At 48.0% G+C, this 270,550-nt stretch overlaps 65 protein-coding genes and 2 non-coding genes across 67 annotated transcripts in view; 31 read left to right on the top strand and 36 right to left on the bottom strand.

Moving 5' to 3' along the window:
• Positions 1-842, bottom strand: part of F5J12DRAFT_434555 (uncharacterized protein) — a 4,404-nt gene extending 3,562 nt beyond the window's left edge. The window contains exons 1-2 of the mRNA XM_051739406.1: positions 755-842; positions 1-688 (exon numbers count right to left, since the gene is read on the bottom strand). The exon at positions 1-688 is cut by the window's left edge and continues 199 nt beyond it. Of these exons, the coding sequence (XP_051595819.1) occupies positions 1-688; positions 755-758 (692 nt within the window). The 5' untranslated portion in view covers positions 759-842. The remainder of the gene's footprint in view (positions 689-754) is intronic.
• Positions 843-995: 153 nt separating this feature from the next.
• Positions 996-3,040, top strand: F5J12DRAFT_434551 (uncharacterized protein). The gene is made up of 13 exons (XM_051739405.1): positions 996-1,169; positions 1,236-1,475; positions 1,527-1,540; positions 1,607-1,757; positions 1,812-2,074; positions 2,126-2,166; positions 2,221-2,239; positions 2,291-2,318; positions 2,382-2,403; positions 2,463-2,498; positions 2,560-2,584; positions 2,650-2,749; positions 2,800-3,040. The coding sequence occupies exons 2-13, from the start codon at positions 1,326-1,328 to the stop codon at positions 2,866-2,868; spliced, it is 918 nt and encodes a 305-aa protein (XP_051595818.1). The 5' UTR covers positions 996-1,169; positions 1,236-1,325; the 3' UTR covers positions 2,869-3,040.
• A 124-nt stretch (positions 3,041-3,164) lies between these two features.
• On the bottom strand, positions 3,165-3,772 carry F5J12DRAFT_907370 (uncharacterized protein; the record flags this gene model as incomplete). The annotated part of the gene is made up of 4 exons (XM_051748925.1): positions 3,165-3,212; positions 3,240-3,404; positions 3,517-3,533; positions 3,556-3,772. 4 exons carry the CDS (start codon positions 3,770-3,772, stop codon positions 3,165-3,167), a joined length of 447 nt encoding a protein of 148 aa, XP_051595817.1.
• On the top strand, positions 3,677-5,736 carry F5J12DRAFT_859462 (uncharacterized protein). The gene is made up of 4 exons (XM_051746808.1): positions 3,677-4,103; positions 4,162-5,170; positions 5,220-5,545; positions 5,609-5,736. Exons 1-3 carry the CDS (start codon positions 4,049-4,051, stop codon positions 5,353-5,355), a joined length of 1,200 nt encoding a protein of 399 aa, XP_051595816.1. The 5' UTR covers positions 3,677-4,048; the 3' UTR covers positions 5,356-5,545; positions 5,609-5,736.
• Positions 5,737-7,877: 2,141 nt separating this feature from the next.
• Positions 7,878-8,805, bottom strand: F5J12DRAFT_434409 (uncharacterized protein). The gene has a single exon (XM_051739403.1). The coding sequence runs from the start codon at positions 8,670-8,672 to the stop codon at positions 7,926-7,928; it is 747 nt and encodes a 248-aa protein (XP_051595815.1). The 5' UTR covers positions 8,673-8,805; the 3' UTR covers positions 7,878-7,925.
• F5J12DRAFT_434446 (uncharacterized protein) lies at positions 8,806-9,725 on the bottom strand. Its single transcript, XM_051739404.1, has one exon. The coding sequence runs from the start codon at positions 9,470-9,472 to the stop codon at positions 8,939-8,941; it is 534 nt and encodes a 177-aa protein (XP_051595814.1). The 5' UTR covers positions 9,473-9,725; the 3' UTR covers positions 8,806-8,938.
• Positions 9,726-10,052: 327 nt separating this feature from the next.
• Positions 10,053-10,459, bottom strand: F5J12DRAFT_697291 (uncharacterized protein; the record flags this gene model as incomplete). Its single annotated transcript, XM_051740450.1, has 2 exons — positions 10,053-10,317; positions 10,383-10,459. Coding segments are annotated over 2 exons (342 nt in total), but the record flags the coding sequence as incomplete, so codon positions are not given.
• Positions 10,460-11,192: 733 nt separating this feature from the next.
• On the bottom strand, positions 11,193-11,913 carry F5J12DRAFT_434403 (uncharacterized protein). Its single transcript, XM_051739402.1, has 3 exons — positions 11,906-11,913; positions 11,498-11,851; positions 11,193-11,450 (listed from the first exon to the last, which is right to left on the bottom strand). Exons 2-3 carry the CDS (start codon positions 11,745-11,747, stop codon positions 11,248-11,250), a joined length of 453 nt encoding a protein of 150 aa, XP_051595812.1. The 5' UTR covers positions 11,748-11,851; positions 11,906-11,913; the 3' UTR covers positions 11,193-11,247.
• Positions 11,914-13,863: 1,950 nt separating this feature from the next.
• On the bottom strand, positions 13,864-15,860 carry F5J12DRAFT_929616 (uncharacterized protein; the record flags this gene model as incomplete). The annotated part of the gene is made up of 9 exons (XM_051749502.1): positions 15,740-15,860; positions 15,639-15,671; positions 15,012-15,530; positions 14,798-14,964; positions 14,617-14,706; positions 14,390-14,421; positions 14,344-14,358; positions 14,115-14,301; positions 13,864-14,004 (listed from the first exon to the last, which is right to left on the bottom strand). Exons 1-9 carry the CDS (start codon positions 15,813-15,815, stop codon positions 13,864-13,866), a joined length of 1,260 nt encoding a protein of 419 aa, XP_051595811.1. The 5' UTR covers positions 15,816-15,860.
• A 2,575-nt stretch (positions 15,861-18,435) lies between these two features.
• Positions 18,436-19,597, bottom strand: F5J12DRAFT_897161 (uncharacterized protein; the record flags this gene model as incomplete). The annotated part of the gene is made up of 6 exons (XM_051748003.1): positions 18,436-18,558; positions 18,605-18,922; positions 18,976-19,215; positions 19,267-19,379; positions 19,437-19,511; positions 19,567-19,597. The coding sequence occupies 6 exons, from the start codon at positions 19,595-19,597 to the stop codon at positions 18,436-18,438; spliced, it is 900 nt and encodes a 299-aa protein (XP_051595810.1).
• A 7,866-nt stretch (positions 19,598-27,463) lies between these two features.
• F5J12DRAFT_929615 (uncharacterized protein) lies at positions 27,464-28,754 on the bottom strand. The gene is made up of 2 exons (XM_051749501.1): positions 28,219-28,754; positions 27,464-28,169 (listed from the first exon to the last, which is right to left on the bottom strand). Exons 1-2 carry the CDS (start codon positions 28,426-28,428, stop codon positions 27,867-27,869), a joined length of 513 nt encoding a protein of 170 aa, XP_051595809.1. The 5' UTR covers positions 28,429-28,754; the 3' UTR covers positions 27,464-27,866.
• A 9,373-nt stretch (positions 28,755-38,127) lies between these two features.
• On the top strand, positions 38,128-38,889 carry F5J12DRAFT_726832 (uncharacterized protein; the record flags this gene model as incomplete). The annotated part of the gene is given in 2 exon segments (XM_051741751.1): positions 38,128-38,519; positions 38,538-38,889. Coding segments are annotated over 2 exon segments (744 nt in total), but the record flags the coding sequence as incomplete, so codon positions are not given.
• Positions 38,890-55,116: 16,227 nt separating this feature from the next.
• Positions 55,117-56,149, bottom strand: F5J12DRAFT_786086 (uncharacterized protein; the record flags this gene model as incomplete). The annotated part of the gene is made up of 7 exons (XM_051743368.1): positions 55,117-55,192; positions 55,233-55,412; positions 55,449-55,564; positions 55,615-55,776; positions 55,825-55,847; positions 56,020-56,035; positions 56,126-56,149. The coding sequence occupies 7 exons, from the start codon at positions 56,147-56,149 to the stop codon at positions 55,117-55,119; spliced, it is 597 nt and encodes a 198-aa protein (XP_051595807.1).
• Positions 56,150-63,674: 7,525 nt separating this feature from the next.
• Positions 63,675-65,111, bottom strand: F5J12DRAFT_786084 (uncharacterized protein; the record flags this gene model as incomplete). Its single annotated transcript, XM_051743367.1, has 5 exons — positions 63,675-63,979; positions 64,031-64,118; positions 64,534-64,602; positions 64,688-64,888; positions 64,938-65,111. The coding sequence occupies 5 exons, from the start codon at positions 65,109-65,111 to the stop codon at positions 63,675-63,677; spliced, it is 837 nt and encodes a 278-aa protein (XP_051595806.1).
• A 1,355-nt stretch (positions 65,112-66,466) lies between these two features.
• F5J12DRAFT_786083 (uncharacterized protein) lies at positions 66,467-68,015 on the bottom strand (the record flags this gene model as incomplete). Its single annotated transcript, XM_051743366.1, has 10 exons — positions 66,467-66,544; positions 66,828-66,847; positions 66,939-66,960; positions 67,104-67,126; positions 67,177-67,217; positions 67,269-67,291; positions 67,355-67,531; positions 67,586-67,736; positions 67,803-67,819; positions 67,866-68,015. The coding sequence occupies 10 exons, from the start codon at positions 68,013-68,015 to the stop codon at positions 66,467-66,469; spliced, it is 702 nt and encodes a 233-aa protein (XP_051595805.1).
• A 6,777-nt stretch (positions 68,016-74,792) lies between these two features.
• On the top strand, positions 74,793-75,325 carry F5J12DRAFT_786082 (uncharacterized protein; the record flags this gene model as incomplete). Its single annotated transcript, XM_051743365.1, is given in 5 exon segments — positions 74,793-74,805; positions 74,846-74,920; positions 74,946-75,005; positions 75,025-75,120; positions 75,156-75,325. 5 exon segments carry the CDS (start codon positions 74,793-74,795, stop codon positions 75,323-75,325), a joined length of 414 nt encoding a protein of 137 aa, XP_051595804.1.
• A 583-nt stretch (positions 75,326-75,908) lies between these two features.
• On the bottom strand, positions 75,909-77,883 carry F5J12DRAFT_907369 (N2227-domain-containing protein; the record flags this gene model as incomplete). Its single annotated transcript, XM_051748924.1, has 12 exons — positions 75,909-75,924; positions 76,001-76,092; positions 76,194-76,300; positions 76,384-76,456; positions 76,515-76,612; positions 76,669-76,817; positions 76,886-76,952; positions 77,007-77,074; positions 77,129-77,202; positions 77,252-77,418; positions 77,493-77,730; positions 77,791-77,883. 12 exons carry the CDS (start codon positions 77,881-77,883, stop codon positions 75,909-75,911), a joined length of 1,242 nt encoding a protein of 413 aa, XP_051595803.1.
• A 57-nt stretch (positions 77,884-77,940) lies between these two features.
• F5J12DRAFT_859403 (uncharacterized protein) lies at positions 77,941-78,668 on the top strand (the record flags this gene model as incomplete). The annotated part of the gene is made up of 1 exon (XM_051746807.1): positions 77,941-78,668. A coding segment is annotated over exon 1 (263 nt), but the record flags the coding sequence as incomplete, so codon positions are not given.
• A 412-nt stretch (positions 78,669-79,080) lies between these two features.
• Positions 79,081-80,129, top strand: F5J12DRAFT_859401 (ubiquitin-conjugating enzyme/RWD-like protein). The gene is made up of 3 exons (XM_051746806.1): positions 79,081-79,146; positions 79,209-79,330; positions 79,385-80,129. Exons 1-3 carry the CDS (start codon positions 79,107-79,109, stop codon positions 79,934-79,936), a joined length of 714 nt encoding a protein of 237 aa, XP_051595801.1. The 5' UTR covers positions 79,081-79,106; the 3' UTR covers positions 79,937-80,129.
• Positions 80,130-80,466: 337 nt separating this feature from the next.
• On the bottom strand, positions 80,467-81,095 carry F5J12DRAFT_726825 (uncharacterized protein; the record flags this gene model as incomplete). The annotated part of the gene is made up of 2 exons (XM_051741750.1): positions 80,467-80,872; positions 80,920-81,095. Coding segments are annotated over 2 exons (582 nt in total), but the record flags the coding sequence as incomplete, so codon positions are not given.
• F5J12DRAFT_434187 (heterokaryon incompatibility protein-domain-containing protein) lies at positions 80,981-82,862 on the bottom strand. Its single transcript, XM_051739401.1, has 3 exons — positions 81,344-82,862; positions 81,235-81,293; positions 80,981-81,182 (listed from the first exon to the last, which is right to left on the bottom strand). The coding sequence occupies exons 1-3, from the start codon at positions 82,685-82,687 to the stop codon at positions 81,137-81,139; spliced, it is 1,449 nt and encodes a 482-aa protein (XP_051595799.1). The 5' UTR covers positions 82,688-82,862; the 3' UTR covers positions 80,981-81,136.
• Positions 82,863-83,590: 728 nt separating this feature from the next.
• Positions 83,591-84,805, bottom strand: F5J12DRAFT_897148 (Isy1-like splicing factor; the record flags this gene model as incomplete). Its single annotated transcript, XM_051748002.1, has 4 exons — positions 83,591-84,087; positions 84,155-84,351; positions 84,416-84,587; positions 84,640-84,805. The coding sequence occupies 4 exons, from the start codon at positions 84,803-84,805 to the stop codon at positions 83,591-83,593; spliced, it is 1,032 nt and encodes a 343-aa protein (XP_051595798.1).
• A 618-nt stretch (positions 84,806-85,423) lies between these two features.
• Positions 85,424-87,524, top strand: F5J12DRAFT_897147 (uncharacterized protein; the record flags this gene model as incomplete). Its single annotated transcript, XM_051748001.1, has 5 exons — positions 85,424-85,677; positions 85,744-86,704; positions 86,755-86,895; positions 86,948-87,123; positions 87,176-87,524. The coding sequence occupies 5 exons, from the start codon at positions 85,424-85,426 to the stop codon at positions 87,522-87,524; spliced, it is 1,881 nt and encodes a 626-aa protein (XP_051595797.1).
• A 27,276-nt stretch (positions 87,525-114,800) lies between these two features.
• F5J12DRAFT_915434 (heterokaryon incompatibility protein-domain-containing protein) lies at positions 114,801-117,395 on the top strand. Its single transcript, XM_051749152.1, has 6 exons — positions 114,801-115,017; positions 115,066-116,366; positions 116,435-116,493; positions 116,545-116,578; positions 116,633-116,811; positions 116,864-117,395. Exons 2-6 carry the CDS (start codon positions 115,077-115,079, stop codon positions 117,243-117,245), a joined length of 1,944 nt encoding a protein of 647 aa, XP_051595796.1. The 5' UTR covers positions 114,801-115,017; positions 115,066-115,076; the 3' UTR covers positions 117,246-117,395.
• Positions 117,396-130,295: 12,900 nt separating this feature from the next.
• F5J12DRAFT_433935 (heterokaryon incompatibility protein-domain-containing protein) lies at positions 130,296-132,310 on the top strand. The gene is made up of 5 exons (XM_051739400.1): positions 130,296-130,415; positions 130,470-131,758; positions 131,809-131,953; positions 132,002-132,177; positions 132,230-132,310. The coding sequence occupies exons 2-4, from the start codon at positions 130,481-130,483 to the stop codon at positions 132,010-132,012; spliced, it is 1,434 nt and encodes a 477-aa protein (XP_051595795.1). The 5' UTR covers positions 130,296-130,415; positions 130,470-130,480; the 3' UTR covers positions 132,013-132,177; positions 132,230-132,310.
• Positions 132,311-132,905: 595 nt separating this feature from the next.
• On the bottom strand, positions 132,906-134,859 carry F5J12DRAFT_907364 (26S proteasome subunit RPN7-domain-containing protein; the record flags this gene model as incomplete). The annotated part of the gene is made up of 8 exons (XM_051748923.1): positions 132,906-132,999; positions 133,067-133,176; positions 133,244-133,462; positions 133,517-133,717; positions 133,795-134,181; positions 134,248-134,382; positions 134,442-134,563; positions 134,589-134,859. 8 exons carry the CDS (start codon positions 134,857-134,859, stop codon positions 132,906-132,908), a joined length of 1,539 nt encoding a protein of 512 aa, XP_051595794.1.
• A 91-nt stretch (positions 134,860-134,950) lies between these two features.
• On the top strand, positions 134,951-135,034 carry F5J12DRAFT_t191. Its single transcript has one exon. It is a non-coding gene; the product is annotated as a tRNA-Ala (tRNA).
• A 783-nt stretch (positions 135,035-135,817) lies between these two features.
• On the bottom strand, positions 135,818-137,598 carry F5J12DRAFT_859330 (P60-like protein). Its single transcript, XM_051746805.1, is given in 9 exon segments — positions 135,818-135,966; positions 136,016-136,092; positions 136,159-136,185; positions 136,205-136,411; positions 136,472-136,536; positions 136,576-136,840; positions 136,905-137,239; positions 137,286-137,350; positions 137,406-137,598. 9 exon segments carry the CDS (start codon positions 137,570-137,572, stop codon positions 135,903-135,905), a joined length of 1,272 nt encoding a protein of 423 aa, XP_051595793.1. The 5' UTR covers positions 137,573-137,598; the 3' UTR covers positions 135,818-135,902.
• Positions 137,599-137,685: 87 nt separating this feature from the next.
• On the bottom strand, positions 137,686-141,338 carry F5J12DRAFT_859321 (uncharacterized protein). Its single transcript, XM_051746804.1, has 13 exons — positions 140,697-141,338; positions 140,469-140,642; positions 140,242-140,414; positions 139,901-140,189; positions 139,794-139,841; positions 139,557-139,768; positions 138,757-139,493; positions 138,587-138,695; positions 138,473-138,536; positions 138,233-138,419; positions 138,072-138,180; positions 137,940-138,015; positions 137,686-137,885 (listed from the first exon to the last, which is right to left on the bottom strand). Exons 1-13 carry the CDS (start codon positions 140,866-140,868, stop codon positions 137,860-137,862), a joined length of 2,376 nt encoding a protein of 791 aa, XP_051595792.1. The 5' UTR covers positions 140,869-141,338; the 3' UTR covers positions 137,686-137,859.
• A 1,202-nt stretch (positions 141,339-142,540) lies between these two features.
• F5J12DRAFT_726806 (uncharacterized protein) lies at positions 142,541-143,050 on the top strand (the record flags this gene model as incomplete). Its single annotated transcript, XM_051741749.1, has 1 exon — positions 142,541-143,050. A coding segment is annotated over one exon (510 nt), but the record flags the coding sequence as incomplete, so codon positions are not given.
• A 293-nt stretch (positions 143,051-143,343) lies between these two features.
• On the bottom strand, positions 143,344-145,086 carry F5J12DRAFT_786070 (uncharacterized protein; the record flags this gene model as incomplete). Its single annotated transcript, XM_051743364.1, has 10 exons — positions 143,344-143,364; positions 143,419-143,472; positions 143,537-143,543; positions 143,626-143,687; positions 143,732-143,841; positions 144,425-144,504; positions 144,562-144,650; positions 144,700-144,860; positions 144,932-144,977; positions 145,018-145,086. The coding sequence occupies 10 exons, from the start codon at positions 145,084-145,086 to the stop codon at positions 143,344-143,346; spliced, it is 699 nt and encodes a 232-aa protein (XP_051595790.1).
• Positions 145,087-146,093: 1,007 nt separating this feature from the next.
• Positions 146,094-149,618, top strand: F5J12DRAFT_859278 (uncharacterized protein). Its single transcript, XM_051746803.1, has 4 exons — positions 146,094-146,301; positions 146,359-147,393; positions 147,451-147,861; positions 147,917-149,618. Exons 1-4 carry the CDS (start codon positions 146,110-146,112, stop codon positions 149,174-149,176), a joined length of 2,898 nt encoding a protein of 965 aa, XP_051595789.1. The 5' UTR covers positions 146,094-146,109; the 3' UTR covers positions 149,177-149,618.
• A 2,796-nt stretch (positions 149,619-152,414) lies between these two features.
• F5J12DRAFT_929602 (uncharacterized protein) lies at positions 152,415-153,994 on the bottom strand (the record flags this gene model as incomplete). Its single annotated transcript, XM_051749500.1, has 9 exons — positions 152,415-152,605; positions 152,646-152,665; positions 152,724-152,813; positions 152,841-152,919; positions 153,089-153,146; positions 153,200-153,328; positions 153,375-153,455; positions 153,508-153,629; positions 153,727-153,994. The coding sequence occupies 9 exons, from the start codon at positions 153,992-153,994 to the stop codon at positions 152,415-152,417; spliced, it is 1,038 nt and encodes a 345-aa protein (XP_051595788.1).
• A 1,352-nt stretch (positions 153,995-155,346) lies between these two features.
• On the bottom strand, positions 155,347-157,168 carry F5J12DRAFT_907362 (uncharacterized protein; the record flags this gene model as incomplete). The annotated part of the gene is made up of 8 exons (XM_051748922.1): positions 155,347-155,547; positions 155,602-155,948; positions 156,117-156,252; positions 156,521-156,555; positions 156,577-156,680; positions 156,732-156,865; positions 156,887-156,939; positions 157,081-157,168. The coding sequence occupies 8 exons, from the start codon at positions 157,166-157,168 to the stop codon at positions 155,347-155,349; spliced, it is 1,098 nt and encodes a 365-aa protein (XP_051595787.1).
• Positions 157,169-157,352: 184 nt separating this feature from the next.
• Positions 157,353-157,688, bottom strand: F5J12DRAFT_897131 (uncharacterized protein; the record flags this gene model as incomplete). The annotated part of the gene is made up of 2 exons (XM_051748000.1): positions 157,353-157,370; positions 157,452-157,688. The coding sequence occupies 2 exons, from the start codon at positions 157,686-157,688 to the stop codon at positions 157,353-157,355; spliced, it is 255 nt and encodes an 84-aa protein (XP_051595786.1).
• A 12,433-nt stretch (positions 157,689-170,121) lies between these two features.
• On the bottom strand, positions 170,122-172,758 carry F5J12DRAFT_859265 (general substrate transporter). The gene is made up of 11 exons (XM_051746802.1): positions 172,633-172,758; positions 172,368-172,585; positions 172,226-172,308; positions 172,010-172,171; positions 171,685-171,946; positions 171,526-171,620; positions 171,353-171,464; positions 171,136-171,295; positions 170,971-171,062; positions 170,753-170,911; positions 170,122-170,662 (listed from the first exon to the last, which is right to left on the bottom strand). Exons 2-11 carry the CDS (start codon positions 172,576-172,578, stop codon positions 170,364-170,366), a joined length of 1,635 nt encoding a protein of 544 aa, XP_051595785.1. The 5' UTR covers positions 172,579-172,585; positions 172,633-172,758; the 3' UTR covers positions 170,122-170,363.
• F5J12DRAFT_963657 (uncharacterized protein) lies at positions 172,342-173,631 on the bottom strand (the record flags this gene model as incomplete). The annotated part of the gene is made up of 2 exons (XM_051749973.1): positions 172,342-173,415; positions 173,473-173,631. 2 exons carry the CDS (start codon positions 173,629-173,631, stop codon positions 172,837-172,839), a joined length of 738 nt encoding a protein of 245 aa, XP_051595784.1. The 3' UTR covers positions 172,342-172,836.
• A 2,032-nt stretch (positions 173,632-175,663) lies between these two features.
• Positions 175,664-176,254, top strand: F5J12DRAFT_726834 (ubiquitin conjugating enzyme 1; the record flags this gene model as incomplete). Its single annotated transcript, XM_051741752.1, has 3 exons — positions 175,664-175,703; positions 175,765-175,886; positions 175,949-176,254. The coding sequence occupies 3 exons, from the start codon at positions 175,664-175,666 to the stop codon at positions 176,252-176,254; spliced, it is 468 nt and encodes a 155-aa protein (XP_051595783.1).
• Positions 176,255-177,965: 1,711 nt separating this feature from the next.
• Positions 177,966-179,268, top strand: F5J12DRAFT_726854 (heterokaryon incompatibility protein-domain-containing protein; the record flags this gene model as incomplete). The annotated part of the gene is given in 2 exon segments (XM_051741754.1): positions 177,966-178,409; positions 178,429-179,268. The coding sequence occupies 2 exon segments, from the start codon at positions 177,966-177,968 to the stop codon at positions 179,266-179,268; spliced, it is 1,284 nt and encodes a 427-aa protein (XP_051595782.1).
• A 251-nt stretch (positions 179,269-179,519) lies between these two features.
• Positions 179,520-180,116, top strand: F5J12DRAFT_726849 (uncharacterized protein; the record flags this gene model as incomplete). The annotated part of the gene is made up of 2 exons (XM_051741753.1): positions 179,520-179,674; positions 179,708-180,116. The coding sequence occupies 2 exons, from the start codon at positions 179,520-179,522 to the stop codon at positions 180,114-180,116; spliced, it is 564 nt and encodes a 187-aa protein (XP_051595781.1).
• A 326-nt stretch (positions 180,117-180,442) lies between these two features.
• F5J12DRAFT_859235 (glycosyltransferase family 90 protein) lies at positions 180,443-183,215 on the bottom strand. The gene is made up of 9 exons (XM_051746801.1): positions 183,180-183,215; positions 182,699-183,089; positions 182,586-182,673; positions 182,386-182,529; positions 182,232-182,334; positions 181,654-182,170; positions 181,248-181,604; positions 180,979-181,193; positions 180,443-180,923 (listed from the first exon to the last, which is right to left on the bottom strand). Exons 2-9 carry the CDS (start codon positions 183,058-183,060, stop codon positions 180,847-180,849), a joined length of 1,863 nt encoding a protein of 620 aa, XP_051595780.1. The 5' UTR covers positions 183,061-183,089; positions 183,180-183,215; the 3' UTR covers positions 180,443-180,846.
• Positions 183,216-183,373: 158 nt separating this feature from the next.
• On the top strand, positions 183,374-186,286 carry F5J12DRAFT_929596 (uncharacterized protein; the record flags this gene model as incomplete). Its single annotated transcript, XM_051749499.1, has 6 exons — positions 183,374-183,682; positions 183,848-184,563; positions 184,611-185,370; positions 185,427-185,451; positions 185,515-185,611; positions 185,677-186,286. The coding sequence occupies 6 exons, from the start codon at positions 183,374-183,376 to the stop codon at positions 185,831-185,833; spliced, it is 2,064 nt and encodes a 687-aa protein (XP_051595779.1). The 3' UTR covers positions 185,834-186,286.
• A 4,974-nt stretch (positions 186,287-191,260) lies between these two features.
• On the top strand, positions 191,261-193,253 carry F5J12DRAFT_859209 (uncharacterized protein). The gene is made up of 3 exons (XM_051746800.1): positions 191,261-191,748; positions 191,805-192,515; positions 192,596-193,253. The coding sequence occupies exons 1-3, from the start codon at positions 191,428-191,430 to the stop codon at positions 193,046-193,048; spliced, it is 1,485 nt and encodes a 494-aa protein (XP_051595778.1). The 5' UTR covers positions 191,261-191,427; the 3' UTR covers positions 193,049-193,253.
• A 99-nt stretch (positions 193,254-193,352) lies between these two features.
• On the top strand, positions 193,353-196,609 carry F5J12DRAFT_859203 (Ndufs1, NADH-ubiquinone oxidoreductase 75kD subunit (775)). Its single transcript, XM_051746799.1, has 13 exons — positions 193,353-193,396; positions 193,420-193,421; positions 193,450-193,548; positions 193,687-193,773; positions 193,828-193,876; positions 193,935-193,952; positions 194,015-194,038; positions 194,091-194,138; positions 194,189-194,251; positions 194,301-195,528; positions 195,582-195,889; positions 195,957-196,196; positions 196,261-196,609. The coding sequence occupies exons 3-13, from the start codon at positions 193,467-193,469 to the stop codon at positions 196,361-196,363; spliced, it is 2,250 nt and encodes a 749-aa protein (XP_051595777.1). The 5' UTR covers positions 193,353-193,396; positions 193,420-193,421; positions 193,450-193,466; the 3' UTR covers positions 196,364-196,609.
• A 106-nt stretch (positions 196,610-196,715) lies between these two features.
• On the bottom strand, positions 196,716-197,597 carry F5J12DRAFT_897120 (glutathione S-transferase C-terminal-like protein; the record flags this gene model as incomplete). The annotated part of the gene is made up of 4 exons (XM_051747999.1): positions 196,716-197,006; positions 197,085-197,245; positions 197,309-197,480; positions 197,544-197,597. The coding sequence occupies 4 exons, from the start codon at positions 197,595-197,597 to the stop codon at positions 196,716-196,718; spliced, it is 678 nt and encodes a 225-aa protein (XP_051595776.1).
• A 4,304-nt stretch (positions 197,598-201,901) lies between these two features.
• On the bottom strand, positions 201,902-203,033 carry F5J12DRAFT_859162 (uncharacterized protein). The gene is made up of 2 exons (XM_051746798.1): positions 202,626-203,033; positions 201,902-202,563 (listed from the first exon to the last, which is right to left on the bottom strand). Exons 1-2 carry the CDS (start codon positions 202,694-202,696, stop codon positions 201,933-201,935), a joined length of 702 nt encoding a protein of 233 aa, XP_051595775.1. The 5' UTR covers positions 202,697-203,033; the 3' UTR covers positions 201,902-201,932.
• A 912-nt stretch (positions 203,034-203,945) lies between these two features.
• On the top strand, positions 203,946-204,841 carry F5J12DRAFT_859156 (uncharacterized protein). The gene is made up of 2 exons (XM_051746797.1): positions 203,946-204,117; positions 204,180-204,841. The coding sequence occupies exons 1-2, from the start codon at positions 204,047-204,049 to the stop codon at positions 204,808-204,810; spliced, it is 702 nt and encodes a 233-aa protein (XP_051595774.1). The 5' UTR covers positions 203,946-204,046; the 3' UTR covers positions 204,811-204,841.
• A 4,083-nt stretch (positions 204,842-208,924) lies between these two features.
• Positions 208,925-209,988, top strand: F5J12DRAFT_697588 (uncharacterized protein; the record flags this gene model as incomplete). Its single annotated transcript, XM_051740455.1, has 5 exons — positions 208,925-209,107; positions 209,162-209,203; positions 209,271-209,563; positions 209,617-209,702; positions 209,774-209,988. Coding segments are annotated over 5 exons (819 nt in total), but the record flags the coding sequence as incomplete, so codon positions are not given.
• A 785-nt stretch (positions 209,989-210,773) lies between these two features.
• F5J12DRAFT_907354 (uncharacterized protein) lies at positions 210,774-212,814 on the top strand (the record flags this gene model as incomplete). Its single annotated transcript, XM_051748921.1, has 6 exons — positions 210,774-211,246; positions 211,311-211,435; positions 211,505-211,669; positions 211,734-212,316; positions 212,390-212,600; positions 212,656-212,814. The coding sequence occupies 6 exons, from the start codon at positions 210,774-210,776 to the stop codon at positions 212,812-212,814; spliced, it is 1,716 nt and encodes a 571-aa protein (XP_051595772.1).
• Positions 212,815-212,927: 113 nt separating this feature from the next.
• Positions 212,928-215,523, bottom strand: F5J12DRAFT_907353 (cytochrome P450; the record flags this gene model as incomplete). The annotated part of the gene is made up of 13 exons (XM_051748920.1): positions 212,928-213,102; positions 213,178-213,225; positions 213,289-213,390; positions 213,470-213,636; positions 213,716-213,911; positions 213,989-214,040; positions 214,100-214,356; positions 214,442-214,514; positions 214,620-214,725; positions 214,839-214,936; positions 215,023-215,155; positions 215,224-215,321; positions 215,400-215,523. 13 exons carry the CDS (start codon positions 215,521-215,523, stop codon positions 212,928-212,930), a joined length of 1,629 nt encoding a protein of 542 aa, XP_051595771.1.
• A 659-nt stretch (positions 215,524-216,182) lies between these two features.
• F5J12DRAFT_859109 (P-loop containing nucleoside triphosphate hydrolase protein) lies at positions 216,183-221,113 on the top strand. The gene is made up of 4 exons (XM_051746796.1): positions 216,183-216,900; positions 216,963-218,242; positions 218,300-219,780; positions 219,839-221,113. Exons 1-4 carry the CDS (start codon positions 216,344-216,346, stop codon positions 220,976-220,978), a joined length of 4,458 nt encoding a protein of 1,485 aa, XP_051595770.1. The 5' UTR covers positions 216,183-216,343; the 3' UTR covers positions 220,979-221,113.
• Positions 221,114-221,431: 318 nt separating this feature from the next.
• On the bottom strand, positions 221,432-222,816 carry F5J12DRAFT_859105 (uncharacterized protein). Its single transcript, XM_051746795.1, has 3 exons — positions 222,215-222,816; positions 221,864-222,163; positions 221,432-221,814 (listed from the first exon to the last, which is right to left on the bottom strand). Exons 1-3 carry the CDS (start codon positions 222,469-222,471, stop codon positions 221,481-221,483), a joined length of 891 nt encoding a protein of 296 aa, XP_051595769.1. The 5' UTR covers positions 222,472-222,816; the 3' UTR covers positions 221,432-221,480.
• A 5-nt stretch (positions 222,817-222,821) lies between these two features.
• On the bottom strand, positions 222,822-222,902 carry F5J12DRAFT_t190. Its single transcript has one exon. It is a non-coding gene; the product is annotated as a tRNA-Pro (tRNA).
• Positions 222,903-223,824: 922 nt separating this feature from the next.
• F5J12DRAFT_859101 (glycosyltransferase family 2 protein) lies at positions 223,825-230,493 on the top strand. Its single transcript, XM_051746794.1, has 16 exons — positions 223,825-224,204; positions 224,257-224,890; positions 224,922-226,211; positions 226,265-226,807; positions 226,830-227,138; positions 227,189-227,233; positions 227,277-227,771; positions 227,806-227,832; positions 227,861-228,115; positions 228,141-228,224; positions 228,280-228,434; positions 228,489-228,573; positions 228,632-229,105; positions 229,156-229,425; positions 229,482-229,535; positions 229,586-230,493. Exons 1-16 carry the CDS (start codon positions 223,864-223,866, stop codon positions 230,105-230,107), a joined length of 5,583 nt encoding a protein of 1,860 aa, XP_051595768.1. The 5' UTR covers positions 223,825-223,863; the 3' UTR covers positions 230,108-230,493.
• On the top strand, positions 230,450-232,714 carry F5J12DRAFT_432283 (chaperonin Cpn60/TCP-1 family). Its single transcript, XM_051739396.1, has 8 exons — positions 230,450-230,578; positions 230,630-230,691; positions 230,758-230,837; positions 230,892-231,022; positions 231,070-231,657; positions 231,708-231,888; positions 231,949-232,405; positions 232,458-232,714. The coding sequence occupies exons 1-8, from the start codon at positions 230,542-230,544 to the stop codon at positions 232,557-232,559; spliced, it is 1,638 nt and encodes a 545-aa protein (XP_051595767.1). The 5' UTR covers positions 230,450-230,541; the 3' UTR covers positions 232,560-232,714.
• Positions 232,701-234,928, bottom strand: F5J12DRAFT_432588 (uncharacterized protein). Its single transcript, XM_051739399.1, has 10 exons — positions 234,833-234,928; positions 234,395-234,782; positions 234,232-234,341; positions 234,061-234,181; positions 233,634-234,011; positions 233,512-233,575; positions 233,436-233,462; positions 233,217-233,384; positions 233,113-233,169; positions 232,701-233,063 (listed from the first exon to the last, which is right to left on the bottom strand). Exons 2-10 carry the CDS (start codon positions 234,592-234,594, stop codon positions 232,842-232,844), a joined length of 1,347 nt encoding a protein of 448 aa, XP_051595766.1. The 5' UTR covers positions 234,595-234,782; positions 234,833-234,928; the 3' UTR covers positions 232,701-232,841.
• Positions 234,929-235,742: 814 nt separating this feature from the next.
• Positions 235,743-239,257, top strand: F5J12DRAFT_859071 (OPT oligopeptide transporter protein-domain-containing protein). Its single transcript, XM_051746793.1, has 18 exons — positions 235,743-235,846; positions 235,896-236,335; positions 236,383-236,405; positions 236,458-236,565; positions 236,616-236,805; positions 236,864-236,993; positions 237,047-237,209; positions 237,258-237,302; positions 237,356-237,387; positions 237,445-237,502; positions 237,554-237,901; positions 237,949-238,138; positions 238,188-238,268; positions 238,330-238,380; positions 238,434-238,508; positions 238,561-238,828; positions 238,889-239,025; positions 239,084-239,257. The coding sequence occupies exons 2-18, from the start codon at positions 236,062-236,064 to the stop codon at positions 239,221-239,223; spliced, it is 2,313 nt and encodes a 770-aa protein (XP_051595765.1). The 5' UTR covers positions 235,743-235,846; positions 235,896-236,061; the 3' UTR covers positions 239,224-239,257.
• A 3,989-nt stretch (positions 239,258-243,246) lies between these two features.
• On the top strand, positions 243,247-245,308 carry F5J12DRAFT_786048 (uncharacterized protein; the record flags this gene model as incomplete). Its single annotated transcript, XM_051743363.1, has 5 exons — positions 243,247-243,395; positions 243,549-243,795; positions 243,823-244,013; positions 244,066-244,534; positions 244,625-245,308. 5 exons carry the CDS (start codon positions 243,247-243,249, stop codon positions 245,306-245,308), a joined length of 1,740 nt encoding a protein of 579 aa, XP_051595764.1.
• Positions 245,309-247,135: 1,827 nt separating this feature from the next.
• On the top strand, positions 247,136-248,344 carry F5J12DRAFT_897104 (uncharacterized protein; the record flags this gene model as incomplete). The annotated part of the gene is made up of 5 exons (XM_051747998.1): positions 247,136-247,540; positions 247,612-247,665; positions 247,750-247,813; positions 247,867-248,058; positions 248,109-248,344. The coding sequence occupies 5 exons, from the start codon at positions 247,136-247,138 to the stop codon at positions 248,342-248,344; spliced, it is 951 nt and encodes a 316-aa protein (XP_051595763.1).
• A 114-nt stretch (positions 248,345-248,458) lies between these two features.
• Positions 248,459-248,835, top strand: F5J12DRAFT_698839 (uncharacterized protein; the record flags this gene model as incomplete). Its single annotated transcript, XM_051740472.1, has 2 exons — positions 248,459-248,633; positions 248,684-248,835. Coding segments are annotated over 2 exons (327 nt in total), but the record flags the coding sequence as incomplete, so codon positions are not given.
• A 1,252-nt stretch (positions 248,836-250,087) lies between these two features.
• On the bottom strand, positions 250,088-254,648 carry F5J12DRAFT_786046 (uncharacterized protein; the record flags this gene model as incomplete). The annotated part of the gene is made up of 12 exons (XM_051743362.1): positions 250,088-250,441; positions 250,655-251,191; positions 251,312-251,446; positions 251,502-251,533; positions 251,581-251,797; positions 251,897-251,974; positions 252,067-252,531; positions 252,598-252,620; positions 252,672-252,951; positions 253,141-253,265; positions 253,332-254,165; positions 254,219-254,648. 12 exons carry the CDS (start codon positions 254,646-254,648, stop codon positions 250,088-250,090), a joined length of 3,510 nt encoding a protein of 1,169 aa, XP_051595761.1.
• A 1,500-nt stretch (positions 254,649-256,148) lies between these two features.
• Positions 256,149-258,104, bottom strand: F5J12DRAFT_963579 (107-domain-containing protein; the record flags this gene model as incomplete). Its single annotated transcript, XM_051749972.1, has 9 exons — positions 256,149-256,299; positions 256,347-256,672; positions 256,723-256,832; positions 256,887-257,034; positions 257,089-257,325; positions 257,390-257,459; positions 257,509-257,568; positions 257,624-257,747; positions 257,819-258,104. The coding sequence occupies 9 exons, from the start codon at positions 258,102-258,104 to the stop codon at positions 256,149-256,151; spliced, it is 1,512 nt and encodes a 503-aa protein (XP_051595760.1).
• Positions 258,105-258,125: 21 nt separating this feature from the next.
• F5J12DRAFT_726778 (uncharacterized protein) lies at positions 258,126-258,284 on the bottom strand (the record flags this gene model as incomplete). The annotated part of the gene is made up of 1 exon (XM_051741748.1): positions 258,126-258,284. One exon carries the CDS (start codon positions 258,282-258,284, stop codon positions 258,126-258,128), a length of 159 nt encoding a protein of 52 aa, XP_051595759.1.
• A 2,563-nt stretch (positions 258,285-260,847) lies between these two features.
• On the top strand, positions 260,848-261,111 carry F5J12DRAFT_963578 (uncharacterized protein; the record flags this gene model as incomplete). Its single annotated transcript, XM_051749971.1, has 1 exon — positions 260,848-261,111. A coding segment is annotated over one exon (264 nt), but the record flags the coding sequence as incomplete, so codon positions are not given.
• Positions 261,112-262,192: 1,081 nt separating this feature from the next.
• Positions 262,193-263,712, top strand: F5J12DRAFT_897100 (uncharacterized protein; the record flags this gene model as incomplete). Its single annotated transcript, XM_051747997.1, has 8 exons — positions 262,193-262,406; positions 262,465-262,646; positions 262,698-262,730; positions 262,780-262,952; positions 263,015-263,097; positions 263,154-263,357; positions 263,408-263,546; positions 263,592-263,712. The coding sequence occupies 8 exons, from the start codon at positions 262,193-262,195 to the stop codon at positions 263,710-263,712; spliced, it is 1,149 nt and encodes a 382-aa protein (XP_051595757.1).
• A 4,063-nt stretch (positions 263,713-267,775) lies between these two features.
• Positions 267,776-268,633, top strand: F5J12DRAFT_786042 (uncharacterized protein; the record flags this gene model as incomplete). Its single annotated transcript, XM_051743361.1, has 6 exons — positions 267,776-267,850; positions 268,001-268,153; positions 268,205-268,337; positions 268,360-268,407; positions 268,444-268,487; positions 268,532-268,633. The coding sequence occupies 6 exons, from the start codon at positions 267,776-267,778 to the stop codon at positions 268,631-268,633; spliced, it is 555 nt and encodes a 184-aa protein (XP_051595756.1).
• A 345-nt stretch (positions 268,634-268,978) lies between these two features.
• On the bottom strand, positions 268,979-270,393 carry F5J12DRAFT_786041 (uncharacterized protein; the record flags this gene model as incomplete). The annotated part of the gene is made up of 10 exons (XM_051743360.1): positions 268,979-269,142; positions 269,218-269,274; positions 269,302-269,319; positions 269,372-269,590; positions 269,617-269,641; positions 269,688-269,753; positions 269,778-269,906; positions 270,003-270,088; positions 270,238-270,261; positions 270,308-270,393. Coding segments are annotated over 10 exons (874 nt in total), but the record flags the coding sequence as incomplete, so codon positions are not given.
• Positions 270,394-270,550: the final 157 nt, after the last annotated feature.

Raw genomic sequence — 270,550 nt, 5'->3', positions numbered from 1 at the left:
TCGTTAAATGCTATAGATATCCTGTGTTGGTTGTCATGGATCGACCACTCTGAAGCCAGCGACTTGGAAAGGTCCAAACAGGTGATTTTTCCTTTGTTCGCGACGAACAGCTGCTGGCCATCAGACGACCAAGCCAACGGAGCGACCGGACTTGAACTGACTGAACCGTTTTGACCTGATTCGAACAAGACATCACCATTGTGAGTGCTGTAGACACGGAAACCTTCATTATGCGAGACAGTAGCAAATCGATTACCGTCCGGGGAGAACCTGACACCATTAACCAGAATGTGCCGGAGGGGAGGAAGGAGTCGGATACCGGAAGAGAAACTGAATATCTGGGCGTTTTGGTGGTCCGCAGTGGCAATTTTGGTGCTGTCGCTAGAGATGTCGACCCCGAATACAGAGCTACTGTGTTCTGTGAGCTCGCGCACCTTTTCATGGGTGGCTGCGTTCCAGATGGTTGCGTTCCCCGCGCGGTCTCCAGTCACAATCCACCGGCCATCCTGAGCAACGACAACAGAATAGATACTCCCATTCCCGAACATGGGTGGACCCTCTTGTTGTCCGTCTTCAATCTTCCATCGACGAATACCACTTCCATAATACCCTCCTATGACATGGCTTTCACCCGCAAAAGTGACCGCGTATGTATCACTGTAAGATACCATTTCGATCCGTCTCGCATCTTAAGTAACCACCCCAGCAAACTGTCAGTAGGGCTGCCTCAGCCTCTCTAACTGCTGGTACGCACTCATCGCCGTCGCTGGCAAGCCTGCCAAAACAGCTTCACACTGGCGTTTAGAGGGGAAAAGAAGGAAGCATCGTAGACATCGCTCCACTTAGCACCCGCAATACGTGCACTGCGGATCAGTTCACACGACAAAAGATTTTGGCAGTGTAAGTCTTTGTAATGATACCTAGTGTCAGATTATGCCCTTCCACAACATCCAGTATTTTCGTCTGCCTTCAGTAAAGTCATCTATAGAGCAAGCGTTCCCAGAAGAAATATGTCGAAGGAAAGGCGTAACTAGTACCTTGAACCTGTGCGTGTTGCGACACGCAAATATTTGTGCCTTGATGGTCGTTTCCACAGCCTCATCGGCATCATTGCTGTTAAGTCGCTTGATCATCGAATCATCATCCGCGGGACTATGTAAACGATATAGGTACATATGGTGCCCTCCTAACATATCCCAAGGTAGAGCAGCACTGCTTACCTCTTTCTTGGCAAGGATGGCTTCCATGGGGAATGATATAATACCCTTGACTGATCGCAGGTGCCAAGTCTGCACCTCGATCACGGTTACCCTCGTCCTCCTTTCATGTCGAGCAGTAGCTTTAATGCAGAGTTGACTCTCGGCCCAGCTCTGGTTGGGACAACACTAGCGTCGTGCCTCTTCGGTTGCTCCGTCATACAGACATTCGGATACTATAGGCGATTCCCGTCGGACTCGACGATCATTAAGACTTTGGTAAGTGTTCGCTACTGTATGATGTTGGTTTCTTGAGACTACGTTTAGCAGGTAGGTACCATCATGTATGTCCACGTCTTTCTGCCCTCGCCTATGAGCAATAGTGGAATTGGTTTCAATTCCCCAACTAGGTTGCTGACTCTCGCGCACATCGTTTGTGTCATCTACTGGGCATGGATAGTGACCGTCACTGCATTTGGAAAACCTAACGAAGTCACGATATTCACCCCTTCGAGAGGAGCCAATCTGGTTATCACACCTTTCATATGCTATCTTGTGCAGGTACGAAACCCTGACGAACAATGTTCTTACACAGAACTCGGCTCATTCCACCAGCTCTTCTTCGCATTCCGTCTTTACAGATTCTCCGAGAGTTGGCTGCTTTCCATGATATGTTTCGTCCTAGGTGGGATCAGTTTCGTCGGCACGCTCGTCGACGCAGCAAGAGCCCTCGATAGACAATCATTGGGAGGGAACATGAATGCTCAGTACTGGCTAACAATTTTGACCTTGGTTAGTGGTGCAATGTGTGATCTGATCATCACAACGGGTCTTGTTTTCCATCTGAGGAAACAGCGCGCAAAGACAAAGATATCGAGGTAGGTACGGTAGTCAGAATGATCGCTGATTGTGATGACTGGTCGATTTAGGACTATCGATTTACTGGATAAGTTGACTGTATGGTCGATAGGTAAGTTTCCTTTTTCTTAGGATCGCTGTTGTATCGCTCCTTACAAGCAGCCAGAAACTGGGCTTGTGACAAGGTAACCAAGCAACATGAGTTCCTTGGAATTCAGACCGACCGTAGAGCACAGCATAAATGCTGTCCTTGTCACCATTTTCGTGAGTCAGGGCTTGTTGCTGTATTAATCACAGCAGCACTGAAGTACTGATGATCCACTACAGTTTTCTTTGCAACGGACCACCTGTATGTGTAGTATACAAAACTGTGGCAAGCCGCTTCTCACCTCACACTCTGTTTGCTAGTTATATGGTCAGCGCTCTACATCGTTCTCGCAGATGGTAGGGTGTCGACTTCAGTAACTCACCTGTTGACTACGTCTTACCCGACTTTTCCTGACAGTCTACACTAATACCTTCCTTGCCGCGTGAGCTTAGGAGAGTCCTTCACCTCCGTCCACTTGCTTATAGAAATCTCTGCGCCTATCATCAGACTGAACAGCCGTACTCCTCACGTTGAACACGACATCACGCAAGGTGCAGTGCTCTCTACCTTCATTGGACAAGCAGCCATGTCAAACGTTCCATGCGACGTGAGTCGCTATTATCTGACGTCATTCTCGTCGTTGACTTTGTTTCCCAGGCTGCATCCAGTATTCCTTCCACACCATCCCTGATTCAACACAAACCTTGTGACCTCTCACCCGCCTAGGGAGTGTAGACAAATACATTATTTATGCGGCAAGTTGGAACAAGCCTGAGCGGAAGTCCTCTACATAGTTGATATGGGTTCTTATTCATATAGATTGCTCTCGTCCTCTCATTTATTCGTTTCCATTTGTCTTTATTTCTTCGTTTTCGACTACAAAGATGTGCAGTAGCCTACCCTCACATGTATGTAGGGCACAGCACAATCGCGCCTTCATCCAGCTGAGTGCGAGTGAATCACCAAACGAGGGCTGAGAGTAACAACAATAGCAGGTTAGTAGTCACGCATACTATTCTGATCTAATCAATCACGCCCAGATGATCTTCCTTAATCGTGCCTATAGCGAACTACCGAGCAGGTGAGCCAAAGCGAACGAAAAAAAAAAAAGCCAGGTAACGTGCAATTTCCGCGGCGTCCACACGAGTACCGATGATCTTCAATCGCACGCGCGTATTTTTCTCGATGATATGGTCATCTGAAGCAAATGACAGAAGCTTAGAGATGAGGTTAAATTTCATGTTAGCAAATATGAGTATAAGCTGATGATTAGCGTGAGGGACAACTTTGCGTCGCGGGCTAGCGTACGCACCTGATGTGATACGAAAACTTGTAGGGGTCCTACGTCAGCGAAGAAGCCCATGCGTTATTCACAACGCCATCAACAACTTCTCCGTTGGACGGCTTGAAAACGCGTGACAAACTCAGCCTGTTCACTTCTGCCGATGTCTATTCCTCTGTCGGTGTCCAGGATCGAGACTGCAGCGATAATGTAGCCATATTGACCTGAGCATGTACCTTTGACGTCTGCGCACAGCTTGGACTCCAAGAATTGGAGTATGCAGGGTCCGAAGTACGAAGGGTGGAGCAGGATCGTGTGGGTGAGCTCTTTCTGTAAAATGAGGTACATAGTCGCACAATTAGAGAGACAGAAGTACTTGCAATGGAGAACATGGCGGGGACACAACACGTCCCCCGAGTGACATGGGCTCGTAAAATGAACGTGGAGATCTTACCCCTGGTGTAATTTGACTTAAGAAACTATGCTGTTTGGTTACGAGTTCGCGTAGCCACGCTGTTTCGACATCTGAGCACGAGGATACCTCACTGCCAATGCACGTTAGATGTGCGGGTAAGCAGCTCTCTCTCCTGCATAAGTAATTGTCAGATCACCGACAACGGTATCATGCCGTTCCAAATTCTTTCTTCTATCTGGAGGGGTATCGTAACAGCCGCCCTATGTGAGCATCCTCTCACAGTGGTGGTCCGATTGCCTATGCTGCTAAACTCGATTCTCAGGGTTTTTTCACCTCTTTCTTGGGGCATGGCTTTCCCAAGGCACTCTTCTACATGATAATCATACGAGGGTCGGCTGTAATGCACAGGACAATGGCACTAGTCGTTTCCGGAGGAGTACTTCTAGTACCGGTTGGTCTCTGACCATGCCCAACGTCTCCCCAGACATGCCCCCCCGTCCAGAATTCACCCCGTTCACAATTCCATACCTTTGCATGTCCAAGCCATATGATGGGAAAGGGTTCTGGACATATCCAGAGCGCCACGGTTGGATCATACACACGAAGGACGAGAAATGTCATGTCCTCTGTCCACCAGGCATTTGCCGTGACGGCATGAGCCTGGCAGACATTGGCCGCACGAGGCAGGCCCAACCGCCAATATTATCGCGTGTCGACGGAATGCCAGTCACTGCCAGTGACAAAGTCGCGTTCCTCCAAGCTTGGCTCTTCTTTGGCGTCCTCACGGAAGTCTCCGCTTTATGCGGACTCGAGCTCGATGTCGAGGTAGAGTTCATTGTCGGCAATGGATCTGTCTCCACTGCGAAGCTCAATGGCTTACCAGGGAGATGGTTCGCGGCTGCAGTGAAGAAAAATCGAGCAGGTGATCATGTGTTCATGGAACATATTCTATCGATCGCGCGACATGCAGTCTTAATACTCTCTGAAGAGCTCGCCGAGGATGGTACCCGGAGGTTCGAGTACACGTACGCCGAATGTCGTGTCCTGCACTCTCTCGACATCACCGCCCGTATTGTCGCTCTGCACCTGCTTTTGCACGTATACATGCCCGGATTTATGGTGACCAATGAGAATGGATGGGGCCACGAGAGGATCTTGAAAAGCGTGGACTGGATCGGCCGCGAATGCGAGGGATTGGACCAGTTGTCCGATATAGCGCAGACGGAACTCGCAGAGCGAGGTTGGTGCACGAGCGAGATTTACCTGCTAGCACCTGACGACCTGGCCTTCGCATCCCTCCTGACTCTCCCGGGAATCAGGGATCATTCTGGCTGTGGAGATGTTATTTGTAATGCATATCAGACAGATGAGGCGACTTACGTTACGAGGCATGTGCAGGACGGATGCAGCTGCAACTTCGTGGGTGTACCGACAGGTCTTTTGGTTAATGCATTGTCCCAGGACAAGGTTCCCAAACTGTGTATTACTGAGCAGTTGGAGTTACGAATGGTTGTAGAAGATAACTACCCATATATTGCGTTCTCCCATGTTTGTACGTCTCCATTGCTGTCCACTCCTTCTTCCACTGATCTTCTGTCTCCATTAAGGGGCCGATGGGCTTGGAAACCCGCTCACAAATGCACTTCCTAGATGCCAGCTTCGTCGATTGCGTGATTATGCAAACGAACTATACCGCGTACACAATCCTGCATTAGCCTCTGAATCAGCTGACTTGCCAGTCGCACTTTGGCTGGATACGCTCTGCATACCCGTCGAGCCAAGCGCAAGAGCGTACCGCAGGAAAGCTATCCAGCTCCTAGGGGAGACTTTCAATGAAGCAGATGCGGTCTTGGTTCTCGATCGGGAACTCGAAGTCGTCGAATCTGCTGCAGCGTCATTTTTGGAGCTGGGGTTGCGCATCCTGTGCAGTGGCTGGATGAAGCGCCTATGGACACTACAAGAGGCAACACTGGCGAGTGAGGCGCATAGCGTTACTCTCCTGTACTTCCAGATGCGCGATGGACCTTTCTTGTACCAGAAATACGATCACAATAGGAGTGCGTTACGATGTGTCGACGAACGCACAACCGAGATCCAGGCAGAGGAGCGGTCTCTTCTTCACGACAGAGGTACAATGCTGGAGCTCGGGGCGCAACTACCATCTGTGGGCATGATGCGCAATATGCGACAAGGCTGGTCGCCATTCAAGGTCATACACTCTGCCATAGAGCATCGATCAACTGGCAAAGCCGAAGACGTGTACCGGTATGCATTTCCTCCCTATTGGGCAAAGACCTATCTACTATTCTTTCCGGTGCGGACGTAGAGCAACGAATGGCCAACTTCTACGTTCTCATGCGGGAGGTCCCACTTGGTGTGATGTGGTGCGAGGAACCAGAGAAACTAAGCATTAAGCCGTTTCGTTGGGCGCCCCTATCGATCACTGCCTGCCTGCAAACCACTTTCACGGGTTGGGAATATTGCGTTTGCGACTCTGCTAGCCTGCATGTCAGGTACAGTGGCTTTGTCTTTGCTGAGAGCGAGGAAGAACGGCATGATTCAGAGGCAATGCTTCCCCACGTCATCGACATGGTATCTGCTGAGACAGGCAGTGTATTAGGGCAACTCTTTGCTCCTCCATGACGGGCACGTCAGGAAATTTCGCTGCAGCGGAGTTTAGCAGTGATAGTCAGGCATGATGATCATCCTGGTATGCATCCCACTGCCACGATCGTGATCGTTGAGGGCACTGTCGAAGTGGACAGTGAGATGCAATTGACCGAGGTTGTGTGCGGAATTGTTGGTTACGATCGGGCTCCAGGCACGGCAGTTCGTGTCCATGCCACAGCATTCGATCAGATGTGGTGTATAACCTAGCTTGTACTACGAGGGAACATCCACGTCCACACACTTGTCATATGCACATTTATGTAAGCAAACTAAGTTCAAGTTAGACTTCTGTCGATTTGCCATAATCCCAGTAACCTCTCGCGCACCTAGGAGGGAGTGCAGAGAAGTACGTTATCTGTAGTTCAGACAAGAGATCCCCCAATTGCATGTCGCAGTAACAACAATGCATGATAATACAAATCAACTGACATTCAATTAAGGTTGTCACGTCCTGGATCGTGTCGTCGCGCTTGTAGTCCCGGTCTTCGCTCCTCCAGTCTTGGCACCACCGCTCTCTTCCCACTCCTTCGACTCCGCGCCTGCCGTAGTACCCCGTCTCGTCCGAGTAGTCGTCGTCACGTTTCCAAACGTACTCTCGTCCTCTTTTGACGGCGTACTGTCTTTATCCACAACCTCGGAGCTCACTTCCGGACCAGCTTGTAGTCGCCGTTGAACCCGCTTTCTTTCTCGTCATAGACGTTCCAGCCTTAGTAGCACCCGTAGCGGGGGGTTTAACCGTCGACGGTGCCGGCGCTCGCCTAGTGCGACCCGCCGGACCAACATTGAACGTCACCCTCCGCCTCATTCCGTTTCGCCTTCATGGCCGTCGTTGTGGTTGGATGCGTCCTTCGTTTCGAGCAAGGCTCGTCTTCTTCAGCGGTATGACATATCGTGTCGAGCGGGTCGTCGTCATCCTCGTCAGCTGGTTGAGCAGTCTCACTTGGCGTTGACCTGCTTGATCTCGAACCTGAACCACCGGAACCAGAGCGACCACGTACGTCATCAGTCCCACCACTCGTTGTGGTGCTGCCAACTCTCTGAATGCTGCCCCTCGTGTCCCTCGCAGCAGCAGTAGTTGCAGGCACACCAGACGACGAACCCCGGCCTGCCTTCGTTGTTCCCCAAAGAGATTTAGGTCTAGCAGCGGCGACAACAGGTTTGTTACATGTCGTTTTCGGCTCGACGACTTCAGGAATTAGTGTTCCCTTGATACGACTCGGAGGTCGTTACGGTGTCGTTCGCACCGACGAAAGGGACAGTCAGTGTTCGGGCGTCGATGTGAAGCGATGCGATGCGATGCACAGCAGGACAGAAGAGTGATGATGCGTGAACTTATAACCTTTGAGTGACTTTCAGTCTTTGCTTTCATGCCTCTCACGGCTTTAGGTTCCAAGGATGCAGATAGCCGCCACGGCTTCAGCTAAGTGTGAAGAAGGGGAAGGGGAATAAAATAAACACGAGCCCCCGGAGCAGCACACAAGACGCAGCTCGTTGTTTACAGGTCTGCTCCCTTACTCTCAATGGCTTCGTCTTGCTCGGTGCGGCTTCTGGCACTTCAGTTGCAGGGGAGCTAAGCACATCATCAGTTGGTACCTCCTCGAGTTTCAAAACAGTCGTTCCCTCCGTTGTCACCGTTCCGGAATTCGCATTTAACCTGGACGTCCGATGCCGCGTCGTAATGGTCTGCGGCACAGCAGCATGTCCCTGTTCAGTCACCGTCTTGTCATTACCATCATCACGTTCATAGCTTTCCTTTCCACTAGACTCCTGCTGCTGCCATGCTACTGGTGTGCCCATCATCTGTTTTACGCCCTCCATTGCTGGTGTCCCATCACCTGCCCTGCCCCTCCCTTCCTCCTTCAAGAACGTCTTTACCCTATCCATACTCGGCATCTGGATGCCCTCGCAAGAGATGGGAACACCTTCGAATAGATGGTGCATGCTCTGCATGGCAGGTGTGGCAGCTCCAACGTCGTATTTAGGCTTGGAGAAGAGATGTTTGAACGAGCCCAATTGGGGGGTCTGGGAGGATGGTCGGGTGAGAGCTGGGAAGGGGTGTTCGGTTGGCGCCTGTTTGTCTTTTTCTTGGTATAACGCTGCTAAGTCGGCCTCAGCTCTGTTTTCTGCACCAATACCTGGGGTTGTGGAAACCTCAACGTCCATAGGGCCACCGTCATCTCTTTGTATACCACCATTCTCCTTATTACCCTCATCATTCCCAACGTCACTCTTCTCGCCTTCTTCCTCCGTACCACCCTTTCTCTCAGCATCATTCTCCTGGCCGTCTCCCAGATCTACTCTTGTCCCATCCGGAGACCCATCACTCTCCCCACTGTGTACCAACGCACTTTCGCTCTGTCTCCTCTTCAACCCCTTTTTCCTCCTCGCCGAACTTCCTCCGTTGAGGGCTCAGAATGCCTCACTCCAGCTTACTCCTCCAGCTTCACCTTCTGTGGTGTCACACGTGGTACTACTGTACCAAGATCCCCTTCCATCTCCCCTTCCTCTTTCTCATCTAGTGTGGGCACGACGATATCGGTGACTTTCCACTTGGGCTCGACACATACTCTTTGCGGTCCACCAAGTGCAATAGAGGAAGAAGACTGTCCCCCAAACGAGTTTCTCCCTGCACCTCGGCCCACGCCTGTGGTCAAACTGACGCGTGGGATTTGCAGTGTCATAAATGTTCCCAGGGATCGGTATGCGAGGAGAGTGTCGACTACAGTTCTGTTTGTAGGAGCTGCGTTTGTAGTTGAATTGGGTTGTTGAAGACCTTGGATGGACGGAGGGAGCGCCTCCAGATCAACGACCATCTCCGCCCACGAGCGTTCAGCATATATTCTCAAGAGATTTGCAACAATGGACAGACAACTGAACTCTTCATCCTCGGGCTTGTGTTTCTTGTCGTCCTCAGGTGCAGCGAAGGACGAGCGAACGTCCATCCAAAGCCATTTTCCAAGCATAAACTCTTACGCCATCCAGTCGGTTGATCCGTTTCCTCTGTCTCCTCGTCCCTGTCTTCCCCCTCCCTCTCGTCCTCGACCCTTGGTCATCTTCAAGGACACCCAAAATGATTTCTTCTACCTCTTTCTCCTCCGGCTCCTCTTCCTCCCACTTGATTCCTTTTTGCAATACTGCGCGTTGTGCAGAGCGCATCATTGTATGCTGAATGGATGGCCGAATATGCTGGGCAGAAAGGTGTGGTGGGAGGTGCGATAGGTTGCTAGCGACGTCGTTGGTATTGTGGGGGTGGAGGTTCTGGGACGTCGACTTCGACTGATTCGAGCATGACGAGGTCTGCGTCCTCTTCAAGAACATGGGGATGATCACCGTCCATGAGGACAATTTCTTCCTCTTCCTCTTCACCATCCTCGTCTCGATCATCATTCTCGTCGTCGTCATCATCAGAATCAGAAGAGGAGTTGGGACGCCCATGCTCGTTATTATGTGCTCTCTTGAGAGTCCGGTATTAGTGTTTTAGTGGGGACGACTGTTGTCTTTTCAAGAGCGTCTGCAAAATCCTCAATTTTTTGCGTTTTTCCCTCTTGGCGTTAATACCTCTACACTTCTAATCATCGATATTCTCAGCATTTTCTTCCCCGCCCTTGGAGTCATACCCGCACCCGTATTCACTGATGATCCGGTCGCATTTTTTGTCGGCGAAGGCGAGGAGTAGAGTGGTGTATGCATTTCCTTGGGAGGGTAAGTCAACACGAATCGTTTTCCGCGTACTTCGAGGGTGGAAATGTTTCGTACGGGTACAGTCATTGGGAGTGAGGGGTTTTGGAATGGGAGAAATACTAGACATCTGTCGACGAGAATACCTGATGCACTGACAACAAATGCCTTCCACCAGCCAAGGTGAGCGTGCACACGAATGGAATTACGACGCGCACCTGCTTTTTCTCTTGAAAGATCACCTTTGCGTGTACTGAGCTCGCTGAAGAGTAGGGAATGCTATGACTGGCGTTGCTGGGTCGACGCGCTTCATTGGTTGCAGCACTTGTGCCAATCCAGCCAACCCTGAGAATGCACCATCAGAACAATTGAGCTATAGTTATATAGCTATATAGGAAACTGGAACTGTGGCGATGATGCAACATGGACCGTGCACTCCGATATCATTAGTAAGCTTGTCAACACCAGCCCCTATCTAGTTTTATGCAACGTCTCGGTGCATAGGAAGTCCTACAGTGTCGAGGCATTCCATTCAGCTGAACAGGTAACCAAAGGCTTATCGCAAAGCAGGAGTAAGGGAGGTTCCAAGGATACATTAGTCGGCAAGAGTACACCACCGAATGATATTCCGCTCATACTATGTCACTCAACATGCTTTTACATTGCCACCTACTAATCGTACAAAAACACACTTTGAAAAAGAAAAAAAAAAAAAACACTCCAGCATATCCATGGATTTGTGGCTGCAACACTATGACATTTAACTACATGGCATGCATCAGCCAGAATGCTAACTTACACATTGCAAGTACAACTGCTGTTCAGAGTGTCCATTATGTTAGAACAGAGTGTTACTTCGGTGATTACTTATGCACTAACATGCTCGGTGAGTTAGCCCTGGATCTGCCACATCCCGACACCGCCGAAAACGTAATTTTCAGCTTTAGCTAAAGGAGTATTAGCTTTTGGTGCCACAATTGTGACACATGAGCTCACTCTTAAACTAGTGGGGTTTGAGTGGGGTGTTCGTTAATGTATGACTTTCAGATAGTTTTAAAACTCATACCACAGCAGTAATCCTCATTTTGGTCCAGAAGTCAATTATGACACGACCCGCAACAGACGCAGTCCCTGGCTCAGCGGAAGGGTAGGGTGGGAATTGTTGTGCATTAAACCCACTCGGTCCCGGTAGAGGGAGCGAGCCTCTGACATAGAGGGTGCCATGCACATTTTTGCAGTCCTTGAGAGCATATTTCTTGTCGGCTAGGTAATATGATGAACAAGTGATCTGCGCTTGCCTGCCTACTTACCACCGTATTTGAATGGCCCACTGTGTATAAAAGTTCCTATCGCCTCCACTGTGATGTCTTGTTCCAGGGGGTTTTGGTTCGTGGTTTTAACGGTCAGTTTTGCCGGAATATCCTTGATTATGTCGGTCGTCCCCGGCATTTGGTCTATAATACTTTCAAGCGGGAGGCGAAGCCCGACGTTCTGTGCCTCCTCAGGATCATGAAGGAGCAAGAAAGCAAGGGCGCTCTCCCCAGTGAGCACGCTAGTCATTGGATGTGAGTGATAAGCAAGGTACTTGTGGACTGAGGAGTCGATGTCTGTTTCATGTCTCTTATATACAGGTACTGGTAAATGCTCAAATCAAAATGGCAAGGCTCAATGCCTATGTCAGGCTGACCGAAATTTGCAATTGAGTAGCACCAACTAACCTTGGGGCATTCACGTTCCTCATCGAATTGGTTGGCATTCTTTTCCATGGAACGGTTCTAAGGTCAGAAGCACTGTCCACACATGACGGAAATGATGGCAGGCTGACTGATATTTGCAAATTAGCAATGCTGACTATGGCTCGTGTTCTTCTCCATGGAACCACTCCACTGGGAAGAGGATTTTGATTTTAGAATTGGGGTCAGAAGCATTGACCGCACTTGAATTGGAATTGGATTGCAACCACAACGCGCAGCCCTTACGTCATGGTATGGACCTTCAGGTGAACGCCACTGACCAATTTTTGGGAGAAAAGCATAAAGTGACATTGTGCAAACAGACCCGATTATCTCGAGTAGACCTCATGGCGGATGGGAGAGAAATGGATCAATAAGGTAGTGTTAGAAGAGAAGTACTTTTCGGAAGTCAAGTTTGATTCGCATGCGATCTCGTGGACATATGAATGAAAAGGGGAGGCGATGGCAGACGAGTCAAAACCAAGCAATATATCGAGAAACGTGTGGAACATGTCAGAAGGCGGTGCACTCCTCAGAGCCCTGTGTCGACTCCTTAGAGGACACATCACACACCTTCTGGAAATGACCTAACAAAGCTTATTGAGTCTCGCCGACCTTCTGCTTGATCTGCTCAGCAATGACAGAGGTGTCGCCAGTGAGACCTTCAGAGGCCAATTTACGGAGTTCTCCAACAAGTTTGGACACCTGGCTCTCGGTAGCATCGAGTTCAAACACGTGTCTGTAAATGACCTTGATAGCAAGTATAATCCCGCAAATGATCAATGGCCGGATGGGCCGCGGGATTTTATAAGGTGGGTGGGGGTGTTGAATTGATGTTTGTAGATCTCCGATCCAGCCCCTCTGCCCCGCCACCACTTCTTTGAGCTCCGTATCCCACCGATACCGTCAAACATTCATTTCCTCTCCCCTGGATCTGAACCCTACCCCACAAAACACGGCCTTATGCGACGACAAAGATAAAGACACATTCAGGTCGCACCCCGTACGGTGGAATTATTCTTGTCGACATTATCACACAGGTCAATGCCGCAGTTACCGACCTTCAGAGCTTGAGTATCATATATCTCCAAGCTCTTGAAATCTTTGATAGTGTGGTCACCACCGTGACACTCGTGCATATTTTGTTCGGGCGTCTATCCCACGACTCATGAAGTGATGTAGTTGAATGATCGCAGGTCACTCGCCCAGCGATACCATGGCAGGAAAGGACAGCAGCGATGTTAATCCTCCAAGTCAACTCCAAGTGTCTACCTCGGTGTATCTTGCTCTCAAGACACTGAATTCTACATAACCAACTATGTGCAGATCATTGGGTATCAATGTGAACTGTATCTTCGAAAGCACGCCTTTACAATGCAGCTCTGATCCCTGCAGATTCAGAGGTTGTAGTTGGCTCTCGAAGTGTGCTGCCGAATGTGTAGTTACAGCAAAGTTACAGGATAATACCTTCAGTAGCACCCTGAACTTCATGCATTCATAAATGGTGGTGAACGCGGTGGTACGTTACCAAATGGCTACAGCGGTTTCGTTCGCTGACATTTTGCTCAGAATAACCTAGTCATCTCCACACACTTCGACGTCTACATACTCTGTCACATATTTCCGGCAATGTTTGAATGCCTCTCATGGGGAGTTCCGCGGACCGCATTTTTTCAAATAATAATATCAACCTCGCACGTAGGTACCATAGCACGGGGATATGGTTGGTCCTCTGCTTATTTGCTATTTGACAATTCGACATCCTTAATATGTAGCGTGCACGGGAACTTACTCTGCGAGTTGCTAGTGGCTATGTGCATGATACAGGTGAGTGCTGAACACGTTCCAGGGTACAGATGGATTTTCGAATAGCTGGTCCTAAATTCAGCACACACCGATCACGCAATGCCTTTTTCTGTCACTCATTCGACGAGACGGTACGGTCACAGCTGAGTCAGTGTCCCATCATCGATTGGTTTTAGGCCTTCGTGCCCCCCGGCTTCTGCAATTTGCAATCCGTGGTTGGCGGATTGGCGCCCACATTTCAAATTGCCATTACCCAAGGATTTGAGTGCCTTAGGGGCCTTTTGCACATCCGGTCGTATTCAGCTCATGTGAGGAAATGGATAATTCTCTTATCATGCTTCTGATGGCTTGAGATAAACCATATGGAGGTCGCGGGCTCCGGTGTGACCCTAGACATTGCGGTAGTTTGGAGAGGGCGCCAATCGATTATCTCCAGCATGCAAAGATAGCCAGTCCTCTTGCTGTGTTCTGGGCGCCATCTGGGGGTGTTATTCGAGCACTGTTTGAAAGTGTGTATCGTTATGGAAAGCCCGGGACCCCGCTCCGGGTTCTGGGCATTCGGGAGGGCAGTACTACTAGAACGTTGAGGTAACATCGCAGTTTTCCTTGAAACATACCATCTGTACGTGCATCTGTGCATACAAACTGTGGTAAGCCACTTACCCAAATTCGGCCTCTCCATCGCTCTCTAATGACTAGTTATATGGTCAGCACCCTACATCCTTCTTGCAGATGATGGTGCCAATTACAGTTACTCGCATTCGTTGATTAGTTTTACCCCATAGTCTACACCGATGCCTCCCTTTCTGCGTAGGCTTAACAAGTCCCATACTCCTCTCCACTCCGCCGACAAAAGTCTCTGTACCGCTCTCCAGCCACACTCTTCACACCATACACCACATTTTTGTTTTCAAGGTTGCGTGAGGTATTCCTTCTGTGCCATCTTCGGGACTACACAAAACAAATAACCTCTTGCTTCCCTGGAGTGTAGACAAGTACATTACCTATGGTTCAAACAAAAGATCCCCCAATTGCGTGTTTTAGTAACAACACATGATAATACGAATGCACTGAAATCAGAAAAAAGATTATCATGCCCTGGATCGTGTCGTCGCTTTCGTGGTCCTGGTCTTCGCACCACCACACTCCTACTTTTCCCCCTCCTTCGACATCGCGCCTGCCGAAGTACCCTGTCTTGTGTGAGTAGTAGTAGTAGTCGTTGTTGTCGTTGTTGTCACCTTAACAAACGTCGCATATCCAGACGTATCCTGACCGCTGGACGTACTCTCGTCCTTTTTCGACGGCGTATTCTCTTTATCCACAACCTTGGAGCTCACTTCCGGAACAGCTTTTGTAGTTGCCGTCGAACCCGCTTTCTTCCTCGTCGTAGAAGTTCTAGCCTTAGTAGCACCTGTCGTGGGGGGTTTAACCATCGATGGTGTCGGCGCTCGCCTGGTGCGACCCGCCAGACCAGCAACGCCGCCTTCCACCTCATCCCGTTTCGCCTTCATGGTTGTCGTAGTTGTATGCGTCCTTCTTTTTGAGCAAGGTCCATCTTCTTCAGCAGCATGACCTATCATATCGAGTGGGTCGTAGTCATCTTCCTCAGCTGGTCGAACAGTCACACTGGGCGTTGACCTGCCCGACCTCGATCCTGATCCTGATCCACCTGAACCAGAACGACGTCCTGCGTTATCAGTCCCACCACTCGTTGTGGTGTGGCCAACTTTCCGAACGCCGCCCCTTGTCCCCCTCGCAGCAGCAACAGCAGTCGCAGGTACAGTAGACGACGGCAATCCCTGGTCTGCTTTGGTGTTCCCAAGCGAGATTTAGGTCTAGTACCGGCAACAACAGGCTTGTTATGGGTCACTTTTGGCTCTATGACAACTTCAGGGATTGGTGCTCCCTTGACATGACTTGGAGGTCACTTCGGCACCTCTGGCACCTACGAAAGGGATAGTCAGTGTTCATGATGCAACAAATAGTGCAATGGAAAAGTGGTGATGCATGTACTTATGACTTCAGAGTGACTTTCAGCCATTACTTTCCTGCCTCCAACAACTTGGGTTCCAAGGATGTGGATGGTCATGGCAGGTTGAGTTAAGCATGACGAAGGGAATAAAATAAACACAAGCCACTGCAACAGCAGTGGTACATGAGACCCCATGTAGTCCATTTAGTCACAACATATAGGTAGCCTGTGTGCCAAAATGCCAACACTTATATAGACCCCATGACAGGCCCATCTAAATAGATTAGCCATGACACATGGACAGGCCTGAGGGCCTATAGTGAGAGCAACATACATATGGGCCTGTAAATGCAATTCCACAACATATGGGAGGGCCTGTGGAGGGTAAGGATGCTGCAACATATAGATGGGCCCATGACCAAGTAAGTATGCTAAGCTACTGTAAGACATGGACAGGCCCACCTATTGTATCATGAAGAAGGTCACAACATATGGATGGGCCTGCCCATCATATGCTTTATAGGGTCACAACATAAAGAGGGGCCCATCTATGATAGATTACAGAGTTGGCAACATATGGAAGGGCCTGTCTTTGGGATAATATACCCCTGTCACAACATATAGATGGGCCTGTCCATAGCAAGATGTATGCCTGTCACAACATAAGGATGGGCCTGTCAGTAATATCATTGACAGTGTCACAACACATAGACAGGCCCATCTAGTAAGATGCATCCCTGCCATAACATAAAGATGGGCCCATCAGTAATGTCATTTATAGCATCACAACATATGGAAGGGCCCTGCAGCAGTATCATTTATGCAGTCACAACATAAGGATGGGCCCTTCAGCAGTATTATTTATATGGTCATAATGTATGGATGGGCCCTTCAGTAATATCTTTTATATCACCATAAAACAAGGATGGGTCTGTCTAGTAAGATCCACCCCTGTTGCAACATAAGATGGGCCCAACACCAATAGCATGTATAGCATCACAACATATTGATTGGATCACAGCAAAATATTGAGGCAAGCATCCTGACATGCTGTAATTTTCCAACAAGCTGCAAGTGGCTCACCCACTATACAACTCTGACCTCATCCACCCCAAGCATGAATACTATGCAAGACATGTCTAAAACCCCCCATGGATGGTGAATGGAACTAATAGACTGCATTGTGTCATACATGAAAGCCAGATTTCAAGAGGAGGTATTCAGTGGACCTCGTGCCCTTCCAGATATATTGATTCCATTTCTGGTGTTATGTGATGCAGATTGCATATTGTCAGTAATCTCACAGGCCTATCATCACCTGAGTAAGTCCATCATAATGGTGTGATGGAAGTTTTCATCTTTCCACAGTCAATGTCAGGAAAAATTGGGGTGGAAAAACCTGCAATGCAGAAGCTGCTGAGAGATACATGGAAGTGACTGAGCCATCCATTCTGGTGACTGACTCAAACACCATCTGCGTTTGGTATTTGCCAGATGCTCTCAGCCCAAAAAGAAGGGTAAGGGAATGCAGAATCTCATATTCTACTGACTTAATGCAATGGCAGGCCAACATATGGAACTGCCTTCATCTTCTGAGGGAACCACTGTGGGAGAGCATAAAGGCTTCCCCACAGGCATGGCAGATGGACAAGTCATATTTCTGTGATAATGCTGAGTTGAAAGGTGCCATCAACCTGTCACCTGCATGGTTTCAACAGGGTCATGGGGTGGGTGATCATTTCTTTCCTTGTGAATAAAGTGCTCATCTGTCTTGAAGCCCCAAAATGGCTTCCTGGAAGCCTCACAGCTGCTCAAATCCAGGATGGAAAACACTTCTACAAGGGAATGGGTTGACCAAATGTCCAACACCAATGCCCTGTTATCTGTGATCCTGCATGTCATCCATCCATGAATGTATGCAGATGGCAGGGAAGTGTTGATCTGCCTTGGCAAACAGGTGGAACAGCAGGCAGATTCAGATATGAGCTCCATACTGCCAATATGGAGCTCCATGTATAGCAGCATGTCCATGATGGTGAATCAGGCAACTTGTTACCACAGGGATATCAATGGACAGGATCCATGGTATGACATGCTGGTAACTGTGGGCAACTACCCACCCTTGGACTTTGTCATTCCAACATTGAATCTGTGGCTGTGCTACAACCCAGGGACAATCATTGCATTTTCAGGTTCAGCACTGGAGCATGGGGTGGGAGCTATAGACAGTGACAGAGCATGCCTGGCATACTACATGCATGCCAATGTACATCAGTCAGTGCACATTCCCATGTGTCAACCACCACAGATGGATGACCTACTACCTAGACCAGTTGCAACTGGACAGCTGTTGATTTGAAGCTGCAAAATTTAATGTAAGATTTAGTAGGTGATGCAGATCTCATATTTTATTAGGATATGCTGGCTCTTGAACTTTGGACAGGTGGTGTTGCCAAGATTTTGCAAATGGGCAGGTGCTTCAACATCATAGATTGGGCAGGTACTCAGAGCTAAAGGGTGTGCATCATAAACTGCAAAAAAAATAAACCTACTCAGGCCATCATGCAGATGGGTGGGGGTTCAGACATCATGTGAATGGGTGGCATCTCATAAATGATTGACATTTACAGCAATGTATATTCAACCAACTCCACAGGCAAAAACATGTAAACTATTGAAGCAGCATGCCCAACAACCTGTGCAATGCCCACCACCTAGTGTAGAAATGGTCAATTTGTCAACCCTGACTGTTGACAACATCGGCATATTTCTGAATATTTTTGATGCAGTAGTTTACCTGCTCCTTGATATGGCCATCAAGACAGTCTGCAATTGGCACCTCAGGCAATGGCCATAAGCCCTGGGCCATCATCAACTATTTGCAGCAACGAGAATAAGCAGCATACCTTAGAAAAATCCCAGGCCATGGAAAACAATCCCTTGCCTTGCAATCTTTGGGAATCTGCTGCATATTCCTTGGAATGATATAGCCACCAAGGGAATGCAAAGCTGGAATTGGGATCAACTGCATGTGGGGTCCAATGCAGGATGATGGCACTGATATTGTCAATTATGCAAAATGTGCTAAGGGGAAATAGCTGCATTTGATCACAGAAGCTAACCTCATCATCTTGGTGTCTGAGGTATGCATGGTAGCATGCTGGGAGGGGAGGAGTATAACTGGCATGCAACACTATCACCAGAATCAAGCTATTAAGCTGATTCTGAAGGAATTACATATCAGTCCCACATTGTGAAAAATTGATGTAAAACCTACCAAGTCCATTGCTAGGTTTGCAAACCAATGTGTGGGCCATCCCATGATATCAGCAGTCTGCTTCAGATGTACAGAGGCCACCTCAATCTGGCATGCCAAGTAGAGGATACCCATCTCTACCACAGACTGGCAAGATGGGTGTGATTGGCTGGTGATGAATGGCTTGGGACAATTTTCAAAGGTGGAACACAGATAATGAACAACTTCCATCAGATTGAGCATATTGACGAGTTGAAGGCCCTAAGAGGCTGCACCATACTGGTCCCTTGCAGCTGTGCCAAATTCTCTCACAATGGCATTCGCAGCCCACACAAGGTGCCTATCGAGGGTGGGATCAAGTGGTGTGTCACTGGGAGTGGTGTTTCCATGATAGCAAGATATGGCAGCATGTAAGGCATGCAGGACTAAAATTATCAATGTCAAAGGTGTATCAGATTAAGCTCATGCCCATACCTCCATACCTTGATCATATTGCAGAACAGGTGCCAATCCCCATTGTTCCATTTGAAGAGATTGCTGTGCAGATGGAATTTCACCTACATAATCAATGGATATCACTGATCACATGAATAGAACCAAATAAATGCTCACCATTGCATATTTCCTTGAAAAGATCCCTCATCTCTGATCATTCAGGCATGCCAAAAGTCAAACAGTTTGTGCCATTGTCCTCATCCACTGCCAAGTCAAAAGATTCAACAGGTACATTTGAAATGAGTGGGGGAGGCATTGGTTCCCTCATATCCTGCAATTGCACAAGCAGGTTAGTCAGAGAATCAGGTCAAGGAGATCAGTCCCTCAGATTTGATGATTCATGGGTGATGGGCAGAGGAGATGGTTCCTGCACATTCTGCAAGTCTGCCAGAAAATCGACCTGCATAGTAATGTCTTGTGCAGGTGTTAAAGACCCATCCATCCTGTTTAATTTCTTGGGTGTGACTGGTGGTGCTGATGGTTCCTGCACATTCAGCAATTGCTTGAGTAGATCCACATTCATACCATCTGCTGGGGGAGCAGTTGGTTCCCATTCATTCAGGAACCAATTCATCAAGTTGTCATGTGGGTCTGTTACTAGAAAATTAGTTTGTTTGTTAGCTGGAAGGGCAAACGTGCCAACTCACTGGCTGCAATTCTGCCCTCTGCCAGAGCAGTTGGCTCCCTTTCCTGCAGGAACTGATCCACCAAGCTTTCACATGAATCTATAGCAAAAGAATGTTTGTTGTTTAGCTTGGAGAGAAATCATGTTCACTCACTGGCCGTGATATCCATGTTCAACCCCACCATATCCACCCTTCCACTTGAGACAATTGGTGGAGGGGTTGGCTCTCACAACTCACACAGTTGTACTAGTGTCTCCTCCAGATTTTTGGACTGCTTCACACAGGAGCTAGATTGCCTTGGCTCAATTGGTCTTACATTAGCTGTGGATGGCTTAGGTCACTGGATCCAACAATGAAGACAACCTCACCTTGACAATGGAAACAAACTTGGCAGGACTGTTTGGTGGACATATTTGATGATGATGGGTTCACTGATAGGTTGATGATCAATCAAGATTTAAACTTGTAGGAAAAATGGTGAGAATATCATTCACACCATGGGAAGCAAGGTTGGACAATGGTGGACGGAGCCAAATTTTGGGTAACAGCAATACATGGGAGATGAGCAGAAATATCTCCCTACATAGATAGCTACCAGTCGCTTCCACATGGCCAATACATAGACCTGTCCCACTCAGCTCTCTGCTCAATTGTCCTGCTCAACTGTCCTGCTTAACTATCCCTCTCTCTGATATCAAAGACACCTCTCACAACCACCATGAGCTACTGTACATGCTATACACTTGTATTCTAATGTGTCACACTGGGCTAAGCCCTCTATAGACCATACACAAGTTCCAGAAAAGGTTTCTGCTCTGACTGTTTGAGGGATTCGACAACTACTTCTGCTTCTGATTGCTGCCTGTTTGCTTGTGCAATCTCTTTGCATCAGGAGATGGAACATCTGCATCTGGCCTTGCAGGGGCCTTTCTGACACGAGGTGACTTCCAGGTGCTCCAAGGGATGCCCTGTTTCACATTTGCAGATGCTGCATTGGTGGTCACAGATCCATTATGGTTGGACTTGGACAAGTATTTGGCCCCAGGTCAATGTCAATTCATGTCTGGCTCACTTGATTCTGACAGAGCCTGCTTAATATACAGCACAAACTTGTTAGCCATAACAGCTGATTCAACATGACCAAACTTGCCTGGTGTGTGAGCTTCAGGGTGGATTTCAGCTTTCCACCTTTTTTTCTGCTCATTGACCCCTCCTCAGTTGTGTGGTCAGTGAAAGGAATACTCTCCAATCCATCTTCATCTGTGTATTCTGAGTGGTCCTGTAGTTCAGTGGTGTACTTGTTCCCTGAGTGCAGATCAGGGTTTGCTGTGAATACAAGTTACAGTGGGAAGCTCACTATTCAGGGATGTTGCCATTTTCTTTGAATTGGATAGGGTGGGAAAATAAGTGTCTTCATCAGCTTCATCATCAGAATCATGGCCATTGCTTTCCTACCCATTATAGTCAGTTAGTGCTTTATTTTACAGATGATGCACTGGGGTCTTTGCATGGGCTGGAAGTGCAGAGAGCTGCTCACTATGGGAACCATCAGCTGGTGGGGGATTTGAGCAGGAACAAGAAGGGAATGGTGTCTTGGCATGGTTTTTCCTCCTGCCAGATACCTGAAGACCAGAATCACATTAGTGCTGATCTGTCATGCATGAAAATCACACATGGTGCACCTTTTTAGCAGAGGGACCATCTGTTTCAACATTGCTTGCCTCAGCCTTGCTGTGATCATCCAAACTGTCATCTGCACTGTCATCCATGCTATCATCTGCACTATCATGTGCCACTCCCTCTTCCTGTGCTTTACCCTTGCCCTTGACATTTTTCCTTCCAGGATTCTTTTTGCATTTGGGGGCAGGTGTCTGTTGGTATTTCCACTGCCTCACAACCTGGAGGGGTGCCAAAGTTCTATCCACTGGTGGCTGCAGCTTGCCAGATCAATCAATCCATTTCTGAAATCCAATCACATCATTTGGATGGGATTCCTGTTGCTTGTGCCAAAAGGACAGCAGCTGGGTAGCTGTTGTCATCCACATGTGGCTTGGGTTGTGGTCAAAGGTAAATCCTTCAGGAAGATGGTGGGCTGCTATCATTTCCACTTGATGATGACCAAAATTCTTGAATGGCACTGCTGACAAGGGATTTCCACATGCTAATCCTGATAGCACTCATCAGAGATTGAGGACACTAAATACTCTGGCCACTCACAGTAGTGAGCAGTCACAAATCCACAAACCATTTTTTGTAGTTGGTCCTGGCTAAGACCCATGATTTCTCCTATCCATATCTCTCCATCAGCATTTTTCACCAATTTCATGGAGTCAACCTTGCCAGTCCTTGTTGCTTTGGCTGCTGTCTTTTTCTGAGCACATTCAGGACTTGACCCACTATCATGCTCAAGTGGTGTTCCTGGTTCCTCAAATGTTTCCCCAAGGTACTCTTGCCAGCTTCCTTCCAGTGTGCAGACATCATTGAAGAGGATTCCATCTGCAATTTTGTTATTGAAGTCCATACTGTCATTGCATGAGTCTTACCTAGGCCTAGAGGAGCATATAGTGGACTCATGTGCATGCCTGTATAGTTCCCTCCTCATTTTTCCACCCAGCCATGCACACTATGTGCATTCCACAATACCTCCACATCTCCATTGCAAAGTTTCGGACATACTTGTACCCATACTTGGCTGCATTCCTGGGAACCAGGATAAATTGAAGACTGGGAAGTTGACCTCATACAATCACACCTTGCTTTTGTCTCTGGTGCAGGGCCTTCCCACCCATTCCACCTTTCTGCTATATCTTCAGCTGCAGCCAATTGTTCCTCCATCAGGTTGTCCTGAATAAAAGCCATCAATGCATTCTGATACTGTTGGATCTGCTTGCTTCCATGGGTATTGCCTTCTTCTACTTTCATTTTTGCAAGCTTTTGCTGTATTTGCTCTTGGTACAATTCATGGACCACTGCCTGCACAGAGTATTTGTAACTGGATCTAAGGGTAATGCAGGGCTTCTTTGACTGGAGGGGCTTTTTCAACCAATCTTGTACTAGCTACAAGGGTGCTTTGAATTGTGAGCATCCAAATCAGAACTTTTAGAGCATACCTTGCACTGGGTCTGGACTTTGCTCCCTCTCAACTCCTTGTTCCTGCCCAATTGCTGCATCTCCTCCCATATGGATAGCAGAACTGCAGGCTTCTTCTTCTTCCCTGCTTGCCTCCATTCCTGGTGTCAGTGCCCAAGGATCTCCAACTCTTCCACTTCAAACCATTCTTCCTCCCTTTCCCCCACATCTGATGGTTCTATGTCTCACTCACCATCAGCATCATCTCTTTCCATCTGATCCCAGGCATCTGATTCATACTGGGTCTCCATGGAGTATGGTGTGGTATGATGTATAATGGTGTATAATAGATGGTTGGCTACTAAGTTTTTTCATGCCCTTGTTTGGTCTCAATGCATTTCAGTACTAGTGTGGTCATGCCAAGGAATTTGTTTGGACCTCCATGAAGTGACTGAAATATCGAATCAGGCTGATCTCTTTGACAGGATCCTGCCTAAAGGCAGATTAGCTCCTGGTTTGCATCTGGGCTGTCAGTTGACTTGACCATCATAATCCAGGCAAAGCACCCAAGTAATGTTGCAGCAGGAAGGGAATGTGCAGGCAGGGATTGAGCAGTAATAAGAAAGCAGCACCATGCATTGTGCAAGGCCAGTGTAGTTGTATTTGTATTTATGCCCTGACATGTGTTAAGCTTCTGACATTGATAGAGCTAAATGATAAAGTGACTTGCACTAGCAGTAGCATTTCTAACAACTGACCTCATACTGTGAAATCAGCAACCTCCAGATGGCCAAGGGAAGCACTCAAAAGGGTATGAGAATGATTGGTCCTACCCCAGGCCATCGGGTGAAGCAGCTGGAAGTGAAGACTCAGAGAACTGGAGGTAGATATAGATCATGATTGGTAGAAGTCGCAATCAAACAGCCAGATCCAACAACCCCTGTCCACTCTCCCCAATCCTCACCATCCAAGCATTCAAGGTCTTGCTTCCCCAAGTACTTTGATGCATGGGTGGATTCAGCCTTTGACAGACATGAAAGCATGAGCCCACTGGTCCAGCAACTGATGTTACCACAGAAAAAGGTATGCAGCAGTTCACCAACCTGAAAGTGGACCTCACATGGTGTGTCAGATGCAGAATGATTACATCTGCAAATGGGTTCCACAGAAGGGGGAGTTCTTGAAGATACTCCTGGAGCTGGAAGCCTCCCCAGAGCCAAGGAACTGCACCTGGTGTGGCAATGACAGGGTATACAGATGTCTGGTGTAGGGAATGTAATTTCCCTACCAGGGGAATTGCCTTATTTTGCTTGTTTTACTTCATTTTCATTCTAGATACTTTTTTCTATGAGTTGCACTTAGGTGCCATTCAACCTGCAAATGCAAAGTCCAAGTTTTTGACTTCAGCTTCAGTTAAGAGGGTCACGTGATGTGAACTATCACATCCATCCACCTGAGGTCCTGCTCATTGCACTTGCATGGCCTTACAATCAATCCTCTAGACCCACAGAACCCCCTGCCTCCCCCCAGGACTTGCAAGAAAGCTGCAGTATGGACAACAGAGGAGGGAGGCACATTACTGGATTTCTTGGCCTCTCATCTTTCACAGGCTGGCAATGGGAACTTTAAGAAGGCTATGTGGAATGCTGCAGCAGCCCACATGGCTCATAATTATCCACCAGGTCCAGATAAGACAGCTGAATCATGTGAGCAGAAGTTCAAGGCAGTAAGTTGTTGTATCATTCTTTTTTTTTGCCTTGCTAACAATTATCCAGCTTAAAAAATCCTACTATGCTGTCACCAATCTTAAATTGGTGGCCTCTGGCTTTGCTTATGATGATGAGTATGGTGTGATGGTCTCACTGGCAACACCAATCTTTGGGATTGGTATGTAAAGGCAATGTAGTTTTTTTCTTGTCAGATCATCCACTAACATCTAGTCAGGCACACAAAGACATGAAGCCATTTCGCAATTCTGGGTTCCCCCACTTTGCCAGCATAGAGCTCCTTCTCCCCTCGCATGGCTGAGGTCAGTTTATCTACCAGCCACACACCACTACCATGCCTTCTACAACCATGACCTCTGCCTTCAATACTCCTGCCTCTACTGCACCCCCCACCACTTCAACTATTCCTACCCCCCCTCCCTCCCTCTCCCTCCTTGACATGACACACACACTCAATGCTCACCATCACAAGGACACACAGTCCATGGATCCAAACTTCATCCCCCCTTCTGCACCATCAAGTTTTTTGTCACATGTGTCAGCTGGGTCATCATTGTCATCAGCCATCACCAGCATCAGTTGCAGAAAAAGGAAAGCTGAGTCTGTTGTGATGTCTGAAGGTGGATTGAAGCACTCTTGGCCCCCATTGGCCAAAGTGTGTGCTGAAGAAGATTGCAGTTCATTCATTGCTGCCATCACCTCCAGGCTCAATAACTTCACACATGCAATCACTGCCCCATTGCCCCTGCCACCCATTACCAATCCCCTCATTGATGCTGCCATGGACTACATCAACAACATGCTGCAGCTCTCAACAGATGATCAGATTGACATTGGCAACTACTTCCTCAGTGCATCCCTGGATGAAGTGAATATTTTCCTCTAGCATCAGGAGCTGGCAAAGCAGATTTGGGTGCAGCATTGGCTGATGAAGTACTGGGATGGGCAGAGATAGGTGTTTGTTTGTTTGTTTTTTTACAATATACAAATGTACCCCCCCCTGCATATCTTTTCAAGTCCCCCCCCTTATACAAATACGTACATAATAAAATGTACATGACTATGACTAGCTTCCTTTTGACAATGCAAGTTATTTTTCCACATGAGTGTGAAACAATTGTAAGAACATATATTTGTACACCATGAAATCTGAATGTTCAGGCTCAGAGAAGGCCCCTAATTGTAAGCTGGTGCTGATAGTCAATCCACATCTCCTCTGCAATGTTGTCACACCTATTATCAGCCCTTTTCCTCTCTGCAGCATCTGCTGGTCCATCACCAAGGCTTCCAATACCATCACCCTCTCCTATGTCCATGGCAAGTTCAGGGTCAAAGAACTCTTCTGGATCATAGTGCTGTATGAAATTGTGGAGGGCACAGAGAGAAGCAGGCACTTGAGTTTGGGTGTGGATGCCATATTCAGGGGGAATTTGAAGAATCCTCCACCTGCATTTTATAACATCAAATATCCAATCCATGGCATTTCTAAGTCCAGCATGGCAAAGGTTGAATAACTCCTCTCAGTTTTGAGGTCTATAAAATAGAAGTTACAGGTACACTGAGCAGGATGGAATAGCAACTTACCTTAATCCAGCCTGGCACCATTCTTTCAGATGGTAACAAACACCTTGATAGGGAACCAGAAGTGCATCACAGGTCCCAAACCCTGCATCTGCAAGAAGGTACTTCCCAGGTGGCATGTGCAAGTCATTCCTGTGTGCATCATGCCACATGGTTGCATCTGCAGTTGACCCATCAAAGCCAGTGAGGGCATATGTGAAGAAGAAGTCAAAATCACAGATAATGAGACAGTTTTGAGATAGGTAGCCCTTCCAGTTCCTCATGTAAGGCTGGTCCTCAGCAGCAGTGAATGCTTGAATATGAGTGCCATCAACTGCACCAATACAATCCTGGAAAAATCAGAAGCATGGGTCACTAGTAATCATAGTTGATATGGGAGTGTTGTTGGTGGGGAATTGCACTTGGGATGCATAGAATTGTCCCCCAGAAAAGAAAGCCAACATTGCTTTGAAATATCTAAAAAATTGTGAGAAAAATATCAGACAGTCCAATGAACTCCCTACCTAGTGATGGTCCCTGGTGAGTGTTGGAACCTCTCAGCAACATGCTGGGATGACAACCCAGTAACACAGGTGTAGAGGAATATCCCAAGTTGTTCCTCCACAGAAATTCCATGTGCAAGTGCCACATGTGAGGTGTGATCATGTGGCTGCTTCCCGTGCCTGAACACCACTCATCTAGCAAATTTGGGTGGGTCTCTTTGCAGGATACCCATTTATTTTGTGAATAATTACATGGCTGACATAGAGTGGCTTCCAGTAGCATTGAATTGAGTACAGATGTACAGGCAAGGGTTGTGCACAGCCCGCAAGTCTCCCGACCCTCACTTTCTCGCATGCGCGCCTTCCGCTTAGTCAGCGAATTTGCAGTGGCTGCAAGCACAGCCACCTGCGAATTTTTCGGAATAAATGGACTTCGCATTCGCGCGGGCGTGCACAGCTTATATAATCATCACGTGACTACATTGCCGAAGTCGAAGTCGAAGTTTTTGACTTCGACTTTGGAGGGTGAACGGCACCTACATGTTTATTTTTCTTTTCTTTTTCTGTGTTTTACCCCCCCAGGCTCGAGTTCCCCACGGAACGCCGCTTAGCATCGCACCCAGCGCCTTCCCACACTCTACATGATGCCTCCCATCCGCAGATACAGTTCCGGCAAGGCACACTGTCGACGAGGCCACCATCAACACCGCTTGTCGCTCGTCAAGGTGGATACTACCTCCCTCATACCGAGCAAGTATCCAGCGTGTATCTCGCTCGTTTTTGCGCCGCGCCTCTCGCTTTTTGGCAGGCTCGTACTACTCGCCGTCAGCTCTCTGTCGGTACCAAACCCGTTTGCATGCGCCCAGCCGTTCGGGAGATATTCGCATTTTTGTGGATAGGTGCATTCTCAAGGTCTTGTTGTCATATCTCCCTCATTTCCGCGCCGCGCCTCTCGCTTTTTGGAAGGATTGTAGTCCACGACGAATTCTCCATGTTGATATCAGGATTGTTCGGATAGGTCCAGTAGCTCCGGAGATGTTTGCATTTTTGTGCGAAGGCCCATCCTCGAGGTCTTGCCATAGTTGCTCATGCAGTTCTGCGTCGCTCCTCTCGCTTTTCCGGTCGTTCATTCCTCTCCATGAGCCCTTTCTGGAGACACATGGTTTATAAAACTCCGCGCAACCGTTGTTGAGATATCGCCATTTTCGTGCTTGGAGGGTTTCGGGACGGTTTGGCTTGTAACTCAGAATCGGGTGATCCAATGGGCGCATTTATGCATTCTACCTGTTCGTCTACGAGTCCCCTACCGCCTCCCGGAACTTCGTGTTGACCGTCCCAGCCGTTGTTGTGCGAGTCAACCCTTTCTCCTGCCCTTGAGGTCCTTTCGTCGTATCTCGTGCACTCGAGCACTGTTCCTCTCGCTTTTCTGGCAGTCCGTTCCCCTCGCGCAGCCCTTTCCGGGGACGCCTCTTTTGTCAAAATCCACGCAGACATCGTCGAGATATGCTCGTTTTTGTGGTTGGAGGCACCTTCAGACAACTTTCCGAATATCTCAGGCCCGCGTAGACAGATGCCCTCCGTCTCTTTTTCAGCGCGTTCGTCATGTTCCCCTCCATCATTGCTGGCAGTTTCACTGCGTCCCGAGCGTCTGTCGTTGGTCTGTAGTGTTCCTTTTTCAGTCAACAATGCTGTATGCACGATAACTCGCCCATTTCATCGCCGGACCTCTCGCTTTTCGGGGACTTTGTACTACTCGTCGAGGCCTTTCTGACGGTCTATCATGCATCACTCTCGCTGCTGCCGTTGTAGAGATACGCGCCATTTTGTTGTTGCAGACACCTTAGGACAACTCTGCGAGTGTCTCACCCGTTTCTCGACGGGATCTCTCGCTTTTCGGGATCCTGATGCCACTGTTCCACAGCTTCAGAATGGTACCTTTTCCGTCGTCGTCGCTGCAGAACTCGTGGCTACATTTGGTTGTTGGTGAATGAGGATACCCTTGGGCAGATTTGTGGATATCTCAGGATCGGGCGCGCGGATTCCCTCCACTCGTTTTGCAAGGTACTCACTACATTCCCTTCTGTTGTCATGTCTCATATCGCGGCATTCCGAGCCCCCATTTTTCGTTGATGAGTCGATGTCTCACCCTCCCCCATGACCTTGGGTTCCTGTGTAGTCGAGCCACCTTTGGGTTGACTGGGGACAGTCAAGATCTCGAGTACCCCTGGGGTGTAGGGAATGTAATTTCCCTACCAGGGGAATTGCCTTGTTTGCATTCACATTCACAGTTCTGGATGACTTCCTGAGGGACAACCTGGAATGTGGAATGTCTGGTATGAACTATTACAGCAAGTTGCACCAGATCACATCCAGTGTGTTTCCACACCTTGTTCCAGTAAGATTTGGTATTTTTGTTCCAAGTGTTGGAATGTCTGAAGGGTCAATCAGGATAGATACTGTGAGCTTCTATGGGTTGCATGGAAATGGCAATACCTCAAGCTACTTAAATGGAATGTATTCCACAGGACAACCAGGTCAGCAGAGAAAGGTGGTGTCAAGTCTGGGCTTACTCTGACCAACTCCGATGCTTGTTGAGGTCCAGGGAGAGGTTCAGGAGCAAGTCTGATGGAAAGAGTAGAACTCCAACTGGCAGAGTGTTGGCAGGAACAAAATCTGCCAAGGTAAGGGTGGAGCAAAGTGAGGGTGTCAGGTTTAGCTCATGCACTACCCCCTTGCATGATCTCAGCCCTCATATTTCAGAGGGGGAGTACAGATGGACAGTCAGAGGTAACTCTGATAGGCAGAAGATGGAGGCAGAGGGAGTAGGAACTACATTGATATTCATACTGAGGAACAATGGAGTATGATACATGCTTTTATACTACCATGGAGGTACAGTAACTGGAATCACCACTGACATATGGAGACCCAGAAATTTTCAAGTAAAACTTCCTAGATGATGAATGAAGGGTAGACAGAGGGCATATGAACAGGTAACATAGAACATCCAGAAAAGGAAACAGTCCAGGCACTGGACCATGCAGTGTGTGTGCTGCAGAGTACCTGACTGCGACCTGTCAGGGAGGAGTCTGAAGGTAGTCACATGACCCCTCAGAGAACAGTCCATTCAGTCTGGTAGGGGAGCAGTGCAACTCCAACAGCAGCTGGAGCAGAGATGGCTTGTGACTGACGGAAGTTGGGTGGAGTTGGTGTGTTAGTGAGTGAATGACCAGTGGAAAGGGGTGTGGAGTGAGTGAGGACCTAGGATGAATGCATGACCATGACAGGTGGACTGGCATTATTTTGTGCAGCATGCCCCAGCCTGGAATAAATGTTAATACTTATGAGGATTTGGACCAGTAAGTGGTTCCAATAATGCAATCCTCATAGCTGACCTTCTCCAGCTGGTGGTTCACCCACACAGTAGTAATGGATGGAAACTTTAAAGCAGAACACATGCATGAGTGGAAATCTGAAGATCAGGTGTGGTTGATGGATGGACTAGGTTATATGGTGACCAATCCGCACTACATGGACTATTTGAAGGCCACTCCACATATCATAGAGGTATGAATTCATTCAACCCATGCAAAACATGATCTGAGCTCAGGCACAGAAATCCACCTGCAACAACCACAGAGCTATCAGTCAGGCAAATGCAGCCTGGGGAAAGCTTCATGCAACCAGAATTGGGGTGACTGCATGCACATGGCATGGATGCTTTTATCCACATTGTGTTGTTGACTTCCAAAAAGGAGAAAGGTATGAGGTTGAATCATTGATTTTGACACCCACTGATGGTGCTGCAGACAGTTGAACATGGACTACTCTTTGGCAAATGCATTGGGATACAATATGGAAGGGATCAAACAAGTGGTTTGCTTCTACAACATTAACTGCTCCTACATGACAAATCTGCAGAAGTGTGTGGGTTGAAGTGAGATGATTGATATCCTGTCATCACTTCAGATTATCCCTGGAATTGGCATATGGTATGTGCATGGGCACAAGAAGGAATGTTATGCATGGTATGCCCTGCTGTTCATCAAGGGGGCTGGATGGGTAGATGGAGAAATCATTGAAACATTTTGGTCTGTCCTTAATGTGGCATCTGCATCTGCATGTGGGATGACCTCACCACACTGCCAAGAACTGCTGGATTTCCAGATGAATGATTCCAACTTCATGAAGATGATTTGGATTGGTTAGTCTGAGGATCCACTTGCAGTGCACTCTCTGACATCCAAGATTAAGCAGATAGCCTATCATGGAAGCTCAAAGCAGCTCGAGCAGCAGTGCCATTGGTGAGGCAGGCATATATAAAGCTAGATGAAGCCTTGACTGCAGAGCAGTGAAACAGCTGTGAATGCAAGAGATTCATGCACTGCATGATCATGTTGACAACCCATCTGTCATGGACATCTTCAAAGTTCAATTAAGGGCAGGTATGGTGTCTGCCTTTTTGGATAAATGCAAAATACTGACATATCATGAGAAGTACCAACAGTGCATGCCATCAAACTAGCATTATTGGAGGAACCAAGACCCAGTGGAAGCCTACATGGAGCAGCTAGTTGGCTAGCACATGGTTTACACTTAGAAGAGGCCATAACCTCACTTCACATGGACAGAAAGGATGTTGGGGAATGGGCATCAGAATTGAAAAAATTGGCTATGGCATGCTGTGCTGATCACATTGCATCTGAACAATTGGGTTTTATTGTGGATGCCACAATTTACTTGAAGCTGCACCTTGAAGCAGGCTCCAACACTTCCACCAGTGAATCTGTACAGCAGACCACATTTCTTGACACAAATTCAGAGCAGGATTATGCTTTGGATGATGGTTGGCTGGACAATGTGGGGGATGAGTTGCCCACTGTGAGTCAAAGTGTGGTTCAGTGGTGAAAACCAACCAAAACCAACACAAAAGACAAAAAGAGTGAGTGGTGGTGTGCCTATGTGGTACCTAGATGGTAGAACCTGTTCTTTGGGAGGGTTTTTGCAAGCTACAACACTCAAAGATGAGTGCTGAGGGTTGGGGGTGCTCCTGATGAAGAAGGAGCAGGAATGCAAGAGAATGTGATAGGGTAGACTGCTGTCAGCCTACAGAAGGATGGATGATGACTTAATTCAATGTCCTAAGCTGCACTGAGCTCAGGGAGGGCTTGGAGTGAAGTATATTGATGATAGACAAGGATAAGTGAAGTAGATGATAGTTAGACCCTTAATAAAGTCTCAACTATCAAAGCTGCTGAATGAATTACTGAGTGATGATAAAATGTGAGCAAGAGGGGCTCTCTGATGTCTTCTTTTTTTGCTACCTAAGTACAGTGATTTATATACAGTACAGGGGTGTTTCCCTTGGAAAACAAGGTGCAAATCCTTTCCAATTTTGGAAGGTAAGATCATGTGGCTGAGCACTACAAGTGAGTGTGGGAATGGTCTTGGTATCTGCAGAAATGGTGGAGATATGTCAAAAACTGGAATGCTGTACATGGGCACTTAAGAATTTTAGCCAGCACTTAACTCACTCCCTTTCTTTTTCTCTGGCACTGATGACCTGTTCTTGTGTGAGGGATGACTGCCAACATTCCTGGCTGTCCTTCTTCACATGAGGGCTATGGTCTTCATCTCCATTCATCAGCTGTATCCATGTCCACCTCACCAAACACCTTTGGTGTGTGACACCACTTCAGATGGAACCCTGGCAGGACTGCAGGACAAATTGCCACTTCCATCTGCTCTTGGCATTGACACATGTCGAGCTCAAGTGCTTCAAAATCTTGCAGAAATGGAGCTGAAGCTTTGCACAGGTCAAGCTAATGATGTGCTATATGGCCTCTATCTTATGTTGGCAGACAAGGTGGCTGTCTTTCGGGGGGTGGTGCACACAGCTAAGAGCTATTCTGTGAAAACTTGGGCCTGGGATATGATCTGTGCTATCAATGTCTCAGTAAAACAACAGGCCATGATTTATAATTGATGCAGAGATGCCATGGTTGTACTTGGTGCAGGTGCAGATATCTTAGGATGTTATCAAGAGCTTCATAAAGAAGACCTGGCTGGGCAGACAGCAGCCTTCTCCCAAAATGCACAGGAGCACCATGGAACCCATCTTCCATGGTTTTGGTTGATCAATGTCCCACAGGACACAGAATCAAAGAGTTGGATGTCTGAATGTATGTTGACCTTACTGTTCAACAGTGCTTTAAGGTTGATGAACTTTCTTCAATTAGTTTATTGCATTCATTGGCTGTGAGCAAAATCCCTCAAAGATTGTTGGGAAGAAGAGGAAGAGCTCATAATATCAGAATTTCAATGGGCTATAAGTTTCTTCAGATTTCAAGCAAAAGAATGGCATAAGATACAGATGGGAAGCAGCACTATTGGAGCTCCTGGGGTGCAGTGTTATGCAGCAAGGCAGAGGATGATGTATTTGAGGTTGGCTGAGCATGCCATGAATGTGACTGATATTCAGTTTGTTCTGGAGAAAGATTTGTAGTTAAATGTTAGCTTAATGTGAACCTGCAGTTTCCATTCCCTGCCCTTGCATTCCACCCTGTAGCTGATGGGTGGGTCAGTGGGTACTTTGTGGGAAATGTCCAGTGGCAAGCTAGCCCATTCATTCACCTTTTACATGTTTTAATTCCATTGTGGATATGTCTGGTATGACATGAGTATGTATATTGTTTGTATTGAAAGGCTCATGCATCCATGGGCTGAGATGAATGGCAACAAACCATTGTTGGGAAACAGAATATTTATTGCTCACTACTGAGGGTGAATTGGTCACTAGTGACTGGCTGAATGCCCTTGGTTGTATTTCCATCTGTGGAGAAATATTTATCTGCTCATTTGTCAAGCTTCCACCTATTGAAATACATTGGCTCCTGCAATAGCAGAATGCAACATTTTCCCTGAATTGAACCTTGCAAATCTCACAATCCACTCATTTGCATGTGTCCCACCTGTGGGCATACCTTGGATCCTATGTTAGTGCAGTGAGAATATTGCTTTGCATTTGCATGCAATGACTGATTGCTCTCAGCCTTGCATCTTGCACAGTCTGCTCATTTTGAAGGGTTCCTTCTATCAGGATCCATTGAATGCCATGTTAGCAGGTCAACACAGTCCATATCAACCTTGCATATTGCACAGGCTGCTCATTTGGAAGGGTTCCATCTATTGAGATCCACAGAATGCTGTTTTTGCAGGCTGACATCTTTCTTTGCATTGTTATCCTATCATTAGCCATTATCATGTTTTGTAACTCTCAAGTGAATGCTGTAAATAGCATAGCCCACTCATTCACCAGGTGTCTGTCTATTGGGATTCATCAGCAGCTGTATTAGCAGACTCAGATGTGTTGGCCAAATCAGACTATTAATTGCATTTGTGTCAAATGGCAGGTTGCTATCACATATTGCACAGTCTGCTCATTTGCAAAGGTTCCATCTATCAGGTTCCATCAGCTCTGGTTTTAGCAGAATGAGACCATCCCACTATCTCATTTTTCAAGTTTCAAGTTAACTATTCTATGTCACAAAGCCATGCATTTGCTAAGCTTCCACTATCAGGATACATTAGCAGTTGTTTTAGTAGAATGAGATTATCCTTTGCAATTCTGTTGGCTGTCTAGCAATTATTGTCTTTTTCTCACTCTTAAATAAAGGTTGAATATACAATGCAGCATGAGTGGTCAATTAAAATGGAAATATAAAATGACATCATATGTACCATGGAGTAGTAAAATGATAGACAGCCTTGTTCACCCTGCTGTCCTATCTGCCCTTGTCTCATCTGCCAGAGGCCCTAAGAAATCGATGAGATCATCACCCAATGCTTGTCCATATACCTGAATACACAGAGCCTCCAGCTCATGAGCCATCCTGTCCAGTGTCTGCATGGTTTCATCCTGTTGTATTTGGACATCAGACATTCAATCCTCATAGTATTGGTGGTGGTCCTCAGCATCACAGAGTCAACATTCCAAATCTTCAATTTGCTCTTTGATTGTGTTAGACATTTGCAACACCTTGGTGATTGGGGCACAGAGGGGTGATGGTGCACTGGGAGTTGCAGCAGTTGTGAGTTGGATGGGTGTTGCTGTTGTTGATGGGCAGGTGTCTGCTTTGAATACAAGGGTTAACTGTGATATTTAGTGTAAATGTAGAGTGATTAAATGTACCTGCTGCTGTAGATCCCTCTACCTCCTGCACGATGGATGGGCCAGCCTTGACAATTGAATCCACTTGTACAGCAGCTTGGATTGGGTGGGAATCCCTGCATTTGAATGCAGGAATATGAATCTCTAAATAAAATTTGAGTCAGCATAAATACATGAAATTGTGAAGATACTGAGTGAAGATCCCTCAGGGATCATCTCTCCCTGGTTGGAGGGCCTAACCCCAGCATTGATGGCTTTGGAAGCCATTGAAATGTGTTGCTTTGGGGGACATTCCTTTGGGCTTTGGGATTCTTGGGCCTCCATCATCAGGGGCAGACTTTGAGCTCACTTTTTTCTCCTGGCTCACAATGGATTCTGTCAAGTTGGAGTGGCAATCCTGCCTTTGGCATGGCTACATTGAATTTTGCAACCATCACACAGGAAGCAGGACTTCCTGGGGTTCTTTTAGCATTGGACCTTGCATCTGTGCCATGACTTGCAGGAATGGGGGTCAGGGGAAGGCATCCTTCTGGCAGCTATGGCAGTGTGACTGTATAGTCTGTCCAACAGTGGACAAGGCTTGCATTTTGATTGGCCTTGAGCAGGATCATCTTCATCATTGTTGGTTTCTGCTGTTGCCTTCCTAGTGCAGGATCAACATCTGGATCAATGGGACATCATTTTTGCAGCAGCTTTGCACTTCCACCTGCCTTGCACTGGTTCTTCCTCATTGTCCTCCTTCTCTGGCACCTCATCTTCACCCTCATCATCCACCTCCATCCTGTGTGAGCTATTTGCTATCATTTGCTCCACCTCTGCCTCAGTCACTTTCCATTTTCCTTTGTTGCTCATAGGCATTTTGGTCTCTTGAGTGGGTGGTGTTGGTGTTGGCACCACACAGGGCATAGGGAGGTCCAACCAGTGGTAGTCATATCGATGCTTGACAATGTCAAGCCACTTGTGGTTGGTGACATCAGTTTTGGAAGGGGATAGGGAGGTCTTCCACTCAGGCCACAGGTGCTCAATCGAGCTGAGGTCTTCTTGCCACTTTAAGAACATGTCAATGCCAATGAGGGTCATCAGAATCTCATCCATCCTAGTGATGAGGTTATGTACAGTGTCCTGAATGCATCAGTTAGTGAAAAAAATGTGATGATGCTATGACACACTAGTTCATCATTTATTGCCTTGATGGCACCTCTCCACTTCACAATCTTGTCTGCCTTTCCCAGCTTGCTGCTTTCCACAATATCCTTGAAGTAAATTTGAAGGATGTGGTTGGCCACAGCATCAAGCTCAGGTGATTTCTTGAAGAGCTTGCAAGACAATGATGATGACATGTTTCTGATGATGAGATGATGGAGTAGTTTGATGGTGAGAGTGGTGATGGTGATTGGAGAGTGGAAGAGTCAGAGGTTAAAGATGGACAATGAGATATGTGGATGTCACATTTTTTATCCCACCTATGAGTGATTCCCATGACATGACAGCAATACCAGTACAAGTCAATAATCCTGAATGCATATATGAAGCACAGGCTCAGATAAAAATATGATGCATTGTTCTGGAATAGCATTGCTGTTTGTTTTGTGTGTTTCCCATCTGCTCCAATGGTGGAGCCTGGCTTGCAGCTACATAGACCAGTACCTGAGATTCCAACTAAATAGGCAAATCATCCAATGTGAAACACAATTTATAGTGGGAAATTCAGATACTCTATAGTGTGAGAGGTTCCACTTTCTTCATTTCTTGTCTTCCTGGGCCCATCTTATATTGTGACAGGGGGATAACCCAATTATGGATAGGCCTGTCTATTTGTGGTGAGCTATCTATGATATGATGGATTGGCCCATCTTATGCAGTGCCAAGGGTTTGTAATCCTGCAATGGATGGATCAGCCCATCTTATGTTGTAACACTGGTTTTTGTTTTCCCTTATCTGCTGCCTGAGAATACCATGGATGGGCCCGTCCTTATGTAGATCCCTTTGATCTCCCTTTCTGCTGCCTGAGAATGCCTTACATGGACCATCCTTATGTAGATAGCTTGGATCCCCCTTTCTGCTGCCTAAGAATACCATACATGGACTCATCCTTATGTTGCAACAGGGGTGGATCTTGCTAGATGGGCCTGTCCATTTGTTGTGATGATATACATGATACTACTGAAGGGCCCATCCATATGTTGTGATGCTATACATGAGATTACTGATGGGCCCATCTTTATGTCTTGTCAGAGGTACATCTTACTGTGGACAGGCCCATCCATATGTTGCATAATACTACTGACAGGCCTGACCTTATGCTGTGACTCTATTAAATGATTCTAGTGATGGGCCTGTCTTTATGTTTCAACAGCAGTACATCTTACTGTCAACAGGCCCATCTTTATGTTGTGACAGGGGTATGGCTTATTATGAACAGGCCTGTCCAGATGTTGTGACACCATAAATGATATTACTCCCAGGCCTGTCCATATGTTGCCAACTTTGTATTATAATCATAGATGGGCCTGTCCTTATGTTGTGACCCTCTCCATGTTATGATAGGCAGGCCCACCTTGATGTTGCAACAGGGGTGTAACCTATGAGGATGGGCCCATCCATGTCTTACAGCAACTCAGTATACTTAATTGGTCATGGGCCTGTCTAAATGTTTCAACATCCTTACCCACCACAGGCCCTCCCATATGTTGTGGTAATGCACTTACAGGCCCATACATATGTTGCTCTCACTTTAGTCCCTTGGGCCTGTCCATGTGTACTGGCTAATCTATTTAGGCAGGCCCATCTCAGGGTCCATATAAGTGTTGGTGTTTTGGCACACAGGCTGCCCATGTGTTGTGACAAAATGTGACTACACTATGTGCCTCGTTGTTATTAATGTTACTACTGGTTGCCTTTACAATAAGACTGAGTGGAAGCATAGCTTCAAGGTTGATCTGAGGTTCAAAAAACTTGTTTCATCCATGATGACAAAAGTGGACAAGGGGCAGATCTGACCAGAGGTTGAAAGTTTCTTTGGATATGTCATGTTCTCACATATATGGAATTACCCTGAGGGCCCAGGGAAGGAGCCATTATTCAAGGATGTCAATGCAGTCAAATCTGTGTGGAACCTTTCAGACAAGCCCCTGAATAACAAATTGCATAATTTCTGCGAGGAAACACACAGACTTGGTTACAGCTGGGCATGGTCGGATACCTGTTGTATCGACAAGACCAATACCTTCATCCTCAATCAATCTCTTAAATCAATGTACAGCTGGTATGCAAATTCAGCAGCCATGCTCGTATTCCTTGCCAACATTGTGCATCTGTCCAAGTGGGGGGACCTTATGCACAGTCAATGGGTGACACAAGCACGGACTTTGCAAGAGCTTCTCTCACCGAAGATCATCCTTTTTTATGATTCCAAGTGGAAATGATACCTCAGCAATAATGTCCTGAACCACAAGGACTCTCTGGAAATCAAGCAAGAACTAGCAGTTGCTATCAGGATTCTGCAGAAAACTATCATCATGTTCTCTCCAGAAAATCTCAGGGTGCATGAAAAACTCCATCTTGCTTTGACACACAATGTGATGGTCAAGGAAGATATTGCATATTCTCTTATTGGCATATTCCAGTCCAATATCATACCACAGTATGGTGAAGGAGCTGATGCTCTTGGCCATCTCTTGGAGGGGATTGTAGACCATACCTGCGAGGTAACTGTGCTCACATGGTCTGGGAAGTCATTGTCATACCACAGTTGTCTGCCAGCTTCCATTTCTGTTTATGAGTAGACCCTTTCCAACCTTCTGTCACTCGATGGGGAAGAACTGGAAACATGAATTGGGGAATTAGATGTCAAGTTGCCCTGGGAAAGAACTCTGGAAGTCTATAATTGCATCAAGGGCCAGCCCAAGTTTATGAACCAATGTCTAGAGCTTTCATGCATCATCGTCCCTGTGGAAAGTCTCAAGAAGCCATGCAAAGGGGAGGACTCATATTGTGCAAAGGTATCAGGGATGGGGAAAGTGGCATTCATGGCTGCAGATGATCTTTCAGTGGACAATCCACAGAAATACATCTTTGTGCATCTGTGGATTCATCAACTCTGAGGTCCAAGTAGTGGGGTTGCCTGGCAACATTCCTTGGACATAGATAACTATCGCCAGGCACTAAAGATGATTGCCCACCTTGGTCAGCAGTTCAACGGGTGGCTTCTCATATGAGTCAAAGAGTATGAAGAGTACAAGAGAGTCACTACAGACTGCAAGATTGTACTCCCAGGACTAGGAACTGACATTCCCAAGGACATGCAAGGGAAAGTCTTAATAATCTAGTGACATGCATGGGGGGTTTGGGCTCAGTTTGGTTGGCCTGCCTTTTGTATAGAAAGCTGGACAATTGCACTTCTGTATGGCCAAAAGTTGGAACTTTTTCCAGTGGTCACATGGATGTGCAGCACATATCTTTGAAGTTAGGAAGTATTGTTGGTTAGGAGGACACCAGACACTGCAGTCATGTAGTTCATTTGGCCATAGGTCACACAGTCACACATTCATGCAGTCCAAAGGTCATGCAGTCATACATTCATGCAGTTTGTTCAGTCATAGGTCACATGGTCATCACCTTGTTTACAAGGTCACTGCACCCTGAAAACTGAGATGCTTTTTTCAACATCCCAGGCTATAGTATCATTTTGATGCATCAAAGTGTGATAATTGTAGCATTACTGTGATGCAAGACTGCCTAACTCCCTTATACCATAGTGATGTGTCAGTATACTAGTAGTGCAGATCTGAGATCTGCCCACCCCCTCCCCTTGGGAGTTTCTCCCCACAAATCCCCACTCCTCCGCATTTTATGTAATTACATAAGCATGAAAAAGCGCAGCCACTAATACTCCCAAAACATGTCCTCATTTGGCATGTGCCTGACATCTGACACTCCCACACACTGCCCTCATTGCCCCCAGCCTCCCTTCCTTCCTGGGCTCCGTCCCTGCCCTGTGGGCATTGTATATGATAGTTAGATGTACTATAAGTGTATTAGACCATAAATGAACGCTTTTCTGCCCATCCTAATGGGCCTAAATGATTGCAAAGTGGGATAGGAAAAACAGAAAAAGCGAACACTTTGTTGATATATTGGACATATATATCTATTTATTGTGTCCCCTTGAAGGGGCCATGTGTCCCTACAACATATCAAAAGTTGATAGGTTGGGATGGGGTGCTTCAAGTGTAGTGGCACAATTGCCTCCTCCTGTGTTACACCCTGAAAAATATTTTTCTGGGCTTTTTGGCACTGGTAATGTAATCTGACATGGTGTAGTGGTCATAATAAGTGTATTCACATGTAATTTGATCATCCATGCAGTGTCTGAAAGGCTCTGAAAAACTGGAAAGTATCTTAGGGGCTAAGACAAAAAAAGTGCTTGCATTTTTGATATATTTGACATGGGCACTTAAAAAGGAAACAGCTTGGAGGATGGCTTTATACCTACAACATATCAACAGCTCATTATGTGGGGCAGAAACCTTGAGGTGTTGTGCCATGATCTCTTCCTGCTGGTATGTAGGGGTTTCATCAGGTTTTAGGCTGTTTACTGCTATTCTGACTATCTAGGCAGCACTAGAATACTTATTGGCAGTCACCACAATATTCCCAAGTGCATATATTCAGGGGAGAGCACCATGGAACTGAAACAATCCTCCAGAGAGCATGGGATAAGGTGCAAAAAATTGTGGAGACTTTCAAAACATATCAAAAAGATGAAATAGCACACCCCACACCATGTGTGGTATCCAATGGATGGTAGTGCTGTGTTTCCCCTGGAGGATTGTTTCAGTTCCATGGTGCTCTCCCCTGAATATATGCACTTGGGAATATTGTGGTGACTGCCAATAAGTATTCTAGTGCTGCCTAGATAGTCAGAATAGCAGTAAACAGCCTAAAACCTGATGAAACCCCTACATACCAGCAGGAAGAGATCATGGCACAACACCTCAAGGTTTCTGCCCCACATAATGAGCTGTTGATATGTTGTAGGTATAAAGCCATCCTCCAAGCTGATTCCTTTTTAAGTGCCCATGTCAAATATATCAAAAATGCAAGCACTTTTTTTGTCTTAGCCCCTAAGATACTTTCCAGTTTTTCAGAGCCTTTCAGACACTGCATGGATGATCAAATTACATGTGAATACACTTATTATGACCACTACACCATGTCAGATTACATTACCAGTGCCAAAAAGCCCAGAAAAATATTTTTCAGGGTGTAACACAGGAGGAGGCAATTGTGCCACTACACTTGAAGCACCCCATCCCAACCTATCAACTTTTGATATGTTGTAGGGACACATGGCCCCTTCAAGGGGACACAATAAATAGATATATATGTCCAATATATCAACAAAGTGTTCGCTTTTTCTGTTTTTCCTATCCCACTTTGCAATCATTTAGGCCCATTAGGATGGGCAGAAAAGCGTTCATTTATGGTCTAATACACTTATAGTACATCTAACTATCATATACAATGCCCACAGGGCAGGGACGGAGCCCAGGAAGGAAGGGAGGCTGGGGGCAATGAGGGCAGTGTGTGGGAGTGTCAGATGTCAGGCACATGCCAAATGAGGACATGTTTTGGGAGTATTAGTGGCTGCGCTTTTTCATGCTTATGTAATTACACTAGAATAAGGTCGTTTCGCATGGCAGGCACCTTGTTCACCATGTTTGCACTCGAGCTCAATATTCAACCCCACAACACCCTAAAACATGTGTCTTTGCAGGTAGATGATTAGAGGCCCATGACACTGCCCATGGTGCTACAACCCCATATAACATACATCTTTGTACACAGAAGATTAGAGATCCAGATGGCAGATTACACAAGCTGTGTGGCCACAGCACCTCCATGATACACATCTGTGCCAGTGTCAATAAGATCCCACCAAGCTTCAGTTGCACCATCCATCCTTTCCAGCTGCTGATCCTCATTGTGCAAGTGCTCACAGGGGTGTTGCATAAATAGTCATTCATCAAAGTCTCTTAGCAGTCAAATGTTCTCCCGACCACAGCTACAGGAGAGAGCAATGTAGGCATTGAATGGGGTGATTTTGCCTGTGGGGGGGGAACCAATGTCAACAATGCAGTACTCGATTGTCTGTGCTTGTGCATGGTAATCAGTGAAAGTGAATGCAGGTGTGATAGGGAGTTGGATCCGTGTCACTGTACACTTGCTGCCAGAAGTCATCATGATGGTGAAAGTTCTTGAAAGAGGCATGATAGGCAGTACTCCTGATGGCAGACCTGGGAGGGGCCCCACCTTGGTGCACTTCATTTCTAACAGGACAAAAGCAGGCAGATACTGCAACACAATCTGATGTGATGGAGAAGGTTGCACACATTCTCTGGGGTCAAGGACAATGTCCACAATATGGCCTCATGCACTGTTCGCCATGTCTAGGTCAGTCAAGATGTTAAAGGTGACCATCACCTCCATTCCAATGGCAAGCTTGATTTTGTCAGACAGCCCAGCACATTCCTGCCTGTTTCATGCATGGTCAGTCTTCAGTTTAGTAGCCACAGCAATTTTCTCAGGCAATGACAGTGGACGCCCAGCTATGGAATCCCATGCAGGGCAAATGACCAGATAGGACCTGAGGTCCCCTGACTGAGATTGAGTGCACATCAAATTCCAATGCATATGCACAGCACGTCAAGGTGTGACCAGCACAGTGTTTCTCCAAGGTGCTTGCAAGAAGTCAGTTGCCAGACAACAGGGGTCAGAGAGCACCAGCCCTCGCAGCATTGACAGGTGATGGTCCTTACAGTTACTGTGACACACATGATGCAAGAGATCCATCCATCTGGCATCAGTCACTTGCACTTGAGTCTTGAGTCATACAATGATGTCAAACTGTTCAAAGATCTGTTGACTGATTACCTGATCCTCTGTATCCTTTGCAAGATTGCAAGGCCAGTAAAGAGGTGCAGATGTTTTGGAGGCCACAGGAGGAAATTGATGGCACAGTCCCTGGCCAGCAAGTGATACATTTCTATGATATTAACTGCCAGTATAGCAAAGGTTTAGAATGACAGCTACATGCCAATGCCTATATATCCATGCTGGATGGCATGCATATCTGCCCTGGCATTGGGTTGTGGCATGTTCATGGCCACCACACAGAATGCTTTGCATGATATGCTCCCAATTTCATTGTAGGTGCTGGCCAGGTGGATGGGGAGATCATGGAAACCTTGTGGTCCTCCCTGAATATCATTTCCCCATCTGCTGGAGGCATGGCTACTCCCCATTTGCAGGAGGTACTTGATTTCCAAATGAATGATAGCAATTTCCTAAAAATGACTCCACGATGCTGAGGCCCACTGCCAATACTATGAGGATCAAATGTATGATGTCCAAATACAACAGGACAAAACCATGCAGACACTGGACAGGATGGCTCATGAGCTAGAGGCTCTGCATATTCAGGTATATGGATGAGCATTGGGTGACAATCTCATTGATCTCTTAGGGCCTCTGGCAGATGAGACAAGGGTGGATAGGACAGCAGGGTGAATGAGGCCATCTATCATTTTACTCCTCCACAGTACATACAATGTCATTTTGTATTTCCATTTTAATTGACACTTGTGCTGCATCACATATTCAACCTTTATTTAAGAGTGACAAAAAGACAATAATGGCTAGACAGCCAATGGAATTGCAAAGGATAATCTCATTCTACTGAAACAACTGCTAATGTATCCCAATAGGTGGAAGCTTAGCAAATGCATGGCTTTTTGACATAGAATAGTTAACTTGAAACTTAAAAAATGAGATAGCAGGATGGTCTTAGTCTGCTAATATGGCTGCTGATGAATCTGAATAGACAGACACCTGGTGAATGAGCAGGCTATGCTATTTACAGCATTCACTTGAGAGTTACAAAACAAGATAACAGCTAATAATAGGATAATGATGCAAAGAAAGATGTCAGCCTGTGAAAACAGCATTCCATGGATCCTGATAGATGGAACCCTTCCAAATGAGTGGCCTGTGCAATATGCAAGGTTGATATGGACTGTGTTGACCTGCTAACATGGCATTCAATGGATCCTGATAGAAGGAACCCTTCAAAATGAGCAGACTGTGCAAGATGCAAGGCTGAGAGCAATCAGTCATTGCATGCAAATGCAAAGCAATATTCTCACTGCACTAACATAGGATCCAAGGTATGCCCACAGGTGGGACACATGCAAATGAGTGGATTGTGAGATTTGCAAGGTTCAATTCAGGGAAAATGTTGCATTCTGCTATTGCAGGAGCCAATGTATTTCAATCGGTGGAAGCTTGACAAATGAGCAGATAAATATTTCTCCACAGATGGAAATACAACCAAGGGCATTCAGCCAGTCACTAGTGACCAATTCACCCTCAGTAGTGAGCAATAAATATTCTGTTTCCCAACAATGGTTTGTTGCCATTCATCTCAGCCCATGGATGCATGAGCCTTTCAATACAAACAATATACATACTCATGTCATACCAGACATATCCACAATGGAATTAAAACATGTAAAAGGTGAATGAATGGGCTAGCTTGCCACTGGACATTTCCCACAAAGTACCCACTGACCCACCCATCAGCTACAGGGTGGAATGCAAGGGCAGGGAATGGAAACTGCAGGTTCACATTAAGCTAACATTTAACTACAAATCTTTCTCCAGAACAAACTGAATATCAGTCACATTCATGGCATGCTCAGCCAACCTCAAATACATCATCCTCTGCCTTGCTGCATAACACTGCACCCCAGGAGCTCCAATAGTGCTGCTTCCCATCTGTATCTTATGCCATTCTTTTGCTTGAAATCTGAAGAAACTTATAGCCCATTGAAATTCTGATATTATGAGCTCTTCCTCTTCTTCCCAACAATCTTTGAGGGATTTTGCTCACAGCCAATGAATGCAATAAACTAATTGAAGAAAGTTCATCAACCTTAAAGCACTGTTGAACAGTAAGGTCAACATACATTCAGACATCCAACTCTTTGATTCTGTGTCCTGTGGGACATTGATCAACCAAAACCATGGAAGATGGGTTCCATGGTGCTCCTGTGCATTTTGGGAGAAGGCTGCTGTCTGCCCAGCCAGGTCTTCTTTATGAAGCTCTTGATAACATCCTAAGATATCTGCACCTGCACCAAGTACAACCATGGCATCTCTGCATCAATTATAAATCATGGCCTGTTGTTTTACTGAGACATTGATAGCACAGATCATATCCCAGGCCCAAGTTTTCACAGAATAGCTCTTAGCTGTGTGCACCACCCCCCGAAAGACAGCCACCTTGTCTGCCAACATAAGATAGAGGCCATATAGCACATCATTAGCTTGACCTGTGCAAAGCTTCAGCTCCATTTCTGCAAGATTTTGAAGCACTTGAGCTCGACATGTGTCAATGCCAAGAGCAGATGGAAGTGGCAATTTGTCCTGCAGTCCTGCCAGGGTTCCATCTGAAGTGGTGTCACACACCAAAGGTGTTTGGTGAGGTGGACATGGATACAGCTGATGAATGGAGATGAAGACCATAGCCCTCATGTGAAGAAGGACAGCCAGGAATGTTGGCAGTCATCCCTCACACAAGAACAGGTCATCAGTGCCAGAGAAAAAGAAAGGGAGTGAGTTAAGTGCTGGCTAAAATTCTTAAGTGCCCATGTACAGCATTCCAGTTTTTGACATATCTCCACCATTTCTGCAGATACCAAGACCATTCCCACACTCACTTGTAGTGCTCAGCCACATGATCTTACCTTCCAAAATTGGAAAGGATTTGCACCTTGTTTTCCAAGGGAAACACCCCTGTACTGTATATAAATCACTGTACTTAGGTAGCAAAAAAAGAAGACATCAGAGAGCCCCTCTTGCTCACATTTTATCATCACTCAGTAATTCATTCAGCAGCTTTGATAGTTGAGACTTTATTAAGGGTCTAACTATCATCTACTTCACTTATCCTTGTCTATCATCAATATACTTCACTCCAAGCCCTCCCTGAGCTCAGTGCAGCTTAGGACATTGAATTAAGTCATCATCCATCCTTCTGTAGGCTGACAGCAGTCTACCCTATCACATTCTCTTGCATTCCTGCTCCTTCTTCATCAGGAGCACCCCCAACCCTCAGCACTCATCTTTGAGTGTTGTAGCTTGCAAAAACCCTCCCAAAGAACAGGTTCTACCATCTAGGTACCACATAGGCACACCACCACTCACTCTTTTTGTCTTTTGTGTTGGTTTTGGTTGGTTTTCACCACTGAACCACACTTTGACTCACAGTGGGCAACTCATCCCCCACATTGTCCAGCCAACCATCATCCAAAGCATAATCCTGCTCTGAATTTGTGTCAAGAAATGTGGTCTGCTGTACAGATTCACTGGTGGAAGTGTTGGAGCCTGCTTCAAGGTGCAGCTTCAAGTAAATTGTGGCATCCACAATAAAACCCAATTGTTCAGATGCAATGTGATCAGCACAGCATGCCATAGCCAATTTTTTCAATTCTGATGCCCATTCCCCAACATCCTTTCTGTCCATGTGAAGTGAGGTTATGGCCTCTTCTAAGTGTAAACCATGTGCTAGCCAACTAGCTGCTCCATGTAGGCTTCCACTGGGTCTTGGTTCCTCCAATAATGCTAGTTTGATGGCATGCACTGTTGGTACTTCTCATGATATGTCAGTATTTTGCATTTATCCAAAAAGGCAGACACCATACCTGCCCTTAATTGAACTTTGAAGATGTCCATGACAGATGGGTTGTCAACATGATCATGCAGTGCATGAATCTCTTGCATTCACAGCTGTTTCACTGCTCTGCAGTCAAGGCTTCATCTAGCTTTATATATGCCTGCCTCACCAATGGCACTGCTGCTCGAGCTGCTTTGAGCTTCCATGATAGGCTATCTGCTTAATCTTGGATGTCAGAGAGTGCACTGCAAGTGGATCCTCAGACTAACCAATCCAAATCATCTTCATGAAGTTGGAATCATTCATCTGGAAATCCAGCAGTTCTTGGCAGTGTGGTGAGGTCATCCCACATGCAGATGCAGATGCCACATTAAGGACAGACCAAAATGTTTCAATGATTTCTCCATCTACCCATCCAGCCCCCTTGATGAACAGCAGGGCATACCATGCATAACATTCCTTCTTGTGCCCATGCACATACCATATGCCAATTCCAGGGATAATCTGAAGTGATGACAGGATATCAATCATCTCACTTCAACCCACACACTTCTGCAGATTTGTCATGTAGGAGCAGTTAATGTTGTAGAAGCAAACCACTTGTTTGATCCCTTCCATATTGTATCCCAATGCATTTGCCAAAGAGTAGTCCATGTTCAACTGTCTGCAGCACCATCAGTGGGTGTCAAAATCAATGATTCAACCTCATACCTTTCTCCTTTTTGGAAGTCAACAACACAATGTGGATAAAAGCATCCATGCCATGTGCATGCAGTCACCCCAATTCTGGTTGCATGAAGCTTTCCCCAGGCTGCATTTGCCTGACTGATAGCTCTGTGGTTGTTGCAGGTGGATTTCTGTGCCTGAGCTCAGATCATGTTTTGCATGGGTTGAATGAATTCATACCTCTATGATATGTGGAGTGGCCTTCAAATAGTCCATGTAGTGCGGATTGGTCACCATATAACCTAGTCCATCCATCAACCACACCTGATCTTCAGATTTCCACTCATGCATGTGTTCTGCTTTAAAGTTTCCATCCATTACTACTGTGTGGGTGAACCACCAGCTGGAGAAGGTCAGCTATGAGGATTGCATTATTGGAACCACTTACTGGTCCAAATCCTCATAAGTATTAACATTTATTCCAGGCTGGGGCATGCTGCACAAAATAATGCCAGTCCACCTGTCATGGTCATGCATTCATCCTAGGTCCTCACTCACTCCACACCCCTTTCCACTGGTCATTCACTCACTAACACACCAACTCCACCCAACTTCCGTCAGTCACAAGCCATCTCTGCTCCAGCTGCTGTTGGAGTTGCACTGCTCCCCTACCAGACTGAATGGACTGTTCTCTGAGGGGTCATGTGACTACCTTCAGACTCCTCCCTGACAGGTCGCAGTCAGGTACTCTGCAGCACACACACTGCATGGTCCAGTGCCTGGACTGTTTCCTTTTCTGGATGTTCTATGTTACCTGTTCATATGCCCTCTGTCTACCCTTCATTCATCATCTAGGAAGTTTTACTTGAAAATTTCTGGGTCTCCATATGTCAGTGGTGATTCCAGTTACTGTACCTCCATGGTAGTATAAAAGCATGTATCATACTCCATTGTTCCTCAGTATGAATATCAATGTAGTTCCTACTCCCTCTGCCTCCATCTTCTGCCTATCAGAGTTACCTCTGACTGTCCATCTGTACTCCCCCTCTGAAATATGAGGGCTGAGATCATGCAAGGGGGTAGTGCATGAGCTAAACCTGACACCCTCACTTTGCTCCACCCTTACCTTGGCAGATTTTGTTCCTGCCAACACTCTGCCAGTTGGAGTTCTACTCTTTCCATCAGACTTGCTCCTGAACCTCTCCCTGGACCTCAACAAGCATCGGAGTTGGTCAGAGTAAGCCCAGACTTGACACCACCTTTCTCTGCTGACCTGGTTGTCCTGTGGAATACATTCCATTTAAGTAGCTTGAGGTATTGCCATTTCCATGCAACCCATAGAAGCTCACAGTATCTATCCTGATTGACCCTTCAGACATTCCAACACTTGGAACAAAAATACCAAATCTTACTGGAACAAGGTGTGGAAACACACTGGATGTGATCTGGTGCAACTTGCTGTAATAGTTCATACCAGACATTCCACATTCCAGGTTGTCCCTCAGGAAGTCATCCAGAACTGTGAATGTGAATGCGGTGCTTGGCTTCTCAAATGTTGAGGGAAATAGTTTGGCTCTGAGTAACTGTATGCATTGGGTTTCTGCAGTCTTGCATTCACACCAATTCACTACAATGAAATGAACACCTGTGACATCCATGACAGTGAGATATCTTGACCCTGCTGGAGGACAGAGGTGCTTTGGGTTTTCTTTGATATCTTCCACATCTTCCCATTCTTGATCATCCATGGGCAGAGGTTCACCTGCTGCTTGCTGGGCTTGTGCAATTGCATGGGGACAGGGTGCTCTGCCATGTCCTAGGTGCAACTGAACACCAGTCTGTGGGTCTTGATGTGAATGTAATTCTGGGAAACCAACTGATCTCCCACCATGTGGAGGGCAGATTCCTTGTAGAAGTCCCCTGTCCACTGTTGGATCCTGTGGAAAGGCAGGCTCTCATGACTCTTCTGGCAACATTCTGTGCAGAATAGGGGCTGATGCCAGCAATCTGGACATCTGTATACCCCATCATTGCCACACCAGGTGCAGTTCCTTGGCTCTGGGGAGGCTTCCAGCTCCAGGAGTATCTTCAAGAACTCCCCCTTCTGTGGAACCCATTCACAGATGTAATCATTCTGCATCTGACACACCATGTGAAGTCCACTTTCAGGTTGGTGAACTGCTGCATTCCTTTTTCTGCAGTAACATCAGTTGCTGGACTGGTGGGCTCATGCTTTCATGTCTGTTGAAGGCTGAATCTGCCCATGCATCAAAGTACTTGTGGGAGTGAGACCTTGAATGCTTGGATGGTGAGGATCAGGGAGAATGGACAGGGGTTGTTGGATCTGGCTGTTTGATCGTGACTTCTATGATCTATATCTACCTCCAGTTCTCCAAGTCTTGACTTGCAGCTGCTTCACCTGATGGCCCAGGGTAGGACCAATCATTCTCATACCCTTTTGAGTGCTTCCCTTGGCCATCTGGAGGTTGCTGATTTCACAGTATGAGGTCAGTTGTTAGAAATGCTACCACTAGTGCAAGTCGCTTTATCATTTAGCTCTATCGATGTCAGTACCTTAACACATGTCAGGGCATAAATACAAATGCAACTACACTGGCCTTGCACAATGCATGGTGCTGCCTTCTTATTACTGCTCAATCCCTGCCTGCACATTCCCTTCCTGCTGCAACATTACCTGGGCACTTTGCCTGGATTATGATGGTGAATTTGGATGCTATATTAGCTGATGAAGGTGAAATGAGATGTTTGGTATCAATATAAGTATGGATGTGATTGGGCAAGCCAACTGACAGCCCAGATGCAAACTGGGAGTTAATCTGCCTTTAGGCAGGATCCTGTCAAAGAGATCAGCCTGATTGGATATTTCAGTTGCTTCACAGAGGTCTGAACAAATTCCTTGGCATGACCACACTAGTACTGAAATGCATTGAGACCAAACAAGGGCGTGAAAAACCTTAGTAACCAACCATCTATTATACACCATTATACATCATACCACATCATACTCCATGGAGTCCCTCCACCATGTTCTCCTCTAGGCCTAGGTAAGACTCATGCAATGACAGTATGGACTTCAATAATGAAATTGTGGATGGAATCCCCTTCAATGATGTCTGCACACTGGAAGGAAGCTGGTGAGAGTACCTTGGGGAAACATTTGAGGAACCAGGAACACTGCCTGAGCATGATGGCGAGTCAAGTCCTGAATGTGCTCAGAAAAAGACAGCAGCCAAAGCAATGAGGACCAGCAAGGTTGACTCCATGAAATTGGTGAAAAATGCCGATGGAGAGATTTGGATAGGAGAAATTGCAGGCCTTAGCCAGGACCAACTACAAAAAATGGTTCACAGATTTGTGACTGCTCACTACTGTGAGTGGCCAGAGTATTTAGTGTCCTCAATCTCTGATGAGTGCTATCAGGATTAGCATGTGGAAATCCCTCATCAGCAGTGCCATTCAAGAATTTTGGTCATCATCAAGCAGAAATGATAGCAGCCTGCCACCTTCCTGAAGGATTTACCTTTGACCACAACCCAAGTCACATGTGCACAACAACAGCTACCCAGCTGCTGTCCTTTTGGTGCAAGCAACAGGAATCCCATCCAAATGATGTGATTGGATTTCAGAAATGGATTGATTGATCTGGCAAGCTGTAGCCACCAGTGGATAGAACTTTGGCACCCCTCCAGGTTGTGAGGCAGTGGAAATACCGAAAGACACCTGCCCCCAAATGCAAAAAGAATGCTGGAAGGAAAAATGTCAAGGGCAAGGGTAAAGCACAGGAAGAGGGAGTGGCAGATGATAGCATGGATGATAGTGTGGATGACAGTGTGGATGACAGTTTGGATGATCACAGCAAGGCTGAGGTGAGCAATGTTGGAACAGATGGTCCCTCCACTAAAAAGGTGTGCCATGTGTGATTTTCATGCATGACAGATCAGCACTAATGCAATTCTGGTCTTCAGGTATCTGGCAGGAGGCAAAACTGTGCCAAGACACCATTCCCTTCTTGTTCCTGCTCAAATCCCCCACCAGCTGATGGTGCCCATAGTGAGCGGCTCTCTGCACTTCCAGCCCATGTAAAGACCCTGGTGCATTGCCTGCAAAATAAAGCACTAACTGACTATAATGGGCAGGAAAGCAATGGCCATGATTCTGATGATGAAGCTGATGAAGACACTTATTTGCCCACTCTATCCAATTCAAAGAAAATGGCAACATCCCTGAATAGTGAGCTTCCCACTGTAACTTGTATTCGCAGCAAGCCCTGACCTGCACTCAGGGAATGAGTACACAACTGAACTACAGGACCACTCAGAATATGCAGATGAAGATGGATTGGAGAGCATTCCTTTCACTGACCACACAACTGAGGAGGGGTCAATGAGCAGAAAAAAAGGTGGAAAGCTGAAATCCACCCTGAAGCTCACACACCAGGCAAGTTTGGTCATGTTGAATCAGCTGTTATGGCTAACAAGTTTGTGCTGTATATTAAGCAGGCTCTGTCAGAATCAAGTGAGCCAGACATGAATTGACATTGACCTGGGGCCAAATACTTGTCCAAGTCCAACCATAATGGATCTGTGACCACCAATGCAGCATCCATGAATGTGAAACAGGGCATCCCTGGGAGCACCTGGAAGTCACCTCATGTCAGAAAGGCCCCTGCAAGGCCAGATGCAGATATTCCATCTCCTGATGCAAAGAGATTGCACAAGCAAACAGGCAGCAATCAGAAGCAGAAGTAGTTGTCGAATCCCTCAAACAGTCAGAGCAGAAACCTTTTCTGGAACTTGTGTATGGTCTATAGAGGGCTTAGCCCAGTGTGACACATTAGAATACAAGTGTATAGCATGTACAGTAGCTCATGACACCATGGTGGTTGTGAGAGGCATCTTTGATATCAGGGATAGTTAAGCAGGACAGTTGAGCAGGACAATTGAGCAGAGAGCTGAGTGGGACAGGTCTATGTATTGGCCATGTGGAAGCAACTGGTAGCTATCTATGTAGGGAGATATTGCTGCTCATCTCCCATGTATTGCTGTTACCCAAAATTTGGCTCCATCTGCCATTGTCCAACCTTGCTTCCCATGGTGTGAATGATATTCTTGCCATTGTTCCTACAAGTTTAAATCTTGATTGATCATCAACCTATCAGTGAACCCATCATCATCAAATATGTCTGCTGAACAGTCCCACCAAGTTCATTTCTGTCATTAAGGTGAGGTTGTCTTCATTGTTGGATCCAGTGACCTAAGCCATCCACAGCTAATGTAAGACCAATTGAGCCAAGGCAATCTAGCTCCCATGTGAAGCAGTCCAAAAATCTGGAGGAGATGCTAGTACAACTGTGTGAGTTGCAAGAGCCAACCCCTCCACCAATTGTCTCAAGTGGAAGGGTGGATATGGTGGGGTTGAACATGGATATTGTGGCCAGTGAGTGAACATGATTTCTCTCCAAGCTAAACAACAAATGTTCTTTCACTATAGATTCATGCAAAAGCTTGCTGGATCAGTTCCTGCAGGAAAGGGAGCCAACTGCTTTGGCAGAGGGCAGAATCATGGCTGGTGAGTTGGCATGATTGCCCTTCAAGCTAATGAACAAACTAATTTTCTAGTAATAGATCCACACAACAACTTGATGAATCAGTTCCTGAATGAATGGGAACCAACTGCTCCCCCAGTGGATGGTATGAATGCAGATCTACTTGAGCAATTGCTGAATGCATGGGAACCATTGGCACTGCCAGTCACACATGAGAAATTAAACAGGATGGATGGGTCTTCAACACCTGCACAAGACATTACTATGCAAGTCAATTTTCTGGCAGACTTGCAGAATGTGTGGGAACCATCTCCTCTGCCCATCACCCATGAATCATCAAATCTGAGGGACTGATCTCCTTGACCTGATTCTCCAACTAACCTGCTTGCTTGATTGCAGGATATGAGGGAACCAATGCCTCCCCCACTTGTTTCAAAGTGCCCCCAGTGCAAGGACTTTCGAAGACCAGGTATGAGGCCGAAAAGCAAAGAGAGTGATGCCCATCACACAAGATGATGGATGTAAATTCAAATGTACCTGTTGAATCTTTTGACTTGGCAGCAGATGAGGACAATGGTGCAAACTGTTTGACTTTTGGCATGCCCAAATGATCAGAGATGAGGGATCTTTTCAAGGAAATATGCAATGGTGGGCATTTACTTGGTTCTATTCATGTGATCAGTGATATCCATCAATTATGTAGGTGAACTTCCATCCACACAGCAATCTCTTCAAATGGAACAATGGGAATTGGCACCTGTTCCATGTTGCAATCAAGGTATGGGCATGAGCTTAATCTGATAGACCTTTGACATTGATAATTTTAGTCCTGTGCACCTTACATGCTGTGGTATCTCGCTATCATGGACACACCACTCCCAGCAACACACCATTTGATCCCACCCTCAATAGGCACCTTGCACAGGCTGCAAATGCCATTGTGAGAGAATTTGGCACAGCTGCAAGGGACCAGTATGGTGCAGCCTCTCAGGGCCTTCAACTCGTCAATATGCTCAATTTGATGGAAGTTGTTCATTATCTGTGTTCCACCTTTGAAAATTGTCCCAAGCCATTCATCACCAGCCAATCACACCCATCTTGCCAGTCTGTGGTAGAGATGGGTATCCCCTACTTGGCATGCCAGATTGAGGTGGCCTCTGTACATCTGAAGCAGACTGCTGATATTGTGGGATGGCCTGTGCATTGGTTTGCAAACCTAGCAATGGACTTGGTAGGTTTCACATCAATTTTTCACAATGTGGGACTGATACATAATTCCTTCAGAATCAGCTTAATAGCTTGATTCTGGTGATGGTGTGCATGCCAGTTATACTCCTCCCCTCCCAGCATGCTACCATGTGTACCTCAGACACCAAGATGATGAGGTTAGCTTCTGTGATCAAATGCAGCTAATTCCCCTTAGCACATTTTGCATAATTGACAATATCAGTGCCATCATCCTGCATTGGACCCCACATGCAGCTGATCCCAATTCTGGCTTTGCATTCCCTTGGTGGCTATATTGTTCTGAGGAATACACAGCAGATTCCCAAAGATTGCAAGGCAAGGGATTGTTTTCTGCAGCCTGGGATTTTTTTAAGGTATGCCACTTATTCTTGTTGCTGCAAATAGTTGATGATGGCCCAGGGCTTATGGCCATTGCCTGAGGTGCCAATTGCAGACCATCTCGATGGCCATATCAAGGAGCAGGTAAACTACTGCATCAAAAATATTTGGAAATATGCCAATGTTTTCAATGGTCAGGGTTGACAAATTGACCATTTCTATGCTAGGTGGTGGGCATTGTGCAGGTTGTTGGGCATGCCACTTCAATAGTTTACATATTTTTGACTGTGGAGTTGGTTGAATATACATTACTGTGAATGTTGATCATTTATGAGATACTGCCCATTCACATGATGTCTGAACCCCCACCCATCCATGTGATGTCTGACAATCTGCCCATCTGCATGATGGCCTGAGTAGGTTTATGTTTTTTGCAGCTTATGATGCACACCCTTTAGCTCTGAGTACCTGCCCAACCTATGATGTCAAAGCACCCACCCATTTGCAAAATCTTGGCAACACCACCCATCCAAAGTTCAAGAGCCAGCATATCCTAATAAAATACAAGATCCACATTGCCTACTAAATCTCACATTAAAGGTTGCAGCTTTAAATCAACAGTTCTCCAGTTGCAACTATCCCTGTGGTAACAAGTTGCCTGATCCACCATCATGGACATGCTGCTATATGTGGAGCTCCATATTGACAGTATGGAGCTCATATCTGAATCCACCCACTGTTCTGACTGTTCACCAAGGCAGATCACTACTTCCCTGCCATTTGCATACATTCACAGATGGATGACATACAGGATTGCAGATAACAGGGCATTGGTGTCAGACATTTGGTTGACCCATTCCCTTGTAGAAGTGTTTTCCATCCTGGATTTGAGCAGCCATGAGGCTTCCAGGAAGCCATTTTGGGGCTTCAAGACAGATGAGCACTTTATTCATGAGGAAAGAAATGATCACCCACCCAATGACCCTGTTGAAACCATGTGGGTGACAGGTTGATGGTGCCTTTCAACTCAGCATTATTGCAGAAATACGACTTGTCCATCTGCCATGCCTGTGGGGAAGCCTTTATGCTCTCCCACAGTGGTTCCCTCAGAAGATGAAGGTGGTTCCATATGTCAGCCTGCCATTGCATTAAGTCAGTAGAATATGAGATTCTGCATTCCCTTACCCTTCTTTTTGGGCTGAGGGCATCTGGCAAATACCAAATGCAGATGGTATTTGAGTTGGTCACCAGAATGGACAGCTCAGTCACTTCTGTTTATCTCTCAGCAGCTTCTGCATTGCAGGTTTTTCCACCCCAATTTTTCCCAATGTTGACTGCAGAAAGATGAAAACTTCCATTGCACCATTATGATGGACTTACTTGGGCAATGATAGGCCTGTGAGATTACTGACAATATGTGATCCACTTCACATAACACTGGAAATGGAATCAATATATCTGGAAGGGTGTGAGGTCTGCTGAATACCTCCTCTTGAAATCTGGCTTTCATGTATGATGCAATGCAGTCTGTTAGTTCCATTCACCATCCATGGGGGGTTTTAGATGTGTGTTGCATAGTATTCATGCTTGGGGTGGATGAGGTCAGAGTTGTATAGTGGGCAAGCTGCTTGCAGCCTGTTGGAAAATTACAGCATGTTGGGATGCTTGCCTCAATATTTTGCTGTGATCTGATCAATATGTTGTGACACTATATGTGCTACTGGTGTTGGACCCATCTTATGTTGCAACAGGGGTGGATCTTACTAGATGGACCCATCCTTGTTTTATGGCAATATAAAAGATACTGAAGGGCCCATCCATATGTTATGAATATATAAATAATACTGCTGAAGGGCCCATCCTTATGTTGTGACTGCATAAATGATACTGCTGAAGGGCCCTTCCATATGTTGTGACACTGTAAATGATATTACTGATGGGCCTGTCTATGTGTTGTGACACTGTAAATGATATTACTGGCAGGCCCATCTTTATGTTGTGACAGGCATACATGTTGCTATTGATGGGCCCATCCATGTGTTGTGACCATGTAATTGATATTACTGATGGGCCCATCTTATGTTGTGACAGGGGCATATCTTACTAGATGGGCCTATCTATCTGTTGTGACAATGTAATTGATAATACTGACTGGCCCATCTTTATGTTGTGATATGGGTGCATCTTACTAGATGGGCCTGTCCATGTGTTGTGACCCTGTAAATGATATATATTGAAGGGCCTGTCTTTATGTTGCAACAGGTACATCTTACTATGGATGGGCCTGCCCATGTGTTGTGATGGTATAAATGATATTACAGAAGGGCCCATCCATATGTTGTGACACTATAAATGGTATTACTGATGGGCCCATCTTTATGTTGTGACAGGGGTGCATCTTACTGGATGGGCCTGTCTATGTGTTGTGATGCTGTAAATGATATTACTGATGGGCCTGTCTTTATGTTGTGACAGGCATACATGTTGCTATTGACAGGCCCATCCTTATGTTGGGACAGGGGTGTATCTTACTAGATGGGCCTGTCTATGTGTTGTCACACTGTCAATGATATTACTGATGGGCCTGTCCTTATGTTGCAACAGGTGCACATCTTGCTATGGATGGGCCTGTCTATATGTTGTGACAGGGGTATATTATCCCAAAGACAGGCCCTTCCATATGTTGCCAACTCTGTAATCTATCATAGAGGGGCCCCTCTTTATGTTGTGACCCTATAAAGCATATGACAGGCAGGCCCATCCATATATTGCAACCTTCTTCATGATACAATAGGTGGGCCCATCCTGATATTGTGACTGGGGTGCACACTACCATGGATGGGCCCATCCATGTCTTACAGTAGCTCAGCATACTTACTTGGTCATGGGCCTGTCTATATGTTGCAGCATCCTTACCCTCCACAGGCCCTCCCATATGTTGTGGAATTGCACTTATGGGCCTGTACATATGTTGCTCTCACTATAGGCCCTCAGGCCTGTCTATGTGTCATGGCTAATCTATTTAGATGGGCCCATCACAGGGTCTATATAAGTGTTGGCATTTTGGCACACAGGCTACCTATATGTTGTGACTAAATGGACTACATGGGGTCAATGACCAGGCCTACAAATCAATCCCATTCACCATTACTAGGCTTGACAAAGTGTGACCAAAGCTTCAATGAGCTTGGAGGTGCAAACTGAAGCACAACTTGGATGGTTGCCTTGTCTTTGAAGACTCCCCTTCCCTTGCAGTACCTGACTACCTGATTGAAGTAGTCTCGAAGGTTCTGTGGGTCTCCTGAGAACTCAGGCCTTCTTGCTGAAGGGAAAATACAGCTGCACATAAGTACCAAGGGATTGAAGTGAGCTCAAAGGTCTATGATGCAATCCCAAAGGTTTCAACGACTCAGACAGTGAGCACAAACAGTGAAAACATGAGCTCGAAGTGGAAATACTCAAGTCAATGGGCCAAAACATGAACTCAAGCACTCAAGGGGCACAGACCACCCAGATATGATCCCAAAGGCTAGAATTTGACCAGTAACACTAAGACATGAATACTAGTGATGTAGTTGAGGAGGCAACCTATGGCTGGAGGCAACCAAGAATGACTGAAAAAAAAAACTGCAAAATGAGTGGGAGGGCCTCAGCATGACTAAAGATGACTGCTGGAGGCAAAAATGAGAGCATGAATAGCAAAGATACAACCCTGAAAGACTGAGGGGTTCTCAAAGCCAGTTCAACAGGGACTTGAGCAGTTCAGAACAGTGCCAAAGGGTGGAGAATACAATAGTGGCACTCAAGGTGGCTTTGGAAGTGCTCTGGAAGTGCTCTGGAAGTGGCAAATTTGAGAGCAATGCCATGACAGAGTTTGAAAATTATGCCTCCCTATCAATGACACCCTTGATGGTCTGCTCACCTGCAGTCACTCTTATCAAAACCCATGGCTTCATCAAGTGGACAAGCTTGTCAAGGAAGGCCTTCTGTAACTGCAACTACTGGTGGTGGATCATCCTCACAAGTACCTGGGAGTGGGAGTAAAGGGAAGGGCCCAGCATCCAACAAGCAGCCAGAGGCTGACTCCTCGATGGAAAGTACCCAGCCAAAAAACATCAATTGGGATACTCCTCATACCAAAATACTTGTCCAGTGGCTTCTTAGCCATCCTGCTAACTGCAGGATTCTTTTCAGTGACAAAAACTCAGGTGACTTACCCCCATCATTATCATCTACTTTGACTGAGAGACTGGTGGGCCACAACAAGAAGGAGGTCCAAGTGATGATCACCCAAGCTGTTTTTGAGGATGACAGTGTCTACAAGGACATGTACACAGCAAGTGCTACCAAGTTTCAAGTCAGTGTGGGCAACTGTCTCAATATGTGAGTCTCCAATCATCTGATAAACCCAGGATTCACTAATGATCATCTAGGCTGAAAGCAAGCTATTGAAAGTGCTGTGCACAATTCAAACAGTCAGGGGAAGGCATCATACCTGGCCATCCAAAATTCACCAACCTTCATGGTATGTTACATGACTGATGTACAAGAATGCAGGGGCTTATGTGTACATACAGATGTTGTTCTCAACAGTTCTCCTTGGTATGACGACTTACATTCCATTTGGCAGGGGAACCCATTGTTCAATCCCAAGCCCTTCAACTCCAAGCCAAACAAAAACCATGCAGAGGGCTTCTTAGCAGTTATCCAAAACAAGACACTTGGTATGAAGAACATTTTGGGTTCCAGGGCTGAGATTGCAGGTGATTGCATGGGTGTGGGGGGGGACAGTGGGGGAACTTGAGGAAGCTGAGGAGGACATGCCATCTCAAGCTGGTGGTGAAGTCACTAATGAGGTTGAAGAAGATGGTGGAGCTGGGTTTGATGAGGCAATGCCAGGGTTTGGGGATGAGCAGACTGGTGGTGATGAGTACCCCAACATCAACATGGACTCTGCATCTGTGCAGGGTGACAAGGTATGTTCATGTTCATTCAGAGCAACATTAATGAAATTTTACTGATAAGTTATTGCTAGCTACCATGGCCTTCAATGCCAAGTGAAACTCATTTCCCCTCTAGGTTCTCCCTCCTGTGAAGGGGTCATACACCCTCATCAGATAGCTGAATTTCCTTCTCTCAGTCTTCACTATATCTTCACCCTCCTCCTTCATCTGCAAGTATTGCCTCTATGACAACATCTGACTCCTCCAGTAGCTCTTCCCAAAAACCTAGCCAGTCCCTCTGGGACTCATCATCAAAGACAAGTTCAACAAAGCCAAGTTTGACACTAACTAAATGTGGCAAGTCTCAGCTTCAAGACCAGGTCATCAACTTGAGTCATGAAGCTGAGTTGCTAGTGGCTTCTTCTTCTTCTGGGAAGGCTACATGCTATATGATCAAGATGGAATATCTTCATAGGAAGGAGGAATTGATGAAAGAGCAGGTGGAAATGGCAACTAAGATGGAATTGGAGTTGGAGGCAAAGAAACTCAACATCCAGCTGATGAAGGCCCAGGAGATCACCTTCAACAGTGATGCAAAGATGCTTTGCCTCAAAATTGAGCTTGTGAAACTCATGAAGGCCAATTCAGACACAACCCCTCCTGCTGCATAGGTTTATCTTGTCATGGCCAAGTTTTTACCCACACTTCCCCACTGTATCCATCTCCGGTGCGTTCCCACTATGTACTTGCATTGTATTCATGTTTTTGCTATTCTCTTGCAAGATGTACATATGGTGAATGTATTTTTTTCATCTTGCTAATACTACCATCTCCCACAACTGCCATTAATGGATTCATTCCTGTCTGAGATGTTGAAACAACTGATCCAATAGCTTTTCTTGAACTTGCTGACCCATAGTCTCCACAGCCTCCACCACAGCAATTCCATCCCCATCATCAAGGCTGCTTCCTTTGTTGACTGCCCAGTCAGATGAACACTCAATCGTATTGTCCATTTCCTCCTCAAACTGGATGATCATGTTGTGTAGGATGATGCAACAATGCACCCAGTAAATTGTGACTTTCATATCTTTCTCTGTCCAGATTTTCAGGTGCACTTCATGGAGGCTTTGAAAGTACCCTTTCAAGGTGGCAAATGCAGTTCAACTTGTATGTGGATCTTCCATAGCTGTCAGCTCATGTACTGCAGCAAAACTAGGTGCATACCTTTGAAAGGTACTTGTTATACACATTCTGATCTTGAGATAATCTCCCACCTTTAGGTTTCTTGAAGGGGACAACACACCATGTCTCCAATGGGTATGCACTGTCCACCCACATCCAATGATTGTGTGGAATCAACTGCATAGGGTTTGAAGCAATGTGAGTCCCCTGGAAGGCCCATGCATCATGGACATTTCCTGGATGTCCAAGTCTGTAGTCCATGACAAGAAGATTGTGTGGCAAAACAATAAGCTATCTTGGTAAGTTTCTTCTGCTGTTCACACTCAGTGTTTGAGTACACACCTGGCAGCTCAATGAGTACCTAGATTTTCTATCATAGAATGTTTCCCCGAAGATATGTGGTTTCTCAAAGAGGGGAATACTTGAACCATCAGTGGCAAACATGCCATTCCTCCAGGCTGAACAGGTGCATGACTCAGTGAAAACCCATGCTCTTTCCATCTCCTGTGAGTCTTCAGATGGAATATTGATGAATCTATTGTGCTCATCCAGTATAGCTACCATCACATGGTTTGTACAATTGACAACTGAGCCAACGCTAACACTGGCCCACTGCACTACATCCTCAGGCAACACCACATTTCCATAATGCCCTGTGCAGAAAAGGAAGATCACCAACTGGACTGCAACTGCCAGCTGATGGTTTTTGGAATTGCTTTGGAATATCATGTGTCCACTAATCTGATCCAGAATGTGATCAAAAATTGGTGGGTCTACATTAAGGCACTTTCAAAACAGGTGGGGCTGATGATCTGCAAAATGTTTGAGGAGGCACAGCTGAGATGCCCACATCATTGGCATCTCAGGTCTCTCAAGGATACATGCATGCTCTACTTCATCTCTGAGAGCCATGATTGCATTTAGCAGCCAAGCATAACACCCATCATGCTCAGCTGTGGAGTCTGTGTCATTGGAGGTGCTGGATTCAAAATCTGACAGGATTGGAGTGACTGGTGATGGCAGAGTGATGAAGAAGAGAGTTGTAGGGGAGCTGGAGCCTGAACTCAGTGACATTGACATAGATTCTGAGCTGCTACCATCAACTCCACATCATGCATTTTCAAGCCTTGCTATCACAACATGAAGGCTAGTCTTGTCCAGCTGTTTGAGCAGATCTTGGCAGACAGATTTCTGGGGCATCTGGTAGCTCTTGGATGATGGGTAGATGTTTATCAATCATGTACAATGCATTAATACAAGTTTGATATGTTATTTGATATGTATCTTCCAGGATAAGTAACTACCATGTATTGCTAGTCAAGCAGTGCTACAGGGCCTGGCACATCAGAGTCAAACTTTATAGCAGCAGCAGTGCAATTCCAGAGCACTTCCAAAGCCACCTTGAGTGCCACTAATGATGGGCAACTGGGGCAGCAACCTGCAGTGCTAAGATGCCAAAAGTGAGCCAGAAACACTGCCAAGAGTAAAACTCTGGCAGGAGGAGGGGGGGAGGGCGATTCTGGGGGTAATGTGCCAAAAAGTGACCTGGTGCGACTTCGAACGGGTGTGGACAACTCCTAGGGACTGTGAAACGAGTGCAGGCGATGATAAATGACTTAAGATGGCAGGAAAATGGCAGGAAAAGGCCTAGAGCAACCAAACTGATGACCCAAGTGACTTGAAGGGGTCCCAAATGCAAAAACACGACTGGAGAGGGCTCTGGGGGGCAAGGGCACACAAATGTGGCCAGAAGCACTGCAAACGGTTGGGCAGGAGGCGATGAAACGATGTGCTAGGAGTTTGAAGACATGCTGGAAAAACGACTTCAAGAGGGTAAAATGCGACCTGAGGGTCCTCGAAGGCCCAATGCCTGAAAACAACTTGACGGAGGGTTCGAGCAGCTCGAAACAACTGGCTATGAGTGAAAAACGAATGCAGGTGATGACCTACGACTCCAGAGGGCTAAAAATGCGAAGTAAAACCTGCCAAAAAGCAAAATCCAGGCAGGAGGAGGAAGGGATCCAAGCTAAGCAGAGCCCCTTACAGTGGGCTCCAGTTGTAAGTTAGGTATATAGTGAAGCTAGGGAGTGCAGGGGACTCCTGGGGCTTGATAGAATTGGGTCCAGTTCGACCCAGAGGGGTTCTGAGCTTGGAATTGAGAAAAGAGGGTGAAGGAGGGACTGGAGTTGGTCAGAATGAATGGAGTGGGGAAATGAGTGAATAATGTCATCTGGAGGTCATCTGGGGGTGCCTCAACGAGGGCTTGTCGCAGTCTTTCACTTGCAGTCTTTACTTGTTGCTGTCTCACAGTCTGGTTCTTCTTTTTTATTTGTGTACTCTAGACCTACACTAGTGGGCAAAAATGCTGACTAAGCTACCAAAAGTGCGCCACACAGGTAGGCTAAGTCTCACTAATGTAAATCAAAGCAAAAATTACAGTAGAAAAGATAAAATAACTAAACCCCTTTAGTAGGGAGTACCTATTCCCTACAGCAGCAGGAAAGTAGAAGGGGCTAAAAGCATATCACCTGGGAGGTTCTGGAGGATGCTAGTATCAATTGCAACCTCCTGGACCATCATAGTGGGCACAAGGTCAAGTATCCTTGCACCATCAATGGGAATGACTGCTTGATGACTTGTAATTGCAAAGCTGATGGGGGAGGGGCAGGAGGGTCCAGGTGTTGGAGTGAAATGACCCCTGTCCTTACTTGGACTAAGGCATGTGATCATGTCGCTTACATAAGCTGTTGGAGCGCACCCATACACTAGTAAAATTTACCTAGTCCCTCAGTAGCTTGACAGACTACTGAGGTTCCCTACAGATTCCTCTCTGGGTTTCCCCTCTGCAACCCCACAAACTTCTTCACCAGGTGCATCAGGTGAGGAGTGTGGCAATGGGTACAGGCACTAGTGTAAGGCCTCGACAAGATCACAAAGCATCTGCAACTTGGTCTGGGTATCTGCAAGGGCCTGCTGGGTATCAGCAACCTTGCAGCAGGTATCTAGGAGATCTTGTGCTGTCTCCATATGCTGCTGCCACAATGCTGTGATCTCCTCTTCCATATGCTCAATGGGGGTGGCATTAGGGGTCACTGGGTGGGATGGGGTAGTGAGATGGCTTTGGGATGTTGCTGCCCCCTGGGATGCTGGGCTTGACATCTGCTGACCTGACTGCTGCCAGGATGGAGTGACAATGACCACTCCATTGAAAACTATGATAGGCTTGAATAAGAATAGCAGAATGAAAAAAATGGAGGACGTACTTTGCCTGCAGGAGCTTGGAGCAGCTGAGGTGGTTGTCTTGCCAGTGGTGGGTGTCATACTTCTAGTGGCTGCCCACCACTTCCAGGTCTGCCATGCAGGAGTTGTGGGTTCTGAGGATATCATGGCTGATGGCCCTGGTGAAGGGCTTTGAGGATGGCATTGGCTGGGGGGACAGGTGGCTGTGATGGTTTTAGGACAGTCCACTGCTGCATCAGGTGCCTCAGTTACAGCATGACTGTGGGGTCACCTTGACTGTGACTACATGGCCTTCACTCCAGCAAAGATACTGCACCTGTACTTCCAGCAGCTACACTGCCAACATGCAGAACCTGGCTTGACCACACATGGCAGATTTTTCTCCATGCACCTATCACATCAGTCTTCTTCAGCAACAGACATATAGCCAGTGGCAGGGGTTGCAAGAGCTGCAACCAAGCAGCAATGACTGGCAGATGCTCCAGCAGTTGCCATTGAAATGTTGGCATCACTTGCTGCCACTGACCTTGTATGCTTCTGCAGCTGTTGACTTCTGGGCTGAGTGCCAGTAGGAGCAGTGCAACTGGTTGATTGGCTGTGGGGTTCTTCCAAAGTGTCAGCAGCAGTGGCAGCATTGTCACTTATCTGAAGTGGGTCTAATGGAACTGCATGCCCTTTACCCTTATTGATGGGCTTTCCAATCTGGTACCATGGATGGTCCACAACATTGGCATCCATTGCATTTCTAACTTGTCAAAGTTTGGCCACTCCTTCAATGCTGTAAGCACCACCAGATCTCTCATAATCATTTTGGAGGGGATGATGTGGGTGGGGATGGTCAATTTTGAGGGCAGTTCCTCAACCAAAGGGTGCACATGGGTCTAGAATGTTGTAAATATCAGAGGATAAATAGATTGGCATGCCATGAACCAACTGTTCCCAAATGACATGCATAGCTCTTTTCCAGTATTGCTTGTTCCTGTGGTCATGGAGCATCAAAAGCTCTGCCATGACTATGTCTGCAGCATTAGTGACTATTTCATGTGGGAGAGCAATGGAGGGAGTGGTGGCAGCAGTTTGGGATGCTTCAGTGTGTTGGAACATTTTTGTGGAAGTGGGGTACTGGTGCAAGAGTGGTGCAGTTGAGTGGTAGTTGATGATTGTGTCAGCAGTGCAGCTGCATTTTATATTTTCATGAACCATTGTGCCAGCATCAACAGTAATTAGCCACACATACCACAGTGCCTTGGGAGTTTGGCTCGAAGGAGAGTGTAACATTTTGGACACTGGTTGGGACATGAAGTCAAAGGACATGTGGTCTACATTTGATGACTGTCAGGGGACCAACAAGCTCGATTTCATCAGCTTGTGAGGTTGGAACCACCTGGTTAGCATCGACATGAAACTTTTGGAGGTGAGTGCATAGGCCAGAGGACTCAAGTACCACATACCTTGGGTTGGTTCATGATGTACATGGCAAACCACTGAATTTGGAGACCAAGGAAAATTTTTGCAAGGTCCATTATTTTTTCTGAGGGGCACAAGGGTGGCAAGAGCCACTCTTCTGATGGTATTATAGTTGGACTATGGCTGATGGAGTCAAGCATAGTCAGGGTGGGGAAATGCACATGCGAGAGGTCAGGCTATTGGTATATTGCCTATATTTGGATCTTGCCTACATTGGATTATTTGGATATGTTACTCAAAAATCATTGAGTTGGACTTTACTCAGACTAATGGCTATATCTTACAAAAAAAAATCAAGGTCAGATTATCTACATTTGGAGAATCTGATTATACCCCCTGCTAAAATCTTGTTTCTGCAGTGAGTGGACAGGCTGAGTTTGTCACACATTTTCAAGCCATTCAAAGGAGAAGTTGTTGATGGTGTGGTGAATAATGCATGGGCTTCTTCGCTGACATAGGACCCCTACAAGTTTTTGTATTACATTAGGTGTGCATGCTCGCCTGTGATGCAAAGTTGTCCCTCATGCTAATCATCAGCTCATATTTGCCAATGTGAAAATTAACCTCACCTCTAACTTTCTGTCATTTTTTTCAGATGACCAGATCATCAAGAAAATACATGCATTCAATTGAAGATCATTGGTACTCATGTGGACACTGCAGAAATTGCACATTACCAGGCTTTTTCCTTATCTTTTCATTCACTTTGGCTCACCTGCTCAGTAGTTCACTATGGGCATGATTGATTGGATCAGAATAGTATGTGTGACTACTAACTTGCTATTGTGTTACCCTCAGCCCTCATTTGGTGACTCACTCATGCTCAGCTGGATGAAGGTGCATTTGTGCTGTGCCCTACATACATGTGAGAATAGGCTATTGTACATCTTTGTAGTTGAGACAGAAATCTATTTGAATAAGAACCCATATCACCTATGTAGTGGACTTCTGCTCAGGTTTGTTCCAACTTGCCACACAAATAATGTATTTGTTTACACTCTGTAGGTGGGTGAGAGGTCACAGAGTTTGTGTTGAATCAGGGATGGCATGAAAGGAATACTCAATGCAGCCTGGGAAACAAAGTCAACAATGAGAATGATGTCAGATAATAGTGACTCATGTTGCATGGAATGTTTGACATAGCTGCTTGTGCAACAAAGGTAGAGAGCACTGCACCTTGCATGATGTGGTGTTCAACATGAGGAGTACAGCTATTCAGTCTGATGATGGGTGCAGAGATTTCTGTAAGCAAGTGGACAGAGGTGAAGGACTCTCCTAAGCTCATGCAGCAAGAAGGTATTGGTGTAGACTGTCAGGAAAAGTCAGGTAAGACATAGTCAACAGGTGAGTTACTGAAGTCGACACCCTACCATCTGCAAGAATGATGTAGAGTGCTGACCATATAACTAGCAAACAGAGCATGAGGGAGAAGCAGCTTGCCACAGTTTCATGTACTACACATACAGGTGGTCTGTTGCAAAGAAAACTGTGGTGGATCATCAGTACTTCAGTGCTGCTGTGATTAATACAACAACAAGCCCTGACTCATGAAAATGGTGACAAGGACAGCATTTATGCTGTGCTCTACAGGTCGGTCTGAATTCCAAGGAACTCATGTTGCTTGCTTACCTTGTCACAAGCCCAGTTTCTAGCTGCTTGTAAGGAGTGGTACAACAGCAATCCTAAGAAAAAGGAAGCCTACCTATTGACCATACTGTCAACCTATCCAGTAAATTGATAGTCCTAAATCAACAAGTCACCACAATCAGTGATCATTCTGACTACCATACATACCTTGATATCTTTGTCTTGGCACACTGTTTCATTGGATGGAAAACAAGACCTGCTGTGATGATCAGATCACATGTTGCACCACTGACCAAGGTCAAAATTGTTAGCCAGTACTGGGCATTCATGTTCCCTCCCAATGATTGTCTACTGAGGGCTCTTGCTGTGTTGATGAGTGTGCCAACAAAACTTATCCCACCTAGGATGGAACATATAGTGGGCAGCAGCCAACTCTCAGAGAATCTGTAAAGATGGAATGCAAAGAAGAGCTGGTGAAATGAGCCAAATTCTATGTAAGAACATTGTTCATCAGGGTTTCACACCTGCACAAGATAGCATATGAAAGTTGTGATAACCAGATTGGCTCCCCTTGAAGAGGTGAATATCATGACTTTGTTGGGTTTTCCAAATGCAGCAACAGTCACCATCCATGTCCAGTAGATGACACAAACAATGTGCACAAGAGTCAGTAACCTAGTTGGGGAGTTGAAACCAATTCCACTATCACTCATAGGTGAGGGCAGAAAGATGTGGACATACATGATGGTAGCTACCTGCTAAACATAGTCTCAAGAAACCAACATCATACAGTAGTGAACACACTAAAGGCTTAATGATCGTTGAGTCTGATGGGAATTGCCTATAGTATCCAAATGTCTGTATGATGGAGCAACTGAAGAGACATGATGCTAGTGTTGTCCCAACCAGAGCTGGGCTGAGAGTCAACACTGCATTAAAGCTACTGCTTGACATGAAAGGAGGATGAGGGTAACAGTGATTGAGGTGCAGACATGGCACCTGCAATCAGTCAAGGGTATTATATCACTCACCTCATGGAAGCCATCCCTGCCAAGAAAGAGGTAAGCAGTGCTGCTCACATAGTGTAGTCACTTTTAGTCACAACACATGGGCAGCCTGTGCACCAAAACACCAACACTTATATAGACCCTGAGATGGGCCCACCTAACAGGCCTAAGGGACTAAAGTGAGAGCAACATATGTATGGGCCTGTAAGTGCATTACCACAACACATGGGAGGGCCTGTGGTGAGTAAGGATTGAAACATTTAGGCAGGCCCATGACCAATTAAGTATACTGAGTTGCTGTAAGACATGGATGGGCCCATCCTGGTAGGTTACACCCCTGTCACAACATCAAGGCAGGCCCACTGTAAGTTAGGTATAAAGCGATGCTAGGGAGTGCAGGGGACTCCTAGGGCTTGATAGGAATGGGTCTAGTTTGACCCAGGGGGGTTCTGAGCTTGGAGTGGTGAAAAGAGGTGAAGGAGTGACTGGAGTTGGTCAAAATGAATGGAGTGGGGAAAATGAGTGAGTAAAGGTGTCTGGAGGGTCATCTATGGGTGCCTCAATGAGGGCTTGTCACAGTCTTTTGTTCACTGTCTTTGATTTTGCTGTCTCACAGTCTGGTTCTTCTTTTTTTTTGTGTACTCTAGATCTACACTAGTGCGCAAAAATGCTGACTAAGCTACCAAAAATGTGCCACACAGGTAGACTAAGTATCACTAATGTAAATCAAAGCAAAAATACAGTAGAAAAGATAAAATAACTAAATCCCCTTAGTAGGGAGTACCTATTCCCTACACCACCTATCATAACATGGAGAGGGTCACAACATAAGGACAGGCCCAGGAGTAATATCATTTATGGTGTCACAACATCTAGACAGGTCCATCACTAGTATCATATAATAGAGTCACAACATATGGGCAGGCCCAGCCCCAGTAAGATGTACCCTGTTGAAACATAAAGATGGGCTGATCACTAATATCATTTAATAGAGTCACAACATATGGACAGGCCCTTCAGTAGTATTATTTATATTGTCACAACATATGGGCTGGCCTGGCCCCAGTAAGATGTACCCTGTCAAAACATAAAGATGGGCCTGTCACTAATATCATTTAATAGAGCCACAGCATATGGATGGGCCCACCCACAGTAAGATGTACCTCTGATGAAACATAAAGATGGGCCTGTCAGTAATCTCATGTATAGCATCATAACATATGGACAGGCCCTTCAGTAGTATTATTTATATTGTCACAACATATGGGCAGGCCCAGCCCCAGTAAGATGTACCCTGTCAAAACATAAAGACAGGCCCATCAGTAATATTGTTTAATAGCATCACAACATAAGGATGGGCCCTTCAGTAGTATTGTTTATATTGTCACAACATATGGATAGGCCCATCAGTAATATCATCTAATAGTGTCACAACATAAGGACAGGCCCTTCAGTAGTATCATGTATATCATCACAACAAATGGACAGGCCCATCTGTCAAGTATGGGTTTACCCTCAGGTGACCAGGCTTCAAGACTGGGTGACAGGGGCTAAGTCTGGTTGACCAAAGTCAAGGCCAGAGGCCAGGGGCCAAGTCTGAAGGTCCAGAGTCAAGGCCAAAGGCTAGGGGCCAAGTCTGAAGGTCCAGAGTCAAGGCTGGGAGCATGGGAACAAGTCTGGTAGCATGGGAAACTGACTGGTCTTGGAGTGTGCACAGGGGGAAGCCGGTCTGGGGTTGGATCTACCTCCCTTGGTCTCAGCTTATGTGCTGTACCCTTATGCAAGCCAGGGAGAGGTCTGGGACAGGGGTCAGGGAAAGCTTAAGGCTCAGCCTTAGCTATAGAGTAGGCTCAGAGAGTAGTACAGGGTTGAGGGTAATACTTAGTTGATATTCTGACTGGAGTGCTATGAAGTATGTACAGGGGTTAAATACATGAGGCAGGTCTGGAGTAATGAACATGAAGCCAGACATGTTAGTAAGCTATTAGGAAGATGACTACCAAGGGGTGGATAGCCACAGTGGCTGTGCCAAGACTAATAGCCAAAGTCCAGGTGACTGGCATAACCAGAGTCAGACACAGGGTTTGTACAGTAAGCAGAGATCAGGCAAGAGGACTAAACTAAATATAGCACAAACATCAGGGAACAGACCAGAGTTATGTCCAAGTGACCTGGACATGGACCTGGGAGGACCAGGGTGGAGCAGCATGAGGCCGAGAGGCCAAAGGGGACCAGAGATAGGGGTAAAACACCAGACTTGGGTTATCTAGGCCAGAGTTAGGTTACTTAGGGCCAGAGTTGGGTTTCTTAGGTCAGACTAGGTTTGGACTTGACTAGACATAGGGGCTAGGGGTCCAGGCTGGACTGGGATTGAGTCCAAGAGTCATGGACATGACACCATCTAGCAAGATGCACCCCTGTCACAACATAAGGACAAGTCCATGTATGGTATTCTTAGGCAGCAGAAAGGGGGATCCAAGCTATCTACATAAGGATAGTCTGTGTAAGGCATTCTCAGGCAGCAGAAAGGGAGATCAAAGGGATCTACGAAGACAAGAAATGAAGAAAGTGGAACCTCTTGCACTATAGAGTATCTGAATATCCCGCTATAAATTGTGTTTCACATTGGACAATTTGCCTATTTAGTTGGAATCTCAGGCACTGGTCTATGTAGCTGCAAGCCAGGCTCTGCCATTGGAGCAGACAGGAAACATGCAAAACAAACAGCAATGCTATTCCAGAACAATGCATCATATTTTTATCTGAGCCTCTGCTTCATATATGCATTCAGTGTCATGATCATGTGTTCATCCTAAGTCCTCACTCACTCTGCACCCCTTTCTGTCGGTCATTCACTCACTCTGCACCAACTCCACCTGCCCCCTGACATTTACAAGTTGTCTCCACTCTGACTGCTGTCAGACTTGTACTGCTCTCCTACTGGACCAAACAGACTGTTCTCTGAGGGGTCATGTGACTACCTTCAGACTCCTCCCTGACAGCTCACAGTCAGGTACTCTGCAGTGCATGCACCACATGGTCCAGTGCCTGGACTGTTTCCTTTTCTGGATGTTCTATGTTACCCATTTGTATGTCCTCTGTCTACCCTTCCTTTGTCATCTAGGAAGTTTTACTTGAAAATTTCTGGGTCTCCATATGTCAGTTCCAATTCCAGTTACTGTACCTCTGTAGTAGTATAAAAGCATGTATCATACTCCACTGTTCCTCAGTATGAATATCAACTTAGTTCCTACTCCCTCTGTCTCTGTCTTCTGCCTGTCAGAGTTACCTCTGACTGTCCATCTGTACTCCCCCTCTGGAATATGAGGGCTGAGATCATGCAAGGGGGTAGTGCACAAGCTAAACCTGATGCCCTCACTTTGCTCCACCCTTACCTCAGTGGACTTCATTCTTGCCAACACTCTGCCAGTCAGAGTCCTGCTCTTTCTGTTGGACTTGCTTCTGAACCTCTCCCCAGACCTCATCCAGCATCAGAGTTGGTCGGAGTAGGCCTGGACCTGACAGTATATTTGTACTTGCACTTGTACAATCTCATTTTCTGTCTTCCAAAAAACTTACACCATTATGAGAACTTGAGCTCAATCCCAGAGAGAGGTCACTGAAAACCTCACTGTTGCACTAGCTAATCCATGTTGACTCCCTTCTGTCATTGAACAGTTCCAATCATTCTCCACTTGATGCCACTCTTGCACTGAAGGTGAAAGTGCTTCACAAGCTGGTCACTCCAACCTCCATCCAACCACTTTCTATACTCTGCCTCCTCCAACTGCAGAGAAGGCAGAGCCAAAAAATTAGTCCACTCCTCCAGGGAGCATTGATCCCAACTGTGCACAACCAGACATCCAACCCAATGCATCCACTCTCTCTAGTCCCAATTCTTTACTTCTGTCTGTAACTCTTCTTGATTACTCTGCTGATACTGTTTCTGCATTGATTGACTCTGGCTCTTCTCATTGTTTTGTAGACCCATCCATAATCAAAAAATATGCTATTCCTGTTTCCTCCATTTCTCTGCCAGTTCTGCTCGACTTGTTTGCTGGTAGTACAAATGCTGTCATTTCTGAAGAAGTAGATCTTTCCCTCCACTTTCCTTCTGGTGATGTCAACTCTGTTTCATTTTATGTTACTCTGTTGGATTCTTCATGTTCACTGGTATTAGGACACAACTGGCTCACCTGCTTCAATCCATCAATTGACTGGGTACTGGGCAGTATATCATTCAAACCATCATTACAGGGAATGCTGACACCCCAGGTGCCTTTGTCTCCTTCCACTGCAACCTCTGCTCTGGATCCAACACCCCCTGCTCAGTCCACAGTTCTGTCTGCACCTCCAAGAGAGGAGATAGATATGTTGCTCTTTCTTTGAGATGCAGAGATGGGTTTCATAGTGATAGTGGGGTTTATTTATAGTGTCTGACACTCAATTACATAAAGGTGACATAATAGAACCATTACCAAATGTATGTACTAATATTACAGTATGCCAGGGTCTAATATATGTAATTGAAACCTAAAGTCAAAAAACTGACCACATGAGTCATCATTCTGAAATGGCTGCCATTTGATCAAACCTTATCCAAAACCCTTGACCCCTGCACCAATAGAGAGCCAATGGTAAGGGCTCTGTTTCATACACTTATAGGTTAGGGCCTAGGTTAGGGGATATGGGGCAGTATTGACTTTAGTGAAAAATGTCCAAACATGTGGTCAGTTTTTTGAGCCACTGTATGATGTCTTCAGCCCTGGTCACGTGGAAGGACTTGTCTCCAGACTTTATAATCAAAGTAATTTCCAATGAATATGATAGGCACCAAACATGGACAAAGTTGGGCAACTCTGGAAACTCTGGAAATTCCAAAGATGCAGCTTACTCAGCAAAGGATGGAAAGAAGTTTAATTGCAAAAATTGCAGAAAGAAAGCTCACACAAAAGACCAATGCTGGGAAGAGGGTGGCAGAAAAGCTGGGCAAGTGCCCAAGTGGTTCCAGAACAAGGCCAAAGGGAAAAAGAAGGAGAAAGGCCACAGAAAAGCAGCCACCACACCCAGCACAACAGCCAGCTCAAGTACACAGACCAGCATTGACTCCAAACCTGATGGAGTTTGGCTAGCACACCCACAGGATGACAATTGGCTCACAGAAATTGTGGAGGAGGAAATTCCAAACCCCCAGGACATTGTTATCAACAAAGAAGATGCATACACAAACACCCTCAACCATGTTCTTCTTGCAGGTGGAAGCCTAAATTCTGCAGAGGAGACCATTCTGTTCAACTCAGGCACTTCACATCATATGTCCTCCTACTGCAGTAAATTTCTTGATTACAAGCCAATCATCCCCAAACCTATCACTGCTGCCAATAACCACACCTTCCATGCCATCAGGAAAGGCAATCTCACAATCTCACTCCCAAATGGCACTGCACAAACCCACATTTGACTCAAGGATGTGCTCTATGCTCCCAAAATGGGAATTATACTCATTTCCATTAGCAAACTTGAGGTTGCTGGGTATGCTGCATTATTCTGAGACAAGCATTGTCAAATTTTTGACACTTGGAAAAAGAAAGCAGCCAAAATTCCAATGCAAAAAGGGCTCTACTACCTCAAATGAGCTCATCATGCCTTTTCAGGCCTAGCTAATGCCACAGAATCCCTAACTATGGAGGGGATACACATCACACTGCAGGCATTTCACAATTTTTCATGATCAAGCATGTTGAAAAAAATTGAAGGAAGAGATACCATGTTATAATGGATGTTTTCACAGACAAAATCCAAAAATAATATTTCATTTTCTTTGCCTTCTCCACCAGCAAACATGGATTGACAATAATTGTCATTAGACTAAAAGCTAATGGTCATTACCATCAATTAATGTTTATAGGTGGGACATGCAAAGAAAATAAATTATTACTTTTGGATTTTTTGTTTGAAAACATCCAAAATAACATTGTATCTCTTCTTTCAATTTTTTTCAACATGTTCTGTTATGAAAAATTGTGAAATGCTTGCAGTGTCAGGCTTGGCCACATTGCTCCTGAAGCCATCTGGCACATGCTGAAGGATGGGACAATCACATAATGTACCTACATTGTACTGTATGACAGGACCAGTGGAGGCTGACAATTGGCCATGTCCCATGGGCCAGCAGAGGTCAAGCCCTGCATTGAGTCATCCCCCTGCTGTATGGACCAGCCCAGCTTCTATTATCAAATAACACATGAGTAGGCCACAATCAAATTGTCCCTGTAGTACCTGGAGTAGCCTAGTGTGAGATGTCACCTATCCAGTGGCATGCTGCAGCATGTGTAGATCAGCACTGGAAGTTGGCACAAGACCTCAGCATGCTTTGGGATAGCCCAGCAGTGTAGTGTTGTATGCTACAGCATATGTAGATCAGCACCATGTGACAATCTGGGGCACATATGCTGGAGCATGCCATGGCCCTCCAGAGCACACTGTGGCACATGTGCTGGAGCAAACCAATAGCATTCCAGAGCACTCTGGAGCATGCCATGGCATCAGTAAATCACTTTTACTGGCCAGAGCTGTCCAGAGCTGTCCAGCACTGGACAGATTCCCTAGGACTGCCAGCACACAAAGTGGTTTACTGATGTGGCCCTCTGGGGTGAGCTGTAGCATATATTCTGAAGTGGACTGTGGCATGCCAGACACTCCAAAGCAAATGCCAGAGCATGCCATGGCCCTCCAGGGTAAGTGGAACATGTGCTGGAACATGCCATGGCCCTCCAGAGCACACTGTGGCACATGTGCCAGAGCAAACCATAGCATTCCAGAGCACTCCAGAGCATGCCATGGCCCTCCAGGGTGAGCTGCAGCATATGTTTTAAAGTGAACTGTGGCAAGCCAGCCATCCCAGAGCAAATGCCAGAGCATGCCATTGTCCTCTGGGGTAAGTTGTGGCATGCCAGCCACTCCAGAGCAAATTCCAGAGCACACTGCAGCACATGAGCCAGAGCATACCATAGCATTCCAGAGCACTCCAGAGCAGGCCATGGCCCTCTGGGGTAAGCTTTGGCATATGTTCCAAAGCAAACTGCAGCATGCCAGCCACTCTGGAGCAAATTCCAGAGTAAACTGCAGCACATGTGCCAGAGCATGCCATGGCCTCCAGAGCACACTGCAGCACATGTGCTGGAGCATACCATAGCATTCCAGAGCACTCCAGAGCAGGCCATGGCCCTCCAGAATAAGCTGCAGCTTATGTTCTGAACCAAACTGTGGCATGACAGACACTCTGGAGCAAATTCTGGAGCAAACTGCAGCACATATGCCAGAGCATACCCATAGCATTTTGGAGCACTCTGGAGTAAACTGTGGCACCAACCTACATTGGCCACCCTTTGGCAGTGACCCCTATACATTAGCCAGCCTTGGCACAGCCCCTATCTCATTGGCCTCCATCAGCCATCCTTCAGCAGTGACCCCTATACATTGGCCAGGTCTTGACAGTGCCAAGCCATGTCACACCATGTCAAGCTCTACTGTCAGCTCTGAGTGCCATTCACAGTGCTGCATAACCATATAGTACTCTGAAATACTACAGGTTGTCTGCAGAATGGCAGAACAGGATGGACACTTGGTAATGAAACTACAGGCACTGAATGATATAGGAAACAATGCTAGTGGCATGGTGCACTACAATACTACTACATTTGATACCACCGTGCGTCCTCCATTTCCAACTTGTTTTCGTTTTCCCCCTGAAATGGCTGGCGGTCATGAAAAGAAATACTCACACGTGCATCCACTGGCCTCCCCAGCGGTGGGTGCACATGTTAGTTTCAAAGTAATATTACTTGACAATATCTCTGCATCAAAACCGGTTCCCCATACAGGGTATATGTGTATACAACCAGCCAAAATCCCACTACTCCGCCGGCGGACACTTTAACTGCCTTCCAAAATGCTGCGTGGTAAACGTATCCGAGCATCGATTGGTCATTACTTGAATAGGACGTGTCGATCGATCGTTCATCCTAATCCCCAAGGGTGGTGAGGTGAGCAAGCGTATGTGTGAGGCGCGAAAAAATAATAAAAACAGCATAGAGAGAAGGGAGGAAAAACGTGGGAGACATACGTGTAACTTGAACCCGATCGTACGAGCGAGTTCTTTGACCTCAGCTAGGTCCAATTCGATTGAGGGGTACTCGTTTTCGTTGTTTTCAAAGTGCCATAGGAGAGGACCTGTGCGTGTCGGCCAGCTCTCCCTCAGCCACATGGACAACGTAGAGATTGACGAAGTGTGATTCAGGACAAATAAGACATACCTAGGTTGATCCAGACTCCGCCGGGTGCGAGGATGCGGTGGAGGATGCGAAGATAGTTGACGATATTTTTAGCCTAGAGGTCTGGTCAGCACGGAGGTATGAAAGACGTAGATCCGACGAGAGAGACGAACGGTATCGATGAAAAAGCAGGTCAGAATAGCATCCCATTTCCCTGCTTGTGGCTCGTTCTCATCTGAGTTCTCTGAACCGTATATTTCCTCGAAATCGCCTACGAGTCGTGACTCAGATGGTTTAAAGATGCTCGGAGGGATGTGTTAGGCGTACCAGCAACTAGAGAAAAGTTGGAACCTGGAGGGAGGTCAGAGGGAAGGACATCTGGAATGGTGACGGCTTTGAGCAGAGTTTCACGGGACGATACGTTGGAGAAGGAGTGAATATAGGGATATATAGTGTGTTCGTCGATAGATTGGGTCCTTTCACGATGAACGGTGAGCGCACGTGTTAGATGCCAGTAAAAACAACTGGATAGATCCGACAGTACCTGTTAAGAATGAGGTAGGAAGCGAGTAGCATATAATGAGAAAACTCGTTTCCTTGACATGCAAAGCCTACGGAAGTCATGAGGGATAAGGTAGAGTTACGAGTAATGAGGACGGACGAACCAAGTTTGGCGACATCGTAGGCGAGTCGGCCTAGACCAGCACCCGGAACGAGAACGCGGAGGGTATTCCTTATTGATCGGCCAAAGTCAGACGACAGGTACAGTGGAAGATGGCAATCATACCTGTTCCTACCCTCGAAGTGTTCTTCCAAGGCTTTCTTCATAGGTTCATAACATAAGTCTCGTTCTGGTTTGCCCTAGAATGGTATGTAAAGGAGATAGGACATGACCGTACATCGCTCCTACATCTTTGCTCCAGTCGCGCACGAAAAGCTTGATCGTACTCCGAAGCTTGTCCATGTCAAACTCTGTCGGTCTGTAGCCTCCTCTTCGCGGATCCGATGGACGTGTAGGCCGATCATGGGGATGGGTGTGTGGGGGAGAGTGGGCGTGTTCGTATGTGTTTCCTCCTGCTGGGACAGGCATCATCATGTCTTAATGGCGATATGGAGGGGTCCGGTTTGACGAACGCACTTGCGCGACATACCTCGAGCACCTTGCGCGTTGTTGTCAGTTTCACCGATATCCCCGTCGACTACAAAGTCTTCGATTTCGTGTCCAAATATCTCCGGATTCTCCACGATCTTGTTCAAAAACAAGGCGTTGGCGAGTATCGCTTTGTCGACATCCTTCAACTTCTGTCCATACCCCAACTTGGTCAACAGTTCGCGATCAGCGAGTGGGATGGTGTGTATGTCTTTTCGTCGTCTGTTATTTGCATTTAACTGACACACCCATCAGCCACGCCGCCGAAGTTGAAAAAAAAAAATATGGATGTTATTCACGGAGTATCTGGCATACTGGCGGAACGTTGTTACGACATTTTGAAAGTGTACTTGCTCTTCTTCGATGTCGTCATCTGAGAATTGGGGGGCCATAATTGTTGGCAGAGATTAGATGGGCCAGGCGATGAGTTTGTTTGTTTCCGACACTGTTGCCAAACAAATCCCTCCGCTCGTCTTTGGCCCTCTCCTCTATAAACACAAGTTTTTTCGTGAAATCGACATCCGACAACAGACCAGGAAAGATATCCGCGCAATGTACCAGAGTATTCCATTGTATTCATCCTCTCCTGGTTTGCTGCTGCTGGTCACGCAAGCCCTGTGGGTGGGCCGTCGTATTCAATCGATCGTAACGAGAAACCGGGTGACCTGCTGCGTTTCAAACGCCGTGTCATCCAGTATGTATACCGAGTGGGCCCCGGCGAATACTCCCTTTGGAGCCATGTCAGTTGCCCTTGGGTTACGTGCGGAAGAGGATGAACAAGTTCTGGAACAGCGACGAGGTTTGCTAATTAGTAATTAGTCTGCTAGACACACGACTTTGGACGGCGTCCGCTTTGACTTTGCGTATAGCCCGCTCTCACTGGCTTACATGGAATGATTGCGCTCCATAATGCAAGCTCGTGTGTATTCATGCCATCAGTAATGCCAGTTACATCAGAAAAGGCAAGCACGGTTCAACTCGAAGTTGATTGGCGTTGTCACTTCTAGGTTCATGCCCATCAACCTCAAGCAACACGATCTCACTGTTAGTTACTGATTGGACGCTAAACTTTAGGTTGAAGATGGTCTCCGGGAAATGGTATTCATGGATATTATTATAGTTAGTTCAGGGATCTTTTGGCCCGAGAGCGAGCGCCGAGGGTGTGTCGTGATTCACGGACCTAGAACACAAGATGGGTTCGTACTCTCCCAGTACTTAGTACTGTGTCCTCCTCGGCATTGGGCCCCCAATATTGAGACGTTAACGTTGTAACACTCGCAGAACGACACCTCCCACCAGGAACCCAGTCAATCCCGCCATGCATACCACTCACTGATTTCAGACGCGCAATCCATTCCCCCACATGTAGTATCTGCAGGTTCAGTGTGGCACATTTCCCTTCAACTCCTGTTTTTCCCTATCCCCATCCCAGGTCGTCAAGGTTCTGCTCATTCTCATTCGTAGATCCGAGCATACGTGGCGGAATGGTTGTAGGTTTAGGGGTCTGATGAGATGCTACATTACGTGAATTAGGTGTACTGTGTAAGATTACAGTAAAGGGCAATGCCACTCTTGGAATGGCGGCGCTTCCTCTACTAGCCTCCCAACAAGTAGGATGGACCGCATCTTGCGTAGAGTCAACATGGAAATTATAGGTACTGGACACATATTGTCTGCAGTGGCAACCTGTTGGTGCAAACTGATCGTTCCCACCTAGACTGTAAAGAGGACGAAGCTTCCAATTTCAGGGTCGAGCTCGTCGATTCATCTCCCTTCCATCTCAAAGGATCCTTTCTTGGCCCCGAAGGCACACCCTACGAGAATGGCACCTTTGAGGCTGTGCGTGACCGAATTGTGCGTAAACCGGGGTGTCACCATTGATACTTGCCACAGGATGTTGTCTACCCAGAGTTCTACCCCTGGTATCCGATGCAGGTGAAGTTCATCACCAAGATGTATCATCCTAACATATCACCGGTGTCGGGTGTCATCTGCCTTAACATTCTGCAACATGATTGGTCTCCCGCACTTACCCTCAAAACGGTCTTGATATCGTTGCAGGCATTGCTGTCCTCCCCTGAATCAAGTGACTCCCTGGATACCGAAGCTATGTATCATTACAAGGCAGATAAACACAGCTTCGAGGAGACAGCACGGTATTGGACATGGTTATATGCAAGAGGGTCTAAGTGCATAGGAGCCAACAATCCGATAGGCTCTGGAGTAGATGATGCAGCCTTAGCAGGCCTCGAAAGCATCCACATAGATCGATTTGAGGCTTTTGGTTTTCAGCGTTCGAAAGTGGCATGTGATCTGCAGACCTGTCTACCTATGAAACTGAAGGAATTGAATGTACAGATTGATATTTTGCGCAAACTGAATTATAGGGGATCTAATGTGGCAAACATACCGGACGAGGTAGTCATCGAGGGATTGTTGGAGTGACGGCGCATTCCTGCACTTACAGTAAGTATGCGGCGTTATCGTTTCTCTACCCTTTTGCCACATCACCTCTTGCATCCGTTCAGTATGCCCTTCCTCGATTCTTTCGCTGAATCACTTCTCGTACCCATTCACATTATGTCATCTCGAATATATGTCTATTCTTGTGCCCCATTTCCTGTATTGCCATACCTCCGTTGGAGCAACATTTTGAGAGTGTACCCATTTCCCCGATAGAATCATCTTATGGTGGATTATTTGGTTCCAAGATTGTTGCATTGTCCAGGCTATTATCATCTGCTTGAAACGAGGGCTCCTGGCTGTTATGAAGAACGCATCATACGGCAGTCTAGCTGTTTGCACATGCGATGCAGACAGTAGCAGTGATGGACAAAATGAAAAGGGACCCATAGTGCGGCTGTTGTCGTCACTTTCTTCCGGAGTCGTTTTATGGGTTGGGGTTCTCTGATTCTTATCATTGTTCCCTTATTCTTCAATGCGAATAAAAAATCCCTGTCTCTCTGGTAGTAATCTTACTTCTTAGGTGGATGAGCCATCCAAGCTTTCAGCGCAGACGTTTTCCACAAGTCAATTCCTTTCCCAACCATCTCCTCTTGCAGCAAAAGCACCTTTTTCTTGTTCCCCAGGTCCTTCACAACTGCCCATGCCGAATCTGGAGTACCGTTCAACCGTTCGTAGCGGGCCCCCCCATCGAGAAGTGGTTTCATAGCCACTTTTTTCAGTTCGTTTTCTCTTGTGGTGCCAGCTTCGGCTGTGACCTCATCCCACATGGTGGTTACCAGCCGCACCCGGTCAATGGCATCTCTCCCACATATGTCAGCTAAAATCTGGAAGGCGTGGATATCCCACTTCGACATTTCGTTGTCACTTATGCACCAAGTGTAGATCACACCTGTAAGCTTGACAGACCTCCGATATCTCTATGGGCGTGAGCTAATTACACCCGAGTAGGCAAATTGACTCACATCAAGGCCAGCCACATTGATACGTCTCTAAGCGTGGATGGATTAAACTCGGGCGTGTCTACGAAGATAAATCGTTTTTTCCCGAGGACGTGAGCAAAGGCGCTGATGGTTTGCGTACAAGCCTTCAGAGTATTCGCATTCCGCTCTGGCGGCATTCCGGTAAGTTTGTTAATAATCTAGCATCGTTCATTAGTGACGATTCAATGCCGAAATTTCGTCATCGACCCACGGTGCTCTTTCCGGACCCCACAGGACCCAAAACACTATTGACAAGTCATGCCAAGGTTTTGGGATGGACATGGTGATTATACGTACACAATGACAATATCGCTGGGTGCAATATCTTCAACCGACACAATCCGTGACCGCCTGCCCTACACATAGTGTTAGCAAATACGGGTATCTGTGCCAAATCGGAGCATACCTGTCTAGATAACGGACCCCTGATGCTAAGGCTACTATTGTCTTGATAAGGAAGAAAGACTTCTTCAAACTCGATTGGCGCTTTTTCATCCCTGTTAGCTGCAGAGCGATGCCGAAAGTACCTGAAATATCTGGAGCCAGTTCGCTCGACTGTGATGGTTATAGGATCCGAGTCTTCCCCCTCCTTGCAGCATGCCAGCATCACAGAGGAGAACTCGAAAATTCCATCGTAAGGGCCATGGTGGAGGAGTTGCATGGGTAACCGTATTTGAATACCGTGATTGGTGACGGTGAATGTTTGGAACCGCCCTTCCGCAAGCGCCAACTTGTCTAGTTCTTGTCTTTTAAGGGATTTTCTGAGAGCGGCAATGAAGCTGCTGAAGGTCATCCGCTTTATGTTTGAACAATCCCGAAACAAGCTAGGGTCATCTGCCAGGAAGCTACTGGCCGATTCAAGCTCCCTCGTCAACCCCCAAGCAAATATGCTTTGGTCGTTGACCTTTCGTATAATTTCCAGTTGCAGACGGAGGAACGCGCTCTTCCCCTCTCCATACAACATTGGCATATGCACGCCAAACAGGCCCAATAACGAATACGCCCTATCTTCCTCTCGCGTCGACCTTCGGTCTGCAGCCCAAGACATTATCTGTGCCACACTGGGATTCGCCCAACTGAGACCATGTAAGAAGATATCCTCCGAAATCCGCGTGATGACGCTCAGAGCACGGGCAGAGTCTCGCTTTCCGGAAATGTACTCCCACCGCTGGTTAAAGAAATACAGGTTTTCTGGGGCTATGAGTTCCTGGAGTGTCCACCCACGGGAGAACCATTTGGGCCATCCATTGAACTCGGCAAACTTATCATCGTCGGGTTTGGTGGGGAGGGTTTTGGCGTCTGTGTCATGGAGGTATGCATAGCAGCAGTCAGAATTTGCATACCATGCATACATGGAATTGATGGCCTCCGACAGTTCAGCACTGCTCCGTTTGTCGATGCAGCATGTGTCCACCCATAGCCAATGCAGGCCGTCAGGAAGGGCCTGTCGGCAGCTGTTGTAAATTTTCCTGTACCCACTTCGCCCTTTTATTTCGGATCTGGCAGTGGCACCTATCGTTGTAAGCTTTTCCATCTCCGTATAATGCACCTCTTCTTTTGGTTTACCCCAACAATGAGATAATATAGCATATGCTGTCTCTGCAAGCTCCGGGCCGTTGAACTCCACCAGGAGCTGCGCATCTGGTCTTGCTTTCCCTGCGTGGAATTCGAGAAAGGCCTTTACGTCGATCAGGCGCATGGTATGTCGACCTATCGATATATCAGTACAGACATTGCACACACAGGCCATAGTAGTCTGCGTACGAAATAAGGAAACAAAACGAAAAACACAGCGGTTGGATGGTTTAGGAAGTGAAGCGCCAGGTAGGAGAGGACGATGTGAGGACGGTGCAGTAAATCACAATGGGCCCGGATACACAATATTTAACGTGTCAGAAAACAGGCCCCACGGACGGTAACAGAACAAAGCCGGCATTTACTTACATATTTAGCTCGAGCGCATCATGAACTCCAGAGGCGTCTACCACGGATAGACGCGTCGCTCTTGTCCCGGCCCTGCACTGATGCCGGTTTGGTGACGTGTGACAGGCCTAATTCCCTGCGTTTGGATGGCCATAAGTCTCAGGCGCTGAGGGGCTACACAGGCTTCGGTAGCAATGCATTGCCCTGCAGTACCCCTCCGACAGAGGACATCTTCCACAAGTCGATTCTCTTATCAACCATCTCTTGAAGCAAAAGCATGTCCTTCTTTTTTCCTGTTGAGCTTTTCACTTTTCGCAGCGAGCCCTGCGTCGAGAAGTCAGTTCGGAAATCCTTCTCTCACCTGTCCCTTCTTGCACTGCCTATTTGCATGTGATGTTACCATACATCATCGATCTGTCCACATATGTTGGCCAAGATCAGGGAGTGCCGTATTTCCCTTGCCATCCACAGGACCGCGTGAGACTTGGTCACTCGATGATCGATAATCCATGAGTGTTTTACTAAAGTCGCACTTGTAATCCTCAGGAACGATCTCCGGCATCTGTTCTCCCGAAAGTCCGCAACTGCCGAAGTGAGCAAGAACTGCAGATTACTTACCGCTGACGTACACGTACACGCAGCACACATATCATTCACAAAACGACGAACAGTACGCTCTCACGAAAGAAACCGGAGCATCAAAAACGGAGGGAAGGAAAGTACGTCACATTCACGCTACACCCTCCGGGTCTGCACCGAAAAATTCCTGTACCAGCGCTTCCTTTCGCAACTTCAGCAACACCTCTTCCATTTCTGCTCTTGTAGGCAACGTCGGCGGCATCAGCGCTTCAGGGGTGAGGAACGGGATGTACGAAGCAGCCAGCTGAGCGTGTAGCGCCATGCGGGCTCTGTTTGTGTCTTGCACTGGATCAGACGTAGATGTAGGATTGGAGGCAATGGAAACCGTTGAAGGGACAGTTTTGGATCTCTTGGCTTGCGTTCCCTCCGTACCTTTCGTACCTAGGTCACCAGCGTCTACCCCTGCATCTGTATCTGCACCGTCGGACGTTTTCCGTTTTGCTTGTGGGGACGAGGGGTTTGGCTGTGGTGAAAGTGTTAACGGCTGGTTTTGTGTCGACGCAGAGGCGCTACGTGGCATTTCTGGTATCGGTTCATTGGGCGGGAGACCCAAAGTATCTCGTACGCGTTTGTACGCTTCTTTCCATTCTGTGCAATAGGCGGTCGTCAATACATCTATACACGCCCAGAAGACAAGCGTGGAAAGGACACCCACCTGTCTCCTCAACCTTCTGCTCATATGCCAATACCCCATCTACACCTTGTGTCTCATCCAAGTCGCCATAGTACGCCGGTCCCTGGTTCATGAACTTCTTGTAATAAGTAAACGCAGCACTTTCTTCTTCCTCTTCCTTTTTCCTGCTTTGGAAGAGTTCACGGACGCCGGGAAGGTCTTTCGCACGGCCAAAGTATCTGTTGGTGTTCATAACGTCAGAATTCCAGCAGTAAATGGAGCGAGAGAAGGGTATGGACATACTTGTATCCTTTTGTCCCCGGTACTTCCTTCCCATCGTCATCTAGCATCGCAACATTTCTCCTGTAGTTCGCGCCTCCCAGCGCAATAATTTGATTTTCCCAATGCCTCTTTTCCCTCAATAACTTGTTGATTTCGTCGTTCAGATCTCGCACTTCGTAATCCGTCAACCCGGCTATACCGTCGGTCAGTCACCTGCACTCAAAAGACAGCGACACGCAACATACAATCTTGTATTTTGGATACCTTCCGGCTTATCTCCCTCAAAATTTCTCCCCGCCATCGTTCGCACTCTCGCAAGCTCTTGCACGCACTCGCCATTTTAGGCCGCCTGTCTGCCCGCGTACCGAGACCGAGTTCGGCGGCTTGCGCCTCGCGGAATCGGTAGAGCATCGACTGAGCTTTTTCTTCATTTCGCGCCTAAAGAGAATGTGACTCGTGTGGGTCCCGAAATAACAAAAAAGACGCACCATGACTTGGAATGATCGTAGTGGATGTCTGTATGTGTGTTGGCGGAGGACAAGATATGTCTTGCTTAGTAAGCGACTAGCCAATATTTCTGAGTCTGCACGTATTAGGCTCCTGCTCGGCGCACTACGTCGCAAATGCGGGATGAGTACAAGTGACGATGAGTCGCTGGATTTGACGAGCTACCGCCGTTGTGCTAAGTACACATGGTCTGAGTGTAAGCGCCGGTCTTGCTCCTTACTCGGCTGTTCTCACGTCTGATTCCTAGAGTGCCGGTCTCAAGTCTTCTGTCCCCCGCTCTTCACCGTGACGTCGTTTCGAGCACTTTCCTATAACGTATGTATGTACCACGTTTCCCGCGTTCCTGCGGGTCTCAGCGTGTTCTCGTGTCAGGCTCTTTTCTACTCCTTCCCTCGTTGATCATACGATCTACTTGCTAGACCGTTTAGCCTTCTCATTTGTTATTTCGTTCCTTGCCTCGTACGCCGACTATTAGTAGGTTGTGCGCGAGATCTGTACTGAATTCCGCCAGGTTGATGTGTCATGCGCCTGATCGACGTCAAGGCCTTTCTCCAGTTTGACGCGGATACAGCTGGGCCGGATACACAGCTTCTGGTGGAATTCAATGGTCCCGATCTCACAGAGGCAGCATATGCCGCCATACTGTCTCATTGTTGGGGTAGACCAAAAGACGAGGTGCAGTATACCGAGATGGAAAGCCTTACGAAGATGGATGTAGCCGCCAGACGTGAGATCCAAGAGCGTTATGGGTACCAAAAGATTCGCAACAGTTGCCTGTGAGCCTGTCATAACGGTCTGCATTGGCTTTGGGTGGATGCGTGCTGCATTGACAAACGGAGCAGTGCCGAGCTGTCCGAGGCCATCAATTCTATGTATGCGTGGTATGCGAATTCCGACCGCTGCTATGCATACCTCCATGACACCGATGCTAATGCTCTTCCCACCGACCCCGACAACGATAAGTTTGCCGAGTCTAATGGATGGCCGAAGTGGTTTTCGCGTGGGTGGACACTCCAGGAACTCATAGCCCCGGAGGACGTTCATTTTTTTAATCGGAACTGGGAGTTCGTTACCCGAAAGCGAAAGTGCGCTCGTACTCTGAAGGTCATCACGCGGATTTCGGTTGATGCATTGGAGAAGGGCCTCAGTTGGTCCTATCCCAGTGTAGCACAAATTATGTCCTGGGCCGCTGACCGGAGGACGACGAGAGAAGAGGACCGTGCATATTCGTTATTGGGACTGTTTGGCGTGTATATGCCATTGTTGTATGGGGAGGGGAAGAACGCGTTCCTCCGTCTACAGTTGGAAATTATACGAATGACCAATGACCAAAGCATATTTGCCTGGGGATGGTCAAGGAACGCGGGGACGGCCCACAGCTTCCTGGCAAATGACCCCAGCCACTTCCGCGATTGCTCGAGCGTAATCCGGATGTCCCCTAGCGACTTTATGGTTGCCCTCGAAAAGTCTTCTTCAAAGAAATTACGAGAATTGGCATCTGCGGAAGAGAGATTTCAAACATTCACTGTCACTAATCACGGCATTGAAATATGGCTCCCTCTGAAACGTGAATCCTACTCTGGAGATTCAGATTTCCTCTCTGCGATCCTGGCATGCTGCGATGCCCGGGCCCAGTCAGGCCCCGTAACCATCATTATCGAGCAATTCCGTTCCAACCGCTCTAGATATTTTGGTCGGCCTTTGGTGGCTGAGAATCAAACAATACCAATTGAGTTCAAGCCAATCCTTCTCCCTTACCGAGACAATATCAACCTTAACATCAGGGGTCCGTCATCCAAAGAGGTATGCTCTGAGTTGCCGGGATATTTCATTATGTACTAACATTGTCACAGAGCAGGTTCCGGGTTTTGGTCGAAGATATCATACCCAGCGATAGCGTCGTCCTGTATGTACAATCAGCGGATCCCTCTCGTGACATATTCGTCCCTCTCATTGACAGCGTCTTGGGTAACACGGGTTCCGGAAGGAGCAACGTAGGTTGATAGTGAACTGTTCACGTTGAATCGTCACTCACATGAGATGTAGTTCATCAATAAACTTACTGGGATACCACCAGAACCGGATGCAAACTCGCAAGCGACCTGCACGAAAATTGCCGGCGCCTTCGCAAGCGTCCATAACGGAAAACGCTTCGTTTTCATAGATACGCCTTCATTGGATGAGTTCGATTTTAAAGCGATAGAACAACTATTGATATTACTGTGAGCCAACTTGCCTACTCGATCTCGCTTAAAGTTAATCTGTACTGAGCAGATACAAGAGATCTATCAGGCTTACAGGTGTCACTACACCGTCTGCGCGGCTGACGAATTGGTGCGGGAAGGAAGCTATCGATCGATTGCGACTGGTATCAACCATGTGGGATCAGGTCGGCTCGAAACGTCGCACCATATTGCAGGACCGACTGGAAAATGAGTTGAAACTCCAAGGAAAGGTCCGCCGTGAGAAGTTTGACAACACTCCAGCATGGGCGATTGTGGAGCGTCTAGGGGACGAAAAGAAAGCGCTTTCACTTCAAAAGAAAATGGTTAATGATAAAACAACCAACTTGCGGGAAATCTCCGGGCGCAACCAACAAGCTGTGGATATGCTCTCAATGTAACGTTATATTTACCAGTATACAAGCTGTGTTCGCTGCGCACGTGGTAGAAACGTGATCGAGTAGCGTTGAAAGCCAAGTTCCCTCCCACCCTTGCTGGTCGTCCTACTTACTAGAGTGTGTCAGCTCTGCGCGAAATACTCATCCTAAAGTTCGATGTCCAGCGAGCAGTCAAAGAAAGACCAGGAGACTTTCGCCAAAATGAGGCGCTTTTTTCGTCAGTTGAACCGAGGTATTGGCCCCGTGGATACTGTTGACAGGAGTATCGCTGCTCAGCGGCAACAGGTGGGACCTCAGACAACCCCAACCCAGGACGTACGTGATTTGGGATGTTCTACTATTGGGATGACGTTGCTCACCTTCAATCAACAGAGTCGAGGGTCCATCAACAAAGCAGCATCATCCCCGATTCGAGCATCGATAGCTTGCAACCAAGTCAATGCTGCTCCGCATTCATTGGATGGCCTGACATTGATGGTATTGGCTGGCCAAACGGTCGCCGACTCCACACAGGGCAATTCTGCATTTATAGACATTCAAAGCTGCAGCGATACGTATCTCCAACCTCTCAAAGACTTCAACTGTGCTGCTGGTTCCCTTGGTATCGGCGCACAGATTCACCCCTTTGTCCAGTTGATACTGGGAACTTTAACGGATGCCTCTCAGGTGCGGCTTTCCGTTATACACGTGCTTCTTCTGACTTAGCCGTCTTGCCAGTTGATCCTTGAGCAAGCGACTTCGGATGATGCGCTGTCCACTCTGTTGGAGAAGATCACTTTCGTATACAAACTGCTACTGGCAGACGGTGTCAAGCAGAATATTAATGACATGAGAAATGTCCTCGCGAAGATTGCGCGGATTATAAGTGAATCCGCACGGTTTGTTAGAAACTACTCTGAAACAAAGAAATTCTGTAGGTTCTATCATGTCTTGTTGGCATGTAAATTTTGACACGACGCTACTCAGGGACTGAACAACAACAAGATGTTCTTTCCGAAACGCAGATCATTGTCGGGCGCTACATTGAGACCTTGGATGACTTAATGCAGCAATGCCCCGGTTTTGCAGTCCAGGACATTCAGTCCAACATGTATCGTGCATTGGAAGATCCGAACCTCGAAGGCATGGCTTATGCACATGGCGCAGGCCTGGATACGACTAAGAAATGCTTGGACAACACCAGGACGGCAGTTTTGCAGAGAACCGTGCGCTGGATCACCAATCATGACGTTGATGAACCCCGCATCTTCTGGCTTGGTGGCCAGGCTGGAAGTGGAAAATCGGCCATTGCTCATACAGTTTCATCGTGGGTTTTGGAGGCGGGGGGACTAGTGGCCTGCTTCTGCTTCGCACGTGATAAGCAGGGTGAACATCGCGAGCAAAAAATCTTGACGACGATTGCGCGTGATCTGGCAGAGCAGGATGTGGTATTTCGGCGAGCGCTGGGAGATGCCTTCAAGAAGGACCACTTTCTGATGACCACAGCTGATGTGATGCAGCAGTGGCAACATCTCATTTTGGGACCATTGTTCAAGATTAATGGTGCGATAGTTGGGAATGCTGTGCTGGTGATTGATGCTCTGGACGAAAGTGGGCAGGAGATGTCGAGGAGGCATATATTATCTCTGCTCACGCTGACGGAAGCTGCCTATCTACCCCCCAATGTCCGCATCCTTGTGACATCCAGGTCATTGCCAGACATCAGCTATGTGCTAGGCAGCTCTGCCCATGTGATGAAGTTGTCCTTGGACAACATTTCTCTGTCCACTGAGCATGACATCAGTCAATTCATTTTCTACAGACTTGGCTATGTCAATTTGAAGCATATTGGATCTATGGAAAGAGGCCGGATTGCTCACAAGTCAAGTGGTTTGTTCGAATGGGCACGTCTGCTTGCGAGTTCCTCAAGCTTGATGTACCTGGTCAAACTGCCAAGGAACGCTTTGATATGCTGATCGCCATTCAGTCTGGAGAAGGAAGTGCACTTCTGCACCTCACCTATACCGCAATCCTGGAGAGCATTGTACCAAAGTCAGCTCTCAAGCGATACCACTCAGTGATGCAACAAGTTCTGATGATGGTGGAGCCTCTGCCTATGAACACCTTGAATATAATGCGCAGTCTGTTCCGAAAGGAGGAGGACCACTATGATGTTGCTATTGTTCTGAGATTCATGGCCCCACTGCTAGGTGGAGATGATGGCAACTCGAAGACTCCTGTCCACCCCCACCATGAATCCTTTTATGACTTCCTCACTGATCAGTCACAAAGTGGAGTCTACTTTGTTGACATTTCCAACTCATATGACCTGACCTTTGCCTTATTGCGGGTTCTTTCTGAACATCTCCAATTCAACATCTGTGGACTGGAAAGTTCCTACCTCAGCAATTCAGAGATTCCTGATTTGGCAGAGAGGATCAACAAGAACATTCCACTCCATCTATCCTACTCATGCCGATTCTGGGCCCAACACCTACAGAAGACTGCTTTTGACCCAATACTTGCAGGACTGGTGGTGGCCATTGTGGGGAGCGAAAAAATCCTCTTCTGGCTTGAGATCATGAGTCTTCTTGGTGAAGTTGGGCAAGCTGCAGATGCACTTTTTTGCACAACTGAATGGCTACAGGTAGGTTCTCCATTGTTATGTTTGATCTCATCTAAAATTAAATTGAAGGGTCAAAATGATGTTGAGGACATATTAACATTGGTACAAGATGGGATTGCATTCATCCAAAATTTTGGCAGTGTGATTGCACACAGTTCATCACATCTTTACATTTCAGCACTGCCATTTGTTCCCTCAAACACAATGCTGTCAGCAAAACTCATGCCAAAATTTTCTGGGCTTGCTAAAGTTGACAAAGGGCAGCCCAAAGAGTGGGCAGCTGCCAAGCAAGCTTTACAGGGACACACTTCTTTGGTTAATTCAGTTGCATTCTCTCCTGATGGCAAGACAATTGTCTCAGGCTCAGATGACAAAATTGTGAGAATCTGGAATGCTGGGACAGGGGAGCAGATGGGTGGCCCTCTTCAGGGGCATATGTCTTGGGTCCAGTCAGTTGCATTCTCCCCTGATGGTGGGAGGGTTGCCTCTGGTTCTGATGACAAAACAGTGAGAGTGTGGGATGTTGAGAAAGGCATGCAGATTGGTGGTCCCCTCCAGGGTCACACTGACTGGGTCCAATCAGTTGCATTCTCCCCTGACAGCAAGAGAGTTGTCTCAGGCTCATATGACAATACAGTGAGGGTTTGGGATGTTGAAAGGGGTGTGCAGATTGGTAGCCCTCTTCTAGGGCATACAGCATCAGTCAATGCAGTTGCATTCTCCCATGATGGCAGGAAAATTGTTTCTGCCTCAGATGATCATACTGTGAGAGTCTGGGATGTTAAGAAGGGTGGGCTGCATGTTACCCTGATTTGTGGGCATACTTCTACAGTCAGCTCAGCTGCATTCTCCTATAATGGCAGGAGAATTGTCTCTGGTTCAGATGACATGACTATCAGGGTCTGGGATGCCAAAAGAGGGGTGCAGATTGGAAACTCATTTCAAGGGCACGCTGATTGGGTTCAATCAGTTACATTCTCCCCTGATAGAATGACAATTGTTTCTGGTTCATATGACAAAACTGTGAGGATTTGGGATGTTGGGAGAGGTGTGCAGATTGGTAGCCCTCTTCAGGGGCATGATCACTGGGCCCAGTCAGTTGCATTCTCCTTGGATGGTAGGAGAATTGTCTCTGGATCTTATGACAACACTTTGAGGGTCTGGGATGCTCAAGGCTACAAGAATATGATCAATTTGAAGTTGCCTACAGACAATGAAACTGGTGAGTATTATCCATCTGTCATGTATTCTGCTTTGTTCAAAGAACTTCCAGTCACAACAGCATATTCCATCTGTTTTTCTTCTTCTTCTTCTTCACATGCATTGCAGGGAAGTGGCCAACTTCTTGATGGTGTCCTACAGGAGGAGGAGGATGTAAGGAGTGAACCAGTCAAGCTTCACTCAGATGGCTGGATCAGAGGACCAAAGAGAAGACTACTTCTGTGGATACCCCCAATGTTCAGAGTACCATTTTATTCAATGTGGAACACAGCAGTTATCCCCAGAGGAAGTTGTATAGAGCTGGATTTGAGTCAGATGGTTCATGGGAATAAATGGCATGAATGCTATGTCAAGTCTTGAAGTGAAATATGAATATGTAGGTTTACATGTCTGCAGAGTACTACAATAGCAATAGTATTAGGTTTTTGTACATCATTTCCATTTGTTTACATGAAGAAACCTACCCAGACAATGAATATATTTGCTGTATACTGTCATGTGTATATTTGATATCATCTATGCATGCCAACCTTTCTTCATTAATATTCCTTTACCATGCTTGTCAATCTCCTTTCTCATGATTACCAATTACTTTTCTATGCTTATTGATCACTTTCTATGCTTATCAGTCACTTAAAAACCCTTAAATCCCACTTAAAGGTTGCTTACAAAATACTTAGCAAGCTTTGTACTATGTTTCCATAAACTGTACCCTTGTAGAGTATATAACCCCCCTGTACTTAGGCAGCCAAAAAAAAAGATTTCTGGGATCAGCAGTTCCTAGCAAATTTCCTTCACTGTCTAGTTTTAGTAGTGGCTGAGACTTTCCTATGGGCTTATCCACTATCTAACTTCACATTTTTCTTGAGCCTCTAATAAGAATCCACTGGTCCTCATTAATTAAGTCTTCATCTATTGTTCTGTACACTGACCATAGTCTACTCCCTTGGCTTCTAGGCTCAAGAGAAATGTATAATCTTTGCTTTATTTATTCTTCTCTGCTCCTCTCTACATTAGGAGCATCCTAGACACACAGTCTAGTCACATAGTGTAGTCACACTTAGTCACAACACATGGGCAGCCTGTGTGCCAAAACACCAACACTTATATAGACCCTGAGATGGGCCCACCTGAATAGATTAGCTGGTACACATGGACAAGCCTGAGGGACTAAAGTGAGAGCAACATATGGATGGGCCTGGGAGTCATATCATTTATGGTGTCACAACATATAGGCAGGCCCATTCATAATAAGCCATACCACTGTCACAACATAAAGATGGGCCCATCAGTAATGTCATTTCATAATGTCACAACATATGGATGGGCCTGTCAATGGTAAGATGTACTGCTGTTGAAACATAGAGATGGGCCCATCACTAGTATCATGTAATAGAGTCACAACATATGGTTGGGCCCTTCAGTAGTATTATTTATATTGTTGCAACATATGGACAGGCCCTTCAGTAGTATTATTTATATTGTCATGACATATGGGCAGGCCCAGCCCCAGTAAGATGTACCCTGTTGAAACATAAAGATGGGCCTGTCACTAATATCATTTAATATAGTCACAACATACAGTGGCTCAAAAAACTGTCTGCATGTTTGTATGTTTTACATTAGTTATGACTAAACACAATAACCCCTAACCCTAGCCCTAAACCATGAGTGTATGAAATAAGGTACTTACTCTTGGCTTTCTATTGGTCCATGAATCAAGTGATTTGGATAGGAATTGATAGAATAGCAGCCATTTGAAAATGACATGTCATGCAGACAGTTTTTTGACTTAAAGTTTTGATTACATAGTTTTGAGTTTAACAAGGTTTAAAATGCTGTGAGGTACTTACTAATGCTTACATGGTATATCACATGGTTTATTTGATGATTTGTCATCATACAAATAATGCCAAACAATGAATTGGGTCCATCAAGGCTCCCTCTTCTACCCCAACTCATGGAACCATCCTCCTGGTCCATCTGGGCCATTTTCTCAGAGTAATCCCCATAAATATTGGTGCCCACTACAGTAATGTCATCAGGGTATATGTCCAATACAATCAAACCCTTAAAAAATCTGTTTTCAGTCATCCCTGTGCTGTTTCCCCCACCCATACCTGACATGTTCCACAACTAATCAGTACTGAGAATGCTGAAAAAGCCATGATTATGGTGTTACATTTGTACAAAAATTATTTGACATTGGGAATTTACTTGATTGTGCAGGAAAACCAAGATTGTTGTGTCCTGCAACCAGAATTGATTATGTAAGCACTCACATCACACTAGCTTTGAGTGTAGTTAGGCCTACCTAATGGCCTCATCACCTATTATGACTCATATACTGTATGTATAACATTCTAGTGGGAGCCCATGTACCTAGTTAGACTGTGTCACATGGGCCAGTGGAGGTTGAGCTGACCTATGAGTTGTCAGCATAATGTAGGGATTGGCTGTAACTATGTTGTCATGTGTCATTCAGGATTGGCTACAATTGTATTGTCATGCATGATAGATGAATCAGCTGCAATTATATTTTTAGGTGTCACATGGAGAGGCTTCAAATAGAATATCACCATGTGATAGGGACATATATGGCATAGCCCAGGTCAGATCAGCATCCTGTACATAGTGCAGCTCAACATGACTACACAGTATGTCCAATTTCAGAGTAAGCTGTGGCAGACACTCTGGAGCAAATTCCAGAGCAAACTGCAGCACATATTCCAGAGCATACCATAGCATTTCAGAGCACTCCAGAGCATGCCATGGCCCTCCAGGGTGAGCTGTGGCATATGTTCTGAAGCAAACTGTAGCATGCCAGCCACTCCAGAGCAAATGCCAGAGCAGACTGTGGCACATGTGCTGGAGCATGCCATGGCCCTCCAGGGTAAGCATCAGTATATGTTCTGAAGCAAACTGTGGCACATGTGCCAGAGCATACCATGGCATTCCAGAGCACTCTGGAGCAGGCCATGGCCCTCTGGGGTAAGCTGCAGCATATGTTCTGAACCAAAGTGTGGCATGCCAGCCACTCCAGAGTAAATTCTGGAATAAACTGCAGCACATGTGCCAGAGCATGCCATGGCCCTCCAGGATAAGCTGCAGCATGCTAGCCACTCCGAAGCAAATTCCAGAGTAAACTGCAGCACATGTGCTGGAGCATGCCATGGCCCTCCACAGCACACTGCAATGCATGTGCCAGAGCATACCATAGCATTCTGGAGCACTCCAGAGCAGGCCATGGCCCTCTGGGGTAAGCTTTGGTGTATGTTCTGAACCAAAGTGTGGCACATGTGCTGGAGAATACCATAGCATTCCAGAGTACTCTGGAGCAGGCCATGGCCCTCTGGAGTAAACTGCAGCATATGTTTGGGAGCATTCTGTACCATGCTGACACTCCAGAGCAAACTGCAGCACATGTGCCAGAGCATGCTGCACTGTCCACAGTTTGATTACTAGTGTGCACCCTTTTTATTACCAAAAGTGTAGCAGGGTCCACTAGTTGATTACCAACAATTTATTAGTGTCTGCTATTTTACTAGTATTGCAGCATGCTGTTAGTGGTGTCTACATGTTTCATTACCACAACTGTAGTAGTGTCTGCACTTTTGATCACAAGTGTAGCAGGGTCTACTAGTTGATTACCAACATTTTGGTAGTGCACCATGCCACTAGCATTGTTTCCTATATCATTCAGTGCCTGTAGTTTCATTACCAAGTGTCTATCCTGTTCTGCCATTCAGCAGACAACCTGTAGTATTTCAGAGTACTATATGGCTATGCAGCACTGTGAATGGCACTCAGAGCTGACAGTAGAGCTTGGCATGGTGTGACATGGCTTGGCACTGTCAAGACCTGGCCAATGTATAGGGGTCACTGCTGAAGGATGGCTGATGGAGGCCAATGAGATAGGGGCTGTGCCAAGGCTGGCTAATGTATAGGGGTCACTGCCAAAGGGTGGCCAATGTAGGTTGGTGCCACAGTTTACTCCAGAGTGCTCCAAAATCCTATGGGTATGTGTTATGCCCAGGCACGGTGACTTCTTCAAATGGAATAGGCACGAAGCGTGCGAGGTGGGAGTCTATGGGCCAAACTTGTCATAACCCCTATGGCTGAGTTATTGAAACAATCTGACAGAGGTTCTGTCTTCTGGCGAGTCCCTAAGGTTGTTCGCATGGAGAGAGAACGAGGATTGGATCAAAGGGATGAAGCTCAGTTGCAAGCTATTGAAAAACTGAGGATACAAGGTAAAGTACATGGGTTTATATACCCCTAAGTACGAGTACCCTACCAGTCGCAAGCGACACATCGCAACGCGTATCCACAGTAGTCAATGAGTTCATCAATGAAATATAAAGGAGTCATACAGTGTCAAAGATGGGGGTAGGCAGGGAGACAAAGGCTATACCGGCTGTGCAATCAATGCGCAGCGAGGAGCCTGACACCGGATCTATAGTACAACATACAGGCAATAAAGAATGAGTCAGCAGAGCAAGAAATGAACAAGTCGTCCATCAGAGAGGGCGGTGGAATACCGGATCACAGTGGCAACGTGGTCTCAACCGGTATTGGAAATACCATGACAGCAGGAGATCCGAACGTTCCCTGGAGCATTCAAGCCCCTAGGATGGCGACGACTATGAGAGATGCAACAAGGCACATGACACATGTAACCACGAAGAGTTGAAAATGGAAAGACCCCTGATGGAAGCGTAACATCACCCCCCCCCCCCAAGGTCCTCAGACCCTTGAGGATGAGCCAGAAGTTGCATTATTGGGGCGTGCGGATAGGGGTTGGCAAGAAGTATAGATGCAGGAACATGTCCGAGAGGCAACGGGCAATGAAGGTGATGGAGTCGGTGGTTCCTCGAGGGCCGGAGTATAGCGGGAGCCACATCCGTTCTGGCACGACCAATGTCCCAAGTAACAGCATTGGTAACATGCATGCTGGTAGAGGGCATGGTCAGGCAGGATGGGAGACTGGCCTCCGAGATAGAACCAAAGTTGATCAGTAGGTACGGGGACGAAGGGAGTTGGAGGGAGAGGAATGGTGGCGTGGACTGCATTGAAGTAGTTTTTATGGATTCCTGCCCACGACGCATCCTGTAGTAAAACCTCCCAAGCGGAGTTGTGAGTTCCAGTACCGAGACGGGAACCGACCTCTTTAAACAACTCTCCCGAGTCCATGAACCCTAATTCCATGGCGCGCCACTCCTTCTCCTTCTCCTGATCCATAGCGCTCTTCTTTAATTTATTCTCCGAAGCCGATGATTCCTCTTGCTTCGGGATGATGTGATCTAAGATCCGAGCAGCCAGGGGAGCCAAGAACTCTCCTATTTGTTGTTGATGTAAATGATGGTAGGCACCACCCGTCACAGCTTCGGTAAGGTCTGAAGAGGCCTTCTCCAGCATGTCGATCATGATTACCTTGGACAGCAGGGTGGTGCTGCTTAACTTTCGAGTACGGATCTTGGACATGAGTCCGTTGATCACGTCTGATGCTCTGTAGATTTTAGACAACATCCCAAAATACTCAACCTGTTCTGGTGAGCACCCATTAATGTTGTCCCTGTTGTCGAAGACATCAAGTGCGCTAACAATGTCCAGGTAGTCACTTGCTGAGACTGGTAATCGGTGCTGGTCAAGCTGGGCAGTGGTGGCGGTTGCGAGGAGGTCGAAGGCTGTGTGTTGAGTGCTGTCAGAATAGGTGGTAAAGGCAGTGCGAAGGTTGGTAGGTTCAGTAACATGGGTGTCACCAGAGGGGGCTGCTGGACTATTGGGGTCATCATCAGGGCATGCTTTACCCTTTCCCTTTTGGTTACTGTCCTCACTGAGGGGGACTCTGGCCTTTGGGGCTGGGATGCGCCTGACTGAGAACCCCTTGAGTGAACGTGGTCCAAGTGTTCTGGTGACAGGGGGCAATACCAAACGGGGTTGAGAGACGGGCGAGGAGAACCCGGAGACATGAAAGCCAGTGGGGGATGTTGGAGGCGAGGTTGGGGCATAGACATTGATGGGGGGTATGAGCCCATCGTCGTCGGTGTGGTAAATGGATTCAGAGGGGAAGGGGATGTTGGCATAGTCGTTTTCAGTGTTGGTAGAGCTGGGAGAGTCCATTTAGTTGCATAGATGTCGAGCGAGTTTGTACTGGTCAAGGGCATCGGATGCATGATCTTTTATATGTTCCTCGGGTTCCCACATATTGGACGAATGGGGGAACCCTTTCCACTTGATCAGATAGCATCTTTTACCTCTGTGACCATCAACCCTGTGATTTAGTATCGACTCCACTTCCCATTCAATTTCATCATCCACCAACTCAGGTATAGGAGCTGCGGGTGCAGTGCCATATGTATCATTTTCAACGAACAGAAAGATCCACGAGGCATGGAACACAGGGTGAACCTTCCAAGTTGGTGGAAGGTCCAATCGGAAGGCGACAGGTGACACAACATGAGTCACTTTGAAGGGTCCAGGTCATTGCAGCGCAATCTTGTCGCACTGGTTTTTGATGTGCAAATGACTCATATCCAGGAGAACACTATCTCCAACCTTGGGCACAACATAAGTCCCTTTTGAGTGGGACTTCATCAGTTCCTGTGCTTTTCAATGGGCCAGCGCAGCGATGTCTCGACTTGAAGCAAGGCATTCCAGCCTTTCGTCTGCTGATGGTACTGGTGTTAGCCAGACCTTGGGGTAAGGGGAGGGGTCATATCCAAGGAGGAGGGAAAAGGGTGTCATTTGGTGAATGGAGTGGATCCAGGAGTTGTGAGCGAATTCGGTGGAGGGCAGCTTTGATGCCCACGAGTTAGGGAATTCCACACAATACAGTCGGAGATATCCCTCTACTTCTTGGTTAACTCACTCACTTTCTCCATTAGTTTGCAGATGGTATCCAGATGACAACTTGGCCTTGACTCCTATTGCCTTGTAGAGCTCCTTGGTAAGTGACGAAGCAAACTGGGGTCCGCGATCGGATATTACTGACTCCGGGGTTCCATATCAGGAATAAATGAATTGATGGAACAGTCAGGCGAGTCTGATGGAGTCAATAGTTTTATGACATGGGATGAACAGCACAGCCTTCATCAGGCCCTGATCAACAACCATGAGAATGGAGTCATATTTTTGATCTCCCGAAATGGGTAGATCTGTGATAAGGTCCATGGATATTTGTTGAAACGGGAACATGGTTTTCGGGGCTTTGTGTGGGATGACCGGTGGGGTTGGTGGGTGTGTCACAACCTTAGTGGTCTGACAGACTGGGCATCCTGCGATGTAAGCTTTTATCTTCTTTCCCATACCTTCCCACCACACTTCTTTTCTCATTTTTGCGAACATTGCCTTCTGTCCAGGGTGACCGGAGGACTCGTGATCATGGTAAGTGCACATGCAGTGTCAGCGGTGTTCAGGGGGAATGTACAGCTGCATTGTTCCGAATCGTTTTGTTCCATCCTCTGCAGTGGTAATGTTATCTTTGGGTTCCAGACCAGACGAGTGTTTGGCTGCATCGTTCCTGATGTGCTCATACAAGTCAGCGGAGATTGTGTAGACACCTCTAGCTCCTTTGACAGGTTCCTCAGTCGGGCGAGCATCAGGCAGCCTATTCCCCTTTGGAGTTTCCTCAGATGGGCAGGAATATGGCTTGGTGTTCTTTTGGGATTGCGAAGGCTGGGTCGGAATGCGACCAATTCTGCAGAGGCGGTTTATTTTTAGTTGTTTTTGTATTTTTGTAATTGAAAAAGAGGGTGAAACAAGGCGAATTTGGGGAGCCACCCCCTCCAAAAGCCAAAGGTCCAGGGGAAGGACCATGGGAATGGGGGCCGGTTCCACAGCTTCACTCTTGCGAGAGAGGGTATTGGCATGGACCTGAAGGTGGCCCACCTGCCAGGAAAAATGAATGGGGTAGGACTGCACAGTGGCAGCCCAATGAGCTTGGCGGGGCGTGAGCTGTTGAGGCTCATGATAATATTCGAGGTTTTTGTGATCTGTAAAGACCACAGTTGGTTTGACCAGGGAGAGAAGGTATGGTTGGAAAGCCTTCAAGGCATGGATGACAGTGAGCATTTCCAGATCATAAACCTGATAGCGCTGTTCTGCCCCAACAAGCGATTGAGAGAGGTAAGAACAGGGGTGCCATTTGTCATCCAATCCTTTTTGGGTGAGAACCATGCCAGTTCCAAGCTTCGAAGCATCTGTGAATAGTGCAAAGGGCTTCGAGAAGTTGGGGATAGTGAGGACTGGGGCTGAGCATAACAAAGACTTTAATTTCTGGAACGTGGAGTCATGTTCCTGGGTCCATTGGTATGAGACCCCTTTCTTGGTCAGGTCATGGAGGGGACGGGTGATACTTGAGAAGGAAGGGATAAATTTGTGATAGAAATTGCAGAAGCTGAGGAAACGACAAAGCCCAGTTAAATTATCAGGGGCTTCCCAAGTACTAATGGTGTTGGTCTTCATCAGCGAAGTTTCCATACGCCCTTTTCCTATAATCATTCCCAGGAATTCGATTTCTTCTGCCTCGAAGACACACTTGCTGATCTTCAGGCGAAGGCCTTCTTCTTTGCAAATTAAAAGAAACTCGTGGACACGAGCCCTAAGTTCTTCTCTTGTCTTGGCATGGATCGCAACGTCATCCATGTAACCGACTTGCTTCCTGCGCTGATGCGTGAAGGTCTGATCCATATACCTTTGAAAGGAAGGGGGTGAGTTACATTGCCCGAAGAACATTACCATGGGTTCGAACAACCCTCTTGGCATTATAAATGCCCCTTTCCATTCATCTCCTTCTTTGACCCGCAGGTTAGTAAATCCCCAGCGGATGTCGAACTTAGCATAATATTTGGATTTGACAAGTTCATCAAACAGTGCCTGGGCATTCGGCAGCGGGTGCGCATCTGGGATGGTGAACAAGTTGAGATAGCGGTAGTCTTGAATCAACTGCTTCTTCCCATCCTTCTTGGCAACAAAGAACACCGGTGCTGCTTGCAGTGACGTTGAGGGTCGAATCTTTTTGCATTTTAAATTTTCTTCAAGGAATTCATCCAGAACTTTGAGTTCGTCTGGAGACATGGGGTATACCATCGCCTTCTTGGGTTTGAAGTCGTCCTTTAGCCTTATTTTGTGATTGAGGCCAGGTCAATGGTGCGGTAACGGAATGTCTTCTTCTGAAAACACTTCTGCGAATTCTTGATATTCCTTTGGAAGTAGAACTTCCTCCTTAGTTGAGGATAAGGCAGCCTCGAGTTCTGTAGAAAGAGTAGTTTTGTTGATACTACTCACCAGTTCCTTTACAGAACCATCTTTGTTAAACTTGACGGCATAACCTTCATACGAGGGGACTTGTTCCTTGATATAAATGTCATCAGCTCGATTCGGTACAAACCCATCATCCCAACAAGTAATCTTGTTGTGCTCCCAGTCCATTCTTGGTTTAAATTGATGGAGGAAAGGCATTCCTAAAAGGATATGCTCTTTTCCTATCAAGGGACCAACATAGCACTTGATGTGAATGATGCGGTTCTTGATGATCAACCAGATTGTGACTTTCCTGGTTACCCATTCTACGTCTTTTCCGGTGAATGACATTGTCTTGAACTTGCTCTTGACCTGATATGAAGGGATCTGTAACTTTTGAACAATTCGCTCCGAGATGAGCAAAACCTCTGTGCCCAAGTCGATGCAGACCATTACTCCTGCCATATAGTCCAGCAACCAAGCCCTTCCAAGAGGAGATCCAACTTGCATGGAGGATTCATCATCTATAGAAGTACAACTTGTGGACAATATAGAAGTGGGACCTGCCTTAGGAGTATCGGCAGTCCCATTTAAAAATTCAACCCATAAGCCTTCATTTCTTCGGTTGTTGCCAACCGATCTCCCATATAAGCTGTCTTTGTTCCATCTTCAGAAAGAACGACCCTGATACTGGGAGGTACCTTAGGCTTGGTTGATTTGCAGTCACGCTTGTAGTGACCCTTTGCTCCACATTCAAAGCAAGTAATTTCGGAGTTGGAACGTCTGATGTTCCTTTTTCGTTTGTCGACGTCCATCACATCTGGATCTCTGGAACCTCTGTGGTAATGAATGAATTTGTGTTCATACCGAGATTCCTTCCCTTCAAGGATATGTTTGGTGGCGATCGCGGTTCTGGCTTCTCCCGCACACTGGATCCACTTGATTACCGTGGAAGGGGCGCGTCCTGAATTAAGAACCCAATCACGATACTCTTTGTTTAATCCTTTTACAAAGAAGATCCCTGCTTCGCACAACTCTTCTTTTAGTTGAGCTTTGTTAACAAGCCCCATGAACTCGGCAATGTATGACTTGAGTTCCCATTTGCCTTGAGTGATGTCTGAGAGACAGAGGATAGCTAGCGCTGTTTGATCACCGGATTCGAAAGTTGCTTTGAGATGCTTGATGAATTGCTGGAAGGTGTCGGAGTACCAGATAGTTCTGTCAAGAAGTTTATTTTCGTTTTGGTAGTTTTCGGCAAAAGAGACAGCAGCTCCCTTGGTCATATACATAAGGGTGAACAAGATCTTGAGAGATTCTGTGTTGTAGACATGCTTGTTTAGGTTCAAGTATCCTTCGACTTGTGTGATCCAAGTCTGAAGCCCATTGTGGCTTCTGTCATATTCTCCAGGATGCCCGACATTAAACTCCCTACCTCCATTGGGCAGGTGGACATCATACGAGTCATCCGGATCTACTGGGGCCTTACCCTTACTGGTCCCACCAACGGGGGCCTCTGGGGGAATTACCTTTCCATAGTTCCTGGCATACCAAGCTCGTAGAGCTGAGTCCATAGGCGTTCCTGTTGGAAAAGGGTCGCTTGACTGTCCACTGGCTATCTTGCACCAGTCTTCCGCCAAAGAGCGCCTTTGCTCTTCCAGCCTTTCCTTCAGCTCCGCTTTGGAGAAAACCTTGGATGGCATCTCAGGGGCTGATTCTCCATGACCGAGTGTCATGGACATAACGGGTGATTTGCATGCTTCTTGTTCTTCCTTGAGGACTGATCCAAAAGAAGTATCGGACTTCTGATCGTCTTCTTCTGAACTAAGCGTGACTTCTGACTCCCTAAAATGGGATAGATATGATAACCGAGGATTGCTAGCTGTGGCTGATGGCCCTAGTTTTCCTGGTAATGGGGGTAGAGGCGGGTTCCTTCCAAGTCCTAATGGTGTAGATCGGGGAGGGACTGGAGGTCTCGACTTCTGGGGGTTAGACACTTTAACGAGAAGTGATAACAAAGGCTGAGGGAGGATTTATTTCTTGAAAGAAACCTGTCAGCATAGAGAGGTGGTGTGCGAGTGACTTTACACATAGGGAGGCACAAGCACTAAACTCTAGGGAGGCAATCTATTAAAGCCTAGTGGCTGCCTGTAGAGCGGTGACCTTGATTAAGAGTAGAAAGGTGCTTCTCAATTTTGTTATCGGTTCCGTGGAGTCCGAGTTGAGAAGCAGGGACAAAAGGCAAGTTAGTCTTTACACTGAGGGAGACCAACGAGCCTTAGAGGAGAGAGAGAGAGTTTGGTTTGTTGAAGTTCAGTAACCGAGGGACGAGTAGACTTTTCATGAAGAGGTCGACAAGTCCCAAAAGCTGCATGGAGTTTTTCAATTTTGTTATGCCCGGGCGCAGTGACTTCTTCAAATGGAATAGGCATGAAGCGCACGAGGTGGGAGTCTACGGGCCGAACTTGTCATAACCCCTATGGCTGAGTTATTGAAACAATCTGACAGAGGTTCTGTCTTCTGGCGAGTCCCTAAGGTTGTTTGCATGGAGAGAGAACGAGGATTGGATCAAAGGGATGAAGCTCAGTTGCAAGCTATCGAAAAACTGAGGATACAAGGTAAAGTACGTGGGTTTATATACCCCTAAGTATGAGTACCCTACCAGTCACGAGCGACGCATCGCAACACATATCTGCAGTAGTCAACGAGTTCATCAATGAAATATAAAGGAGTCATATGGTGTCAAAGATGGGGGTAGGCAGGGAGACAAAGGCTATACTGGCTGTGCAATCAATGCGCAGCAAGGAGCCTGACACCGGATCTATAGTACAACATACAGGCAATAAAGAACGAGTCAGTGGAGCAAGAAATGAACAAGTCATCCATCAGAGAGGGTGGTGGAATACCAGATCACAGTGGCAACGCAGTCTCGACCAGTATTGGAAATACTGTGACAGCGGGAGATCCAAATGTTCCCTGGAGCATTCGAGCCCCTAGGATGGCAACGACTATGAGAGATGTGACAAGGCACGTGATGCACATGACTGTGAAGAGTTGAAAATGGAAAGACCCCTGATGGAAGCATAACAGTATGCTCTGGCATATGTGCTGCAGTTTGCTCCAGAATTTGCTCCAGAGTGTTTGCCATGCCACAGTTTGGTTCAGAACATAATCTGCAGCTTATTCCTGAGGGCCATGGCCTGCTCCAGAGTGCTCTGGAATGCTATGGTATGATCCAGCACATGTACTGCAGTTTACTCTGGAATTTGCTTCAGAGTGGCTGGCATGCCACAGCTTATCCCAGAGGGCCATGGCATGCTCTAGCAGATGTGCCACAGTTTGCTCTGGAATTTGCTTTGGAGTGGCTGGCATGCCACAGTTCACTTCAGAACATATGATGCAGCTCACCCCAGAGGGCCATGGCATGCTCCAGAGTGCTCCAAAATGCTATGGTTTGCTCCAGCACATGTGCCACAGTTTTCTCCAGCATTTGCTTTGGAGTGGCTGGCATGCCACAGTTCACTTTGGAACATATGCCACAGCTCACCCCAGAGGGCCATGGCATGCTCCAGCATTTGCTTTGGAGTGGCTGGCATGCCACAGTTCACTTTGGAACATATGCTGCAGCTCACCCTGGAGGGCCATGGCATGCTCCAGAGTGCTCTGAAATGCTATGGTATGCTCCATCATATGTGCCCCAGATTGCCACATGGTGCCAATCTACATATGCCATAGCATACAACACTACACTGCTGAGCTATCCCAAAGCATGCCAAGGTCTTGTGCCAACTTCCAGTGCTGATCTACACATGCCACACCATGCCACTGGATAGGTGACATCTCACACTAGGCTACTCCAGATACTACAGGGACAATTTGATTGTGGCCTACTCATGTGTTATTTGATAATAGACGCTGGGCTGGTCCATACAGCAGGGGGATGACTCAATGTAGGGCTTGACCTCCACTGGCTTGTGGGACATGGCCAATTGTCAGCCTCTTCTGGCCCTGTCATACAGTACAATGTAGGTACATTATGTGCTAGTGGCACATTGTTATGACTAGATCTGCCCCCCCTTAGGAGCTTCTCCCCACAAATCCCCACAGTTTATTCTCATCACTCCTCCACATTTTATATAATTACATAAACATACAAAAGTGCAGCCACTACACCCAAAACATGGCCTCATTTGGCACATGTCTGATGTCCAACATTCCCACACACTGCCCTCATTGCCCCCCCCTTCCTGGGCTCTATCCCTGCCCTGTAGGCATTATATATGATAGTTAAATGTACTATAAATGTATTAGACCTTAAATGAATGCTTTTCTGCCCATCCCAATGGGCCTAAATGGTTGGCAAGTGTGATAGGGAGAAAAACAGAAAAAGAAGGCACTTTTTTGATACATTGGACATATCTATCAGATTATTATGTCCCCTTGAAGGGGCCATGTGTGCCTACAACATATCAAAAGTTCATAGGCTGGGATGGGGTGCTTCAAGTGTAGTGGCACACTTGGCTCCTTTCTGTGTTACACCCTAGAAATATTTTTTTAGGCTTTGTGACACTAGTAATGTAATTGGACATGGTATATTTATGTGCCACTAGGATGTTATACATATGGTATATGAGTCATAATAGGTGATGAGGCCATTAGGTAGGCCTAACTACACTCAAAGCTAGTGCAATGTGAGTGCTTACATAATCAATTCTGGTTGTGGGACACAAAAATCTTGTTTGTCCTGCACAATCAAGTAAATTCCCAATGTCAAATAATTTTTGTACAAATGTAATGCCATACATGATGGTTAATCTGGCACTGTAAAACATGACCAACAATCCAATCACCCCTTATCTGGTGGGTGTCCACCTCAGGGGTGCTTGGTTGAGGGCTAGGGTGGACTAAAACTCTTCATTACAGTCCAGGTGCCCTGGGGGGGATAGTCCACTGAACTATTAAATATTTATGGGGATTACTCTGAGAAAATGGCCCAGGTGGACCAGGAGGATGGTTCCATGAGTTGGGGTAGAAGAGGGAGCCTTGATGGACCCAATTCATTGTTTGGCATTATTTGTATGATGACAAATCATCAAATAGACTATGTGATATACCATGTAAGCATTAGTAAGTACCTCACAGCATTTTAAACTTTGTTAAACTCAAAACTATGTAATCAAAACTGTAAGTCAAAAAACTGTCTGCATGACATGTCATTTTCAAATGGCTGCTATTCTATCAATTCCTATCCAAATCACTTGATTCATGGACCAATAGAAAGCCAAGAGTAAGTACCTTATTTCATACACTCATGGTTTAGGGCTAGGGTTAGGGGTTATTGCATTTAGTCATAACTAATGTAAAACATACAAACATGTGGACAGTTTTTTGAGCCACTGCACCTTATGACCACATAAATGATACTGCTGAAGGGCCCTTCCATATGTTGTGACACTATAAATGATATTACTCATGGGCCTGTCTTTATGTTGTGACAGGGGTGCATCTTACTAGACAGGCCTGTCCATGTGTTGTGACACAGTAAATGATATTACTGACAGGCCTGTCTTTATGTTGCAACAGGCATACATGTTGCTATTGATGGGCCCATCCATGTGTTGTGACCATGTAATTGATATTACTGATGGGCCCATCCTTATGTTGCAACAGGGGCATATCTTACTAGATGGGCCCATCCATCTGTTGTGAAAAATGTAATTGATATTACTGACAGGCCCATCTTTATGTTGTGACAGAGGTACATCATACTTTGGATGGGCCTGTCCATATGTTGTGATGATACAAATGATATTGCTGAAAGGCCTGTCTTTATGTTGTGACATGGGTGCATCTTACTAGACAGCCTGACCATGTGTTGTACCCTGTAAATGATATATATTGAAGGGCCTGTCTTTATGCTGCAACAGGTACATCTTACTATGGATGGGCCTGCCCATGTGTTGTGATGGTATAAATGGTATTATGGAAGGGCCCATCCATATGTTGTGACACTATAAATGAAATTACTGATGGGCCCATCTTTATGTTGCAGCAGGGGTGCATCTTACTAGACAGGCCTGTCCATGTGTTGTGACCCTGTAAATGATGTATATTGGAGGGCCCATCATTATGTTGTGACAGGTACATCTTACTATGGATGGGCCCACCCATGTGTTGTGATGGTATAAATGGTATTATGGAAGGGCCCATCCATATCTTGTGATGCTATAAATGACATTACTGATGGGCCCATCCATGTGTTGTGACCCTGTCAATGATATTACTGACAGGCCCATCCTTACATTGTGACAGGTGTACATCTTGCTATGGACAGGCCTGTCTATATGTTGTGACAAGGGTATATTATCCCAAAGACAGGCCCTTCCATATGTTGCCAACTCTGTAATCTATCATAGAGGGGCCCCTCTTTATGTTGTGACCCTATATAGCATATGACAGGTGGGCCTGTCCATATGTTGTGACCTTCTTCATGATACAATAGGTGGGCCTGTCCTGATATTGTGACTGGGGTGCACCCTACCATGGACAGGCCCATCCATGTCTTACAGTAGCTCAGCATACTTACTTGGTCATGGGCCCATCTATATGTTGCAGCATCCTTACCCTCCACAGGCCCTCCCATATGTTGTGGCATTGCACTTACAGGCCTGCACATATGTTGCTCTCACTATAGGCCCTCAGGCCTGTCCATGTGTCATGGCTAATCTATTTAGATGGGCCCATCTCAGGGTCTATATAAGTGTTGGCATTTTGGTATGCAGGCTACCTATATGTTGTGACTAAATGGACTACATGGGGTTGTCTAGTCTTCCACCACCCAGATTCGGTGGAGGCACACCATCACTCACTTTTGTTGTCTTTTGTGCTGGTTTTGGTTGGTTTCACCACTAAACCTTACTTTGACTCCCATTGGTCTACATAAGTTAGTGGTCTCAGGAGGGGGGGTTGACAAAGCTGCAGGTTACTGTCATGGGACTGATGACTAGGGATCATGACTGAGTTGCTATGTACATCAAGCTTCTCTCTCCAGGATCAGATCCTTGGTCTAACTCATTCCCTCAGATGTACAATAAACCCTTGTCTCCTAGTTCAATGTATGTAATTTGCCTCACAACATTGCTGTGTGATGTCCTTGCACAAGTTCTGGCAGAAAGCAGATAAGGGCATCTACTACTGAAGTACCAAAGGTGATACTCAATGAGTCAGGAATCCTGTTGCTGTGTTAAATAAGCATGCATGGTTGATACATACATAGATCCCAAGTGCTGGTGATTAAAAGCTAGAATCCAGTATGGTAAACATAGAAGCCAAAAAGGGAAAGACATAAAAAGAATCACAACCCACATTGGAGCCACTTGGAAAACAAGGAAGTGATGACATAGTAGTGCAGTGGGAAGAACATATGTAGGTTGGCTGACCAATGACTCAGTTGGCATGAAGCAATATAGGTCACTACTGATTGGTGTCATTCAGATGGGGTTTGGTAATACTGGTGGAGATCAGTACCATGGATGGGGCAGACAGGACTGGAGTTTACTTGCATTGTAAGCCCATGAGTACTGGCTGCTCTGAATAAAGTAATGGAAACCCATGATTGCAATGCACTCATGGCTGACAGCACTACTCAAAACATCTATGGTAGCTAGTGCTTCAGAGCAATATAACCCAAAGTTAGATCACAAACATTCAAGAATGTGAAATGAGGGCTGGGGGAGAAGTGTTGTCACAGCTCAGCAAGTTGCTCTGAGCCATTGGCCATAGCTCATGCAGATCATTAGATATTGGGATAAATCTTTCATTTTCATCATGTTGAAGTGCAGGGCAACATTTGGGTATACATAGGTAAGTTGCTGACTAAACCTCCCATTGTTGATTAGCTTGGGGTTATAAGCTGAACTGTGGTAACACCTCTGGAGAGTATTCAGCCACTCTCATATGACCTGAAGATGGGCCATTCCAGTATGTTTCTTTGCTTGTTTTCCAGGCCACTTCAGCTGTTTTCTCACCAGTCACTCTGTCTCATCCAGCCTTTTCCAAGCAACAGAACTCCTCTTTTAGTAGACTATTAGGATCCTCCCTGATCCTTCAGTGTCACACTCTTTCTTGGACAGGGAAGATACAACTATCCATGAGGCAAACACAAGGTGAAGTTCTTGAACAGTGACCATGAGGAAGAATATGTCAGATAAATGATCAGATGAAGAGATAAGAAAAGATAAGAAAAGACATATGTATGAGTGTGAAAATATATGTGCAAATGAGATGATGTTGATCATGATTGACTATGAAGGTTAAGTGTTACATACAATAACACCTACTTACAGCCAAGAGATTGCATAGTTGTATCAGCTGCTCATGCAGTGTGGGTCAGCATCCTGTTATCAATCTCATGGTTAATGACATTGACATGTGCACATCCTCACATTTGTAAACCACTGTATCTGACATTCCAGGGATGAATAATGTCCTATACACCTGAAGAACATTCAAATATATGCATGACAGTATACAGCAAATATATTCATTGTCTGGGTAGGTTTCTTCATGTAAACAAATGGAAATGATGTACAAAAACCTAATACTATTGCTATTGTAGTACTCTGCAGACATGTAAACCTACATATTCATATTTCACTTCAAGACTTGACATAGCATTCATGCCATTTATTCCCATGAACCATCTGACTCAAATCCAGCTCTATACAACTTCCTCTGGGGATAACTGCTGTGTTCCACATTGAATAAAATGGTACTCTGAACATTGGGGGTATCCACAGAAGTAGTCTTCTCTTTGGTCCTCTGATCCAGCCATCTGAGTGAAGCTTGACTGGTTCACTCCTTACATCCTCCTCCTCCTGTAGGACACCATCAAGAAGTTGGCCACTTCCCTGCAATGCATGTGAAGAAGAAGAAGAAGAAAAACAGATGGAATATGCTGTTGTGACTGGAAGTTCTTTGAACAAAGCAGAATACATGACAGATGGATAATACTCACCAGTTTCATTGTCTGTAGGCAACTTCAAATTGATCATATTCTTGTAGCCTTGAGCATCCCAGACCCTCAAAGTGTTGTCATGGGATCCAGAGACAATTCTCCTACCATCTGGGGAGTATGCAACTGAGTTGACTCCAGAAATGTGCCCCTCAAAACTTCCTATCTGTACCCCTCCTTCAACATCCCAGATTTTCACACTCTTGTCATGTGAACCAGAAGCAATGCTCCTACCATCAGGAGAATATGTAACTGAATTGATTCCAGAGATGTGCCCCTCAAGAGGGATTCCTATCTGTACCCCACCTTCAGCATCCCAGACTCTGACTGTCATGTCATGAGAACCTGAAACAATGCACCTGCCATCAGGGGAGAACACCACTGAGTTGACTCCAGAAGTGTGCCCCTCAAGATAGCTGCCAATCTGTACACCCTCCCAAGCACTCCACACCCTCACAGTGTTGTCGAAGGAACCTGAAACAACCCTCTTTCCATCTGGGCAAAATGCAACTGAGCTGACTCCAGAAGTGTGCCCCTCAAAACTGCCTATCTGTAGTCCTCCTTCAACATCCCAAATTTTCATAGTCTTGTCATGTGAACCAGACACAATGCTCCTGCCATCAGGAGAGAATGCAATTGAATTGACTCCAGAAATGTGGCCCCTTAGATCACTTCCTATCTGTACCCCAGTGTCAACATCCCACACTCTCACTGTTTTGTCATCAGAACCAGAGGCAACCCTCCCACCATCAGGGGAGAATGCAACTGACTGGACCCAAGACATATGCCCCTGAAGAGGGCCACCCATCTGCTCCCCTGTCCCAGCATTCCAGATTCTCACAATTTTGTCATCTGAGCCTGAGACAATTGTCTTGCCATCAGGAGAGAATGCAACTGAATTAACCAAAGAAGTGTGTCCCTGTAAAGCTTGCTTGGCAGCTGCCCACTCTTTGGGCTGCCCTTTGTCAACTTTAGCAAGCCCAGAAAATTTTGGCATGAGTTTTGCTGACAGCATTGTGTTTGAGGGCACAAATGGCAGTGCTGAAATGTAAAGATGTGATGAACTGTGTGCAATCACACTGCCAAAGTTTTGGATGAATGCAATCCCATCTTGTACCAATGTTAATATGTCCTCAACACCATTTTGACCCTTCAATTTAATTTTAGATGAGATCAAACACAACAATGGAGAGCCTACCTGTAGCCATTCAATTGTGCAAAAAAGTGCATCTGCAGCTTGCCCAACTTCACCAAGAAGACTCATGATCTCAAGCCAGAAGAGGATTTTTTCGCTCCCCACAATGGCCACCACCAGTCCTGCAAGTATTGGGTCAAAAGCAGTCTTCTGTAGGTGTTGGGCCCAGAATCGGCATGAGTAGGATAGATGGAGTGGAATGTTCTTGTTGATCCTCTCTGCCAAATCAGGAATCTCTGAATTGCTGAGGTAGGAACTTTCCAGTCCACAGATGTTGAATTGGAGATGTTCAGAAAGAACCCGCAATAAGGCAAAGGTCAGGTCATATGAGTTGGAAATGTCGACAAAGTAGACTCCACTTCGTGAACGATCAGTCAAGAAGTCATAAAATGACGAGTGGAGGAGACAGATAGGTGAGACCAAATTAGTAACTCCATCCAGCATTGGAGCCATGAACCGCAGGATGATAGCAACATTATAGTCATCGCTTTCATCTGGGAAGCATTCGCGAAAGGAATCTAAGGTCACCATGGATACAGGCTCTATCATCAACAGAACTTGTTGCATGACCGAGCAGAAGCGTGCAAGAGGTATCGGGGATGGAGGTATGGCACTCTCCAGGATTGCACTATAAGTGGTATCCAGAAGGGTTCTTCCCTCCGCAGGCTGAAGAGCAATCACTTCGTCCAAGCGCTCCTTCACAGTTAGTCCATCTCTGTAGGGCCTGATAAACGCGCAGGCTAGACGTGCCCATTCGAACGAGCCATTCGACTTGTGAACAATCTGCTGTATCTCCGGGGGCCTAAAACTGTCTTTGAGGCTGAGAAGTTCCTTCGAAACGAATAGCGTGATGTCACGCTGCGCCAGCTCCGCAGGGACGTCGTCGAGACAGATCGTTCTGACGTTCATGGCGTCCCTTAGAGCGCGTTCGATGTCTGGTAAAGGTCGGGAAGTTAGCAGGATGCGAACACTCGACATGTTTGCAGCTTCCTTCGACGTCAGAAGCGACAGAATATGTTTCCTCCATAAGACCTCCCCACTTTCGTCCAATGCATCGATCACCAATACTACATTTCCAGCAATAGCACCTGCGGCCTTGAGCAACGGCTCTAAGATCAGCTTTTGCCACTGTTGAAACAAGTCGGGCGTCGTCTTCAGAGAGGGGTCCTCAGCGAGAACACGACCTAATGATCGTCGGAATGCGGGATAACGGCTGGCCAGATCGCAGGAAATAGTTGTCAGCATCTTCTCTTCCCGGCGCTCAGCCTGCCTGTCACGGGCAAAACAAAAGCAAGATCCAAGCCCTCCTACATCCTTGAGCCAAGATGCAATGGTATGGGCGATCGTAGATTTGCCCCCCCCAGCCTGCCCGTGAAGCCATAAAACGCACGGGGTGTCCGGGCGAGTATCATTGACCCAATTGATGATGTCCCGCAGAATCTCTGTCCTCGTGTTCTCTAGGCACTTCTTCAGCGTATTCAAGCCCGCCCCGCCTGCGTAAGCCATTCCCTCCATGTTCAGGTCCTCGATGACGCGGTATACGTTGATCTGAACGTCCTGGGTCTGGCAATCTCGCAATTGCTGCATCAACTCGTCTAGCGTTTTGGTGTAGTCGTCAATGGCAGTCTGCGTCTCAGACATTATGTTCCTTCCAAGCCTCTTCCCTGAGGAAGTGTGAGATGAGAGCTTCAACGAAGAGGAAATGGACCTACAAAAGTTTGTTACTTCTGAGTAATCTTTGATGAACTGCGCACAGGCACTGATTACCCGCGCAATCTTCGCCAAGGGGACTTTTATGGTATCAATGTTCTTGATGGTGTCATCTTCCAAAAGGAATGCGTACACGGAGGCGACTTTTTTCAAGAGCTCCGATATCGCATTATCTAGGGTCGCTTCCGTAATGATCAGCTGGCGCAAGGGCAGTGAGTAAAGAAAGTAGATAAAGGACTCTGAGGCGTACTTGGGAAGCGGCCCTGAGAATGCCCAACGCTATCTGGGCGTAGGGATGCACCTGCACGGGATCGTTCAGTCGCGGAGCAGATGCCAGAAGAAACCTACGCACGTTTTCAATAGTGGTGACTACATTGTTAAAGATTTTAGGAGGTTGGAGATAGGTGCTCCTCAAGTTCTGAGGGACGGCAACCGCGGTACTAGCTTGTGCGACAGTGTTGACAGCAATTTTGCCAACACAATATCGAGCAACATCAAGGTCATCACCTGCCAACGCTGGGTCAGGATCGAGATTCGCTTTACTGAGCAACCCTTGAGTCTATAAAAGATTAAGATTCACGCTTAGCATTGTTGCAGTGTCAGACATCGTAGATCACATACATCAACATCTTTGGCAACTTGTCGTGGTCCTGGGTTTTCCTGGGCCCCTTCAGATGCAATGGGGTTCGCAGAGGAAATCGACGGGCCTCGGTGAGACCGGGTAAAGCGACTTTTCATAGCGGCTAGTTTGCTCTTTAAGCCATCACCCGATTGCCCAGGACTCGACGCAATGCCCCCAACAGGAGCCTGAGACTGCCCTTGCGACTTGTGTTTGGCCGATCCATTAGTCTGGTGCGCCGGCAAAAAGAGATTGCTTACTGAAGAGACGTTAGGCGCTGACGAGGGTGGCTCCCCAATATACCGTAAACGACGTTTCCTTGGCTGGGATCTGGCCATCGAGGAATCGATAGTTTGATATCTGTGAGTTGGATAAGATTGCAATGTCGTTTAAGTATTGAAACGAGCAACGGTGCTGGTTGTAAACGCAAGGGTGTATGTAGTGTGTGCCGCCAAGTGTGGTTGGTCACGTGGTAGCTATCCTCGTCTTGTCTCTCGCCTCGCCGGGCTCCCTTTTCCATCTCCTTACCAAACAGCGAACACCTCTCGTTCGAGCTTGAGCTTCGGCTCTTGCAGTTCCACCTCAGATTTCGCCGTGTAGGCCCCCGTGGAGGGCGTCACTCTGGACGGTCAAATACTTCATTAATACAGGATCAAGAGGGGCGTTAGCGAAGACGTAGCTGGTAATGCACATCATACTAAAGAGGGGATAACAAAAAGAAATAACCTACACTCGTCCGACACCAAAGGTGAGTCACCCTCGATGAAACCCCAAAAATAAGATACGCATCGTCGTAAGTTCCAGCAGAGAATCTGCTTCCAGCATACCCACACAAACTCTGCCGCGCATATTGCAGGCTCTGGGTTCCACCGCGACTTGAACCAGCACGAAGAGGCATCGGTGCATTCACGACAGGATCGGCAGGCGGAGCAAGTCAGTCTTCCCGGAGTAGAAAATCCATCGATCGAAATCACATACCGACCAAGCTTGAGCTTGTATTGGCTCTTTCCCGTCTCGGGATGAGTGCGTGTGATAAATCTGCTACTGCATTCCTTAACTCGACCGTCCGGAACAGCTGGGAGTTTGGATCGGAAAGGTGCGCCACTCTGGTCCTGCCCGGCGAAGATCAGCTGACCCGCTACTCCAACACCGGAACCTTGCCCACGCAATGAAGGTGGCTTCGGAGATGGAGAAAACGAATAGGAAGCTGTTGCTTAGCATGCCGTTGTGCGTCTTTTTGTGGTTATCGTTGTCTACGATGTTTCTTTTTCCCTTCCCGGGCTTCCTAACCGACGGCCACAAATGTGACTAACATCGACGACGTCTGACTAAAAACAGACAAGAAGCCGACCTTGTCAAAGATCTTAAAACGACACGAAGAGAACATGATCGGGGACTCGAGATAGCATTAGGGGATAATATGGTGTAACTTCCAACAGGGGCACAGTGTGCCGACCGCTGAGCCGGGGAACCCACGTTAACCTGGGTGTAAGTTATCGAACGGGCTGGAGCGGGAAAGGGACGAAACCGGTATTCACCTCGAAACGATTGCTGTACTGAGACGGTCACCACGAATACATGTGCACACACGTCATCCATACCTGCACCGCTTTCTGGTGTTGTAGATCGATCTGGTATTACAGTATAGCACAGGCAGATAGATAACCAGTGATGTACTCGTACAGGAATCGAAACACGTTTTACAATCATCCACGAACATCTCTTTACGAGTGTAACTTGAAGCATAAATATGACTAACGCCACTGGGTTCCACGTTCTCTTTCTGTCTTATATACCTCATTCCCCCACACACCGTCTCTTTCGTTGTCTCTTCCTTCAGCGTCTATCTTCCCTCGTCGAAGCCTTCAACACTCCGCCTCTTAATCACGCTTGGTATGGTGATTGACCTCCGTGCGAGACTGCCCACTGACTCATCCTCAGTCTTTGACTTAATGCGCTTGATTGATGTCAAGGCCTTCGTCGACTTTGTCGAAGGCAGGGCCAGACCTGAAACCAGGCTTCTTGTCGAATTCAATGCGATCAGACTTACACACACATCATATGCCATATTATCCCATTGTTGGGGCGCTCCGGAAGACGAGGTGCAGTTTACAGAGATGGAAGGACTTACGACGATGGACACCACCACCAGAGACGATATATCAAGGCGCAGTGGGTACCGAAAAATTTATGGAAGCTGCAAGCAGGCCCTTGGCGATAAACTGCATTGGCTTTGGGTGGACACGTGCTGCATTGACAAGAGGAGCAGTGCTGAATTATCAGAAGCCATCAACTCCATGTTCGTGTGGTATGCGAACTCGGAGGTCTGTTATGCGTTCCTCCACGACGTGAACACTGATGTCCTCCCTACCAAACACCATGCCGATTTCGCCGAGTTCAATGGCTGGCCCGGCTGGTTTTCGCGCGGATGGACACTCCAAGAGCTCGTCGCCCCCGAACATGTCCGCTTTTTCAACAAGGAGTGGGTGTATATCGGTGATAAGAATGACCATGCACACACGTTGAATATCATTACCCGGATTTCCGTCGACGTCTTGGTGAAGGGTCTGAGCTTTTCACGTCCAAGTGTAGCGCAGATTATGTCTTGGGCTGCTGACCGGACGACAACGCGAGAGGAAGACAGAGCATATTCGTTACTGGGGCTATTTGGCGTGCATATGCCAATGTTGTATGGGGAGGGGAAGAACGCGTTCCTCCGACTGCAATTGGAAATCATCCGGTCGACCAACGACCAAAGCATATTTGCCTGGGGCTGGAGAAAAGCGATCGGACGGAGTAGGAGCTTCCTAGCTGAGGATCCTAGCGACTTTCAAGACTGTTCAAACATTGAACAAATCGATCGCAGAGAATTCGTACGTACCCTCGGAAAGAGTTTGTCGAGGAGAGAACTACGCAAGGTCACAGCTGCGGAAGAACGGCTCCGCACATTCACTGTAACAAATGACGGAATTCAAATATGGCTTCCCTTCCAACACACCGCGACTCTTGAGCCTTGTCAACTGTCCGCTAAGATAGCGATACTGGCATGCAATAACGCCCAAGAAGCCTCTGGTCCAATAACTGTCTTGGTGGAGACCACGGCTTTCACCTCCCTTTCTAGATATTTCTGCCCTCGGACAATGAATAATTGGGATAAAGAAAAGTCGGTCGAATTCCAGCAGATCTTTCTTCCATACAGAGATGATTCCCACAAGAAAGTCAGAGGCCCACTAACTACTCAGGTACTTTTTATATATATACTTTTCAGGTTGCGTAGTATGTGTTGACATCGCCGCGTTCAATGGCACAGACCGGAGTACGAGCTCAAATTAGAATGACAGATATCAAGGCTGATGATGTCGTGATCTTGTATGTACTGTCTGCAATCCTTTTCCTTTCAAACCTATACTTTCCTAACAGGTTCTTGGGACCAATGGGTTCTAAAAAGAGTGACGTGGGTTGACGGCAAAATGCTGACATCGGATCACCACTCACGGACAAGGTCTAGTTTATCGATAAACTTACCTTCCAACCGGAAAGAAATGTCCGTGAAATTAAACCCCGCACGCATCGTACTAGCGCCCAAACGCACGTCCGTAACGGGAAGCGTTTTGTCTTCATAGACACGCCCACATTTGAGCCTGACGTGACAACAATTAGAGAAATATCCATGTGGTTGGACTTCATGTGAGCAAGCTCGTGTATGTGGTTCGGCTTCAAATTTCACCTAATTTTACAGATACCGTAGATCCATCAAGCTTACCGGCGTGATCTACACACATGACATAACGACTGACAAAGACTTCGAGGGCGCTAAACACAACTTTCGAATTCTTTCTGCCATCTGTGGGATGGAAGCGGCTGATCGAATGCGACTGGTGACAACCACGTTGGATGATTTGGATGAATCGGATGCGTCTGATGTGGAGCATTCACTGAAAGCCCATTTGGACCTATTCCTTGGCGCAGGGGCTCGTTGGGAAAAGTTCCCTGATGCTTCAGACTCAGCATGGGGGATTCTGGAGGGGCTAGGAGAAGAAAGGAAAGCACTCCAGGTTCAGAGGGAAATGGTTGAAATGAATTGGGAATTGCACTGGATATCTGCTTTACGAATCGTATGACCTCTTTAGTACCGACTGACGCATGTTGCGCGAGATTTGTACAGCAGTTATATAGTTGTACCAGGTCGTACCCTTCTCCGTGTAAGCTGCACGATGTGGAGCACATGTCCGCCAATTATCCTCCCAAGCATGGGTTTGGTACATGACGACTGTATCATTTGAAATGACCCCGTCCGCATTCGAGAGACATGATTCATATTCGTCGTAGAAGCCTCTGAGGTTTGAGGAGGTGAATCCAACCCATATGCGTGTGATTGACCTACTGTCTATAGTACTGCTTGTAAACTGACGCTACGGACACCAACTTGGCCATGCAATCACATGCAAAGAGAGTGGTGCAGGAGAGGACAGTTGAGAGAAAAGGTTGCGAACTCATCCTCGGTGGACAGGGCTCGCTGTTCGACAGGGGACCTGAAGAACATAATTTCACTTCGGGAGAAGATGGCTGACGAGGGAGACGACTTTTGGAAGACGTCCACTCTTGGAGTGCTGCAGCTCGCCCGACGCCCACCGGCCAGGATGTGGCAATATTGCATTACTACCGAAACCTCGGAGCTCCTCAGCGCCTGAAATTTATGCAAGCCCTGGCCGTGGCATCGGAAGCCACTGATTCAGCTAAGGCCAGGGCCATCACCAAACTGACCACTGCAGGTCCGGGATAAGAAGGGTTTGTCTATTCGTGGTAGATGTCCCTGGAGTTCTTGATACTCTCGAGCTGGGTGCAGAGGTTATTACTAAGTCCTGGTTTCGCACTGAGGCCTGCTCTTTGATACGTTGAGTGTCGTGTGTTCGGGCCCATTACAATTTGCCGTTCGGTCCTCACGTCGTTCCCTTCCCTCCCTACCTGCAGTGGTACTTCTGAACTCGCGAAACTATTTAACCTCCGCCCTTTTCAGTTTTTTTTGCTTGTCTCGCACGCGTATGCACTATTATGTCCTGCATGGGAGGTCCGTAACCAATCAACGAAGTGGACTATACGGAGATGGCAAACCTCACGAAGATGGGTGTCGATTGTCACCGCGAGACGCGAGATGCAAGGGCGAGTGGGCCCACCAAAAATTTCGCAACGTTTGCACGAAAGCCTACTCTGATGGCCTGCATTGGTTCTGGATGGATACATAACTCCAAACCTGACAAGTTCAATGAATGGCCAAAGGTGGTTCGCGCACGGGTGGACACTTCAGGAACTCATAGCCCGGGAAAACCTGTATTTTTGTAACCGGAACTGGGTGTATATCTCAGCAAGGCGAGACCTGAGATGACGTCGAATTGAAACGGGGCAGGAACGAACTTGGCGCGTTTCTCAGGGCAGAGGTTCGCCACGAGAATTTTGATGATATTCCAGAGTCAGTGTGGAAGATATAGGGAAGGAGATCCCCCAACGCCACCTCAAGTCCTCGATCGTATTCTCTTCGTGTCGTCTCTGGATCTTTAACCACGAGGTCGGCTCGCTGCCTGTGGTCGTCGGTTAGAAAGTCCGTTCAGGAAAAAAGAAACGTCGTAGATGACGATAACAAAGAAAAAAGACGCACAACGGCATTCTAAGCAACATCTTCCTGTTCGCTTTCGGTGACAGTGAAATGTCGGCATTATGTCGTCGCCCACACGACATGCAGTTTATGAAGATGCTTACTGGGGCACAACCAGAACTGGGTGCAGACTTACTCAGCTTCTGCACGACGACCGTCGGTGCCTTTGCCGGTGTCCGTAATGGAAAACGTTTCGCTTTCATAGATACACCTCCGTTGGATTCCGACTGTTTTAAAGCGGCGTTATTGCGATTCGGATTGCTGTGAGCCAAATTGTTTTACTTGATCTTGCTTAAAAGCTAATTGTAAGGTTCGGACCGACGCTGTCGGCCGCACGTCACTTGTTCAATATTCTTCTGACGTTTCTTCTATGTATCTCATTTGTGATTGATCTAGTTCTTACCCACACCCGTTCTTACTGATATCGCATGCCTGTTCTCTCTACTATAAAAAGGGCCATGTATCTTAACGTATGGGGAGGAATTTCCTACCTACCTGAAATACAGACCTTGGTGTCTTGGAACTTCGAGGTAACCACAAGAAAGCTCCTCGTGTAGTGTCATTGCAAGTGCCTCACTTTGCTGTCACCACTACATATTTTTTTCCAGCCTATATGGTCTAACCCCAAACCCTAAATGATATCCCCACTGATACCTTCTCCACCATCTGCAGAACTGATCCCCTGCAGAGACAAAAGAGTAAGTATCCAAATACTTAATAAAAAGATGGTTAACACCTGAGTGTCCATTCACCAAGCAACAAAAAGATCCTTACCTCCTAGCCCAATGACTCAGCCTGGTGCTGAATTTTGGAGGATGATGCACTGCAGGATTGTCAAGTCTATGGAGAGGAATATACTGTAGGTAGGTAAGTAAGTGTTCCAATATAATGAATGGAAGGAGTCCCACCTCAGACTTCAAGTTGGTTGAAGCTGAGGTGCAGTAAGGAAAAAATAAACTGCTAAGTGTCCGCTTTTGGATTACATAATGCTGTGCTTGGTGAACCACAACTAAGGTAAAGGTGATAAACTCCAACATGCCCCTTCAGCGAGTGTAGTCAAGAAGGAATTAAAAGAAAACAATACCCATAGCTTCAGAGAAATGAACATGCGTCTCCCTAGACACACCCTTAGTCAGCACATCGGCCACCTGGTCATTGGTAGACACATAGTTGATGACTACTTCTCCAGAATCCACCTTCTCTCATATGAAGTGATGATGGATTGCAATATGTTTCATGTGGTCGTGGAACATCACATTTTGAGCCAGTGAGATAGCAGATTGATTGTTGATGAGGAGGGGAGTGGGTTTGTGTGATGACACAGTCTTGAGTTTGAGGACTAGGGTACGAATCCAGATAGCTTCCTTCATGGCAGTGCATGTGGCCATGTACTCAGCTTCTGTACTTGAGAGAGCAACAGATGATTGCTTTTTCGATGACCAGCTAACAGCTCCACCAGAAAGGATGAACATATAGCCAGTAACAGAGCAGCGGTCATTGATATCCACTGCCCAATCTGCATCTACATACCTGATCGCACATGCATTTGAGTCTCGCTTATAGGTAAGGCAGACATTGGGGGTGTGTCACAGATAGCGAAAAATGCGCTTTAGCACAGTAGAGTGTTCATGCCCAGGGCATGCAGCATGATGGCTCAACATGCCTACAGTAAAGGCAAGGTCAGGCCTCATTGCTAGCATTGCATACATGAGGGCTCCGAGAGCGCCCTGGTATGACTTGGTGTTGGCCTCTGGAATTTCTAGTTTTTTGAGCTTTAGGTTAGGCTCAATGGGGGTCGTGACGGCTCGCCCCTCACTCATTCCAAAGTGCTCAAGAATACTCTCAACATATCTCTTCTGTGAGAGCTGTATGATACCTTTATCATGGTCGTGAAGTATCTCCATTCCTAAAATCCAACATGTCTCCCCCAGATCTTTCATCTTGTACTCCTGTGAGAGCTGAGCCTTGATGCACTCAATGGTTGTGCAGCACTTTGAGAGTATTAGCTTGTCATCTACGTAGACAGCAACAACAATGAGTATGCCATTCTCAACTTTAAAGAAGAGGCTATGGTTGGCCTGGCTTCGAGTGAAACCCAGGGATTCAAAAACAGTCCGAAGGTGAGAGTACCATGACTTGGGGGCCTGTTTAAGGCCATAGAGTGCTCATAGCAGCCACCAGACTTTGTTGCTGTCAGGAGGAAAGCCCAGAGGGGGGCAAAGGTATATTTCTTCATCTAATAGTCCATTTAGGAATGCGGATTTAACATCCATCTGATGAATTTTGAGATTATACTTAGCAGCAAGCACGAGGAGTATGCAGATGGTTGTGAACTTGGTGACAGGTGCAAACATCTCTGTGTAGTTGATCCCATGTACCTGTGTAAAGCCTTTGGCTACCAAATGAGCCTTGTACCTCTCAATTTCACCGGTTGGCCCTCACTTGATCTTGTAGACCCATTTCGAGTCAATCAGTTTATGGCCAGGGGGCAGGGCAACTTCCTTGTACAGTCTGATGGACTTAAAGGTCTGTAATTTGTCAATCATCACAGCATACCACTGATCTGCATCAGTGCGTCGCATTGCATCGTTGAATGAGCAAGGTTCATTGTCATGTGTTGTGGATGCTTTGTAAGCCACTTCCTCATTCATCTCAGCCACCTCAGCCTCACTGTTGCCACATGCATGCTCTTGCTCTTGAGCGACTTCATCGACGGGACTTCCACCCTCACTCTCTGCACCTGAACCCTCTGGCGCTGCAAGCTGTTGACTAGGTAAGGTTGTCCTGTCATAGGAATTGATGAAAAAGCGATAATCATCATCTCTAGGTGGCACTTTTCGTGTTCTGGTGGACCTGCAGGTCTCTCGAGGCGGAATTGGAGTTGGATAGGGCTGCGGGGGTGTTGCTTTATGCATGGTAGGTTTCAGCATCATCCTAGCTCGCTTTACTGATGGTTTTGAGGCCGTTTCAAGCGCTTTTTTAGGACTCTGGCTGCTGCCTGGCATGCTACCCTCTGAGTGCTGTGGGGAATGATCTACCTTTGATCCTGAGTGATCAGGTGTGTCATTTGACTTGATTTCGACCTCATGGACAACATCTTCACTCTCTCCCTCACTAGACTTGAGATCCCCATCATCAGACTCCATGTGAGCATGGCCTTCCATGCCTGAAGCCCTGATGGTATCCAGGTGCGACATATTGCCCTTTTGGGCATTCCCTCTTATGTCCACTGGTTTACTAACCATGCCTGCAGGATCTTCTTCTATCCAGACGTGATCTAGGCCTGCTGCTGTGCTTCCCTCATCAAATACTACATCCCAGGATTTGAAGACATGAGCAGTGGGCTGGTGTAAGCATAGGTATGCTTTCTTGTTCTCTGCAAAGCCCAGATGAATGCATTCTAAGGACTTTGCATCTAGCTTCTTTCTTTTTTCCTCAGGTATATGTATGTGTGCGGTGCAGCCAAAGGTTTGGATATGGGCCAGCAATGGCTTAATCCCTGTAAAGGCTTCATATGGTGTGACATCCTTGGAGATAGCATGGGTTGGTGATTGGTTGATTAGGTAGGCTGCATACTGGATAGCATCTCCCCAATATTTATTTGGCAGTCCAGCATCTTTTAGCATTGCCTGCGCACTTTCAACAAGTGTGCAGTTCATCTGCTGTGAGTCAAAGTGAGGTTCAGTGGTGAAAACCAACCAAAACCAACACAAAAGACAATGAAAGCAAGTGGTGGTGTGCCTATGCGGTACCTAGATGGTAGAACCTGTTCTTTGGGAGGGTTTTTGCGAGCTACAACACTCAAAGATGAGTGCTGAGGGTTGGGGGTGCTCCTGACAAAGAGGGAGCAAGAATGTGATAGAAAGCGATAGGGTAGACTGCTGTCAGCCTACAGAAGGATGGATGGTGACTTAATTCGATGTCCTAAGCTGTACTGAGCTCAGGGAGGGCTTGGAGTGAAGTATATGGATGATAGATGATGATAAGCGAAGTAGATGATAGCTAGACCCTTAATAAAGTCTCAACTATCGAAGCTGATGAATGATTTACTGAGAGATGATAAATTGCAAGCAAGAGGGGCTCTCTGATGTCTTCTTTTTTTTTTTTTTTGCTACCTAAGTACAGTGACTTATATACAGTACAGGGGTGTTGCCTATGGAAAACAAGGTGCAAACACTTGGTAAGTGATTGGTAACTGATGAGTAAGGAATGTAAGCGATGGGTAATCATCTTGGAAAGCATTGGTAAAGATAAGTAAGCCAAAAAGTGAAGAATCAGTAAGCAAAGTCAAAAGATTGGTAAGTATTGGCAATAGGTGAGTCAAAGACAGTCAGAATGTCACAGTATGAGTCAAGCAATGTCAGGAACTGGGAAAGTGCACTGGAATTGCATTAGGGGGAGGCTGTGCATGTCACATCTTGAAGAGATCGCTTCTAGGCCAAAGTGGGATGACAGAGAGGCAGCGCTGATCTGATGCCGATATAGTACATCCAAAAGTGGACAGGGTGAGTCAGATGTCAACAGGGGTCAAGCTTTGGGGGTCTGTGGGGTGACAGGAGCATAGGGGATCACAACTTTCCCCCCCAAACCATCCTCTCAGTGAAGCAAATAAAAACTTCATGAATGAGGCTCTGTTGGAAGAGAGGATGAAGGGGGAGCGTCTTCTGCTGTATCTTGCAACAAGGAGGCAAGATGTGCATCATACTCATCATGAATGTGATCAGGGAGAGTGGAGAACAGTAGATTATACTGTAGCTGTCACAATTTTGGAAGAATGACTTGTCCAGTGAGAGCTCTAGTGATAATGGCTCATCTTCTTCTAGCTCAAGTAGCAATATGTCAAGCTCATCAAGCTTGAGCAATGACAACTTGTCCTCAATGAGCAGCAACTCCTCATCTGACATGAGTGAATCATCTACAAGCTTCATCAGGAAAATAACACTTTACTATTTTTGACTTTTTGTGACTAATGTGACTTTTTGGGAAGGAATCTACTATCATTACCCATGTCCTGCAGGCATGGCTGCACTTTTCTTGCTGATTTTTGTCTTGTTCAAACCACCTAATTCATAGCTTTCAGTAGATACCACATACATTCAAATTGATGGAGGTTCCAAAGAGATATTGTGATTTTTCTCTCAGACAGTGTGCATCACACCAATGGCTCAATATCTCTGAATTTTCAGACATTTTCTAGTCTTCTTGGCTTAGATATATCATCACTTAGTTGTCTCAATAGATTCTGTTCTCTTTTCATTCTTCAAAATGCTGTATATGGTCAAAAGAAAAGTATAGATAGTAGGTTCCTTCCCAAAAAGTCACAAATAGTCACAATAGTCACAAAAAAGCCAAAAAAAGTCACAAAAAGGTCAAAAATAGTAAAGTGTTAATTTCCTGATGCAGCAAGGAGATTGTAATGCACCAGCCACTTACCAAGCCCTGATGAATCACATTTTTGGGGAGTATATTGGCTCCTTCATGGACGTGTACCTTGACAACATTATCATCTATTCAGACACATTAGAAGAGCATGTCTGACATGTTAAGACTGTGGTGGAAATACTCACCCAAGAAAAGCTATACCTGAGTGAAAAGAAGCTCAAGTTTCTGAGTGATGAGGTAAAAATCCTGGGCCATGTGGTCACTGATGACAGGATAAAGATGGATCCTGATAAAGTTGACTGCATCCTCAACTGGAAGGTTCCAATGAATTGTATGCTGTGTAAAGGATTCATCAGGTCAGTTGGTTACCTCACAGATGATATCTACAAAGTCCACATACCTCTAGGGGTGCTCACCAAAGCAAGCGCAGAGACTTGCCCCTTTCGATGGACATTCACTGAGCAATGGGCCTTTGAAACTGTAAAGCAATATGTTGCTGCTTGCACACAACACTGTCACATACCCCTCAATTATGGACCAGACTGTGATCCTGTCTGGGTAATGACTGATGCTTGTGGGAATGGCATTGGCAGCATTGTAGCACAAGGAGTGGATTGGAAGTCAGCCAAAGTCACTGCATTCTACTCTGCAAAGGTGTCTTCAGCTCAGTGCAACTACCTGGTCCATGAACAGGAATTCCTTGCAGGAGTGGAAACAATGTTGCAGCACTGGGACATCCTCCAAGGCATACATTTCACTTGGGTAACCGACCACAAAAGTTTGACATATCTGTTGGATCAGAAAGACTTGTCTGGGTGACAGGCATGATGGTTGGAGAAGTTAGCTGAATTCAACTTCAGAATCAAGTACATACCAGGAGAGGAGAATGTTCTTCTGGATGCTCTTTCCTGAATGTATGAGTTTGATGCTCTCAGGACAATCTGTGCACATAGTGAATACCTGCATCATGACCTGGATGTTGAGGAGACAGTACCACCAAAGGAGAAGCAGCAGATAATAAGCTTGCCTTTGTATGTAGGTGTTGAAGCACTCACAATGTCTACCAGGGCTCATGCTCAAACTGATGCCCCTGTTGGGCCTTTGCTGATGGAGCAACCATCAGCTCACCAACAGAAGCTGGTGCTAAAACCTCCAAGGAGACCTCCCACACTGGAGATTGTGAAGCAACATTCTGTGCCAACAATAGACCCAAATCCACCCAAGGATGAGGGTGGCAAGATAAAAGTACCTGCTAAGGATCAGCTGGAGGGAACAGGAAAGGGACCTGTACAGCAATGCCATGCTCCTACACACCCAGCTGAGACTGGTCAACTGGAGACCAGAATTGAGTTTGCACAATGAATGAAGGATTGTTTCATTCTTCTTGGACCAGGCGAACCAAAGAAGGCAGGAAAGGGTAGTGGACCACCCCCTGAACATGCTACAGACACATTGCCAGACACACAGAGCTCATTGCCAAGCATGTGGGAACTAGATGATACAAGCAATACAAGCATGGCAGGCAATACAGAAATGAATCTCATGCCCCTCATCATGTACCCAGGAAATGAAGGCATACTTAGGGAAGCACAGAACAGATATGGAAAAGACCCATTCTTTAAACAGATACTGGATGCCCCAAAGGCATTCAAGAACTTTGAAATCACACCAGATGGTTTCATTCAATTAAGATTGCCAGACTGTGTTGTATTCTGTGTCCTGGACATTGCAGTAAATGACAAATGATTAAGGGAAACGGTCATTGATCAAGCTCATTCCCTACTCGTGCATCTAGGTGCTAGAAAAATGGTATCCTACATACAAGAGTTCTTATGGTGGGACTCTGGTAAAGGACATCACTGCATACTACACATCATGTCAGACATGCCAATGAAGCAAACTGCTGACTCATAAACCCTTCGGACTGCTGAACCCACTCTCTGTACCATCCAGGCCTTGGGAAGTGATTGGAGTAGATTTTGTGGGACCACTCCCCAAATCCAAAGATCATGATGGTGAATACAACTTGATAATGGTGATCATTGACTTGTTAACATCCATGGTACACATTGTGCCAAGTCAAACAACATACACTGCCTGTGAAGTAGCAGAATTAATGTTTGCCAAAGTGTATAAACATCACAGCTTACCTCGAGCAATCATTAGCAATCGCGATGTTTTATTCACAAGTACATTCTGGAAATGCCTTAATGAACTAATTGGGATTAAGCAGAAGATGTTGAGTGCATACCATCTGGAAACAGATGGCACTACTGAATGTGCCAATCAAACCATTGCCCAGATGCTGGGATGCTGCATCAGGCTGAATCAGAAAGATTGGGTGTCACACCTACCTGCCATCAAGTTTGCAATCAATAATGCAACATCAGAGTCAACAGGCTATGCACCATTCTTCCTGAATACCAGATGGATGCCCTGACAGATGATATGGGATGCTCCAATGAGAGATGAGTACCCGAGCATATGAGCATTTGCCAATAAAATGAAATTCACCTTGTTGGATGCTCATGACACAATTCTGAAGGTGCAATTGAAACAGATGGTTGGTGCTAATAAAAAGCGCCAAGTGTGTCCCTTTGTTACAGGTGACCTTGTATATGCCTCCACAAAGAATATTAGCTTGTCAAAGGGGACATCACAAAAACTCATACTGAAGTTTATTGGGCTGTACTGCATTTTGGACAACTTCGGGAATAATTCTTATCATGTCGAACTACCTGATAACCTGAAACAAAGAGGCATTCACGATGTGTTTCATTCATCATTGCTGAGAGTGCACATACCAAATGATGATCAAAAGTTCCCTGGGCAGAAGGATGATCAAATCCCTGAGCTCAGAGGAACAAGCCAAGAATGGGCTGTTGACCAGATAATAAGTCATTGTGGCAGCCACTCGGAGGCAACATTCGAGGTGCAATGGACAGCTGGAGACTGAACATGGTTACCATTTGATGAGGTTGCTCATCTAAAGGTGCTAGCCAATTATTTCAAGGCCTTCAGGATAGATGGGATAAATGAGTTGCAAGACAAGGGTGATGGGGGATCATCTGAGGATGACCCCCAGGTGTTCCTTGGACACTTGGTACCTCACCCCAGTGGAACCTATAAAAACCACCTGCACAATGATAGAAATCCGTCTACTCACCAGATCCCCAGGTCAGTCAGACAAAGCCCCAATCAAAATCACTGTACCCATCCCTGACAACACATGCCTCCACCTTGTACTGCCTACCCTCATTGCACATCCCAGCCTCATCATTCCCACTTGCCTCCTCGCCATCATAGTCATCAGCCATGTTGACATCATCGCTACTCTCCATCCACAAGGGAGAGCCAGAGCCCATGCATGGCCTAGATCACCCGCTGTCAGCTCACATAGGAATCAAGGGCAGTTTGGTGAATGTACCAATCATAGACCTCCTAGCACATCACAACCAAAGTTTGCTAATCATAAACCCCCTGCACACTTGGCCAAAGCCATTGCTCACATATATTGTCTGGCATGCTCCTGTGGTAGTCATAAACCAACCTCCTACCCAAAAAGAAAGTCAAAGGGTTGCTCACCCCAGTCACCGCTCGAAACTCAACTTGCATGTCCATGAGACTTAGATCCTGATGCCTCAGAGACACTCCAATGCATGCTAGCAGACATCATTAGTGACTTGCTTGGCCTGGACATAGACAAGCCACCTACTGCTGATCACCACTCACCTGACATGACAACCCCCACCTGCTTCTTATCTGTAGAGCGAATTGGCCTGGACTTCTTTGCTGTGTGGGCTCCCACCAGTCTTGGGGAGGCAGAACAGTGCATGCTGGTCCATCATGAGCAGATGAAAGCTTACTTTACCTATGATAGGGTGTTGTGAGGAAATAATGGCAACCCACTTGATGTACCTGCAGGGTATCATCAGTTCCAAGAGGCATACAACCAGTCCACTGCCTCAAAGTCACATTTTGCTTACCATGAACCCAGTCCAAATGCCTGCACTGTGATCATGGGCCCAGCACCTACTAGGGAAGAGGTTCTTGGAACCAACATGGATCTGCAAAGTAAAGAGGAGATTGAGGGTGGACAAGTACTTAATGGCACAGAGGCAGTTACACTGCATAGTTTGCTATGGGAGGCTGCTGACAAGGTTGGGCATCAATGTGAATGCACCATGCATGGCTTCCTAGAGCAACAAGAGAAAAGAGGCAAGGGTTGTTTTGAAAGAGGACCTTTTGGTGGACATCCTGGCACATCCCCCTTTGGTGATCGACACTTGGATAAAACAAAAATGGGGAAGTCTTCCGAGCCCCTCTCTCAGTCAGCCTGGCACCATGAGCGATCTAAAGCCCATAATTGCCAGGCTACACCCACTGTGAGCATATCATCTGCTGCCATGAGCACCAATCCTTTCTTCCAAAACTTCACTGACTTACCTGTCACAGGCCCTAGCCATCTCGCCATAGATCCGCTCAATGTTGATGCCTGCGATGTCGAAGGTTTTGGTGACTCTTTCGACAAGAGCTACACTGAATTTGTGGGTACTGAGGGCAACAAGGAAATGACTCAGCCGGGTAAAGCTGTCACAGGTGCCAAGCAAGATGCCACAGTGGCTGGCTTGGGGACTGCTGACAAAGCTGTCACTGGAAACACTGCCTGAGGACTCCTGCTATGAAGGAAGGGTACTTTGTACCCTGGAGGGGGGGTTGTAAGGTTCGGACCGACGCTGTTGGCTGCACGTCACTTGTTCAATATTCTTCTGACATTTCTTCTACATATCTCATTTGTGATTGATCTAGTTCTTACCCACACCCATTCTTACTGATATCACGTGCCTGTTCTCTCTACTATAAAAAAGGCCATGTATCTTAACGTACGGGGAGGATTCTCCTACCTACCTGAAATACAGACCTTGGTGTCTTAGAACTTCGAGGTAACCACAGGAAAGCTCCTCGTGTAGTGTCGTCGCAAGTGCCTCACTTCGCTGTCGCCACTACACTAATTTTGGGCCAAACAGATACCGGAGGTCTATTGGGTTCACAGGCATTATCTACACTTGCCTTTCAGATCTCAGGTCCGCAGCCGATGAAGCGCGCAACCTCCTTGTCGTCGTCGACATGTGCGGGAAGGAAGCCATTGATCAACTACGACTAGTAACAACCGCTTCGGATGACGACGAATCTGTATATCACACCCAGACAAGGTGTGAACTGATGCACAAGTTTCGCGGGGTTCCCGGAGGGGCTCGCTGCGAGAAGTTTGACAACACTCCAGAGTCAGCGTGGGCCATCGTGGAGGGTCTGGGGGACGAGAAGAAGGTATTTTCTATTCAAAAGATGGTTGATGACGCGGGAGTAACCACCGAGCTCCGAGTCAAATGGATCGCTGGTCTACTCAGTTGGAATAAATTGACTCCTTTATGACCGAGATATGATTGAATTCCGTTTCCTTGTACGTGTACACAGCTAGTCGATTATTTGCTCGAGTCATATTGCAATACCAGACTATCGTTCTGAACATCCCTGTAAACGCAATCGTGTCGAGGTGAAAGCCAGCCTCGTCCCCTTTCCAGTCCGGCCCCCTCATTAGTTTATGTGCATCGGGGTCAACGCGGGTTCCCTGGCTCGGCGGTCCTCACCATATTATTTCCCAACGCCATCTCGAGTCCCTAATCGTGTTTTCTTCGTGTCATCTTTCGATCTTTAACCATTAGGTCAGCTTGTTGTCTGTTACCGACCTAGCATCGTCGACGTCGGTCAGGAAGTCCGTGCAGAGAAAAAGAGACGTCTTCGATGGCAACGATAGCAAAATAAATAAATAAAAGAAGACATACAGCCGCATTCTAAGTAACAGGTTCCTATTCGTTTTCTCAATCTCCAACGCCATATCCATCGCGCAGGAAAATAGTCCGCTCCATGGTCCGTTTTCTTGTGTGTGAGCATGAACACAAGTTCCTTCAACCAATGTGTATTTGGGACTAAGTATGTGCTGACGTGGTCGCACTGAACGTGGAATGAGTGGATGAGTGGCGACGAGTCGAGAGGGAACGATTGTCTTCCGTCGAGTCTTTGGTTCGCCCAGGGGAGACCAGTGACGACGCGAGTTGTTATGTTGTCGCTCCGCTGAGTGCTTCGAGATAAGCGCTCGTCTTTCGCGGTTCTTCAATATTTTTACTTCTTGCCTCGTTGATCAAACAGTCGACCCGCTAGACCGTTTAGCATTTCCATTTGCTATTGCGTTCCTTGCCGCGTACGCCTGCTATTAGTAGCCCGTTGCATGAGATCTGTATTGATCTACCGATAGGTTGATGCACCATGCGCCTGATCGACGTAAAGGCCTTTCTCGAATTCCACGCAGGAAAAGCCAGACGAAACGCGCAGCTGCTGGTGGAGTTCAATGGGCCCGATCTCGCAAATGCAGCATATGCCATATTATCTCATTGCTGGGGTCAACCAAAAGACGAGGTACAGTATACGGAGATGGAAAGTCTTACGAAGACAGATGTCGCCGTCAGACGTGAGATACGAAAGCGCAGTGGATACCAAAAAATTCTCAAGAGCTGCCTGCAAGCCCGTGACGACCGGCTAGATTGGCTTTGGGTGGATACGTGCTGCATCGACAAACGGAGCAGTGCCGAACTCTCCGAGGCTATCAATTCCATGTATGTGTGGTATGCGAATTCCGACCGTTGCTATGCATACCTCCATGACATGGGCGCTAATACTCTTCCCACTAAACCCGACAACAATAAATTTGCCAAGTTCAATGGGTGGCCCAAGTGGTTCTCGCGTGGATGGACACTACAGGAACTCATAGCCCCAGAAGACGTTCATTTTTTTAATCGGAACTGGGAGTTCGTTACCCGAAAGCGAAAGTGCGCTCGTACTCTGAAGGTCATCACGCGGATTTCGGTTGATGCATTGGAGAAGGGCCTCAGTTGGTCCTATCCCAGTGTAGCACAAATTATGTCCTGGGCCGCTGACCGGAGGACGACGAGAGAAGAGGACCGTGCATATTCGTTATTGGGACTGTTTGGCGTATATATGCCATTGTTGTATGGGGAGGGGAAGAACGCGTTCCTCCGTCTGCAGTTGGAAGTCATACGAATGACCAATGACCAAAGCATATTTGCCTGGGGATGGACAAGGAACGCGGGGATGGCCCACAGCTTCCTGGCAAATGACCCCAGCCACTTCCGCGATTGCTCAAGCGTAATCCGGATGTCCCCTAGCGACTTCATGGTTGCCCTCGAAAAGTCTTCTTCAAGGAAATTACGAGAATTGGCATCTGCGGAAGAGAGATTCCAAACATTCACTGTCACTAATCACGGCATTGAAATATGGCTCCCTCTGAAACATGAATCCTGCTCTGGAGATTCAGAGTTCTTCTCTGCGATCCTGGCATGCTGCGACGCCCGGGCCCAGTCGGGCCCTGTAACCATCATTATTGAGCAATTCCGTTCCAACCGCTCTAGATATTTTGGTCGGCCTTCGGTGGCTGAGACTCAAATGATACCAATTGAATTCAAGCCAATCCTTCTCCCTTACCGAGACAATATCAACCTTAACATCAGGGGTCCGTCATCCAAACAGGCATGTTCTGATTTGCCGGGATATTTCATCATGTACTAACATTATCACAGAGCAGGTTCCGGGTTTTGGTCGAAGATATCATACCCAGCGATAGCGTCGTCCTGTATGTACAATCAGCGGATCCCTCTCGTGACATATTCATCCCTTTCATTGACAGCGTCCTGGGTAACACGGGTTCCGGAAGGAGCAACGTAGGTTGATAGTGAACTGTTCACGTTGAATCGTCACTCACATGAGATGTAGTTCATCAATAAACTTACTGGGATACCACCGGAACCGGGTGCAAACTCGCAAGCGACCTGCACGAAAATTGCCGGCGCCTTCGCAAGCGTCCATAACGGAAAACGCTTCGTTTTCATAGATACACCTTCATTGGATGAGTTCGATTTTAAAGCGATAGAACAACTATTGATATTACTGTGAGCCAACTTGCCTACTCGATCTCGCTTAAAGTTAATCTGTACTGAGCAGATACAAGAGATCTATCAGGCTTACAGGTGTCTTCTACACCGTCTGCGCGGCTGACGAATTGGTGCGGGAAGACATAAGCAACTTCCGGTTCGTTCTTGACGTATGCGGGAAGGAAGCTATCGATCGATTGCGACTGGTATCAACCATGTGGGATCAGGTCGGCTCGAAACGTCGCACCATATTGCAGGACCGACTGGAAAATGAGTTTAAACTCCAAGGAAAGGTCCGCCATGAGAAGTTTGACAACACTCCAGAGTCAGCGTGGGCGATTGTGGAGCGTCTAGGGGACGAAAAGAAAGCGCTTTCACTTCAAAAGAAAATGGTTGATGATAAAACAACCAACTTGCGGAGAAGCTCCAAGCGTAACTAACAAGTTGCAGATCTGCTCTCAATGTAACATTATACTTACCAGCGCTCGTAAACAGATGCTCGTAGATTGTTGTGGAACGGGTTTTGATTCCTGTACGTACACACCACTGGTCATCTATTTGCTTGTACTATATTGTAATGCCGAGCGTCCCGCAGCGCCAGAGAACGGTGCAGGTATGGGTAAGTACGGGCGGCGTGTGTGCATATGCAATTCGCTGCGACCGTCCCCATATACGCAATCATTTCGAAGTGAATGCTAGCTTCACGCGGACTCGCTCGTCGGCACATTGTGCTACCACGTCGATCCTCACACCATGCTATCCCCTAACGCAATCTCAAGCCCTCGATCATGTTCCCTCCGTGTCGTCTTCGGATCTTTGACCACGAGGTCGGCTTGTTGTCTGTTATCGTCGGTTAGGAAGCCCGTTCAAAGAAAAGGAGAGCGACAATAACAAAAAAAAGACGTACAGCCGCATTCTAAGCAACAATTTCCTATTCGTTTTCTCCATTTCCGAAGCCATCTTCATTGCGCGGGCAAACAACTCCGCTCTATGATCCGTTTTCTTGGCGACAAGGACCTGTGCGTACACGGCGAGGGCTCTCTTCAACCACTAACAGGGCGGTCGCCACAGTGGCGATACATACCTTTCCCCGGCTGTCCACCCTTCCAATGATTCTTCCGCCCTGAATTAACCCAACAACCTCTCTCTCAACTTCCTCAACACTCCACCCCAGGGCCTCTGCCATCCTCTCGAGTCTGACTGTCTCGAATGGCATAAAATAGAGCACGAGCGAGACGTGTCGGATGAGCTTGGTGAGCTCGGGGGTGTGTAGGGAGAGGTGGATGTCTGTGTTGTGCCGGATCTGATTGGGTGTGGGTGGGTGAGTTAGAGGGAGGATGAGAGGAAAGGGGCATACCGAATTCCGTGAGAGGATATCCAACACCGTCTTGAAATCGCTTGCCATGTATGCCTGAACCAACTCTCTTACGTACGGCTCCTGTTCGATGTACGTTGCAAATATAGGGTTGTCAACGAGTTGGGCTTTGACGGACGACCGAGGGAGAGAGGCGAGTGCGCAAAGAGTGCCGTAGATTGCGATGTCGCTAGGTGCAACAAGCTATCGTCGCCGGTGAGGTCGTGGGTGTCGCGGTTATGTGTCGGTCAACCTGCACAGGGGAAGCCAAAGGGACGCACCTTTCCAATCCAATCTCCCAATTGTTCTGGAGGGCCGAGTTTAAGGAAGGCAGTCGCAGCTTTATCATACGCACCCGTCCCGAGATGGGATAGTGCTAATACAAACTCAAGTTTGGTCTGTATATGATCTCGATCGGTGGATTTTCTACTTTGGGAAGATTGACTCAATCCGCCTGCCGATCCTGCCATTGACGATGCACTGATGCCTCCTCCGCTGGTCGTGCTGGCTCCAGCTGCCGTGAATCCCTGAGGTACTTGAGACGTGCTAGCGGAAGAAGGGGCTACTACACTGGCGACTGCGCTGCCTATTGTGAGAGACTCGAGGGCACCTTCGGCCTTGTAAACGTATGAGGGGATGTGTGTGTAGTTACGCTGTTCGATGGCGAGCTGTGCGACGGACAGGGTGTGCATATGTATAAAGATAGCTGGGGTAAGGGGTGAATGGGACATTACCTCAAGTACGGACATGCACATATCAAGGATGTGTTGGCTTGTCGAACAGAATTCGCGAGACTTCGTGTAGTGCTTTAATGCAAGCCCAAATTCACCCGTCGATCGAAAGAAGTCTCCGAGATCTCTGTGGGCCATCTACAACATCCCCATTGAATCTGCGTCAGCGCAGGGGCACAAGGCCAGGAGGCACTCACGCGAATGCTCTCCTTGATCATATTATTCGTGTACGTCTTGAGCTCGACCTCGAGCTTCGTTCTCTCCGCCACATTCCGCTTCGTGACCTCTTCTACCCACTCCACATCTACGCTGACTACGTCTGCCAGCGGGCGGCAACCCCTTACCCTCCTGAGTGCCGAGTACGTTCTCATATGCGCCGATGACTGTGTTGACGAGCGACGGATCGCGAAGGCGATGGAGATGTTGAAATGCGAGCGTGAGCGCGTGCGGTGCGATGGATGGACAACGGACGATGATGGCGATGAGTCTGTCGATGACGGTGCGGCCGGTGTAGGGTGCAATGTAGGCGTCGAGGTCGAAGGGGTGATCGTCGTCGATCGTAAACACGGGCCGTCGTCTGGATGGCTGCTGTTCGTCGACTTCCATCGTGGCCATCGTCGTCGCACTCGTCGTCGATAATGCAATGACAGCTATCACTTGGATTACTTACCCCTTTCTAACTCCTACTTAAGTCCCATCCCCTAATGGGCACTTGGCACAGTTGGTAGCGCGCACGCTTCGCATCACACTCGACTGCGTGAGGTCGTGGGTTCAATTCCCACAGTGTCCACAGGCCTTTTTTATTCCTGGACGCCGTCAGGCCAACTCGTTGTCCTCAACGATCATACGACCGTAAGTCGATCACGTGCGATTTCCTTTTAGGGGGGGGGGGGACTGGTTGCGTTGGGGTTCCTGCAGTTTGCATTTTGTTTGTACACGTCATGTCAGATAAACGTCGTGCAGACGACCATGGACAGTGGCGTGTGCCGCTTGTGTGTTGACGCGGCTGGTGCCAGCGTTGTTGCTGCTATCAGCTACAGGAATTTACTGCCGAGTCTGTGTACCCTAGAGGATCGTTGCTTAGTATGTCGCGCAGACTCATGTGTGCGAGTTTGTGGAACAGTACCCCTTTCCTGACGTTGAAGGATATTAAATCTATTGCGGCATTTCACAGAGTGTGTCGATGCCCTCCGCGTTCACGAGTGTCCGGCTGCTTGTCCGTCGTCGTTGTACGTGTTTCGACAGCTTAAAACCGCTCGGAGAGGGAGATGCCTCCTTTCCTGCGCATCATCGAAGATTGCTCGTACGTCGTCCTCTAAGCATGAAAACATCCTCCTATAAATGACAGTTATGTAATCTACCAGTTCCACATAGAGAACATAAACACGTGCCCCGTAGACTTTTCCGTTCGATATCGTCCCCCCCACAGTACTAATCTCTTATGTACACTTGGACACGCATTCACTCGAATCCGTAAACTGACCCTAGAATCACCTGTAGAGTCGCTTGTAAATGTAAAACTACATCACGTGCTTTCCCCAAATGCGTCCAGGAGCGCCCGGAGGGCTTTGGTATCCAGTACATATCAGGTCTTTTCCTTTTTATATATATTGCACACAAAGTAATACCCAACGTTGTACAAGCAAACGAACAAAGGACTACTGGAACCGCTTGTAAGCATGCTTCTCGTACAGAATCGGCTTTGCTCTTCGTTTCGAAGGGCTGCAGAAAATAAATAAATAACTCGACAATGGACGATGGAGAGACGTACAACACGGGAACGCGAGGCTCGACCAACGCTCGCTGTTGAAGGCTCACGAATCGATCGCGGAACAGATTTCCCTCAGGCTTTCACATTGCTCGTCCATCAGGAAATCCCGCAGCTCTATGCCAGGGTAGCCCAACAACACGCACCTTGAGTGACCTCAAGTTCTCACTCAACTCTTCTCCAGGTCTGCACGTCGACTCGACTCTCAGGGACGACATGTTTGCCAAACTTACGCCCTGCTAACCCTTTGCGCAGTCGGAGACGTGCGGCAAGTTGGCGTGCCAGTCGAGCTTCGTTCTGCGCTTTGGCAGTTTTGCCAATTTGGGATCGGAGAGATTTGACAGAGTTGATGCCGTGTAGGAGACGTTTGCGAAGGGCTTTTTCGGCGAGAGCTTGTTTCTGTTTTTATGCAAGGTTGTGAGCGGAAACGGGTCACGGCCATGTCGACGGCACGTTTACCTCGGCTTTCAGTTTCATCATCCTTGCACGCTGCTGTTTTCGTCTTCTTCTCCTGTCTTCCGTCTCTGCGCGACTGCATCATCCTTTTCCTTCTCCTTCATCACCGTCTTCGCTATCTGCAACCCCGTCATCGAGGATCATACCGATTGGGACACCCTCTACGTCGCCCGCATTCTCCTTCGCCTGCTCGATTTTTTCGCGGTAGCTCGCTAAATTATCCAATTTGTCTTGTTTACGTTTCTCGACGGCGTATGCTTGCAGAACAAGGTCGTGGTGCGCTTTCACGGGTGGGTTGTAGGATGCGCCTTCGAGAGGGAGGGATACAGCTAGAGCGTCGATGATGTTGCGGAGGTGATCAGTATCTGGTTTCTATATGGTATATGCATACTTATTTCATCCGTGCACTCGGATGAAACAAGAAAGGAGAACGAACTTTGACCGCGGCCGGTTTGACACTCTCCAACCCATCGGGAACGCCTTCTTTCACCGTAGACGCCCACAAGTCTCGTGTACCGCTCTCTCGAACGGCGTGACTTACATTGATGGGTGCACTTCCCGCACCGAGTTCGGTTGGGTCCATTACGGCGTTGAAAGGCCCCTTGCGAGGTCGATGCGCGAGACGGAGAAGACGGGATTTTTCAGCGGGGGTGAGTTTTGGCTTTGTTGTTGTGCGGGTGCGGGAAGTGATGGCTGAGACAGCGGAGCGGGCAGATATTATTTTGGTGGATGTGAGTTGAGATTTGGAGTATCTAGGTAAGGATTTTCGGACTGCAGAAATGAGCAAAAATACACCCGCAGATCTGCGGAGACGCACGTTGTTCGTCCCCGCGAGTATCGACCACGAAAAGCTGATCGTCGGGTTGCTTCTGTAGCGTCGACCTGCACAGGATGCATCGTCTACACACATACAAGACCCCCCACGAAGAATACGCACCCGATCACGCGTTCCTCTGCCCGCAAACTTTCCATGGTGTCCTCAACACCCTGCATGTCGATATTTTTCCGCCATGCCCGTTTCCCCTTTCTACTTGCCTGTGCCAGTTGTGAGGGTGCACCGAGCGCAGACTGCGTGGGCTTTGGTTTTTGTGCTTTACCTGCCATCGTCGCAAGTAAGTGCTGTCGATAATATTTCTGTATTTCTGTCACGCTGGTAGTAATATGTCACAATCATACCTAATTTGGACATTTGTCACGTGATGGAGACACCACACGTATGGCCACACAAAATGTCCGGACTCTGCTGTCTGAGAATACCCCGACCATACCAATTTACAGGTTATTCACTATACAAAACAGTTGCCTGCCATGATACAAGTACATACATACTAAACAAGCTTCTATGACTCCCATTCTTCTGGACTACAATCAGCAACTTGCTGGTTAATGTATTACAATGGAACAGGAGGCGGCCGCGCTGCATAGGTGTAAATGCCACGCATTCGACATGAATGAAGTGCGAATGTCTCACCGTTGACCTTACAGTTCGTGAACGACGTTGGGTTGTCCCTGATATTTCTGGGGTTGTATGAGCTAGTATAGGTGTTCTATTTGTCGCCAGCCGAGATGAGTATTTTATTTGGCTCGACGGCATAGAATGTACCTGTCCAAACAAGGCCCTAGCCTGTCCGAGTTTGTCTTCGTAGCGGCTCTTGTCACGACCATGCGTGATGGTGATGTCAATTTTCTCGTCCCGAGTCAAGAAGAGGAAGCTGTGCATTCACTGTAAACCCAATGCTACGAGAATCTAAGCAGACAGCTCACGGGATGACAAACTTCTTGTCGAAGACGCCTGTGTTTAGTTTCATCGAGGTAGGTGTGAATGTGACATTCTTGTAGATGCTCTGGTCGACGGTTGGGTCAGGATCAATCGTGGCATCCTTGCTATTGATCTCAATAGCACCCCAGTCAGTCTCGACACTGAGCAGACCAGCTGTAACGATGACAGGGCCTGTGCGTGCTTCAGCGTGGAAATGACAACACACAATCGAAAGAGTAACACACGGATGTGGAAAGTACTAGGATTGAACCTAATGTCGCTTTGATTGACACGACTCTCAAGACGTTCCTAGAGACGCAGATAACTAAGCTGAATGCTGCGACGAAATGAAGACTCACATCTGGGAGGCTGAGGACCACTTTTCCCAGGCGATCGCCCGCCCGAGTGGCATCAGCTCCGTGTGTGACCTTGATGTCCAAGAGGGCACCATTGCCGACAATGAACAGTCTATGCAATCAACTTCGTGAGCAATCATACCGAGACAGTCACTAAAGCACCAAGCACGCACGGAATATTGCGGGAAACGAAGTCGTAAGAGTCTGCTTTACCGAGTCGTATCGACCGCCCATCGAACTCGACGCCTGCGTATTCACCAGCTTTTTCTGCCGCAGGATCCTTCATAAAAGCAGCACCGGTACTCAAAATCTCCACCTTCGCCCAATCCGTAGTTATAGTCACATTGCACGGCATGAAGTCAGGAACGTCAATGCCGAAGTGTCCGTGGTGCAAAAGCGCATCAAGCTCTGCATCGGTCAGTATAGTTGGTGTCTTCTCTTCGTGCCAGAAGATCTTGGTCTGATCGATCACCTCGGTAGTGCCGTCAGGTCGCTTGACGGTCACCTTGCCAGTCGAAGAGTCAGAGTTGACTATCTCTGCGATCTCCTTCGCTCCAGACGTCATTACTTTCCAGTACTCTTGTTTCAGGTCCAACGCAACATTGTGCGAAGGAATCCATGAGGTAGATCCATCACTGAACTCGGCGAGGTATTCCATGTGCCGGCCGTGATCGATGTCACCGACAACCTTGCGACCACACTTGACCTCGCGAGACTGGCGGAGACGGCGGACAGGCTCCGTTCTGACCTCAGTACTATCAACCCCCTGTTGACTGAGAGCGGACAGCGAGACTGGGCCGTGTTGAAGCCGATTAAACTCTTGGTCAGTGATCTTCTTTTCTAAGGCCAGGGACAATTTCGTGAACTTGGACGCCACAATAACAACAGTTCTGACGCGACCGTATGCGACCTAAACGACAACCGTCTGAGTAAACGTTGACATGATGGGGGTGTTGTGGAGCAATTAGCTGACCTGGTGGTCCCTCATGGCCTCTAGCAAGCGCGTTGGAAGATGCAGTAACCAGGCTGGCTGTGCTTCTTCGAATGTGCCCGGGATCGCCATTTCGATTAGAGGCGAGTAAACTGGCTGAGGACACTCAAATGACTTTGACGTCTTGGTAATGTCGACACGGCGCACGCCAGCAGGACTGGGTTCGCCGTCTTTGGGAACGTCAGCGGAGCATCCTTTCCGCGTCGCTGCTGAGAATACGGAACGACTTGATCTTGAATTGGAATTCAGTAGCATGAGGGAGAGAGGCTATTAAGAGACGGGGTGGTTCGAGCAGTGAAACGCAGGAGAACAAGGGTCGCACTCACTGGTAGTAGCATTCACGTTATTCTTCAATTTCTCTGCGGCTTCACGGTACTGCAGGAGCTTCTGTGCATAGTACGTCTCCGCGCGTGAGGCATCGCCAACATTTAGACAGAGTACTGCAGGACGCTTGAATGTGACCTTCTCTTCCTCATCAGGAGGAACGATCAGCTTAAGGATATTCGGAGATTCGATGACACGACCTCCAGGGCCGGAGAAGATACGGCTGTTGGCGCCATGTTGGACCATTCCCCGCTTGGTGAGGAAGATGCCTTCGCCTTCGACGCGGAATACCTGTGAACATCATTGATAACTGTAAGGGGAAGCTTCGATTAAGGAAGCGTACAGTGGTCGTCTTGTAATTAGCCTTCGTGATAGATCCTTCAGAGCCTAGGACTGCGTCACCCACGGCAAGTGCGGCGACGTCAAAGACTCCTCCTCGCCAGTCGGACTTGAACTCAGAGACTGCGCCGAGGTAACCTTGAGGCTCATACTTCTGGTGCCGTGCGAACTCGATCCCTAATGGGATGTAAACAAGCACTCTGGCGCCCCGGAGATGTGAGACGCTTATACCTGTGATTGCTGCGTCTGCCGCGATACCAGCAGCAACACCCGCAAGGATTGGCGCTGCTGCACCTCCTGTGCCGACAGTGAGCGCGCCCGCACCAATGACAGCTAGGGTACGGGTCGCGGCCTCCTCAGAGTGAACAAATGCCTCTGTGTCGCCCAAAGCGAGATGGACAAGACCTAATCACATATTTTCAGACAGTGTTCTTGGAGTAGAAACGACCCATGGCCTGCCCTTCACATGGCCGACGATGGGAATGTTATCGGCGAGCTCGGAGATCTGTTGGCCAGGATGGTGCGTCCACGCGTCGAGGAATTGCTCCTGCGTTTTCTTTGCTCCTGCGGTGTCGCCAGTGACGGCTTGCCACAGCGACTTTAGTTGTGAAATGAAAGGGACGGTGCTCATGGTGTGAGATGCAGCCCGCAGAGGAGTGTAACTCGAAGTAGATATCGTCCTAGGTGCTCATCCAGGTCAGCCTTCAAGGTGAATCACCTTATATACCCCGTTCCATTATGTATTTCACTATGGTAGATTCTGAATTCAATGGCTCGTCGCCCACTCCATTGGGATACCGCGATCACTGTCGTAACATGGCGTAGCACAACCGGATCGCCGCATGGTGCATGTGCATGAGTCATTATTACCATTCGTCTTGCGATGTGTCGCATTGCTTCTGCGCAACTTTTAGTGACTAATTCAAATACTTACTTTCTGCACAGAAGACCGGATGGCTTGTGGGGCGGGCGCATCACAGATCTGCCGGTTGGCTGCAAGCCGAGCCGATAGGCATTGTACGCTGCATTGTGTGTGAAGGAAGGGTCGCCGCCGTGTTTTTGTTCCTGGTTGATTATATAACGATACAAGACTCATGCGGACGGTAGAAGGCCGCATGTATGGGCTGCGAGAAACCTAACTGATACCCTGAACCTGACGACAGGACCCCCTGAACTTTATCGAAGAATCTATCCCAGAATCAACACGAAGAATAGTGTGTATTTATCGGATGGTGGTCATTTGATCACCAGAACATTTCGAAGTTGGAAGGGGTGAGAAGCTGACGACTAGAATCCGTCTGCCGGTATGGAGCGTGGTCGAGACGCTGACTTGGAACCCATAAGAATCATTGGAGAGCCAGTTTTGGCTATACATATGCTCGTACACCTGGAGGTTCGTTTATCCGCCAGGGAGGGTATGCATATGTTTGTATGCGCCCATATTGATGGCCGGCGAATGGAAACCACGAACGCCTCCGGTATGCCCATTTACCGGAACAGCCGTATAAAATTCGCAGTTTGTTATATACTTAGCCAATAAACTGACATGTAAGTTGAAGATCGCGCGAGACGGAGACGACGGGATTTTTCTGGGGGTAGAGTTTTGGTTTTGTTGTTCAGGTGCGACAAGTAATGGTTAAGAAGGCAGAGCGGGCAGATATTACTTGGTGGATGTGAGTTGAGATTTGGAACATCTACTAGGGAGGGATTGTCGGACTGGGGAGGTGGACATTAGGAGACGAGAAGAAACAGAAGGAAGACACCCCCGAAAGCACCTCACCTACGCCGCCATTCAAGTCCAACAACATTCTCGAATTATGGGCCTTCGAGGCCGGTTTCTTGGCGCGTACCTGTCCCCATCATCCATCATCGCGTGCAGGGCATGCGTGAAGACAACGGTGTCCGCTGTACAATGGGGTGTGGTTGATTAAGTTGGATGAAGGACTGTGGATGAAAGAGCGATGAAGGGGAGGCATTTCCGCTGGGCTAGCAGGTTTTTGCCCCCACAGAACAACCCTCAGTCGACTCTGAAGCCTTTTCTGTTGGATGATCGACAATGTAAACAAGATCCATGACGAGGTCACCAAGCACTGGTCATCTCTGAGCCAGCGCGCTGATCGGTGACGTTGTCCACAGCCCCTCCCATTGCTGTCGACGACGGTCCCAGGCACTCCGCCCGGGACTGGGCCCTAATCAATCTCTACCGCGACAAGATCAACTGAGACACTTTTCAGGGCAACAAGATTTTTGTCGGTACGTTTCCATCTTATCTTGGCAACACTGTCCCCAGTTTTAGTGTTTATATATATATAGGCGGCAACTTTTCGATGGTCGACTTTATCATGAAGATGCACCCTCACCCTGAGGACCGGTCCAACTGCATGTATCCCTTCGAACAGCTCCTCCAGGTCAGAGGGGTCGTAGAGGACGACGAGATCCACAAGCCGCAGCAGCTCGATGCCAACGGCGAGAAGTGTCTGATTGTTGTCAAGAACGGAAAGACCACAGGCACCACCTTCGGTCGCCTTAGCAGCATGGAGTCGTTCGTTCGCACCTACCCCGAGTACGACATCAAGAAGACGTCGATAGAGATCGCTGTGTACCCTTACAGCAGGAAGGACGGTGCATTTTCTGCTCCCGGCGACTCTAGCGCTGCAGTGGTCGACTGGAAGGGCCGGCTTGTTGGGCTGATCGTCGCTGGTGCCGGCAAGCTCGAAGAGATCGACGTTACATACCTCACTCCCTACTGGTGGATTGAGAAGCAGATGAAGATGGTATTCCCTGACAGCTTCCTCTACGACGCCGTCGACTAGCTACGGACGGTCCACCAGTACAATGAATTCAAGGCCACAGCAATCGCCAATCCATACCATAGGCAGTTGTTCGAAGTTGATTTGGACTAGTCACATTGTCTGCAGGCATAGATTAGTACATTGTGCACAAGCACTGATGATTTGGAGTGGTTCGAGCCTGATCTCGACCGCGCACCTTCTAGAGAACAGTTAATTTCTTTTGGGCATATGTACGTTGATACTGTTCCGTTTAGGACGTGTGATTACATTTATTTGCACCAGCTTTAGGTTTTCTAGCACGGAAATACACTGAACTAGTATCTCGGGACGCAAATCTACGCAAATGCCATCATGGTCGATGATCCAGTGGATTCATCCAAGGAACATACCACAGTACTAGTGTGCTTTTTGCATGAAGCCAAGTGCTTGATCATGTAGAACATCTTTTCAATATTGGAGGGTTATTGTACGACATTAATGCCGAACAGACGGCGATAACGCACTCACCGTACAACTGGTACGATGTATAAATGTGAGGCCCAGTGTCATGGATGCCGAATAACGTACATATTAGTATGCCTACAAAAAAGACTGACCGTGTACCCCCGCCTTGAGCTTGCAGCACTCGAACCCAAGCGCGACGTCGTTCTTTCCAGCTCTTAATGACGGAAGCAGAAACATACCCGAGGTGTTACAACGTACACGTTTCCAGTCGCGCGGAGTAACTTGCAAGGGGGAGAGGTCAATCCTTACCGGCCATTCAGGATAGAAAGGAAAAGGTTCGATGCCAGGCACAGCAGAAACTGAAACTGCTGCAATTCCCAGTATGAAGAAAAGTGACAACTTCATTGCACTATGTGTGGGGGTCGGATGTCAGTTTCAGGCTGTCAGCAGCTCAACACGTGTATATTTATCTTACTTAAGAGCGTTGGCTCGGTTGACCGACGAGAACGAGCAACGTTGTGAGGCTCTAAATGGAATTCAAACCTGTTTAACGAGCGGTCCTTCTGAGCCACACTTCATCTGATCTGCAGAGCTCGATCAGCCTGCAGACAACCGTATTTCGCATACCAAAGTCAATCGTGGCGGTCACGTTGGTGAGAAAATATTCGTCGTTGACATGGACGACCTCGAGTTGTCTGCACAACGGAAAAACCCTTACCTTGAACTTGATGCCCCCGAATAAACCGGACGTATTAGAGACGAGTTAATCGTAGAGAAGTTGTCAACGCAGGTCGGTATCAGGCTATTCATTTCAGGATGCCATCACGGCCATCAAGTGTATCCATCCGAAATCTAAGAACTATCCGGCTGGGCTACTGTTGCATGAGGCCAGCCATATCGTTTCATTCTTGATTAGATGTAGAGTCGAGAAGCTGGTGACAACGGACTTACCATTCATCTCGCATGACGTATAAATGTGAGGTGCAACGTAAGAACTCAAGTCGCACCACCCCAGTTGCGTGGATGATGAACTGACATGGAGGGTGAAAAATATATATAACGTTATGCCCGCAGAAAAAATGGCTGACCATGTACCCCCCTTCATCAGCTTGCGGCACCCAAGCCCAACAATCGCATCGTTGGGTACACCACTAATGCCGTATTGCTCCAAGTAGTACTGAATAATGGGATCGGAGGCAATATCGAGGTATGTGCAGCACACATACTTGGAGGTGCGCGGAGTAACTGGCAAAGGGGGTCGTCAGTTCTTCCTTTGCGTTGAGGATCGCAAAGATGAACGTTCGATGCCAGGCAGAGCCGAAACTGAAACTGCTGCAGCTGCCACGCGGAAGATAAGTGATAGCTTCATTGCGCTGTACGCGGAGACCTAGTGTCGATGTCAGGCTGTTTGCAAATCAACATGTGCGTATTTATATGAAAGGAGTTTGCCCAGTGGACCGATGAGAGCGAGCTGCGCGACAGGCCCATAATTGAAATTTAAAACCTGCGTTGGCGGCCGTCATTCAACGTCGAACGAGACATACGTCGACACGCTTGCTGAGTGTCACTTGGCCTTGGTTCCACTTCGGACGAGCGAAGACTTGCACAAACATTGTATTATTTTGTGCCGTTGCACGACTTCACGGAAAACCAAGGTGGGAAAGTCTTGTTGCCCATTCAGGGCAGCAGCCTGCGTCGCCGATCTGCTAATCGCGGTAGGAAGTTCTTAGCCCATGTTGCGGACTCGGTTCGTGCCACCGCCACGACGCTGGGCAGAACTGCAGGGAGAGACAACTACCCCCGTTTATAGCTCCACTGATATCAATATGCCACCGCAGCTAGCTTCGTTGAACGTTCACACAGATATATAGCACGTACCCATGTGTAAGACACTCCCTTACAACATAATCTCAAATTGCAAGGAAATCGTCGTCTTCCTGCACCAAAATGTCCAACATCTTAAAGAATGGCGTCCAAGGAAAGCCTACGACGTTATGGTGATCACCGTCAATCTTGTGACTGAGAAGTGTGCCTAGACCCTGTTAATCCGGGTATCAACCAAATCGTGTGGTAGATCAGAAAGGCGTGCAAACATACTTGGACAGCAAAGCCACCCGCGCGATATGCACCCTCCAGTTCTCGACGTAAGCCTCGAGTAGATGCCAAGGGTTATCTGCAAAGTAGACAAGAGTCCGTTCGTCGAATTCTCCATTTGCGCGCCGTGCACATCCGCAATCGGTGGGCGAGCAAGTAAATCGTCTAGCGGATACACGTACCGAAAGCGTAGCCTGGAGCGGTTAAAATCGGGTGGGCTACCCACAGACACGACAATCACTTACCCCATCTCCCTTGTCGTGTACATATTTTTAATCGGAATTGACACCATGGATATTGAGAGGCAAAAAAGAAACAGAAGAAACGCACCTAAGGAAACTCTTGAAACCCCCTCATATACGCCGCCATTCAAATCCAATAATATCCTCAGATCGTCGGCCATCGAGGTAGGTTCCTCTAGCAACTCGTGATCTGACATGTCTGGTGATATGTCACATGACTTGTATATCACGTGATAAAGGTGTCACAGCGTGTTGGAACCGCGGAGCAGACTCGACCAAACCAACTAATAAGCAAGCGCGATGGACCCGAGTGAGATTGGCCGGTTTGGCACGCTGCGACTGATGAAACGCGTCGACCCAGCCACGCCAGTCGCCGCATTCCCCATTGACGACGACACAGTCACATTCGGACGCGACCCGTCTTGCAGCGTCAGGTTGTACTACTCATCAGTGAGCCCAGTACACGCGAAGTTGATCTTTCAAGAGAAAAAGGTGCCATCGGATATCCTTAGTTGTGTGTACACTAACTCTCATTTTGGCCGCTGGAAGGCGTTTGTCGTTGTGCTAGGTGCATCAGGTATACTCGTCGACGGGTGTCTAGCTCTCCCTTCCCAGAATCCTTTACTTCCAGTTACTATACCCGTACCAAACAATTCCACTCTCGAAATACGCGGTAAACGATTTGTGTTTACATATCCTCCCAAGGAAATGCGTGCAGCACTCTACTCCTCACCTTCGCCCACAAAAAACGCGTCCGGGTCATCAGTGGATACTGACGCCGAAATGACACCTAGGACGAGGAAGAAGATGCTGAGAATGTCGTTGATCAGAAGTGCAAAAGTATTTACGCCCAGAGGCAAACACGCAGATCCAGTGGAGAATTTGAGGATTTTGCAGACACCATTGAAGAGACGTGGGTCATCCCCGCTAAAACAGCAATACCAGACTCTGCAGAGAGCACACAATGGACAGGATTCCGACTCTTCTTCCGATTCTGATGCCGCCGACGAGAATGATGGAGACGGGAATGAAGCAGAGGAAGAAATTGTCCTCGTGGATGGTGATCATCCCCACGTTCTAGAAGAGGACAAAGACCTCGTCATACTCGAATCCGTCGAAGTCGAAGTCCCGGAACCTCCCCTCTCACCACGCCCTCAACAATCCGCGGCACCCCCCGCCACACCACACCGCCTCGGCGCATTTGGTCGTCCAGTCAATGTCCAAACGTCCAACCCAAACATGTACCAAACACCCCATCGCAAACCTGCCCGTCCCTCACTCCATCGTGCCGTTCTCATTCGCTCGGCGCAACGTGCAGTGTTGCGACAAGAAATCGAACAGGAGGAAGAGGAGTTGGAGGAGAAAGAGGTAGAAGAGGTTATTGTGGATGACCTTGAGGATGTTCAAGAGATCGAGGAGGAAGACGAGGAAGAAGAAGACAGGGACGAGGAGACAGAGGAAACGGATCTATCCTCTGGATGGCGCAAGGGTTTAGGCTTGGTAAAAGGCCTCGGGTGGCCGTTCCGCTCGTCCTCTGCTGCGCCTGAGGATGACGAGAATCACGAGAAGCTTGAAGATGGAGAGGTAAGTTGTCTGTCCTTTGTTGCAAGCCTTTGGAGGATATATACTGAAGGCTCGTAGGCGGAGATGGACGTCGATCAGGAGGCGCCACCTCTGTCCACCGAAGACCCCCAACAATCCGATTTAACTGACGCTTCCCCCGCACACCGACCCCTGGGAACGTTCATGACACCGCAAATCTCGCGCGTCAGTCTGACTACAGGCGTGGGCCGAGGTGCTGGGAGAAATTCGTTTGGAGGATATTCCTCTTCTTCCTCTGCTGGACTTGGCGGACCACAAAGAGTCCGCGTCGAACCCAAATGGAAGGTCACAGATATCGTCGTGCCAGTGCCGGATGAGAAAGAGGAAGGGGGGATGGATCCAGATACGGACATGCTGCATGTGTCTCCACGGAAGGTGAAGCAGGAGGAGCAGGTGGGAATGGGGGTTCTGAGCCCTCAGCGGAGGAAGCTCAGCGAGGAGGAAAAACAGGTAAACATTTCTTCTACTTCATTCAGGAATAAATTTGACCTTGACGATATTTCAGGCCATAAGAGAAAGACGTCGTTCTGCGCTGAGGACACCAGATCCTTATTTTGGAGGATACGTTCCGGGTATGGGGCCACGACATTCAAACGTCCATGCTCAAGCACCGTTGCCGGGGCTGTTTGCCACCACCTTGAATACGAATGCAACGAAAACGGACGTGGTAGGGAAAGGGAGGAGTCGAAGTTTGTCACCTGTGAAGATGGCAATGCGATTTGGTTCTCCAGCCAAAGTAGGTGTTTCTATTGAGGAGAGGGAGGAGAAGGGGCGCAGCGAAAGCGATGACGAGGAAAACACACGGTCTTTGTTGGATAGGATGAAGCAGACAGTGGAGGGGTTGAAGAGGAGACGGAGCGAAAGTGCGTTGGTGCAGAGTGGGGAGAGTAGTGGGTCTACGGTTGGGACAAGAGTGGACTTGGGAGACGACCAGGAGAATGATAATGAGAGAGTGGATGGTACGGAGGAAGAAGATGGGAAGAGTGACGTTGGGGGTGATGAGAGTGATAAGGAGAATGGTGATGTACAAAGTGATGACGGTGGCCCAATGGACGTTGAGGTCCCTGCAGCCCCAGATATTGGTGCGGAAAACAGAGCCCAGGCCGATTTAGCAGCGTCAAACCAAGAAAATGACGAGGACGCGCCAACCGATCTTCCTCTTCCAGCCCTAACCCGACCATCCCCCCAGACCCCCCAACTGGGCTCGCTTAAACATCTCTTCTCCAAGCCTAAACACGATGTCGGAGCTGCCACCCCTGTCATGCAGAGCATGCGCCATCTATTCAAAGGCGTTCCTATCTCTCGCAAGGGCATGCAGACGCCGAGTATGGATGGGGTAAAGACGATGTTTTTGAGGGAGGAAAGGAGGAGCAGAGTGGGTGATGAGACACCGACGATGAAGGCGACTGAACAGGGACATGCTGCTGTGCCGCCGACCCCCGCGACGCGGCGTCGGACGCCCAGGTTAAATGCGAATTCCGGAGTGGCAGCGACAGAGGGGACGGTTGTTTTGAAACTCGGGGAGGTACCAACTGATGATATCCCCGGTCCCGCCACAACCGAAGTGCTGGATGCAGCACCAAGCAAGACAAAGCCACTGAGAGTGAGGAAGCAGACACCTGTGAACGATGAGGTGCGTTTTATGTACTACTGCTGTTGCGGTGGCTCGTGTTTATTTTATTTTATTCCTTTCTTCATGCTTAGTGTAATCCGCCGCGACCATCTGCATCCTCGGAAGCCAAAGCCGTTGGAGGCAAGAAAGTAAAGGCTGAGAGTCACTCTGAAGTCGTAAGTACACGTATCATCACTTTTCCATCGCGCTGTGTATCGCATCGTGAACATTGACCGCCCCTTTCGTAGGTTCCAACGGCGCCGAAGCGATCTCCAAGTTGTGCCAAGGGAGTACCGATTCCTAAAGCCGTCGTAGAGCCGAAAGTGACCCGTAACAAGCCTGTTGTCGCCGCTGCTAGACCCAAATCTCGTTTGGGAACAACGAAAGCAGGCCAGGGATCGTCGTCTGTTGTACCTGTGACCGCTGCTGCTGCTGCTGCGCGGGGGACGAGGAGCGGCGTTCGGAGAGTTGGCGGCACCACGACGAGTGGTGGGACTAATAATGCACGTGGTCGTTCTGGTTCAGGTAGTTCAGGATCAGGATCAGGATCGAGGTCGGGCAGATCAACGCCCAGTGAGACTGCTCAACCAGCTGACGAGGATGACAACGACCCACTCGATACGATAGGTCATGCTGTTGAAGAAGGCGGACCTGGCTCGAGAAGAAGGACGCGTACAACTACGGCGACCATGAAGGCGAAACGGGATGAGGCGGAATGTGGCGTTGCTGGTCCAGCGGGTCGCACTAGGCGAGCGCCGACACCGTCGACAGTTAAACCCCTCGCTACGGGCGCTACCAAGGCTGGAACATCTACGACGAGGAAGAAAGCGGGTTCGGCGGCGACTACGAAAGCTGTTCCGGAAGTGAGCTCCGAAGTTGTGGATAAAGAGAATACGCCGTCGAAAGAGGACGAGAGTACGTCTAGCGGTCAGGATACGTCTGGAAACGCGACGATTGTTAAGACGGCAACTATGGCTACTCGCACGAGACGGGGTACTACGGCAGGCGCGAAGTCGAAGGAGGGGGAGAAGGAGGAGGGTGGTGGTCCTAAGACTGGGGGTGCGAAAACCAGGACTACGAGAGCGACGACGCGATCCAGGACGTGATGATCTTTGAATATCAGTTAACTTGTATTATCATGTACTGTTTTACAACATGTGATTGGGGGATCTTTTGTCTGAACTATAGATAATAGTGGTGCTCACAGTAGTGCTGGAATGGCTATGGATGGGCTATGGATGGGCTATGGATGGGCTATGGATGGGCTATGGATGGGCTATGGACAGGCTGTGGACAGGCTATGGAAAGGCTATAGAATTATATAATAGTGATAGATTTGAGGCTCTAACTGTACTCTGAAACCCAAGCCATCATTGCTGAGGTATAGATAAGATAAGATTTGCTCTCAAGGGCTCTGAGATTTCAATGGTAAAGTCAATCATAGCTACAGCTATGGCAGCACTTCAGTCACCCACCTAAGGGTACCTCTTATGGTGCACTTCACCTAATCACCACTACTTCTGTACAAATGTTATGGCACACACAAACCTTGACATTGTCAAGTATGCATTTCAGAGTTACAGTAGTGTCTTGGAGTTTTTCCCATAGGGCTTAGCATTTCTCCCAACCTTCAGAATTAAATTTTGATGTCCATCAGGATGCAAAAAAATGGTTTAAACCTGTTTAAACCTGTCACTGACTGGTCGTGACTGCAATTCTGTCATTCCCCATTTCTCTGATGTCACTGTGCTTAGTAATTATGGTACTATAAATTTTCTGCACCATTATTTTCCACCTCAGTGACTACTTTGTGCACTGAGGTGAGCATAGCTATATTTCCACTCATTTACTTGGTACTGACATTGTTATGCTCCAAAATGAGTGACTTCATCAAATGGACTAGTCATGAGTGTCCCAGATGAGCTTAGCAGGCTGAACTTGTCATAACCCCTATGGCTCAGATTCTGTGATGACTCCAGCAGAGTCTCCCCTTGGGTTTGGCAAGTTCTGTTGGGATCATGACAAGGGAAGTGAGGAGAGATCAAGAAAAGCTGAGTTGCAAAGTAGTGAAAAACTGAGGATACATGGTATGGTAGGTCTAACTTAAATACATCCTGGAGAGAGTACCATACCAGTTGTATCCATAAGCAATCAGTAATCCACAGTATAAACAGGTGAAATAGAAAGGAGTCACAAAGAGTCAGTGATGGGGATAGGCATGGAAATGAGGGATGCAGACTGTGCCATCAGAGTGCAGCATGGTGTCTGGTCATTGTGACTGTCAAGGATGAAACATATGAAATACGAGAATCAGTCAAATAGAAAAGGAATCCATACTAGTCACTTTAATGAGGTGGTGGCATTGATGATCAATGGGTTTCCAGGCAATGGTGTTGTATATTCTGTCTTTCACATTATACTTTCATCTGCATCTCACTTAGTATTATGGTACACATTTAGCCATATTACATAATCACATTCATTTTTGTACTTGAGTAGCATACTCACACCTCAGTTGGCTACTTAACCCAACTGAGGTGAGCACTTTCCACATCCTGTCTTTACACTCAGCTAATAGTCCTGTAGTATATATTCTACAAATTGGGTTGAGGTCTCCTTCAAGGTACAGGAGTCCAAGGACCACTGTCCACATGAAAGTCACAATGAAGCACATGACACACATGACCATGATGAAAGTCAGCAACTGACAAAAAAGGAAACACCCCTGACCATGGCATAACAAACATAGCATACACCAGCATGCAAAACTGTTGGCTCCTGGTTAACCATAGGTGGATGCAATTAGCATATTCTATAATTGAGAATGCAGTTAAAAAGGGAATTCCATCTGGTGGTTACAATGGACTCTGCTCACCAAATTTTGGTTGTTGCTGGTTGTCATTGCTGGTTGAAGTAGAATACAAGGTTTGCTCTGTGATGTTGGATGGGTGAGCTCAGCAAATAATATGTTTCAATGTAGCTGAGCTGTGGGTTGAAGAATAGTTGGCCCACAGATTATTATGCCACTGCCTCAGGTTGTAATGCATGAATTTGTTATCTATTCACTCATTTGGCTGCTGCTACAGATCACATATGAGTGCATTATGGTATGAGGACCATGTGTCACATGACAAGCTGACAAACAGTGACAACTCTCAGGTGGATGTCATGCTGAGCAGAGTACATGCTGGGGAGGAGATTGAGGATGCACTCTCCAACAGCTGCAATCACACATGTGGAGTTGGATGCTCAAACATTGGGTGATGTATAATGAAAGTGGGTGTAATGCTCAATGTAGACAATGTCCTTTAATCATACAGTACTAAAATGTATGGAGTGTTGTGCTATGGACAACAGGAGATTGAATGGGGTACAGTATGGATGTAAACCATCAAACCATTTCTTGAAGGAGATCCTCAGCAGCCCCAAGACCAGCTGAAGTGATGGGCCCAGTGAAAAACCTGTCATCTGTGTGCACATCTTCCATGAATGGGTTGTGAATGACATAGACCTTGTAGTGATCTTCATCCTTGGCAATTGTTTCTGAGATGTACATCAGTAAATCACTTTTGCTGGCCAGAGCTGTCCAGCACTGACAAATTCCCTAGGACTACCAGCTCACAAAGTGGTCTACTGATGTAACTAGAGCATAGGCAGGTGTTAGCATGACTGCTGTGTGTATGATGGCTCGTATTCTCACCTGTTCCAGTTGGGTGTGGTCCATAAATCACCCCATTGCTTTCTGTGTGCATCAAACCATTTTTCCACTTGTGACCAGAAATCCTCTCCCCTGGGGACACAGCCACCATGCTTTCACTTTTTCCTTTGAGGCTCTTGGGCAGAGTGGTGCTGTGAGCCTGAGTCATCTTCCATTGGTGGTGAATCATCCTCAACATCTTCCTCATGGTCAAGGAGCTCAGGATTTTCATAAGCAAAACAGTGCTAACACACAAAATTAATACAAAAATTGTAATTGGTATGTACCACTTACAAGTATAGCAAGTCAAGCAGTGCATGCTGGTGTGAGGCCCAAAGTGGGGCCACCAATTTTGTACCACTGCACACTTTCAAACACAAAATCAGAGAGTGTGCATGTTTCATCTCCAATGACACTATCTTGCAGCTATGACAAATGAATCAATCAGGATGGAGTTGGAAACAGAAAATGAGACATACCAGCTCTTGGAATGAATTATGAATGCTTGAGCATTGCCACTTGATATATGCCATTAGGATTTTCTCTTGTGCTGGGTTACCATAGATATTTGTGAACTGTAATTCTTTTTGGGATTGCTGGACCTTTGACTGGTGGAATTAGAGTGACTTAGAATCAGTATATATGGTTGCAAACCTCAACATCGAAGTGGATTGTCATAAATGTGATCCAGCTAGCCTCAAAAATTATGTCTCCAGCAACAATATGGACATTAGCCTACAAGAAAGAAATGGATGAATGGCTGAATTTGTGTGCTAAATAAACTAACCTTCTGTTTGTGTGATAGTGTAAATGTGTTTTTGAGTTGAATTTGCAGGTCTGTGAGAAGTTGTTGTGTGTTGCAGTGTGCATTGGTCATTGCCCAGTTTTCCTTGATTAGGCTGAAAATGGCTGCAAGTAAGTATGAACATGTAGCAATATCTGCTTTCTGGAGGCCACACCCCATCTGATAATGTATTAGTATTATGATTCTGTCACAAAGAGTTACCTGCCTTTGCAAAGCCATGGAGGTTATGCCATAGGTCCTGCTCAGAATCACCAAAACTAAACTGATTGGTGAGGGCATCAATAAAATGAGCTGGGATGACATCTTCATCTGGAAGGGTGGGATTGATATTGGGATTGTTTTGAGCAGGGGAGAAGTGTGGGGTGGTGGATGGGGTATGGGTGAATGGGGTGGTGGATGGAGTAGCAAATGAATGACTACTAGACTGAGTAGATGGAGAGTTCCTGATATTAGAAAAATTGAAAGACATTGAGGGTCTTGGGTACAGTAGTAGAAATGAGTGGAGTGAGTCAACAGACTGGGGGAACCATGGAGGGCAGCTGAGTGAGTTTTTATGCACATTAGAACTGAGATAGGTGTCCACATGTTCATCCACATGTTTCCAACATGGACTGGTAGGATCATCAAAAGGCTGTACACAGGTGTAACAAGACATGATGGTTTGCACACCACATCCAAGAACAAGGCCCCTGCACTGGTTTCGCAAAGGTGTATCACAGTGCAACTCACAGTGATATGCTGACTAAGGAACACATGACCAGTAATATGAACAACACATCTATTAGACTTGGAGCATAATGGTAGCATCTACTATTTAATCAGCCTAATAGAATGCCCTGATGAGCTCACCTGAGGTTGGGGGATATTGTTTGGGTATTGTGTAGATTTTTTATTGCCTATCTCATGAGCACAACCCTCCATAATTGCATGATCTGTGCTGAGTGGAGTTAGGGGTTCACAAACTAGGGGCAGAATGTGCTTGGCATCATGCATTTTTGCAGTGTTTAGCACAAAATCATTTGGGTTTCCCTTGTGAACAATACTGGGGGAGGTATTGGATGTTTCCTGGTGAGCTGCAGCACAATTGTGGATATCACAACAATGCTGAAGGTTGACTGAGCACAGTAACTGCTACTTGAACTAAGTATCATGAATGGATAAATGTAGTAAACTTACCTCAATGGGGAGAAGTATATTGGTATCATCATACTGCACCAATGGCATCTGATAAGGTCTGGTGGACCCCTGTATTTTTCCTAACTGAAGAAAAATGGCATCTGGGGAAGATGTCATCTCTGCAGTTGACCCTTGCCTTTGAATAATCTCCTTCACCTGTGCAACCAGAGGTTGCTGACCATTCTGTTGGTGAATGAGAACCCATTGGCCTAGAATGCATCTGTCCCCATTCACCAAGATCATAGACCTGCATGTATGAAAATTATTGTCATGGAGTATTTCCTGGGAAAGGGAAGAGAGAGCTGTGGGGAATTGTTGGCCAGTCCTGGTTTCATGGTATGAACACCAGGGCAGGTTGTCCTTTACACAAGATCCTGGCTTTGACAGAGAGGAGCTATCCATACCCAGATAATCTGTGATAATATTGGGTTTACTAACAAGTGTCAGCAGGGCTGTGCCTGCAGGCCACCAAACTCCAGCATCTCCAGCATTCAGGATATCCAGAGGTGGCTTCTCAATCAGCTTCTTTATTTGAACTCCAAGGTTGGGGTGATTTGCATGGATGTGTAATGGAGCACCACTGAGAATGTGGTGAATGCAGTTTCCATGAGCAAATGCCTTTGCAATGTCATGTGATGGAGATTGTCAGTTTGAGTGAACACTTTTGGCATGGATGACTGCATTGAATGACTCAAATCCTTCAGTGGCAAACAAGGCAGCAGGACCAAAATGATGGATATGCTCAGGAAGGTGGAGCAATATATGAAATTTGGGTTTGTTGAACCAGCAAGGTGTCCAGCATGCAGTGTGAGCAAGAAATTCTTGAATTGAAATTTCAAGTTGTGTCTGGCACATGAAATAAGTCTTACATAAACAAAAGGGGAAGTTCTATTCACTTACCAAGTGAGCATCAACATCTTCAATTTCTGGTTTCCAAATGAGGGGGATCATTTTTGATAATGCTACCCAGACCTCATAGCATTCTTGTGGAACAAGTCCATGGAGAACAAATGGTGCAGCCTGTGCTATTGCATGAAAGTCACAGCCCACCAATGATCCCGCATACTGGACAAGGGTGTGACCAGACAGGGGTGGTATCCCTAGCCCTGTTGTATCAAATGAAGACAGGCAAGCTTCAAGAAGTTCATGCTTTATTTTGTTCTTGCCAACCCTGATGTTCACCACATCTCTCCAGAAATACTTGACAAATCCTAAAAGAACAGTGTGCAGCACCTCCACAGGAGTGTCTGCATGAGGATTAAGTCCTATGGGGTTGTGAGGATTTTTTTCTTTGTGTCACATGTCAAGCCATTCACATTTTATGTGCCACACTGGGCTATACACATTCTCAGGAAGTCCCTTGGTGAACACATCCAGTGCCTCCTGCTTTGAACTGCTTCCCTGCTGCCTCTTACATGATGCTGCCATCCCATTGATAAAGTATTCAAGATATGTGTCTTTCAATCCAGTTGATGTCATCTTCTCCTTGATTTTGGTTTGATTCCCTATGGTAGATGCCATTGTAAACATTGATTTGAGCTCAATTATTGACTGCTCTCACTGGTGAGGTTCACCAATCTTGGTTAGAATTTTAAGTAGTTGCCTAGACAGTCATATGTGCCCATACCTTCAGAAATTGCTTAATTCGAGAAACCATACCACTCATTGTCTCTTTCCCTTTTCCCTTCTTTCTACCACTAACTGACTCCCCCCCTGCACTCCTGACTGACCTCTGACCATCACTCTGTTCTCCATCACTCTGCTCCAGTGTTTCATCATTAGCATTTGTGTCCAAGTCTTAAGTGTCATGGCCTTTGACATTGTGAACATGACAGAAGTATTTTCCCCTCAACCCTGCATGACAGGCAAGCTCACTTTGCATTGGATTGTCCCCCAACAGGGCTAAGACAGAGGGAATCATTAACACTTGCTCCTTGTGTACACAATCCCATGCCCATACACCTGTCTCTTGAGCAGCCCTAGAAAATATGTATAAATCAGAGTGAATACCAAAAATAACATAAACTTACTCAAGCTGATTTACAAAACCATCCAACATTTCAAGGGGTGGTGCAACATTAGATGTGCATAGGAAGTGAACATTGTATTCCTGATGCACTCCAGCATGTGGCAAGCTAGCTGGTGTGAACAGGAATGAATGGTGCTTGTTCTAATGTTTTGATACATTCCCTGAAGTATCATCACAGTAAAGCCAGATTGGAAAACCATAGACATAAGCTCCATTTGCAAGCACATGCCAATGATTTCCCTCATGTGGGTTTGTGAGTGTCCATGGTTCCAACAACAGTCCAGCCTGATGACTATTTTCAATTCCTAGTTGTTTTGAGTAGGACAAATGTAGTAGTAAAAGAAACATACCTAAGATATTGTGTGCAGGAGGGAGAACAGATGTTGATTGACTGATGTTCCAATTCTTGAATGATGCCAGTAAGTTTCTTTCTGACATTTCAATCTCTGTGTGCCCCTCAACTATCCAACCACTTCCTGTGTCATTAACAACAGCATGAAGAGACCATACCTTGGCAAAAAAAAGCCCTCCACATTTAAACCACCTTATAGGCATGCAAACCTGTCCATTTGACAAAAGGGCTGGCTCAAATATGAAAAAATAGTCATCCATCCATCAGATTTCATTCCAGTATCCCCTTCTAAAATTCAGGTCAAAAATCACAAATTTGACATTAGCAGTAGTAACCCATACCATTTCCAGTCCCCATAAACATATTCACCTCTGATTTACTATCCAGTGTCCCCCCATCTTGCTCCCCTGGTCCCTCTTCATCTGATAATTTATCCTCATCAAGTAAGCTAGAAAGAGCTGCTGCAATTTGTGCATGGCTCTTCTCAAGAAGAGACCCCTGAAACTGAACCCCCCCCTCACCAAAGTCTGCACCAATGTATTCCCCAAAGCCATCCTCCACATTAGGGACAGATATCTCCTCAAGAATAAGGCCAATACCATGCATGGATTGATCATGGGTACTGGGGAACTTTTCACCATCACCTGGTACACAGCCCCCTGCATCAAAAGCTCCCTGGTGCTTAGAACAATGATACTGAACAGAGCTCAAATGTGTCTGTTTTTTCATGCCTCCTTGCATGGTCTCTTGAGTGGACTTTATTGTCCCAGCATGCCAAGCATGTCCATCCATTTTTTCCAACTGGCCTCCACCCTTTGAAAAGAATTCAGCACAAAAATACAGGGGACACTGTGATGACCTACATTCTGCTGTCTCAGCACTAGGAAATGAGTGTTCAACCATCAATAATACTTCCCCTGGAACACTCAAGATCAAGTGACTGCTAATGACCTGAGAGTCAGATCTACAGTAGATAAGCTTGCTTACTGTCCCACAATGAATGTCAATGGTTACTGTGGGGTAGGCAGTATGGCTGTGACTGAATGTATTAGGCACAAGTAATTGACAATCAGCAGTAATTGTATACACACTTAAGTGTAGGTAGGTGCCAATAATATTGTGATCAGGAGGGGCCTGTCAAGTTGTTGTGGGCCCAGAGATGTAGTAATCATGATAAGCGATGCTTACCCAATCTATGGTACACAGATCCTGGTGCCAAAGCCCAACAGGTGTATGCACTGATGTTTGTCAGCCATCTTGCAGGATATATACTGTGGATGATGTCTGGATGACCACTGGATGAATGTCAGATAATGTGGGTTCAATCTCCAAGTTGAAAAGTAGATTAGATGTACATACACACCACTGATACACACAAGGGTGTTTGGTGGCCTCCTTGCTGGATGCAGCCTGGGTGATGTGCAGATGATTGCTGGATGAAATCCAGACAGTGCAGGTTTGATCTCTGAGTTGAACAGTGGATGGGATGTACACACTATCCATGTGAGATGGCACAATGTACATAGGTCACTATCAGTATTAGGATACTCCATCTGGGAGGCTGTACCTGGGTTGTCCAGGATTCAAACCCAGGATGAACTTGATTTTCTTCATCAGACATCTATCAGCTTGTGCTATCAAGTTACACCCATCATGCTAAATACAAGTCCTAGTATTATGCTCATGCCAGCCATGGCAATCCAGTAGCTACAAGAGCATTTGGTTCACATTTATCTGATGTTGAAATCACAGTTAAAAGGGGTGGGTTTAACCTGTGGCCATCTGACTTGCATTGCCATGTAGAACTCATACCTTCATTACATACTATTATACAGTGGCTCAAAAAACTGTCTGCATGTTTGCATGTTTTACACTAGTTATGACTAAATGCAATAACCCCTAACCCTAGCCCCACACCATAAGTGTATGAAATAAAGTACTTACTATTGGCTTTCTATGGGTCCAAGAATTAAGTGATTTGGATAGGAATTGATAGAATAGAAACCATCTGAATATGACATGTCATGCAGATAGTTTTTTGACTTTATAAAAATCCAACTATCTAGTACTTGGTATGAGCTCCTTTGGCCTTGATAACTGCTTCAACCCTTCTAGGAATGCTTTCTATCCATTTTTGACACTCTTCCACAGAAATCTTCCCCCACTCCACTACCACCCTTTCCCATAATTGATGAGCTCCTGTAGGAGCACTCTCATAACCTGAGAGAGATCTTTTGAGGTGATTCCAAGTGAGTTCAATTGGCTTGAGGTCTGGAGATTGTGCAGGCCAGTCTAGAAGCTTGATATCCTGCTCTTCAAGCCATTTCTGGGCTCTTCTAGAGGTATGCTTGGGGTCATTATCTTGTTGAAAGATAATGTCATCTTCTGGAATTCCAGATTCCCCCATGCTTTGAAGCAGCCCTTCCTGCAAAATGGCCACATACTGTTCAGCATCCATCCTTCCCCTCAACCTCACTCAAGACCCCAACACCATTCCACCCTATACATCCCAAACCATGAGTGAGCCTCCTCCAAACTTGACTGTACCTTTGACCTCTCTGGAAATAAGCCCTTCACCCTTCATTTTCCACACATACTCTTGTCCATCTGGCCCAATCCTGTTTATTTTGGTCTCATCTGACCATATAATTCATTTCCAGTCCTCCACAGTCCAATGCTGATACTCAAGAGCAAAGGCTAACCTCTTCTTCTTGTGACCGGTAGAAAGCAATGGCTTTTTCTTCTTCACCACAGCCTTCAATGAGGCTTCTTTGAGAGTATTCCTCACTGTCTGAGAAGAAACAGGACTATCAACAATTGAGTTGATGAAATGAGTGGCTTGAACAGCATTTTTGGCCTTGCCAGTAAGGATTTGCTAAATAATAGCTCTCTTGTTGGTAGAGGAAAGCTTGGAAGGGTGACCACCATGAAGCCTAGACCTCTCTGGTTGGATTTTCTGAAGAACCTGGGTTACTGTAGAGTTCCCTAGACCAGTCTGTGAGGCAATCTTCCTAGTGGACAGGCCAAGAGAGGCAAGAGAGATGATATTTTGTCTTTGAGAGGTGGAAATGGACTTCATGGTGATGATGAGAGAATAAGCAGAGGGTGGTGGGGTTTATATATGTTGGATCATACTCATTACATAAAGGTAACATAATAGAACCCTTGATGGATGGATGTAACAATATAACAGTGTACCAGGGTCAATATATATAATCAAAACTTTAAGTCAAAAAACTGTCCACATGACATGTCATTTTTCAAATGGCTGCTATTCTATCAATTCCTATCCAAATCACTTGATTCATGGACCAATGGAAAGCCAAGAGTAAGTACCTTATTTCATACACTCATGGTTTAGGGCTAGGGCTAGGGGTTATTGCATTTAGTCATAACTAATGTAAAACATACAAACATGTGGACAGTTTTTTGAGCCACTGTAGTGACTACTTCATGCACTGAGAGCTCATACCTTTGTTAGGTTATGAGCCCTGCTCTTGCACTCTAATTCTGGAAGAGTTATTACACAGCAACAATACCCACCATGGCAAAAGACAATCATTCCTTACAAGTCCCAACCCTAAATGTGGATGGAAGCAACTGGTTATACTACAAGGCTTGGGTTGAATGGGCCATCAGTTCAAAAGAGCTGATTGGACACCTGACTGGCTTGGATGTGAAACCAGAGGACCCTTCAGCAGGAAAAGACTCCTCCTGGAAGCTCATAGCCATGGAGCAAAAACTTGTCTGCAAATACCCAGAAACACTTTGGCAATGGGCAAAGGACAAAGGACAACAGATACATCAAGCAAGTGATTGCTGTGTCACTCCCAGAATCACTGTTCCTTTGAGTTCTGAAGGAAGAGACTGTGAAGAGTGTGTGGGGTGTCCTCACTGATCTTTTCCAAAACTGCTCCCATGTCATCACAATTGATCTTCAGAGAAGACTCCAAGAATCTCACTGTGTGGAAGAAGGCAATGTCTGTGTTCACTTTGACAAGATGCATGTACTGCACAAACAACTTGCTGCACTTGGACAGTCTATCACAGATGACAACTTCACAGCCATCATTCTCAGCTCACTCCCAGCCTTGTATGACTCCAACCTCACAGCTACAGTGGCTCAAAAAACTGACCACATGTTTGGACATTTTTCACTAAAGTCAATACTGCCCCATATCCCCTAACCTAGGCCCTAACCTATAAGTGTATGAAACAAAGCCCTTACCATTGGCTCTCTATTGGTGCAGGGGCCAAGGGTTTTGGATAAGGTTTGATCAAATGGCAGCCATTTCAAAATGATGACTCATGTGGTCAGTTTTTTGACTTTATATCAATTTAAGTATCTAGTACTTCATATGAGCTCCTTTGGCCCTAATAACTGCTTCAATCCTTCTAGGCATGCTTTCTATCCATTTTTGACACTGCTCCTCATCAATCTTCCCCCACTCTTCCCCCACTCTTTCCCACAGTCAGTGAATGACTGTAGGAGCACTCTCATAATCTGAGAGGCATCTCTTGGGGTGATTCCAAACGTGTTCAATGGGATTACAGTCTGGAGATTGTGCAGGCCAGCCCAGAAGGTTGATTTCCTGTTCTTCCAACCAACTTTGGGCTCTCCTAGAGGTGTGCTTGGGGCCATTATCTTGTTGAAAGATTATATGACCTTCTGGAATTCCAGAATCTTCCAAGCTTTGCAGCAGCCCCTACTCCAAAATGGCCACATACTGTTCAGCATCCATCCATCCTTCGACCTCACTCAAAACCTCTTCTCCATTCCACCTTCTGCAGCCTCATACCATCAGTGCACCACTTCCAAACTTAACTGTACCCTTGATCTCTCTAGCAATTAGCCCTTCACTCTTCTTTTTCCATACATACTCTTGCCCATCTGACCCAGTCCTATGTATTTAGGTCTCATCTGATGATATAACTCTCATCCAGTCCTCCACAGTCCAATTCTGGTACTTGAGAGCAACAGCTAGACTTCTCTTCCTGTGTCCATTAGAAAGCAAGGGCTTCTTTTTCTTGACCACACCCTTTCCAGAGGCTTCCTTGAGGCTATTTCTAACAGTCTGTGGCAGACAGGGGTATCAATAAGAGAATTGATGAATTGAATGGTATAGACAGCATTTTTGGCCTTGCCAGTAATGATTTTCTGAACAATAGCCCTTTTGTTGGTATGGGTAAGCTTTAATGGATGGCCACCACAAAGCCTAGTCCTCCCTGGCTGGAGTTTCTGAAGGACCTGGCATACAGTTTAGGAAGCAATTTTCCTGGTGGAAAGATCAACAGACTTGCTGCACTCCACTCCACTTGTCTCACTCATTAATGCTGCTGTGTATGTCAGAGCCTGTGCTCTCCCTGGCTCTAGACAGTTTTGCTTACAGCTCTCCACTGATGATGTGAAGCTTTGTGTGTCCTCTGCTTCTTCTCCACCTCCTGACCTCTCCTCAGTCCCTCCTGAGTATCATGAGTTTGCTGATGTCTTTAGTAAAGACAAGGCTACTGAACTTCCACCACACCACTCATTCAATCTCAAGATTGACCTCAAGGAAGGAGCTTCTCCACCCATTGGCATGATCTACTCTCTGTCTCTGCCAGAGCTTGAAGCTCTCTGCACCTTCATTGATGAGCACCTTGGCTATGGCTTCATCAAGCAGTCCACCTCCACTCATGGTGCCCCTGTCCTCTTTGTAAAGAAGAAGGATGGTTCACTCCACCTCTGCATAGACTATCAAGGACTCAATAAAATCACAAAAAAGGATTGCTATCTGCTGCTGCTCATCTCTGACCTACTTGACTCCCCAAGCCATGCTAAAGTCTACACCAAGATCAACCTCCACCATGCCTATCATCTAGTCTGCATTGCAGACAGAGATGAATGGAAAACAGCTTTCCACACTCATTATGGTTCTTATGAGTGGTGGGTAATGCCATTTGGTCTGACTAATGCACCTGTGGCTTTCCAGCAATTTGTTAATAGCATCTTTGCAGACATGCTCAATGTCTGTGTCATAGTATACCTCAATGACATCCTAGTTTATTTGCAGGATGTGGAGTTGCACCACAAACATGTAAAAGAGGTACTCTGCCACCTTCAAAAGCATGGTATTTATGCCAAGCCAGAGAAGTGCAAGTTTCACTCCAACTCTGTCAAGTACCTTGGTTATGTTCTTTCTCCCTCTGGTCTCACCATGTCTGCTGAGAAGGTTCAGGTGGTCTGCAACTGGCCTGAGCCACAGAAGGTGTGAGACATCCAATCTTTCCTTGGCTTCACAAACTTCTACAGACATTTCATTAATAACCACTCCAACATCGTCATTCTGCTCACTCACCTCACACAAAAGGGTGCTCCTTGGAACTTTTCTGAGGAGTGTTGCTCCACCTTCCTCTGCCTGAAGGATGCCTTCAGCTCCACTCCTGTCCTCACACACTGGGTTCCTGACACTCTGCTTACAGTTGAAACCAATGCCTCCAACTATGCCATTGCTGGCATTTTGTTGATCACCTGCTCTGATGGTGAACTCCACCCAGTCATTTTCTACTCCCACACCATGACTGTGCCAGAACTCAACTATGATACCCATGACAAGGAGCTGTTGGCTATCTTTGAGGCCTTCTGCCATTGGTGGCATTACCTAGAAGGTTCCACCTTACCTGTTGATGTGGTGATGGACCACAAAAACCTTGAGTATTTCTCCACCTCTAAGGTCCTCACTTGTTGACAGGCCCACTGGTCAGAGTACCTTTCACAGTTTAACCTTTCCATCCACTTCTGACCTGGCCACCTGGGAGCCAAACCTGACACACTTATGTGACATTGGGATGTCTACCCAAAAGGGGGGGATAGGGACTACATGCAGGTAAGTCCTCACAATCTCTGCCCTATGTTTACACAGGAGCAACTCACATTGTCCCTCCATACCACTACCCTTGTGGCACCTGTGCTCTGTGCTGCCATGGTCTTCAATGTTGAGTGCTTGCATTCTGACATCATCTCCACCAGCCATCTTCCAACTCCAACTAAGCCTTGGTGGTCCCTGGACTCCAATGGTCTACTCTGCCTTGACAGTTGCATCTTTGCCCCTGACACCGATGACCTCCACCTTCAAGTGCTTTGGTTCAAGCATGACCATCCTCTAGCAGGCCATTTCAGGCAAAACCACACCCTAGAACTCATCCACAGGGACTACATGTGGCCTAACTTCCACTCCAACATGAAAGAATATGTCAGGTCCTGCACTGCCTGTGGACAGAGCAAAACTCTGTGTCACTGCCCTTATGGTCTACTGAAGCAACTCCCTGTCCCAGAGAGACCTTGGAACTCCATCTCCATGGACTTCATCGAACACCTCCCCAACTCCAATGGCTACTCTGCCATGCTTGTGGTAGTGGACCACCTCTCAAGGCAAGTGGTGTTCATCCCCACCCATGACTCCATCACCTCTGCCAAACTTACTAAGCTCTTCCTTACCCATGTCTTCTCCAAGCATGGAGTACCAGCTAATGTCACCTCTGACAGAGGTCCTGAGTTTGTCTCACACTTCTTCCACTCTCTAGGAAAGGCCCTGGATACGTGTCTTCACTTCACTTTGGGTTACCACCTAGAAGGCAATGGCCAGACTGAGCAAATGAACCAGACCCTCGAGCAGTACCTTCATGTCTACTGTGACTACCAACAAGACAATTGGGCCAAGCTGTTACCTCTAGTGGAGTTTGCTTTCATCAACACACCAAGTGCAACAACTTGAGTTTCTCCCTTCGTTGCTAACAAGGGATATCATCCAAACCTGTCTGTGGTCCCTGACCAGAACTTCACCTCTCCAAGGGCTCATGACTATGTTATCAAGCTCTCCACCATTCATGACTTCCTCCACTCTGAAATGTCCACTGCTCAGCAGTGCTACCAGGGTCCAGCAGATGCCAAACACATACCTCTGCCTGAGTTCAAGGTCAGAGAACAAGCCTACATCAAAGCCAAGTACTTCTGTTCCACTTGTCCTTTGGAAAAACTCTCTGAATTCCCAAACTGACAACAACCTCTGCCTCTGCCAGTGGATGTCAATGGTGACCTTGAGTATGAAGTATCAGAGATACTTGACTCTAAGGTGGACCACCATCACCACCACTGTCAACTCTTGTACCTAGTCTGCTGGGCTGGTTATGAGAACACTGATGAAGAAACCTCTTGGTTGCTTGCAACTGAGCTAGGTCACACTTCCAACATAGTCTCTGCTTTCCACAAATGATATCTGCACAAACCTGGCCTGTATCAACCTCTGCCATAGTACTCTGCCCATACAACCTTCCTCCACAGGCCAACTCCACCCCTTACCAAACTACCTTAAGTACTTTAGAGTTTTCTCTGCTCATCTGTTTCACTTCCCAGAATCACAAACAAGGTCACAAGTCTATTTCGTAGTAGTACAAAATATACAAACAAAAAACAAAAGACAAAAAAAAACAGAAAAAGAAATCTACTCTACTCTTCCATCACTTGCTCTCCACCACCCTCCTGTCCTTCTCCACCTTCTGGCTCTCTTCTGGCTTCTTCCTCTTCCTTGTTATCCCCCTCCACACCCTCATCCACTTCCTCATCCCTGTCCTCTGGCACCTCCAACTGAGGCCTCTTCCATCCTCCTCCTGTGTGCTCAAACTCAGCCATCTTGGCCTTGTGTTCATCCTCCCTCCTCCTCATCTCTGCCCATTCTGCCCACTCACGGTACAGCCCCCACTCATTGGCTGTCCACTCTGTGGCCTCTGCCATCTGCTCTGCTGCTCTTGCCATCCTCTTGAAGGCTGTCACAGCCTTCTCATGTGCCTCTGTGTACCTCTCCACAGCCTGCAGCTGCTGCTCCCACTCCCACTCTGCCCACCAGGAAGAGGCTCCTGCTCCTGAGGGTCCCTTGTGTGGTGTCTCTGGCTCCTCCTCATCTACACTGCCTACCTCCTGCTTGTTGTCTGCTTCCTCCATCTCTGTTGCTCTCTCCTTCCCCTTCCCTTGTGACCTCTTCTGCTTCTCCCCTTGGGAACTTCCTGTCCCCACTCTCTTCTGCAAGGGCCCTGCCACCATGTCCTCCTTCATCCAACTACACACCATTTTCCTGTTTTGGCAGGACATGCAGGCCCTGGTCTTGCCTTGTCCCAGCTCACACTGCCCTGCTGTCAGACTTGCTACACAGCAAGTACAGGGGGGCTGCCTGGTTGTGGTGACCACCACAGAGGTCCCAGGGACCCTCTGGGCAGTATTGACATCATACACCATGCCACATAGTCTAAGAAAAGTAAAGCTGCAAGTCAGCTCTGCCTGACTCATAGTACTCCACCACTCACCTTTGTGCAGCCTCATCCCATCTGGCCTGGGCCCTCTCCTCAGAGGCCCTCTGCCTCTGCCTTTCTGCCTCCTCCTCAGCCACCTTCTTCCTTCGGGCCTCCTCTTCCTCCTCTGCTCTCTTCCTCTGCTCTGCCTCCAACCTCTCCTCCTCTGCCTTCTGCCTTTTGGCCTCCTCACACTTGGCCTTGCACTCTGCCTCATGCTCTCTCTCTCTCTGCTCAGTCTCCTCTTGTTGGCATGCCTTCTCTGTGAACTTCTCCTGCTTGGTGTTGGTGGAGTTGTCAGTAAGGACAACCAGTTCATCATCCATGACTTGGGAGTAGTCACAGACATGACCAGGGGTTGGCTGGGGGGTTTTGCTCTGGTGCTGGGAGGACATGATGATGGGGAGAAAGGATGAAGGTTTGGTACCCTAACATGTGTTTTTAAGCAGTTCTTCAGACTCTGACAGAGCTCCACTGTGGCTAAAGCCATTATCCTTGAGGCATCAAAATGGTTTCAAATGATTGACTCATGTTGATCTCATCTTGTACATGGGGCACTGTCATGATTGTGCATTCATCCTAAGTCCTCACTCACTCCACACCCCTTTTCACTGGTCATTCACTCACTCTGCACCAACTCTGCCCACCCCCTGATGTTTATGAGTTGTCTCCACTCTGACTGTTGTCAGACTTGTACTGCTCTCCTACTGGACTGAATGGACCATTCTCTGAGGGGTCATGTGACTACCTTCAGACTCCTCCCTGACAGCTTGCAGTCAGGTACTCTGCAGCACATGCACCACATGGTCCAGTGCCTGGACTGTTTCCTTTTCTGGATGTTCTATGTTACCTGTTTGTATGTCCTCCATCTACCCTTCATTCATCATCTAGGAAGTTTTACTTGAAAATTTCTGGGTCTCTGTATGTCAGTTCCAATTCTGGTTACTGTACCTCCATAGTAGTATAAAAGCATGTATCATACTCCACTGTTCCTCAGTATGAATATCGACTTAGTTCCTACTCCCTCTGTCTCTGTCTTCTGCCTGTCAGAGTTACCTCTGACTGTCCATCTGTACTCCCCCTCTGAAATACAAGGGCTGAGATCATGCAAGGGGGTAGTGCATGAGCTAAATCTGACACCCTCACTTCACTCCACCCTTACCTTGGTGGACTTTGTTCTTGCCAACACTCTGCCAGTCAGAGTCCTGCTCTTTCTGTTGGACTTGCTTCTGAACCTCTCCCCAGACCTCATCCAGCATTGGAGTTGGTTGGAGTAGGCCCAGACTTTACATTCAGGATTATTGACTTGTACTGGTATTGCCATCATGTCATGGGAATCTTTTATAGGCAGGATAAAAAATGCAACATCTGCATATCTCATTGTCCATCTTTAACCTCTGACTCTTCCACTCTCCAATCACCATCACCACTCTCACCATCAAACTACTCCATTGTCTTGTCATCAGAAACATGTCATTGTCATCATTGTCTCACAAGCTCTTCAAGAAATCACCTGAGCTCAATGCTGCAGCCAACTGCATCCTTCAAATTTACTTCAAGGACATCATGGAAAGCAGCAAGCTGGGAAAGGCAGACAAGATTGTGAAGTGGAGAGGTGCCATCAAGGCAATAAACAATGAACTAGTGCATCATAGTGCCATCACATTTTTTTCACTAACTGATGCATTCAGGATGCTGTATGCAACCTCATTGCTAGGACAGATGAGATTCCAATGACCCTCATTGGTGTTGACATGTTCTAAAGTGGCATGAAGACCTCAGCTTGATTGAGCACCTGTGGCCTGAGTGGAAGACTGCCCTATCCCCTTCCAAAACCAACATTGCCAACCACAAGTGGCTCAACATCATCAAGTGTTGATATGACTACCACTGGTTGGGCCTCCCTATGCCCCATGTGGTGCCAACATCAACACCACCTGCTCAAGAAACCAAAATGCCTATGAGCAACAAAGGAAAATGGAAAGTGACCAAGGCAGAGGTGGAGCAAATGATAGCAGATAGCTTGCACAGGATGGAGGTGGATGATGAGAGTGAAGATGAGGTGCCAGAGAAGTGGACAGCAAGGAAGAACCAGCACAAGGCAGGCAGAAGTGCAAAGCTGCAATGAAAATGACATCCCATCAATCCAGACATCAATCCCACTCTAGGAAGGCAACAGTGGAAACTGACAATGATGATGACATTCCTGCTCAAGGCCAATTGAAATGCAAGCCTTGTCCACTGTCAGACAGACTATATGGTCATGCTGCCATAGCTGCCAGAAGGACACCTTCCCCTGACCCCAATTCCTGTGAGTCATGCTGCAGATGCAAGGTCCAATGCTACAAGAACCCCAGGAACTCCTGCTTCCTGTGTGATGGTCACAAGAGAGAGGCTTCAAATAGAATATCACCATGTGATAGGGACATATATGGCATAGCCCAGGTCAGATCAGCATCCTGTACATAATGCAGCCCAACATGACTACACAGTATGTCTGGTTCTGGAGTAAGCTGTGGCAGACACTCCTGAGCAAATTCCAGAGCAAACTGTGGCACATATGCCAGAGCATACCATAGCATTTCAGAGCACTCTGGAGCATGCCATGGCCCTCTGGGGTGAGCTGCAGCATATGTTCCAAAGCAAACTGCAGCATGCCAGCCACTCCAGAGCAAATGCCAGAGTGAACTGCAGCACATGTGCCAGAGCATGCCATGGCCCTCCAGGGTAAGCATTGGCATTTGTTCTGAAGCAAACTGTGGCATGCCAGCCACTCCAGAGCAAATTCTGGAGTAAACTGTGGCACATGTGCCAGAGCATGCCATGGCATTCCAGAGCACTCTGGAGCAGGCCATGGCCCTCTGAGGTAAGCTGCAGCATATGTTCTGAACCAAAGTGTGGCATGCCAGCCACTCCAGAGCAAATTCCAGAATAAACTACAGCACATGTGCTGGAGCATGCCATGGCCCTCTGGGATAAGCTGTGGCATGCCAGCCACTCCAGAGCAAATTCTAGAGTAAACAGCAGCACATGTGCCAGAGCATACCATAGCATTCCAGAGCACTCCAGAGCAGGCCATGGCCCTCCAGAATAAGCTGTGGCATATGTTCCAAAGCAAACTGTGGCATGCCAGCCACTCTGGAGCAAATTCTGGAGCAAATGCCAGAAAAAACTGTGGCCCATGTGGGCACTCCAGAGCATGCCATGGCCCTCTGGGGTAAGCTTCAGCATATGTTCCAAAACAAACTGCAGCATGCCAGCCACTCCAGAGCATGCCATGGCCCTCTGGGATAAGCTGTGGCATGCCAGCCACTCCAGAGCAAATTCCACAGCACACTGTGGCACATGTGCTGGAGAATACCATCACATTCTGGAGCACTCCAGAGCAGGCCATGGCCCTCTGGGGTAAGCTTTGGCAAATGTTCTAAACCAAAGTGTGGCATGGCAGACACTCTGGAGCAAATTCAAGAGCAAACTGTGGCACATGTGCCAGAGAATACCATAGCATTCCAGAGTACTCTGGAGCAGGCCATGGCCCTCTGGAGTAAACTGCAGCATATGTTTGGGAGCATTCTGTACCATGCTGACACTCCAGAGCAAACTGCAGCACATGTGCCAGAGCATGCTGCACTGTCCACAGTTTGATTACCAGCATGCACCCTTTTTATTACCAAAAGTGTAGCAGGGTCCACTAGTTGATTACCAACAATTTATTAGTGTTCACTATTTTACTAGTATTGCAGTATGCTGTTAGTGGTGTCTACATGTTTCATTACCACAACTGTAGTAGTGTCTGCACTTTTGATCACAAGTGTAGCAGGGTCTACTAGTTGATTACCAACATTTTGGTACACCTCTGTGTGCATTATCGCATCTTCGTCTTCGTGTCTTTTGTCGTACGTCGTTGACATCACGTCTCGTCAAATCATCTTCCACGATCCATTACGAGAAAAAAAAACATCACCCCCTCATCTTCGCTTTCTCCCTCTCCAAAATTTCTCTCTTCACCCTCTTCAATCTCTCGCTCTCCCTAATCCCGTATCCGGCCTTAAACACGCTCTGTACCTCTTCCAAACTCAACCCCGACACATCCGGGAAAAAAAATACGCAGAACAACCATCCCAGTAAACACAACCCCGCATAGAATCCGAATGCGCCTGAGGGTGTGATAGCGGACATGAGGGAGAGGTAGGTCGATCCGATGAGGAGGTTCGCTGCCCAATTTGTCGCTGTGCAGAGTGAAGTACCGATCCCGCGGACTATGGGGTGTGTGGTACATGTTGCGTCACGAGAGTTACGAATAAAATATATCAGGAGAATGAGATCATCCAAGTAATGCGAGGACTGACCGTCGAGGGAGAATAGCTCTCCTTGTTGCCACGGCACATTCCCGAGTCCGGTCGCATATGACGCAACAAAGATGATCATCGAGAGCAATACAATACCTGCCCATCCTTGTGAATAATGTACACCTGTGACAAGGTTACCGCCGCTGTGGATCGTCATGTCTGTGAGATAATAGCTGGGTAAGCGAGTGAGTGGGAATGGACATCGCGGCGACACGCACAATAGAATGCGATACTGGCCAGGGTAAGTCCAAACACCATACCCGGTGCAGAGAAAACCATGATGCGTCGCCGCCCAACAACGTCAATATACCTACATCCCACAAATGCGATATCAATGCCCCTGCCCGTAAGGCAGCATCGGGACTCAGGTCGGATATACGCACTTGAGAGCAAACAGCGTGAACAGGAAGTTGGTCCCAGAAATGATAAGTCCGACAGCAGTCGGCTGATTAAATCCTATCTCCTGGAAGAGAGACGCGGAGTAATACATGAGTGTGTTGAATCCACACAACTGTTGAAAGGCTTGCATGCCACAGCCAATCACTGGCCATACTTTCCGCGTCAGCAACGCGCTTCAAGACGCAAGTACAAGGCCCCTACCGAGAGCGCGTCGGTTGATGGGGTTGGAGAGCACGGAACCGAACCGCTGCCAGAATGTCGTCGAGTTGCTTATCTCGATGCTTTGCTTCACGGTTGCATGGAGAACTTTGAGCTGCACCATGTGCTTGATGTCAACGCTACCATTTGGGAGGTAAGGGCGGAGGTGGATGTACCTTGAGATCAACTTGTTCTGAAGATGCGAGTGCATAAACACGAGACAGCACCTTCCTAGCAGCCTCCATATTTCCGCGCCTCACGAGCACACGAGCTGAACGCAACACCGTACATTATCGCTCCAAGTAACTTGAAGGAAAAAAAGAAAAGAAACGTACGCGACTCTGGTAGGTACACCAACAACGCAAGCTGTAACGCAGCAGGGACGCATCCGAGTCCAACCATCCACCGCCATCCGGCATTCACATTCGCAAAACCTGCATCGATACCGTACGCGATGACCTGCCCGAGAGTGATCATGACCACATTCAAGACAACCATACTCCCACGCAGCCGGGTGGGTGATAGTTCCTGTATGTAGAGCGGAGCGATACACGATGCAAGGCCTACACCGATACCGATCAAGAATCTGCAACCAATCTGGTAGCACGGTGGGTCAGAGGAGAGAGAACGAGAAAAAGACTGGGAAGAGCTGAGGCGTACCATGTTCCACACGGTATGGCTTACAGCTTGGCCTATGGCACCCCCCATAAAGGTAATGTCCGCAATCCCGAGAACGGGACGTCGACCTGTCCAGTCTGACATGGCTCCCGCGGCCAAACCCCCTAGGAGCGCACCGAGCGTGGTGGCGGAGGTAATGAATTCCTAAGGGTTGGGCTGGTAAGGAGAACGGGAAGAAAAAAGGGCATGAAAACCAACTTTTTGCCCGTTGGAGAGCTCGGGCGGGCCCAAGTCCCCATTGATAGTTACAAGTGCGCCTGAGATGACACCAGTATCGTACCCTACAGCGACCTGGCGTCAGCACTATAACCACATTGCTAGCGCCCAACGCTGCACTGACCGAACAGCAATCCGGATATCGCGCAGCAGCATACCAGGAGCCATACGAACCACGTCGTGCGCTCTTCGCCCTCCGCGACGACGGCGTATTCAGATATCTCGCCAGCAGCGGTGCACTGCACGACGTCGTCGATTTCAACGCGTCCTGACTCGGCCTCTCTACCAGCAGCTGGAGCCTTCTCTGCATCGTTGGGCGGTATTAGCCTCGCCATGATAACGTCCGTCTTTTCGTAGCCACACACGGCCCATGAAGAACTTCTCACAGGCTCCAAGACCATATGGAACAGCCGGCATTTTTTATTCGGCCGCCACCCCAAGGCGTCCATGCAATATCATTTCCCTAGCGTCTCGCCTTGAACGTTCACCCGCACTCCTGCAAATTTCCCGGAGAAAAATCTCCGGGTTGAGGATCCACTGTAGGGTTCATATAGCAAGTTTCATAGATACGTTTTTTCTATCGTCCCTGTCTCTTAATATATCCCAGGAAACAACCGATAAGGCACCTTCTCCGTCCACTTCGTCCACTCCTTCCCGAAGCTTTTCTCAAGCATCGCATCCTCATTATTTATGCGTATGGTCCATACGTATCCCGCCGACAACAGAAGGACTCTCGTCGCCCATAGTATCCTCATCATAGTGTCCCCATCAACCGGTAGTAACCCCGAGCAAGCAACAAGCCACGAGTGGTCATCGAACAAAACCAGGATCTGACCAACATGGATGAATACGCACCCCGTATAGCTGGGGTGTCGCACAATCGAGTAAGGGCCGGAGGTGATGAGCTTATGACCTTCCCGAATACTTAGTTCGAAAGTGAACAGCCGGCCGAGGACGTGGTAACAGCGCCGTCGGAGCAACGACCCAGCGATCGTCAAACATATTCCGGATAGAAATGCAGGAGAAAGTGTGCCGGCTTGTGTGATGGACTGTCTTGGAGAGGGGGAATGCACCAGTAGGGTCACGAACCATTTACGTATGGGAGATGGGCATAGATCGCTCCCCGCCAATGCGGCAGCAGCTTCTATGACTCCCCACGAGCAGCTTATGATCTAGGCAAATCAGTCAATCAGTAATAGACTACATTTGTTGATTCGAGAAGCGTATACTTTGGATAGTAGCAGAAAAATTGGAAGCCCGCGGGTTACTAGCAGAGAGGGCTCATACCGCTCTTTGGTCTGCGGCTTGTGAGGAGGTGACAAGACAGATTGCAGAATGGCTAAGGCCGCCAAAGTAAGAATCCCTTTGCAAACCGGCGCCACGACCATTTTCGTTGAGTGGAATATGAGTACAGTGCAACCAGTGAAGGCGCTTACCGAGATGGCTTGTGGCAACGTTTTATATATGGGACGTCTAGCGTGGCTGCCTCGGTTCCAGGGTGTTTTGGTCTTCACTTTGGGTTCTCCAGAAGTCTGGGGACATTCGGAAACCCCATGTAGGTCACCTCACAATGCCACTATCCGCTCTTCAACAGCTTCGACCAGCGATCATTGTGCGCTATGAAGAACACGAGACTAGAAAGCTCGAAGCACGACTTCAGATGCTATGTGGTCTTCGCGGGGTATTTCATCAAATATGACAGCCATACATTCCTGTACCCCCGGTACAAGACGCAGCAGTACATCTCCAAACTCGCAGATGGTGACACGGATGCTCCAAGCGTTCTCAAGACTTACGACTACTTCACCCCCGAACACAAAACGGCGTACCTTATCATGGAGTACATCAAGGCTAAATTCATCCCAGCCCGGGACGCCCCCGAAAAGGTTGCAGAGGCTCTCAGCGGCTTCGTTGTCGTCAGCTCCTCCCGTTAACCATGACTTGAACTAGGCTTTCGGTTAGATTCCATCGAGAAGTAGGTCAAAGGATATCAGATTTAGCGCCGAGCAGTTGGTATTCGCCCAGTCCGATATGGACGAGAGCAACTTCTTCGTCGATACGGAAGAGAACATGTGCACTCTCGACTTCGAGGACGTGGGACTAACACCGCAGTCCTTCGCCAGCTATACTATGTCTACTGAGCGACAGCTGTTTCGCCAGTGAGGTTGCCAAATATTCGGATCGGTCGGCCTCTCAACTTATATTCGACGGGCAGGGCTGGTGTAATTTTGATGACATCAACCGATATGACCCTTGGTACGTCGACTTGTACTTGACATAGGATTTCAACAAACATCCGCCGTGGGTCTTGACAGGCACGGCTGGTCCTTGCGACTTCAAACCCCAGTTTAGTACGTCAACTTCTGCTTACCATAGAAATTTATCGAATTATTAAGATGGGCATAAACTAGAACGATGACACCTGGAGTTCTCGATTACGTTGTCACCCAAACCCAAACCCAAGCTCTCTATCGCTGCGTCACGAAGGTTATGTTCGATCGAGCCCTCCCCCCCCCATCCCCTGGATTCCCCGAGGTTCAATCTACTGTCGTGATCTACCCTGGCCTCGATATTCCACTGCCAAAAAAAAACGCAGCCGAGGGATTCAGGGTATGCAGGGTAATCGCCTCGAAACTATCAAACAGTGTCGTCTCGGTATGAGACGTAAAGAAGTGAGCCACCACGGCTGATTGCCAATTTCGTCTACCCGTAGTATGCAGTACGAAGTAAGTACCTTATGTGAATAAGGACTGTGTTGTCTGGAAACCGAGTAGCCTTGAGAAAGCTCCTTAGTGTCGTCTCGTTGCAAGTAACTAGCTTTGCATCGCCACTACACCCAGACAGTACTACTAGTACTCAATGGATCCCCACTCAACGCAGTCGAGGAGACACCTCTATCATCCCTTGCATCTCACACTCCCAGTAGATAACTTCGGAGCACGAATCCATCGCAAGCACGCTGGCTGGTGATAAAGTCAGGAGACGTCAGGGGATCGCGGAACGAGCTTCCCTGTTGTCCTCTCAACGCTCAATGTCAACATCGGCTTTCTCGTGCCAGTTATGCTGATTACCACGCACTGGGCTTGGTGAGGGCAGCACAAGCCGGGGATAAGCATAATCTGGATATTTGCCTATCTATGACGGACGAAATTCACCTCACCTCACAGGCCAGACTACGGTAAGTTATAAACAAGCGTTGCCTTGTAAGGTCGATTTCTCCTGCCAAGGCATCTTACTTTCTGGGCAATCCCCTTGCGGCCCTGCATGGACTCCAAACTTGGCATGTACAGCAATGTTGCAATATTGCCCCTCGCCCGGTGTGCAGTGTGCACTATCAGGCCTTGCCTGCTGGTACCAATCCTGACACATCTACGTCCTCCCTCCCATTTTAGACCCAGCTGCTACCTGTCAGCCCGTAGCATGGACGCACGCTTCCGTCGAGCTACCAAGGAAATCAGGGGTATGGAAAGATATGAATCACTGCGGCTGGGCGTCTGAGTGAACTGATGGTCCTTTCTTAGCCTGCAACGAGGATGTACACTCCGGTATCAAAGTCGAGCCGTTTGATTCATCTCCCTTCCATCTGAAAGGATCATTCCCTGGTCCTAGGGGCACGCCGTACGAGGGTGGCGTTTTCGAAGTTGTACGCGGGCGAGAGTCACGCATGAGCTAGTTTAGCATTTTGCTAATGAAATCTGTCCACAGGATATAGTCTTCTCGGAATCGTACCCCTTCCAACCCCCGCAAATAGAGTTCATCACCAAGGTGTACCATCCGAACATATCACCCGAGTCTGGTGCTATCTGCCTTGACATTCTACAAGATCATTGGTCTCCTACCCTAACTATCAGGACTGCCTTGATATCAGTGCAGTCACTTCTATCTTCTCCGGAGTCAAGTGACTCCCTGGACACTGCAGCTTCGCAGCACTATGTGAGAAACAAGGACAGCTTTGACAAGACGGCACGGGATTGGACACTGACTTATGCAACTGGTCAGCAGACCTCGTGAGCAGATTGTTACGTGGGTTGGCACCGCTGTTCACCTGTGCAACTGACACAGCTGAGCATTCACGAACATATCGAGGCAGTCATCGACGAACCGTTGAAGTGAAAGGCGCACCAGCATGTCCCCGCGTTTATGGAATTATCCATCTCCCTCTCTTCTTACCACATCTGCCCCTGTATGTTCTCACTATCTCATTCCTGTATGATATCTTTTACGGTCCCCGGTGCTGTACCCATGCTTTACTATATCTACCTTCGCGTCCTTTGACCATATCTCCCCACTCATCGGCGCAGTTACACATTAGTTGGAATACGATGGCATGCTCTATGTTTCTGTGGCAGCTAGTTCGAACACCGACTCGTCGCTCGACGCACCGACGGGACTCACCATGGTTGTACCCAGTCTACGATAAGACTCCAACTACCGATTACTTACATAATAAGTCTATTCGCGCATGTGCACAAGCAACGAAAACGGAAACAGCAAATCTACCATCGTTGCTGTTCCGGTACCTCCTGCGATTTGGCGTTCTCAGGTGGAAGCATGGTGACCATTCTCCCTTAGATTATCGAATCTTCTGGTCTCAGGAACGTGTGGAGACATTTGATACAGCAACCCAGGGGCCAAGATCCGTCGAGTTGACCTTTCTCCTATGTAATTGAGGCATGTTTTTCCCATCAAGTTGTTGAATCGGCAAGGCCTCTGTCGTCCCACTCCAAATGGGCCACCACGGTTTGACAGAAGACTTTTCATGAGTTCATCTTTACCGCCAAGTGACGAGTCTCCAGTCAGTATCTTTTACGCTCGGAAGATAAGAATATCATATGGCAACCTCTCTAGGACTCAGGGATAGCCAACTCGACAAGTTGCCGTTCGGGAAGCCATGCAAAATGAGTACCGGATACCGCAAAGGAGTACATGCATATGCGTGTCAGTTTGACGTTGCAGAGGCCTTGTACTTGACATGGCTTCAGAACGAGTCTGCCATTTATCCTCCCATCCTTTGTCAACGAGGACGAGCTTCTGGTCATTCTGAATCCCGTGCAGTCGAACACCGCGGAGGAGGGTCAACTTCGGCATTGTACGCATAAGAATGGGGCTGTTGTAAGTCATTGAAATCTGGATTGTCGTTCACTGACATGACGCCGTGACGACGTAGGAGTTCCAGCAGTGGACATATTAAGACACCTTTACCTCACCCGAAATGAGGCTGCAGAACGCGTGGTTCAACGGTCTCCTTCACTTGCGAGGTTAGCACCGGATCGCTTGATTGGGGTTAGTCTTGTCGTCGACAAAGCACACTCGTTCCGCTCGCTTCTTCCACCACACATACCAATTTATGCAACGGCTGCAACGATCCATACTTATAGGGCTTGCAAAAGTCTGTTCCTTCGTATGAAACGTCCTAGATATATTGGGGATAACTAGATATCTGATTGAGGGATTGGGCGGGCCAGCCTATGGAAGCGGGGAGCGTGATTTCAATTCATCTCCACTGCACGTGTTCCATGTTCCTACCCAAGTTGGCCCGTTTGCCTTGTGCCCTGTGCCCACCTTTTCACTTCGACCACCACATTACTCCGCCCAAGCTTCGACTACATTCGTCACCCAGTGGACCACATAACCTCAGGACCTAACGATCGATTGACCATTGGTACAGCCACCGGTATCCTTGCAGGTACCTCTGTTAATACACCCCATAGGTTGGAGTACCATGCGCCTTATCGATGTGAAAGCCTTCCTCGACTTCGACGCAGGAAAATCGGGGCTAGAAGCTCAGCTCCTTGTGGAATTTGGTGGCGCCAAACTTGCGGAGATCGCATATGCCATTCTGTCTCACTGTTGGGGCGCTCCGAAGGACGAGGTGCAGTACACGGAGATGGTGTCGCTGACGAACATGGATGCTCTCGCCAGAAACAAGATACAACGACGCAGCGGATATCTGAAAATCCGGAAGAGCTGCGAGCTGGCTCTTGAGGACCATTTGGATTGGCTTTGGGTTGATACCTGCTGCATCGACAGGCGGGGTAGTGCCGAACTTTCCGAGGCCATCAACTCCATGTACGTGTGGTATGCGAATTCAGACCGCTGCTATGCGTTTCTCCATGATACCGAGGCCCTCTGCGCTTCCCACAGACCGCGACGACAAGTTTACAGAGTTCAGCGGTTGGCCTAAGTGGTTCTCTCGCGGGTGGACACTCCAGGAACTCATCGCACCTGTGAATGTGCACTTTCTCAACCAGAAGTGGGAGTACATTGGCGACAAGCAGGGCTGTGCACCTTCTCTGAGCGTCATCACACGTATTTCGGTTGATGTGCTGGAGGAGGGTCTTGGTCGAACCAGCCCCAGTGTGGCGCAGATTATGTCTTGGGCGGCCGACCGGACGACAGCACGAGAGGAAGACCGGGCGTATTCGATGCTGGGGTTACTTGGTGTGCATATGCCTATTCTATACGGGGAGGGGAAGAACGCGTTCCTCCGCCTTCAGTTAGAAGTCATACGGACGGTCAACGATCAAAGTATCTTTGCCTGGGGCTCGACGATGAATCATGGCTGGTCCAGCAGCTTCCTGGCGGACGATCTAAGCCAATTTCGTGATTGCTCTACCGTTGAAAACACGGACCGCGATAAATTCCATCGTATTCTCGGAAAGAGCCTGTCTAAGAGGGCCTTCCGCAGAGTCGCATCTGCAGAGGAACGAAATCGGACGTTTGCTGTGACTAATGATGGTATTCACATATGGCTACCTCTCAGACTTCATCAGCGTTCTACAGGCTCAGAGATCTTCTCGGCGACGCTGTCGTGCTACGATTCCCAGAAAGGATCCGAGGCAATGATCATTTTCATCCAGAAGTACAATTCCAATTATTCTAGGCTGTTTCGAGCTCCCTTACCGGCTGACGACGAGGGAAAGCAGCCAGTCAAGTTTCAATCAGTCCTACTTCCTTACCGAAAGAGTATCCATCGAAAAGTCAGGGGTCCTTTATCCCCACAGGCACGTTGCAATTTCTCATAAAGACCGTGGATGTACTAACGCTATCACAGAGTAGAGCGCAGGCGAAGATCTCCATGACAGAAATTGAACCCGATGATGTCGTGATCGTGTATGTGTCCTCTACCAGCAAGTCCTCATAATCTTCACATCTACTGTTATTAGTGTTTTGGGTTCACTGGGTTCCGGAAAGAGCAATGTGGGTTGATGACAAAATGTCGACGTTGGATGGACGCTTATGTGGAGGGATTCAGATCATCAACAAGCTCATCGGCATGCCACCGGAACCGAATGCAGACGCACTGGACGCTTGTACGGAAACAGTCAGCGCCTATACGCGTGTCCACAAAGGAAAACGTTTTGTTTTCGTAGACACGCCGGCGTTTGAGCAAGACAAGTTTCAAAGCATATCGATGTGGTTGGGCTTCATGTCAGCCAGCTTGTCTCATCTAAGTTGAGATAGTAACCCACACTCGAACAGATTCCGGAGGTCCATCATGCTTACCGGCGTGGTCTATACCCATGATATAACAGTCAAGTGCTCTCGCACTGAAGAACGCAACTGCCGGATCTTGTCTAAGATGTGTGGAGAGGGAGCGATTGATCGGCTACGCCTGGTGACGACCATGTGGGATGATGCCAGTTTACCGGAAGCCATCGAAGTGGAGAACGTACTGAAGGAAAAACATGCCAAATTGCTTCTCGACGCAGGGTCTGGCTACGAAAGGTTTGACAATACCCCGGAGTTGGCGTGGAAGATCGTGGAGGGCCTAGGGGATAAGAAGAAAGCACTCAAACTTCAAGAGGAGATGGTGGATAACATTGTGGACTGGCGGAAGACATCTGCATTTATTGGAATCGTACTCCAATGAGTCAACATATGCAGTTTTTACGATCACCGAGGCAGTCTTCTTTGGGGCGAGAATACACGCACATTGGAGTAGGGAATGTACATAGCAGTCAGGTTGTCGATGTCGTCTTCACCTTTGCTGTGGTTGATAGGGAAAGAAAATCACGCCAAGCAAGGGTTAATCCAACCTTCCACTTCGACAACGGGGGGGTTGGGACAGCTGCCGAATGGTCGTAGGATCGGCTGTGATAGGTCCACGTCTTGCGAGGGGATAGACCACTTTCCCCCGTCCTCAATTGTTAGCCAGCGGCGCAGGATGCGTCTTGAATAGTCTCACTCAACTGGTTCGTTATGTGCGGTTAATCATTGAAATATCGAACGACAGCCCTAGCATTCAAATTACCGTGCGTACGTCGCCTGGTATGTATCTCGCCACCTCAGTTTGCAAGTCATGAAAGCGATAATAACATGCAATAAATAACTAGTAGCATGCGACAGGATACAATTAGCCTCCCCTTTGGGCAGGTGTGCTCGAGGGGGGGACACTCACGGAAGTGACTGTCCTACTAGGCCTGCACATCCGGAAGGTAATGACACTGCACATACAGCTTCTGCATGTGCTCGCGGATGAACTCGTGTAAGGTATGACGTGGTATTTCTGTTGGAAAGCAATGCAACAACATCGAACCCAAGCACAAAAAATGACGAAAATCCTACAACTCCAAGACGCCCAAGGATTAAAGCTAATGATACTAAAGTACAAAGCTCCATGCATCTCGGTCGTCCGCCCAGAGCCTGGCGTACTCTAGGCATAGTCGATATACATACGCTGTGTAGTAGCCTGCATCAATCTCCTGCTTACCCCAGAACATACGAAAACTAACCTTCCATATCGACAGTGCGTCCAATGGTCTTTTTCCATTGTTTCCCAGCTCGTGCTATCTTCTTCAACTGCTGGTCCCCATTTGTGTGTATGTTCTTGACCTCAGGGACGTGTGACATGTTGGCTATTCTCAGGGTTGCGCTCGACGGTCCGGAGAAGTAAGCGTGAATATTGTATATCTCTGAATAAGATGATGACAAAGGTATGAAGTGCAGCCTGATCGCGGAAGTCACCTCAGCCATGACGTTTCCAAGGGAGAGAAAGACTCACCATGGTTGTATCCAGTCTGTAAAGTATTCCTTGTACACAGTCGACTTAATGACAGCGCTGTCGGATGCCATGAACGCCATGAATCGGCCTGAATAAGACATGCCATCCAGGTCGATGAGATATTTATACGACCAATGCTCGCCAAGCGGAACAGATTGTGCGAACCGGTGCTCTCGACGCAGGGCTTCTTCGCCACCCGGATAACTGCCGACCGCAGACACGAAGGCGACATCCATGATTTCGCGGTTGAGCTCCATTGCGGGGACAGTTGTAGATATGTATGCGCCGGGATTGAGAGGGGATTCGTGAATGATAGTATAGTTTGCCTTGGCGTTTTCATGTGCCATACGAAGGAATCTGGGTGGCAAGATGAGCACGTTGGAGGCGTGACTCCAAATCACCCTACCTATGCCGCTGGTAGAAAGGAGAAAACCCAGGCGGCGTGCTTCCTCCACCGGTAGTGGCTCCTCGCCAAAAAATAACCTCAACCTTATTGTCCCAGGGAACCTCCATATCATCGATTTCCTTGGGATCTTCGTTGGTTGGATCCCAGCCATAGGTATAGCGGGAATTCTGACCGTGATAGTAATGACTTGGGATCCTGATATCTGCGAAACCTTTGGCTCTTGCAGGCGAAAAGACGGGATATAATTGTGGCACGGTGCGCCAGTCAGAAAAGAAGTGGCCTTGGGTGAAATGAGCCCAGGGGTAATGGCAGTAGTCGAGGTCTACATCGACCGACTCCGCAAAATTGAACACTTCGTCGACAGTGTTCTGGGGACCAAGTAGACTCCTCGGTTTCTCCGCATTCGGGTTCCGGTAGGAGCTGAATAGCCGACGTGCTTGGGTATCTGGAGCACAGGTACGACGGAATGCATGCCAGACACTGCCTGTCCCTTTCCAATCGGGAGTAAAGTTTTCCACTGCGAGAATAGTGCAAGAGTTACACCACCCATGTTACGAAGGCCGGAAAAAGATGCGCACCTGAAAGCTCTTCAGTGGTGAGATTAGGATAGGTCTGGTGTTCCCAAGGTACAAGCACTCGACCCTCCGCCTTTGCGTTGATCGGGAAGTCCATATCTGGGAGCTACACCAGGTTTGGCCGGCTGCAGAGAGATGTCAGTTCGAAAACACATACCTTATCTTGGAACTTTTCAAGAAGCCGACGGAAACCGAGAGCCCGGTGTCCTTTCTCGGTGTCCTTGAACTTCTTCTCTACCTTCAGGTCGATAGCAAGACCATCTTCTATGCGAACCAAATCAATAGAAGGTAGCTGCCCAGCCTACACGTCAATCTAGGTTAGCATCACTGCCAGGGTGGGTCACGCATTTCCCTTACTTCGTAGGCCCTCCATCTGAACTCTGCACCACTGAGTGACCAAAACGGAGCAAGGTCTTCGACAATTGCATCGAATTCGTCTACTAGCCTTCACGTCATTTTCGGTTGCAAACTTCCACCAATCGTCGAATCCAAGAGGCGGATCTCGACCGTACCGGCGCTTGTACTCTGCGACCGCCTCTGGGAGGGTTTTGCTTTGCTTTGCGAGCAATGTCTTGAATTTCTTTTCCGCGTCGGCCATGAGCCGTGGTATTGGGTGCTCGTCAAGGACGTTGGAGTCGCCGTAAAGAGCGAAAGGGAGCCACTTGGAAGGTGATCTGAACCAACTTGATCTGGCTGCTGAGGAGCCGACGACCCCGCGATTCCGCCTCGATGAAAGAAGCCCAGCGAGCATGAAGAACAAAAACACCCATGCTATGTAAAGCCATCCCCGCATCCTAGTAGCGCGCACATCGCGTGCATCGAGAGAACCCATACCCAGCCAACCCTAGCGCCTGCGAAGCTCTATCCACTCGTAGGATAGTGAGGAAAGTAAGTAGAGATACCCAAAAATCAGACTGATTAAGCGTATGGAGGTGACGTCTTGCAACGCACCGCGAGTTGAATGACTTCAGCGAGGGTGGAAGATTCTCGGGGTTATTTTATTTATTTATTTATTTATTAGTTACTATTTCTACGTTCTCCGTCACGTGACCCAACCGAAGCTCTTGTCCGGAAAAGGAAAGTTAACCGCTCTGCGCGCGAGGCTCTCCCTTGTTCTGCCGTTCCCCCCCAGCGAGTGTCGAGCCATGAGCCCGTCAGATTCAGCCTTCCGCCAGTCCCTCCACCCAGCCCTGTCGGCCCGCAGGCCTCTCAGTATTGCAGAGCTTGCAGATCGTGCAGTGAACAATCTATGGGACCCGTCGAGAGGGCTGAAACAGTGGTTGAGAGCTGCCGACGGTTTCCGGAAAGCAGGCCGGAGCTACGCTGACGCAGGGGATCTCGAGGCTGCTTTTGTTGAGTTTGCTAAAGCTGCTACTATTATCCTCGAGAAACTTCCCACACACAAAGAGTACTACACAGTCCTGACAGCGACTCAGCGTCATAACCTTGGTCTCGTGAGTATCCTGTCCAGCGCTTTCCCCGTTTCCCCTTCTGTAGAAACTATTGTTGTAATGCTGTGTACTCCGTCTGACAGGATATGTACTCTGTATATGTTGCACTCGAGTTTTAAATGCCTTGTTTGCGCTTTCTTTGGACTTGGGCTGATGGATGTCCCACAGAACGGTCAGGCGATCCTCGAAAATCTTGGGGAACTGAAGCCAGTTTTAGTCGACCGCTATGAACGTTGGGCGAGTCGAAATCCAGAAGAAGCGGCTCGTGCTCGTGCTGCCCTGGAGCAAAATGTGAGACAATCGATAGAGGAACGAGATACTAGGCACCCTGCCCCGGACGAATCGGGATGGCAAGCTCAGGAAGCTGCAAGGCTCGATTCAAACAGGAGGCGCGAAGTCGAGAGACGGAGGGACGAATACCGTTATAGAACTGTAGATTCAGGGGCTTCGGAATCTCCTCGTCGGTTGCAGGTCGACACCAGAGTTGGGACGAAAGAGGGTGTTCCTCCTGCGGTGAGACGTGCGCCAACTATATCTCGCGGAGAATCCGTGCAGAACAGACGAGAGAGGGAGACTTCCGAGCAGTTGACACCTGTGAGTGCGGAAGAACGCCGAAGAGAACGTGATGATATTAGGTGGAAGCAGGAAGATACCTGGACACAGGAGGAGGAAGATGCAGCAAGGCGACGACCCAGAGAACAGCAAGGCATTCTCCGACGCCAGCAAGAAGCAGAAGCCGCATCTCGAGCAGCACGATACAGTATCAACCAACCTCCAACACACGTGGCTGGTCCCTCTGCCCTAAACCCCCAGCGCTCGATGACGGCAGAACCACCATACGGAGAAGCTGTCCCTTTACCCATGCCCCTGGAAAGCCCTACTAGGTCGGCGTTGTCTTTGCATTTCTGCTACCAGGCTGACCAAGCCGCAGGGATCCGGTGAACAAGCCACAGAATGTGAAACCGTTCGTATCATCTTGGGCTCGTGCTCAACCGAGACTAACTTCACGCAGCCCATCATACCCGATACCAGTGACCACAACATCACCTGCGCCACCAGACGGACGTATCCGTTACCCTCACCTCATGTCGCAGCATCAGCTTCTGCAAGGTTATACCCCTTCCCTGCACTCCATGTTTAATTACCCAAGTCTTAAAGCTTCCGACGTCGCCCCATCGTCATTACTCTTCATTCCAGATTCGTCAAGATCGAGTTCAGATAGTCTTTACTCCGCCGATATACTCCACCATCCTTCTAATGTTCCCCTCATCCCCCCCGCCACTCAACGCCCACCCGCACCGCCCCGACTTGCTTACCCCTCTCTCTCTCGGCACCCTCAAGGAGCACCATCATCCACTCTGCAGCATGTCAGCAATGACCGCTACCGTACCCCGTCACAAGAATCGGCCCGCATCATACGAGACAGAGCTGCGGACGACCGGGTGCCAGATCTCAAAACGGTGCTGCTACCACGGGACTGCCTTCCCCGCTTCCTATCTATTGCGGCTCTTAACACAGCGCGCAATCGCGAGACATGCGGGCTCCTGCTCGGCAGGGATCAGAATGGCAAGTACGTTGTCACCGTACTGTTGATTCCAAAGCAACACTCGACCAGCGATACGTGTACTATGGACGAGGAGGAACTGGTAATGCAGTTCACGGAGGAGAGGTCGTTGATAACGCTAGGATGGGTGAGTGGCTGAGGGAGAAATCCGTCTGCCTCTCCTAATGTCCTCTATATTTTCAGATCCATACACATCCTTCTCAATCATGTGTGTATAATGTCGTATCGGCTTATCATCGGACGTCCTAATTCAACCGATCAATTTCAACAGGCTTCATGTCCTCGGTAGACTTACACACGCACTCGGGCTTCCAGCGGATGCTCCCAGAGTCGTTTGCGGTTGTTTGTGCACCGAAGTCCACTCCAAAGTAAGCTATCACTAGACAGCACACATACATGCCGAGTTTGAAATTGACAATGTGTTATCCGTTAGTTTTGGGATTTTCCGGCTGACAGATCCGCCTGGCTTACAGACCATCCTGGCCTGCGATGCCAAGGAAGCATTTCATCCTCACCCTGACATACCAATTTATACCTGTACGTGCACGACTTCATTTCCATCGTCGCCCCGTTTGCCGTACTGTTACTGAATCACCATCGCTTTTTTTCCTTCTCTCTTTGCAGGATGCGGACAAGGGACACGTGCAGATGAAGGACTTATCCCTTGAAATCGTAGACCTGCGATAGCTGCGGCTGCGCTTTCTTCCTTTTCCTGTGTTGCATTCCCTCCGTGGTCCCGTATTTATCGGGCGACCATTCGTGGGATCCCAGTTCCACGTCCCTCCCCGCTTAATCGCCGTACGTAAACTGCTATGTGCACTAAGCACAACAGAATGTCACGATCGCGACGACGATGCCACATACTCGCGTATTCAGTCTGACATGGATCCGAAACTTGTTGCACTAGGCTTTGCTATGTCGCTGGCACTTGCTCACTTACAGAGACATTTTTTCTCTTGATTTGTGCGGTGAACTAACCCGTTGGACTGATGATCCTGCTACCAGACCTTGTGCCTTAAGTGGAAAAGCTGGAGACGTTATGAATCTCATTGCGCCGGTTTGGCTTCACGACAAATGCTGGCGCAACATGGGGTGGCATACAGATCCCTTACCCTCTTTAACCTGCCCTTTTTTGAATCAATGAGAGGAATCCTGAAATAGCCAGGATGGCATGTGGAGCGCTGATAGTTGGATATCTTTCATGTCGCGCGTGTGGATGGGTACGCCTTTTATCAAAGACACTGGTTGTAGTTGGCCAAGCTCCAGAGCATCCAGTAGGCGTCTTCAGCCTGGGGTGAAGGGAGATGGCGTTGCTTTGAACTGAGCTCCACCGTCGTGATTCGGCCACGCCCTGTACTTTCAAGCTTCAAAGAGTGCTGGTGAAAACCTGCAAAACCAAGCGGCCTCGGTAACACTGTTCCATCGAATACAGCTACCGCCAAAACAAACAAAAAAAGGATTTTCTTCGGCCTCAATTCAATATTCCACCAGACGGTCCGAATCTCCTCCCGTGTCGCTCTGATCTTGCAACCAAGGCTCACCGTGTGGCCTTGACACGGGAAATAATAGCAGCAGTGATATCGACGGCTGCAGTTGGGAATTGCATATTGACCGCTTGAGCGGCTGATGGCAAGTCACGCCTTGAGCGAAGGGCGCGCGATCAAACCGCAGGAACAAGTGACCAAGCCATTTGAAAAACCTGATGAGGGCGAGGACGTTGTGATGAATGATCTGGAGTCCGTGGATCGATATAGCCTGCAAGTTGGCAAGCCTACGGCGAGAGTTCGTCTCCGTTGATTCCTTCCCCCACGACCCGCAAGTGAGCGTTCGAAAGCGGGAAGTTGTCAGTGAGAACTCCATGGCAATACGAACTTTTATGATTCTTCCCATAAACGAGTCATAGGTGACGAAGAGGGAGAAAGTTACACACGGTGACAACAGCTGCACTTCGCTGTTGTCAAGATTATAATGAGAATTGGCACTGACATTACCTACCGACCGCTGCGAACGTGCATACCTATCATATCACCTATTTGCGCAACGGTGGAAATGATCACCCGCGTCAGATTACACGATCCAGAACGACACATTTACGGATATCCATCCTAGTCCCCCTCAGCCTGCAGGCCATGGCGTCCAAAACTGTCGCCATCCTTGGCTGGCAGCTGATAAGCCAACGAACCGGGCACAACACACCAGGGGAAAGATAGGTGCCGATTAGCAATTCCCCAGAATTAGTTACAAGGAAGAAAACGTGCTGATTTGACAAGATATGGTAACTTATGGTTTTGAAATAGTCAGCATCCGTGTTGAACATGATCCCGGAGCCCCACAGTCCCCGACTCTGTCGTTGAGACGAATAGAGCATATGTGTATGACATGGACTTCCGAAACAGCTCGTGATGAAAGAAACATTCACTCCAGCATCACAGACAGTTACAAGCAAACTACCATAAGATTGAACACGGGCTGTACAGCACAGAACACGACGGTATGTTTTCACTCGCCCTCTGGAATTCTCTTTGTACATGCCCTCTGGACGCTGGACAGACAATTGATCTTCCTCACATTCAACTATTCAAGTCTTTGCCCCGGTGTTTATTGCAAATGTTCGAAAACTTCGGATCAGAATCAGCCCCCGTGTCACGCTATTAGTAGGCTCGGAGAGAACCTTCTGGAGTTTCTCCAGCGTCTATGACCGATCGGGTGGGCTACCAGCCATGGGTAGTCTAACGTTTAGGTTCGTTCTCCGCACTTTGCACATTTGAAAGCGACGGCGGGCCAGTGATAGGTCATCGAGACCTTGGTAGCCCCTGAAGTCACTCTTACCGCAACCCCGTGGCTGCTGTGGGCTTCGTGATGATATGGCTCCGAGTATATAAGAGGATGCTCTGCCAACTAACCTTGCGTGCGCAACCCAAAGCATCTCTAAATGTCTACGATTACGCCCCCAGTTATATCAGCCATGAGTTCTGATAATCGTAAGCAGTCGAACCCTCTTGACGTGGTTATGATTCTAACCAGTCTACCCTTAGGCACCCTGGATCAGGCAACATTAGTCAATGATGATGACTTCCTCCAGGCTTGGCTTAACAGCATCTTACGAGCGGCAGATCGACCCAACGTAGGCCAAGATATTGTGCAACCAGTGCAGACTCCGCCTATCGAACGCGATCACTTCTTCGAGGTCCAGCACGTCGTTACCCTCATCATGGAGGATGGCAACTGGATGCAGACACCGATCGGACAATATATCGATCTCGTAAGTGCCACGAAGCTGGATTACTGCACTGATACACGTCGAATGATGCCATATTCGCCACAGGCCTCCTTCGTCAATGATCAGCGAAATATTTTCCGCATTGCACGTACCCTTAATCAGGCGAAGAAAACAATTCCCTTCGCCAGCTACCCAACCGAACCCCCAAATCACGAATTACCGCGCCTTCAGGCTGCAGAGTGGAACAGTCGATGGCGACATCAAGTGGCTGGCCTCCGAGATGGCAACTCGCCAAGGGGCCAATGCCGCTCTGACGCGGAGGATCGGCGGGAGAATAAAACAAATCATGCGTTGGCCTTAGCTATACGTACACTTTCATGGAAGTCATCTGCTGTTCTTTGACCAGCCATCGAACCAATCTGTATCTTTCTATTATTCCGATTTCTGTCACGGGTAAATCGAGTTATTTGGACTCTAGGGGACTGCGTGATCACAAGCAGGTCCGGGCCGGGACCCGATCCCGGTCTCCGGTCCGTCCAGACTATGTAAGCGAGGTAGACCGTGGCAGCGTATAGTAAATCCTGTACAAAATGCACTTTTTTCAACCGACAAAACCCTCTCCCACAGGGAACCTTGGCGCATTGAATAGGAACGCGTGCCATGGCATGCCGAGGATGGCGCCCTGCAAGCCACAGCATGGTAGCCTAACTCACAGTACTATTTCCCATGCTTTTTTCGTGTCGCATTCCTTTCGAATGCACGGAAATCTTCGGTGGTCAGAAGAACGATCCCGATCTAACTTACACAATCGTCATCCGAGGTATGAGGAATGCCTTTTGAGCCTGATTGGGTCGTACTGTCACCACAAGTAGTACCAGGTGCGAATGTCTAATCTTGTTGAATTTGTTTGATGCTTGGAAGGAACATCGGGGACGGTCGGACAAACGTTTATGTGCTGGACCAATACCAATGGTGATTATCACCGTGGACTCCCGTTGTGAGTTGTTAGGATCACGATCCAACCATATCCGCATGACACTTTGGCCATCCCGCGCCCAGTTCTAGGCATTGCATAGTAGACACATTGTCAACTGCCCCCGTCAGCTCAGGGTCAGGCTGCCACGGAAACTTCTCTTCCGACGGCCATTGCCGATAGCATATGGGACAGTCCAAACCAATTGCCGACAGTCTCACACTGTCAAAAGTTGAACCATGTCCCGGTGATTGCCAGATAACGACTTTCTCTAACGGTTTCCCTCGTCTTATCTATATAAGGACGACTGTGCGCATAGCCTATCGGAACCAGTAGCAACTATCTTTCCGCAGGAGTCGAGCTGAGTCGAGATGTGACCTGGAAGGTATCCACCTCACAACACGAAGTGGTTATGGTGTGTGTTCGAGCACAATGGAAACGGCAGACCCATCGACATCGTTGCGGTTATACCTGCTGTGAATTGGCTTTCTGCCGCCCTGGCCAAATGAAACCAGTGACTGGTCGTTGTCGCAGTCACGAACATTTCGAAATCACCACACGTGTATCAGAAACGTGATCCTGGAACAGGCGTTCCGAGCGGTTTAGGGGATCTTTTTTGCCTAATACTAACTAGGAGAATGATCTCGCGAGTGGTAGAAGTGGTAATTTGAATATAAGTGTTATCAGGATGAGACGAGATAAGTGACTTATGCCTGCTATGTCACTATGTTCACTATGATACGAAGTTGGGACTTGACGGAAAGGCAATGATCGGGGACTCTTGGGTTTAGGGCTACGGATTGGCGGATTAATCATGCGGTGGCAACATGCAGGCGATACCGCTGGATGGTTTGTATTAAGGTGGAAAGTGAGGAATGCAGAACTCCCAAGCGTTGAGGTGGTGCGTATACATACATAGTGCCCGTGCACTTTGGGGGATGGAGACGGGCATTACAAGACTTGCACGGTCACAGACTTGGCGAGGACTGCGTTGATTTTGAGACACCCCCGGCTTGGACCATGGTGTATACGATATTCCGTCAGGACGAGTCCACAGTAATACGATCTCGTTCGCTTGTGCTCAGCCGATTAGATATCTTCGGATGGAGGTAGATATAGGGTACGTAAGGGGTGGAATCCGTCCCGGGTAATACAGCTGTACGTTACCGTTCTTCTTCACTTGCCCCGTCGTCTTCTTCATGAAAGGTAGTCATATCCGAGTCGTCCGACGGACAACCTCTCCGGCATGGCTTTCCGCGGTGTCTTGGTCATATTGTTTCCGCACTATCCGGGTCGCTTTCTCGATGATCTTGATTCAATGTCCAACGTTTCAACCCTGCAGTCCTCACATGCAGACCTGTTCGAGCGCTCATATCAAAAAGCGGTTGCCAACTGGCCCGTCTATGCCGGGCTCGCGCGCCGTACAGCTTGAACGCGCACGACAAATGGCGCGCCTGATTTCTTGGCTGCGGCACTGCCAGGATATCGTTTCACTGCCAACTGGAGAGCTACGTGCCACTCAACCCAGCTAGTGGTGTGCTGTATGCACACGTCTCCCTGACAGCACGTGTTTACATGCATGGTGTGCTTTGCCAGTCGCTTGCAAGCTTGTTGTTAAAATGTGAATTGACCGACCCGATTGTTGTGCCTGTGATTATTGTTTTGTCTGGTGGTTTCGCATAGTCTTGTCTCTTTTTTTTTCTCCTCGTTGCCACGTTGAAGCTGCATTGTGGTGGCGACCCTTGCTGTGCAAAGAAGAGATGCGTCCCACCGACCTTCTCTTCTGTAAGGAGATGGGTCCCCTGTCTTTCTTCTTTCGGGTATCAACACGTTGTCTCGATGGATTAGGCAGCCAGCCACCGTCATAATAGCCAACTATGTCCCTCCCATCGCATGGCTGTAATAATATCACCGGACCCATCTTAGCTAAATAGCAACCTCGATTCAGTACCTCCTCCAATCTTTCTCTCCGTCTTACTCTGCCTTATCCCATGCTGCCATTATCGATCCTCAGTTCCCCTACACCGTCCGCTGCTAGTCGGCTTTCAGACGGCAGTCGACATTCAGATAGCCACAGCGTGGCATTCTCAAGAAATCGAAGTGTCCCAGAATTCGAGATCGAGCGACTTCCAAAACAATCAAATGGTGGATCCAAGAGACCAGCAGTGCGCAGGATGCAGTCGGATTATGGTGCTGAGAACAGTCTCCGTGTCAGCATCTCGCGAATGGTTGCAGCCAAAGCGCGTCCGTTCACTGCCTCGGGTCATATCCCACTCGATCCAACCGCACTAGTCCTGTTCTTTCGTTCAAAGGTAAGGTCATTATCGCAACCCACTAGTCAACACGAGGTCTCACCTGTTGATTTTAGGGTGGCATTACCCATTCGCTCGATTTCCCCATCGATGTCGATTACGACACCCCACCGGCTCTAGACGTCCTGGTTGCAGCTTGCCGACCTCATACGACAGCAGGCATCAATGTGTACCCGGATCGTGCCAGTGACTCCCTCTTCTACCCTCCTAACCTCCCCCTCACTGCCACCCTCGAAATCGCCAACCACCCCATTCTAGAAGCCGTTCGCAATGCTCTCTTTCCAAACTTGCCAGTTGGCCACTATCTCGTCGCTGTCAGAGACAGGCTCGAGATCGTCCTTCATGGATGTCGGATGCCTGCTCAACCGCGGACACTTCGCAACGATGGTCGAGTGGCCACCGTTTGCGTGACACTTCCTGTGCACTATTGTGATGGTGCACTGGTCGTTCGCGATGCAGGTGGGATCGAAGAAAAGTTCTTTGGTGTTGGCGGCAAGCCAGACGAAGTAGAGTGGACAGCATTCCTAGCCGACTGCGAGTATGAGGTCGAGACCGTGACCCAGGGATGTCGCATGAGCATCTCGTTTGCCGTACACCTCAAGACCTACGGCCCATCAGTGGATCCCCTGATAACTCCAAGCGAGCGGTTCCTTGACCTCCTGTCTCCAGTGCTCAGCTTGTCTCGTGGACGGAAGGTGGCGTTTTATCTTACGCAAGACTATAATATCAATCCAGCCGAGTCGCTAGCCGAGTCATTGGTTCCTCATGTAAGTGATCTCTTTCCCCAGCATCGTGTACTTGGCTCGGCGCAAGCTGTGGAAATGTGACGAGCTAACGACGCATGCAGCTGAAAGGAGGCGATTCGCTTCTGTACCACGCCTTGAAGGCGTACAAACTTACACCGGAGCTTCATTGGGCTGCAGGCGGCTATATTTGGCCAATAGATCGTACGGTCGAATGCGGGAATGATACAAACGACTCTCCGACGAGCGCCGCAGGAATTATGTCTTTCTCCTCTGTTTTGCCGTTCAACTCGCCATCAAGACGAAGTGCGCCGATGAGACCGATGAGTTTTTACGGTGACCCAGAAGAAGACGAAGCAGAACTGACGAGGATCCAAACCGATATCATACGACAGAGGGTAGAAGAGAGCGGTGCTGTGCCGCTTTCGGAAGCCGAGATATTCGTCTTGTCGGATTGGGCGCCTGGACCTTTGGCGAAAGAAAAGGTTTACTTGGCCTCGAATGGGGAACTGGAGAAGCTGATTGTGAATGTTCTCTTGGTAACCTATGTCCCTTGATGACTATCGTTGCTACGATCGGACCAGTCGGGTGCGTTTGCTTTCGTTCCGTCGCCCTTCCGTTACTCCGCATGTACCGCTTGCACGGTTTCACGACATTATATGTATAGTTTGACGACAGCTTGTTACAATATTATTGTAATCGAACACACACACCACCTTGTAATAGGTAATCGATTGAGCCGAGTGGAAGAAGCCAACGGGATCAAATATGTCGAGAGTGATTGGCCGCTGACTAAACTGGGGATTTTCAATCTCCGCCTAAACTATCGGAAAATAGCCGTGTCTGGTGTTCGTCGCCGACGACCGCGACAAACTCACGAAGTTGCCATTTTCTAGTAAATACACCAGTGCGTCATCGTGCAGCATTTTACATCTGCGGCAATCAAGTGTTCACAAAGTCATTTTCTATCTAGTAATGCTACGGCTGTTGTCGAGGCGTGCGCCTGCGACGGGGCAACTCGGAAAGGTTGCTCGCGGTGGTTCTTCTCAACATAAAGGTATGAGGCAATTCTCCCTCTGCGTCGAATAACAAAGAGGGACACTTGCTGACGGACGTATTATTTTGGGTGCTTGATGAAAATTCACGCTTCTAACACCACCAAACCAAATCTACTCGCATGTCATACGGAACTTAGCAGGCCGCCGGTCGATAGCATCGACGTCTGCCCGTCAGGCGGATATTACTTTAACGGTGGATGGGAAAGAGGTGACTGTTCCACAGGGTGAGTCTGCTCACGCTTTCCATTTGGTCACGGGTTTTCAAGAAGATGCGACAGGTACTGCCTTGATTCAGGCATGCGAAGCTGCTGGTGCGGTTATACCTCGGTGAGCAGAGAATTCTTGTTGGTTCTTGTTCTTGTACATCACATTGACCTCAGTCTAGATTTTGCTACCACGACAGGTTGGTTTATTTCTATCCCTCGTAATCTTTCGCATGAAGCTGATTTTGCGTTGTTGATGAAGACTTGCTATTGCTGGTAACTGCCGGTGAGTTTACGTTTGCGCCGAACAAGCCGTCAATTTCCTCAGCTTGTGGTAGTATGTGTCTGGTGGAAGTGGAGCGGTCCCCGAAGCCCGTCGCATCATGGTAAGTATATTTCCGGAGTCAAGCGACGTGTGCCTTCTTACAGCCACCAGCGCCATGCCTGCCATGCCTGGTTCCAAGGTCTGGACAAACACGCCGCTGGTTCACGAAGCTCGGTAGGTAGTCTCCAGGCAGACTTCTGTTCACCCGGCCAATATCTTGCAGTGAGGGCGTCATGGAATTCCTCCTTGCAAACCACCCACTCGATTGTCCGATCTGTGACCAAGGTGGTGAATGTGACTTGCAAGATCAGGCCATGCGCTATGGCTCGGACCGTACGCGTTTCCACGAGATTACTGGTAAACGAGCCGTCGAAGACAAGGACCTGGGCCCTCTTGTGAAGACCTCGATGAATCGCTGTATCCAGTGTACACGTTGCGTCCGTTTTGCGAATGAGGTTGCTGGTGTCGAAGAGCTGGGAACGACCGGTCGAGGAAACGATTTGCAGATTGGAATGTATGTGGAGAAGACCATGGACTCTGAGTTGTCAGGCAACGTCGTCGACCTGTGTCCAGTCGGTGCATTGACCAGCAAGCCTTACGCCTTCCATGCACGCCCATGGGAGTTGAAAAATACGGAGTCGATCGACGTCATGGACGCGCTCGGCTCTAACATCCGTGTCGATTCTCGGGGTGTCCAGGTCATGCGGATACAGCCTCGCACGAACGACGACGTCAATGAAGAGTGGATCAGCGACAAGACGCGTTATGCGTACGATGGGTTGAGGTTCCAGAGGTTGACGACTCCGCTCATCAAGCGGGGCGAACGCTTTGTGCCTGCGACGTGGGAGGAAGCTCTGCAGGCTATAGCAGACGGTTTGGCTTCGTCTGGAGCGAAGGACGATGAGATTCAGGCTGTCGCTGGTCACTTGGCAGACACGGAATCACTCGTTGCTCTGAAAGACCTCCTCAACCGGCTAGGCTCGGACAACTTTGCTCTCGACCAGCCCAACGGCAATGCTCCTCCAGTACACGGTGTTGACGTGCGCTCGAATTACCTTTTCAGTAGCACGATTCCTGGTTTGGAAGAGGCGGACCTAATCTTACTCGTCGGTACGAACCCCCGCCACGAGGCTGCTGTTCTCAATTCTCGCATAAGGAAGAGCTGGCTACATACCCCTCTAGAAGTTGGTCTTATCGGTGAACGTGTGGATACTGCCTATGGTTACGAATACCTAGGTCCCGATGCTAAAGCCCTTGCTGAATTCATAGCTGGCAAGGGGCCCTTTGCAGCGAAATTCAAATCTGCAAAAAAACCACTGATTATTGTTGGAAGCGCACTTGCTGAACATCCTGATGGTGCTGCTGCTTATAATGCCCTTGCAAAGTTCGTGGAGAAGAACAAGAACACGTTCGTTACCCCTGACTGGAATGGGTTCTCTGTACTTCACAGAGTGGGTTGTGTATGTGGGTTGAATGGGATGTAGCTGACTATGACGTCTTCCAGGTTGCATCTAGACCTGCCGCGTATGAAATCGGATTCGTACCCTCGAAGAAGGCTTCTACGACGAAGCCCAAATTCATATATCTCTTGAATGCAGACGAAGTAGACCCCAAATCTATTCCTAGTGATGCATTCGTCGTCTACCAGGGCCATCACGGCGACTTGGGAGCATCGTTGGCGGATGTATGCTTGCCTGGTGCAGCCTACACGGAGAAATCCACGACGTGGGTAAATACCGAAGGTCGTGCACAGTTGGGACGGGCTGCGGTGCCACCACCAGGTGCTTCGAGGGAAGATTGGAAGATTATTCGGTATGTCGTGATGCTTTAGTATTGCTATGGGTGTGCGTGGCTGATGATGTGCCTAATGTGCCAACAGCGCTCTTTCAGAAGTCCTTGGTACCCCTTTGCCCTACGATGACGTACTGACGTTGAGAGACCGTATGTGGGAGATCTCACCCACTCTGGTAAGATATGACGTGACGGAACGGACTTCTGCGGATCTTGCACTGTCTGGGTTGAAGACTCTCGCCGAGGCGACTTCAGCCGCTAAAGCGACAGGCAAGCCATTCACGAAGCCCGTCTCTAACTTCTATCAGACAGACCCTATCTCTCGAGCGTGAGTGCCTTATCCTACTTCCTAATTTGTACTGGGACTCGCTCTGACTGTGAGGTGTGATTAGGTCTGTTACGATGGCTCAATGTACACGTGCGTTCGCCGTGGGTGAAAACTATGGTTTCAGCGAGCCGAAGACTGCCTCTGAGGTGGCGACGGCGCACGCCTAAAGGGAAGACCGAATGTATATACGTTATTTACTCGGGTTGCGCATGCACTTTTTTTATCCGCCACGCTCGTTGTGCATCACTCGTAGTATGGCATAGTAGATCGACCGACTCAGTAATGGGTTAGTCTCCCCTAGTCAAACCAAAGACCCGACGGAAGCTAGCCGTTTTCTCCCGATTGCAGTGAGTGTTGTAGTACCGGAAGCTCTTCGGTTTTTCACATGCTTTTCTCGCGACGGGAATCATGCCCGATAAATTGCCAGCCAATGAGTACAAATACAAGAAAGCTGCTGACACGTCGCCGATATCTTCTGCCCAGGGCCTGTGACCACTGACACCATTGTCGAGTTCGCCCTCAATCCCCCTTGAAGACAAGAGGTTTGTCGACGAATCCAGGCTCTCCGAATAGGTGCTTGATTCTCTCGTCGTTTGTGACTTTTGCGAAATGAGCGAAGGTGTGAGTGTACACCTGTTCGCGCTCCTTGATCCCGCAGATCGTCTGGCCTGCACGTTCCACGGCCGTGGCAAGGACGATATCTCCGAGTGTCAAGATGTCTTTCACAAGCAGGCCAGAAGAACGCGAAGCCAGGTAGCCTTCCAGGAATTTGAGGGAACGTTCAAGGCGCTCCTGATAGAATTTATGTTGCTACGATCAGGGAAAAAGTGAGTCACAGCCGCGGGGACTGAACCGTGACAAAGAAAAACAGGGAAAAGGTAGGCGTACCTCATCGTTATATCCCAGGAAAAACTTCGCAACAATACCGCCGTATATGAAACTTGCTGGGATTAAGATTTCCGTCTCCGCGAAGTGGATCCACTGGTCCACCTGGGCCGTTTCCTTCCTGTTGTGACCGAGGAGGCCGGCCTCAGGGACGAGCGAACTCACTGATAACGCGGTCAGTAACGATCCTCCTTCCTTGGTATCTCCTGAAAATTTCCTTAACTGACCATAGCGGGCGATCACCACGCCTTCAATCAGCCTAAACCCCTCGTTATCCTCGAAAGTGGGGATCTTGCCCAGGGGAAACTTTTGAATCCACTCGGGCGATTTGTTCGTGACTCCCCATTCGAAAGGTACCTGTTCAATCTCGAGGCCTGAGATAGTGGCTGCGCTCAGGATCTAATGTACCCCATTCAAAAGATATCTCAGTGTATGACCTGGGTAACATGACAGGGATCCTACAGCTTTTGTTTGGGGCTGGCGAGGGTGACCGTAGAGTTTTCCGATGGGTGCCATATCCGACGCTGAAAGTGCCTTGCGAGTAGGCTTGCTAGCATGCGGGGGACCCTAAAACAGACGCTTTTATGGGTTTCAGTCTAACGAGGCCTGAGTGCTGGCGTAATGTCATCATCGGTAACATCATATTTCCTTCCTGGTGATCATGCAAGTTCCATTGTTGGGTGCCAGGTGACCAAGATTACATCAATGCATGACTCATGCGTTTAGTGTCCCGCCAAGTCGCGAGGCCGACGCGTACATTCACGAAACCCTAGATCTTGGATGTTTGATGCCGCGTCATGAAGAGAAGACATGATTGTCTTCTTGTTATTATGATCGAGTTCATGAGCTCCCCAGCCCTCCGGTAAGCAGCTGCAAACTTCTTGTATAGTACTAGGCATTGACATTCAGGGTACCTTTGTCGTACACGCGAGGATGTATGAGTCCGTACCTCCGTCATCAACAAGTTTCTAGACGTCATTACGCGGCTCGGAGACGGGGCCGAGTGCTCGACTGATCACTTCCGACGTCAAGGAAATTTCGGAATATATCTCATCACCACGCTTGCCAGCCGATGCTGAATTCTGAATGGGAAGATAAGTGCCGTTGGGCAAGCAGTGTGGTAAAAGTCTTTCACCGCAACGTTCATCCCGTTATTGGGAGTGGACGAAGGCAAATGTTATCAATTGACCATAGCTCGAAGCTGGACTCGCGAAATCGGACTTGCGCTGTGTCCATGAGTGTCCCTATCGACTCTCGAGGCCACCAAGCGGAACGATACGTACGTAGGAAAACGGTATCGACTAGGAAACGACAGTCAATTCGCCTCCAAGACGGGACGATGAAAGGATATACAAGAAACGTGAGGAAAAATTAGACAAGTCTAATCAAGGTAACATAAATCAGAATCAGAGTCGTGACCAATCATCAATCATTCGTTTCGCACAAACCCAGCTCCGTGTTTCTATCAGATCCCAGCGTGAGCGTTCGTCGCTATCTCAAATCGTTAAATTGAAGTCCTTGATCTTACAGGTCCGATGGAGCGTTTGCGGTGGGTGAAAACTGCGGTTCAGATCATGGCTTCCGCAAACCGGAGACGGCGCGCGCGTCCAAATATATATTTTCAATTAACTAGGATCGCTCGTAAGTCACTTACCGTGCTCGTTGTTCCACGACATGGCACAATAGATCGACCGGTCGTAAGTGTCGCATGGTAGGCCAGCATAAGGGGTTGGGCGGTTAGACCCGACCAAGAAGCTCGCCCTACGGCATGCTTAGACTTGACCCTCTGCTATCGGACATTCGAGGAGACTTTATGGGCCGTATACCCCAAACACGAGACTGGCACAGGCGAGGCTGACATAAAGAAATGGGCGCATCGCATAATCACAGATGCTATCAAGATGAATCTACTTCTGCAGTGCCCTCGCGGTATTGTCGGGACGCCGACACTGGCCTAAGCAATCTGAGACCACTCCAATGGAAAGATTGGGAAACGGAACTGGCTCATTCGTAACAAATCTGGCATCTCGACGGACATAATTCTGCAATTCCTGACATCAGTGCGTGGTGGCTCAAGCTGTGGGGAAAAGACCCGAAGCCAAATATATGGAATCATGCATTTTTACATGCACTGGGACATCCCGAATAGACTAAACAGCTTCGCATTTGGTTATCTTGTGTGGTCCTCTATTCTCGTTATACTGGCGTCCGTGAAACTCTATATATTAGGTCGTCGGTGGCTCCAACTTGGGAGGGCCGCAACAGTGCTAAATAACAGAATGCGTACCAAATAATATTTTTACCACAGGACGTCACTCATATAGCGCGGGTCAATAACAACTAAGGAAATGCAACAAGTAAGATTGCATGATAATTCTATAAAGGAAACTTGCCAAGACGAGGCATAACTTATGTAGCAGGTACGATACGGAAGGCGGGTGGACATACATAGTTGGTACTGGATACGGGATGCATCATTGGGTCGTAAGTCAGAGCGCGAAGAACGGGGGACTGCTGTCCACGAGTACGTGTCAGTCAAAAACTTTAGATGAGGTAAAAGATTACAGACATCTGGTCAGACATGTTCAGACGGCTGAGCGTTCATAATCATCGATTCGCACGTCGCAACAGCACAGCAGGGCAGGGGCGCGAATATGCACGCGGGAAACATAAGGGTTGCGTGGAGAGGCTCCCCAGAGACGTCTAGTCCTCATGGACTCTCCAAAATCCTTCAGGATTATCCGTACCCGACCCTGAGGAGATGAAGCGAAAACCAGGTTAGTGACCCTTAAGGTGCATGTGAATGGCCCGCCCGTACTCACGCTAATACCGATGTGAGATGTCTGTGGTGGATACTTTCGATTGGGATAATGTCCAGAAAACCCGAGATTTGAGTCCGCATTTGAACCACCCGCGGTGTCGTCTCTCGACGTGGGAATCCCGGATGGCAGAGAATCCGATGACAAGCTCTGGCCACTCTTATGTGAGACCCAACCAAGGGAAAAGGGGTATAGCTCACAGGGACAAAGCTGCGAAGTTGGGACGAAGGCGGTCTATAATAGTAGTAATAGTGATTATGGCGGGCGGTAGTGCCGTTAATCTGTGTGCTTCGGTACTGGTTTATGGTGCGCTCGTCGTAATATGGCTATAGCCCATGCGTTCCCGGAGGATATCAGTCAGCTGTGATTCGGCTTCGGGTACGAAACTTGCTCACCACATTGGCATAGAGGTAACTCGAAGGCGGGGAAGCATACGGGTGTCTTATAGACATCCTTGACAGAACATGCCAAGGGAGTCAAAGTGTCACACGTGGATGCCGATGGCTAGACTAGTATTCTCCGAGTGGGAAGGTGAAGACTCCCTCGGTTGATTCCAACTTCGAAGTCAAAGTAGCCCGGCCACTGCGGTTGAGGCCACGAACAAGACGCAGAGTAGTCAGAAGGAAAGGATGCAGGGAGCGCGAGTAATGCGTGGGCGACGAGTATGTACCACATCATGATTGGAACAACGCAACACAGCCGAATATCATTGCGGCTGGTCTCCCATCGCCGATTGACTCCGGCGTGCCGGATGACCGCTTATCATTCGGTTGACAGGTCTGTGCTGTCCTGGGTGCATGCGAGTAGGCTTAGCAGTGTAGTTCGAACAGCATAACTTGATCGGACCTAACGTTGGATCGAATTCCCTAACCCTTCACTTCGTACAAAGTCTAACTGACCTCTTGCACAGTGTCGACAACGCGTCACGGTATGTAGATGCTATGCAAGTTGGTGACATCCATGGCCAACGATCTATCGTGCAGCATGCGCGACGAGTGGCGCGACTGATCCATAGGGGAAAAAAAGTGGGAGCCCGATGCTAGTCGGTGTTGTATATGCATCCGGTTATCACGCGTACGCTGCCTCTGATGGCGTTTCTGACTAGCATGCTGAAAGCGTAGTTTTCATCACCCATGACAAACGCGCGGGTACATGGAATGGTCGCAACAGATCTTCGAACCAACCCAAGCGCAATTTACGAGGTCAATGGCAGAGGGAATGCTCCCACCCAAGTGACAGGACCCGAGTATATGGAGGTTGGAGGTATGTGGGCTTGGCGAATAGCTTGCAAGCACCTTATGATACCGTACGGTCGCCTCTGCGAATTTCCGGCCATCACGAAGTCCATTTGATCACGCTGGGACCTCGCTTGTATCGTCCCACAACCTCACTGCATCATCGTAGGGCATCAGAGGGCATTGTGAGCCAGAAAGGCTAGCAATGAGCAACATGCACAGAAACTTAGATATCAAGGAATCGCCACACACTGAGCGGTCCTCCAATCTCCCCCTAACTGGTCCGGTCTGTTCTGGCCAGCGTGGGCGGCCCTTGGCGTTCGTTCATGTTGCACGCTTACGCAAGTTATGCAGGTAGCAGCCTGCAATTGGACATGTTTCTGTGATGACCGTATTGGATAACGAATGCACCACTAGGAATGCGTTCAGGGTTCGTTTCAGCCTCGTTCAGGACATGTCAGAGTTAGCATCGTTGGAAACCTTCTTTGAGGGCGCAAATGCGACTTCATAGTATGCAGATACCACATCCCATTCGTTGCACCTCATGACCGACGTTATGAGCTGCGGTGAACCCCGTTCACTATGGATGATGAACAGTCTCACTGCTAGGCTAGCTTCGCAAGATACTTGATATTAAGCAGTAGCTCTATGACGATGCCCGGTAAGTGCGCCTCAGGCCAAGGGAGACGAACTCAAAATGACAAATCACTGGTCACTGACAAAACAAACGGTCATTATGATGACACTTCCAGAGGCTATAGACAATGGGGTCTAGTACGTCTCCCCGCCCCGACGCCTTAATTCCCAGGTTGTACTTCAAACACGGCTACACAGTGAATAAGTATCATTTCACAAGAACTCGAAATAGGATCACCCTTACCATGCAACGCATCTGATTTATTGTATTCCGGACAGGGCAGCCAGATGCCTGGAATCTCATGTTCTCCTTGACTCCAGGACGCCGAGTTGGGAGAAGACATAGGACAGCTGAAGTTCATCTGCACCTTGTGCTCGGTACTTCCGATTCGGTACTTCACCATACCCTCTGCTCCAGGACCAACTGGAATAACAAACGTGAGCAGCTCAGCATGGAGATGCCAGTTGGAGAACGAACGGAATAAGTCTTTGAGCCAAAACTTGATATTGCTCTTCTGGCTCACGGTTTCCGCAGGGCGGGTCTTCCATTCACCGTGTTTCTCTTGAGCGTAGACGAGCACAAGCTCGTGGTCGGTCCCATTGTGGAGCGTGATGTAGCAAGAGCAGTCTTGCGTGACTCCGAGTCCCTCCGTGGTTTCGTTTGATGAGGGAAGCTGGCCAGTAAGACCATGGTCGGCTACGTTGGTTGCGAGTTCCTTCTGTTCATCTGCCATGTTCGGATGTAGGGGAAGTTGGCAAGTTACACCTGTTGTCCAGAGGCCTTTTAAACTTCTACCAGAAGAACCTCCTCAGACGGTCATGCACAGGACCCGGCATGATTTTGTAGCACTGACAGCAGTATTGTACCTCGTCTGCGTCGTTGATAGGAAGATTGTACCTCGGGCCTGGGCAGCGTTCCAGACATTCAGTAGAAATGACATCCTAAATGATAGCATGTGGAAATATGTAATGGAAGCAATCATCAGTTGCACTCGCCTGTCTGTCGATGTTTATCTGCTTGGACGAAAAAAATAAGGGTCCAGATGCACGAGCAATCAAGAATGAAATCGTTAATATCTCACTCAAAAATCACCCAGCATATCCATATCCCGCACGACGGTTACCTCCGGTGTGTATGAAATGATCCAAGACTTCACTCTTACTCTTCTGTACAATTCACCCGACGTTGGAGACTCTCTCATATGTCCGAATAGCACCTTTGGAAGGGCAACAAGCGCAAGAATACTATGTCGCGTGGTATGGAGACCGGTCTGCAGTTGTGTTGGAATGATAGTCAGCCCAGAGAGTCGCGGTCATCCAGAGTGCCGGTGCAAGCTGAGCGATGACCGAGCCAGGAGTGTAGAGGAGTGCAGTAACCTATTACAAAATGCTCCCCGTTGGCCATGTCTCGATAGCAAGCTGGAGAAGGCTAATCTCCGAGTGCAAGTCTTCTGTACCTAGGTGCATGAGAAAAGCATGTCAGCACGAATTTACAAGAGACATGGTGAACGCACAATTCATTTACCTCAACAACCAATCTTGACATGGGAAAACCAGACGGAGTCCCAACAGCAAAAATGATTTGAATACCACAAATTTCGGGGCTAGTTGCAAAGGGTTCAGCGCTTCAACGGTAGGTAGTGCCAGGTGCAGTACCTTTAAGGTTGCCTTATGAAACGGGGTTATCAGATCCGCACACCGGTGGCCTACATAGTGGTAGAGCGTAATCCGCTTAGGCACAATATTTACCACTGTCAAAGCAACAATCTAGAACAAACATTTCAGAGCGACGTAACGAACTAGAATAAGGCCGTTTTGCACGGCAGGCACCTCGTTTACCGCACTTGCGCCCGTACGCAAAGCAACAGACAGGAACGTGCTGGACTGTCTGACGAAATCAAGCTCGTTCACCCTGTAAATCCGAGGGCGTCAGGCTTGTGACATTGCACATGGCGGTACTTCGGAGTTGCGGAGCAGCGAAGTACAGTGCTGAGACCCAAAATATGATAATCGCGGCTGACCAAAAAAACGTTACGAATTTCGGGGTGGAGTGACCTTGTGACCTTGTGATTGTAAGCAAGGTGATTTGGCTTTCACAACATGTATCACCATCTAATCCACAGGGAACATGAGGACAACGCAGAAAAGCTTGTTCTGGTTCTCTTCAGGCTCTCTCGTCCGAGCAGATAAACATCGACAGACAGGCGAGTGCAACTGATGATTGCTTCCATTACATATTTCCACATGCTATCATTTAGGATGTCATTTCTACTGAATGTCTGGAACGCTGCCCAGGCCCGAGGTACAATCTTCCTATCAACGACGCAGACGAGGTACAATACTGCTGTCAGTGCTACAAAATCATGCCGGGTCCTGTGCATGACCGTCTGAGGAGGTTCTTCTGGTAGAAGTTTAAAAGGCCTCTGGACAACAGGTGTAACTTGCCAACTTCCCCTACATCCGAACATGGCAGATGAACAGAAGGAACTCGCAACCAACGTAGCCGACCATGGTCTTACTGGCCAGCTTCCCTCATCAAACGAAACCACGGAGGGACTCGGAGTCACGCAAGACTGCTCTTGCTACATCACGCTCCACAATGGGACCGACCACGAGCTTGTGCTCGTCTACGCTCAAGAGAAACACGGTGAATGGAAGACCCGCCCTGCGGAAACCGTGAGCCAGAAGAGCAATATCAAGTTTTGGCTCAAAGACTTATTCCGTTCGTTCTCCAACTGGCATCTCCATGCTGAGCTGCTCACGTTTGTTATTCCAGTTGGTCCTGGAGCAGAGGGTATGGTGAAGTACCGAATCGGAAGTACCGAGCACAAGGTGCAGATGAACTTCAGCTGTCCTATGTCTTCTCCCAACTCGGCGTCCTGGAGTCAAGGAGAACATGAGATTCCAGGCATCTGGCTGCCCTGTCCGGAATACAATAAATCAGATGCGTTGCATGGTAAGGGTGATCCTATTTCGAGTTCTTGTGAAATGATACTTATTCACTGTGTAGCCGTGTTTGAAGTACAACCTGGGAATTAAGGCGTCGGGGCGGGGAGACGTACTAGACCCCATTGTCTATAGCCTCTGGAAGTGTCATCATAATGACCGTTTGTTTTGTCAGTGACCAGTGATTTGTCATTTTGAGTTCGTCTCCCTTGGCCTGAGGCGCACTTACCGGGCATCGTCATAGAGCTACTGCTTACCACAAAGCATCCTGCGAAGCTCGTCGAGAGGAGTGAGTTCATAAAGTTAGTCTTGAGTAAGATACAGCTGGCCATGGCGTCACAATCATACCCTTAAGAAGGCTGTCGACTACGCCCTGGGCTAGTTCACGAGCCCGTGAAAAAGTGAGCAATAGAGTGATGCTCTTCCGGAGGGCAGTCCACCCGTTCTCATACTCGAGGCCTTGGAATCTTACCACGGGTGAGCTACGTGTCTAACCTGATACGTATAGGAGGCAGAAGAGAGGGATACTTCCGGGACTTAACACTCCATTCGAAGGCTTTCCTCAAAGTGTGAAGACACCCGCTAGAAGGTTGGGAACCACCTTCCTCTCCCAAATTCACCTCGGGTTTTTTTGCACCTCTGTCGCTGAAGCACGCCATTGTTCCGAAGTGACCGAACACGTGCCGACGATGGCCCTATGTAGAGTGGACCTATGCATACGCCGATATGCCGTCAACGGTGTATGCCATGGAGGCCTGACCACGGATATACAGGTGTTCATCGAGCAGCGCAGGGCTTACATTATGAATGGAAATGAAAGTGACCTTCCTTGTCCGCTTGTCGACTCTTTATCCACCGCTCGAATTTCGAAACACTCGCGTAGCCCCTTCCGGGCTCTATGCCCGTTGCCTCCGCTCGGCGGGCCAACCTTCGGCTTGCCAGAATATCAGACCTATCTGCCAACTTCCCCCTCTTTCTTCTTCTTTGCTCCTTTCCTGCCTCTTCTTCATCGATGCCCCCGTCCTGAGCTCCTTCTCTACCCAGCAGACATTCACGTTCGAAATCTGAAAGCGTTTTCTGGCATTAATAAAGGTGAGAGGGATGTCCATATGACGGGATCATGGGTGTGCATTACATACCAAGGATGCGGTGAAATAGTAGGATGACAATAGGGGGCATGGATCCGCATGAAGGTGTCAATGCGGAGGAGGCGGAGAGCTCATGCCTGGATGTGCGAGTTTCTCGTTTCGTTGAATCTTTCAGTCGGGCACGAGCGGATGCGCATACACCAAAGAGCCGTTCTAGCTCAGATGAGGTTAGCACGTCCCCCCATCAACACCACATAGGTTTCTCATTGTCGGGCACGACAGGCAGGTGAACACGCTCTCAGGTTGCTGCGATGCCCGTGGTCTACATAAAAAACTTCATTGAGGCTGCGAATGCGACTATCATGCCGCCAGAACCTGCAGTTAGCCAAATCCCACTCATTTCACTGGCCAAGTACCCAGTGCCATGGCAGGCAGTATTTGCTCGTTCACTGATGGACGAGACAGCACGTAGCCAGCCACGCGTGCAGTGGGAACTGCAATCCAGCCGGGCGAACGATAATCATAATTAGGCACCTGGCGCGGTAAGCAAAGTTGTGCCGTCGTCTTCTTGCGTCATCCTTGCTTGCCAGACCAGCAGCAGCAGTGTACATCACACAGATCTGTCAGGAGGCCCTAACGTCGACAGCGGCATCGCGTATCATATCCCTCCTCGAATCAACCCATGCGAAGAAGGGGGACTAGTGACGAGACTACCATATGGAGGGGTCAGACATGCCATGGAAACGTGTCCAGGTAGAGGTCCCTCCTGTCCGCTCTCACTTGGCACCCCCAACTGTGTTGACCGGGCATCTTCCCAGTTCTTTGATCTGCGTAACTGGTGCAGCGTAGCGATACGGCCCAATTTCCTCTCCGCTCCCCAACCGACTTGCACTTTCTGCATCTAACAGTGAAGACCCCATGCGTCCATCCTTGTGTTACATGCATTGAATTCCGCGTGGTCATGCCTACGTTTGTTCCTACCAATACCGAAAGATGTCTGCCATATGCTCCGTTGTCTTTACCTGTGCCTTCTTTCACGCCGGTTAATTAGCTTAATTCGCTGATTCAGGTAGCGTTCTGACATTCAAGATTATCCAACCCCATTTCTATCTCGCGTCCAAGGATAACATACGGTTCCGTTGTTCCTGTGTCATTGGTGCTGGTTATTGAACCTGCCCTGAAGATGCAGCTATTTCTACCTTGTATATCTTCCAGGATCCAATGGATTCCACAGTCGACCTTTCCCACACGCGAGTAAAGCCGAAGCGTTGTCTACCGTGGCATAACGACCTGCATCATGCCCTCTTCAACTTGGCGAGGGCCCTCTGTGACAGATTCCAGAAAGATAGGGAAATAAATAACGTGGGCGAGGCAATCGCTTTACTCCGTGCTACTCTGAATTATACTTTGACCATTCGGAAATTGCAATCGGCCCTTCTCACTTGGCTTACTTGCTCTCTGTTTGTCGAGCAAACATGATAATCAGGGGGTGGGCGCCGACTTTGAAGAAGCTGTCATGCTCGGACGTGCAGCACTAGAGCTCTGTCCACCAGGGCACGTTGATCGTGGCGCATGTCTCCACATCCTCGCTTGTAGCCTCAAAGAAGTTCCAGAAACAAACCATGATACAGAACTTGGAGGAGAATATTGAACTGCATCGCGCAGCGCTAGAACTACTCCCCTCTGAACATTCTGATTGGTCTTCACCGCTTCGCTCGCTCGTTGTCTGTCTTTCAAATAGATACGACAAACAGAAGGTAGATGCCGACCTGGACGAATTCATCAAGCTTGAATGTGCAGAACTTGAGCTCTGTTCATCAGGGCATCCCGAATGTGGTGTACCTCTACAATCTTGCTTGTGCTCTCACGAAGCCGGGCCCCTGCTACTTACAAACCACTGAGTTAGTCTTTTGAGTCCTTTTTCGGTCCTGCAATCTGCCCGATAGCCTTGCCCTAGTATGTATGATTATGCATTGTATGACCGGCGTAATTCGGACATCCAATCAGTAGTATCGATTGGCTGCGTGCACGATCAATCAGCACATGACCTTCCCTTGTAATTCAATTTCAGCGCTTGTTACATAGTTTCGGGATTCATGCACTGGTCTTGCCCATACCATGTGCTATCTTGCTTCAAGCGTCTGTTGTACGTAAGGCTAATGTAATGCAATCCGCCGTCAACCATAGTCCGTCCTATCCAAGACGTACCGGGCTGCTCCTTTCCACAAGCCAGAACAAAGGAGGTTTCCCCTAAGTCCGACCGGTCGTCGCCTTCACTCGACCTCGCCCACTTCCTATCGTACCTTTCCATGAATGACAAATGTGATCGACTGATCCTGCGAGCTCACATGTCTACTGAGAATCCTCCCGTACGACCATCGATACAAACTTACAAAGCCTTCTCCGATGTCGACAAACGTAGGTTAGAGATCCTGCGGTGAGGTCTGTTGATATGCTGGAGAGTCGAGGTCCTTACAGCGCTAAAGATGGATGAATGGTATGAACATATGAAGGTGGGTTCCTGAGGCAGTAAGATTGCATTTTTGGGCCTTACACTGATCACGCTATCCGCGGTCTTTGCTCTTCGGACTCATTGACATTTGGGCGTCTATCGTAGAGGAAAAAAATTTCATCAAGAAGGAAATGCCTCCGACGAGGGCAGTGCTAATAGAGTCCATACAATAATTTGGATCAGTGACAATAGAAGCCACTCCTTGGTAGGGTTCGAGAAAAAAATGGGCGGTCATCAGCTGCGAACATTCGGTCTCCATGGGGTGAGAAACCACGAGGTCATGCAGGCAACATGAGATATGATGCCGTAGCTCGCTGCTATCCAAGTTACAGGCGTGGCTACAATACAAAAGTGTGGAGACAAGGTGAGCTGTACTAAGACTGGGTAGACAGGGGATACTAAATATCCGGAATGCCTTCCCGGCTTGTTGATCCAAGTCCATCTCGCCGATTTTCCCTCAGTGCCTTGCCGGTTGAATCACCGCCACCTCCGTGTATATGAAGATAAATCTTGGGCGACACGTCCCACCGCAGTCGCTGCACCCCTACCAAGTTCTTCCACCATGTCTGCCAGTCCTTCGACGGTGCTCGACCCCATCGAAGCGGATGTTATCCATCCCTCGCTCGTATCACTTATGATAGGACATTCTTTCACCACACTGCTTGTTCCACTTGTTATTGCGTTGTTCTATTTCTCCAATAAATATTCCAGACGCACGCCTATCTTCATCCTCAACGTCGCCGTCATCGCCCTCGCTTTCTTTGCAGGAATCATGATTGATGCACTAGCTGTATGTGTTTACACCACCCTAGTACGGGTTCTCACTTAATACCTCCAACACAAGATTCATGCGATCCTTTCCCCGACGGACCCATGGCCACTAGCGGTACGTTATTACGCCGGATGACGATGACGAGTGCACAATATCCAAACTTACATATCATCTTTCTCAGTTGAATATCTCGATAGGCATCCTCGGCATATTTCAATGCATCTTCGTCGACCTCATCCTCCTTCTCCGTCTTATCTCCCTCCACCCACCGCGACATCTCGGTCTGCCCCGCTTTTCCCTCCTAATCGCACTCCCTGTCATCCTCAAGATTGCTCGCATAACCAATTTAATTGTACTGACGAAACAAATGGCAGATGCATCGAGAGGACCGCAAGGCGCGGAAAAGATGGCAGCCTTGTGGATGTCCACTCCATGCTTGAAGATCGATTGGACAGCCCAGGTTGTAGATAATACGTGTGTTGCAAATTCCCATTCATTTGGTTCGATGAACACTGACGTTATGCCAGATATGCGTCCGTAGCGTTCCTATGGTCCGTCCGCACTCGCCTCTCCAACAGACAGGGCGTCACGAGTGACATTCGTCCCGCGCGAAGTGAGCCCCTTCACCGGGCGTCGTGTATCTTTTCCCTTCTTACTGACACGTCTCTTTTACATTCTCCACAGCATCATTCGCAATGCGTCTACGCATGATTTCCCGTATTGCTGCCACCAACTTCATCATCCCGACGCTCTTCTCAATCGCCCAAATCATCATCGTCTACCTGGGTGTCAACACTGCCTCAATAAATAGTGTTGTGCTCGTCAACACCATGATCACCGTTTTCGGCGCTGTGTTTGCAACAGTATGGGTGGGGAAAGAGAGAAGGCAAGATGAGGCAGATCAGAGTGCAAGAGAGATGAAATTGAAGGTTGGCGAGGGAAAGATGAACTCGGGCTCTGCATTGGATTGGAAGGTGGCCACTGTACAGTCCAGTTCCGTACGGATGGAAATGAAGAGTGGTGCTCCTGGGATATCAGATAACTGTTGACTGTATTACTGGCTGATCAACGTGGTTTATACTCAGTACCGTTGATTGGTGCTTTGCCCTCTTCCAAGGCATGTACCTCCTCGCTCAGTCGGAAGTCATTCGTCACGGTGTCCGCACTCTCGCTCCATTCCATGATTACCCCATTTGACACGCGGACACTTTGGCGTAATATTAGTTAACTGCGGAAAATGGGCCGATCAGAATTATACAGCAACACTTTGGCCCGACAGCGTCCGCAGTGACTACCTAAATGATAAATGATACTAGTGACCCTTCACCTCACATAATGGTGCAGTTGTGGATAACCAAGCACGACAGTCCGGCTTTCTTTCCATATAAACATTCACTTCCCCAAAGTCTGGAAATGCACCTTGAACGCAGTAATGTCTATTGAGCATCCGGGCGAAGGTTTTACTTGAGTGACGATTTCACTATCCGTCATACACAGGATTGGAGAAGCGGAGAAGCCTCGCTGCATTGCGCAGCCTCCATCGCGTCAAACCGAACGTGCTGTAGTCTAACACTCTTGAGGCTAACAAGTACTGATCGAAATTCCATGCACAGGCCGCACGCAGAGCATATTTAAGCCTGGGTAAATACGAAGAGTCGTTCGGACGCAATCGAACGCTACGGTAATGTTGGACGTCTTCATCGCCTTGTCCCTCCTCGTCGTAGGGAGCTTCGCCAGGACATCTTCCAACAACACAGGATGCCTATGTACATTCGGGCAACCCTGTTGGCCAACTGAAGATCAATTCGCCGAACTCGAATCACAGGTCTCCCAACCGCTTATTTATCCCGTCCCTAGTGCCTCCCCATGTTACCCAGCAACTGACCCGTCTGGAAACTGCACGCAAGTTGCTCAAGAGTGGGTAGACGGAAGCTGGCGTTCTTCGATGCCTGGTTCAATGGAAGCTCCGAACTTTGAGTCCTTCATATTCAGGAACGGCACCATTAGTGCATGTTATCTCAACACATCTCTTGGTGCTTCTTGCGAGCAAGGAAACGTACCCGTTATCGGCGTCGATGCTCGTACGCCACAAGACATCCAGGCTGCCATCAATTTTGCACTACAATACGATCTCAAGTTGGTCGTTAAGAACACGGGGTGGGTGATGCTCTACGTTTGTACCTGTGTATGTCTTGATCTGGGGTATTGGTATGTTGCATAGACACGATTTTCTGGGGCGTAGTGCGGGTCGTGGTGCATTTGTGGTATGGACGCACAACATGAAGAACATTACATATGACACCCAGTTTACGCCCCAAGGAGCACCTCCCAACGAAACGTACCAAGGCAGGTCTGTCGCGTACTTGCATCCGACCTGAAGTTTGAACGTCGACTGATCCATCATGGCATACGTAGCCCTGACCGTCGGCGCTGGGGTACAATGGTATGAGGCTTATGATACCGCTAACCAGAACGGGCGTATGATGGTCGGCGGTCTTTCCCTTGGTGGGTCCGTAGGAGCTGGGGGTGGTTGGCTTCAAGGTGGAGGACACAGTGCACTCTCACCCACGTACGGTCTAGGTGCGTACAAAAAGAAACGCAGGCCAATCCATATCCTGACACCCACCCCGTGGTGGTACTTGAGGTGTTGACAACGCCATTGAAATGTCAGTCGTCACATCTACCGGTGCTTACCTTACCGTCAACAACGATCAATATCCTGATCTTTTCTGGGCACTCCGTGGGGGTGGTGGTGGTACCTACGGCATCGTCACGTCTGTCACCTACCGGACATACCAACAACTTCCGGTTGTGATGTACTACGTGCAGGCCAATGTCACCAACGCAACTGTAATGAAGGAGCTCATAGGGGGTGTGCTACGCCTTCAACCTAATCTCACCGACGAGGGCTGGGGAGGGTACGGCTCGTTCGGGAACAACAGCATGTATTTCTTCGGTATCAATCCCAACTTATCCACCGCAGCAGCGAACATGAGTACGCAGCCCCTGACGGATTACCTGCTTGGTCTTGGGGTCAAGGGTGTCTCTTCAGTGGCGGGGACTTACTCATTCGACTCGTGGTACGAGTGGTATACATACGCCTTTGGCAACGCAGGTCAGAACGGTGTCAATATAATGTTCACATCGCGTTTTCTATCTCGGGATACGCTCGCGAACCGATACTCTGATGTCGCAGAAATCCTTTACGATTGCCAAGCCTCGTTCGAGTGCGTTCAAGTTTCCCCATGCTTTGCCTTTGCGACGTTGCATTGACGCTGCATGCCTTCGCCTTTATCATAGCATGGTTGCTGGAGGAAAGGTCTCTCAGATTGATCCCGACTCGGCAGGTGTCAATCCAGCATGGCGTAGTGCCATCGTCAAAACCAATTGCGGAGTATCTTGGCAAGAGGGTGCCACCGCGGAAGAAATTGCAGGGCTAACTGATCAGCTGAAGGCATGGATCAAGGGCATGTATGACCTCACACCTCAGGGTGGTACCTATTTCAACGAGGTAAGCGAGCCTCGGCATTCACAGGAAATGCTTGACAACTAATGCGTGAAACAAGGCATCGTTGTACGAGATCGACTGGCAATACACATTTTTTGGTTCACACTATACCAAGCTGAAAGAGATCAAGGATAAGTATGATCCGTACCGACTCTTCGTCGTCGCAGAGGGTGTCGGATCGGAAGACTGGAACGAAGAGTTGACCTGTCGGTGCTAGCATTGCGCGACCCATGAGCAGTTACATGATCCCAAGCTAGTTCTCGCTTATTACCGTGAAACCGCTAATAATATTGGATAACTTTGCCATGGATGAGACTAACCCAAAAGACATCATTGCTGCGCGAGAGAGATCACCAGTGGCAGTTGCACCCCATTCTCCACTTCTCCCTCCACGGTTGGGGCAACAACCCCACACGCCTCCCTTCTTACCCTCGTGGCCTTCTCCGACAAGGAGACCTCGAACCTGCTGATTATCTCGATAAGAAACACTTGTGTCTCTATCACGCTACGATGTGGGGGACATATATGGAGCGAGTGAGTCGTTAGCGAAACGACGCAAGTCAACATTGGAAGAACGTACGCGAGGCGCCAGCCAATACAAGCTCTCGGTCCACCCCAAAACGTCAACCTATTACGAACAACCAGCAATCGTCGCTCACATAGGCAGACCGTCGAAGACGGATAGACTCACAAATTAGCATATACACCAACCGTGGTAACTTCCTTCTCGTCATCTTTCATCCACCTATCTGGATTGAACGCGTCCGCATCATCGCCCCACACATCTGGATTCCTATCGCGTGGGTACAACGCGTTAGCAGTGGTGCTCAATAGTACATCGCGGGAACCAATTGAAAGAAACAGTGACAAACCTATTATACCCCGCGATCGACCCAACAATTCTCGTCCCCCGTGGAACACGTATCTCTTCCATGGGAAGTCCGGCCTCCGTCCTAATCGGCTTCGCTAATGGCACGACGTCCTCTTTTGCAGCAACGCGGTAGGCGTGGGGTAGGGTACAGTGGTAGCGAAAAACTTCCTACATACGTTTAAAGAGATTTCGTAGAGACAAGAAAAATGAGAGGCGTCGAGAAAAGGTCAGATTCAACATCACTCACCTTCACAATAGCCACCGTATATGCCATCCCCTCCAAATCCGCCACACGCCACACGCCGTCACGTCCTCGTACCGTAGCGTCTGCCCGCCTCGCTTCCTCGCGCACTTTCGCCTGCGTACTCGGTCTCTTCGCCAATTCCAATAGAGCCCACTCGAGCGTATGCGTCGTCGTTTCGTGCCCACCGATCAAAAGAGTCCTACACAGAGTTGTAATCGTGTGGGTTTATTAAGACCGGATACCGAATCCTAGGTGCGGATAGATAGCCCCACATACCTTATCTGCGCTAATATCTCTTCCTCATTCTCATCTTTCATGTACTCTTTCACTACGCCCATTCAACAGGTCGATGAGAAGTTTGCCAAACAAATCGTCAAGTAAACTCACCCAACAGCCCCAAAGCATCCTTGTCCTCTCCGTCAACGTCTTTGCACTCATTTATTCCCCCCACTGCGTACACATCACGCCGCTTCCTCACGAGCTCTCTCCCAATGCCCATCACAGTCTTCCGCATGCGCTTCACAAGCATGCACCTTTTATCCTTACTACGCTCCAATACGTACTCTGTCATCCACGTCGGGAGATACTTCAAAATTTCCAGCATGAAGATCTGCTGCGGAGGGGGAGAGCCGAGAATAGAGGCGCTGTAATTCAGACCGACGAAAGGGGAAGATGAGATTGGTAAATATGAGTACAGGTGCCAAAGAAAGCAAGGAAACTCAAACGAACATCGAATTCTGATAAGATCGTACAAGGATATGATTCGGATCGTCGAGGCACCCAAAGCAATCACCGAAAGCAGCTGCACAGATATATTTCAGAATTAAGACCAGACACGGAAAATTGATGAGTGTTAAATAAACAGAAGCCGTTATGTTTTGGTTCACAAGTAATATTCCATTCATACCTTGCCCGATCACGTCCAGCGTTGCCCTAGACAACCATTTGTACATGTCAATGATGGCACGTCCATCGTTCGTCCCGTTGACGACGTCCATCCACTTGGCACACACCTATCATCGATGCGGTGGGCAAAGCCAAAACCAAAACAATCCCATGGCATTACATAACGATGGAGGCAAAAAGTAAAAATGAGTTACATCCGGGGAAGAAGACGCATACGCACCCCTTCAGCAGCTACTTTTGACGCCTTCAGGAATGTTTCCGAATGGGGAGCACCAAACGCCGGGAGTATTATTCTCTTTTGCCTCTTATGCGCGTCGCCTATAGGTTGCGGCAAGGAAGGGGGGCAGTGACACGATGAACAACACGTGGGATCATGGGGAGGAATTGGATCGGGGACTACGCACCGCAAGCCCACGCGATACCCTTACCGTTGATAAAGCCAGACATCATGCGTCGCTCTGGTTGATGCGGATATAAGTCAGATGCACTGAGAATATGCCGGAGAGCTTTTGGATCTGTGATCAAAAGCTGATCCTCCTAGGAAGTGACCAAAAAGGAGAAAGGATTCAACAGCTAACGCGGCAAGATTGGAGTGACACGCTCACGCCCAGAATACTCTTAAACCGTACGATACCACCGTATCGCCTCTGCCACGTGAAATCGGTTTCGCCAGCTTGTTCTTGGTACAACTCGAGCGTGCTCCCTTGTTGGCAAGATTTAACTTACGTATGCGTGGGGTCCAGACGACCGACGGACAGAGTGCATGGGCAGTTTTACATACCTAGGAGGAACGAAGCTGGAGTTGGACCTCTGATATGAGCCAGGGAGGGTCGGCGGATGTAGAGGCACACCATGAAGACGGTTACGAGCACGAGCAAAGAGGCGATGACCGATACGGAGTCCATCATCCTACGCGGAGGGATGGGGCAGAAGGCAAGGGAAGAAGGAAAAAAAACTGGGTGGTTTCCGGACGGGCTAGTACGCATGAATTCGATTAATATGCTGCGGGTCGAATGCGCCCCGGGCTGAACTGCTCCGAAAGGGCTGTAAGTAAGTGTATGGAATTGCGACGTCGCATAGGGAGCGACCACAATGTCGATTACGTCTCTCCGCATCAAGGGAGCAGAACGTCGTGTAAGGTCGTGATTACAGACCAAAGCCGTGATCGCAAGGCCTCGACACGCGAACGGCTGCCAAGCCATCAAGCTCACGGTGGAACACGAACCTTAAATGCTCATTGACCCGATTACCTTGGCGGCCTCGCTCCCTGCATGTTTCGCTTTGCTACTTCCGAGATCAGCACGTACAGGATAAGCTCTCATCGCACCCCGTCTGCATCATTTGCAGTACGGTTAGCCAGTGTCACCCGCCTCACCCAGAATTCATGCCGACGTCCATACGAAAGGGGGGGGGGCAAACTAAAGCAAACCCAGCCCACGTGGCATGACAATGGCCTGTTTGTCCACATTTGGCCCTGTTGCTTATATAATAGACAATGGGTATGTCACCAGTGGCTTACTTAATCAAGAAAGTTGCCCTTTGTTCCTGACGTCAGCTTACGTAACAAACTCTCTCTTATTGTCCTCGAGCGACAAAGGAAACACAAAGACAATAGCGTGAAGACAGAACAAAAAAAATGGGCCGTACACTCAGAAATCCATCCTATCCCATTTCTGACTTTCGCTTTCATCATCATCATACCCGTCGACGAGGACGAGGACGATAATGACGACGATGAGCGAGTCGTCGTCTACTTGCAAACACGATAGCGTTTACTCGCACTCGGACAACATTCCCCCTCATCCACCATCATCACCAGAGGAACCACCAAGACCATCTCTGAAGATCCTGTTCTCATTCCTAACTCCGAGACGTAAACTTGTTCTCCTCACACCCGCCGTCGCGTCTTCTATCACAGCAGGGGGAATAGCCCCTTTTATGACCTACGTCGTCGGTCGTTCATTCAATGCATTCGCAGCGTTCCCCCTTACACCGAACCCTCCCCAATCCGCAAAAGACGAGCTACTCCATGGTGTCGGACTCGCCGCTCTCCAGCTGGTCGCCTTGGGAGCAGGTGCACTCGTCATGAGCAGCATCACAAGCAGTCTGTGGATATGGACCGGTGAACACAACGTCGTCCAATTACGACGACAAGTCTACTCTGCAATCGTACGTAAAGAAATGGAGTGGTTCGATCGACGTACAGGCGACTCTTCTGGCGTGCAGGACACGTCTAACGACGCTCCCGTAGGAGCGGGCGGTCTCATGGCCAAATTTGCGCGGTACGTACATACTTTTTTATCCTCGCGCCCTTCACTCACCCACACGGTATACATACATGCAGAGAGACTGACGATGTCCGCACAGCATCGTCTCTCGCATGTGGTCAGCTCATCCAATATATCACGACAACACTCACTTCCCTCGTTCTCGCATTCTATTGGTCACCCCTTCTCACGCTTGTCATCCTTTCTGCGCTTCCTTTCCTTATCCTCATCCAAGGGTTTTCCCAAGCTTTCGTGTCACCGCGTATCGCGCACGAACGAACACTATTGGCCCGCGCAGCATCCCTCGTTACCCGCGCGTGCACTCACATTGCAGCCGTGAAGTCTTCGAATGCTCAATCTCACGAATCATCCCTCCTAGCACATATCCCTCCTGCTTTACCTTCTCTACCAACAATATGGGGCATCACGGCCGGAACATCCCAATTTGTTACTATGGCCATGTTTGTTCAGGGATTCTGGTTTGGTGCGTACCTCGTCAGACAGGGCAAGAACGCACCAGGGGATGTGATGAGCGTATTCTGGGCCTGCTTAATTGCCACTTCTAATCTTCAAATGACCGTCCCTCTCTTGGTTGTACTTGCCAAAGGGAAAGCTTCAGCTGCCGACCTTGCTTCCATCATCTCTTTCTCTCCCCCTACACCACCCTCCGCCTGCACACCAACGTCTCCCACTGCAACCGTGACTTCCATGGCACACCCCAAACAACGTAAATCTCACCATCAAATTCTCCGTCGCATCACTCCAAACCGGTTTATTGGTGACATCTCCCTCACGCACCTCACATTCGCATATCCCACACGCTCCACGATCCCCGTATTACACGACATTGACATGTACATCCCAGCACATGAAACGACATACATTGTTGGACCTTCCGGATGTGGAAAATCCACTATCGGAGCCTTGCTTCTAGGTCAATATGCCCTTCCGCTGGTAGGGCATCCATCGTCTCAGGGCGACATTTTGATCGACGATCAGGATATGCGGTACTTAAATCCGACGTGGCTTCGTCACCATATTGCGGGTGTGGTCCAAAACTCAGCGTCGGCTGGTGCACCCGTCTTTTGCGGAACGATCCACTTCAATGTTGCATTGGGCGCTGTGGGAAGCGGGAGACGCGTCGAAGACGTGACCCGGGAGGAGGTCGTCGAGGCATGTAGGATGGCAATGTTGGAGGGGTGGGTTGCGGGTTTGGACCAGGGTTATGATACGCTTTTAGCAGGGACTGGAAATGAAGAGGGAGAAGAAGCTCATGGTGTCACATTGAGTGGAGGGATGAGACAGCGCCTTGCACTTGCTCGTGCAAGGATTCGCGATTCTGAAGTTCTGATCCTAGGCACGTACCCCCTCCTTCTTTCAATCGTTTGCTCACGCTGACGTTGGCAACATGCAGACGAATCCACATCCGCTCTGGATCCACCCACACGTCTTCTTACTACCGCCGCCCTCCGAGCGTGGCGCACTCGCTCCCAAAAAACGACCGTCATCATCACGCACGATTTGTCGAGTATTGGCGCCGAAGATTTCGTGTATGTCATGCGTGCTGGGCGTATCGTCGAGCAGGGGTTCAGAGGTGATCTGGAGGGTTCAGGCGGAGAGTGGGAGAGAATGGTGAAGGAAATTGGTGCCCAACTCGAGGATGAAGAAGATGCTGCGCGTCCACCTGTATATGAAGAGGTTGCAGGCATCCTTGCCGAAGCAGAGCAAGCTCGAGAACGGGAAAATCCGATGGCCGATAGACATATGAGTATCGCGCCTACGTTGGCTGGTGTACGTCCCGTGACGATGGCGCTTGGCGGGTGGATGCTGGATGTTGTGGCAGAGTTGACTAAAACAGCCGATGCGACTTTTACCCCCACGACCAACTCGTCTACACGCTCGGAAACACAGGGTCGCTTGCGCAGACCTTCGAGTATGTCCATCCTCATTCCTTCCCCTACGTTCCCCCCACGCGCATACGACGCACGAAGTAGGTTGAGTCTCCAGTTCACGCCCACGTCACCTGCATTTCCTTCCTCAACATCCACGCAATTCATGGTCGAAGATGATGACGAATTTGAGAAGGACAAGGTGGCTTTGCAGTGTGCTGCACAGCGAGCCGCTGGACGACGCGCCGAAAGGCAAGAGCGGAAAGCGTATGAAATTATCCAATTTTCACCCCCACCGTCCAAGAAATCCTCTCGCAGGCCTGAACCCGATGCCAAGGGAAAACCCAAGGTTACGCCTGTCGATTCTAGTGCTGAGTCCTACAGTTCTCCACCTGGCCTCTTTCAAACTATCCGTCTCATATGGCCTAGTATTCCGAGCAAGCCTCTGCTCTTTGCCGGCCTCCTCGCATGTCTCTTGAGTGGGGCAATGATGCCTATTTTCTCGTTTCTCCTCTCCCGCCTCATGTTTGAAGTCTCTGCCGATCCATCCAATGCAAATATTATTAACACTTACGGGGCACTTGTACTGGGCATCGCAGCGTTGGACGGGCTGCTCCTCGGTTCCAAATACGTTCTCATGGAAAGATCGGCGATTCGATGGATCAGTGCTCTCCGCAACAAAGCCTACGCACGCGTTCTTTCGCAAGATAAATGCTGGTTCGATGAACCCTCCCACTCGCCTTCTGCGCTCTCCCAAACTCTCATCAAAGATGCCGACGACGCACGCGCTCTCGTCTCTGTCGTACTGGGGCAGTGTCTCGTCGTACTGGCGATGATGGGACTTGGATTGATATGGGCAATGGTATGGGGATGGCAGTTGACACTTGTTGGTGTTGCCATTGGACCAGTTTTCGTTTGCGTCATGGGCATTCAGACGGGGTTGGTGGCTAGATGCGAATTACGGAATAAGAGGGCGAGAGAGCAGATTGCGAAGGTTTATTATGAGGTATGATGCTTTCCGCCCGATTCTATATTTTGCGTACTGACATTATCGCATCGCACAGTCGATCATCAACGTCCGCAGCATTCGCGCCATGTCTCTCGAACCTGTTCTACAAGCCCAATTCGACAAAGCCGTGTCGACGTGTCTCACTACCGGTATCCGTGGGGCCTTTGTCGAAGGCTGCACGTACGGCGTAGCATCCGCGTTGATCTACCTCGCTGAAGCGCTCCTCTTCTACGTCGGCGCTGTCCTCATCGCTCGTGGAACGTACACATACTTGCAGATGGTCCAAGTTCTCAACTTGGTTGTCTTTACGGTCACCATCGGATCCCAGCTTATGGCGTTCACGCAGAGAATTGCCAAGTCTGTACTGGCCACGACGGATCTGCATGCACTTGCCCAGCTGCGATCGGACAAGACGAGCGAGGCACGCGGAATCCTAAGGCTCCAGGACCTCGGTGGCGATCTCGTCCTCAAAGACGTCGAATTCACATACCCTGATCAAGTGGACGAACCCGTACTGAAAGGATTGTCGATGACAGTCAGACGGGGTGAATGTGTTGCTTTGGTCGGTACGTCGGGATGTGGCAAGTCGACGGTCGCAGCACTTCTTCAAAGATTATACGAACCGACATCGGGATCGATTTCGCTTGGCAATGTCCAACTGTGCAATACGGACGTACACCATCTGCGCGAACACGTGGCCGTAGTCAGTCAACAGCCCCACCTGTTCGACGCGAGCGTCAAGGAGAATATTGCGTATGGGCGTGCAACGTCGATGACTGATGCAGAAGTCGAGCGCGCTGCTCGTGCTGCGAGCATCCACGAATTCGTGATGAGCTTGCCTCAAGGGTACGACACTTCCGTGGGCGAAGACGGATCGCATCTTTCAGGTGGGCAAGGCCAGCGGATCCAGATCGCGCGTGCGTTGGCGCGGCCGTCCAAAGTCCTCGTTCTAGACGAATGTACGTCCGCGCTGGATGGGACGAATCAAGCTGCTGTACTCGAGACCCTCAAGAGCGCGAAACAGGGCAGGACGACGGTCATGATTACCCATCAGGTGCCAGTTATGAAGATGTGCGATCGGATTGTGGTGTTGCAGGATGGTGTGGTCGTCGAGGAGGGCACCTGGGACGAACTCGTTAATCGCAGGGGACCGTTCGCGAAGTTGGCCAGTGGTGGGGAGTGGGCTGGGGAGTGAAGGCTTCCTTTCCTTCCCCCTCCATTTTAAAACATTTCTTTCATTTTCTTTTCTTTTTTTTTTTTTTTTCCCTTTTGGATGAAACTGCGGTTTATACCAATATTTTCGACCTTTCTGATTTACACCCTTTCTTTTGCACCTACACATTGACTAACCACATCGACATGACTACGCATTCTGTAGTACTAAGCACGCTCATTTGTATATCTAACTAACATGGATTACTCAGTAGGAGTTTTGGCAAATAGAAATGAATTGCACAATAACCTCGTGGCGTGTGGCAACCGTTCATTCTTCATCTTTCAAGAGCTCTAGCAACGGGCGCGACACGAAAGCGACATGCGCTTGAGAGATCTGCGAGGATATTATGATCTAACCGTGTCAAGGTTCAGTACATATGAGGTACTATACAATGGTTGCTGACGAAGAGTCTGAACAACGTATCCAAAACACTCGAGTAAGGGTTTCCGCTCCCAAACATAGAACACTTTCCGGTCAATGCTCAGATACTCGCCTCATCTTTGCGGACCTGATCCCAGTTTGGTCCCACATCGAACATCCATGGCAGGTAGAGAAATGCATCCTTCCTGTACCTATGGTACCGCGACTTTAAGTCTTCGACGCAGGCTTTGCAGAACCTACGATTCCAATCAGGATCCCATGCAACCAAGGGATCGGTGGAAGGGGACGTTGCGGAACACCGTGAGCGGCATAGCAGACAGGTGGTATTCTCCAAGAAGCAGTAGTCGTCCGATCTCGGAAAGATCCTGTGGCTTGAGCTTGTGAATACACGTTTGGCGAGCTCTGGGCGCCTATCTCTGGCAATCATACACGCTCTTTGATTGACAGGAGAGAGCGAAGTAGTGGACTCCGTTCCACTCATACCCGTCCAGAAGCTTCTCAATTTCTGTCGAGAAGGCACAAGCGTAGAGTGCCATGGGAAGGACTGTGAGCAATCCAACTTCGCGAATTATATTGAGTAGCTGGAAGTCCAGGGGGTCACGTTCGGTGATTAGGGTTCCTTCGAAGCGTACTGGGCCGGAATTCGGAAGCAATTCCGAAGGGTAGCATTCCTTCACTCTGCTAGACACACAGTCGAAGAGAAGTTTGATTTCGTACTTCTTGCCCAGACGGAGCAGAGCAGTCGCAACGCTCATAGGCATTGACTGAGAGGAAGCAATGTACCTGGATCGACCTTAGATTATAGATTGACAGCAGAGAGGTGCAATCACGCACTCGCCATGAAATAGCGCTCTGAGGACATGTCGAACGTCACTGGCGGAATCCTGAAGGCGAACGACAGCGCATCCTTCAATCGTTTCCTCTTGATCGGCAGGTTGTGGACATTCAAACATGTCTTTGAAGATCGGTGAATGCACCGACAACGTTCCCCGGTAAACCTTGAAGGATTTCCCTCCTGCTATAAGGACGATGTTTCCATCGTCAAACCAGGGATCGAGATGCTCTTTTGAATCCGTTGTTTCGTGAGCCATTCTGGAGAACTAGATGATAGCGTGGGGTCCAAGGCTGCTTGCTCGTCACCACAGCGTCACGAGTACTATACGTATGACGGAATTAGGGTTTTGGGTCAAGCCTGATGTTCATTTCCCAAATGCGTCGCTGCATCAGTGATTTGGCGCTTGGCGGTAGGGAGTTGAAGTTAGCCATGGAACGAACGTACCAACTGTCGCCAGCGAGTTCAGTGCAGGCGGTTGCTTACATAACCCCGACGTCTGCAACTAAGGCTTGGCGGCAGAACGCACTACAACCCCCCACCGCGTGACATTGATGGACATAGTGTAGTGTATACACGTAGCATGAAGTAAAAAGGTTGAAAAGAAATGGGCCTTGCTGGGAATCGAACCCAGGCCACTTGCAATTAAGAACACCCAAAGCAAGTATCGTACCTCTAGACTACAAGGCCATGTTACGAGGGTATGTACGAGGGTCCTACCACTGGTCAATGCCTCCAGCCATAGCTTACGGTCGACTCGATATTTACTTTCTGTACGACCTGCGACATCGGACGCGGCTGACTCTCGCGTTGTACCGTCTGCTCGATATTTCTCCGGTTCCCTCCTCTCACAGGTCTTATCATCATCTTGGATTTGCTTGTTGCTTTGTTCCAATCTCTACTTGCTTGCGTCATCTTACACGATGTACGGCACATTCCCGCTCGAGAACATCGAATTGTCGCCGTGTTTTTCACCTGCTATATGCTTCTTTAATGTCGATGAACGTCGTGCTGTGTCGGATTTCGATGAGGTACCTGCGCTGGATTTCGATGATGTACTGTTGTACCCAGACGACGCCGAAATCAACGAGGAAACTAAAGAGAAGAGGGAGGAAGCGCAAAGGATTGGTCTTGGACTACTGTTTGATGAGGTCTCGCCGACGTATGTTTGCTCGCATGGAGGGAGCGCGGAGAGTATCAATATCTCCAGGGAAGGCGTGGTCGAGGGAACGAACCTGCCTAGGCAGTGCGGGATAAATACACGCGGTGTTTGGTCGGCGAATCCACAACCCCCCTTGAAACGAGGTGGAAAGACGCAGGACGGCCCACAAACGCCATCAGGCACTGGTTAGTACTTGGTGGTATAGCCGGCCATATACTATGGCGGGGATCAATTCGGATGGATCGATGCGTCCACCACGGGGAGGAGTTCCGCCCGAGCTTGCGAGAGAGATTACGAGGGACAATATGGTGGAAGTGGGAAAGGAGAGGGAGAGAAAGAGGAAGGGCGAGGACGGGCATGCGGCGAGGAAGAGGATGCGGTACTGATGGACATGTATTAGTCAGCAAGGGTGTCCGTGGGAAAGGTGTCATATTGCCGTGTCGTTCGCTCGTCGCCTGATTGGCTGTCTGTCTCTGTCTCTCTCTTTTCATGGCGAGGCCGACGTCCGTCGCGATGAGTCTGCAGCAGCTCGAGGGTGTCGCCGACCTCTCCTCGCTGTCGCCCGTCACAGACGATGCCGTCGTTGCTTGTCTCCGCGAACGCTTCATGGCGGACTCCATCTACACCGCACTCGGCCCACCTGCGCTTGTCGTCCTCAACCCACACAAGTACGTCTCCTCGAACGCCGACTCCGTACTCCACAAGTATGCCGCAGAGTACCGCGACACTTCTCCGGGAAAATCCCGTCTGCCCCCCCACATCTTCCAGCTCGCCAACAACGCTTACTACCACATGCGGCGCACCGCACAGGATCAATCCATTCTTTTTAGGTGTGTGTCTCTCCCCCCTGCCTTTGCTGATCACTTGCTTATCTAAGTCTAGCGGCGAAACCGCAAGCGGCAAGTCCGAAAATAGACGTCTCGCCATAAAAACCCTTCTCGAACTCTCCGTCTCGAATCCCGGAAAGAAAGGCGCAAAACTCGTACATCAAGTCCCAGCTGCCGAGTTCGTCATCGAATCCTTTGGAAACGCCCGTACCCTCTTCAATCCGAACGCTTCCCGCTTTGGGAAGTACACAGAGCTGCAGTTCACCGACAGAGGTCGCCTTTGTGGCATAAAGACCCTCGACTACTATCTGGAAAGAAACAGGGTCGCCTCCATTCCTTCAGGCGAACGTAATTTCCACATCTTCTACTACCTCGTCGCCGGTGCCTCTCTGGAGGAGAGGCAACATCTTCATCTCCAAGAGAAGGTACATTACCGGTATCTCGGTCAGCGCGGCGCAGGTGCTCGTCCCAACGCAGTTAGGGACGACGACGCACACCGTTTTGAACAACTCAAAGTCGCCCTCAAAACCATCGGTCTTTCCAAACGGCATGTTGCCCAGACGTGCCAGCTCATCGCCGCCATCCTCCATCTCGGCAATCTCGAATTTACAATCGACCGTGCTAGAGACGTCGACGCTGCCGTCGTCCGCAACGTAGATACCCTCGCCCTCGTAGCAGAGTTTCTCGGCGTGCAACCCTCGGCACTTGAGAACGCCTTAGTCATACAAGACCAAGCTGGTCAAGAAGGAACTCTGCACCGTCTTCCTCGACCCCGACGGAGCATCTGATAACAGGGACGACCTCGCCAAAACCCTTTATTCCCTGCTTTTCGCATGGCTCAACGAGCATGTCAACCAACGTCTCTGCAGAGACGACTTCGACACTTTTATCGGTTTATTCGATCTCCCCGGTCCACAGAACATGACGGGCAGATCCAACTCGCTGGATCAATTCTGCATCAACTTCGCCAACGAACGACTCCACCATTTCATTCAACAACGGCTGTTTGAGTCCCACGTCGACGAATACCAATCAGAAGGCATATCTAAATATGTCCCCCCCATTTCTTACTTCGACAACTCCGAATGCGTCCGACTCTTCCAGAACAAACCCGGTGGCCTTATTCACATCATGGACGACCAAGCTCGCCGATCCCACAAAAAGACGGATCACACCATGGTCGACGCCTTCGCCAAGCGATGGGGCAACCATTCCTCCTTTAAACTAGGAAGTGGCTTGGATAGGTCTGGTTTCCCTATGTTCACCGTTTGCCATTTCAATGGCCCGGTGACATACTCCTCAGAGGCGTTTTTAGAGCGCAACCTCGATGCTCTTAACCCCGATTTTGTGGCTCTTCTTCGCGGCACGGCGGCCGGCGCTGGCCTCGGGGATGGTGCTGAAGGCGCGGGGTCCATCAATCCCTTCGTCAAAGGTCTCTTCTCGGGCAAAGCCATTGCTACACAGGCCCATCCTAAGAGCGAGGACATGATCGTTGCGGCCCAACAACCCGTTAAACCCATGCGCGCTCCTTCCACCCGACGCAAAAATACTGTTCGTCGTATGCCCCGTGACAATGCTGCCACTGGCACGACTCCTCCCATCGTCGAAGAAGAACGTGAGGACGAGGACGTCACTACTTCCCAGAACACAGGTACTCCGTGCGTCGCAGGTGAGTTCCGCGCCGCCCTCGACACACTCTTCGAGACGTTGGGGGACACACACAATTGGTTTGTGTTCTGTATCAACCCGAATGACTCCCAACTTCCGAATCAGCTCGAGGGACGGTCGGTCAAAGGGCAGGTACGCAGCTCAGGGTTGGTCGAGGTTGCGAAGAGGAATGCATGTGTGTTTGAGGTCGGTATGGCTCCGGACGAGTTTTGTCAGAGGTATAGGGATCCGATGGGCAAGGTACTTCTTGGTGACGGAAATGAGACGCCAGCAGAACGCATTGAGAGGATGCGGGTGGCTTTGGGTCTTGGAGAGACCGATGTGGTTTTGGGACAGCACAAGGTGAGAGTCTCCCACCTGGGTGTCAGAAGCAAGCTCAATATACACCCTCGCAGGTCTTCCTTTCACAAGCCGCTTTCCACGCGCTTGAAGACTATCTACGCGCAGCCGACGTCGAAGAACAGAAGCGCAACCGGATGCGCGAAGCAGAAGTAGAAGCTGGTCTCGATGCCCGATCTGGCGGCGATCCCTATGCCCCATACCTGACCCCCTCTACAGTCGGAGTCGATGAATCTGCCTACGCGAATGCGTACGGTGATCAGGCTCCACTCGTTGGTCGAGGCTCCTCTTTCCATAGGGAATACGATGAAGAGTACGACGAAGCCAAGACGGTACAAAGTGACGAGTTCGATGGGAGGAGTCGGCTGACAAGCGATCGCGACGATTCAAATTCGAATTATGGCACCGAGTCGTACGCGCCCTCTCGCAACATGTTCCACAACGCGGACAAGGAGGGATTGATGCCGAAGGAGACGCTGCCGGGGGAAATCTTAGAGGGCGAAACCACCGAAATCGTCAAGGAGTCGTCTGCGCGGAGACGATGGGTAATGCTTTGCTGGATGTTAACCTGGTGGATTCCTTCTCCGTTCCTTGAAGTGGTTCGGACGCATGAAACGCGAGGACGTGCGGCAAGCGTGGAGAGAAAAGTTGGCCTTGAACATGGTCATCTGGCTAATATGTGCCTGTGCGGTATTTGTCATTGCCGTGCTGGGGTTGGTCATCTGTCCTACGCAGCATGTGTTCAGCACGTCTGAACTGGCGTCGCACTCATATCAGAACAATCCAAATAACGTCTATACGTCGATTCGGGGAGAGGTCTTTGATTTGACTGCCGTGGCGGCGACGCATCAGCGTGTCGTCAGCGTGGTGTCGACGAAGTCTGTCCTCCAGTATGGTGGCATGGCTTCAGATGCAATTTTCCCTGTGCAGGTATGTGAAGTCATTATCATAGTGTGATCTCCTCTGACACAAAGACACAGGTGAGCGCGCTATGTAACGGCGTCTCAGGTTCTGTGAGCCCCTGGGTGACGCTCGACTCCTGCCAACAACACCGATCCCAATGCTCAGTACCACGACTTCCGTGCTTTTACCAATGACTCTCGCCCGGACTGGTATTTCGAGAGCATGACGATCATGCGGTGGAATAATCGCGTTGGGTACGTGGGGTACACGCCTTCAGAGATTAAGGATATGGCCAATAGCGGATCGTCGGTCGGCATCCTCGATGGGTTGATCTATGATTTAACCACGTATCTCAATTATCCGCCTGCTGTCGTTACGCCTACCGGTACGCAAGCGGGCGGAAGCGTCGACACACAATTCATGAGTTCCACCATCGTCGACCTGTTCAAGATCAACTCCGGGCAGGATTTTACGAAGCAGTTTAACGATGGTCTTGGACTTGATTCTGCAACGCTCGAAAGCCAGAAGACGTGTCTTCGCAATTTATTCTTGATCGGTGCGGTCGACAATCGAAATTCGCCGCAGTGTCTGTTCTCGCAATATATCTTGCTCGTCCTTTCGGTTCTCATGGTCTCCATCATCGGGTTCAAATTCATTCGCGTCGATCAATTTCGGGGCTGTTCGTGCACCCGAGGACCATGACAAGTTCGTGATTTGCCAAGTCCCGTGTTACACTGAAGGCGAGGCAGTCCCTTCGGCGTACGATCAATTCATTGGCCGTGCTCAAGTATGACGATAAGCGCAAACTGATCCTCATCGTGTGCGACGGGAACATCGTCGGATCTGGCAACGATCGCCCGACACCACGTATCGTGCTTGATATTCTGGGTGCTGACCCGAACTTGGACCCTGAGCCACTCAGTTTTGTATCGATCGGCGAGGGCGCCCGACAGCACAATATGGCCAAAGTGTACTCGGGTCTGTACGAGTGTGCTGGACATGTCGTGCCTTACCTTGTGGTCAGTCAAGGTCGGGAAGCCGACAGAGAGGTCACGTCCCGGAAATCGTGGTAAGCGTGATTCACAGATGGTGGTCATGCATTTCTTGAACAAGGTATATTGGTTCACGTTCACGCGAATTTTTGGGCGGCGCTGACAGCGGGTTTTAGGTGCATTACAATACGCCGATGAATCCCCTTGAGCTCGAGATGTATCACCAGATCAAGAACGTCATCGGCGTCAACCCGACATTTTACGAGTATCTATTTACCGTCGATGCAGATACGACTGCAGAGCCGTACGCGCTTAACCGCCTCATTTCTGCGTAAGTCATGTCGTACTGCTTGGTAGGGGAATCGAGGAAACCAACCGGCCATAGGATGATTCACGACAAGAAAGTCCTTGGCGTGTGTGGCGAAACATCCCTTGCCAATGCCAAACAGTCGATTGTGACGATGATGCAGGTGCGTATAGCCCGTGCGATGTCTTTGTTTGGTGCGGGGGCTGAGGCCGGTTCGTTAGGTGTACGAGTACTTCATCTCCCATCACATGGCGAAGGCGTTCGAGAGTCTGTTCGGCTCGGTCACTTGCTTGCCTGGTTGTTTCACCTTGTTCCGTCTGCGCACGCCAGACACGCACAAGCCCCTGCTCGTCTCCAATCAAATTACCCAAGATTATTCCCAGAACCGTGTCGATACCCTACACATGAAGAACTTGCTACATCTCGGAGAAGATCGTTATTTGACAACCCTATTGCTCAAACACTTCCCGATGTACAAGACGCAATTTATCAGGGACGCTCATGCCGAGACGGTCGCTCCAGACGATTGGAAGGTTCTGCTTTCACAACGTCGTCGTTGGATCAACTCGACCATCCATAATCTTGGTGAACTCATGTTCCTGGATCAGCTTTGTGGTTTCTGTTGCTTCTCCATGCGTTTCATTGTCATGATGGATCTCGTATCGACGCTGATTCAGCCCGTCACCGTGGCATATGTGGGTTGATTCATTCTCCTTGGAGGGTGATGATGCTGATACGATTACAGATCGTCTACTTGATCGTGTCGGTCGTTTACGAGCACAATACCATCCCCTTCATCTCCCTTGTCATGATTGCCGCCGTGTACGGCTTGCAAGCCTTGGTGTTCGTTCTGCGTCGCAAATGGGACATGGTTGGATGGATGGTTTTCTATATCTTGGCCATCCCGATTTTCTCATTCATGCTTCCAATCTACTCATTTTGGCGTATGGACGATTTCTCATGGGGTGCCACACGTGTCGTACTAGGAGAATCTGGCAAGAAGATCATCGTTCACGTGAGTGACTTGATCTTGAATGCATTATGTCGCTGATCACTGTTATTGTGGGTTAGGATGAAGGCAAGTTTGATCCTCGCTCTATTCCCCTCAAGACATGGAACGACTATGTGCGTCGTCTCGCCATTCATTTTGACAATAAAGGACTGACACCTTCCAGGAAAATGAGTTGTGGGACCGAGAATCCAATCACAGCATCGGCTCTTGGGTACCTCCCACCCAATTCCGCAAGGAAGGATACGCCGAGTCTCGTACTGCATCCCTGTATGGCCACGAAACCTTCTACGAGCCTCGTAGCCAATCACCCGCTCCCTCGCAGTTTGGCGTACTCCCAGCTGGTATGCAATCTGGTCGCAATACTCCTCTGTCAATGGCGATGTCGCATATGCGCCCTATGAGCGAAGTCGGAATACTACCTCAACAGACGTTCTCAAGGCCCCCCACAACTTATTTGGACATGTCAATACCAATGACGCAGGAGATGGACTTTGGACCTGTGGCGCCAAGCGATGTTGACCTGGAGCGTGCTGTTCAGAATATTTTACGGACTGCAGACCTGAACACCGTCACGAAACGCGAGGTTCGACGCCAATTGGAGGAGCAGTTTGGGACGGATTTAACGGCACGTAAAGCGATGATCAATGCCGCCATCGATCGGACCCTGCTCGAGAGCCAATCGTGATGACGTTAAATCACCTGAATATTTTTGCAATAATGGACTACGTGGACTGGATTATATAGCTTGTTTGTGAACAGTCCGTAGATGTCCATGGTCCCTCTGACTCACCCATCATCGCCGACCTTATACGCCGCTTTTACTGGCTGCTGATCGTTTTCTACAGTCTCTCGTTTTTCCCCCCTCCTTAGCATATTGACATTCTCGTTGAACGCTTTTATTTCTCTCATTAGTGATATTCTCTCTACTCTCGTTCTCGTTCTTTTACCATCGGACTTGCATTTACATCTCATGTGTTCTACCTACAAGGATTGAATAAATTAGAACTCGAGCCTATTCCATGCTATCCATCTAGAAATGTGGCTGTGCCAAGATGATGGCGAGCTGAGAGGCTACAAGTGCAAAACCATTGTCGACAAAACCACTTCCCAAAGGTCAACATGCAGGCAGGCGGACAGACACCCGTGTTTGTGATGAGTACGAGCTTTTAGTACCGTGTCTTGAGCGTCTGTGCTAACGCGAACACAGACGCTGCCCCCGAGAGGCAGTCGGGGAGAAAGGCACAGATCTCAAATATCACGGCGGCCAAGGTGCTGTGTACACTTGTCGTGTTCTCGATGCATATTCTCTGACGTAACGTCCCAATTTCAACGTAGACCATCGCCGATGTCATACGAACATGTTTGGGACCGAAAGCCATGCTTAAGATGATCTTAGATCCTATGGGTGGAATCTTGTGAGGAGTCCTGTTGATGGCTCGCGGAACTCTTCGTTTACGCATCTTCACTAGACTTACAAACGATGGAAACGCCATCCTTCGCGAGATCGACGTAGCACACCCCGCAGCAAAAAACATGATCGAACTGAGTAGGACCCAGGACGAGGAATGCGGCGATGGTACCACCAGCGTCATCATTCTGGGTACGTACCACCATGATCATGTTTCTAAATCCTGCTTAGTGCGTCAGCGGGTGAGATTCTTGCACAGTCGCTCGCGCAGCTCGAACGTGATATTCACCCCGTCGTGATCATTTCCGCATACAACAAGGCACTCAAAGAGGCACTGGAGATCGTCAAACGTATCTCGATCCCAATTAATACGAACGATGATGAGGAAATGTTGTCCCTCATTAAGACGTCGATCGGGACGAAATTTGTTGCGCGCTGGTCTGACCTCATGTGCCGCCTGGCGTTGCAAGCCGTCCGCACTGTCGCGGCTGAAGAAAATGGACATCAAACTGTCGATATCAAGCGTTATGCCCGCGTAGAGAAGATTCCAGGAGGGTCCATCGAGGAATCCAGAGTGTTGGATGGCGTCATGCTCAACAAGGATATCACGCACCCGAACATGCGACGACGGATAAAGAATCCACGTATCGTTCTCCTTGACTGTCCGTTGGAGTACAAGAAGGGAGAGAGCCAGACCAATATGGAATTCTCGAAGGAGACGGACTGGGCCCGTGCGCAGGAGATTGAAGAAGAACAGGTTATTGCACAGTGCAAGCGGATTCTGGATTTCAAGCCTGACCTTGTCATCACGGAGAAGGGTATCTCAGGTGAGATTTTTATCATTCCCTCGAGGTACCTCCAATAAATACCATATCAGACATCGCGCAGCACGTCTTCGAGCGTGCCAATGTGTCTGCTATTCGTCGCGTCCGCAAATCCGACAACAATCGCATCGCCTTGGCTGTCGGTGCCACCATAGTCAACCGCGTAGAGGACCTCCGGGAAGCTGACGTCGGAACGAAATGTGGCCTGTTCCACATCGAGAAAATAGGTGACGAGTGAGTCGCACCCCGGTGTGAAGTCACCAAGAAGACTTAAAACTTGCACTCGTTCTTCAGATACTTTACCTTCCTTACCGAATGCAAGAACCCAAAGGCGTGCACTATTCTCCTTCGCGGTCCCTCCAAAGACATCCTCAACGAAATCGATCGTAATCTCGCCGATGCACTCTCCGTCGCACGCAACGTTTACTTCGAACCCGCACTCGCACCAGGTGGCGGTGCGACTGAAATGGCGATTTCAGTCGGACTGCATACGAAGGCACGTAGCGTAACTGGTGTTGAAGGATGGCCATTCCGCGCCGTCGCTGATGCCATGGAGGTCATCCCACGGACCCTCGTGCAGAATGCGGGTGGAAATGCGATTAGAGTATTGACGGAGTTGAGAGCGAAGCATGCAATGGGAGAGCATTCGTGGGGCATCAATGGTGAAACGGGAAAGATTGTAGACATGAAGAAGTATGGGCTATACGAAAGCGCTAGTGTCAAGGTCCAAACATTTAAAACGGCCATTGAGGTGAGCCATTCGCAGTTGAGGCACCTTGCATAAAACATGACGATTATCCCAGGCTGCTCGAATGCTGCTTAGAGTAGACGACGTCGTTCAGGCCACTCGGAAGGATCGCAATCGGGAACTACAAGGACCGCCCCCTGAAGAAATGGAAGGATAAAAGCGATCACACCCTTGCACGCTAGACCTAAAAAAAGCTGACATACGTCTGCATAGTATACATATATACAGAGTTTTTCTTAGGTATCAGAAATACTGCGACACCATAATACGACACGTGGTGCAAGGTCACGAAGTTATACAAATAACAATCGTCACGTCCTGTTCGCGGGAGCGCAGAGTAATTAGGCATCCAGCATGCTCTGCGAAGTTTATTCCTCTGCAGTGACAAGGTCTGTCCGTTTCCTGTCCTGGCGAGGCACGGACACGGGTTTGCAAGTTGTCAGCACTTGATAAAGTTACCAACGATCATGGTAGGGATTCCCCACTTGTCTCTCCGAATAGTAAACGAAAAGCAGCAGTTCACGTGCCCTTCTTCGCTCGGGCCGTCCTCGTCGTTCTTCTTACGCTTCGAGGAATGGGTGTTAATGACGGGCTTATACCGTAACACACACGACGTGAGCACTGCCTTCTGAGTGGTATCGAAGGCAACATGTCCGTATTTCTAGGTCGAGTTAGGCAAACCTCCCAACAAACACTTCCTTGATACTTACCTCCCAATAATTGACAGCGGATTCCTCAGCCATAAGCTCGTAAATGCAGAGTCGGCCCTGTGGACCGTTAGCGGGAATGAAGTGAACGGAATGTACCCACCCACATCGCGCATCATGTAGCCATCCACACCAACGAGTTCAGAAAATTCGCGGTTTCCCTTGTATATTTCACCCGTACGGCGCCATAGACAAGCTGGAACGCCCATCGCGGAGAAGACGCGGTCATAGTCTAATAACAATCGCTCGAAGGCTTCTTCAATGAAAACGAGGTCCTGACAAGTGACTTCATATCATTTCGGATAGGCACGTAGATTCAAACCTACAATGTCTCGTAGGGACTGCGCTACGGCCTAGGAGAAAAGTCACGGTCAGTGGAACGTGCAGAGTGTTGTGACCTACCCTGAACTTGGGACGAAGAATGGATAAAGGCTGTAGTATCTGCTGTTTAGACTGTTTCGACACGCTTGAGATAGACAAATAATGTGAAATGCTAGTGTCAAGAGTGGACGGATGACCCTTACTTCCTATCCATCCAGACTGATAAGCGTGCATAGCCCTTGACGTAGTCGTACGGCTTGAGCAGACCTGCCTCATACTTGCTTTGAATGACGCGATTCAAGCGCTCATCTCTCGTTCCCGGTTCCTGATCGGCAGCAGTGAGAAGAAATTTCTCCGCTTTGGTCGCAGATGGGAGTAAAGGGGGTACTGGCTCTTCTTCTTTCAGCGGATCAGGGGGAGGTGCCGGATTGGTCGCGTTATCTGCTGGGGGAGGAGCTGTAGTGACGTATGCACTGCTCATGGTCTCCGGCGACGTGTTGGGGAAAGATGACAGAGACGGTGTGACTGCCCGTGGCGGTGGAGTGAAGAATGAACCGTCGTCGAGTGTTTCCAAAAAGTCCCTAGAAGCATCATATGTCGGGGATACAATATAAAACACAGAATACGGACGTGAGGACGGAGAACTCGTTGCCAAGTGTCTCGGGTTGGTATAGAAAAGTATTTTGAGGGACATTCATCGACCAGGACGTGCTCGTTGATTGGGGAATAGCAGGGCTTGGGTATACTGACTCTGTCGATCGTACTAAGCATACATCAACTGTGAAACAGTAGGAACCGCACGAGGAGGTTGTGATGGTTCTGTGCTGGTAGGTGTCACAGCTTCGGGTTTCGCAGTTGCTTTTGGTGGGCGCTGTTCATCGTGGCATAGATGGCCAATCTCACGTTTGATACTGCAAGTAGAAGTGAATCTCTAGAGCGTACGATGTACTAAAGTCATACTCACCATCGTTGGCAAGGCCTACCTTCGTCGCATGTCATATGACTTCGACGGCAGTATAGGCATGCATGGTTGACTTTTCTCCTCTTTGTCTTTTTCTTCTTTCCAGCGTCGTCGTCCGGTGCGAACTGTTGTTCTGGCTCCCGCCGAGATGGGGCGCTGGACGTCTGCGGCATCGAATACGGCTGGGTTACAAAGGTTGCCATGATCCCACCTACTACGATGTGCCAAAGATGTCAATTACTGTGTGTGTCTGGTTTGCAACGCAAATCGATTCGCTGGCAATGTGTGCCAAGTTTATAGGCCGTGGGTGCAAGTGCGATCTAGACAATGTCGACGCGATGGCGTCGTCGGATCCAAAGACTCTCCGCGTGGACCCCGGCCACCAGTCTGACTATCCATCCGATCAGCAGAAGCTCAGGTGCATGCGCCGCGCTGCAATACCATGTGTAATGATATTGTAGTATGTATTACTTTCCTCCATGCGTCGTGGGTGAAAAGCGTGCAAAGTTATAGTTATCTATGGAGTTGCCACGAAAGAATCGGGAGGGTCAAGAGATCAGCCAATAGTAGTTGAGACATATATCCATCCCTCGATTGCTTCGTGGCGAATCATAACAGGCCATTCGGCCGATCGCCCTTCTACTTTGAAATGAGTTAACATCGACGCCCACAGGTCAAAACTGATTTCCTTGTGACGTATAACCACATTTACCTTTCTCATTCCAACCGCAGGCGGGGCTGCAGTAGCTGGAGGTTGTCCAGCCATCTCTAACCGACCTACGGAGCTTCGAGCTCGGATAAAGGTATGGCGCACCTTGAATGCGGATCTGATCGAAGAATTCGTGGCCACGGCAACAGCCAGGGTTGGGATCGACGGGAACTTTTATGCACGGGCCTCCATGCCGTATAATGGCGTGGACATAAGAGAAGGCCGAGAACGAGACCCAGTATACATACCTCCACAATGATGGTAGAACAAGTCAGGTGGCTAGATTTTAGCACCTGCAATGATCATGTATCTAGAGAGAATGGGAAATACATACATGCTCAGTCAAGGGTACTCACTTTTTGAGAGAAGCTTGGCGACATTCGAAGTGGAAGTAGCCAACCTTGAGTTTCTTTGGGTGAAACGTCATTACGGCTACTACTAGCACTGTATATTCCACGCGGGATGGCAAGTTGTTCCCGGTGGCGATCACATCCGTGCCCTATGAGGCCCAGCACACGTCGCGAGGGATACTGGTGACGGTGATCGCGCGAGTCTGCTCACCAACTTGGGAAGCTGCCAGCTCACCGCTAGTCAATATTAATTGGTTTGCAAGTGTGTGCTTCTCAGCGATGTCTGTAAGGAGGGGGTTATAGCTCCGCGGACCAACACGTACTATCGGGCAAGCATCATGCACACTCCCACGTGACCTAACTCTCCCAATACCACTGCGACAACGGCCTGGCCAAGTATGCAGTCGATCATCTGCTGCGACAGTCCACTAACATGTACTGATAGCGTGTACTCCGATCTCCATCAGTATGAAAGGCCCCGAAAATCCTGATGGAATGAATCGCTATGAGCCTGTTAAATTGCTTCGGGCTTTCTTTGCCGTCAACCGTCTCTAGTACTTAAGGAGGAGGGGAACGATGGTACAATACGTGGATTTTCGTGGCACGAACCTATGGTGCAAGGACTTATCAACGACCTCGTTCGGCCCGTTACAAAATCGGATGGTGTGCCCGCTGGTAACCCCAGTCCCGAAATGATCTCCCGGGTTTCGTGGGACGACAAGGCAGATCCAGAATCACTTGGTAAGGCGAATGATGTAGTGCCCAACAACGAGCGCGAACTCGTGGCACACGTTATCTCGGAGGACGACGATCCATCCCTTAACCCTTGGACATTCCGTTCGTTCTTCATTGGTTTTGGGTTGTCTGCTTTTGGCAGTGCACTTGGTATTATTTTCTGGTTTTACAGTCGCTTTTAACTAATTTATTGACAGCTGAGATATACTACTTTAAACCCGTGCGAGGACCCGAAGTTTTCATCTCGAATCCGTCTCAACCAGTTTCCACAGCAAACCCTGACCGTGTCGTTGATGTTCCTGGCTATTATGTCATACATTATCGGCACGGCGATGGATAGCTTTATTCCTAGACGGGGTATATTTCGTTGGTTAAATCCCGTGAGTTGTCTCGAGTGCACAGATCAAGCATATTTCGACGTTTTCAAAAGCATCCATTCAACAAAAAAGAGAACGCGTTCGTGATTATCATGGCTAGTGCCGCTTCAAATGCGGCTCTAGCGACCGAGGTTCTCGCCGTTCAGCGTTTGTATTATGACGTCAATCCGAACCCTGCTACTTCCGTCTTCTTGCTGTTTTCGAGTCAGTTACTCGGCTATGGTATCGGTGGTTTGATGAGATGTGAGTTTCAGTAAAGCATCAGATTGTCTTCGCCTCCTCTCACTGACGGATCCACCAGCCGTTTTGCTTTATCCTTCCAAGATGTTCTATCCCAACGTCCTTCCACTCGTTTCGATGTTCGACGCCCTTTTCCGAGATGGGACAGCTGCGCAACGCAAAATTCAAGTATTTTGGACTGTTTTCAGCGTGTAAGTTGTCCAACAGCCTCAATTGCTCACAAAGGTTAATCTGTTGCTCAAAGTATCTTCGTCTGGGAACTCTTTCCAGAGTGGATATTCCCTTTGCTCACAGGCTTTTCTATATTTTGCCTTGTTCTTCCTGACAACCCTGCGGTATCACGCCTTTTTGGTGGAAGTAATGGTAATGAAGGTCTCGGGGTCTTATCGATTTGCTTCGATTGGCAGGTAGGCAGGTTTTGGACTTTTCTTCGGTCCTATTTACTCTCCCCACAGTACATCAGCGCGCTCAATCCCTTTATTGTTCCTCTCAAGGCTTTGGTAAGTGAGCATGCGCGCGTAAATTGGCGCCAACGTTCTCACTTTAATTAAAGCTCTCTGTGTTGTTCGGATACATTCTCTGCATGTAAGCACGTGCATGGCCTCTTGAAAGATTACTTAAACCTCTAACATCATGTGGCAGCGCTGTCTTTATGGCCGTCTTTTATGGCAATGTTTGGAAAGCACGAAACTTCCCCTTCGTATGTCAGGTCCACTCAACACATTTCCAGTAGCTGATTCAGCACATGTAGCTTTCCCAAGTTCTCTTTTATGAGAATGGAACGTTGTATGATCAGTCTTTGATCATGGATGCGGACTATCAAGTGGATTCTGAACTTGTCGCGGAGCAAGGTTTGCCGTACTATGCGTCAACCTGGGTCGTATATCTTATAGCCACTAACCTTGCTCTTGCGGCTACGATCACGCACGTGTTGCTATGGAACTATGATGATATGTGCGCCGCTTGGACGTGGTTGAGCCCTGCATCGTTTTGGCGCACGTGGCAGGGATTTGATTGGAGGTTCTGGAAGTATAATGGTCGACATGAAGAAGTCAAGATTACGGATGACCTAGACCCACACTATGCACAAATGCTAAAGGTGAAGCTCTTTGTGACATATAGATAGAGAACTGAGCAACGTCGCAGTACCCTGATGCTCCAAACAGTTGGTATGGTCTCACTGCAGTGCTCTCTCTGGTTGTCGCCCTCGTCGTCATTTACAAGAGCGACTCGACACTTCCTTGGTGGGGTTTGGTCGTTGCCCTCCTGTTAGCTACAGTTTTTATTCTCTTTATCGTGGCTTTATACGCCATGACAGGTATTCCCCTGTCCATACGTGAGTCGCATCTTATGGAATTCCGAATACTGCTAACAGCCACATGCAGAAACATTTGTGCAGATGGTAGCAGGGTACTTACATCGTGGAAAGCCGATGGCAAATATGTACTTTGTGCTCTACAGTTACAGTGGGTCAAACGAAATTTCTCATACTGCCTGCAGGTTGACTCGACAAACTTACCTCACTAGATACTATGAATCAAGCCCAGCTGCTTCTACGCGATCTTAAAGTAGCTCAATGTAGGTTCTTCCTATTGGAGTTGCATTGACCCATATGTTCACCTCCATGACAGACGTCAAACTACCCCCCCGGGCTGCGTTCGCTGCTCAGGTACTTGGAACCCTATTTGGTGCTGCTGTCAATTTTGGTATAAGAAACACTTTCATTCCTGTTCGGCTCTGACTGACGTTTCACAATAGTTCTGATGAACTCCATCGTCAGCAATCGGAGCGATATATTATTGTCTGTCCAAGGGTCGAATGTTTGGTCTGGGCAGCAGGTTCAGCAGTACAATTCACAAGCCATTGCGTGGGGAGGGCTGAGTAATGAACTTTTTTCCATTGGTTCCAGGTACCACTGGGTACCGCTGTCATATGTCATTGGTTTGTTTGTGCCTATCCCGTTCTGGCTAGTTCACCGGTACTGGCCAAAACTTCGATCTGATTTCATCTACACGCCTCTCATTTGGTGGGTATTATACTAGAAGTTTGGCAATCTGAAACTCCCTAATTCGTCATTTGCTTTTAGTGGATTTATTGGGACGCTTGCAGCTGGAATTAATGCTTCTGCGCTGTCCTTTTTAATTGTAGGCTTCACCTCTCAGTGGTGGTTGCGTACCCGGCGCCCGCGTTGGTTCCAGAAGTACAACTACATCGTTGCAGCTGGTACGTTTTCCCTTGCACACGTGGTCTGCGAGACTGGCTCATGCTCATGTTGCCCTAGCCCTAGATGGAGGTACGCAGGTCATGGTATTTATCCTGTCGTTTGCAGTATTCGGTGCAGCGGGACGCGCGCATTTGTTTCCATCTTGGTGGGGTGCAAACCAAGCGAGAAATTATGATCATTGCATGTTACTCCAGTAAACTTTAAAAATTATTATTATTAAAAGAAAATGACTATACATTAAAACTGCCACTGTATGACCACAATGTCACTTTGGGGGAAAAGGTAGCAAGGGAAGGCACATAAGAGCCAGTTTGAAAACCAGAAATTCTGCAGAAGTCCTTTGAATTGCAAAACTTACACAAATAAAGAAAGTTGATTAGAGCAATGATTTCAGACTCAGATTGAAGCTCTGTTTGAAAACTACCTAATAATATGCTTTCTGGACTCCACCCTTGCCTCTGAGGGCAACCTCACAGCCACTGAAAGCAACCTACACAGCCACTGAAGGCAACCACATGGTAGGTGAAGGCAACCTACACAGCCACTGAGGGCAACCTCACAGCCACTGAAGGCAACCACATAGCAGGCAAAGGCGAGCCACAGTCACTGTTAGTAGAGAAAATAAGCAACCAGTTGCTTATTCTGCACACAAGACAACTAGCAAGTGATTAACAGAAAAGCAGACATAGTAGTGACTACTGACTACCTGATGAATGACTAGCAAAAATAAACAACCAGCTGCTTATCTGGATGGAAGATAACTATCAAGTTGAAAGGGCAACTTGTACAGCCACTGCAGGAAACTGGACAGTAGGTGAAGGCAACCTACACAGCCACTGAAGGCAACCACATAGCAGGTGAAGGCAACTGTACAGCCACTGAGGGCAACCTCACAGCCACAAGATCCTGGATTTTCATCAAGTTATCTTTCATACCCTGAATGCCATGCATGCCCATGTGTCCAGGACTTGTGATATAACAGTAAGAGTGCCAACTCTACATGACCTCTAGGGAAGTTGCAATTGCACATTAACCTCACAAATAAGCAACTGGTTGCTTATCTGAGTTGGGACATAAATTTGGGACAGGTGCCAATATCACAATACACCAACATGTTGAGAAGGATTGCCTAATTGGGATGTCCAAATTGGGATGTTTAGGGTGGGCAGACCAAATTAATAGAGATGACTGTGGGAAATATTCTGCTTTGCATCTCTTCCCCTTACCACCACCATCTCATCATGCCTATCTATGCTTGTACAACCTGTGGTGAAACCTTCTCTGCTGAGAATCCCTATATCTCTCACAGCAAGAAGTGTTGTTCCAAGGCCACCATTCACCTGGCTCATACCAACCAGACCATTGAAGTGGTAAAGGATGGCAAGGGAGATTTCATTTGTCAATGTTCTGCCATGGGTTGTCCCAAACCCTTCAAGTTTGCTAACAGTCTCAGAGCTCACATCAAGAAAGCTGGCAGTAGATGGTTAGGGCCAGAAATACAGGTGAGCAGTGGTGGGAAATTGTTTCCTTATTTGGATATATCTCTGAGCATGTTATTCAGAATGATCCATCCATGGGAAAACTTGACTTGGTGAGTGGCTTTATCAACCAGAAAAATAAGCAACCAGTTGCTTATCTGCCCATTGTAGACCCATGGCCAAGGAAGTGAAGCTGGGCCCAGCAGGGACTTGGTGAGTGCAATTCTAAGGAGAAAGTGATTAGCCACCCATGACATCACCACCACAGACCCATGAGGAGGAGAGTAATGCAGGTGGTCCCAGCATGGCCAGCAAGCACTTGGTAAGTGACTGACCCAAGCCAGAAAAAGCAACTGGTGTGAGTCAAAGTGTGGTTCAGTGGTGAAAACCAACTAAAACCAACACAAAAGACAAAAAGAGTGAGTGGTGGTGTGCCTATGCAGTACCTAGATGGTAGAACCTGTTCTTTGGGAGGGTTTTTGTGAGCTACAACACTCAAAGATGAGTGCTGAGGGTTGGGGGTGCTTCTGATGAAGAAGAAGCAGGAATGTGAGAGAATGTGATAGGGTAGACTGCTGTCAGCCTACAGAAGGATGGATGATGACTTAATTCAATGACCTAAGCTGCACTGAGTTCAGGGAGGGCTTGGAGCAAAGTATATTGATGATAGACAAGGATAAGTGAAGTAGATGATAGTTAGACCCTTAATAAAGTCTCAACTATCAAAGCTGCTGAATGAATTACTGAGTGATGATAAAATGCAAGCAAGAGGGGCTCTTTGATGTCTTCTTTTTTTTGCTATCTAAGTACAGTGATTTATATACAGTACAGGGGTGTTGCCCTTGGAAAACAAGGTGCAAACACTTGGTAAGTGATTGGTAACTGATCAGTAAGGAATGTAAGTGATGGGTAATCATCTTGGAAAGCATTGGTAAGCATTGGTAAGGATTAGCAAGCCAAAAAGCAAAGAATCAGTAAGCAAAGTCAAAAGATTGGTAAGTATTGGCAATAGGTGAGTCAAAGACAGTCAGAATGTCAAAGTATGAGTCAAGTAATGTCAGGAACTGGGAAAGTGCACTGGAATTGCATTAGGGGGAGGCTGTGCATGTCACATCTCGAAGAGATCACTTCTAGGCCAAGGTGGGATGACAGAGAGGCAGCACTGATCTGATGCCAATATAGTACATCCAAAAGTGGACAGGGTGAGTCAGATGTCAACAGGGGTCAAGCTTTGGGGGTCTGTGGGGTGACAGGAGCATAGGGAATTGCAACCTTCCCCCCCAAACCATCCTCTCAGTCAGTGAAGCAAATAAAAACTTCATGAATGAGGCTCTGTTGGAAGAGAGGATGAACAGGGAGTGTCTTCTGCTGTATCTTGCAACAAGGAGGCAAGATGTGCATCATACTCATCATGGATGCAATCAGGGAGAGTGGAGAACAGTAGATTATACTGTAGCTGTTGCAATCTTGGAAGAATGATGGACAAGACCAGTATGCAGACATTGCAGGGAGCAGGGAGGAAGGATCCATATGCTTCTTGGACTGGAGAGACTGAAATGACCACATAAGACCTTTCCAAGTGAATTACAGACCTGAGGTGACTAAAGAATGTCCTCCTAGAGGTCATACTGACAAAAAGAACACACTGTCCAAGCTGGATGGGCTGAGAGGGCACAGATGAGGGTGGGATGTACCAGGTTGCTTCAGGATGGAAGCTGGTAGGAACTCCTGGTAGATATATGTAGCCATGGTCCCTAGCAAAGGGGACAAGTGAAATGATTGATGTAGAGGCAGCCATATCAGAAGAATTTAGTGAAATGAGTGTCTTTTGGAGGGAGTGCTGTAGAAACATGTGGAGTGCACAAATCCTTTCCAATTTTGGAAGGTAAGATTGCGTGGCTGAGCACTACAAGCAAGTGTGGGAATGGTCTTGGTATCTGCAGAAATGGCAGAGATATGTCGAAAACCAGAATGCTGTACATGGGCATTTAAGAATTTTAGCCAGTGCTTAACCTGCTCCCTTTCTTTTTCTCTGGCACTGATGACTTGTTCTTGTGTGAGGGATGACTGCCAACATTCCTGGCTGTCCTTCTTCACATGAGGGCTATGGTCTTCATCTCCATTCATCAGCTGTATCCATGTCCACCTCACCAAACACCTTTGGTGTGTGACACCAGTCACTTATTCTGCCCAATGTCATTATAGCATGATGATATCAGTGAGAGTGACAGAAGGGATGTGAGTACCATGCTTATAGCTATTGGAGACATGGGAATGATGGATGGTCATGGCACACCAGCCCTATCAAAGGTCCATTGGATCACCAGTGAGTAGATGGAGTACACCTGTCTGTCCTTACCCCACAGTGCTAAAGAGGGAAACAGATAGCAGAGGATTTGGGTCGGATCCCATCTCCTCACCAGTTGATTCCACAAGATGAAATCATGCATTCACCCCCACCACCAGCAGTGAGTGTCATTGCTTCCCCACAAATAAGTGACTGGTCACTTGTCCATGGTCTGGGTAACCTATCCAGGGTGATGTAAGGATGGTGTCACCTACAGCCTACAAGTCAGCCCCTCTCCCAAAATCCCCCCAAGCACCAGCACCACCATTGCCATCTCTCATGGTGGGTCTATCAGAGTTGATTTACTGAAAATCAGACTCAAGTTCCTTCAGTCAGCAATCCAAACTCACAAACAAAACACTGGCAATGTTGTACCACCTTCAGTGCCATTGACCATGACTCCAGGACTCATCTCCAATGAGTTTCTGAGTTCATTGGATCTTGCAGTGAATGCAGAGTTCCACTTCCTGATCTGCTGGGTCTGTCAGATGGCATTGGGGGTGGGAGATGTTGAGAGTCATCTAGTGAAGATTCATGGGAGACAGTCAACCTACAGTGAAATGACCTTGAAGCTGATGCTGATATCATTGGAGGTGGCTGATCAGTTGCCCACTGACATCAGAGGGCCTAGAACATTGGTCCATGGTTTGAAAGTTCATGATGCCATGGCTTGCAGTCACTGTTCTTTTCTTTCCAGGTCAACAGAGTATCTAAGGAAACATCATTCCAAAGATCACCCAATGGAACCACAGCCAAGAAATTGGAGAGCTTGTAAAGTCCAACAGCTGAAGCAAGGGACAGGGGATCTGCAGGCATTCTGGGAGATCAAGGATCATGCAGAAAGGCAGGGCCAGCCATCAGCCAAACAGGTTCTGGTGGACCTGTTGCTCCAAGAACTGGAGCCCACATTGGAGGTGGTCCAAACACCACTAGATGGTCACATGGTAAGCCCCTGGTTATCGACAACACAGTGGCATGAGCACCTTCCTGGAAAGAACATCAGACAGCAGTGTGGCCTGGTCATGTTACCCAAGACAGATGATGAAGACATTCCTGGACTCAGAGAGATGGTGCAAGTATACTATCAAAAGGGCCTCTCCCTGCTGGAGCACACAGGAGAGATTGTCTGGAAAAGGTTGAATTCCCCCAATCTGTTGAAAAGGTAAGCAGCCATACATCCACAGATAAGTGACTGGTCACTTATTCCTTTCCAGTGGCCTGTCAAACACACCCTTCCACAAGCACCTGTATGAGTCAACCATGAAACAGTACATTGTCCCAGTGGTGATTCTGCTGGCAATGTTGATCAGACAACAGTACAGTGGAGGGCCATTCTCTGGCTCAGATCCCAAGCTACTGGACCTCTTGGCAGTGCTTTGCATTGGACAAGGAGATGCAGAGGCTTTTCCACTCATCCATGAGTTGCTATTCCAGCTCTGGAGCACAGCATGGAAGCATCAAGGGGATGGGGACATTGTGAATCCCACTGAAAGGTGTCTTGCCCTGATGACTCTCAGAGAAGATGGTGCCTTCAAAGAGCCACACCAAGTCACCCCAATCATAGCCAGGTTGGAGTACTGCATGCGACTCACCTTTCTCATGGAGATCCAGATCCACAGTTGCATGCAGTCAGACCCCCAGAAGGATGATGAGGAGCACTGTTCAGACCTGAAGAACTTCTTTGTGGAGAACACCTGATACAGTTTCTCTCATCTACATTCCCTGCAACACTGAGTGACATCCCTAGCCCTGGACACCATGAGCCTTCCTCAGGTGTGGTGGACAGACACCAAGACCTGGAAGACAATGCTCTACCAAGGGGAGCAGGTGGACTTTGCTGATCTTTGCAAGGTTTTTGAGGGTACAGAAGCCAAGCTGGTAGAGGCCTGGGAACAGGGGATCCTGATGGGTCAGGACATCAGAGTGGACTATGACAAGATTGCAGAGGACCTGGTCAACAAGGACATTGGCTATTCCTTCCTGTCTGATGTCAGAAATCCACAGCTTGTGGGTAGGGGTAGGTTGGTGAAGCACTTCCTAGAAGATGAGGAGATGTTTTCCCACTTTGCCATGATCAGGCAGGGAGCCATCATATGGAACACCAGTGCCCTTCAAGCATGGTTGAAGAAGTATGCAGAGCTGCAAAGCTTGCTACTTTTGCAAGCCCAGATGCTCAGTGGTGCACCAAGTCATGGCACAGAGCTCACTGCAATGACCTATTGCAACACTCAGACCCAACTGACATGGAACCTGGTAGTGCTGGGAAAGCATGTCTCCCTGCTCTGTCAATACCTCAAGACCACAGCATTGACAGGGAAGGACAAGCTGATCCCTCATGCCTTGGATGCCATCACCAGTGACATCTTGGTACAGGACTTGGCCTTGGCAAGACCCTTTGCAGAGATTGCAGCCAAGGCATGCTTCCCAGACAGGCCAGATGTGGTGGACCTGTATTGAAACCATGTCTTTGTCAACTATGACCACCTCTTTGACTCCAAGGACCTCTCATTGATTATGAGCAGGCACAGCCTTCCAATCATGCACTTTGGGCTGACCATCAACTTGTGGTGACACATCCAAACAGCATAGAAATGAAAACTTGGCTGTGCAGTGGAGGATGTGATAGAGATGGACAGGGAAGACATCATGGAAGCCCTGCAGGCAGGCCATAGTCAGTCTATGGAAAACTGAGTGTATGGCATCAGCATGGAAGCTCTGGCTGGAGCTGCAGAGGACATGCTACTTAGGGTTATGAGCCCCTGTAGGGTCAATTCTTGGCTGACCCTAACCCCACACACTTCCTATTTGGGCACTGGGGTTCTGTATATGGCAACAGAGCCCCTATTGCATCATGAGGTAGGGTGAGTGATCATGTGATGGTGGCTTTGGCCATCCAGGACAGCCATCCTGCACTGCAGTAGGCAAGTCACATGACTGAAGTGCACTCATACTGCTTGGCCATCCAACATGGCCATCCCTCACCATGGGTGCATTGGTCATGTGACCGACATGCTCATATGTGGATGGCCATCCAAGACAGCCACTTGAGTCACAGACACAATGCTACAAATTGCATTGCATGAAATATCATATATAAGTGCAGCAATCCAAGTATATGTGATGACATCTGTAATACATACAGGCAATGTGTTTACTAGAACATAGCCAGCAGCACCAGCAGGCACCTTGTTTACCATGCTGGAGTGCAGTCATGACTGGTGGGTTTTGCTGTGCAGAGTCAATTGACAGGCAGATGTGTGGATGTTGAAAAAAGCATCTCATTTTTGGGTTGGAGTGACCTTGTAAACAAGGTGACATTAAGGAGATGATTGGACAGCTATATGTGGCCATATTGGATGGCCATCCAAGATGGCCAACATACACTCTCAATACCCATGTGAAATAAATATCAGTTGCTCATTCTCACTGTCAGTAGTCCAGTCCCAGGTGTCTACCAACAGTAAGGCCCATCATCACATTTGCTTACCCTTGGTAGTGCAGTGTGGCCATCTTGGATGGCAATCCAACACCATGGGTATCGGGTCACATGATCCCACCCTTGACTGTGTGGTGTGGCTGTCTTGGATGGCCACCCTGCACCATGGGCAGCTGGCTCATGTGACTGAAGTGCACAATATGGCCAGCTGTCTTGGATGGCCATCTGCCACCTGAGACTTTCATCACATGATCTGATACTTCCAATGCAGCCTGCCATCCAAGATGGCCAGGGTGTGCCTCATGCACTTGATCATGTGATTAAACCCTGTGTTGCAAGTGGCCATCCAAGATGGCCAAAGAGTACTTGCCCATACCAGTGTACAATATATATATATTGCTCATTATCACTGTCAGTAATCTAGTCCAAGCTGTCCATAGGGTCAATTGCCAGTTGGCCATCTGGGATGGTCAATGCTATCATCAACATGCATGTCACATCAACACTGAGACCCACATGCAGGTGGCCATCCAAGATGGCCGTGCACCCTCTGCGATGCATCATTCAATGTCAGCAGCTCTGGCAATGCTATTCATGATCATATCAGATATGCAACCTGATTTTTTGGGGTTTGACTAAACACAGTCAATCAATTATTGATCTGATTGGAAACTCTGCGACTATACATTGGATCAACATGTTGATGCTGGCATGGTCATTAACATACACAAGGCTTGGACTATAAGAATGCAATTCACATCAATTCTTCCTTCCTTCTCTTCTCTTCTCCCACTCACCATCTCCACTTCCACTGATCATTATTTCTTTTCTGGATTTACTTGATTGCAATGCCTTCTCAGTCATTAACAGCTGCTTTGCTTGCTCTCACATCAGCAGGACTGCCTTGGGGTGTGCCATCTTGGCAGGCAATCATTCAGATTCCTGGGGAGCCATGGTCAACAGTCAACAATGCTCCCGAAGATTCCCCCTCACTCTATGTGCCCGAGTGGATGAACCAAGTTGCTGCACAGGTCAAGGCATATGTGACTATGGTGTTGGGCATGCCTGTCAGGGCCCAGGACTGCTACATGGCCAAGCATGTGCTAGACAAAGATTCAGCAGCATGCACTGCATGGGCTGCCTTCATCAGCAAGAGGTCCTCTCAATGGGGTGTCAACAAGATTATTGATGAGGTCCTTGAGACTGCTGGCAGAGCTCCCAATCAAATGCTGCATGATTTGGGCACAAAGAGTGTATGTATAATCATCACCTTAATCAGTGTAATACCACACTGATCCAGTTGCCTCATGCTGAGCCTGCACAGATCTACAATTGCATGACCCCACTTGCCCAGAAACTGTTTGGGGATGATGCATATGTAGGCAGGGAAAGCTTTCTGAAGGAGGCCATCATCAAATTCTGCTGAACAATTCTCACCTTGAGTTGGAATCGGTATTGTAAGGGGGTCACATGCAATGTACATTTGATGGATACACTCTACAATGTGGTAATGGAAAACTGGAAAGGTGCATGACAATTGGGATGTGAATATAATGGAGTTCAATGTGATCTTTAACAGCATTCAGTGTTGAGGGGACTACCCACACCACCAGTGCTATCAGATTGTTCATTAAGGATTTGTGCAAATTATTGAAACTCTATGTCCAATATGATGACCAGGAATGGCGCACTTGGGTGGAACAATATATGGCAGACATAGTCAAAATGTTGAGAGTCATTTGCAAGGAACTAGGCAGCAAGGATTCAGACAGTAAGTTGTGTCAGAATTATGAGTTGCCACTGATTGCAAAATATCTATAGAACTTGCCAAAAATCTAAGAGATATCTTACTCAGTCTCACAAACAAACATGACATCCAGGCCATCACCCAAGCACTGCTGGTCTCAATTGAAGATCTTGATAGTGCTGAATCTGTTGAGCCCATGGAACTCGATCTAGATGCCCCAATTGAGCCAGATTGGAAGGAAGGGGTCAAGGCATTGTCCAAATTTTCTGATGAGCAATTGTGGCAGAAACTCAGAATCCCTGATCAGTGACTTCCTTTCTTCCAACAATGGACTGACCTGGATGGAATGATTGATCCTTGGTCAGATGAAGGCCAGGCCTGACTTCAAAATATGATGGAGAAGAGGGAATCACTCCAACTGTGATGGCACCAACTCATTGGAATCTACTGTATGCTGGAGAGTGTGTTCAAGGGCAAGCCCATCTTACTGATGGATGGAGTGGGACTGGGGAAGACCCTTCAGGTGCTTGGTGTGATTGTGTGTCTCACTTACTATTGGTATGTCTACATGAAGAAGAAGGCATTTCCAGGAGATTTTGGTCAGTCCATCACATTGTTATATTTCTGCAATCCCCTCATTGTGTTCTAGCTGGTCAAAAATTCAACACTCCAGATGGTAATGTCCCAGACTTGTCACATGTGATTGTATGCCCTGTCAACCTGAAGCAGCAGTGGGAGAGTGAGATCCAATGTTTCCTAGTGCCAGCCTCTTTTGATCTCTTTCCATACACCAGTCATTTGGATTCTTGCAGGGTGTGGTGGATGGAATTGTTCACAGTCAGCAAGTAACTGTTATGCCAAAGGATAATCCTTGCAACTCAAACAGTAAGTGAATAATTTATCATTCACCCCATTACCTATTCACTGTCATCATGTCAGGCCATTATACAGCCCCTGGGGGAATTATAATTACAAACTCCCAACCATAATTTGGGGGAAATAATGCTGGGAGTCGATAGATATGTCCATTGGGATGTCCTGGGTGAAATTTGAATGAAATTGGCAGTCAGAAAAAAAATCTATGGGGGGTAGAAGGATGGTCAGACCATGAAGTGGTATCTCTTTGGAAATACTTCTGGGAGGCTGGAAATCATTTCCATTGTCTTCAGTGGCATTGATAACATCCAGGACATCCATCCCTTGCAAGCTGGCACCCCCTCCTGATGTTACTGGATTGCCATCCCTGGGGTATGAGGAGGGGATTGGGTATGTCAATGAAACAAATATGGGGACCTTTGTAATGCAATTCTGATGGTCTTGTAATGTCATACAGATGGGGTAGACATGATTCAGACAGCCAGATTGATTTCTGAAATTGTTTTGATGAAGTGAACATGGGGAGGGGGGGTAACATATCTTACATGGATATTTTGACACCTAGGAATGCTGCAACCATTGTCATCATCTGTTGTGACTTTCAGGCCCTCCAGGACAACCATTCCTGACAAGCTTTCATGCTTCCTAAACTTTGCAGGATTAGCACCCCCAGGATAAGAGGAGGGGAATGACACATAGGGTCCTTTCTGGTGTGATCCAAATGGTCCTGCCATGTCATTCAAGTGGCAAATTGTTTTGATGGAGTGAAGCTGAAGAGGGGGGTTCATGTTGGGGCCAGGTATCATCCCAAGATGCCAAACATGTTGCTACCTGATCAGACTACACTAGGCAACACTGGGTGTCAGTTCACAGGAATGGGAACCACAATCTATATCAACATTGCATTCATCACTTTCTCCCTCTGTACCCATGTCCTTGCATCCCCCCCCCATCCCTCTGCTTCCCTCTATGAGGTGGTCCCCTTACCCTCCACCCTATGCAAGGCCTTCCCTCTTCTTGCTGGAGGCTTTCAAGCATTCTTTGCCTTTGATGACTTCTTAGTCTGTGCATCTTTCAGCCTCTGCCTTTCTAAGATGAGGGCCTTGCTAGCCAGCAGTTTGTCATATCCTGCATGCTCCAGGAGCTCCATCTGTAGTGCATTCCTGGGCTTTACCACTCAAGATGCTTGTCTCCTGGCCTGTTGCTGTTCCTTCTCAGTGGAGATCCCCTTGATCTTGTAGAACTTGGGATTTGTCACCAGAACCACCTTCTCACCCTCCACCCACCATGTCTTCCCAGGACTCTTTTCACTCCCTTTGGTCACATCAGGTAATGTCTGAAGGACAGAAAATATCCTGCCAAGGTGGTCCAGGACCTCAAACTCCTCCAGGGGTGTCCTGTTCTTCATCACCTGGTAATACTCCCAAATATAGCCAGGCTTTGTCCAGAAGACATTCCATGGTGACCTCTGTGAAGGTTGTCCTGCTGTGGGTCCTGGGAAAAACAGGTTGACCCTCTCTGCAAAGCTTGACTGTCAGTGACCAGCCCCACCACTCCCTGCTATTTATGCATTGCAGGCCTTAAATTCACAGGCATGAATTGTCCTGAAGGTCTGGTTCAGAATCCAACACTGAATGGCATCTTCCAAAGATGTTGGCTCTGGTTTTCCCTCTGGACCTGTCAGCCAAGCTGCATCCAACTGGATCCAAAGCTGACAAGTAAACAGAGTGAAATGTTTCCCTACCACTGGCCCCAGACTGGACAGTTGGGCCAACCACTTCCAGTCCTGCATGATCAACCAAGGCTGCAGTTGGATGGTCCCTGTCAATTTAGCCCATGTTGGTCTGCTGCCAATGGGAAATTGTTCCACTTCATCCAGAGGGGGAATCCTTGGCCAGGCAGGTTGTCCATCACCCCTCTTCAACTTTCCCTCCATCAGCTTGAGCACCTCCAGGTCATCATGATCCTGAACTTCTGGAAGATGGGGAACATGATGCAAGTCCAGGTCCAAAAGGAAGAACATTCCCAACCGCTCACACACCCTGGAGACCTGCAGAAGGGCCATGGACTCTCTCACATGGAAATCAAGGATTATTGCAGTGGTGGATGTGCACCAAATCATGTGGCAGATGATGCCAGTCAGAATCCCAAGGTTGGGTGGTTCCAGTTCCTTGAGAGAGATCTGAGCCAACTGGAGGGCCCTGATGTGTCCAGCCATAAATTCCAACCAGACTTTGGTTGGGATCCAGAGAATAGGATTGGAGGCTAAAAGCTCTTCCATCTGCAAAGATGGAAGCATCAGATATGAGCATTATCAAGCTTGGAAATGCATCACCCTTTGTGGCACCACCATTATTGCCTGCTCCACAGCAGCCCCACTCATCCTGTACTCATCTCACACCCCATATGACCTCTTCATTGCATCTCCAGAATACATGTTGATGGCCTGCATGCATTCCCTGATGAAGTCATTGTTCAGGGCATAAGCATCCTTGTCCATGACAAAGGTGGGACTGTTGTCATTGGGTTGGATCACCTCATAGGCCAGATTATAAGCACTTCTGAATGGGATATGAGTTTGCCTTGCTCACTCCTGTGACATCTCTGCTTGGATCCCCCCATACTGTCCAAGCATGCAAGTGTGGTGGGCATTTCCTCACAAATATCCACCTGCCCCAAAGGAAGCTTCCAGGGCATCCAGTCTCCACAATCCCATGAGCTTTTCATCACATGCGGGGTGAATGCTGACTCCAAAGTTGACCAAAAGCTCCCCATTGGCCCTGTCTACCATGTGGGACCAATCCAGAGCTGGAAGTCCATGGAGGAGAGCTTGGACCAGCATTTGAACCACTCCTGACAGGGTGGTTTTTGTCCACAACTTGATTCCCTTGCATTCCAGGACAAAGAAGAAGGAACCATAGTTTGCAAATCATGAAGGATCCTCTTGGATGATTGCCTCCATGGTCTTCTGGATCTGCTTCAACACCTGCATAGAAAAGGGGACTGCTTTTGGCCAACCAGCCTTCTTGGTTTTGCCACCATTTTGTGCCTTGAACTGCACTTCCTTCAGAGTGAGAGAGACATATGGTGCACTCAAAACATCTGCATGTGCACAGATCACTGGAAGTAGGACATGCTCCCAGAAAAGTCGAGGACCTCCTTTGGGATGCAATTGGCATGCTTGTGTGTCATCTCATCCCTGTGGATCATCCTGGGGAAGCAAATGTAGACATTCATGGTGCCAGCAGCATTGCTCAAGGCACCAAACACTGTGTGAGGTACTCCACACAGAGGAAATGCCATGGTCAACCATTTGGTACAGCTTCCAATGGCACTGGAATCTGCCTCTGACTGAGGCACAAGGATGTCAACATACACATGATTGTGGTTGTGCATAGGAGCCTTTTCCTTGATGATGGGACCAAGGTAGATGGGCAGTGGTGTGTTGAACTGTAGGGAATGCATCACCCATATGAGACTGTTGATGTCCACTGTGACTTCCAACTCCTCTGGAGTCACCAACTTGTGATCCAGCTCCAGGTCCAGGCAGATGTGATGTCCATCCTCATGCCACCCATTCACAAAGGTGTTCATGAGACATTCTGAGGTGCTGGAGCCAATCTAAATCATCTGAGAGGCACCCAGTATGACCACATCATCTACATTGACTCTTGATGGATGGGGCACCTGCCAGGTGAGGGAGTAATTTCCTGTAACAAAGCAATCAGAAGAGGGCACCAGGGCAGAATATGAGCACTCACCAGTAACATGGTTGCCAATTTGATGAGAAGACTTGTAGTTAGCTGGAACACCCACTTGGAGGATATGGTCTGACAATCTGATGGGGGGACCCAAGTAGAACATCTGGTTGAAGGAACTCAGCAGACAATAGCCATAATCTTGAAAGGATGTCCACATCCCAGGCTGATAGTAGGGCTCCTCCATGATCTCATTGCAGTTGTGGTCCTGGTGCAAGCTTTCCAAGACAGGCCCTCCTTCATACTCATCAAACCTGTGATCAAAACACTTCCATTGTTGACCCTGGTATGCAGGGAGGTATACTGGTGGAGCTGGGCATGGAAAATGGTACATTGTTCCAGCCGACCAGTCCTTGAGATGCTTGCATTGCTGGATGATCTCAAGGGGATCATCTGGAGTGGATTCCCCTTTGACTTGATGACCATGGGCAGCCCAAGGAGGAAGTCAATCCCTGGCTCTGGCCCTGCTCACATAAGGGTAGCACCAAAGGAGATCCCTGAGATGCTGAGACTTGGCATCCAGAGGCAAACAATGGTCTTCACCTTCATCTTCAGTGTCAGTCAGAAAGTCACCATCAGAGTGCACATTGGGGTTCACTACATCACTGAAGTCATCCCCCCATTGGCAGCAAAGGCAGTTGGCCCCAATGACATTCAACTCACAGATGATGGTAGCATGTTGCTCTCCAGATGATTGGTTTTCCACATCCATGAGGATGTCTTCACTGATGGCTTTGGTGTCATCCCACTGTGTCCATATGTGGCCAGGTGGAAGGGTGGTTGTAGACAAGTAATGATAGGCCTCCCAGCACCTTTGACAGCCCTCCTTCACCATGACAAGCATTCTTAGGCAGAGATGATGACCACAAGGAATTGGAAGGATGTGGATGGTAGGCCTGCCATCACCAGATAGCCCTCCTCTCATGAGTGACTCCATGACAAAGGATGCAATGGGCCCACAGTCAAAACCATTCTGTGACCAATTGTACACCTGCACATCAACTTGGGTTGGGTCGATGGCATCAAATCCATGAAGAGATGCTATGTGTGTCCAGTAGAAAGGGCCATTCCATGTGTTCCAGTCATTGTGCAATGGGTCATAGTAGGGATGGGGGGTTTCAGGGACACATTTGATGTGCCTTCCAAGGATGAATGCAAGGTTCAACCAATAATCAAAGACTGCAACAAAGAAGTGACTGTTTTGCATCACCACAAAGGCAATGGGAACAGATAGATCAGCAGGATAGGAATCACAGAGATGGTATTGATGAAAAAATTGAATCTCCTGTGCATCTGGTAAGGCATGGGTTCCCCCACTGACAGATGGACTGACAGAGAACAAGTTGGCATAGTGAACATGCATCCTGCCCTGGACAGCATACCATTGGGACAGGAGATGAAAGTTGAGGATGCTGGAATCAATCCAAGTTTCATACCAGAGTGTCCCTAGGGTCTGGTAGGCCATCCCCCATGTGGTAGGCCTGGCCATGGAACACACTTTCAGAAGCAATCATAAGCAGACAGAGAGAAAGAGCACAGAAGAGACTCACTGATGATATCATGTACAGAAGGTGCCCCTGACTCCTGACTCAAGTCCTGATGGGGTGGATGTGATGGTGCAACTGATGGGCCATGCACATTCACAAAGGAATCATCAGAGGCATTGCTTTGATGCTCCTCTTCTGACCCACTCAAGTGGTTTACCATGGCCTGGCACTTCACATATATCTGGTTCAGTTCATCCTCATCAACAGAGGAATCTGGATCTTCTGTAGGAGTCATTGCTCTGGAAAGGAGACCACCAATTATTACACTGTAGGATGGGGACAGAGGAGAAGAGCATGCTGAGTCTGAATGATGAGATGGAGGAGAAATGGCCTTCATGACATTGTCAAATGCATGTCTGATTTCACTTTCATCAGTGGAGGATGCATTGGAAGCAGCTCTGAGGGCTCTCTGGGAATGTGTCTGGGGTACCATGGTGGTGGAATGTTGGTTCTTTGCCTTTGCCAATCCAAAACATGTAATGCCATGCCCAACCTGATGAAAAATTTTCAGGGTCTGCCCTGGCTAACTGAGAATTGCAAGTGACATCATGGGTTACCCTCCAACTTTTTACTTTGCCTCCCAACCTGACATGGCCCCTCCATCTAACAAGACCTGTATTTCCCTTCCATCATCCTCCAAGCTAAGTGGTAGGTCTCAATTAGACACCAGCAGTCATTTAAGCTCATCCAGCCAGTGACAAACCTCACCAGTGCAGGTGAAGACATCCTGAATGGAAGGGAGGAAGTTCTAGAACACATGACCCACACCTTCCAAAGAGGTGATAAGTAAGAAAAGCCTGGATGGGTATGTTGTTCACTGACAGAAGCTTTAATTAGCATATTTGTACATGGTGACGATGGCAGCCTGTGGTATGCTGTGATCAAGGACATCAGAGTCCAATGCTTGAAGAAAAGTAATGTAAGAGATTTCCAGTGCCACATGGGTGTCCACCCTTCTGACATGCAGTACAGAAGGCATGGGTTGAAATGCAGTGGTACTACAGCAAGAGTGACATAGGAGACAAAAAGTGAGCCAGCTGTCATTGAGTTCCTTGTATCTTTGACTCATCATGGACAAAAGCAGTAAACTGGATCCAAGTGATTTAGATGACCTTAACTACATTGGTAAAGGCAAGCAGGACATGCTGAACAACACAGAACATGGTCTAGCAAAATATAGAAAGGGGGGGGTCAGGTGGTCATACTCAAATTTATCATATACCATCAGAGAAAGCATTTTTCAGGTTGCTACATTGTGGATAGTCTTTCTGACACTGGTAAATGTGGTTAAGACATGGCAGACAATGGTGAACATTGCCTAGCAAAATATAGACTGGGGAGGTCAGGTGGTCAAGTGCAAACTTATCATATACTGTCAGAGTCAGTGTTTGTCAGATTTCTACCACTGTGGATGGTCTTACTGACATTGGTAAAGGTGGTCAAGACATGACAAACAATGATGAACATGATCTAACAAAATATAAACAGGGGGAGGTCAGGTGGTCCTATCCTTCTGATCCAAGAAGGATGCCCCATCCTACCTGGAGTGCAACCTTTAGTCAGCAAGTGCAACCACCCAATGGGGAGAGTGCAACCCTTAGTCAGCAAGCACAACCTCCATTGCTCTTAAGATACATGTATCTTGCACTACAGGAGAGAGCACAACCTTTAGTCAGTGAGCACAACCACCAAATGGGGAGAGTGCAACCCTTAGTCAGCAAGTGCAACCTCTGTTGCTCCTATGATACATACATCTTGTGCTACAGGAGAGAGTGCAACCTCTGTTGCTTGTATGATACATGTATCTCATGCTATTGGAGAGAGTGCAACCATTAGTCAGCAAGTGCAACCACCTCATGTGATGTGTAACCAACCCATATAAGTAAATTGAGTATACATGCATAGTTGGGTACCTGATGTACTGTCAGAGCAATCACCAAAAATGCAGTAGCGGGACGCACTCGGATGAGTCTGGGTCGTATGTGCCATTTCTCAAACCAGCTGCAATGGTGTTGAGCAACGGTTGTATGCGGTTAAGGATGATGGCAAGTTGAGATACATGAGAGGCGTTGTCCGCTGGAGGTCTGTTAAAAAGTCAATGAGAGCAATGAAGAGGGTATACGAATCTTACCCGTCCTCGACCACCACTCCACCCAGCGTTTCCAGCGCAGAAGTAACTTCCTTCTTCCACTCTTCCTCCTCCTCCTCCTCCTCCTCCTCCTCCTCGTCCGCACCATTCAAAGGCACTGGCATCTCCTCAAGTGCTGCTAAAGCGCCCTCCCAAAAGCACCCTCTGAGCTTTAACATTTCTGAGCTTTGCTTCTCTTCACAGAGAACACTGATTTGAACCCAAAGATGATCCTCCCAAGTGCGACATGCCGACCTGAGGACAGTGAATGTCTGCGGCATGGGGGTGAGTGCTGCATACACGACTCGCTCCGGATCAGAAAGGTTAAGCTGTAAGGAGCGTGTTAACAGAACATGAAAGCGTAAGGTAATGAACTCACATTCAAAGCAGCACGTATGCAGGTCGATTTCCAGAGGCGTCGGCGTTGATTTCCCTGCCATCCCTCTGCATTGTCCTCGTCATCTAACCCATCATCACACTGTTCATTCCCTTCGCACCGCATGAATTCCACACAAAAATCAAATCGAGAGTGTGCAGACATACCCATTGCTTGCCATTGGAACAACAACGATCCTCGAATACTAGCAGCTCTCCATGGCTGATGTGCTCTGCGACACAGCTCAACCGTGTTGACTAGCCGTCCAGCTCGAATGAATGAATAGATAGCTTGCGTGAGTGTTTTTTCGAATGCCTATGGCAAGTCCATGATTCGTGATCCAGTACAAGCAGACACAGAATTGCATACCGTGTCATCAGCAGCGAGTGTTTTCCCATCTCCTCGACTGACCACATCTGGATCTATCTCTCTCACCAGACCCTCCCTCGCACCCGCGCCTGTCCTCAATCCCTGCATCACGTTATACTTTGTAAACTTCCAGTATCCAGTCGTGACTTCGGGATGCCGAACTGTGGATGCTGTTTCATGTAGCCACTCTCGGACAACGACGAGCTCAGAGAGGAGGGGCGAAGCGTGTATGATTGCCTGTGCGAGGGTGGATGTGAGCGTGAATGGGTTTTTTGCAAGGAGGGTTTGGGGGTGGACGCACGATGCGGGATCCATTTTGCATGCGCTGTACCCAGGTCAGCGACGGGGTCCTCGTGATCGACGGCGCACACCTATGGCATCAAGGCCTGCAAGAGCCCCCATGTATTGGCTTCCATGCACAGAGCGTCCAACTCAGTTTGTGAGACATCAGTCGACGCTGTGCGCTCGAGCTCGTCGATTCTAATAGCATGACCAGAGTGAGCGAGGTTGGACACGGATGAGACACACAACACACTTGTCGCGACACAAATGCCGCAATCTTGGAGCAAAGCCAGTTGAGGGGTCCAGCAGAGCTGCGAGGTCATCTTTAAGGCCCTGGCATGTTCCGAGGACCTCTGCACACGCTGCGTACAGCGAGTCTGACATTATTATATGTGGTAGTCAAGTTGTGAAAATGACTACACAAGTACACTGTTGTGATAAGCCTCACGCTCCCCACTCATCAACGGACTCGACCTCAGACGGAATGACAGCATGATCAGGGAGCCACCCCTATCTAGTGAACTCGATGAGGACTCTCCAAGTATGTCAGAGCAGATAGACACCCTCTCGCCTTCAAGAGCACGTTTCTGGAGTGCACCCAGTCCGCTGTGGTCGGCTACGATGCCAGAGGTGGATATGACCTGGTGCCAGGGTGTACTTGAGGATGTTGACCGAGTAGTTTGACCACTGAGGATAATCAGACCAGTCGAGGAGACGGATGCAGGGGGGGACATATGTTGGTTGACATGTCTGACTTAACGAGGCACACCGGCCAGTTTAGCGATATGCCCGCACGATGTAACCTTTTGCGGGGGGATCAGCTGGATAAGATTGTAAACCTGCCCACAGTCAGCATGACCCGAGGAAGATGCGTATGTACGTACGCAAGCATTGAACTGGGCTGCGTCGTCCATTTGACGGGTGCGAGGGGATGATGTCCTGTGCACGTCTTATATCACTGCACTGGCCACAGTCAGGTCGTCCGTGGATACCGGATGGATTTCGACTACATCGCACCCCTCAGGAACGACATCATCCGTTCAGTACATACTCTCTAGGTGTCCTGCCCCAGAGGTTCATCTGCCTTCTTGACCGTTCAACTAGAACTTTTATTTGGAACTACCAGCGAACTTGACGAACAACTGGGTTCACACCACGACATTCTTCTTTTTCTGAGGAGTGCACAGTTTTTGAAGTTGCCCGTTAGGCCAGGTGCGTCTCGAGCTGGTTGTCCATTCCATCAAAGAATTTCTTGCATTCATCCTTCGGTTCTGCAGGTGCCTTCCTGTCATTTGCATTAAAGTAGGCTGCCCTTCTGTCCTCATCCTGCTTCCTTCCTAGGTCTACTGGGACTAACGGACCTGACAAACTTGAGCTTGTATGTACAAGTGAAGTTTACACTCTTCTAATGTATGTACCTCCCAAGTACGTCACCCGGGCTTCCCGCACGGAACTTGTAAAGAGAGCGGTGGTGGTGACGTCACTATATGCTCGGTACTTCAGGTCGCAAGTGGCGGTGGAACAGCAGGTCGGAGTGACAGGAAGCACTTGGGGAAGGGAAAGCATATGGTTGATTCACCCCAAAAATCCGATGCTAGGTATGAGATGGACATGGACGAAGACAGTTCCGGAGTGCGAATGCTTAGAGAACTCTGTTTCCTCCATCTCACAGTATTCCGTGCCTTCCTGTATCGTATGGGCCAGTTGACGAACATGCTGGATTACAGTGTGAGTTCACAGATATTTTGTCGAATTTGCTTTCCATTTCCCAGTGATTGAACTTTATTAGACATCTCGTGCATATGTCGAACATTTATTCCAGTCACCATCAAAATTGGCCATGTTGTCAGATGCACTTACAAAAGAGATGTTAAATCTTGTTTTGGTTCACCTATTGTAAGTTATTTTACACGCACTTCTGACCTGGTACGATTACTAGTCATCCTAGTACTGCCCTGCGCGTTCAGAATCCTGAGGCAGCAATAGCAGTGACCAGCATACTGAGCAGTCTTATTACTGTTCAGCCATTTTCCGATTTGTCGTCGCAGGGGTTATGGTAACATGTGCTTACCCAATCTGTTGTGTTCCGACTCATAGAATGTCTAAGAGAATACTATACTCCAGGAGGGTGAAATTCTTTCCAAAAAGCTTGTCTGGCGTGGCTTCTGACGTATGGATGTAACCTTGCGACAGTGGTTGTATCTGCACTGAAAACAGTGTACGAACCCTTTACACCTATCCTCGTTTCAGATGGGGAACAATCTGGAACCAATGGCGCACTTGCATCGAGTAAGCGCGTTGAAGCTCTCTCTTACATGTTATCGTTTTCGCAGTGGCTGGGGATTGACAGTATCTGAACTCATTGCTTAGCTACATGTATACCTGCACAACCTTTGCAGTAACTGGTAGCCTTGCGCCAATGGGCATAAAACTAGCGACTAGGGTTATGCGAAGCCCACTGCGCGTTCGCTCGCTGCCGGCAGGTACAGATTGTGTAAGGATGTGTCCTCACGTCCTTACTCTGCTTTTCGAGGAGCTTCGGTGTTTTCCCAATATTTCGGACTCGGCATACCTCGAAACAATCCCAGCACCGTATTCAATGAATGGCACTGAGATGGAAGGCAATCTGTTGTTCGATGTCTGTTTCAGCTTAAAATATCTCACACCATTGCGGTAGTACGTGACGCCCTCGATGTGCAAGTGGCGGGAGCCACAGGGGAATTGTCTGTAGATAGTTTTGTATGCCTCTTCAATGTGATTGGAGAAGGAATTGAGGACCTGGGCTTCCTGTGGGTCAATGCAAAAGCTTGATACACCTCTCAATGATCTTGCACCTCAAGGTCTGTATCAATTTGCTATTCTGATTATAAGTAGCAGGGTTCGGTAACGCGTCACCACAGGAATTCTCAAGGTGGTCTAAGCATTCGTAACACGCTGCCTCGATGCCTTCACCGATCGACTTCACCTATGCGGAGGTTCATTAGAATTGAAAGAACATTATCTGGAACTGATCGCAAAGCATTGTTCTGACAGAGTGTCATCACTTTAAACACTTTAGTCGATGACATTCTTATATCCATTGGCAGCCTGCTGTGCATTCAGTCGACCTTGGGAGCATCTGGTCTTTGCTCTGTAAAATCCTATCGGGAACTTCCATCCACCACGACACCGCCACCTCGTTTGCGATTTTTCAGTGCGTCACTTCCATAGCAGGCTCTCTGGTTCATCTGAAACGTGACATAGTTATACATATGCTCCCGGATTTAGTCTTCGTCTTGCGTCGACTGCTGCTGACCACCAGGCACATGCGTTCCCAGCCAGGAGCTAAGCAGAGTAAACTTGTCGCAGGAACACTTCGGTATTGGATTTCACCATCTTAGCCGCTCGGCGTTGCTGAAAGCCGTCGACTTCTCATTGCACCACTGTCAAAACTGTCCCTCGTGTGTACACAACACGACACAGCGCGATTGCTGCCGAAACACAAAAGCTGAAACTCTGGCAAAGCCTTTCACAAAACATGTAGGGCACGTCCTCTTGGCATACATCGACTCTACGAACGACCTGTTGTGTATCCTGACGCCAGATATACGACGAGAACTCGAGCCTGAGCTATTCTCGTTATGTGAAATGTGTGGCGAGTACAATCGAGATGCTCTGATGGTCTCTGCACTGGATTCCGGCGGCAACACTCTCATGAAGTCATTCTGGAGGGAGCATGAGAAGCAGCGATATGTGGGGAAGGCGTAATGTGATATGTATCTATGGCCATAGAATTGTCTTCGCCTCTCAGAGAACAACAGAACCATTTGCCAATGGAAGGAGCACCAAGGCACATGTTCTAAAAGGTTATTCTATTGATGTCTAGCTGGAAAACTACGTAGTGGCGTCTGAATGACTATGGCATGGAGATTGATAGGTGTACCATTAGATTGTCCTCCAAATTTTATATCAGCTCCCATGGCTATCGGTTGCAGTCACCCACAACGTAAAGAATAAGATCTCTTCTGGGTGGAGTTACGGGGGATTAAGGGGGTGGTCAGAACACAGCACTCACTGGTGATGCATTTTAGAGACGGAGTTTGGGTCCTGTACTGCGGAGGGGTGACAATAGAGTTGGCATGCTCAATGATGGTCGTTGTCGACATCACCAGCGGATGCAGTCATAGCACGTCGGTTCGTGGTTCAGACCCTGGCCCCATGATTGTGCGGGCGCCTTGGACAGGCCACTTGTCGTTTGTACCCCTCGTGCTAATACTAGGTGGGTTAACAAAGCGACATATTGCTTGAGGGTTTACCAACTGCATGACCGAGTATTGTGGAAGAGTGTTTTCGGAAACCAGATCCTCGAGGGAGGAGCTGTGGGGAAGCCCCATTGTGCTACAGTGTCTGGTGTGAAGGACGAGGCGAGCACGGAGACACAAGGCCACTGAGAAGATCGGTAGTACGTTCCACCAGGAACATAACTAGTGTACCTATCGAGCTGGCTTCGTACCGCAGAGAGTATGGGACGAGCTTTCACTGGGATTGTTATGAGCAATCGAAGATAACAAGGAAGGACCGATAGGCGAGTCTTTCCCTTGCCGATGCCTCACCAGGACTCAGTCAGACGACGGGAAGAAATGGGACGGCCCAGCAAGAATTTGGTGGTCGTAGTTTACACACGTCTCAGGCTGTGCACAACAGAGAGGCACGTTGATTCAACGCTACTCGAATCCGCAGTCCCTTGCCCTTCGTATTTCACCACCACCGTCCCCAACGGTCGTACTACAGCACGCTTACTATTCGAGGCATCTTAAGATTTGTTTCTCATCTTCACATCGCCATGGCGCCGAGATCTCTTCGTTCCTGGTGGCATTCGCTGCGGCGTTCTCAACCTACGAGTCACGATGCTAGTATATTACTCCCCACTGAAGCTGCTCCTTCAGTTTCCCTGCATGCAGTCGTCCCCACACAGGCTTCAGGCGATTGCTTAGATCCTGCAGAGGCCAAAAAGCAGATTGATCACATCCCTTCTCAAACCCCGAGTGGCAATGCTGGTGTGTGACTAGTTGTAATTCTGATTGTAGGCACTCTTTCATGTTGCTTCGCATGCAGTCGCCCCTACACGGGCTTCAAACTATCGCTTAGATCCTACTGAGGCCAAAGAGCAGATTGATCGCATCCCTCGTTTTCGCATTCTTGTCATGGGCAGAGCAAATGCGGGTAAAACAACTATTTTACAGCGGGTCTGTAACACTATGGACCAACCTGAGATCTTCGACGGAGAGGGAAAGAAGGTATGTGTATGTGCTATGTACTTCATGTTTGTTAACATATCATTCTGCCAGGTTGATACTGGGGTGGTGCAGGGTTCACTGAAGGTAAGGCCACCACATGAAATTATGCAGGGCTCACATCAAACTTGTGCAGCGTGGTTACCATAACATTGAGGATGAGCTAGTGTTTAAAAGTAACATGCACTTTGTGTTCCATGACTCATGTGGATTCGAGGCGGGGAGCGAGGCGGAGTTTGATAGAATGAAGAAATTCGTCACATATCATGCCAAGGCCACCAAACTGGAGAGGAGAATACATGCAATTTGGTAGGGACATCTCTGACTAGCATGCCCGGAAGTGCACTGACCTGGTCCTTGAATTGATTTAGGTATTGCATTCCTTTGAATGAAAGCTGTAGGATGGTAACAGCAGCTGAAAAGAAGTTCTTTAATGAGTGTGATTCAGGGCACGGTATGTGTTCACAAATAACATGTTGGATTTGGTGCAAGGATTTAGGATTTACACAGTTCCTGTGATTGTGTTACTAACAAAGGCAGATACCTTAAACCTTGATGCAATTGATGAGCTTATGGAAAGGGGTTTTACTGAAGATGATGCAATGAAAGAGGCACCAGAGGTAGAAAAACAGCTGCAAAAGGGCTGTCTGGAAAAGATCAAAGGGTGGCTGAATGAAATGAAGTTTCCACCTCAAAGCTACCTGATGGTCACTGGTAAGTAAGTCATGAATGAAAAAACTGTGGATTAGCATGTGTCTCTCCAGGCATGGAACAGGAGAGTGCAGATTGTGAAGAGCTATTGAAGTGCACAGCAAATGCTTTGACAGAGGAAGGGCTGCAAGGACTACTTATGTCATCACAGCAGTCAAACTTGGGACTCTGCATTGAATTTGCCATAATGAAGTGAGTAGTAAAAACCAAGTTCTACAGGGTACTGACTACAGAAAGGACATTGAAGAGGGTCATGAACCAGGTGGTTGAACAGGTTGAACTGGACAAGTTAGCAAATGACCTTTCAACATGGTTCCCATTTGTAAGCAACCAGAGTGTTGGAGGATTGGGTGGCTAATTAGGTTGTAGTGGGTGTGTGAAATGCTGCAACTGCAAGTATAACTGGCACTGAAGGTGATTGTGGCTGCTGTGTTGGACTGTGATTGACAGAATGTAAGTTGACTCATTGAAGATGGTAGTGGGTGCATGCTGACATGTTCACTCCCACCCTGATGGACTGGGGTTCATAGGAGGTGAGTGGAGTCATGGCAGATGGTGGTGGATGCATGCTGACATGTTCACTCCCACCCTGTTGGACTGGGGTTCATAGGGAGTGAGTGGAGTCATGGCAGATGGTGGTGGATGCATGCTGACATGTTCACTCCCACCCTGTTGGACTGGGGTTCATAGTATGTGAGTGGAGTCATGGCAGATGGTGGTGGATGCATGCTGACATGTTCACTCCCACCCTGTTGGACTGGGGTTCATAGCAAGTGAGTGGAGTCATGGCAGATGGTGGTGGATGCATGCTGACATGTTCACTCCCACCCTGTTGGACTGGGGTTCATAGGGAGTGAGTGGAGTCATGGCAGATGGTGGTGGATGCATGCTGACATGTTCACTCCCAACCTGTTGGACTGGGGTTCATAGGGAGTGAGTGGAGTCATGGCAGATGGTGGTGGATGCATGCTGATGTGTTCACTCCCACCCTTTTGGAATGGGGTTCATAGCTTGTGAGTGGAGTCATGGCAGATGTTGGTGGATGCATGGTGACTATATTCACTGCTGCCTTTCTTGATTTGCATGCATAGTTTGTGAGTGGCTGCATGAAAAATAGCCATGGATGGTTACTGAATTTGATTTTCTCTCCTACCCCATTGTATTTGCATTCATAGAATGTGAGTGATCTTGTGGAAGCATCTGTTGGAGGAGAATGCATACTCACAGTCCTTACTGATTCACTCTTCATCTCTGGGTCTTAGGGAGTGAGTGCTGTTGACATTGCCTATTTAGCATGCCTTTTACAAGGCCTTCTCATCAAATAGATGGTGAGCTTGCTCACTGCATGTATCTCTGCAATATTGCTGAGGCATTTTGTAGGATGTGGGTGCACCTCTTTCCTTGTAGTCTGCCTTCTTCTCATTTCTCCTCCTGTATTTCTCTCAGAATGTTAGTTGTCACAGTTCCTCTGAATTCCTCACAAAGACTAACTTATCCCCAGAATGTATGTTTTCCATTCTGCATCCTGCACTCATCCATTGCCCATATCTTTTACAGTTGGTTGGTCACTCTTTTTTTTACTTATAACATTAGTTCCATTTTACTGTTGATATCTTGTCAGGTGGTATGTTTCAATTCTTTTTTTTGCCAGCTGCCTATGATGTATTGAATTGGTTGGTCATAGCAACTCATCAGACACAGAAGCACTTCCATCTCCATCCCTGAATTGTGCACATCACAGCTGCATCCCCTGAAGGCACTTGTAGAACATGGCATTGGTGAATTATCTCTTTTGAGGCTGCTTTAATATAAAGCTCATGGTTACAGGTTGTGTAATTGTCTTTGAATACTTATTTTTCCAGTTGCAGGTCAAGGATAGGGGTACTACAAGGAAGGATTTGCAGCAGGATCTGACACTGATTGTCCAAAAATATCAGAAATCAGGTGTCCAAGAGATTGTCAATGCATGTATTGCTGAAGCTTTGCAGCAGCATGGTGACAGGGTGGATGATTTGTGCCCCATGCTTGTGGGTATAGCACAGGCAAACCAGATGTGTAAGACATATTCTTTACCACAATGCTGGAAGTGGTATTTGAATTGTCCACAGCAAAGAAATTCCTGGAATGAAATAAGACAATATCAGCTCTTATGTACTTCACTATTCTTGGTGAGTCCCTTGGTTTCCTTCTACTAACCAGTATGACAATTTAATTTGCAGCATCCCAATACCTACCAGTGTCTTTTTGTGAAATCCCCTATTACTGTAGAAAATCATGTGAAATTTGGTATCTGTTTGTTATTGTGTACATTCATGCCTTCTCATATAGTTCTATGCCACATTCAAATTTGAGTCCTGATTTCTTGCCATCAGTGGTTGGGAATTCAGATTCCTTTGTATAACCCCATATAGATTGCTGGAGTATGGCAATTTATACAACTATTTCCCAAGTCTCATATACATCCAAACTGCTGCCACAATGTCACATTTCTCACAAATTTGTCCATAATAATCTACTTCCTGGACCCTGCACAGAGTCTGGCGCATTAGGGGCTGTTGCATGCATGCATCAATAGGGGCTGTCGCATGCATGTGTCAATAGGGGCTGTCGCATGCATGCGTCAATAGGGGCTGTTGCATGCATGCGTCAATAGGGGCTGTTGCATGCATGCGTCAATAGGGGCTGTTGCATGCATGCATCAATAGGGGCTGTCACATGCATGCGTCAATAGGGGCTGTCGCATGCATGCATCAATAGGGGCTGTCGCATGCATGCATCAATAGGGGCTGTCACATGCATGCATCAATAGGGGATGCATGTGTCAATAGGGGCTGTCACATGCATGCATCAATAGGGGCTGTCACATGCATGCATCAATAGGGGTTTCACATGCACATCAGGGGCTAATATTCTACTTTCCAGACTCCACCATTGCCTCTGCATGAAACCTGCACAGCCACTGAATGAAACCTACACAGCCACTACACAGCCACTGCATGGAACCATGATATGAGGAAATAAATACACAGGGACCAGAAAGTTGGTGAAGGGAAGCAGCACAGCCACTAAGAATCCAAAAAATAAGTGACCAGTTGCCTATCTGGACCCAAGATGACTAGCAAGTAATTAGCAAAAAAAAGTGGAGTTAGCAATGAGCACTGACTACCAATGATGGACTACCAAATAGCAAAAACAAATAGGGAACCAGTTGCTTATTTGGATTGAAGATGAGTAGTGAGTTGATTAGTGAAAAAGCAGACTATGAAAGGATGTAGTAGTGAGCATGCACCTACGATACAGCCCCTGGGGGAATTATAATTACAAACTCCTGACCATAATTTGGGGGAAATAATGCTGGGAGTCAATAGATATGTCCATTGGGATGTCCAAGGTGAAATTTGAATGAAATTGGTGGTCAGAAAAAAAATCTATAGGGGGTAGAAGGATGGTCAGACCACAAAGTGGTATCTCTTTGGAAATACTTCTGGGAGGCTGGAAATCATTTCCATTGTCTTCAGTGGCATTGATAAAACCCAGGACATCCATCCCTGGCAAGCTGGCACCCCCTCCTGATGTTACTAGATCACCATCCCTGGGGTATGAGGAGGGGATCAGGTATGTTGATGAAACAAATATGGGGACCTTTGTAACACAATTCTGATGGTCTTGTAATGTCATACCCATGGGGTAGACATGATTCAGATAGCTAGATCAATCTCTGAAATTGTTTTGATGGAGTGAACATGGGGAGAGCGGGGTAACATATCTTACATAGATATTCTGACACCTAGAAATGCTGCAACCATTGTCATTGTCCATTGTGACTTTCAGGCCCTCCAGGACAACCATTCCTGACAAGCTTTCATGCTTGCTAAACTTTACAGGATTAGCATCCCCAGGATAAGAGGAGGGGAATGACACATAGGGTCCTTTCTGGTGTGATCCAAATGGTCCTGCCATGTCATTCAAGTGGCACAGACATGGTATGGACAGCTGGATTGATCTGGAATTGTTTTGATGGAGCAAAGCTGAAGAGGGGGGTTCACATTTGGGCCAGGTATCTGATCAGACTCCACTAGGCAACACTGGGATTCAGTTCCACAGGAATGGGAACCACAATCTACATCAACAAAGGTCTGGTTCAGAGTCCAACTCTGAATGGCATCTTCCAAAGATGTTGGCTCTGGTTTTCCCTCTGAACCTCTCAGCCAAGTTGCATCCAACTGGATCCAAAGCTGACAGGTAAACAGAAAGAAAAGTTTCCCAACCACTGGCCCCAGACTGGACAGTTGGGCCAACCACTTCCAGTCCTGCATGATCAACCAAGGCTGCAGTTGGATGGTCCTTGACAATTTGGCCCATGTCAGTCTGCTGCCAATGGGAAATTGTCTGCAAACACCAGCAAACATCGCACCAGCACCATGGCCCCTGTCCAAATTGACTGTGACAGCCTGTCACTCATTTTGGAGCAGATGGAATGGCATTTGCAGCCTCTGGTAGGTTGATTGACTTTCATGTAATCCAAATAAATTACATCAGATATTCTATCAGTGTGCCCACCTGACCACCCCTGCTGAGACCATGCTGCACCACTTGAAATGGTGTTCATACCATGGAAACCTCTTCCCCTGCTCTCAGGTTGATAGGTACAGGTCCATACAATATGGGGAATGACAGACAACACAGATGAACACCAGCGAACATCAACCCCTTACCAAAGCCCCTATCCAGACCATGTCCAAATGCTGGGAGACCCTGGGACCTGGTTCAAGCACATTGATCATCATTCCCAGATTCCTGTATGTCTATATTACTGCATGTATTACAATGAAATAGAGAATCTACATCAGATAGTATACCAGTATGCCCACTGGACCACCCTGCCTTGGAGCATGCTGGCCCACTTGGAATGGTGTTTGTCCATACAGGCCCACTTCAAGGGTCCAGCATGCCATGATGGGGAGTGGTCAGACAGGATCATTGGTATGTTATATCATGTATGTAGGTTGTATTACAAGACATGCAATTGACATAGGAGAGTCAGGCAAAGATGGTTAGCACACTCTAAACAAGTCACAGGGTGTCCCAGTCAATGTGGACAGGGGCTTTGGTTCTGGAACAGTGTTCTTCAGTGTGTGTTGGTGTTCGCCCTGCTGTACAGACCTAGACATGTTCAGAACAGGTCAATTGCAATTGAGCTAGGGGGGATGAACACCACATCAAGCAGCCCAGCATGCTCCAAGGGGGAGTGGTCAGATGGGAACATCAGAATGTTATAAGATGTATTTTGGTTGTATTACCAGACATGCAATAGACCTAGGAGAGTCTGGGAAAAGTGATTAATGCATTCCACACAAGTCACAGGGTGTCCCAGTCAATGTGGACAGGGGCATCACTTCTGGAGTGATGTTCGTTGGTGTTCATTGGTGTTCGTCCAGCTGTATGGACCTGTAAATGTCCTAGCAAGGTCAATTGCAATTGATCTAGGAGGGATGAACACCACTTCAAATGGTCCAGCATGCCATGAGGGAGAGTGGTCAGACAGGAACATTGATATGTTATCTGATGTATTTTATTTGTATTACCAGACATGCAATTGACCTAGGGGAGTCTGGAAAAGCTGATTAATGCATTCCAAACAAGTAAACAAGTGCTCCAGTATGTTTACTCAGGGCCATCCATGCTGGACCGATGTTCACAAATGTTTGCCCATGTTCATCAGTGTTTGTCATGGTGGACAGACCAGGACATGGTACTACAAGACCCATGCAAGTGGTGTTTGTCCCCCCTAGGACCACCAAAGTCGACCTAATTTGGACATCCACAGGTCCATACAGCAGGACAAACACTGACAAACACTGACAAACACCAATGAACATTGATCCAGAACCAAAGCCCCTGTCCACATTGACAGGGACACCTGGAGACCTGTTTTGAGTGTACTAACCATCTTTGCCTGACTCACCTATGTCTATTGCATGTCTGGTAATACAACTAAAATACATCTTAAGACATACCAATGTTCCCATCTGACCACTCCTCCTCAGAGCATGCTGGATTGCTTGAAGCAGTGTTCATCCCCCCTCGGACCACCTCAATCAACCTAATTTGGACATCCACAGGTCCATACAGCAGGATGAACCCCATTGAACACCAATGAACACCAACAAACAGCAACAAACACCAATGAACATTGATCAAGCACCAAAGCCCCTGTCCACATTGACTTGGACACCCTGCGACTTGTTTAGAGTGCACTAACCATTATTCCCTGACTCTCCTAGGGTCTATTGCATGTCTGGTAATACAACCTACATACATGATATAACATACCAATGATCCTGTCTGACCACTCCCCATCATGGCACACTGGACCCCTTGAAGTGGTGTTTGTCCCCCCTAGGACCACTGCAATCGACCTACTTTGGAGATCCACAGGTCCATACAGCAGCACGAACCCCATCGAACACCAACAAACAGCAACAAACACAAACAAACACCAATGAACATTGATCCAGAACTGAAGCCCCTGTCCACATTGACTTGGACACCCTGCAACTTGTGTAGAGTGCACTAACTATCTTTCCCCAACTCTGCTATGTCTATTGCATGTCTGGTAATACAACTAAAATACATCTTAAAACATACCAATGTTCCCATCTGACCACTCCTCCTCAGAGCATGCTGGATCACTTGAAGCGGTGTTTGTCCCCCCTTGGACCACCTCAATCGACCTAATTGGGACATCCACAGGTCCATACAGCAGGACAAACCCCATGGAACACCAAAGAACAGCAACCCACACCAATGAACATTGATCCAGAACCGAAGCCCCTGTCCACATTGACTGGGACACCCTGTGACTTGTTTAGAGTGCACTAACTATCTTTCTCTGACTCTCCTATGTCTATTGCATGTCTGGTAATACAACTAAAATACATCTTAAAACATACCAATGTTCCTGTCTGACCACTCCTCCTTGGAGCATGCTGGATCACTTGTAGTGGTGTTTGTCCCCCCTTGGACCACCTCAATTGACCTAATTTGGACATCCACAGGTCCTTACAGCAGGACGAACCCCATCGAACACCAATGAACACCAACAAACACGAACAAACACCAATGAACATTGATCCAGAACCAAAGCCCCTGTCCACATTGACTGTGACACCCTATGACTTGTTTCGAGTGCACTA

Source organism: Pisolithus orientalis (assembly GCF_024613125.1).
Source record: "Pisolithus orientalis strain OTSU chromosome Unknown F5J12scaffold_48, whole genome shotgun sequence".
Taxonomy (NCBI): domain Eukaryota; kingdom Fungi; phylum Basidiomycota; class Agaricomycetes; order Boletales; family Pisolithaceae; genus Pisolithus; species Pisolithus orientalis.
The sequence above is the reverse complement of the archived record's forward strand: the minus strand, read 5'-3'. Positions and strand labels throughout refer to the sequence as shown.

Coding starts and splice junctions, on each gene's coding strand:
- F5J12DRAFT_434551 (XM_051739405.1), top strand. CDS start 1,326: ATGTCGAGCAGTAGCTTTAATGCAGAGTTGACTCTCGGCCCAGCTCTG. Junction 2,075..2,125: donor GCAAAGACAAAGATATCGAG/GTAGGTACGGTA, acceptor TGGTCGATTTAG/GACTATCGATTTACTGGATA. Junction 2,319..2,381: donor CTGTCCTTGTCACCATTTTC/GTGAGTCAGGGC, acceptor GATCCACTACAG/TTTTCTTTGCAACGGACCAC.
- F5J12DRAFT_859462 (XM_051746808.1), top strand. CDS start 4,049: ATGCCGTTCCAAATTCTTTCTTCTATCTGGAGGGGTATCGTAACAGCC. Junction 4,104..4,161: donor TATCGTAACAGCCGCCCTAT/GTGAGCATCCTC, acceptor CTCGATTCTCAG/GGTTTTTTCACCTCTTTCTT. Junction 5,171..5,219: donor GGAATCAGGGATCATTCTGG/CTGTGGAGATGT, acceptor GAGGCGACTTAC/GTTACGAGGCATGTGCAGGA.
- F5J12DRAFT_434409 (XM_051739403.1), bottom strand. CDS start 8,672: ATGGACGTTGAGGTTTCCACAACCCCAGGTATTGGTGCAGAAAACAGA.
- F5J12DRAFT_434446 (XM_051739404.1), bottom strand. CDS start 9,472: ATGCTTGGAAAATGGCTTTGGATGGACGTTCGCTCGTCCTTCGCTGCA.
- F5J12DRAFT_434403 (XM_051739402.1), bottom strand. CDS start 11,747: ATGACTAGCGTGCTCACTGGGGAGAGCGCCCTTGCTTTCTTGCTCCTT. Junction 11,451..11,497: donor TGGGCCATTCAAATACGGTG/GTAAGTAGGCAG, acceptor CATATTACCTAG/CCGACAAGAAATATGCTCTC.
- F5J12DRAFT_929615 (XM_051749501.1), bottom strand. CDS start 28,428: ATGTCTGCGTGGATTTTGACAAAAGAGGCGTCCCCGGAAAGGGCTGCG. Junction 28,170..28,218: donor GGGGACTCGTAGACGAACAG/GTAGAATGCATA, acceptor CTGAGTTACAAG/CCAAACCGTCCCGAAACCCT.
- F5J12DRAFT_859401 (XM_051746806.1), top strand. CDS start 79,107: ATGGACCGCATCTTGCGTAGAGTCAACATGGAAATTATAG. Junction 79,147..79,208: donor AGTCAACATGGAAATTATAG/GTACTGGACACA, acceptor GTTCCCACCTAG/ACTGTAAAGAGGACGAAGCT. Junction 79,331..79,384: donor AGAATGGCACCTTTGAGGCT/GTGCGTGACCGA, acceptor TACTTGCCACAG/GATGTTGTCTACCCAGAGTT.
- F5J12DRAFT_434187 (XM_051739401.1), bottom strand. CDS start 82,687: ATGGCCTGTGTGTGCAATGTCTGTACTGATATATCGATAGGTCGACAT. Junction 81,294..81,343: donor GGGGTCCGTTATCTAGACAG/GTATGCTCCGAT, acceptor CACTATGTGTAG/GGCAGGCGGTCACGGATTGT. Junction 81,183..81,234: donor CCCAGCGATATTGTCATTGT/GTACGTATAATC, acceptor ACTTGTCAATAG/TGTTTTGGGTCCTGTGGGGT.
- F5J12DRAFT_915434 (XM_051749152.1), top strand. CDS start 115,077: ATGCGCTTGATTGATGTCAAGGCCTTCGTCGACTTTGTCGAAGGCAGG. Junction 116,494..116,544: donor GCTGATGATGTCGTGATCTT/GTATGTACTGTC, acceptor CTTTCCTAACAG/GTTCTTGGGACCAATGGGTT. Junction 116,812..116,863: donor TCCATGTGGTTGGACTTCAT/GTGAGCAAGCTC, acceptor CTAATTTTACAG/ATACCGTAGATCCATCAAGC.
- F5J12DRAFT_433935 (XM_051739400.1), top strand. CDS start 130,481: ATGCGCCTGATCGACGTAAAGGCCTTTCTCGAATTCCACGCAGGAAAA. Junction 131,759..131,808: donor GGGGTCCGTCATCCAAACAG/GCATGTTCTGAT, acceptor ACATTATCACAG/AGCAGGTTCCGGGTTTTGGT.
- F5J12DRAFT_859330 (XM_051746805.1), bottom strand. CDS start 137,572: ATGGCAGGTAAAGCACAAAAACCAAAGCCCACGCAGTCTGCGCTCGGT. Junction 136,412..136,471: donor TGATGAAACTGAAAGCCGAG/GTAAACGTGCCG, acceptor GCATAAAAACAG/AAACAAGCTCTCGCCGAAAA. Junction 135,967..136,015: donor GAGCCTCGCGTTCCCGTGTT/GTACGTCTCTCC, acceptor TATTTTCTGCAG/CCCTTCGAAACGAAGAGCAA.
- F5J12DRAFT_859321 (XM_051746804.1), bottom strand. CDS start 140,868: ATGAGCACCGTCCCTTTCATTTCACAACTAAAGTCGCTGTGGCAAGCC. Junction 138,537..138,586: donor TGGTCCTCAGCCTCCCAGAT/GTGAGTCTTCAT, acceptor CTGCGTCTCTAG/GAACGTCTTGAGAGTCGTGT. Junction 138,420..138,472: donor TCCTAGTACTTTCCACATCC/GTGTGTTACTCT, acceptor AAGCACGCACAG/GCCCTGTCATCGTTACAGCT.
- F5J12DRAFT_859278 (XM_051746803.1), top strand. CDS start 146,110: ATGGACCCGAGTGAGATTGGCCGGTTTGGCACGCTGCGACTGATGAAA. Junction 146,302..146,358: donor TGATCTTTCAAGAGAAAAAG/GTGCCATCGGAT, acceptor GGCCGCTGGAAG/GCGTTTGTCGTTGTGCTAGG. Junction 147,394..147,450: donor AGAAGCTTGAAGATGGAGAG/GTAAGTTGTCTG, acceptor GAAGGCTCGTAG/GCGGAGATGGACGTCGATCA.
- F5J12DRAFT_859265 (XM_051746802.1), bottom strand. CDS start 172,578: ATGGCGAGGCTAATACCGCCCAACGATGCAGAGAAGGCTCCAGCTGCT. Junction 171,063..171,135: donor TTCACGCTGTTTGCTCTCAA/GTGCGTATATCC, acceptor TGTGGGATGTAG/GTATATTGACGTTGTTGGGC. Junction 170,912..170,970: donor GGCCAGTATCGCATTCTATT/GTGCGTGTCGCC, acceptor ATTATCTCACAG/ACATGACGATCCACAGCGGC.
- F5J12DRAFT_859235 (XM_051746801.1), bottom strand. CDS start 183,060: ATGGGTTCTCTCGATGCACGCGATGTGCGCGCTACTAGGATGCGGGGA. Junction 182,674..182,698: donor GGATTCGACGATTGGTGGAA/GTTTGCAACCGA, acceptor AATGACGTGAAG/GCTAGTAGACGAATTCGATG. Junction 181,605..181,653: donor CCTTTCTACCAGCGGCATAG/GTAGGGTGATTT, acceptor CTTGCCACCCAG/ATTCCTTCGTATGGCACATG.
- F5J12DRAFT_859209 (XM_051746800.1), top strand. CDS start 191,428: ATGCTGCCATTATCGATCCTCAGTTCCCCTACACCGTCCGCTGCTAGT. Junction 191,749..191,804: donor TCCTGTTCTTTCGTTCAAAG/GTAAGGTCATTA, acceptor TGTTGATTTTAG/GGTGGCATTACCCATTCGCT. Junction 192,516..192,595: donor CCGAGTCATTGGTTCCTCAT/GTAAGTGATCTC, acceptor CGACGCATGCAG/CTGAAAGGAGGCGATTCGCT.
- F5J12DRAFT_859203 (XM_051746799.1), top strand. CDS start 193,467: ATGCTACGGCTGTTGTCGAGGCGTGCGCCTGCGACGGGGCAACTCGGA. Junction 194,039..194,090: donor GCTATTGCTGGTAACTGCCG/GTGAGTTTACGT, acceptor AGCTTGTGGTAG/TATGTGTCTGGTGGAAGTGG. Junction 194,252..194,300: donor CCGCTGGTTCACGAAGCTCG/GTAGGTAGTCTC, acceptor AATATCTTGCAG/TGAGGGCGTCATGGAATTCC.
- F5J12DRAFT_859162 (XM_051746798.1), bottom strand. CDS start 202,696: ATGTCTGGAACGCTGCCCAGGCCCGAGGTACAATCTTCCTATCAACGA. Junction 202,564..202,625: donor AGACGAGGTACAATACTGCT/GTCAGTGCTACA, acceptor TTCTTCTGGTAG/AAGTTTAAAAGGCCTCTGGA.
- F5J12DRAFT_859156 (XM_051746797.1), top strand. CDS start 204,047: ATGTCTGGAACGCTGCCCAGGCCCGAGGTACAATCTTCCTATCAACGA. Junction 204,118..204,179: donor AGACGAGGTACAATACTGCT/GTCAGTGCTACA, acceptor TTCTTCTGGTAG/AAGTTTAAAAGGCCTCTGGA.
- F5J12DRAFT_859109 (XM_051746796.1), top strand. CDS start 216,344: ATGACGACGATGAGCGAGTCGTCGTCTACTTGCAAACACGATAGCGTT. Junction 218,243..218,299: donor TTCTGAAGTTCTGATCCTAG/GCACGTACCCCC, acceptor GGCAACATGCAG/ACGAATCCACATCCGCTCTG. Junction 219,781..219,838: donor TTGCGAAGGTTTATTATGAG/GTATGATGCTTT, acceptor CGCATCGCACAG/TCGATCATCAACGTCCGCAG.
- F5J12DRAFT_859105 (XM_051746795.1), bottom strand. CDS start 222,471: ATGGCTCACGAAACAACGGATTCAAAAGAGCATCTCGATCCCTGGTTT. Junction 222,164..222,214: donor AGAGCGCTATTTCATGGCGA/GTGCGTGATTGC, acceptor AGGTCGATCCAG/GTACATTGCTTCCTCTCAGT. Junction 221,815..221,863: donor ATTGAGAAGCTTCTGGACGG/GTATGAGTGGAA, acceptor TGTCAATCAAAG/AGCGTGTATGATTGCCAGAG.
- F5J12DRAFT_859101 (XM_051746794.1), top strand. CDS start 223,864: ATGGCGAGGCCGACGTCCGTCGCGATGAGTCTGCAGCAGCTCGAGGGT. Junction 224,891..224,921: donor TCGTAGCAGAGTTTCTCGGC/GTGCAACCCTCG, acceptor AGAACGCCTTAG/TCATACAAGACCAAGCTGGT. Junction 227,139..227,188: donor ATGCAATTTTCCCTGTGCAG/GTATGTGAAGTC, acceptor ACAAAGACACAG/GTGAGCGCGCTATGTAACGG.
- F5J12DRAFT_432283 (XM_051739396.1), top strand. CDS start 230,542: ATGCAGGCAGGCGGACAGACACCCGTGTTTGTGATGA. Junction 230,692..230,757: donor CAAATATCACGGCGGCCAAG/GTGCTGTGTACA, acceptor ATTTCAACGTAG/ACCATCGCCGATGTCATACG. Junction 231,023..231,069: donor CACCAGCGTCATCATTCTGG/GTACGTACCACC, acceptor TTAGTGCGTCAG/CGGGTGAGATTCTTGCACAG.
- F5J12DRAFT_432588 (XM_051739399.1), bottom strand. CDS start 234,594: ATGGCAACCTTTGTAACCCAGCCGTATTCGATGCCGCAGACGTCCAGC. Junction 234,012..234,060: donor AACGAGTTCTCCGTCCTCAC/GTCCGTATTCTG, acceptor TGATGCTTCTAG/GGACTTTTTGGAAACACTCG. Junction 233,064..233,112: donor CCGCTGTCAATTATTGGGAG/GTAAGTATCAAG, acceptor AACTCGACCTAG/AAATACGGACATGTTGCCTT.
- F5J12DRAFT_859071 (XM_051746793.1), top strand. CDS start 236,062: ATGGTGCAAGGACTTATCAACGACCTCGTTCGGCCCGTTACAAAATCG. Junction 237,902..237,948: donor ACTATGCACAAATGCTAAAG/GTGAAGCTCTTT, acceptor GCAACGTCGCAG/TACCCTGATGCTCCAAACAG. Junction 238,829..238,888: donor ATCTACACGCCTCTCATTTG/GTGGGTATTATA, acceptor ATTTGCTTTTAG/TGGATTTATTGGGACGCTTG.